We start from the raw sequence: 288,358 nt of genomic DNA on the forward strand, positions 1-288,358 counted from the left end.
TCAAAGGAGCTAGAATTAAAACCAAGAATCACCTAACCAGCAAAACTGAGTATAATACTCCAAGGCAAAATATGGATTTTCAATAAAACAAAGGGCTTGCACGTTTTCTCAGTGAAAAAACCAGAGCTGAATAGAAAATTTGACTTTCAAATACAAGAATCAAGAGAAGCATGAAAAGGTAAACAAGAAACAGAAATCATAAGGGACTTACTAAAATTGAACTGTTTTGTTTACATTCCTACTTGGAGAGATGAAGTGTGTAATTCATGAGACCTTTTTCCTGTATTAGGGTAGTTGAAGGGAATATACATATATAGACAGGGCACAGGGTGAGTAGAATATGATGGGATGATATCTAAAAAAATTAAATTAAGGGGTGAGATGAATATATTGAGAAAGGGAGAGATAGAATGGGGTAAATTATCTCACATAAAAGTGGCAAGAAAAAGCAGTTCATTGGAAGGGAAGAGGGGGCAGGTGAGGGGGAATGAGTGAATCTTGCTCTCATTGGATTTGACTTGAGGAGGGAATAACATACACAATCAATTGGGTATCTTGCCCACAGGAAAGTAGGGGGAAGGGGACTAAAAAAAAGGGAGATGATAGAAGGGAGGGCAGATCAGGGGAGGAGGTAATCAAAAGCAAACACTTTTGAAAAGGGACAGGGTCAAGGGAGAAAATTGAATAAAGGAGGATAGGATAGGATGGAGGGAAATATACTTAGTCTTTCACAACATGATTATTGTGGAAGTGTTTCGCGTAATGATACATGTGTGGTCTATGTTGAATTGCTTACCTTCTTAGGTAGGGTGGGTAGGAAGGGAAGAGGGGAGAGAATTTGTAACTCAAAATTTTAAAAGCAGATGCTCAAAAAAAAAGTTGGTTTTGCATGTAACTGGGAAATGAGATATATAGGGAATGGGGCATAGAAATCTATCTTGCCCTACAAGAAAGTAAGGGGAAAGGGGATGGGGGCGGGGAAGTGGGTGACAGAAGGGAGAGCTGACTGGGGAATGGGGCAATCAGAATATATGCCATCTTGGAGTTGGGGGGAGGGTAGAAATAGGGAGAAAACTTGTAACTCAAAATCTTATGGCAATCAATGTTGAAAACTAAAATATTAAATAATAAAATATGAAAAATAGAAAAAAAGGAATGTAAGCTCTTTGAGGGAAGAGATTGGGCATTTGCCAGGGGTTTGGCATGTAGTAAGTGCTTAATAAATGTTTGTTGACTGTTGACTGACTGATCAGACTATATCAATTACCCCAAAGGTGTAGATAAGATATATAGACCAAAATAACTAGAATAACTGAAAATTCATAAGTGAGAACCCAAGAAATTCTGCCAATTCCTGTAAACATCCTTATCTAATTTACTATTGAGTAGTGTGTTCGAAAGTCTTAAGTTTATTTATTCTAGATTGATTAGAGGCATTGATTAATGTTAACCCATAAGTATTAAACGGTGTAAGTCTCAGTGTTTGGGAATCATTCAGGCCAGTCTGGAGTCCTAGTAGCCCTGACCATGTCCTGGTATGCTGTGATATATCCCAGATTAGGACAAAAGAGACCCAGGTACCCTGTAGGTGTCAATGTTCTTGATTAATCCTTTGTTTTTATATTGACTAACTAAGGTCCCTATGAGAGTGAGTTTCTTTTCCTTCTATCCAAATGGGTCATAGTATGTTAGGAAGATGACCCCTGTGTGTTTGTTTTTTTTTTAATGTAGAATAGAGTTTGACAAAGGAAGACAATTGTGAATGAGGGCAGAGATTTTCATTTGTATTTAGCCACGAAATTTGAATGGTATGTTTCAGTCTGCTGTGTGGCCTACTGGAAGTTTCAGGTTATCCTGAAGGGAAACCTTGATTTGTCTCTTTACAAGGAGAATGAAAATTAAGGCAATGTGTGTTAGTGGATCTGTGAAGTGGTCCAACCATTCTGGAAAACAGTTTGAAACTATGTTCCAAAAGCTGTTAAGGTATGCATACATGCCCCAAAGAGAAGAAAGAAAGAATAAAAGGATCTATCTATATATGAAAATATATGTATGTATGTATATACATATATGTGTGTGTGTATGTATATACACATATATACATACACACGATATATGTATATATGTGTGTGTGTATGTGTATATATATATACACACATATACACATATATATGTATATATATGTATATGGCTATGTGTAGAGATAGCCTACATCTTGCCAGCAAAATAGGATGTTCACCAAACTCTAGTGCCTATCTCCACAGAGTAATCTATATATAGAAAAAGAGAGTACTCATGAGTCCCTGAGATGAAGCATTAGAGTATGTTTTTATATTGTATACCTTTTTTGATGACATATTTTACACCACTTTTTCTTCTGATTCCTTGTCTGCAAAGTGGTACAGTCTCTTGGTGCCCTGTAAAGTTCTCTCCATTAACCTTTGGGGAATAGTCAAGACAATAGACATTGATTTCAAAAGTTAAAAGCATTATAACACATTACTGCTATCTCTGCATGCTTACTTTAATACTTTTTTAAAGTGTCTGTGAACCCTATACATAAAAGTACCTTAGCCTGCAACCACAAAAGCTGAGGATTCCAGAATAAACTCCATCGTGCAGGAAGCTACACTTTGGAGCCAGAGGGAGAGAACATATACTAAAATCATTCATTTCTCATTTCAGCTCCATTAATTCTTACTATACAAGGGAAAATTAAGTCACTTGCAACATAGTCTTAGTTTCCTCCAAGGCATTTTGTTGAAACACTGGGGAAAGTGTTCTTTTGTAAGAAGGGAATAACAGCAAGAGGTATTCAGGGTATTCTTCACACTAGATGCTAGCCTGGATCAATAGGACAATATCAAAGGCAAGTGGAGGGAAAGAGTGCTAAATTTAAAACCCAGGTACTCTCAATTCAGATCCTGGTTCTGCTGCTTACTACTTCTGTGACTTTGGGCAAATGGTTTAATTTTTTTGTGCCTTATTTTCCTCATCCATAAAATGAGGAGAGAGTGGACTAGATGACCTCTAAATTCCTTCCATCCCTAAATTGATGATTCTCCGATCACTCAAACTGCTCCTCCATGATCTTGATAAAATATTTACCAGCTATATAGAAATGATAAACTTCTTGGTGATGTTTAGGTAGAGTCTCCATAGCTCAGGAGTTAGAACTGGCCTTGTTAATGAGGTTGGATTTGAGGGTCTCTATAATCCCTTCTAGCTCTAAATCTATGATTCTATGGCATTGAAAGACTTCCATACTCTAGATTCAACCTATCTTTGGAACTAGTTTATATCACTCGCTTTCATATACCCTGTTCCAAACAAATGTAATAACAATTTAGATTTGGAGACCTTTTGTAATAGGAGGGCAGAGTTTATAATCTCAAAGAGGATCATAAACATGTCTGAAACGTTCGGAACCGCCGGATATAAGAAACTCTCAAAGTAGAAGGCAGAAGAATCAAAACATTTATTTAGGCTCCACAGTAACCAACCCATGAACCAGCAACCCCATTTTGATATATTGATCAAAAGCTTCCAGGCCCAATAAGTACGCCTTGAAAGAGTAACCAGGAGGCTACAGAGAAGCATGATTGCGTAAAGCAAAATCATGTTTCCCCCTCTATGGTAATAAGATTACCCCACTGGCCTGAAGTCTTTGTTCAGCTTTCTCCCGTAGGTCAGCTCTGCTACTGGCAGCTCCTGCTTCAGCTGTGGCTGTGTCTGTAACTGTAGCTGTAACTGTCGCTGTAACTGTCGCTGTAACTGTCGCTGTAACTGTCGCTGGCTCCAACCGGAAAAGGAAGAGAGGATCTTCAAGCTGTCCTCTCCCCTCTTATAGAGTTTTGGTAATAAGATTACCCACTGGCCTGAAGTCTTTGTTCAGCTTTCTCCCGTAGGTCAGCTCTGCTACTGGCAGCTCCTGCTTCAGCTGTGGCTGTGGCTGTAACTGTAGCTGTAACTGTCGCTGTAACTGTCGCTGTAACTGTCGCTGTAACTGTCTCTGGCTCCAACCGGAAAAGGAAAAGAGGATCTTCAAGCTGTCCTCTCCCCTCTTATAGAGTTTTTTACATCATCAAGCACCGCCTGAACGACCAGGGCCGATTGGTTCTTGACTTGGCCCCTCCCCCTAGCATAGCCGTTAACACCTCCCCTCAGCCAGCCCCATGACTCATCACACAGGAAGTTGTCTGCTTCCTGGAATGCTCTTTGGGCTTCCTGCCCCGGAAGAGCAAGCCACAGTGTCCAGAGGCTCAATGAGGTAAGCTGAGTCATTCAAAGAAAACAAAGTCCATTCTGGCTACACTCCACCCCTTGTTATAGGATACATAATCTAATCAGCCATGTATCCTAGAACATACATTGTGATCCAATTACAAAGGAAACTAAAACATATCATTCATTATAAAGCAAAACATATCATTTGGTGACATTCCTAAATATTGGTTTACGATTCAAATGTGATCCACCCCTAGATCCCAGCAAGATAATCTCTTCAATCAATCATCCCCAAAATAATTATTAATAATTCAAATGTCCACCCCTAAATCCTTGTATCCATTACATAGGATCAATAATATCATAACAATAAAACAACACAGCAAGGATAACACAAAATAAGTAAACAGAACACTATCATCATTTCCACCCCCCTTGAACGATTGGGGCTCAAAATCTTGGGGTGAGGGGTGAAGGTCTCATTTTCCATAGCTTCTTCATGCTGAAATTGGATGTAGAGATGGCCCTGCCCCCAAAAAGTCCCATTCCAGAGGTCATTTCTTTAACGAGCTGGCAGGAATTCCAAGAATGCTACATGCTTAGGCAGTCACCGGAAAGTGCAGGGTGCTTAAGCCTGAAGGAAACAAAACTAGCAACAAGGTTAGCCAAAACAAAGGACAAAAAGAATAGACAAGTATGGACTATAATTCTTCAAATAAAATCATCTCAAGTTTGGTTGAGATTTCAGTTATGCAAAGATCCAACATCAGAGCCAAACTCAGGTGGGAAATGTTTCTTTTCAAAAGGAACATAATGAGGAAGCCAAGAGGATCCCACCCTAGATAGAGACTAAGATTGTCCTCCCAGCCTTTCCCCAAATGTACAAGTTTTCATCCGTTAATCACACAAGGTCACCTTCACTCTGAGTGGCTTGTGGGCTTGCAGGAGCAGTTCTTATTTCCCTATCTCTCCTGTTATCAAGGCCTTTATCTCTGTACATTCTATATAATTCATTGGTTGGAATTCCATCTATCATTTCAAAACCTACCCCTGCTCTCAATAAAGCAGTAAACATTTCTTTCCTTGTTACTCTCCTTTGGCGCCAAGTTTGCTGGTTATTCACTCTTCTCTCTCGAGGAGATCTATCCCTTCCCCAGTCACCTAAGTCATATAACTGTAAAATCTTATTTATCACTGTTGTAAGACGGCTCCCTACTTCTCCAAGTAATAAATTCAAAATTAGTTGTTTATAAGCAGGGGGAGCTGTCCTAATTATTAAATTCCTATGAGGCAGTTCCATTGGATCATTGTAATATTTGTCTGCAGTTCCTATCATAATGGCAGTCTTCATTACCTCCTCCTTTAGTCTCATGATACAATCTCTAAGTGAATACCAGGGTCTGTGCTCAGTGGGCCACATAGAATCAGTAGCATATCTCTTATTGCATCCCACAGCGGCTAATGCCAACAGAGTAGTCCTGCTATCACCATCTCCTTGCTGATGATGTTCCCTAAAAGCTTGTTGAACTAGAGGATCATGGCTGATACCTATGAATCTCATGCAGTCTGTCCTATCTACTGATATTCCACTGGCCCCTTGATCACTGAGTCTTACCATCCAAGATATCAATGGTTCTCCTATTCTTTGGCTGAATCTACTCAAAATATCTGTGACCTCTTGCGGTGAGAAATCTTCCTGAATTTCCCTTGTAACTGAATCTTCACCTCGGGTTTCTGTCTTCCTCCTTTGTATGGGTCGAGCCCTTGTCTGATCATTTAACCATCTCCTATTATCTGTGTGAGGCACATCCAGAACCCCAGTAGTGTTTTGTGCCTCAGCCCCTAACATTGTCTCATTCTCTCCCCACTCACTTCCTCTGCCACCATGGCTAGGACGAAGCAGGCAGTCAGGCTCTTTCTGGGCTGGGTTGAAATGCACTCTGGGCTTTTTTGGTCTCCTGTTGCTCTTAGCCACATTAATAGAAAAGTTCTCATTTGAGTCAGTTTGGTCTCCTGCTATCTGAGATTCCCCTTCTTCCTGTGGGGTAGGAGTGCCCCCATGTCTTTCACTTAATCTCAATCTTTCGTATACTAGCCGGTAGGCTGATAACACTATCCAGCTTTGCCTAGATAGTGATGCCCCTGACTGAATCCCAACTTCTCGTAAACACTTTTCCAAATCCCTAGGATCTCCTCTCCGTAGCCTTGGTTCCCAGTTTTCACAGGGTCCAGCTTTTTTAGCCAATTCTTTTGCTAGGGAGGAATAAAATGGATCCTCCCATCCTGGGATATTCATCTCTTCCTCTGGAATTGTTCTGCTTCTAAATAGAGATCTTATACCTAGCGATCCCATCCTCGTCGCCAAATGTAATAGGAGGGCAGAGTTTATAATCTCAAAGAGGATCATAAACATGTCTGAAACGTTCGGAACCGCCGGATATAAGAAACTCTCAAAGTAGAAGGCAGAAGAATCAAAACATTTATTTAGGCTCCACAGTAACCAACCCATGAACCAGCAACCCCATTTTGATATATTGATCAAAAGCTTCCAGGCCCAATAAGTACGCCTTGAAAGAGTAACCAGGAGGCTACAGAGAAGCATGATTGCGTAAAGCAAAATCATGTTTCCCCCTCTATGGTAATAAGATTACCCCACTGGCCTGAAGTCTTTGTTCAGCTTTCTCCCGTAGGTCAGCTCTGCTACTGGCAGCTCCTGCTTCAGCTGTGGCTGTGTCTGTAACTGTAGCTGTAACTGTCGCTGTAACTGTCGCTGTAACTGTCGCTGTAACTGTCGCTGGCTCCAACCGGAAAAGGAAGAGAGGATCTTCAAGCTGTCCTCTCCCCTCTTATAGAGTTTTGGTAATAAGATTACCCACTGGCCTGAAGTCTTTGTTCAGCTTTCTCCCGTAGGTCAGCTCTGCTACTGGCAGCTCCTGCTTCAGCTGTGGCTGTGGCTGTAACTGTAGCTGTAACTGTCGCTGTAACTGTCGCTGTAACTGTCGCTGTAACTGTCTCTGGCTCCAACCGGAAAAGGAAAAGAGGATCTTCAAGCTGTCCTCTCCCCTCTTATAGAGTTTTTTACATCATCAAGCACCGCCTGAACGACCAGGGCCGATTGGTTCTTGACTTGGCCCCTCCCCCTAGCATAGCCGTTAACACCTCCCCTCAGCCAGCCCCATGACTCATCACACAGGAAGTTGTCTGCTTCCTGGAATGCTCTTTGGGCTTCCTGCCCCGGAAGAGCAAGCCACAGTGTCCAGAGGCTCAATGAGGTAAGCTGAGTCATTCAAAGAAAACAAAGTCCATTCTGGCTACACCTTTTCCACCCATTAGTAGGCCATGTGACCTGTTTACATCACAGGAAGCCTAAGTCACATTTGGTGGGAGGAACTTGCTGAGAGGAAAAGGAAAGTGTGTCACAAGAAATCCTGAGAGAGCAGTTAGAGCTGAGAGAAAAAGCAGACCTGGCTGTGTTGTGAGTGTGTTTGTTGGTGGCAAGGTCCCAACAGGAGACGGGAAGATTGTGGGATGGAGTGGTTGTCTGCTGTAATATTGTGTATTGAATTCTTTGCTTCTGTGATGGAATGGGCTTATTGGTTCTGGGATCTGATTCTCTGATGTTTGAATAAATGGTTTACTTCTTCTGCCTTCTATATGTAGAGTCTTTTATAATTTGTGATACAGGACCACATAAGCATATTGACAATTATGGTATACATTGTGATTATTGCCTTGCTAATCCACCAAATTAGACTACCATTTGTTCTCTGAACTTGACATTTACACAGATTGTATTCTTATGCCTAGAATGAACTTTGTCTTTATCTCTGCCTATCAGAATCTTTTTCTTCATTCAAGGCTCAACTCAGACTTCTTCAGTCAAGCCTTCCCTGGTCCGCACAGTTGAAGGTGTTCTCTCTCTTATATTTTTCTAGAGCACTTAGTTTTATCCTCTTCTTTGACCTAATCACCACTTTCCTTCTATAATTCTTATCTGTGTACATGCCACATCTCACCTACCCTAGCAAAATATAAACCCCCTGAGTGCAGAGGAAATTCTTAGTTTTTGTTTCTCCAACACTTACTGTCTTGCACATAGCAGGTCTTTAATTTTTATTGAAATCAATAGAATTTTTTCTTTTTTTGTTCTTATTACACATTTTAAGCTCAAATTATAATTTTGCACCTATTATACTTACAAATGTTTACATAATCTTATTTGGTGGTTTTGACAATACGTAATAACAAGTTTAAAGTACATTATTATTTTTAAGAACTTATCATTCATTTGATCTATACTTTCTCCTGTCCTACTTGTAAGGATTTTTTTTTATTGGGGAGTGTGCTGATAAATTCTCTGAGGTTTTGTTGATTTTTTAAAAAATATCATTTTGCTTCCGAGCAATATACTCCTGTCTGCAGGGTACAAATTTTCTGGATTTACTCCTGAGACTTTTAAATTTGTATATACTTTTGTCAAGTTTTGTCATTGTATCAATAATTAAGGTGGGATTTTTTAACTGTTTTCTCTTTTGGAGCACTTATTTAATCAAGTGCCTTTGATGAGTCTGGCCTTTGTTTTTTTTTTTTTATTAAATCAGGAGTCTTTGATGATCTCCTTACCTCAAGGGAAAGCCTAGTTTACATGGTTTTGAGTCACATGTTTGTGAAGCCAGAAGCTTTTAGGTCACATGGGTTTGAGTCTCACATTGTGATGCCCTTTGACCCTGAACAGGGTATGTAAACTCAGAGGTTGGCAGTTTTCCTTTGGGGCTCTCACTGGAAGAGTGTTGTGTGACTTGAAGAGACTCTGGGAAGCCATTGCTAAGAGCCCTCTGGCTTGTAAACCCAGATATTGATGCTTCCCTGGTAACTATGAATTGTGATTTGGTCTGTTTATATTGTCTCTGTTTGTAACTTGTTTGTATTTGCTCTGAAGTTCAGGGTGTTGGCTTTTCCTCCTGAACTAAGGGAATGATATTTGTATATGTGATTAAAGTGAGATTGTTAATACTTTAACGTTACTTTCTTCAGTAAAGCAGATCAAAAGAATCTGTGCTGGTAGCTCTTGTTGCTGGTCTTATTGGGTCTTACATCCCTACAGCAGCTGCTAGCCAAATTGTTGTTATAGCCATCTATTCCACCTTGTTCCTTAGAAATCTGATAATATTTCAAATGGTGTTTTTGATAAGTGACTTTTGATTTTTGTAATATCCTTTCTTTGTTACTATAACTTTGAAATTTAATAAATATATACCTGAAAGTTCTCAGTTACTATTTTCCCCCACATTCCCCCCCATCCCATCTGGCTATTCTTATCTACTTTGGCAAGTTTTATCTAATTAATTCCCTAATTATGGATGCTTAATCTTTTTTTTTTGTAATAGTATTTGGGATTCCAATGAATCTAAGCTTCAACTTCTTTATTTTCCAGGACTATTACATTGTCATATATATCCATTAATTCTCTTTAAGTGTTGTTACAATTTGGGTTTATTTGTCAATTTGTATTTTTGTTATTCATTGATTTTTTAAAAAAAGTTTTGCTGATGCTTTATATTTTTTAAATCACTGTCATTTTAGGAAATACTTATCAAAGCTTCCTCTCTTTCTAGACTGATCCCTTTCATTTAGCGAAGAAAAATAAGGAAAAACACTTGATACAGTAACTATGGCTGACAATGACATTCTGCCCTAGTAGTCCCCTATCTCCTTGCCATAAGGAGGGAGGTATATGTTACATTATCTCTTCTCAAGGACTACTATTAGACTTTCAGTGCTCAGAAGTTAGTTGCCTTGTAGTGAGCTTTTCATTTTACATCATTGTGAATATTGTTCTTTTCGTCCTGCTTATTTTGCTCTGTAAAAGTTTCTAAAAATTTTCTCATGTTTCTCTGAATTCCTCAGATTTGTCATTTTTATGTTGTAATTATACTTGATTACATTCATATTCCAGTTTATTTTTCAGCCATTCCCCCACCTGAGTGGCACCAACTTTGTTTCTGGTTCTTAGCTTCCACAAGGAATGCAATAGTAAGTATTCTGGTATATATTGAACATTTTTTTCCTATCTTTAATTGCTTTGGAGTATAGGTGCAGGAGTGAAATTGCTGAATCCAAAATATGTCAATGGTTTTCCATTATCTTTAAAAGACCAATTATTCTACTACTTGTTTTAACTGATGTTTTTAGTTCTTCTACATTATTTCACATTTTTATTGGTTGGTCTTTTGTCTACTGTGCTTTTTTGGGGGGGGTGGGGTGGATTGAAGTCTTTTAAAGTTCATTTACGTATCAATTTTATTTATCCGTTTGCATTTCTTGGATCTCCTTTAGGAGCATTTCAGCATGCCTTTCTGAAGACATGCCATCCTTAGATGTTTTATACTGTAGAATTTCTTTATTGTGCTTTTGTTTGATGTTATCATTATCTTTTGAATAGAGTTGTTTCCTCTTGCTTTTATTTCTAAGGGTTACTATGAAGCATTGAAGCTCTACTTTTAAGCAAATGATTGTTCAATTAAATTTGGGTGCTATTTCTATAAATCTTTGTCTGTAGGTCTTTTTAAAATTAATTCCCCTTTGTTATTTTATTCTGTTTTTGTTGTTTCTCCTCCCTCCCAGAATAATCAGGATAGTGTGGGTTGCTGATTCTGCCTGTGTATTTCAACAAATTCTACCCTATGCATTTTTTCCCTGCCTACTCTACTTTATCTCTCTTCAGGGATGTTGATCATAATAGGAACAGATTTTGAGATTAGGAGTTACAGGTAGCTAAATGCACAAAGGTGAATGTAACCTTTGCCAGGCTAGTGTAAGTCCTTTATCTTCACAGAGTTTTCACACAAATCTCATTGGGTCTTTGCTGTAAGGGTTGCTCAGCTGGGTTCCCAGAATCTGCTCTTCTCTTCAGCCAGTTCTCTTCTATGCTGCCAGGGGTCATATTCCTTGAAGCTGCTCACTTTTTCAAGAGATTTCCTCTATGTTTTGGTATCTGTCTAGAATGTCTCTGCTCCCTGATGGATACAATGTCTCCTACTGGTCAGTAGCCCTGTTTCAAAGCAATATAGTCAATGAAAAGTTAAGGGAGTGAATATGAAAGAGAAATCCTGTGCTCTCCCCAAGAGCTATTCCTTTTAAGGGGCCAGGTTTTTCCTTTACTTCTGGCTTTCAGCTTAGAAAGGCCTACAGAGCTAGCAACTCAGTTTTTTAATAGCCCTCTGAGGTATAGACAGTTTTCTGCTCAACCAATCATATTATCCCTTCTGATTCACTCAAGAGATTTATTCATACCTCATAGAGGTAAACCTGCAACTTTACAGTTAGTTAAACGCTTTGTTAACACATTAAAACTTCATTGTCTATGACGAAATCTTGTGACCAATCAGTTTGAGGGGTGGGGTGGAGAAGAGAAGTTACAAGTCACTTCCCTTACAAAAATAATTTTGGAATAGTTCTGAAGCCTTAGGGAAAAGTAAATTTATTGGACAAGGGAGCTGTTTCTGTTTTTTCCGCCCTACTTTACTTCCATCACTTACAAAACTGTTATTTTGGGGAGGGTAAGCCTCACTGTTTGCAGGGGGCAGAGAATCCTTACAGAAATGGATAAAAATTAAAATGTTCCTGGTGTTGTACCATATTCTTAGTGTAGAAAAGAAGGAAGAGGGATAAGACTTAAATGTTTCAGTGGCAGGAAGGTAAGACAAAAGTCAGCAGCCTGTCAGAAATTTTCTAGCCAGATACGCAGTTGATATTTGCATAAAACGGAAGGACTGCTGGGATAAATTTAAAAGTTAGTGTCTCTCAGTCCTTTTTAGTTTCAGGAAACAGGCCTGGTGAGATTTGCCTCGGTCATGGGATATGACAAGACCTAAAATTAAAATGGGTTTCTGACTGTGTTAGGTGATAGTTGAACCAAGAAACCTGGGGAAGACAGTGCAATTCACTTCAGTTCAGAGGAGGCATGCAAAAAGAGCTTAAAGGGCAGTTCTGATCATAAAATAGTACTTTTGGATGAAACCTCCTTAAATTCCATGATTTACTTCTTTTCTTCAAAAATATCAGTTTTCTTTAGATAAAGAGTATTACCTGTGCACTCTCATTATACTCAAGTCTAGTGAAAATTGTTAAAGAATGGAGATCTGGGTGTGTTGGTAAGCAAAAGAGAAGGAGCCAGTGGATAAGGAGATATTGAAAGTTAGAAAGATGATCAAATCATTCAATCAATCAATAAATGAGAACTTATGAATCAAATCCTAGGTGCTGGTCATTGTGGTAGGCTTTCAAGATGCAAACACAAAAGTAAGTTCCTTAAGGAACTTACATTCTAATAATGTGATATACCCAAATAGTGTCTGGTACATATTAGGCACTTAATTGTTGTTCTCCTTCCTTCTCTAAGAGGAACAATGACATGTCTTGAATTGAGCATGAATTGGATATGAAGTGGGACAGAGTCATCAACCTCACTCTCTCACCTAGAGTCACTAAAGTCCAGCGGCAAGACAAAGGTGAAGAAGACTGGCCATGGCCCAGGATTCAGTAGATGACCTCAGACTTTTTAAATTAAGGTCTTTCCCAGGTCTCAGTTTGTCTGAGGCCATGGCCATTCAATGACCCAGGATTGTTTAAGGGTTGAGACAAAGAGTGACTCAATTTACCATCACAAAGATATCAGTCTTGAAGGGGCAAGACTCTCAGAGTTTCTGGCTAAAACAGAAAACAATTGCCATTTACATTCATTCTAAGCCATCAAAAACCTAAACAATAAGCCACAAAGGCTCTATTGTTGGCTATTCAATGAAAACCCTAGTGATTGAAGTTTTAAAGTACAGTCAAGTATCTCCATTTAAAACACTATATTTCAAGAAATCAAAAATGAAAAACATACAGGATAAAAGTAAATTGTCCCAGTTTCTTGAAAAACAAACTAATAAAAATAAATAAAAGAAGAGAAGGAGGAGGAAGAAGAGACCAGAGATCGATGACTACTACTGTCAGATACCATGGTAAAGACAATTAATACAAAATGTTCTCCCAAAAGCTTAGTTCACTCCTTCCCACAAATACAACTTCTGTGGGAGGAAGGAACAAGCTTAAACTTAGACCACCATCACTGTAGTGAGGCCCAGGTTCATGGTGGATGGCTGGAAGAGGATATGAATGATCTGGGTGAATGGGCTAGGTATAGTAGATTAAAGGGATTTCATTTACTCATTCGATCACCATTTACAACTCATTATCAAGGAAGAGTCCTATACTTAGGAATAAGGGTTAGGAGTGGGGGAATAGTCTCTATAGATCTAGCAGATTTCCCTTCTTGGTAGAAAGATGAGGGCAGCGACCATCAGTGGCAGGAGATGAGGGTAGTGACCATCTGTGGCAGGGAAGACGGTATGCTTCTGATGGGGATGAGACCTGGACCCCTAAAAAGAAAAGACTATGCCTTTGAAAGCAACTCAGTCCTTGAATTTTCTCAAACATTTCAGCAGCCATCTCTCTCAAGGCATCTGGCCCACCTAGATATTTGACAGTCCTTTCACAGAGGTTCTTGGCCAACCCCACACCACTTAATACTTCTTTCACTATTGTACCTGGCCCATCCCAGACTACTTTATTCCTTTCACTATTGCACCCCAAGCTATTTACCATTCCTTAATCCAATCCAGATCTTTTCCTTGTCTCTTTTTGTGTGTAAGTATTAGTCTCACACCCATTAAGTTGCAGATTCACTAGGAATCTAGCCTGCTCCTATTGGCTTCATAATAAACCTTGCTGCTTTGACTGGAAGAAGGTTTGAATGTGTGAATTCTTTCCAAGTGGATGCCACCCTGTACCCTGACATTTTGGGGTTCCTAGCAACCCCAAACCACATCACTTCCAGAAATCATAGAAGTGGATGGGATCAAGGCCACAAGAAAAATTCTTGTCATTGGCAAGGAAAGGAGCTTTATTCTGTTACTATAGCAAAGGAGGAGAGAGTGGGGATGGTTTTTAGGGGATTTGTTTGAAGTATAGATTTGAGAGGAAAAGAGAACTCTTCACCACTTACTTTATTTAAATTGCTAGTTAATTAAAATGTCTTTGAAATAAACATACCCTATGGTTGACTACTGAAAGTAGAACACATTGATGGTGACTTGTGAGAAAGGATTTAGAGAGGATTCTGACCCACAAAGGGTAGCTAGATGAGGGACCAAATTGAATATATTCCTGTGGACTACATTAAAAATAGAGAGAATATCCCAATATCAAAACCAGACCATGTGAGCTCAGACCTGAGATCTTGAGCCACTGGTTATGAAGGGGATCTTGGAGGGGAGGATGAGGATTGTGGGTGATAGCTACATTATAGATATGAGGTAGGACCATCCGTGAAAATAAGCATGAGAGTAATAGCTCCACATTGGTAGTGAGACTTGAGATGTGGTTTTAGGGGCTCTGGGAATTATAGAAACACAGCTTGCAATATCTAGACTGGGGAATAAGACTAGAGATGGGAGCTAGGACCCTATGGCCTTGGGACTGGGTGTAAGATGCTATGGGCTACAGCTGGGCTGGATGCTAAAGTGGTCACTCTTTCTGTGTGGTAGAGTTAAAGGACAATGTTGGTCTTCTCAACCTGGCTAGAGACCCTGAAGTTGGAAGATGAAGACCATTGTCTCCCTTGCTAGGCTGGAAGTTGGAATTGTTGAAATGGCAGGAGAGGGGAAGACACAGGGCTGTGCTGGAGCCAGTTCCAGCTGGGTGAGATAATTGATAAATCTTCAGTGTGAGCATGTACATTTCAGAAGTTAGCAAACACTGCGATCTTGATATATTGTTTTTTTTTTTGATGATCTAGACTTAAAGTGATGGCGAAAAATGTAATTAAGGTAAATTAAACTTTAAAGTGTGTTGTCCATATTTTTTTTTAAAAAGCTGGTTGTCAAACATCTACAAGCATGCCCCTGGGGGTGGGAGGGGAAGAGTGGAAACCATATCTGCCACCTAGAGTTCAGGATATTGATGTTCAGGGGCAGATAACCTAGTTGCCCTAGCAATGATACTTCTACAACAATAATCAATGTGTGAAAGAGTTTATGGGATTCAATCCTGGATGATACAGCTCTTAGAAGGAGCCCATCTCTCATACTTGGGAAATCTGCCAGATATTTTGTGTCATCTTGAAAATTTCCATCCACACCAAAATGGAACATCCCTGGTAAAATTATTCTGTTGAAGGGTTGAGTTAAACTCATACCAACTCCAACTGGGGATTTACAAAAGTGAAGGTCAGGGTTTGTAGAATAATCTGAGCCTTGACATGGGCTTTTGTTGGAAGGGGCTACAATGCTTTTTTAGTTCAGGGACAAGTCTGCCTAGCTCTTAATAAAGCATTGATTAAGGAAAAGGAGAAAGACCAATCTGTCAGCAACTCTGCCAATTTATGTCAGCAATCTCTGGGCAGCCAGAGAAGATGTGTGATGATTCTCAGGATGGGGCCAGATAATGAGTGGTTTCAGGCCCTGATTAAGCAGGAAACAAAAGGAAAGCCATAACTAGATTCCTACATTGATTAAGCAAGAGGAATTGATGCTGGCACTCTGGGTGCACTTACAGCATCTGCTCATACTGAGAAAATATTCAGGGAGATTTCCAGGGAGCATATTCCCTTGGGAAAATCAGCTTCTGTGTCTTTGTCAGAGCAACAGTTTCAATAGCCATCATCCAAAGTCTGCGAGAACAGTGAAAGGCCTTCGAGTTGTGAGTGTAAGGCCAGGCTTGCTTTCAAGAAATTCAAAAGTAAAAGTTACAGGCATTTATTTTCACCAAGATAACCAAATCTTTTCCTTCTGGGACAATGGGCTCAATGAGAGAGTTTCTTTTTTTTTTTTAATTACACTCTAGGGTTACCAATGAGATAGATATTATATTTTTTTAACAAACTCCCAAAGAGGACAACAGTTACACAATTTTGTCTGAGTGAATTTTCTACTACTGAAAAAATGCAAGGAACGACAATATGAAAGAAAGCAAAATCAGACTTGTGGCCACAATAATAGGTTTGCATGCTAAGTAGCACCAAATATACCAAAAGCACTAAGTTCGTAAATAGCAAATAGCAATAAGCTGTTTCCTATACGAGTGAGGACCAAGGCAAGGGATCAGAGAATTTAAAAGCTGAAAAATGGTTATGCTATTGGCTGGTTTGAGATGTTTAGGACTTCATTTGGAGAGAGTCTGTAATCCACAATAAATTTTGACTAATGGAATTAAAAAGGATCAAATAGTTGGCTTGTTTGAAGGGTAAACTGGATAAAAATGAGTGATTTGTTGTTCAGTTCTGTCTGTCTCTCTGTGATGCTGTGGACCATAGAATGCCAATGTAGAGGGAGAAATGAACCCAAGGATGTAGAAATCCCAAACCAAAATTCCCAAGGCAAGGCTGCCTGGAATGAATTCGCGGACCCAAGCATTCTTTAAGTCAAGGAGGCAAAGATTTATTACACTTTAATAAAGCGGGCAAGAGTCCTTAGGGAACCTGCAACCATACAGGGTTACAGGGAAAGTTTAAGTACAAGATTTAGGGATGAAACGTGTCAATCAGGTGTGTTGGGGTGGGATTAGGGAGTGGTCAGAGCGTGATTAGGGGTTGGTGAGTTCTTAAAGGAACATGCACTTTTTGTATCTACTGTGCAGGTATCTTACCCAGAGTTCACTGGGAAATAGCCCAAAGAGGGGCTAGGAGGAGGTGTGATTTTGCCTATGAAATGTGACTAAGTCACCAGGAGTTCAGGGCTAGCTGGAGATACCAGCTAGGTTCCATCAAGTGCCTTGTTAGTCAAGATTAATGTAAGGGAGTATACATTTGAACTATGTCTAGGTTACATGTTAGACTCAGTATATGGTCAGTTATCAACACCTGGGAATCAATCTATAATTGGGCATAGCTGCTTACTGAGGAAGAAGCAGAGATAATTTTGGGGCACACTGCCCTTTAGCTAGAGAGACTGCCTGGGAAAGAATATGTTTGAGAACTAGATGTGTTCTGAAATTGGAATTCTGCCACAGGCACAGGCACCCAGGCAGAGGCTAAGGGGAAATGTGATGTTAGAATTAGGGTCCAAGCGCAAGCACCCCATCACCAACACTGTCCATGGGGTTTTCATGGCAAAGATATTGGAGTGGTTTGGCATTTACTTCTCCAGTGAATTAAGGCAAACAGAGGTTAAATGAATTGCCCAGATTCACACAGCTAGTAATTGCCTGAGACTGGATTTGAATTCAGATCTTGCTGACTCCAGGCTTAGTGCCCTATCCATTAAGCCACCTAGCTGCCTCCAGTAAAGGAGACAACTATATGCTAAAAAGACATATACAAGATAAATTGGTGGTAGTCTCAGAGGGAAGGAGTTAAAATTAATAAGGACTAGGAAAGGCTTCTTTCTGAAGGTGATAATTTAGCTGAGATTTGAAGGAAGCTGGGAGGCAGTGATGAGGAGGAAGAGAATTCCAGGCAAGAAGGACAGCCACTGAAAATGCTTGGAGTCCGGAGATGGAGTGTTTTGTGTGAGAAGCAGCAAGAAATCCATTGTTACTGGATTGCTCAATTTGAGGCTCATTCTCACCAGCCTTGACCTTTTCTCCTATTTTGATTAACTGAGACCAATTTCTTGGTGCCCACAAATGAATGAATGAATGGATAATGTCCCTCATCTCTACTGTCCTCAAGGTCAGAGTCCTCTCTTTCTTCTTGTCTGGGGAAATTTTACTCCTTTCCCAAAACTAATGAGAAAAGGCAAAGCTCCAAAGGAAAAGCACCAGAAGTATGGCAGCTAAGGAGAGGAGGTCATGGTATCCAAGAATAAAGTTATTACTCATTGTATTTTGTCCTCACCAGATCATATCTAGCGTGTTTTATTTCTGGGGCCTACATTTTAGGAAGGACATTGATTAGTTGGAGAGCACGAAAAGAAGGAGGAAGGCGAAAGACCTCAAGTTCATGCCATCAGTTGAAAGAACTTAGGGAAGTTTAGCCTGTGAAAGAGAATACTTGGGAGAAGTGTGTCTTCTGTCACCTGGAAGTGATTTGACATGTTGTTTGGCCCTATAGGGCAGAACTATGAGCAGGGTGTGGAAATTGCAAAGAGGTAAATGTAGACTTGATATAAGGAAAAACTTTGTAAGGATTATCCAGACGTGGGGATAGGCTGCTTTAGAATGTAGTAGGATCCTTGTCTATGAAGGCCTTCAAACAAAAGGTTGGATGTCTATTTATTGGGGATGTTGTCAAGATGCATTTTTTTTTTCAGATTGGACTGGTTGGTTATGATTTCTCTTTCAACTCTGAAATTCTATGATTCTATACCACGCAATCCTAGGTTTAGATGTGGAGCGTTTGTGTAAGACTTTTCTCGCTGGTGGAGAGAATGATGATTCAAAACTGTGTGCCTGTGTGAAAGGCAGGGTTAACTCAAGAGCTTGGAAGAGGGGAGAGCTTCTTTGAGAAAAGACATACATAGTTCTAGATCCTTTTCAGGGAGAAACCAGGAGAGAAAGATAAAAAGACTTTGGGAAGCAACAGACACGTAGGGGACTCAGTCCCTTAACTAGTTTCGGATTTTCAGCTTGTCTCATTTTAGGGGTGGTCCTGGTTCATTCCAGTACCAGGTTTGATATTGGTACGGAATGAGTTACTTGTAGGTCATTGAATTTTTTTTTTAAAGGTTTACCTAGTCCTAAAATAGAAAGGATATTCAACAAGAATAACTGGCACTTAGTTAAGGCTGATGTGGGTCCCCCTATCTCCATTTGGAAATATATCCAGTTAGCAGGGGATAGTGGGCTCAGATCTCGCTTCACATCCTCTTACAGCCATCCACCATTGAACCTGGGCTTTAAGCTTACTCCTCCCACAGAAGGTGTAGTTGTAGGAAGGAGTAAACTAGATCCTTGGGGAGATATTAGTCTTATCATAGAGGTTTTGGAGAATTTCTTATTGGGTGAGATTAGGGATTCTGTCTCTCTTTGTGTTGAGCTAAGATATCCCATTCCCACTCGGATAGCTCATTCACACTACTTATTTGTGTGGTACGCTGTAATCTGTACAATTTCTCTGATTTTTGTTGTTATCTGCTTGGATAAACAGTTTCATTCATTATTATTTGTGGCATTGGTAGAACAGGAATTTGGTGAGAAGGAACCAAGTCCCAACAGCCTTTCCACTCCAACACTAAAGCCCTACGGCAATCTAAAAACTGTCTAGCTACGTAAAACCTTCATCATTTAGACTACCAGTACAGAATTGATGCCACTGTTCAGGCCTGGGCAGGGCCAGGTAAAGTAAACAGCCACAAAAAAAAAAATGTGGTTGAGTCGTTTTCAGTGGTGAGGGACTCTCTGTGATCCAATTTGGAGGTTTCTGAAGCGGTTTGGAGACTTTGGGAAGCAATAGATCCGTAGAGGACTCAGTGCCTTAACTAGTTCCGGATTTGGAGAGGTTTGGCATTTCTTTTTGCAGCTCATTTTAAGATGAGGAAACTGAGGCAAACAGGGTGAAGTGACTTGCTCAGGGTCACACAGCTAGCAAGTTCCCGAGACAGCATTTGAATTCAGGTCCTCCTGACTTGAGTGCCAGCACTCATTCCACTTCGCCTCCTAGCTGCTCCTATAAATTCATCATTTCTATGATAACCCGAATTGCCGGCTATTCGTTTGTGTTGATGTCTTCAGTTAGGCCATACTCAAAAACTTTGTACGATCCGCGAGTTGATGGGTGTGAGTCCTGTGAAAGCCCCATTACCGGTTGTGTGACCCTGGGCTTTTCCTCAGCCACAGTTTCCCCATTTGTAAAATGCAGGATAAAAGGAAGTCCTTTTCGGCTTTAAATCCAAAAGTTTGTGGAGCTGAACTTAATTGCAATCGCTTTATGTGCTTGAACTTAAACTGTGACTAAGACAAGATAAGTCTTTTTATGATTATTGCGGTTGCCGAGGGCCATTTACTGCATCTGGGGAGACCGACAAGGAGCAAGCGCGCTCTGGGCGCGTAGGGAATACAAGTCCTCAGCCAGAAGCGGCGTCTTCCTTAGGGATCACCCTGACGACGGGGGATGGGCCGGATCCCGGAACCCGAGAGTGGAGCCGACGGCTTCCGGCCGGGCTTTTTAGAACGGTGCGCCGACCAGGGCCGGCGGACCATGAGAAGGCCGGAGCCAGGCCCGGAGCTGAGCATGGAGGGGGATGTGCTGGACACGCTTGAGGCCCTGGGGTGAGTGTGTTTGGGGAACTTCCCCCTCGGGGAAAAGCCCCACTTCGCCTTCTTTTCGGGGAACCTTTCGCCAAAACCGCTCCCGGGGAGGGGTTGAACGTCTTGGACCTGGGAGGGGAACGGCGTCGATGGGGTTAAATGAGAAGGGGGACGAGGGGTCCCAGCGCCCCCTGGGGTCCAGAACGAGGCTGAGGCCGGGCCCGAGGCTGGGGAGCGGCGTGGTGTGTGTGTGTGTGGGGGAGGGGGCAGGGCCTAGGCTCCACTGACACCCCTCCTCGCCAGTCTCCCGCCTTTCTTCTCCGTCTTCTTCACGACCAGCCATTGTCCGGCCGCGTCGGGTACGTCCCGCCCCCTCGTGGCTGCAGCCCGCCCAGCGGGACGAAGGAACCACACTGGGAGCCCGCGCCTAGCGGCCCCTCTGCGGGAGGAAACGCCTCCTGCTGGAAGCTTACCGATGGGCGGGAGGTGGGGGGAGAGTTGGGAGAGTGGAGGGTTTGCGGAAACACCCGCTGCTCCCCCTTCAGTCCCCCCCCCCCCACTGCCCCAAGCGGAGCGACGATGGAATGGAAACTTTCACGAGGCCGCTAGGTGGCGCAGCGGATAAAGCGCTGGGCTTGGAGTCAGCAAGCCCTGAGTTCTAACGCAGCCTCACATACTTAGTAGCTGAGGGACCCTGCACAAGTCAGTCACTTCACCTCCCTCTGTCCCAGTTTCCTCATCTCTAAAACGGGGAACAAAAGCGCCTGCCTCCCAGGGTTGTTGTGAAGATCAAATGAGACAATAGTTGTAAAATGTTTTACAAACCTCAAAGTGCTCTCCGGGGTGTCCCAAATGTCTTAGTGCAGTTTTAAGCTTTATTATTATTATTATTATCGTTTTTAGTATTATTATCGCCAAGCTTTTATACAGGGTGTCCCAAAACTTTTAGCGAAGTTTTAAGCTTTATTATTAGTATCATCATCATCATCTGGCATTTACACTGGATATCCCAAAACTTATAAGTTATAAGCTTATAAAGCTTATAAGTTATAAGTTATAAGCTTATAAAGTTATAAGCTTTATTATCGTTTTTAGTATTATTATCACCAAGCTTTTATAGAGGGGGTCCCAAAACTCTTTGTGCAGCATTAAGCTATGTTATTAGCCAGCATTTATACACGGCGTCCCAAAAGTCTTAGTGCAGTCTGCTTCTGGGACACTGTTGTAACAATCCGGCTAGCAGCTGCGGTGGGGGTGAAAGACCAACACAAGCCCAACAACAAGAACGCTGCCAGCACAGGTTCTTTTGATCTGCTTTACTAAGGAAAGCAATGGTTAAGGGGTTAACAGTCTTGCTTTAATCCAGTGTACACATATCATTCACTCAGTTCAGGGGAAAAAGCCAGCACCCTGAGCTTCGGAGCAAATACAAACAAATTACAAACATACATTCATAAACAGACCAAATACCATTCATAGTTACCAAGGAACCAGCAACATCTGAGTGAGCCGGGAGGCTGTTAGAGCGGCTGCCCAGAGTCCCTCACCGACACTCCTCCAGGAGTGAGAGCCCCCAGCAAACAGCTCTGTTCTCTCTCTTTGTACACTCTTTAGCTGTCATCAAACCTGACCAGAACTCAGGCTCCTACTGTTGGCTCTGGTCTGAGCAGCTCAGGTTAGGAGCCTGAGGGCTTCACGCCCACATAGGCTTAGCACCTAGTAGATAGGGGTTTGGGCCTGGAGCTTTGCACCTAATTAAGGCTCAAAGACACTTAACCATTTTAAAACAGTAAAAAAGTCCCAACTTAATTGATGTTACAGACACCCTGTATAAATGCTAGTTATTATTATTACAGCTACTACTACAACTGTTACTACCACCACCACCACCACTACCACAACTTTTTCCCTGAGGTTGTAGTAAAGGCATTTCCTTGAATGAATGAACATGAATTTTCAAAAGCATTTATTAAGCACTTACCATGTAAAAGTAAAGACAGTCCTTGCTGTCAAGGAACTCACATTCTAATGGGAGAGAGAGTGTAAATGGAGGGTTCCATCTGTAGGTTAGATGAATCAGTGGAACTGCTTTATTGCATTTGCTTTTATTCATCTAGCACAGTATCCCACAAAGTTTACCCCAGTGGCTGGCATGTAATAAGTGCTTAATAAATGTTTGCTGATTTAATTCTTCTCCCTGCAGTGACAGCACTTGGTTACAGAGGATGCCTGCTGCTGGGTACATGTGGCAGCACTGGTTTTGGGAGTGGGCGTGGTGGAAATGATTGACTTAGCTACAGAAGCTGCAGGAAACAAAGGTTAAAATTTTAGTGAGGCTATTAGTCAGTTTACTTGATGAGAGTGATTTCATTGGTATGGGAACTTCAGATGAGGAAACTCCTTGTCCCAGTGTTTTTTGCCAACATAAGGACCAAGAGAGCAAAATGACTTGCTGTAGGTTGCACAGAAGTTGGGACTTCAACTGAAATCCTCCAGACTCAGAACACCAACCCTCCATCTACAATTCCAAAAATGACTCAACAATAATAATAACAATAATTGTAATAACTGACATTTATACGGCACCTTTGATCCTATCCCTTTTGGCCTCCTTAGCAAATTGCTTCTACTGTTGTCTCTGCTCTTATATTCAGACAGTTCCTATCTCTGGGTTCTTCCCTGCTGCCTACAAACATGTCCATGTCTCCCCCTTCCTTAAAAAACTCTGGCTCTATCTCACCATTTAGCTATCTTTTCATCTCTTCACTCCTTCTAGACTAAACACCTTGAGAAAGCAGTCTACATGGAACTCCACTTCACCTTTCACCTGCTTATTGGTAACCTTCCCCGCCCCCCCCCCCCCAGTCTGGCTTCTAACCTCATCATTCATTTGAAACTACTTTTTCCAGAGTTGTTATCTCTTAATTGCCATATCCAGTGACCCATTCTCAGTCCTCATCCTTCTTGACGTGTCTTCAACTTTAGATCTTGGGGATTACAATACCTCTTATATATTCTCTCCTCCCTAGGTTTTTGTGGCAGTGTTCTTTCCTGATTCTCTTACTGGTTCTCTTCCCATTATCTGACCACTCCTTTACGATTTCCTTGACTGTATCTTCAAGTCATACCTGCTAACAATGGGTTTCCCCCAAGGCTTTGTCTTGGGCCATATTCTCTTCTCTCTCTATACCAGGGATTCTTAACCTGGGATCTCACAGGGTGCATAGATCTATTTTAGGGGGTCTGTGAACTTGGATGAAAAAAAATGTTTTTACTTAAACATTGACTTCCTTTGCAATCCTATGTGTTTTATGCATTTACAAACATTATTCTGAGATGGGATTTGTAGAAGGGTCCACGACACAAAAGTGTTCACATGAAGAAACCCTGCCCTGTACTTTCTCATTTGATGATCTTATCAACTCTCATGGGTTCAGTTATCGTCTTTATGCAGGTGGTTGCCAGATCAAGGTATCCAGCCCCAGTTTCTCTCCCTAGTTTTTCACCGCCAATTGCCTTTTGGGTATCTCTAGCTAGATGTCTCATAGGCATCCAAATCCTTTCCTCTTCCCAACCTTTATGTTATTGAAAGGGCATTGACAGCCTTCCAGTCACCCAGGCTTGTGGCATTGGTGTCATCCCAAACGTCTCACTTGTATTCACTTCACAAATCTGTCTTTTTATCTTTACATCATCTCTTGAATACACCACCCTTTTTCCTCTGACACGGCCTCTATCCTGGTGCAGGCCCTCATCACATATTACCTGGATTATTGCAATAGCCTGCCTCAGCTCTCTCCCCACTCCAATCTGCCCTCCACTCAGCTGCGAAAGATATTTTCCTTTTGGCTTGACCCTGTCAACCCACTACTTCTTGCCTGTTATGAAGATTAAAAGACATAACTTATGTGAAAGTACCTTAAATTCTAAAAGGGCTTTTCTGAGTCCTTGGCTTGCAGAGGTGAATATTTTATCTTACCTTGCTGAATGTCAGACTTCTACTTCATTACCACTTACTGCAGATGCCTCACTGTGTGTGTGTGTGTGTGTGTGTGTGTACACATGTACCTTCTCCTCCCCCCAGCTTTCTAGCAACCCTTTATTTGTTGTCTTCCCCCATTAGAATGTAAACTTCTTGAGGACAAGAGCTACTTTGTTTGCTTATGTTTGTATTCTCCCACTTAGTACAGCCTGGTACATAGTAAAGGCTTGATAAATGCTATGTCAATCTATCTATTAATATATTAGATGTGTGAACATATGTGTAATTGAAAATAAGACCATTATGAAGAAACCATGCCTAACCCTTTATAACCTCAACAGTTATGCCAAATGCTAACTTGTAAGAAAAGTAACGTATCAATCACTCAGAATTGTTTTGCTCTAGTTTTTACTTTTTTATTCTTTTCTTTCTAGGTATGATGGTCCTCTCTTAGAAGAACAAGCACTTATCAAAGCAGTAGAAAGTGGCTTGTCCTCACCTGAATTTTCAGAGCTCTGCATATGGTTAGGATCTCAGATAAAACCATTATGTGACTTAGAAGAAAGCATCTCTTCAACAGCTGGTATTTCCATTGAACTTCATTTACCTTTTTGTTCAATTTTAATATGTAGTTAAGCCTTTTTTTAAAAAATTGTTTCTTTAGCCTTATTCTTGATATACAAAGAAATCCTTATTTAATATTTTTAGCATTTGATGATTGGAATCAATTTGGTTTATTGGAAAATGTGAAGAAGCTTAATTATAACTATGAGGATATTTTGGTTTAGAAAAACAGCATATCAAAATTATGTTAATCCAGTTTAAACTTATCTAAAATTGATGATTGCAGTTTATGTTCAGATATCTTAGATGTGTTTTGGCTTTAGTTTTTAAAAGAGACATAATCTGAACATGTTAATTCAGAGTCTTTTTTTTCTAGTCCATTTTGTTTTGAATTAATTGATTTGGAATCTCTAATTTCTGGACAGTAGAAAATGAAAATTTCATAAAATTTTTGACAATTTGGGGAAATTCCTGGGCAGGCTTTCTCCAGGGATCAGATTGTTAACTTTTTTGAACTTTTTACACCTCTTTCCCTACTGAGCTCACGTGTTGAGTAAAGCTCCAGGTTTCAATGACAGTGGGAACAGTAACTACCATAGCTCTGTATATAACATGTTGTTAATAGAAGGACTGCTTGTACATAGAATTGAATCAAATGTCTAGAAGAATCTATTCTTTTGACTATACATAGAAAACTTTCTGAATCAACATTCATACATAGCAATCAACAATCAACATAGCTGCAAGACAGGCTGCTCTCATATGAACTTCAGAGAACAAAAGTGAGCCATTAGATTCAGTCCAGGAATTGTACATAACTGAATATACACACAGATAGGATGGAAGTTGTTAATTTGTTGTGAAGTCAGTGAATATATGATTGTTATCACACATGGTTTTATATAACATAGTGACACTCAAAATTTTCAGATCATCTCTTTATGCAGGAAAGTATGCTGCATGTTTAAAAAATTATAGTGATTTAAGTTTGAAAATACTTATAAGCTCTAACTTGTCAAATTAATGTCCTTATGTTAAATTGTCAAGCGGCTAATCATTTTTTAAAAAGATTAAAACTTTAATTTTCAGTTGCCTTTACCTAAACTTAGGCAGCATATGTTATGTAAGGAAATAATTTGAAACAAGCGGGAAAAATGTTAAGTTAATTTGAAATTTAATATGAGGCCTATTTCAAGATCATAGAATTTGAGAGTTGGGAGAGACTCCAGCAGCCATCTAGACTAACCCCACCCCCAAAAAGAAACCCTACTGTAACAAAAGAAGCACATGGTCATCCAGCCTCTGCCTGAAGACCCCCAAGAAGGGGTGGGAAACCTGTCATCTCCTGAAGCAATTTATTCTGTTTTTGAACTGCTTTAATTAGTTATCAGGCAGTTAGGCAGCTTGGTGGATGGAGCACTGGACCTGGAATCAGAAAGAGCTGAGTTCAGATTTGGCCTCAGACACTTACTAGCTGTGTGACCCTAGGAAAGTCACTTAACTCTGTTTTCCTCAGTTTCCTCATCTATGAGCTGGAGAAGGAAATGGCAAAACACTTCACTGTCTTCCAGGAAAACCCCAAATAGACTCACAAAAGGTCAGACATGATTGAAATGATGCAACAACAACAACAAATTAGTCGTTTTTTCCTGGTAACAAGCCTAAACTCGAATGTTTGTGACTTCCGCCTATTGCTCTATATTCTGTCCTTTTGGGTCAAACAGAACAATTCTAATTCCTCCTCCCCGGCACAGCTCTTCAGATTATTGGAAGCCTGCTCTCATGTCCCTCCTTGAGTCTTTTCTTGGCTAAATAGCCCTAGTTTCTCAAGACCTTTCACCATGCTGATTGTCTTTCTCTGGATACACTCCACCTTATCCTTCTTAAAAAATGATACCCAGAACTGAAAAATACCCAAGTTGAAGTCCAACAGGGCAGGACACAGGGGATACCTTTCTATTCCTGGCATCGTTGTCTCCCTTAACACAGCCCAAGATCACGTTATCTTTTTTGGCTGCTAAGTCACACTGCTTGAGTTTGCAGTACCAAGACTCCCAGATCTCTTTCAGAAAAACTGTTACCTAATCATGACTCCTCATTCTTAGCTTGTGAACTGGATGTATTTTTTTGATACCCAAATGCAATACTTTGCATTTATTACTTTTGAATTTCATTTTTAAAAATATAGCCCAATGCCTCTCTGTTTACTCTGTCATCCAATGTGTTAGCTACCCCTTCTCAGCTTAGTGCAGTTTGTAGATTTTATGAGCTTGTCATCTATACATTTTTTCAGATCATAGATTAAAAAATGTTCAATAGCAAAGGACCGAACACAGATCCCTGGGGTTCTCTATAGGAGCTCTCCTGCCAACTTTACGTTCAGTCATTAACAGCTCCTCTTTGGCCATCCAACCAGTCCTGAATCTGTTTCCTTGTGTTGTTGTTTAATCCATATCTGTCAGTCTTCTTTACAAGAATAATATGAAGTATTTATCAAAAGCTTTTGTTGACAGCTACTTCTACCAGTTTAGTTATCCTGTCTTACAAGGAAATAATTTTAGTTTGTGTTTCAACAATCCGGCTAGCAGCTGCTGTGGGGGTGTAAAACCAACAACAACCAGCTCACAGAACACTGCCAGCACAGGTTCTTTTGATCTGCTTTTCTAAGGAAAGCAATGTTAAGCAGTTAACAATCTTACTTTAATCCAGCATACAAATATCATTCACTTGGTTCAGGGGAAAAAGCCAGCACCCTGAACTTCAGATTAAATACAGACAAATTACAAACATACATTTATAAACAGACCAAATACAATTCATAGTTACCAACATCTGAGTTCAGCCAGGAGGCTCTTAGAGTAGCTGCCCAGAGTCCCTCACCTCCAGGAGTGAGAGCCTCCAAGAGAATGCCAACCTCTGGGTTTATATATCTTGTTCAGGGTCAAAGGTGAGTCACACATGCGACTCACCCACGTGACCTAAAAGCGTCACAAAAATGCCACATAAACCCTCTGATGTCAGAAATATGTCACTCAAACCCATGTAAACTTAGGCTTTCCCTTGAGGCAAGGAGGCCATCAAAGACTCCTAATTTAATCAAGGAAACAAAGGCCAAACTCTTCAAGGACCCTTGGTTGAATAAGTGCTAAGAGCCCATCTTGATTCCCAATATAGTTTGGCATTATTAGTTTTTGGTGAGCCATTCTTCCACTTAGTAATCACTGTTTACCTATCTAGATATTTACGAACCATCCCTTTAATGATCCATTCTAGAATTTTCCCAGGAATCAGTCATACTCAATGGCCTGTAGTTTGCAGAATTCTCTTCCCATTTTTTGAAAATTGGAACATTCACCCTTCTCTAATCTTTGGTACTGTTTCCACTTTCTGTGATGAGTCAGAAAACACTTACAGTGACTAAGCAGTTACATTGGACACCTCTTTTTGGACTTAAGAATGTAGTTCATCTGGGCCAAATGACTTGAATTTATCATAGATTGCTAGGTGCCCTCTTACTGTGTCCTTACTTGGGTATCTGCTCTCTCAGTCATTTTTTGTTTTGTCATTTTCAGTATAAATGTCATTCTCCTTTGCTTAGAAAACAAAAGAAATATCCAGCAGCTCTACCTTTTCCACCCTAAGCAAAGGACCTATCCCTTCTTTGACTTTCATTTTCTCACCCTAAGCAAAGGACCTATCCCTTCTTTGACCTTCATTCTTCTCCCAGATTGTCCTTAGCTTCCCTTGTCCACCTCATTTTGAGATTTAGCAATCCTGACACTGTCTTTACATTTTAATAGGTAATAGCTGCCTTACTGCTTTACCAAGAATTTCAGAGTTTGAAGGGAACTCAGAGGCTGTCTAGTCCAGTCCCAATCTGAAAGCAATTCCCTTTTGTATGCTTGATATGGGATCATCCAGCTTCATCTTGGAGATGTGGAGAGATGTATCCTACTTTTTGGACATTTATCTTTGCAGCTTCTGCTCCATTGTACCAGGTTTTATCCTGTGGAGTGAGATGAAACCAGTCTGATCTCTCACCCACATGATAAACTTTCAAATTCTTGAGAACAGCTTTGTCCCCACTAGGTCTTCTCTCCCCTTGGGAAAACATCCACTGGTAACTTCAGCTGATTCTCATATAACATATGACATAGTTCCAAACCCCTAGTAGCCTTCTGGACATGTTCTGGCCTGTCAGTGGCCCTCAGCACTGAACATAATACTCAGATGTGGTGTTACGGGGCCAGAATATGGCGGGACTTTTCACTTCCTTTTATTTATATACATATTACTTTTATTCAGTATCTTAAAAGGTTAGAACTGGTAGAAACTTAAAACTTAGCTAAGCCCAACTTCTTTTTACAGATGATGAAACTCAGGCCCAGACAGGCCTGCCTGATTTGCCCTTGGTTACAAAGTTAGTTAGTAGTAGAACAGACTCTAGAACAGGACTCCTGGTTCCCAGTTCAGCGTAATTTTTACTGTTACATTATTACAAAAGAATTTCCTGATAGAATGAAATGCTACAATGCTCCATTAAATTCTCAGCACAGAAAGACGAGAGACCTGCCACACGCTTGGGGGCTAAAGCCTACCTGGGGAACCAATTTGTATGGTACATGAAGCATGCAGTGTGTCAGGTACATCACCCAGTGCAGATGCTTTTGGTAGTTTTGTGCTTGTTAAATACTTGTGGGCTCCCAGGTCATTCTCCTTCCTGTCTCAGCCAGCCAAAAAGTATTAAACACAGATATGTACCAGGAACTGATTATTCCCTGACAGAAGCAAAGTAGTTAAGTACTTGGCTCACTGTCTTCTTCACCTTAACTTTTTCCTTGTTTACATACATCAGAATTCTTGCTCTTGGAGTAGAATACTTGTGTTTGGTGAGTTCTAGGGCCAAGTTTATCACTTTCCTTAATTCCTATAACCTTGCCTTTTGTTCATCCTCACCACACAAGAGTGACCCTATCCTTGAAATGCTACATCACCCAAAGGTATTCCATTTCCGTAGCCAAGAATCTGAAATTCTTTTATCCGTCCATCCCTGCCCTACTCCTAAATCCGCGTATACTTATGGTTTTTCGTCCCTCAGCCCCTTAGTATTCTTCTAGCACATTTCTCATCCCTGTTCCCATTTCCTTTTCTTTTTTTCCCAAACTTGACACTGTAGTTAACCAGTTCAACTGTAAAAAGTCCACTACTTCTGAATTACTTATCCTAGCAACCCTTATCTCTCTTGCCAAGTCCTAATCTTAGATTATTCCCATTGTCTGATTCCTCTGCTTCTACTTTTATGGTGCTGCTGAAAGGTTTTACAGGAAGTCATGTAAAAATTTTGTTGTCCAGGTACACTACGTATTGGTTATCTAATCTCAACTGGTACCTTGGTGCTACAAGCCAATACTTTTACATCTACTCCCAATAAAAGCTATTCTAAACCTTCTTTTCTTTCTTTGAGTCTCCCATACCACCTCTTCCCCAATCCTCTCAGCAGAGGTACTTGTTTTATCCTTTACTGAGAAAATAGAGGTCTTTCTCTTTAAGTTCTCTTTTTTCTCTGAATCTCAAAATCTTTTGATATCATTCCTTATTCTATTGTTCTTTATTATAGCATATGATAAAAAGGTAGCTTTTTTAAAAAGTAAAGGCCAGTCTCCCTACATATACCCTCATCTTATCCAATAGAAGATAATGCAAATAATTTACTATTATCCACACTCCCCCTCACCCCCAATTTTCAATCTCCCTGTATACTGTTGTACTTCCTGCTCCCTTCAAAAACACATCTAGGCCTCCTCAGAAAAACCCTCAGTGGGCCCTCCCGTGTCCTCCAGCTATTTCTGTAGCTTGCCCTGCATTCCCATAGTTGCCAGTGGTCTCTTCATTTCTCAATATAATGGCCTTTTCCCAGTCGTTGTCTTTGCTGAGCTCTCTGTAGCATTTGACATGGACTACCTGATCTTTCTGGATAGTTTCTCCTTTCTGTGTTTTCATGACACTGTTCTTTGCTGGTTCTTCTTTTACATCAGGGCTGTCCAAAATGCGGCCCACAGTGTGATTTATGTGCCCCCGCCTACAAGCATAGAAATTTACACAAATGCTTTAGTAAATGAAGCTGAGCTACTGCAAAGCTTTCACTAAAATGGCAAATCAAAATATAGTGTTTCAATAAAAACTTAAGGTTGGACAGCCGTGTCTTATATAACTCCTTGTTAGTCTCCTTTGCTAGGTCGTCATTCATGTCGTGCCCTATAATTATGTATGTCCCTTAGAGTTCTGTCCTGGGCCCCCTTCCCTCTCTCTCTACAGTGACTTCAGCTATCATAGATTCAGTTACCATCTCTATTCAGATGTTTCCCAGATATGTTTTTTTCAGCCCTAGTCTTTCTTAAGCTTGAGTCCTGTATCACCAGCTGTCTGTTAATCATTTCAAACTGGATCTCCCATACATATCTTCAAAGTCACATGTGTAAATCAGCTCCCCCAACTCACTGATCTCATGAACTTGCCTATTTCAGACAAGATCACCACCGCCCTTCTAGTTGCTAAGGTTCGTAACCTCAGGTTATCCTTGACTCTACTCTCCCTCATACTTTATCCCTTTATAATTACTTAACAAATCTTCTGTCTCTTGTGTCTGACCTGTTTTTCCCATTCAAGCAGCTACTACCTTAGTCCAGTCTCTCATAGCACCTTTTGCTTATGCTGTTGGTCTTTTTGCCGTATCTTTCCCCTCTCCCTTCCATCTTCCACATACATACCTGCCAAGGTGATTTTCTTAAAGCACATGACTGAGCGTGTCAATCTCCTTGCTTAAATAAACAGCAGTGACTCCCTCTTGCCTCTAGGATCAAATAAAAATTCCTTTGTTTGGCGTATGGGTACCTGTTGTCTCTGTCAATGAAACATAAGATCCTTCAACAAAGGAGCCATTTCATTTCATCTTTGTTTCTCCCAGGGCATAGTACCTGGCACATAGTAGGCACTTAATAAATAACATGTTGATTAGTGCCTTCATTAGTAGGAAATCCTGCTTTCTACCATATGTCTTTCAGTTTAATTTTCATCTAAGTTGGGATAGTATTTTATTTATTTTGCCTAGGTGGTCAGTATATGTTTGATGAATTATTTTTTATCTTTTTTTTTTCTTTAAAGGAAGTGAAGATATAGAGAGCTTCCAGCTTGAGATAAGTGGCTTTCTGAAAGAATTGTCCTGTCCCTATTCAACACTCATCTCAGGAGATGTTAAAGATCGTTTAAAAAAGAAAGATGACTGTTTGAAACTCTTACGTAAGTTATAGCTTACTTAATGTCCTTGAGTGATGTGTATTGTTTTTAACCTGTTATTTATGTTTGATCATGCATGTATGTGTGTGTGTATTCACTTACAAACGTATGTTAAGTGGTAGGGAAGTGATTGTATTTTTCAAAGGCTTTGCAGGAGAGCATTTAAGTACAGGCCAGAGATGGAGCTACCATGTTTTCCAAGGATAGAGTTTAAGCCAAAAGGTGAGCCACCTGTTAAAAGTTTCCTAGTAAGGAGGGTATAGAACAGTTCCAGGCTGTTTTGGTGAAAAGAGTTATTACGCTCACAGATGAAATTATAGACCTTAAAACATTTATGTATGTATGTGTTGATATCTTTGAGGTCAAGATTATGATAAAATTTCACTAGTGAAAAATACAGATCTTTAATCATAATATTGAAATTGGATTAATTTGCCCTGTTTTAATAGGTAGTATATTTCAGTCATACTTGCATTTTTCTAATTATGGTAATAGAATATTAGCCAGGATTTGTAAGGTTTTTTATTTTATTTTAACATAGTTCTGTAGTAGTTTTTGTTATATTTAATCTCTTCATGTTTATAATTTTGACATGTCATTTTAAAGTATTTTTTAGAGATCTGGTAGTAATTAATACAAATTAAAAATTCTTTTTGATGAAAGGCAGAAAGTACCAGACTTGGAGTTGGGAGAAACCTGTATTTGAATTGTACCACTAAGATCTACTATTTTTGAGACCATGTCCAGGTCATTTAACATTACTGAACCTTAGTTTTCTCATCTGTAAAATGGCGATAGTAATAGTCTTTATTTCATAGGATTGTGGCTAGGATCAAATGAGATAATAATGTGAAAGCATTTTGCAGACCTTAGTGGAACACTATGTAAACGTCAGCTATTATTGTTAGTACTTTCAGATGAAAGGGAGATGCCGTGTTTTTTGATATACAATGGCAAGAGATTTATTTCTAATCATTTTCTAAACATAGATTTCTAAACATAGCCATAGATTTTATATCAAAGATCTGTTTAGAGCAAGGGTTCTTAACTTTTTTGTGTGTCATGGACCCGTTTGGCACTCTGGCTGACCTTTTCTCAGAATGATGTTTTTTAAATACATAAGATAAAATATACAGGATTACAAAAGAAATAAGTCGTATTGAAATAAAGATGTATTTTTCCCTCCTAAATTCACAGACCCCCTTAAAACTCTATCCATCCATCATCACTCCAGCTCCCAATTCAACTCCTCTCTTAGACCCCTCAGAGAATACTTGAGACTGAATGGGAAAGTTACATAAAGCTAGTGTGTTTATACTGTAGTAATATATAACTTAATTCCCTCACTTCTGTTTTTTTTTTTGTTATTTTCACCACTTAATATTTATATGAAATAGATGTAATACGTGAAATTTGTGTGAAATAGATGTAATGAAATAGATGTAATGTTTTGTCTTTGCGTACTATCCATTCATAATAATGAGAATCATACTATAGTTATTGTGTAGTTAGTTAAAGTGATTTGTTTATCCTTTGAAATCTTACTCTGATGCCCCATGGTGGCATTGAGATCACTGAATCTTTGAAGTTTCTGCTAATGTAGTATAAACTGTGGTAGGTCCTTCCAGAACTTGAAAAGAGTTCAAGTATGGACCTGGTGATCAATAAATGAAGCATTTATTAAGCAGGTCCTGTGTACCAGGCACATAGTACAAATTGTCACAAAGAATGAAACCATCCTTAATCTTAAGGGCCTTTCTAGTGATAGAGTAACAACATATAAATAAATAAAGAAATGTATGACAAATGCAAAGAAAATGGGTATAAAGAGTAGACAAATGTGAGGTATTTAAGGAGGAAGGGCACTAGCACTTGGGAAGATCAGGAAAGGCTTCGTGTAGAAGGTTATGCATGAACTGCATCTTGAAGGAAGAGAGTAATTATTTAAGGCTGAAATAAAGGAATACATTCCAGACATGGGGCACAGCCAGTGCAAAGGAACAGAGGTGAGAGATGCAGTGTTGTGTGTGAGGAAAAGAGGACAGTGTTGGTTGGATCACAGAATATGAAGAGGGAGGGTCGTACAGTGAGGTTGGAAAATTAGATTGTGGCCAGTTGTGAAGGGAAAAACAAATTGATTGAGCAGGGGTGTGACATGTTCAGATCTGTATTTAAGGAAGATTTTTTTTGGAAGAAGTGTGGGAGATGGACTAAAGTGGGAGATCCTTGAAGGAGGGAGAATATTTAGGTGTCCATTGCAGTAATCTCTGTGAGGTGTGATGAGGGCCTGAACTAAGAAGGAGATGATTTAGGAGGCTGTTGCAATAATCTAGGTGAGAGGTGACGTGGGTCTGTGTGAGCAGAGAGAAGGCGAGGCAGAGATGGCAAGACCTGGCAGAACTGATTAGATGCATGGAATGAAGGAGAATGGGGAGTTGAGAATACTACCAAGCAAGGTAACAGATTGGCCACAACCACTGATGAAATCTTATTAATAGCCAATGGGAGATTTATGATATGTGTCATTGGAAAGATTATCTAAATGGGCAAATCCCCAATACTTCAAAGTATTGGAAGCAACTCATTGTTTATAGGTCTTATTTCTCAAACTGTAAACTCCTCAAGGAAAGTGATTTTGTCCTACTGTACCTTGTTTCTTGACGGGCTTGGCACAATGCCCAGCCCATCCTAGGTGCTCAGCAAATGTTTTTTAATCAATGAAAGTGAGTACAGCAAAACCTTATATGACTGGTTCAGATTGAGAATGAAATTAGATTTTATTGGGTTTCTCTGATGTATGAAGCACTGCGCTAGGCTCTGAGGGGGATATGAAAATTAATTCAAGGCATGGTCCCACTCAGTGGACATTTAGTCTCATGGGCCATAAGGAGGGAAAGATAAGACATTTGTACAATAGTCAGGACATTTAAAGAATGAAATGAAGTTTTCCCATTTCACTTTATGGAAGTATTTAATTAGTTCATTGTAAATATCATTTTATATTTTCTTTTGCGCATATCAAAACCATTTAGACATTAAAATAATGACCTAAAGATAACATAATATGTAATATTAATAATTTCTTTTCAAATTTTTTGTCTTTATAAGTTACTGTGTTTCAAAAGTAGTCAGATATCATTGTTACTACTCTTTGATCCTCTTGAGAAATTTTTTTCACACTAAGTAAAATATTTTTAAGGAACAGAAAATTTCTATTCACATATTTATGTTTTGCTGTTTTCTTTTTAGTATTTTTGAGTACAGAACTTCAAGCTTTACGGATTTTGCAGAAGAAGAAGCTCAAAGGTTCTCAATTGGACAAAAACAATGAAATTTATCAGGAATTACAAGCTATCTGTGATACTCTGTGCTTACCAAAATCAAGCACTTCTGACATTCCTGTTGTGCTAAGCCATGTAGAATCAAAGGTACTAATTTTAAATAGCTCTCTTAAGTTTTGAGGAAAAACAATCTAATTATGTTTATATTTAAAATTGCATATAGAAATATTTTAAGAGATTTGCTAATAGAGATCTCATCTCTATGTTGCTTTCTGTCCTAATAATTACTTCTTCTACCATGACAATGGAATTTTCAAACCAGTATTTTCCCCGTACATGATCTGTAAATTTGTGCGTTGAATAGCTTAATAGATTATTTGTAAAGCATTTACTTTGTGTTAGGTACTGTGGTAAGCACCAGGATTACAAATATATGCACAAAGTATAGTCCTCATTCTCAAAGGAGCTTATATTCTAATGTGGAAAGACAACACATCAAAGATACATAGAGAGTACATAGAAAATAATCTCAGAGTGAAAGTCACTAGCAGCTGAGAGAACCAGGAATGGTCATCTTCAGAAGGAGGGGTTTGATCTGAGTCTTGAAGGAGGCCAGGGAAGCTAAAAGGCCTCTGAGGATGGAAGAAGAACATTCCAGGCATGAGGCATAGCCAATGCAAAGCCATTGAGAGAGGAGATAAGAGATGGAGTGATGTGTTTTGAAGAACAGCAAGTAGTCCAGTAGCCTTGGTAGAGTGTAGAAAGAAGAGCAAAGTGTAAGAAGACTGTGAAGATGGGAAGGAGCCAGGTGATGAAGGGATTTAAATGTCAAACAGAAGACTTCATGTTTACTGTCCCTATAGTGATGGAGGACATAGTGGGAGAATATGTCTAAGTGAGGTTAAAAAATGAGAAGGGAGAACTTTTAGGGAATGGTCATAATGAAGTGTGTGAAGTGTGAAACGAAGTTCTCAGCTTAGAGGGTGGGGGAAGAAGGTGTTGTGGGAGGTTTCGGAAGGAATGGAAGGGTTTGGAAAAGTCACTGTGAGGAATGGGACAATCAGTTAATGAGGGAGGAGTAGAATCATTGCCTTGCTATAGTGGAGGCCAAGTTGAAATTGTGTAGCATAAATTTGTGGTGGGTTGGTGGATGTAGTTTCCTGATTTCTTCCAGCTCTGTTCAACAGCACAAAAATAGGAGCCAAGGAGATGGACGTCATCCATGATTTGGCTTTGGCCAAGTGTGATTGGCAGTGGGACGAGGGGCAGGTGATCCAAGAGTAGGGGATAGTGTAGGGTTGACGTGGCGTTCCCTAAAGGGTCCACGTAGGGAGGGGAGAAGAGCTAGCCAGTGCAGGGAAGGCATCCTGGGAAATAAATGAGGGAAATGAGGTCATGTTGAGGATGAAAAGAAAAGCTTTGGGGTCATAAGGAAGAGGGAAAGATTATGATCAGATGAAAGCATTTTGGAGTTCATGATTATGAAAGCAGAACACTTGTGGGTGATGGCAAGCTCAAGGGTATGACCATCTCTTTGTGTAGCTGAGGTGGTGTTGAGAAGTGGGAATTAAGTTGGTTCTGGACCTGGGAAATGGTATTTGAAAGAACATCAATACATATGTTGAAGTTCCTGAGTATGAGGGCGTGAGCTGGGGGATGAGAGAGAGATTGTACCAGGCCTTGAATTCATTGAAAAATGAAGGAAAATATTCTAGGGGTTCAATAGATAGTGTCCTCAGAATACAAATTGGGTGATAAATGTGGACAGTGTGAACTTCAAATGGGGAGAAATTGCTGAACAATTGTGGTAGAGGGACAAGCTGGAAATGGCAAGAGGGAGCAAAGATTATTTCAGTTTCCCCACTGTGTCTTGATGGGCCAGGAAGTAAGGGAAAAACTGTAGTTAGTCCTGGAAAGGATGGCCAGGGGTGCGTTGTCATTAGAGGGAGCAGATAGTGAGAAAGAAAGAGGTTTAAGATGAAAGGAAGTTTGTCATTTATAAAGAGTCATTCCAGAGGGCACAGTGGAAGGGCAGACAGATCAGGAGTAGGACATTGTGGAGATAGGGTTGAGGTGGAGAGGAAGAGAGTGGGCATTTATGGGGAGTGACATTGGTATATCAGTAGTGGGGATGAGGGAATTCAAAATCACTAGGATTGAGAGATTTAGGCATTAGGCATACAAGAGTGAGTCCAAGCAGTTTATCACTGTTTGGAAATGGGTCGTTGAGATACATGTGTGGTTATATTGTTTGAAGTCTAGCTTCATGGCAGATGGTGATGTGTCCAGTGAAACCTCAGGAGGACTGTCTCACTGAAGGCAGGAAGAGGAGTCTATACAGAAGGCAGAGGCATCTTGTCCTGAGACAGACTGGCACTGGAGAAAGCCTCTGAGGCCAGGAAGTGAGAGGTGGGTGGTGTTGTCTGGATCAGGCACTGGAGGTGGCCCCAGGGTAAGGCCTAGAGAAGGCTGTAACCATATGACTACAGGATTTTTCAACTATTGAAAAGCACTGATGTTCCCTCATTCAGTGCTTCTCTCTGGCCCTCCAGTTTAAGTCAACTCAACAAATATTTACTAAGAGCCAGGCATTGTGCTAACTCTGGGGATAGGCAAAATCCTTGTCCCTCAAAGAACTCGCATTCTAATGGGGGAGGCTACATGCAGATAACCATGTGCATAAAAGACATGTGCAGGCGTGGAGGATAGCCAGTGAAAAGAAACAGTCGGGAGATGGAATGTCTAGGTGTGAAAAGGAACATTAAGGAGAGAAGTGCTGCTGGATTGTAGAGTAGGGGGAGAAGGTGTAAGAAAATCAGAAGGTCAGTCATGAAGAACTTTAAATGCCAAACATGAGATTTCGTATTTGATCCTCAAAGTCCTATGGAGCCACTTGAATTTATTGTAGGGTGTGAAGGTTGATCTTATGTGATCAGACCTGCACTTTAGGAAGATCGCTTTGGCAGCTGAGCGGAGCATGGATTGGAGTGGGGAGAGACTCAAGCAGCAAGACTAACCAGAAGGCTATTAAAAATAATTGAGACATGAAGTGATGATTTACCAGCACAGTGGCTGTGTCAGAGGAGAAAGGCCTGTGGTGCAGTGCGTGGAGTACAGACCTGAGTTCATGTCCTGCCTTAGACACTTGTGAGCTGTATGCCCTGGGCAGATCACTCTACCTCTCTCAGATTCAGTGCCATCAGTAAAATGGAAATACTAGCGCTGACCTCACAGGTTTATTGTGAGGATCAAATGAGGTAATGTATGTAACATGGTTTTCAAAACTTAAAGTGCAAATGTTAACTATTATTATGCACAAGTGAACTCATTTTATCCTTTCTTCTCCAGCATATTGCCCTCCCAGCCATCCCCACTGTCACTAATCTTCAGTCCCATCCTATCTCTTGTGCTTACCCACTGCCTACAAATACACCTATGTCCCTTCTTTCCTCAGAAGACCATTACTTCATCCATCTTTGCTAGCTATCATCCTCCTATATCTCTCAGCCTTTTTGTGGCCAAACTCCTTGAGAACTGGATGCTATACCTCCCTCCTCCTTCCTCCTTTCTTAACTCTGTGGTCTGGCTTCTGACCTCTCCTTTCATCCAAAAGTACTTTCCCAAGTTACCAGTGATTTCTTAAATGCCCAGACTAATGGCCTTTTCTCAGTCTCTTTCTTCCTGACCTCTGCAGCCTTTGACACTGTCCATCACTCTTTTCTCCTAGATATTCTCTTCTCTAGGTTTTGTGACCCTGTTCTCTCCTGTTCCTGCTCCTGCCTCTATGACTACTCCTTCTTAGTCTCTTTTGCCTCATCTTCTTGTCGTACCTGCTAACCTTGGACTTCCCCCAGAATTCTTTTCTGAGCCCTTTTTTCTTCTCCCAGATCTCGTTACCTCCCATGGATTCAACTAATATCTCTATGCAGAAGATTCTCAGATCTCTTGGTCTAGCCCCAACCTCTTCCCTGACCTCTGGTCTTGTATCTCCAGCTGCCTAATGGACTCTTGAGCTGGATATCCCATAGCCATATTAAACTTAACATGTCTACCACTGAATGCATTATCTCTTCCTCTCCCCTCCTTGCCCCCAGACCTTCTCTTCTTCCTAATTTCTCTCTTACTGTTGAGGGTACAGCTATCCTTCCAGTCATACAGGCTTACAAACTAGGTGTCATCCCTGACTCCATTCTTTTTCATGTATCAGTTATACCTTAGCAACATCTCATCTGCCTTCTTCTCTCTGACACTGCCACCACCCTGGTACAGACCCTCATCACCTCAAGCCTGGGCAGTTGCTCTCTGCCTCAGTCTCTCTTCTTTGCTCAGCTGTCAAATTGATTGTGCTTAAGTGCAAACCCAACCATGTCACCTCCTCCCCTTCAGTCATTTCTGTTGGCTTCCTATTGCCTCTCAGACCAAATACAAAATCCTATGCTTAGCTTCTAAAACCCTTCCTAGCCTGGGTCCTTTTTTTTTTACTTTCCTAGTCTTCTTATACCTTATTCCCCACCACAGATGTTGAGATCTCCTGGATGTTCTTTATATAACATTCTCCATCTCCTAACTCTGGGCTTCTGCATTGGCTCTCCTTTATGCCTGGAACTCTCTCCCTCCTCAGCTCCTCCTCTTGGCATCCTTCAAGTCTCAGCTCAAGTCCCACCTTCTAGAAGAAACTTTTCCTTAATCTTTGTGCCTTCTCTTGGAGGCAACACCCCCTATTTATCCTGCCTGTATCTTGTTTGTATGTAGTTGTTTGCATGTTGTCTCTCCTGTTTGACTGTGAGCTCCTCGAGAGCATGCTTTTTGCCTTTCCTTGTATTCCCAGAGTTTAACACGGTGCCTGGCACATAATAGGCACTTAATAAATGATTGTTGGCTTGACTTGAACAAGTAGGATGACAAGGAAGGAGCAGGGCCGTGAAAACTTGGAAGAAAGAATCAAGGAGAAGAGGGCAACGACAGTGTCAGATGGTCTATAGAGATCAAGAAAGAGAAAGATTAAGAGAAGGCCGTTGAATTTGGCTATTAAAAGAGCATTTGTCACTTTATGATGAGTGGAAGCCAGATTACAGAGAGCAAGAGGGGTGGAGGTGTACTACCAATGGTAGATGACCCTTCTGGGAATTTAGTCTTAAAAGGGAAGAGAGATACAGGATAATAGCTAGTGGGGGTGGCTGGATCAATTAAGGGAATGTTGAAGATGGGAACGGGGTGTATTTGTAGGTAGTAGGGAAGCAAGCAGTAGGTAAGACTGAGATTGAACACTAGTGAGAGTGGGGGTGATTGAGAACAGTCTTTTGGAAAAGACAAGATGGAATGGGATTGAGGCTGCATGTAAAAGTGTTGGCATTGGCAAGGAGAAAAGACCATGTCTTCATTGGAGATGGAGGAAATAGTGGGAGAATTCATCAGAATAATGTGAGATGAGGGGCACAGGAGAAGGGAGCGATCTTGTCAAATGGCTTCAGTTTATTCAATGAATGTCCTTTAAATGCCACCTTTTATGTGAAACCATTGCTGATCTTCTCTCCTTAGCTGCCAGTGACTACCTCACAAAATCACCTAGGATTTAATCAATCAATTGATTAATGATTAATTAGCTTTGTACATATTTCATATGCACGTATATGTGGTCTCTCCCTATAGAATGTAAGCTTCTTAAAGGCAGGAACTGTTTCACTTTTGTCATTGTTATCCATGTACCCAGTCCCTGGCACATGGTAAACTCTTAATGTAGGCTTGTTGATTGATTTGAGAGAGGTCATAAACTGCAGCCTTTGTATCTGAGTATTAATATACCACAATTGCTTCTTTTCCTGTAATAAACAGAACTACAGTGCTTTACAATATTTAAATCAAACATAGATCTAAAATGTGTGTTAATTATAAGTCATAATTGAGTTCTTGTAGAGAACCAAACCAACATTGGTTACTTATAGGAAGCTAAGTAGGTATGATGTGGTCCCCTTCAATTTAACGTTTTTAGTCAGCTGTGATATTATGAGATAAGAATAGGAGGTTGTTTTTTCCCTTCTCAAAGAGTAGGAGTAACTACAAAATGGGAAGCTATCCAGAGGATAGTATTCATTCATTCCAGTGACAGTTTGTATAATTGGACCACTTTCTTCCCTGATACCTTGCGACTGGGTAACCAGCTATAAACATTTCTTACAGCTTTGACACTAACATTTCTTTTTGATTGTTAAATGTCTACAATTAAAAAGGAGGCTGAACCCTGCAGAGGCTGTCATTTGTTAAAGCCTCTTTTCTTCATGGTGAATTATGATTGCTATATGACCCCTAGTGTTGCTAAAGGAAAAATGAGTGCCTAATTTCCTCTTTGCCAAAATGCACCCTGTAGTTTGAATCAGTGGTTGTGAGAACTCTTTGGCATTTCACTAGTTTTGAAAACAAAAATCTAATGTGTATTCAGTGACCCATGCAAAACAGTTAACATATAAGCAGAAAGACTACTTCATGTGCAGGGCTCCCCCGTGTGGTTAAAGTTTGTATTCATCTTATTGAAATGTGAAAGCTGAATGTTTGATGTATGTGAATTATGTTTAATGAGGGGGAAAAGTTACCTGTCAAATTTCTGTAAAGCATTGGGATTAAACCAGTATACAAAGTGGTCAGTATGTGATTTTAAAAAATTAAAAATCCAAAATTAGTGATAATCTTAAAAACTCCAGAATTTATGCACTCCACGTAGTCTGTCCCTTTAACAGACATTTCTATAGTTCCATATATAAATGTCTTTTAATTATGGAGGAGACTACAGTCTGTAATCTTGAAATAAATTAGCATTTCTTTGAAGGAAATACTTATTACAGTGATAAGTTTTCATAATATCTAAAAGCACCCTGATAATGCTCCTCTGGTTATACAAGCTTTTAATTTTACATTTCATTAAACTTGTCTAATTTTAGGAAGAAAACCTTGAATAAGAAACAAAATTATTATGAGTTTTTAAGGATTCATGTTTTTCACAGTAAACCTGTTTTTGTGTATTTCAGATGAAGGATATTCTCTCAAAAGTTCAAAATAACCACATAGGAAAACCATTACTGAAAACGGATTTAAGTCCAGAACAGGCGGTAAAATCCTTTCCTCTTGGGTTTATGTAACTAAATAAGTACATATGATTTAATTTTCCAAATAGTCGCTCAAATTTTAAAGTGTTACTTTGTTTATATGACTTTGGTGAGTAAAACGTAAATTGAAAGACTGTGGAGTGGTGGATTTTTGTTCATAATGTCAATTGTTAGTTAAAACAACTTTTCCTTGAAACATTTTTATAGCTCCTAAAGTGATAACATTCATATTACATTATGTGACCACAAACAAAAGATGCTTTGCTTTCTTCTCTTCTGTTGATTAGAGAGGAAACAAGTTTTTACATGACTTAAGATGTTTAACCAAAGATACATTTAACTCCAGTAAAAAGAAATAGTTCGTACAGTACTTAGGTTATAGGATCATAAATCTAGACTTGTAAGGGACCTCAGGATCATCTAGTCTAATCTCGTTTCACAAATAAGGAATGTAAGACACGGCGGGGGGGATAAGTGACCTGTTGTCATCGTCCCCTCCCACCCCCCAGCTATACAGGCTGTCTACATGAGCTGAGGGATCTGAGCCCAAATCCTCAGACCCCAGAGTGCTTTATGTAGTATTTATTTAAATGATTTATCTTCAAGGTTTATTTGATGGCATTAGAGAAAGACATTAAGTGGGACATAAAGTTGGGTAAATCAGTCTAGAGTTGTTTCTTACAATTTCTTATTTGTTACCATTTAAAACTGGCCTTTCTTATTATTTAAATATTTTAGGAACGATTGGAAAGGATCAACGATGCTCTCTGCTGTGAATATGAATGCCGGCGGAGGATGTTAATGAAGCGATTAGATGTTACGGTTCAGTCCTTTGGATGGTCTGATAGAGCCAAGGTGAGGATGCTTTCTCAAGTGTGCCCTGTAGGTGGTAGCCTGTAACAGTTCTCTAAGCAGTCTCATTTAAGTATATGTTAATTGCGTTTATGAGCTAACAAAATTTTTTGAGTATTCACCCACTAGCAAAACTCTTATTTCCTAATCATGATCACATTTTGAAGTAGTTGTTTTTTTCATCCCTCTCAAAACCAAAAACCTAAATTTTAAAAAAGATTAAAGGATGAGATAAATATATGTGAGATACAGTAACTAAAGATGAATCCACACATTAAAAAACATGCTTCCTATGATTGTAGAGTTAAATGACTTGGCCATTGGCTAATTGGCAGAGCCAGGATTCACACCTACCTCCTTTGACTCAAAATCCAGCATTTTTTTCACTGCACCCCTCTGCCTCCCCAGTGCTGCACGATGCAACAACCTCATGAAATAATGTTGGAGAACAAATTCTTAAGGGGCCTGTATTTCCCTTTCCCTTTCCCCCAGACATACTTTATATTCCAGGGTCAGGTAATACAATCTCGTAATCTATATTTAAAGGTCCAGCTGTGGGCATCCCTCCCCAGTCACCCCATGTAGGGACTCCACTTGAACTTTGCAAGAGGTGGCAGGCACTGATTCTGTCCAAACACTACAAAGGAAAGGTAGGGTAACTCAAAGATATGGACATCTGGTGCTGGGGTGCAGTCAGCTAGAGGGGAAAAGAGCACCTATCCCTGAGGGAAAGAGGGAACACGGCAGTATTGCCAGTGTTACTTTATAGTTTTAATGCTGTACGATCAAACCATTAAAGGGATGCTTTACCTACCTTGATAAAATAATCCATTAGGCGAAACAAAAGACCTAGAATATCAGGGGAAATATTGAAAGAGAAGTAGGAATGAAGGCTGAATAGGAATTCCAGGCCACAAACTGAATTATAATGTAGCAGTCAGCAGGCCATTTGTTATTTATTTAAAAGTAGAGGAGATCAGTAGAATAGACTAGACAAGGGAAAATCAGAAATATGGGAACTTAAGGTGGTGGCCTAGCAGGAAATAGTCATTCTCTCTCCCACAGCTACTTCAAAAAGATCTAGAAGACACATTTGGTCAAGCCCTGATTAGGAAATCAGGGGGAAAAATCATGGTAACTCATTTCTCCAGCTTGGATCAGCATAAGGATGACAGAAATGTCAGCAGACATTGGGAATGGGGTCTAGGTAGGAGTGGCATACAGAGCCTGTCAGTACAGAAACTAAAAGATGATAGAGGTTGTGCACAAGGTCCAGAAGAGGTCCCAGACCCATACACAAGGTCCTGACCTTATTCAGGGTACAAGGACAGGTACTAATTGGCAGCTTTGTTGCTCACAACCTTCTGGGTCACAGATGCAGGGTAGACTGAGAGGAGACCTGTACCTTAGGGGTACACTTCTGTGGTGAAGAGTTGTTACAAGCACTAGGCTGTATACAGAGCAAATTTAGACTCAAGCCATAGCTATGTGGCTGACTTCAGAAACAGAGTGCGGTCTCAGTTCCAGCTTCCAGACCAATCTGAAGCCCACAGTAGAGTAACCAAGGCAGAAATCCCAGAACAAAGGGAAGCCTATAGTTCTGTCACTCTGAATCTGATGGTGGTTGAGTCCAGAAAGATTTTAATGGAGCTGTAACAGAGACAGGCCCATAGGTGTGTGGTTCAGACCTAAACCCAGGTTAGGAACTTGGAGACTTTCAGACCCAGAGGGCTACAATCACACCTTTCCCCCTAGATTGAACAATTTTGGGAATACTTAAAACTTGCAGGTCACCAGCCCATGTTGTCCCTGAGATCCTAGAAAAACACAATACTCAGCATCCCAGGAAAGCAGCAGCAGGATCCAAGAAGACACAAGTTTAACCCAGATATTCCTTCCGAAAGTACACAGAGCCTGGCCCTGACATAAAATCCGAAGACAGGAAGTAGACTAGAAGAATGAGCAAAAAAAAAAAATAATTCTACCATAAAGAGGCATTATGGTAATGAGACCATGCAAGACACAAATCCAGAAGAAAATGACTCCAAAATATATACAAGAAATGTCTCAAAGGAAAACAGATTGGGCACAAATTCATTTAGAAATCCTGGGAGAGATGATGCAAGAATTTAAAAGTTTAAAAAATGTTTTTATGAAGTAGAGTGCCTGAGAAAAAATTGGGTAAAGAAATCAGTGCTATGGAAGAAAGGATTGGTTAGAGAATTAACAGCTTGGCACAAGAGGGTACAAAATCTTACCCAAAAAACCAAACTCCCTGAAAGTTAAGAGTGAATCAAATAGAACCTAATAACTCTGTAAGACAAGGATTAGAAACAAATTTAAAAGATTGAAAAAATAGAAGAAAATGTAATAGTAAAAAAGAATTGACCTGGAAAACAGGTTGAGGAGAAATAATTTAAGAATCACTAGACTACCTGAGAGCCATGACCAAAAAAAAAGACTGTACATCATATTTTAATAAATCATGAAAGAAAACTGCCAAAACCTCTTAGAACCATAGGGAAAAATGAAAATTAAAGGAATCCACCAGTCGTCATATGGAAGAAACCCTAAAATAAAGATTCCCAGGCACATTATCATCAAAATAAGAAGAAAAAGCTTTGCGGTAAAAGAAAAAATACTGCAAAAAATACTGCAAAAATACTGCAAATTCAAGTCCTGAGAAGCCATAATCAGCATTACACATGAGTTAGCAGCCACAATGATAAAGCAATGTAGAGCTTGGAATACAGTATTTATAGAAATCAAAAGTTGTCTTACCACCTACCCGGCCCAATTGAGTATATAATCCAAGATGGAGGAAGATAGATCTTTAATGAGATAGAGGCTTTTCAGGCATTCCTAATGAAAAGATAAGAACTGCATAGAATCTTTGAAATACATAGGAGTCAAGAGAAACGTAAAATGACAGACATGAGCAAGTAATTATAAGGGACTAGACAAGGATAAACTGTTTACATTCTAACATGGGAAGATGATACATGTGTTCTCTTAGCACCTTGTAATCCTCAGAGGTCATAGAATCTAATAAGACAGAGGGCCTGGGAGTAGTTTTATTATGCTTTGATAATCTTAAAAGAAGATGGGAAAGGGAGAGGGAAAAGGAATACAGTGGGGTGAGTGAGAGAGGAAGAATAGGAGAGATCTTCCCAGATGCCCCCGAAATTGTCCATATCGTCATTTTATTGTTGTTTTTGAATCGTTGCAATTGTGTCTGACTCTTCGTGGTCCCATTTGGGGTTTTCTTGGCAAAGGTACTGCAGTGGTTTGCTGTTTCCTTCTTCAGCTCATTTTACAGATGAGGAACTAAGACAAACAGGGTTAAGTGACTTGCCCAGGGAGACACGGCTAGTAATTGTCTGAAGTTAGATTTGAACTCAGGAAGATGAGTCTTCCTGACCCCAGGCTGACACTTTATCCACTGTGCCACCTAGCTGTCTCTTTGTCATTTCTTTGTTGACGTAGTAATATTCTATTAAATTCATGCACCCATTCTTCAAAAGGAAAGTATTCTCATTTTCCAGTTTTTGGCTACCATAAAAAGAGCTACTCTAAATATTTTTGTACATATAAATCCTTTTCCTCTTTGAGGTCTAGGCCTAGTAATAGTAGCTGAGTCAAATGGTAGAATAGTAACTTTTGAGGGAACAGTTCCAAATCCTGGATGAGTTCACAGTCCGACTGTCCACTAATTCCCTTGTTTTCCTGCAGCCCCTCCAACGCTGATCATTTTCCTCTTTTTTCGTCTTTGCCAGTCTGGTGGTTGTGGGGTGAAACCTCAGAGATCTTTTAATTTCCCTAACGCTTGCTTCCAAATAGATGGAAGGAAAATACTGAGGTAATTGGAACTGAGCTTGGGTCACAAGATTGCTGTGGGTAAGTTTGTCAGTGTAGTGATGTATTGACCATGGGACAGAGTTGAACACATACTGATATGCCTGGTGTTGCATACATCTTGTTCTGATGAGAGCCCAGGGTTTATATAAAATTCTTAGACTTATTTTGTCTTATCAGCTTAACAGGTAGCTGATGCTTGATTCTCTGTGGTCATCCACCATGTTATGGACAGGGCACCATTAGAAGAATTGTTGGCGCTTAAAAAATATAGTATACTTTATAAGCCCTACCTTCAGAGAATTTATTATCTCTAATGGAAATTATGGGAAAAACCTAAATATGTGAGGGCAATAGGCACTACTGTGTGTACCTAGTTTGTGGCCAGTAAAAGATAGTTTTAATACTGAAATGTAGTAGTTCTGGGGCAAGTTTTCAAAGATGAACCATAAGTTGCTGAACATTACACAAGAGAAATCACTTAAACCAGATGGGTTTTTATATTTTTGGGAGCATTGGATACATAGAAGGTCCCTTTGTAGATCAAACTGCAACACAGACACGAAGATTGGGACCTGAGTTTCTACTTTGTTCCATGAATAAGTCAAAGGTACTGAGTGAAATGTTGCTGTGTGATTATGCTGTCTCCATACAGTCTTTCCCTTTTTTTTCCTTCTTCTTTGATCTGAATTTTTACCTCTTTCATTTACTTTCTGGAGTTCATAGAACTTGGACTTTTCCTTTTCCTTTCCATGTGAGTGCCCAAATTGTCTCTTTACACTTTATTCTCCCATTTTATTTATTAGTTATGCCATTCTTTTTCTCCTGCTAGTTAAATTTTAAGGTATTGTTTCAACTTATCTTTTCACAACTTATTTTTTCATTTTTTATTATCCTGATTACTTTCCTCAAACACATCAATTCTAAAGCCGTTATTCTTTTCCCTTTATTATTGTTTAGTTTTTGAACCTGCCCGTGTCATTTCCTAGCTTAAAAATCTTGGTTTGCTATTACTTCTCTAATAAAGTACAAAATAGAGATTACTTAAAGCCCACTACATTTAACATAGAAGGAACTAGATGGTGCAGTGGAGTGCTAGACCTGGAGTTAGGAAGCCCTGAGTTCGAATTCAGTCCAAGATATCAGTTGTGTCTTACATACTTTGGTAAATCACTTAACCTCTGCCTGCCTCAGTTTCCTCATCTGTGGAATGAGGATGATTATATTATCTTCCCAGGGTTGTTGTAAGTTTCAAGTGAGATAATACTTGTAATAGTGCTTTTTAAGTCTTAAAGCTTTCTATGAATATTAGGTATTATTTTTATCAAACCTCCAGCCTACATTTCCAGATTTGTTTCATAGTATTCTTACAATTTACTTACTTTATTTTCCATCCAAGGTCATTTAATAGTTATTCTTTAAACTTGATGTTCCATCTCCCAACTTTGAGTGAATTGTGCCGCCAGAGCCTCGCCTCCTGTCTGCCTCTCAGACCGCTTCCCTTCTGCCAAGGCTCAGCACATCCCTGTAGCCACAGTGGTTAGTTTCTTAGTTTGTCTTTGTAGGTACTGTATCCTTCTTTTAGAATATAAGCTCCTTGAGGGCAGGTCTCTTTGGTTTTTGCCAATCTCCAGTGATTAACATAGTGCGTTGCACGTAATAGGTTCTTGATGACTTGAGATTTTTTTTTTTCCTTGTAAAGGTTTTTTTTTTTTGAGGGAGGAAGGCAGGGCAATTGGGGTTAAGTGACTTGCCCAAGGTTACACAGCTAGTAAGTGTGTCAAGTGTCTGACAAGTGTCTGAGGTTGGATTTGAACTCAGGTCCTCCTGACTCTAGGGGTGTTGTTCTACTCACTGCGCCACCTAGCTGCCCCCTTGCAAAGTTTTCTAATGTGTATGAATAACATTCAGCATTGATTTAACAGTATGTTGCAGTAAAAAGCTCTGGATGGAGTCAAGAAGCACCATTTATAATCCTCTGTCTGACATTTACTGACTGCTATTTGTTGGGCTAAATCTCTCAATCAAGTTCTTTGGAAATGAGGCCCTTTATTTTGGTTGTGTTTTTTTCTTTAGCACTTCTTGATTTGGCTCAGCTTTAATTGTTTCCAAGTATTTTTCTACTTTTTTCCTTTAGTATAAATTTTCTTTTTCTTATCTGATAATTGTGTTATTTTGCTTTGGTTGACATTTTTTTCTAACTTTTGTCGTTTAGGTAAAAACAGATGATATAGCAAGAATATACCAGCCTAAGCGTTATGCGTTGTCACCAAAAACAACAGTCACACTGGCCCACCTTCTTGCTGCTCGGGAAGATCTGTCCAAGATCATTAGAACAAGCAGTGGCTCTACCCGGGAGAAGACGACGTGCGCCATCAATAAGGTTTGCCTTTCAGTTGAGACCTGCTGAGTGTAGCATCTAGACTGGAGGCGTTTGAGGGGGTTTTGTCCCTCGGTGTTATGTTCACAAATTTTCTTCTTTCCTTTATTCAAAGCCCACTTTTGGCTCTGGAAAAAAGTGCTTCAGCACACCTATGCTTGGTTAGAGATGTTGTCTGATCAGTTGTGTGTCAGTAAAGAGTTGTTGATATATTTTAGTTATGGCCTCTTTTCCCCTCTCCCTAAAGGATTGGGATGTGGTGATAACAGCAGGTGGAACTTAAGTGATCTTTTCCGTTCTTTTGGAATTATAGTCAAGAAAACAATTATTTTTATAATAGTTTAGCATTTATTGAATTGTCTCATGCTTAAGTATTTATAGACATTGTCATAAACATAATTCCATGAACATTTCTTAATTCACAATGGAGATTTCATTTGTCCTTTTTTTAAAGGTATTGATACAAGAAAATGATTCTTTTAAGAAATTACTGCTAAGGCATATTTTTTATTTAGGATTTTCTTTTTGTTCTGTCAATGATACTTTATTACATAAATTTTAGAATAATTTAAAATTTTGAAATTTAAAACAATTCAGTTTTTAACCATTCTCATGGCTAAATCAAAAATAAAATTAATGGTAATTTGTTTTTCTTTAACATTTCCTACTGTTGGTGATATGCTTCCCAGGGGAAAAGAGGGAATTGGTAAAAATTTATTCCTTCTCTTTCTGATTCAGGCTTTGCTTATTACCATTTAAGGAATTTCTTATAGTTAGAATTTCTTTACTTTTCAACAAGTATTTTTATATTTGCCATGTATAAGGCATATAAGGCACTGTGTTAAGAACTCTGAGGGATACAAAGGCTTACAAGACAGGGGTCTTGCCCTCAATGAACTTGAAATCTAGGAGAAGACAAGGTAAATACACATTAAAAAGATAACACATTCAGGCAGTGCATATTAGGTAGCAAATAAATGTTTCAGACATTAGGCTGGTCAAGGTAGTCTTCACAGAGAAAACAGAACTTTGAATTGGTTTTCAAAGATATACAAACATATGTATTTTTTATTTGGGGGAAAGGAGGAGAGAAATTATTCCAGATGTAGGTAAAGGTTTAAGCAAAGGCAAAGAGGTAGGAATGTAGGTGTTCTTGATTGCTACTCTATTTCTTTTTCTGATCTGATTATATCCACATGCATCAGGAACTGTTCTATAATGATGAAATGGGTCTTCTGTTTGTTTTTAGTGATCTATAGTAGGACTTTCTTTCATTTACACTTGCTGAACCACAAAGACAGGAATCTCATATAAATTTCGTATGTCTCCCCCAGTTCCTAGAGAGCTCTTTGTATAGTAAGTGCTTTAATAAATGTCTTGAATTGAATTCATTATCATAGTTCATCCAGAGCTAACTACTTAAAATAATCTATAAAGCTTTTATGTAATTTCAGTATTTATTAAGCCAAGCCTCTGTGCTATTGGCTAGAAATACAATGGCAAATAGAACAAAGGCCCTGCTTTTAAGGAGATTGTAATTTGATAGGAAAGATATACATAAATAACTGTGATACAATGAGAAGTGCACAGGAAACACCTAGGCAAAATATTTTGAGAAACTTGAGGTAGGAGAAGTCAACTTGCTGTGCACTAGACACCATGCCATACTGAAGATGATTGGTTGTCATTGGGAACATTTAGCTCGAAGAAGAGAAGACTTGAGGGCAGCATAATAGCTGCAAAGAGGTTAATTTAGGTTTTTTTCCTAAGGTAAAACTTCTTAACAGTCAGAGCTGGTGAAAAGTAGAATGGGCTGCACGGGGTCTAGTGGATTCTTTGAGTTGAGGATAGTTGACCACTTATGTGCACTATAAAGAAAATTCCTTGTTAGGTATAGGATGCATTTAGGTGCTTTCTTAGGTTTCTTCCAACTCTCAGAGCCTGAGACTTTCACCTAGCAGTAGGTTGGGATTATTAGGAACATCATTGCCAGAGAGGTAGTTCAAGGCCATGTTTTCTCATAAATTCTCATTATAGGATCTACCTAGTATGCCAGGGCAGGGGTGTCTTCCATCATTCTCCGTACATACAGAGGCTGCTGGGTAACCCGGGGCATAGAGTGCTGGACTTGGCATCAGAAAGACCTGAGTTCAAGTTGAGCCTTAGACACTTACTAGTTGTGTTACTGTGGGCAAGTCACTTAACCTCTGTCTGCCTCAGTTTCTTCATCTAAAAAATGAGGATAATAGCACCTACCTCCCAGGATTGTTGTGAGGGTAAAATAAGATGTTTGTAAAGCACTTTGTAAATCCTGTGCTTAACACGGTGCCTGACACATAGTAGGTACTTAATAAATGTTTATTGACTCTGGTTATTCTGTTGTTATCAGAGAAGCACAAGAACCGTCCTTGTCCATCTGACACCCTTCATTGTGACCTGCCCTCTTCCTTTTCTAATCATGTATCTCTTGGATGATGAATCTTAACTAATCAATCAACAAGCACGTACTATGTTCCAGGCACCTACCAGTTCTTTTGTGCAAGTCACCATTGTCATTATGCTGCAGCTCATGTTAATTCTGTGGTTGTTTGGGGTCACCTGAAGTTTTTATTCGTGGATTAATAGCTGCAGATTGTCAGAAAGATTGGCTTCTTTTGTCAAGAGAGCTCAGAATTGTTGAAAGGATTGTGACATTTCCTAAGTGCACTCCAGCCAACTCTCTTCCTTTCTCTGGTTCTTGATGCAGTTCATTATCCTTTTGCTGTTTTGTCTGGGATATATGTACTGGTGGACTATTTCAGTGGGCTACCCATCCAACCTGGGTATCACTGACCTCGAAAACAGGCATTCTTTGTCGATTTGTTCTTTTCTAAATGGATTATTAGGCTGATCTCATGTGAATGGTTGTGGACATTATTGAGGAGTTTCTGTATGATTCTGAGGCCTAATGCAAACAGGAGTATCTGGAGAACCTCTTTTCCTGTAAAGGATCCTTTTTCCATTTGTACTCTGCATGTGAAATCCTTACAGATTTTGTGAACAAAATATCCCTGTTTTATGCCTTGCTTGATGGTAATAGAAGATCATTGAACAAAATTATCTCTGTGGTGGTATCTTATCAAGGAATCTTCTGGACCTCCTTTTCTATTTGGCCAATTCTGTTTTTTAAGGCATTCTTCTCCTCATTGGCTTTTTGGACCTCTTTTGCCTTTAGGGTTAGTCTATTTTTTAAAATGTTATTTTCTTCTGTATTTTTTTTGGGTCTCCTTTAGCAAGCTTTTGGCTCATTTTTCATGATTTTCTTGCACCATTCATTTCTTTTCCCAATTTTTCCTCTACTTCTCTTACTTGATTTTCAAAATCCTTTTTGAGCTCTTCCATGGCCTGAGACCAGTTCATGTTTTTCTTGGAGGCTTTTGATGTAGGCTCTTTGACTTTGTTGTCTTCTTCTGGCTGTATGTTTTGGTTTTCTTTGTCACCAAAGTAAGATTCTATAGTCTGAGGTTTTTATGCTGCCTGCTCATTTTCCCAGCCAATTACTTGACTTTTGAACTCTTTGCCAAGGTATGACTGCTTCCAGAATAATTGACAGTGCTCTGTCCCCAGCTTCAGGGGTTTTTGCACTACTGTTTTCAGAGCTACTTCTAGGAACCTATAAATTTTCAGTTCTTCTGAGGTGGTATGATCCAAGGAGAGGTGTTTACTCCTCTCCTGGCCTGTGCTCTGGTCTGTGAGTGATCTCAAGCACTCTTTTCTGCCGTGTAACTACCAGGACTCCTCCGCAGCCACCACAAGCTCTGTCACACCAGCTCTCCTCCTCACACCAGGACTGCAACTCAGATCCAAGCAATGCAAAGCAAGAGAATCCTCCCTCAGTGCCAGCAGAGAGATCCCTGCACTCCTGCTCTGATCAGCTGCTTCATTCCCTCCACCGTCTGTGGGCCTGGAGCTCCAGAGGCAGCCGCTGCAGCCACCTCCTGGGCTGGGGCTGGACTGCACCCTTCTTTCACCCAGGTCCAATGGAATTTTCCCATTGACCTGCTAAGTTGTCTTTGGTGGGTTGAGAAGTCCGGAAACCACCACAGCTCAGTGATTCAGTGCCCTGAGGTCTGCTCTGCCAGGTCTGTGCTGGTGTGGCCCATGCTGGGCTGCACTCTGCTCCCAGCATTGTGTGATAGACCCTTCCCAGTGACCATCCAGGCCATCTTGGGCTGGAGACTTGTTTCACTCTGTCATTTCATGGGTTCTGTAGCTCTAGAATTTGTTTAGTCATTTTTTACAGGTGTTTGGATAGATTTGGGGGAGAGGTCAAGCAGGTCCCTGCTTTTACTCTGATGTCTTGGCTCTGCCCCCACTCCCACCACTTACTCCCCCCCACAAGGAATCTTCTTGTAGGGTCTTGACATATGTGTGGGGAATACTTGTTGAGGGAACCACCATTCAGGTTACATTTGCTGTCCTGAATCAAACTTTTTAATAAAAAAAAATGTTTTCCACACTTAAGTCAGTTGTATAACTGTAAATTGTGGTCTGCTTTTAAAAAATCATTTGTAAAAACCTTTCTGTTAGCTTCTCTTATCTTTACATGTATAAACTTTGTTACCTGTATAGATACTCTTGAACGTATATAGATTATTCTCAAAGCTTTTAATGAGATAAAAAAGTAGTCATATAGATCTGTGGTTAATGAAGTCCTCTTAATCACCTTTTTGGAAGAGTAATACTGTAGATTTTTTTCTTAATTGATACCTTTACCTCTTTCAGATGTTTTGAAAATTGATCCTTCTCAGTGCTTTCAGAACTGTTATCTCCAGCATGGATTTCTACTCTTTGTGTTTGATGTAATCTAGCTGGTTGGCTTTTTAAAAAAATTCTAATTGTTTCATTATTTAATATTTTTTGGTTTTCAACATTGATTTCCACAAGATTTTAAGTTAAAAATTTTCTCACCATTTCTACCCTTCCCCCCACCCCAAGACGGCATATATTCTGATTGCCCCTTTCCCCAGTCTGCCCTCCCTTCTGTTACCCCACTCCCTCCCTTACCCCTTTTCCCCTTACTTTCTTGTAGGGCAGGATAGATTTCTATACCCCATTGCTTGTATATCTTATTTACAAGGTGCATGTAAAAACATCTTTTTTTTTTTGAGCATATGTTTTTAGAACTTTGAGTTCCAAATTCTCTCCCTTCTTCCCTCTCCACCCACCCTCCTTGAGAAGGCAAGCAGTTCAACATAGGCCACACATGTATCATTATGCAAAACACTTCCAAAACAGTCATATTGTAAAAGACTAACTATATTTCCCTCTAACGTATACTGTCCCCCTTTATTGAGTTTTCTCCTTTGACCCTGTTGCTTTTCAAAAGTGTTTGCTTTTGATTACCTCCCCCCTGATCTGCCCTCCCTTCTATCATCCCCCCTCTCTTATTTCCTTCCCTTCTACTTTTCTGTAGGGTAAGATACCCAATTGAGTGTGTATGTTATTCACTCCTCAGGTCAAATCAGATGAGAGCAAGATTCACTCATTCCCTTTCACCTGCCCCCTCTTCCCTTCCAATAGAACTACTTTTTCTTGGCACTTTTATGTGAGATAATTTACCCATTCTATCTCTCCCTTTCTCCTTCTCCCAATATATTCCTCTCTCACCCCTTAATTGTATTTATTTATTGTTTATTTATCAGCTCACCCTGTGCCCTTTGTCTGTACATATGTATATTCCCTTCAACTACCCTAATACTGAGAAGTTTCATGAGTTACATATATCATCTTTCGATGTAGGAATGTAAACAAAACATTTCAACTTTAGTAAGTCCCTTTTGATTTCTCTTTCCTGTTAACCTTTTCATGTTTCTCTTGATTCTTGGATTTGAAAGTCAGATTTTCTATTCAACTCTGGCCTTTTCTCAAGAAAGCTGGAAAGTCTTCTATTCTATTGAAAGTCCATATTTTGCCCTGAAGTATTGTACTCAGTTTTGCTGGGCAGGTGGTTTTTGGTTTTAATCCTAGCTCCGTTGACCTCTGGAATACCATATTCCAAGCCCTTCGATCCCTTAAGGTAGACGCTGCTAGATCTTGTGTTATCCTGATTGTGTTTCCAGAATACTCAACTTGTTTCTTTCTGGCTGGTTGCAGGATTTTCTCCTTGATCTGCGAACTCTGGAATTTGATGACAATATTCCTAGGAGTTTTCTTTTTGGGATCTTTTTGAGGAAGCAATCTGTGGACTCTTTCAATTTCTATTTTGCCCTGTGGCTCTAGAATATCAGGGCAGTTCTCCTTGATAATTTCTTGAAAGATGATATCTAGGCTCTTTTTTTGATCATGGCTTTCAGGTAGTCCAATAATTTTAAAATTCTCTCTCCTGGATCTATTTTCCAGGTCAGTGGTTTTTCCAATGAGATAGTTCACATTGTCTTCCATTTTTTCATTCCTTTGGTTCTGTTTTATAATCTCTTGATGTCTCATCAAATCACTAGCTTCCACTTGCTCCAGTCTAATTTTTAAGGTAGTATTTTTTTCAGTGGTCTTTTGGACCTCCTTTTCCATTTGGATAATTCTGCCTTTTAAGGCATTCTTCTCCTAATTGGCTTTTTGGAGCTCTTTTGCCATTTGAGTTAGTCTATTTTTTAAGGTGTTATTTTCTTCAGTATTATTGGGGGGTCTCCTTTAACAAGTCATTGACTTGTTTTTCATGGTTTTCTCTTCCCAATTTTTCCTCTACTTCTCTTTTTTTTTTTTTTGGCAGGGCAGTTGGGCTTAAATGACTTGCCCAAGGTCACACAGCTAGTACATGTTTCAAGTGTCTGAGGCTGGATTTGAACTCAGATCCTCCTGACTCTAGGGCCAGTGCTCTACTCACTGCGCCACCTCACTGCCCCGCCCTCTACTTCTCTTACTTCATTTTCCAAATCCTTTTTGAGCTCTTCCATGGTCTGAGACCAGTTCATGTTTTTCTTGGAGGCTTTTGATGTAGGCTCTTTGACTTTGTTGACTTCTTCTGGCTGTATGTTTTGATCTTGTTTGTCACCAAAGTGAGATTCTATAGTCTGAGTCCTTTTACACTGCATGTTCATGTTTCCAGCCAACTACTTGGCCCTTGAGCTTTCTGTCAGGGTATGACTGCCTTCAGAGTGGTGAGTGCTTTGTCCCAAGCTTCAGGGGTCTTGCATTGCTGTTTTCAGAGCTACTTCTATACAGCAGGTGCTGCCACACCAGCGCTCTTCCTCCCCCAAGAACTGCCAACCAAGATCGCAACCCAGATCCAAGCAGGGCAAAGCAAGAGAACCCTGCCTCTGTGCAAGCAAAGTGCTCCCTGCACTCCTGCTCTGATCCACCACTTGATTCCTCCCACCCGGTGGGCCTGGGGCCAGAAGCAGCCACAGCTGGAGGTCTGGAAGCAGCTGTAGGAGCTTCCTGCTGCTGTCGCTGCACCACCTCTGCCACCCTGGGGCTGGACTGTGCACTTCTCTTAGCCAGATCCAGCAGTTTTCCCACTGACCTGCTAAGTCGTCTTTGGCATTTGTGGGTTGAGAAGTGTGGTAACTGCTACAGCTCAGTGATTCATGGCCCTTGGGCCTGCTACACCCAATTATTCCCGGCCTGGTCATTCCTGGCATGGTCCATGCTGGGCTGTGCTCCGCTCTCAGTACAGTGAGATAGAACCTTCCCAGCAACCATCCGGGGAGTTCTGGGCTGGAGACCTGCTTCTTCTGGTATTTCATGGGTTCTGTAGCTCTAGAATTTGTTCAGAGCCATTTTTTACAGGTGTTTGGAGGGATTTGGGAGAGAGCTTAAGTGAGTCCCTGTTTTCCAGCTGCCATCTTGATCTAGCTGGTTTTTAGTGTCTTTAGTTCCATTTCCAGTTCTTCATATATAGCATGTTGGTTACAGATTAGTGTGAGTCTTCTTTGGATGGTTCCACATACACTAAGAAACTGACATTTGTTTAATGAACTGTTGGTCTGACAGATAGCTGATTATCAAATGTCTCTTACATTTGTAAAAAGTAATTTCTTCCCTGTTAAGACAGAATCCACTTCATTTTTGTAGCGATGTTTGTTGCTAACCAAGTTTAGTACTTTTAGACTATTCTTAAATGAAGTTTTTGTGATACAAGGTATGAAACTTTGAAGTAGTTTATAAGGATTTGGTCTCTTGTTTCTTAATCTTGAACCATATTTTCCAACAGTTTTCATCAACCTTTCTTGTGCCAGTCATTGTGTAGAAGTCACTGAGTAGTATCAGTATGTCTGTTCACTGGGTCCCTCTTAGGAGTTCTTTTCTGCATCTTTATTGGCGCATAAGCTGCATTTATCTCCATGGTTAAAGATGCTTGTGCTTTTCAGAAATAGTTTTTGTTTATGATAACCAATAACCAAAAGTCCCATGAAATGTTTTTTGCTTTTTGTTACAAGATGAAATCAATTCCAGCTCCTGTATTTGAGGAACATATGTAAGAATCCTCAATTTTAGAACATGTTTGAAATGAAAGGAAATAAGCAGAGTATCTTAGGTAAGGGAGACATTCTCCCTGATTGTTCTGGTGGACAAGTTAGAAATAAAACCACATTCTGAGATTTATCAAGTCAGTATTTGTGTGTTTAGTCTTATTAATGTATATTACTTGAAGTTTGAGGATAATCAGCATTTAAATATTTTTCTTTTATTTCTGTATCATTAAAGCAAAAAACTTCCTGAATATTTGAATACTTCAGAAGTTTAATTTTTTTCCTTTTTTTTTTTTTTACCATAAATTGCAGGTGCTGATGGGAAGGGTTCCAGACAGAGGAGGAAGGCCAACTGAAATTGAACCACCACCTCCTGAAATGCCTCCTTGGCAGAAGAGACAAGAAGGCGGAGGGAGGGGTGGTTGGGGTGGAGGTGGAGGTGGAAGAGGAGGTGGGGGTGGGGGTGGCCGGGGTGGTTGGGGAGGAGGTGGAGGTGGAAGAGGAGGTGGGGGTGGTGGGGGCTGGGGAGCCAGTGGTGGTGGTGGTGGAGGAGGAGGTGGGGGTGGGGGTGGGGGTAGAGGTGGGGGTTTTCAAGGGAGGGGCGATTATGGTGGGAGAGGAGATTATGGTGGGAGAGGGGGTTATGGTGGGAGGGGGGGTTATGGTGGGAGAGGGGGTTATGGAGATCCATATGGAGGAGGAGGGGGTGGTGGTGGTGGTGGATATCGGAGATATTAAAAATTCCATTATAGATAAATTAGATGATGCCTGTTTTCTAGTAGAAGGATGTGTTCGGTACTTTTAGGCATAGTATTTTAAATAACAGATTCGAATATGCTCTATGAAGTATATACCCTTTAGACCACCTGATACCATCACTATTGAATCTGGTTAATACATAAGAGCGTTGTTTTTATATTGGATTTTGATCTCTTAAGGGAAGTGGTCCCTATACTCCATACTCCATGTATCCTTGAGCATGTTGGAGTTTTTTTTTTTTTTCCAAAAAAAAATGATGAGAAAATAAAACAAAAAACTTTTAAAAAATGTAAATATTTATTACCACTAATCTTAGAACATGGGAAGGGAAGCATTTTAGTATTTTCCTGGTCAGAGCTTAGACTCTAAAGTACCTATATTTTATTTAAGTTTGTTTCATAGAACTGACCCCACTTCCCATGAATCTATAGATTGTTGGCTTCATCAGTATTTTTTGTACATCCTTTGTATTTGTTAATCTCCCTTCCCCCGCTTTTTTTGCCTGGGAATAAGTAGTCAAGGGGTCCAAAATGCTCTTAACTAGTTTTGTTTTTCTCTACAGGAGGGACTCCATTCATCTGTATTTTTGCTAGGGTTCCTTTTCTTCTATATAGTCCAAACCTATTTGTACATATGAAAAAATAGCAGGTCTTTTCCTCTCCATAAAATTCCTCCCTAGAATTTTAAAATCATTTTCTGATCTGAGTTTAAAATCTTTAAAATGTTCTTATCCCACTGACAAAACAAAGTTGAAGTGAAAATTATCTTAAATTGACAAAAGTTACACGTACTGTCTGTTCATAAAAGTATGAAATATCTTTCTTTGGGGGAAAGGGAACAAGCCTTCAAAGAAAATAATCATTTTTACCCCACTTAGCCTTAGAACATATATACATAAAGACAAGCCCAACTGTCTGTCACATTTTGAAGTAAGGAATTAGGCTGAGCCTCTAGGCCAAATTACTTTTATCTTTTGATTCTTTAATGTTAAATCTGGCCAAAAATTAGATTGGATTGATAGATTCACCACAAATGGACTGAATTGGTTTCATGGGTAGTGCCACTTCCTGAAGGAGAGATCTCATTTGATTGTTTTCTATAGTGTTTTGGTGAGGTAGTAGGTTGGGATAACTAGCCAGGGAGATAGCTTGGCACCTCTGCATTGATGATTAGAACAATGGCCTGGGAATCCAGAATCCAGAGTTCTAATCTTGGCACTGTTTCCTGGAGGAGTTGAGGGGTAGAGTAAATGCTGTGTCTTAAGAAATTTCCATGTATCATATGGGGACAATAACACCCTGCTACTTGTTTCAAAAATATGTGAACATTAGTGAAATAATGTTGTAAAGTCGTCTGGGATGGTTCCTTATATTTAGGGAGCAAATGGGGAATGATAAATCTCTCCCAGAAATGAGATTGAGCTACCCAAGTATTTCTCAGGCAAGTTGTGGAACTGGTGTCCCAGCATATGCAGAACAGCTTTTTAGTGTGTGTAATTCAATAGATGCATAAACATGTATTGTTAACTAGAGAAGCGATGTGATTGCTTGTTGAGCAATTTTTCAAAAGAAGCCATGGTGTAAAAATCCTAAGGAAAAGGGGATAATTCTGTATGCTGCAGTCTTGAAAACTTATTTTCAAGCCAACGCTCTGAGACAAGAGACTTTCCAGAGGAAAGGAAAATGTAGAATTTTTTTGATTGTTATTTGTGAGTGTTTGTTTAGGGTATTTTTTGTATGTTTACATTTAATGGACAGAAGCACTCAAGTTCTCATTTGTGACAATAGAAAAAATCCTTTCCATATTTAAGAAAACACCTTTTAGTAACAGCTGTGAACACTGAATAAAATACTGTTTTAAGTTTCTCTTGTGTTATTTATATAGAATCTGACAAATTCCTCTGTACCAAATGGTTGTCACCTACCTTGAGTAAATCATAAAGGACCACTTGAAAAAATAAAAATAACTTTTCCAAAATCAGAGTTGCTTTGATCACTGAATAATGTTGCCCCCACTCCCCCAAAATAGCTTTAAAACAACTTCATCTTTGTGAGGTTTATCTGTCTGGGAGAGCATAAAATTGTGTCGAGACTAATTTAGATCTCATTATGAAAAAGCCTCCCTGGAATGGGGGAAGCATGGGGAGTGAATGACAGGTGTTCTTTGGTACTTAGCTTGCTTACTCTCGTGGGCAAGTCATTCACTCCTTTGGGACTTAAAGTTTCCTTATCTGTGAAAGGACATGCTTGGGTTAGATAATTTCTTAAGGTCCCTTCCAACTCTGATGGATTTTTTTGGGGTGTCAGATTCCCACTTTATTAAATATGTCTGTTCAGAGTAAGTATAAGTACGAGTGATCAGACAAACCGTTGGAGGGTAACCTCTGTTACTCTCTTACTAGCGTAGTTAAACTGCAGTTAGAAGGTAAAGGGCGACTGATGTCATTGGCTACTCCTGCTCAGTCACTTCATTAAACAGCTGTTATTGTGTCCATCCCAATGCACTATGCTGAGAACACAAAACCAAAGTGAAGTTGTACCTTTAACCTCTGACATTCCCAAATCCTGGAAAAGTTTTTTCCTTTCTGTCTTGCCCTCAATCTCTTCAAACCCCATTGAATAAGTTTGTTGGGCTGAAGCTATGGCATTAAAGGTATAAAATCTTAACTCCACTAAAACCCTATTGTGGTGACATCTTGTCATCTCCTGTGCCACTGTCCTTTCTCCTCCAGACCTGGCCTAAAGAATATCCCGACAAGTTAATTCATGCAGTTTTGAAGGTTTACTCTGAGGCTGAGCTGCCCTGTTTTTGGAGGGCGAACTAAACTCTAGCTGACTTCAGACTATGCATTGCATCCCATCCCATCCAGTCATTGACCTCACATATCTTGGCCCTCCATCCTACTGAATCAACATCCTCTGGACCATACCTCCAGACATCCCTTTTCTGGCCTGCCACCCACCCTAGGTTAATCAACTCAATTTTGGGGTGAATTACTAATTTTGTTCATTCAGTAATACTGGGTTCTCTCAAGTCTAGGCCAATGAAGTACAAACTTTCCTACCAAGCTAAAGAAGAGTTTCAAAAATGGCCCTGGTGATTCAGTGTTTGTCTTTTGACCATTAACAGACTAGCTACATTTGGAGAGGCTCATCACTATTGATGGCAGGGAGTTAACTTAGCACATCAATTTCTTTTTTTGTTTGTTTTGCAGGGGGGAAGGCAGGGCAATTAGGGTTAAGTGACTTGCCCAAGATCACACGGCTAGTAAGTGTGTCAAGTGTCTGAGGCCGTATTCGAATTCAGATTCTCCTGACTGACTGCAGGGCTGGTGCTGTACTCACTGTGCCACCTAGCTGCCACAGCGCATCAATTTCTAGACTACTTAACTAATTTTACGTATGGATTGTGATCTGTTCCACACTTGGCACAGTGCCTGGCATGTAGTAAGTAAAAGCCTGTTGACTGGGGGAGGTACCCACACTGACAAAATTGAAGAAGGTAGAACGAATGTTTTAACACATACATGACCACTTTTAAGTTTCTCAGTCTGTTGCTAATTAGTGAATTATGTGCTTGGTTACTTGGCCATTTTTTAAAAGCCATAATTCAACATCCCAGTAGTTTTCAGGCAATTGAAAAGTCTAAAGTGAAGCTTTTATGTTTTTTGTTAAAAGAAATGACACACGATGATGGTCCTAATATCTTTTATCATATAAATATTAAACAGAAAACTTACATTAGGTATCAAAAGACTTTACAATCTGTACATTTGAATTTTCTGTCAGTTCTTTTACATTGTACAACTTTGGACACAGTTTACAAATTACAACGAGGGTGTTAAGTACCAATGAGAAATGAGACTGCCTACTAATAGTAACACTTCTGAGAAGAGACTTCTGCAGTGAGCACACAAGCCCCAAGGTTGGTTAAATCATGGTAAAGCAGGTATTAACCAAATTATTCCATTTCAGTCCTGTAATTTCCACATCATAAGGTTTAAAGTAAATAAGCCTGCCAGGCTCTGTTCATTGAACCCTTAGTACAGAGATCTTAACATGGGATCTGTTAACTTTTTTTTTTTAAATAAATTGCTTAACTATTTCAATTTAGTTGGTTTCCTTTGTCATTTTATTTTAAAACATTATTCGAAGAACTGGTCTTTTGGCTTAGCCGGACTGCTAAGGGGTGTCTGTGACCAAAAAACCAAAGCAAAACAAAAAAAAAAAAACCAAAAAACCAAATCCCTGCAGGCTTGGTGGTTCTGGGAAAATTTGTGGTAAATTAGTTATCTCTCATTCAATTACTTTCCAGTAAACAAATAAATGTTTGTAGTCATCTGGAAATGTTAGTTCTGGCTAGTGAGGCTATCTTTGGGAAAGCAGAGCATTCAAAGTTTAAAAGTGAAAGACATCCCAAGATAAAAAAAATAAGCCAAATTCTCATTTGGTGGAGTGAAAGGGAGCCAAAACAGGAATTTGCAAACCCTTGTTCAGACGAGACAGATTAAATACATTGAATGATGCAAATTTCCAAGATTGTGGACAAATTATCAACTCAAATTTTGTTATAATTGACTAATAAAAATTTCTCTTACCATACTTTGCCTGAAAGTCTAACATGATAATATATAAATTTGTGTGCAAGATATTTTTACTATTTTCTGATTTTAGAATACCCTGGTGTGTTTGGGATTAATGTAGGAATGTCCAAAAATTGTACATGTTTCACATTCACATTTTTACACAGGAAAGAAAAACCTCAGCCTACATGCAGGCACAATATTTTCTATACACAATGTATACATATTTACAATGTCAGCCATTATTGAAACTACTCATCTAATTAGCTTATACCTCAAACAGTTTTACTAACGAGAGGGTATAATCTCCAGAACACATACATTGAAACAAAAAGAAAGGAATTTTGTCACGACCAACTGAGCTTTCGAAGGTTTCCTGAAATTAAGAATTTATTATGGAATGGAAGAGGTTAAAAAAAAGATTTTCTAGCCACAGTGCAATGTAAATCCATGTACCAATGTGTTTTCTGGCTGTGCCATCTTCAATACATGCTTTTATCAAATGCAGAAATACATGTTTGGAGTCAATGTATGGTGTTTGAACTACCACTGTTGCTTAAGCCATATGATAGGGTACTTAATTTGATAGCAGTGGACTTAGAAGTTATAAGATCTGACCCTACCATTTTACTAGGTATATGAACTTAGATGAAGAGAATCCATTTCTTTGTCTGTAAAATGTAGGTAGTAATTCTTAGACTACCTTAACTGCAGAGCTGTCCAGTATAGTGTGTTGGGAACCCTATAGAAAGAGCCAATTTTAGTTCCAACTTGACCATTTATAAGCTGTGATCCTGCAAAAGACACTTCTCTATCTGAGCCTTGTTTTCTTTCCTCTGAGAAACTGAAGGACTAAGGACTGGAAACGATGATCTTTTAGGTGGTCCTGCTAGCTCTAACATTTCTACTCTAAAAGAAATGCTGAATGCTTTCTATGTAATGTGTATTGTGCTTTGTGAATGTTGAAGCACTATATAAATGGGCAGTCATGACATTTGAAGACAGTATCTCTGCTCTGATTATGATCATCATACAGATTAGATAGATAGTTGAGGTGGCAAGATAAACTCCCAATTGCACGTAGTGATATTTTGTTAACAGGCTTTTAAAATGAGGACAAGTGAGTTCACTTTCAGGTAGAAATGTCTAGGGATAGAGGAAGAGGTGAGGTTTGGAAGAGTGGGGAAGGAGGAGAATGGCCACCCTACTGGGAAACCTATGGACACCCAAAAGACAGAATGATTGGCCAGTTTTCTCCAAAGACATGGGATAATGGTGGTGAGATGAGCCATAATGGCTCACTGAAATTAAAGGTGCCAGGATTGGAGAGGGGAGGTATAAGACTAGGTTAGTCTGATGACAGACTAACAGATTCTCTTCCTCATCTCTGATGGAAAGGGAACTGTCGCAGACTTGAAACAAGTTGAATGGGTGGAGGAAAATGAATCCTGTTCTTAGGTAAAGTAGCTTCTGTCCCACAGGGAAGAGAATAATTTTTTTTAAGAGTCTTCTTAGGGCTGAGTTTAGAATTTAGTTTGAAGGATGTAGAGATTATTTGAGGTCATAAGAGCAGTGTTTCAAGAAAAGGGTTGTGAGTCTTGTCAAGATCCTGTAGCCAGGTTTTCAGCTCCTCTGGACTGGCACTAGAGCTGGGGTGGGGAGGGTTTTGGTAGAAGGAGATGTTTATTGTACTGAGTGCTGACATATATTGTATAGCCTTTTTTTTCAGCTGGGAGAAGAGGAGGAGAACATCTCTGGATAATACCCCATTGAGAACCTCCTCAAACGAATGGGAAAGGGAATGAGGGTGTGTGTTTTTTGATATACAATTTTTCAGGTTGAAAAGAGGGCGTTGGGGCAGCTAGGTGGCGCAGGGAATAGAACACTGGCCCTGAAGTCCGGAGGCCCTGAGTTCAAATTTGGCCTCAGACATTTGGCACTTACTAGCTGTGTGACCTTGGGCAGGTCACTTAACCCCAATTGCCTTGCCTCCCTCTTCCAAAAAAAGAAAATAGGGCATATATTTTAAATAGAGTACCTCTCTCTAAATCCCAACATTTTCCCCATTCCCTTGTGCTTGGCAGCTCTGGAGAAAGTCGAGGTCTACCCTTCTCCATGATGCTCCTATGCTCTCCTAGCTTCAGGGCTAGGAGCAGTCTTGATGTTCTCTACGGCTCAGGACATGGTTGTTGCCTCTTTCAAGCCTGAGAGACTCAATCTTCTTCTGAGCAAACCTTAGTTCAGTCCTTAGAACTTCGTTGTCTGCCTTCAGAGTATTTATTTCCTGAGAAGAGAGAATAAAGGATATGTTATAAGAGGCGCAATGAAGTGCAAATCCAGTCTGGCGGTGTCCCAGTATGCTGCATTTGATTTGGCATATCCCATTCAGTGTAAGAAAAATTAAAAGTGATTTTCAAGATAGTTGGGCTTTTTTTTTTCTGAGTAGAAAATAACATATTGGGGGGTGGAGCCAAGATGGTGGCTGGAAAGCAGGCACTTGCATGAGCTCCCCACCCAGGTCCCTCCAAAAACCTATAAAAAATGGCTCTGAACAAATTCTAGAACTGCAGAACCCACAGAATAGCAGAGGGAAGCAGGGCCCCAGCCCAGGACAGCCTGGATGGTTGCTGGGAAAGGTCTATGCCACAGAGGTGGGAGAGGAGCGGAACAGAGCCCAGCTGCCTGGACCAACCAGACCAGGAGCCGGGCGGAACAGGCCCTAGCACTGAATCAGTGAGCTGTGGCAGTTACCAGACTTCACAACCCACAAACACCAAAGACAACAGCATGTGGGAAAAGCTGCGGGGACAGAGTGAAAGGAGTCTGCGGTTTGGCCACCACCCCAGGGGCAGCAGAGGTGGTGCAGCTCTGAGGACAGAACTATAGCTGCAGTTGCTTCTGGCCCCAGGCCCACCTGGTGGGAGGAATTAAGGGGCAGATCAGAGCAGGAGTGCAGAGCCAGCTTAAGATCTGAATCAGGTCCAGGTTGGTGGTTCTTGGGGGAGGAGAAGCACTGGTGTGGCAGAGCTGGCTGTGTAGAAATAGCTTTGAAAACAATAGTGCATCCCCTCAAGCTTGGAACAAAGTACTCTACTCTACAAGCAGTCATACCCCGACGAAAAACTCAAGGGTCAAGTAGTTGGCTGGGAACATGGCCAGGCAGTGAAAACAGACTCAGATTCAGACTCAGACTTTGGAATCTTTCTTTGGTGACAAAGAAGACCAAAACATACGGCCAGGAGAAGTCAACAAATTCAAACAGCCTACATCAAAAGCCTCCAAGAAAAACATGAACTGGTCTCACTCAGGCCATGGAAGAGCTCAAAAAGGATTTGGAAAAGCAAGTTAGAGAAGTAGAGGAAAAACTGGGAAGAGAAATGACAGTGATGTGAGAAAACAATGAAAAACAAGTCAATGACTAGTTAAAGGAGACCCACAAAAATACTGAAGAAAATAACAACTTAAAAAATAGACTAACTCAAATGGCAAAAGAGCTCCAAAAAACCAATGAGGAGAAGAATTCCTTGAAAGGCAGAATTAGCCAAATGGAAATGGAGGTCCAAAAGACCACTGAAGAAAATACTACCTTAAAAATTAGACTGGAGCAAGTGGAAGCTAGTGACTTGATGAGAAATCAAGATATTATAAAACAGAACCAAAGGAATGAAAAAATGGAAGACAATGTGAAATATCTCATTGGAAAAACCACTGACCTGGAAAATAGATCCAGGAGAGATAATTTAAAAATTATTGGACTACCTGAAAGCCATGATCAAAAAAAGAGCCTAGATATAATCTTTCAAGAAATTATCAAGGAGAACTGCTCTGACATTCTAGAGCCAGAGGGTAAAATAGAAATTGAAAGAATTCACCAATTGCCTCCTGAAAAAGATCCCAAAAAGAAAACTCCTAGGAATAGAGCCAGAGGGTAAAATAGAAATTGAAAGAATTCACCAATTGCCTCCTGAAAAAGATCCCAAAGAGAAAAATCCTAGGAATATTGTTGCCAAATCCCAGAGCTCCCAGATCAAGGAGAAAATACTGCAAGCAGCCAGAAAGAAACAATTTGAGTATTGTGGAAACACAATCAGGATAATACAAGATCTAGCAGCTTCTCCATTAAGGGATTGAAGGGCTTGGAATATGATATTCCAGAGGTCAATGGAGCTAGGATTAAAACCAAGAATCACCTACCCAGCAAAACTGAGTATCATGCTCCAAGGCAAAATATAGACTTTCAATAAAATGGAGGACTTTCAAGCTTTCTCAGTGAAAAGACCAGAGCTGAATAGAAAATTTGACTTTCAAACACAAGAATCAAGGGAAGCATGAAAAGGTAAACAGGAAAGAGAAACCATAAGGGACTTACTAAAGTTGAACTGTTTTGTTTGCATTCCTACATGGAAAGATGATGTGTATAATTCATGAGACCTCAGTATTAGGGTAGCTGAAGGGAATATACATACATACATACATACATATACATACATATATATATATATGTATATATATGTATATAGACAGAGGGCACAGGCTGAGTTGAATATGAAGGGATGATATCTAAAAAAAATCAAATTAAGGGATGAGAGAGGAATATATTGAGTGAGGACAGAAAGGGAGAGATAGAATGGAATAAAGTATCTCACATAAAAGTGGCAAGAAAAAGCAGTTCTGTTGGGAGAGAAGAGGAGGCAGGGGAGGGGGAATGAGTGAATCTTGCTCTTATCAGATTTGACCTGAGGAGGGAATAACATATACACTCAATTGGGTATCTTACCCCACAGGAAAGAAGGAGGAAGGAGATAAAAAGGGGGGACAATAGAAGGGAGGGAAGATACAGGGAGGAGGTAATCAAAAGCAAACACTTTTGCAAAGGGACAGGGTCAAGGGAGAAAATTGAATAAAGGGGGATAGGATAGGAAGGAGGAAAATATAGTTAGTCTTTTACAACATGAGCATTGTGGAAGGGTTTTGCATAATGATACACATGTGGCCTATGTTGAATTGCTTCCTTCTTAGGTAGGGTGGGTGGGGAGGGAAGAGGGGAGAGAATTTGGAACTCAAAGTTTTAAAAATAGATGTTTAAAAAAAAAGTTTTTGCATGCAACTAGGAAGTAAGATATACAGACAATGGGGCATGGAAATCTATCATGCCCTACAAGAAAGTAAGGGAAAAGGGGATGGGGGGGCAGAGTGGGGTGACAGAAGGGAGGGTTGACTGGGGAATGGGGCAATCAGAATATATGCCATCTTGGAGTGGAGGGGAGGGTAGAAATGGGGAGGAAATTTGTATTTCAAACTCTTGTGAAAATTAATGCTGAAAACTAAAAATATTAAATAAATAAATAATGATTAAAAAAAAAAGAAAATAACATCTTAAATATTAAACTGGCATGTGCAAACAACAATTAGTTCTTGGTTTATTGACTCAAAAGAATGCACTTGGCTACCAGGTATGTGAACCCATTACAGATGGAAACCAGGATTCCCCAGACCTATCTGCTTGGGTGTGTAAGTTCCCAAGTCAGCAGGCTGGAGGGTAGCAAAACCACCAGATAGTCAAGTCAGCAGGGGCCACAAATGATCGTCATTTGGTCACTGACGAGGGATCCTAGGCACGTGATAAAAAGAGATTTTTCAGAATTTAATTGGAAGAAGGAAACCAGCTCTGGCCAGGCAGGGTGAAGGTAAAACTGGGGATGCAAGAGATGGGTACAGCAAAGTGACCAGAAAGGATCTTAGGAAGGTTAAGAGAGTTGCGGCAATTCTTTACTCTGCCCCACCCCCTTCACCTCTGTAATAATCTATGATGCTTCAACACATTTCACATCTCAATTCTACCCACTGCTTTTTTCATCTAGAAATATCTGCCAAAATTGGGTTTTTCCTGCTAGTGGGAAGCAGATACTTGAAGCTTATTCACTTTAGATGCTGAATGGATTTGCCATATATGTATTCTCAAAATTTTCCTTTCCACAGGACTCCAAATTCTCAAAAGTTGCTTTTCAGCATTTTTCTTCCTGAAAAAGTCCATTACCCAAATCTGTATTTTGTCATTTTCTGAAATGACGTGGTTCATGAAACACTTCTCTTTTCCCTACCCCCTACCCCACCACATAGTTTTTTTTTTTTTTTGTTCAGAAGTCCTTTCCTTTCCATCAACACATGGGACCAGCCTCTCCCTGGCACTGTGTTTTCCTCCAGCTTCCTTCAGTTCAATTTCTAAGTACCAAACTTTAGTTTTTAGTTTAGTTTAAGGGCTGAAGGGTGGCTTCGGTAACCCTATCAGGCAGACAGATGACAGAGAGACAGCAGGGTACAGTGAGCAAGGCATTGGGCCAGAAGTGAAGAAGATCTGGATTCAAGTGTCACTTCAGACACCTGCTAGCTGTGTCCCCTGGGCAAATGATTTGACCTCTCTGGGCCTTAGTTTCCTCATCTGACTTGATTTCCAAGGTCCCTTCCAATTCTAAAACTATGATCCGATAAAGTTGTGAACCCCTTCCACCTTACAAATAAGAAATTGAGACTCAGAGGGGTTAAATGGTTTGCTGAAGGGTAAATGAGGAATTCCAGCTCGCTGATTCCAGCTCTGGCCCCCTTTTTGCACCATACCATGCTACCTCTGGGAGAGAACAAAGCAGCAAGAGCAGGATCCAGCAAGGGAGCAACTGGGCGGACAAATGTTAGCTTCTACCAAAGGGAGAGGTTGGGCATCAGGACAGATTTCATCTGGCTAATGCCAACTCTTGGGCAGCTGGGTGGCACAATGCCAGGCCCACAGTCAGCAAGACTCATCTTTCTGAGTTCAAACCTGGCCTCGGACCCTTGTTAGCTATATGGCCCTGGGCAAGTTACTTAACCCTGTTTGCCTCAGTTTCCTTATCTGTCAAATGAGCTGGAGGAGGAAATGGCAAACCAATTCAATATCTTCACTAAGAAAATCCCTCATGGAGAGTCAGACGTGACTGAAAACAACTGAACAGCAATGTGAATTTGGGAGGCTTTTCAAAGATAAACCTGCTGGATTTAGGGCTTTACCTACTCTTGGCTGCTACAATTGATATCCTGGAATAGTTGTGATTTAGGGATAGGAAACCTGAGGTCCAGGGGTCCTATATGGTCTTTCCATAAACCATGGGAAGTGATACACTGAGACCAGGAGATAACAGGCCTGAAACTTGCTTCTGCATAATAAAAGCTATTCATAACAGTTGTATCAACACTCACGTGTGTATTGCTTTGTGGCCTATAGAATGCTTCTTTAAAATGTTGTCTCGTTTGAATCTCAGGGCAATCCTGTGAGCTGTATGATTGCACAGCTGATGGAGCCATGAATTGGTCCAGCCATTCTGGAAAGCAAAATTTGAAACTATGCCCCAAGAGTTACTTTGACCCAGTAACACCATTATTAGGCCTGTATCTTCTAACGACTGAAGAAACAAAGGGATCCGCACATAGAAAAATATTTGTAGTGGCTCTTTTTGTAGAGGCAAAGAACTAGAAACTGAGAGGGTACACATCAATCGGGAGATGGCTGAAAAAATTACGGTATATGAATGTCATAGAATACTATTGTGCCTTGAGTAGCTAGAGAGAAGAAGCAAGGATTTATTCAGCACCTACTATTTGTCAGGCCTTATGCTAAGCTCTTGACAAACAATATCTCGTTTAGCCATCACAATAACTCTATGAGGTAAGTGACGTAATTATCCCCGTTTTACAGATGAGGAAGCTGAGAAGAGGTTAAGTGACTTGCCCAGGTCCTAAATGTGTGAGGCTGGATTTGAACTCAGGTCTTCCTGATCCCAGGACCAGGACTCTATTTATTGTGCCATCTAGTAAGGAGTTATGAAAGGGGAATGTTTCAGAAAAACTTAGGAAGACTTGTGTGAAATTGATGCTGCATAAAATAAGCAGGACCAGGAGAACAATCAACATTGTAAAGAGACACAACTTTGAAAGACTTCAACACTTTGACCAATGCAATGACCAACCACGATTGCAGAGCACCAATAATGAAGCCTATGACCCACCTCCTGCCAGAGAGGTAACAGACAGAAGATACAGAGTGAAACATGGCCAATGTGGAAATTCATTTTGCTTGACTAGGCATATTTGTTTCAAGAGTTTTTTTTTTTTCACTGGTGGGGGTGGGGTAAGTGGGAAGAAGGGAGAAAGAGTAAAGAAATTTTTTTAATTGAAAAAAATTGAATTTGAAATTTAAATAAATAAAAAATTTAATTAAAAAAATTAAAAACAATCCAATGAGGTAGAGAGGGCTGGTATTATCCTCATTTTGCAAATGAGGAAACAGGTTATGTGACTCGCTTGGGGGTCAGCTTGCCCAAGGTAAGTAACTGTGATGGGATTCAAACAAAGATCTTCTGAATCTAAACCTGGTGTTATTTTTAGATACCAGTGGTAGTTTCATTCCCTCAATTCTCCACTATGCCTGTCTGGTGCCTAACTTATCTCATATCCCCAAAATAAGGCATTATTCCTGGGCTATCTGGCTTCCGCTTTTCTCTCTAATCTTCTCCATTAGGAAAAGGGGAAGGCATAGGGTGTGGGGGAGAGCAGTACCTGCTCCAGATCCTGGTAGGTGGGGAGTCGGAGGTGTCGGAGGTCCTCCTTGGATTTCGTGATGGATTCCTTGTTCTCCCACTTCACAAAGGCCCGCTTGCGGACCAAGACTGGGCTGGGGCAGGGGGACATGGAGCTGGGAAGTAGATACAGAGTGTCCTGGGCTCCCTTTCTTGGGGAAGACAGCAAGAACGAGCCGCTAGGGGCTTCATGGCCAACCCAAGTGACTGACTCTGTCTGTGTGCCCTTGTGGGCCATGGCCCGTTTCAGCCTGACAGAAATCTTCTGAGCAGACACACCCATCAGCATGATTGTTCGATCTTTGCTCTCCTCGTTGTGTTCCATGGTTTCCCCATTCACTAGGAAAGGTCCTTCCTCAGATCCTAAGGGAAGATATACAACACATCAATTTGTCTTGTGTAAACAGAGAGCCCAACAGAGTGATAACAAGCACTTTTTGTAACTAGGGCAGCAGAAAACGTACCCCAGGACAAGGGACACAAAATGAACCCTCAAATCAATTTTTAAAGACAATTCAGTTGAGGGAATAGGTGGGGAGAGACCCTAGAACACTGCTCATAGTGGGGAGACAGAGACTCTAGGACACCTCAGAGAGGAGAATTGGTCATAAATAACTACTTATTTAAATAACTAAATATAACTAATAAAAATAACTAATTATTCTTGCTAGCACAGGCCAAGCCCAGACGATTTTAAAGTGAAGTGCAAGTGGTAGCAACCTCTAAATTTATGTGCACAGGAACCAATGCTCCAACTAACCTACCCTAGTTATGACCCTTGACTCAAGGTTGATGGATTAATCTCAGAAATGAGAAAAAGCTAGAATCTTAAGAAAGCTCTCTCCAATAAATATAATTTCCTTTTAGAAATGTTCATGCTGCTTTGAAGTGGACGGAAATAAGCTTCATTCAGAAATGCTGCATAACAGCCATGAGAACTGAAAAGAACCTTCAGATATTTGTGGTTATATTAAATTCTAACCAGACCAGACTATTCCAAATTACTTTGTATTTATTTTTTGCAGGTTTTAAATTATATGGATAGGGAGCAAATCTTGAAGCCAGGAAGACCTGATTTCAAGTCTTGCCCTAGAAAAATACTGGCTGCGTGATTCTGTACAAGTTAATTAAACCCTCAGTCTTTTAAGCAACTCTAAGAAGAGAGAAGGTGCTGACCTGCACCAGTAGGGGGCAGTTTTTTTACCCTATAATTCCTGCTACGTAAATACTCCCAGGGCCAGTTTCTATCCTTAGGTTTTGTACATCCACGATATTTCCCTTCTCCCGGTGAAATGTAAGCTACATGGGTACCAAGACTGTTTCACTTTTGTCTTTGCTTAGTACAGCGTCTCGAACGTGGTGGATTTGCACCATGTGAAACTGTGGTGCATCCATAATCAATTTGGCAAACACTTATTAGGCATCCACTGTGTACACAGGGCACTGGGGATAAAAGATGGAAAGAGAGCACAGATTTTGCACTTTTGTGCAGATTATAATCTATACTTGAACCTCAAATATCCTCTCAGAGTATCCAGTGTCCCACTATATAGCCCAGATGACAAGGCCTGGGGACAATTAATGACATTTCCCTGTGATAGCAAGGCCTACGCTACTTTTACTGCATCACCACCCTGCTCAAACATCTTCCATGGCTTTCAAAAATAACCTTTAACTGTAGCCTTCTGGATGTGGCTTCTGCTTCCTTAGTCCTTGTCTTTGTTTGTACAGCTCTCCCTACCTAGAATGCTTTCCCCCTTTCTCCCCACTTATCTGCTTCCTACCCACTGCTACTCAAATGTCCCTACCTCCAGCGAAGCCTTCTTGGCCTCTCCCCACAGCCATGACTCCCTTTGCCGAGCACCAAGCCCTCATTGGGCACTTACTACGTACTATGGAGGACTACTGATTAAATAGCTCATGGGTGTGTCTTGTCTCTGTAAGTAGATCATCAATACTTTTTTTTCCCCTTTCTGAGACTGCGTCTCCCTAAATCACTCAGGCTAGAAGGAGAGCAGTCACTCAAGGGCCCAATTCTAATATTGATCAGCATAGAAGCTTCAACCTGCTCTGTTTTCCTGACCTGGGCCAGTCCCTCCCACCTCCCCCATTAGGCGGCCTGATGACCCTGCACTTTCAGGGGCTTGCCATATTGGTGTTGGACTTAACGTGGACACCTGATTAGCTTTAGCCCTACTATATCACAGAACCCCTAAACTTAGCTTGATCTTCTAGCCTCAGCCTCCAGTGCAGCAGGGACCAGAGATGTGTGCCATGACTCCTAGGTACATCATTAACTCCTAGACAGGACCCAAGGCCTATTATTTCTACAAACTTGATCATAGTTCTGGGCACAGAGTAGGCCCTTATTACAAATTTGGTGGTTGATTGCTGTATCCTACCTGCCTTCCCCCTATTCTAGTACCACTAGGCTGCATACGTTAGCAGAGGGTTTTGGCATGGGATTGGGTGGATGTCAATCCTGGACTTGGTTAAAATTCAACTCAGCAGTAACTCAAGCATAGGCATTAACTTTCAAAGGCCAACTGGTTCCTGGGTGAAATTGTGCCCATGGTGGATGGTGCTCGATAGGACCTTGCCTGTCCTTCCTGCCCCATTCTGTTTCCCATTCCCCAGATCTCAAGATGGCGGCTCCAAGTCCCACCACTTACCATGTTGTGCATCTTTGACTCCTAGTGGGCAGAGGGTAGATGCCAGCCCTGCAGAGGTGCTGTTTTCTGCGGGCAAAGCTGGGCTCTTGGATCTCTTCTTGCACTCAAACACAACCAGATCCTTGCATTGTTTGTGGCAGTTCATCCCGCAATCTGTAGACAAAAATCCTAGTCAGTGACTCAGTTTTCTTTCCTTTCATCTGATTTAATTCAACAATTATTAAGCACCTCCTATGAGCACGGCACTGTGTTAGGTTCTAGGGACATAAAGACAAAAATGAAACAGTCCCCGCCCTCGAGGAGTTTTTATTCTACCAGGAATAAATTTGTATTTATATATTGTAGGCAATGTGGACACAAAATGGCATAATACAAGGTACACTGGGGAAGAGAATACTAATGGAGGGGCTGGGGAAGAGGTGATGAAATCGGGGAAGGCTTCATGGAGGAGAGAGCACCTGAGCTGAGACTTGAAAGAAGTCAGTTACTCTGAGGTAGACATGAGGAGAGAGTGCATTCTAGGCGTGAGGCGTGGCCCACACAAGCGTAGGGAAGCAGGAGAAGGAGTGTGAAGTTCAGGGACCAGCTCACACCGGTAAGCAGGAATGAAGACTAAATAACTCCCGATTGGTGTTAAGCTTTTCCAAGCTCGCTTTGCTGTTCTGTCTGAGGTTAGAAAACTAGATAGTCTCTTCACTTGGAAAAACTGCAACACAGGTAGCAAGGGCCACCCTTTGTTTTTTCTTTTTTTTTTTGTGAGACAATCAGGGTTAAGTGACTTGCCCAGGATCACACAGCTAGCAAGTGTCTGAGATTGGATTTGAACTCAGGTTCTCCTAACTCCAGGGCCACTGCTCTAACTGCTGCACCACCTAGCTGCCCCCTGCAAGGGCCATTCTTAATGAGTTAATCTATCTAGCAGGTATTTTGTGTCTCCAAATCAAAGACTGTCTTGGCTTCTCTTAAGGTTAGGAGATTAGAGGCAAGATGCGAGGGGAGTGTCTGAGGCAAATGATCCAGAGATTTCAGCCACCATCTCTTGTTCCTCACTTCTGAATATCCTTGATACCTGGATCCAGGATTCTGTCCTGGAGTGTGCCGAATGTGGACATGCTAACCAGGGTTCGAGGCCATCACTTCCAATTCCGAGATTCTATGATTCTAAGTGACGTCTCCAAACCCTATGATCTAAGTGACCTATATGGTCCTTCCCAATTCTGAGGCAGCTCCCTGCCCCCTGCACATATCCCGACAATGATTTATTTCACCTACGTGAAGAAGCAGCCCACTCCATTTCCATACAGCTCTAATCACTAGACAGCTCTTCCTTACACTCAGATGAAATCTGCCTCCCTAGAACTTCTCCTGCCTATGGTTCAGAGTTCTATCTTTTAGGGTCAAGCAGATTCAATCTAATGCCTCTGTCAAATGATAACCCTTCCAATTTATGAAGACAAATCATGTTCACCTCAAGTCTTTTCTCTAGGCGACATGGTATCACTGCCTTCACCTGATTGTCCTATGCTTGGTTTCAAGCTCCTCTCCTATCATGGTCACCCTCCTTTGGACTGGCCCCAGTTTGCTGATGTCCCTCCTAAAATGTGGTGCTCAGAGTGGAGCTGAGTATACTCTGCATAAGCACATTCCAGCATAGACTGTGAGGGGACTATGTCTCTTCTTTTTCTGGATGCTAGGTTTCTGTTAATGCAGTAATGGGCTAACTTTTTAAAGCAGCAACCATCTGTCCTATTGGTGTGGCTCTTCCACTGGGACTGGAGGGCTCCTCTAGGCTGGCTACCAGAGAAGCAGAGACCTAGACTTTTTGCTGTGCCCAGAGTCTATGTGGGGAAGAGATATCTCTATCTATATATATACATACGTGTGTGTATATACACACATACACACATATATAGATATACATATATGTATACATATATACACACTTATACACATGTGTGTATCTCTCTCTCTACATATATATACATACATATATATGTATACGAAAAATATATATATAGTTACCTCCATTCCACATCATGACTTTCCCCATTGCAGCTTCAATATATCACAGGTTGGCATAAAAAATTAAATGAGAATTTAGGGGGAGTTTTGTGGAAGCCACAGATGACACATGAAGGCCAGCAGATGACACAGAAAAAGTTTAGAAACTCAGAAATGCATAAGATATATGTATAGTATTGTATAATATCAACATATTTTATCTTTTAATACTGTAAGCATCCCTTAAAAGAAAAAGAAAAAATTCAGACTTCTTCTCTGGTTACAAAAGGGAGGGCCAAAAAAATTTTACGTGGATTTTCTGGATTGCAGGGGTACTATGTCCCTAATCCCTGCAATGTGAAAAGGATAATTGTGTGTGTATATATATATCTATATAGATATCTATATAGATATGGATATAGGTATAGATAGATAGATGTAGATAGATATAGATATATAGATAGATATAGGTATAGATATAGATAGGTATAGGTATAGATATAGATATAGATATATATAGGTATAGGTATAGATATAGATATAGATATAGACAGATATATAGATATATTATATATATAATATATAGATATATATGTATGTACGCACACATATATGTATATACACACACATTATATATATATATGTGTGTGTGTGTGTATATATATATATATATACACACACATACATACATATGATATAGATATAGATATAACTGGTCCCAGAACATGGAATAGAGAAGCTAGTTTGGAGGTAACTTTGAAAGCTGTAGAAATGAATGGGTGGCTGCCAAGGGGACTTGTCTCCTTAGAAGAAGGCATGAGGGGCTGTGTATGTTGACCCAGCTAAGTCACTAAAGTCATTGGTCAGCACACAAAACAACACAGAAAGCTGGAATTTACCTTTGCACCGATAACCTTGCTTTATCACTCCCCAGAGCTATAAGGCAAACAAGAAAAACATTAGAAAACCTCTCTCCACAATGATGGTCCCACTTCATCCATTTTGTTTGATTCCCTGATATTTTTTCTCTCTGATCGCAATTCCCCCTCTTGGTAAATTTGTCTTCTAGGTGGCCGCAGCCACCAAGTGACCAGTCTACCGGTGATAAGACTCTCTACGCTTAGCTAGGTTGGTCCTTGGAAAGCAGATACGGTACTGCCTGGACCAGGGGTGGGGAAACCTGTGGCCTTGAGGCCACATGTGGCCCTCTAGATCCTCAAGCGCAGCCCTTTGAATCCAAAATTCATAGGACAAATCCTCTTAATAAAAGGATTTGTTCTGTAAAACTTGGACTCAGTCAAAAGGTCGCACCCGACCAAATGAATGAAATGAGGAGACCGAGGGATAGGGAGGTTGAGTGATTCCCAGTCACACGGGTAAAATATGTCAGAGCTGGAATTTAAATCCAGTTCTCTGATTTCAGAGTTGAGTGCTCATTTCAGAGTGAGTACCACACCAGCCGGTGACTACTTTTTAGGCTCCTGGGCTAAGTAGGGTATGAATTCAAATTCTGCCTCGGGCACTTACTAGATGTGTGGCCCATAAATGAGCTAGCTTAAGCTCTGTCAGCCTGTTTTTCATCAAAGGGGAAAAACGATAGTACCAGTCTCACAGGGTACTGCCAGGATCAAATGAAATGGCATGCACGTTGTTTTATAAGCCTTAAAGTTCTATATCAATGGCAGCCGTAATTACCGTTATTATTATTATTGTGGATGGAGCACTGAAGACGTGAGTTCAAGTCCAGATACTTACTAGCTTCGTGACCTTGGGCAAGTCACTTCACCCTGTTTGCCTCAGTTTCCTCATCTGTAAAATGAGCTGGAGAAGGAAATGGGAAACCACTCCAGTATCTTTGCCAAGAAAACCCCAAATGGGGCCACAGAGAGTCAGACATGACTGAATGACAACAGGGTCAGCGTCTATGTCACGGTGAGTAATAATTGGTCATCCTTTTCCTCTCTTATTCCACACCGCCTCTGCCCCCACCCCCCACACCTTTATCTCCCCTTTCCAACCCCAAAGCTCCAGAGAGGAAACTCACAAATCCAGCGCAGTTGTCACAGAAGGTGGGCTTTAAGTAAGTCGTCTCCTGGAAGTTATGAGGAAAGCCGAGGCCCAGCTTGGAATAGATCGAACTGGCCCTCATGAAGTAGGCGGTGATTTCATCCCGACTGATCAAGCCTTCCCTGTTAGCAGACCAAAGAATGAAAGGGATGAGTATGTGGGTGTGGAGGGGTTCTAGGTGTTAGAAACTCCCTTCTCCCTCTAGCCCTTGGCATTTCTATGTTGTTTCTCCCCCGGCGCAGTGATTTTTCATCTTTTTGTGTGTTCTGGACCCCTTTGGCAGCCTGTGAAGGCTATGGACCCCTTCTCAGAAACATGTTTTCAACATCATAAAATAAAATAGGGTTACAGAGAAAGCCAATTATATTAAAATACAGTTATCACAATGGTAAGAAAACAAGTCTACGGACCCTAGGTCAAGAACCTTTGCTCTAGCGGTAACCCGTATTTCTTAGAGTTAATCTCACTTTATTTCCATGAATTCCTGGAAGAGTACTCCGTTATCAGGACAGTGGGACAAAGTCACAGTTGGAAGACAGATACTCCTGACTCCATGGCAAAAAGCTCTTTGTGATCTTGAGCTTCCATCTCTCTGTCTCTGTCTCTGTCTCTTTGTCTCTCTCTCTCTCTCTGTCTCTCTCTCTCTCACACACACACACACACACACACGCACAAACACAGTTTGTGTCTGATACTTTCTAGTCCATCTAGTAGAGAGAGCAAGAAAGCTTGGTCGTTGTGCACCTGCAGCTGATTCTTCTAGCAAGACTCTGCTTCCACAAATTCATCTCTGTCTTCCCCCACTCCCATCCCAGAATTATTTAACTAGAAGAACAGATGGAGAAGGAATCCATGCATGATGGGATGTTAAGTACTAGCTTTCCCCCTTACCTCCTATAGGCAGGTAGGGGGATATGTTACAGCATGGGAAGCTTAAATTGGGTATAAGGAAGAATTTCCTTTCATTGGAATGTGGATTACTACAGTAGACAATGGAATCTCTTCCTGAAATCTTAAAAAAAAAAATGACATGCTTTCCTCCAAGTCTAGGATGGTTTTGATGGGATCCTGCCTGAAAGCACTCTCAAGGATGTAAGAAAGTCTTTTTTTTTTAAAAAAACTTTTAAAAGTTTTATTTTATTCCAAGTACCTCTCCCTTTCCCCAAGAGCCATCTCATAGAACAAATAGTTTTTAGAGAGGGAGAAAGTCAGCACTACTAATCAATACCTTGAAAAAATCTGAAAACATATGCAATATGTAACACCTGTAAATCTCCCGCTTCCACAAAGGGGTGGATTGGGGGTGTCCTTTCATATGTTTTCATTCAAGTCTTGCTTTACATTTTTTTTTTGGTGTGTAGTTGTTCTTTCCATTTACATTGTTATAGTTTATTGTGTATGTTGTTTTCTTGTTTCTATTTACTTCACTCTGCATCAATTCATACAGATCTTCCCATGCTTCTCTATATTAATCACATACATCATTTCTTACAGCACAGTAATATGCTATTACATTCATGTACCATGATTTGTTGAGCCATTTCCCAAGTAATGGGCATTTACTTCATTTCTAATTCTTTGCTATCACAAAAAGTGCTGACATAAATATTTTGGAGTATATGGAGACTTTTCTTTGACTTTCTTGGGGTAATGAGCCTAGTGATGGAGTCTCTGGTTCAAAGTCATTTTATTTGTGTAATTCCAAATTGCTTTCCAAAATGATCGTATTATTTTACAGCTCCACCAACAATATATTAGTGTGCCTATCATTCCACAACCCCTCCAATATTGACTATTGTCATTTTTTCAAAAATTTTGGCCAATTTGCAGGATGCAAAGTGAAACTTCAGGGTTGTTTTGATTTTCATTTTTCTAATTATTAGGGATTTGGATATTCTTTCATGTGGTTGTGAATACTATGTAAAAGAAAATGATAATGATAAAACAACACACCAAAATTTCTGAGTTATAGCTAAAGCAGTCCTCAGGGGGAAATCATATCCTTGCAAATATACATTAACAAAATAGAAAAAGAAAGGATTAATGAACTGAATGTGTATTTTTTTTAAATTAGAAAGCCAACAAACACATAAACCTAAAATAGTACACAAGATATATTAAAAATTAGAGAGAAAATAAATTGTAAACAAAAAATAGGAAAATGATAAAACCAAAAATTGGTTCTTTGAAAAGACTAATAAAATTGAGAAACCCTTAATTAATCTGATTAAAAAGAAGAGAGCAGAAAAGCAAATCAATAAAAAAATGAGCAAGTTGAAATCACAGCAAAACCAGAAGAAATAAAAAGAATAATCAGAATGTATTTTACACATTTACATGCTAGCAAAACTAAGAACAGAAAAGAAATAGGTACATAAGTTCAAAAATATAAAATACCCAAACCATTAGAAGACCAGTTGGAAAGGAAATAGTTCTAGTCATAAAGGCGTTACCAAAGGAAAAACTCCTGGCCCCAATGGATTCGCAGGAGAATTCCATCAAATTTTTAAATAACATTTAGTACTCATACTTCACAAATTATTCTCAAAAATTGCGAAAGAAAGCACGCTACCGGAATCTTTTTGTGAGACAAATATAATCAAAATACTTAAACCAGGCAAAGATAAAATACAGAAAAAAAACTGGGCCAATACATAAATGAACATTGACTCAAAAATTTTGAACAAAATTCTGTCAAACAGAGAAGAAGAAATCATTCTGATGACCAAGTGGGATTTATACTAATGATGCAATATGGTTCAATATTAGGAAAACAATCAACATAATTAATTATATTAAAAATCAAAGCAACCCAAAATCACATGATCATCTCAACAGATGCAGAAAAAGCCTTTGACACAGTACAACACTTCGTTATGCTAAAAATCCTACAAAGTATGGGCATAGAGTGACCTTTTTAAATATGATAAAAGGTGTCTATCTAAAGTCAAAAGCAAGTATCATAAGCAAGAACTTTTTCCAATAAATACAGAGGTAAAGCAAGGATGCCCACTCTCCCTATTATTATTTGATATGGTTCTGGAAATGCTAATAACAGCAATAAGACTAGAGAAAGAAATTAAAGGCATAAACTCCCTTCACAGACCACCTCTCTTCATCCATAGGAGCAGTCATGAGTAGAAACCCCTCCCACCAGCAAGGGTTCCTTCCTTTCTCCCTCTTTTAAATCTTTTCTCCTTTCCCCTCACCCACTCCCCTGCAGGTCACCTGACACCAGGGGTCACCTTCCCCTCATTGCTAGACATTTGATTGGACCCTAGCACATTGCACATTCCCCTCTATCTTCCTGCTCCCTGCTCCATCCCCCTCCTCTTCTTTTATGTGTCCTTCTGTGTTGTAATGTAATCTCACAAAGAAATATTGATTCACCTCTAGGCAGGTTGTTGCCAGGTTTTATCCATAATGCTCCATGCTCACCTCCTCACTGTTATCTCCACCAGACTTTTGCCTTTACCCTTATCTCATTGTATACATTTAGAAAGTTTTTAACTGATCATTCTACTGCTGTCGCTGTCCTTACTTGATGCATTTAGTTCACTCTCTCTGAATTTCTATTGTATTCTAGAAGCAGTCTCTTCAGTTCTGGTTTTCTTTCTAAAAACATTTCAAATGCCTCTTAATTATTCAGTGTCCATCTTTTTTCCATGTATGGATAAAGTCAGATTTGGAGGGTAGTTCATGATGGGCTGTATCCTCAGAGCCACTGTTCTTCAGGGCACATTATTCCATGCCCTCCTATGTTTTCTGATACATACAGAATAGTCTTACCTTATTTGAATTTCTTTTCCTCTGTATTTGCAGGTCTTTTCCCTAATGATTTGAAGAACTTGTTGTTTTTGAATAGAATTGTTAAATTTAACCACTATGTGACTTGCATGTGCAGCCTCAGGTTTGTTTGTGTCGTTTATTTTTTCCTGGAGCTGATTTATGAATTCTTTCAACTGGTATTTCATTTTGTTTGTTCAGAAGTCCTGGGCAGCTCTCTTCTATTATTTCTTGCTTTTTGATGTTAAGGTTTTTCGTCCTATAGTATTTTTCTGTGAGACATATTCGGTTGTCTGTACAAATCCTGTCATTGAGATCAATTATGTTCTGCTTACATAGTGAGGTTATTTTCCTTTAAAATTATTGGTTTTTGTTTCTTTTCTTCTAGATGGTCTTTCACTTTTGTATATTTGCATTCTCAATCTATTGTCCTCTCTGTGGTTTCTTTCATGAGCCTTGCCTTCACAGATCCAAGTTTTTCTATTCTGCCCATTATTTTTGCTGTGCAGGACAAAAATTCTGCTTTCACCACCCTCATTTCTCTTTTGAACCTCTCAGAAACAGCATGTTGTGGTTCCATGTTCTCCTCACATGCCACAGGATCTTCTGTCTCATCAAGTGTGGCATTATTTTCCTTTGTTTTGCAGTATTTATTCATGGATGCCTGAACTCATTTACTAGCTCTGAAGACCATACTTCTTTCTCTTGTTAATGTGTTCCCTGTTGATTTATCTGCTTATGTTCAGGGTCTTTGAGTTCTCTTCTTCCCTGAGATCTTTGGTATTTTCAGTCTCTCCCCATCTTCCCTCTCTCCCCCAGTTTTCCCCTATTTCCTTTCTGACTGTCCCTTCTGATGTTTTCCTGGGTGCTGGATTTCAGAGTGTCTCAGCCTTCTCCCAGGTGGGAAATTTATAGTTCACCAGCCTAGGTCTCTGCCTTAAGTGGCTTTTGGGTAGTCAGAACTGGTCCCAGCTGGATGCTGTGCTCTTTCCCTCAGGCTTATTGGAGTGTTCACAGCCCCACCTTTACATAACGTGTCCTGTCCTCGTGTCCTTTTCTGCTTCCTCTTCCTTAGGTCTCTGGCCTTTCCTGGGCATTTCAGAGAGTTGCCTCATTGGTGCTCTGGGGCTGTCCACCCTAGCACCATTAGTGGAGAGCTTTGTAGCACTGACTCTATAGGGTTGTGGACATTGTCAATTTGTTGTGACCTGGGCAAACTTCCACAGCCTGGAGATGGGGTCTCCGTGCCACTGAAAGAAGGGAGGAAGGACTGGGGCTTGGAGGGTGGGTTTTGTTGTAAGCCTGTCTTGGTTCTGGGGTCTACTATTGTAGCCTTGCTGTTGATAGCATGGGAGGCAGGGAAGGGGATCTGAATGAGCTCAGGGTCACTGAGTGTTAATTCTAGGCCTTTTTTTAAACCTTTTTTTGGATTCTGGGTGTCTTAGACCACAAAGCCAGCTGAAGTTGCTTTGGAGTATAGTTTCTGTTTTGGAGAAGTCCAAAAGGTCATCAGAATCTGAGAAAATGTCCAGTCCTGGGGTGGGGAACCTGCACCTTTTGAAGCCACATGTGGCCTTCTAGGTCTTTGCAGCCTTCTGACTGATTCCACGTTTTACAGAACAAATCCTTTTAAGGGGATTTGTTCTGTGATGTTTGGGCTCAGTCAAAAGGCCACACTTGAGGACCTAGAGGGCCCCTTGTGGCCTCGAGGCTACAGGTTTCCCACCCCTAGTTCTAGTCTTCTATCTTTTTATTCACAGACCTACTCAGAAGTCTTAGCTGAAGGGAAGGGAATTGACTAGAGAGAGGTTCCTTCCAGCCCTGCAATTCAGTATAAGACCTCTGTATGTATGACCTTATGTATAATATTCCCCTTGTAACACACTGTCTTCATCCACTGGGACTCCCATCTATGTGCCACGCAAACACACCCAATGCCTCACCTGTCTTTATCCATCACACAAAAGGAAAAGGGGAAGCTGGCAGCAATCTTTTCAAACTCTTCCTGAGAAATATATCCGTCTTGATCATGATCATAGTTCTTGAAAACAGACTGGAAGAAAGAGTAAGAAAAGGGAATTTTCTGATGACTCTCAAAAAGCCACTGATAATTCTTCAGGTTAACCAAGAGACCAATGATCAGGACTCCCCAGATGAAAGCCCCTCACCCAAATAGGGGAATATGGAACCTCGCTCCTCAATCATCAACAAAGTAGATGTGTAGGTGACTTCTTTGTCTTTTCCATTATCAGGTGGACTGTATGTCCTCCCAATGCCACCAACATATTCAATATATACTTAACCTCTGACTACCCTGGCGTCTTTGCTCATTATAGATGGAAAAGCACTCTTCCTCCCTCCCTCCGGCCTAGCCAAGTCCTACTCATCCTTCAAAACATAACTCAAATGCCACATGCTTACCACAGTAGCCCACTAGGGGATCTCTCCTACCACAGAACTCCAAGAGCATTTTCTATCCTTACTGACTGGCTCTTTTCATTTCAGGGGTGGGATCTATCTATCTATCTATCTGTCTGTCCATCCGTCTGTCTCTCTGTTTGTCCATCTATCTATCTATCTGTCTGTCTGTCTGTCTGTCTGTCTGTCTATCTATCTGTTTTTTTGCAATTCTTATTACAAGCTTCTGGAAGGAAGGGGCCATATCTTACCCTTCTTTATAAACCCTTCTACACATTGAGGCAAGCGCCCTGAACCTAGCTGGTAATCAATCAGTCTGTATTGATTCATGTTCCCCAATCACTTTGTATTGACTTAGCAACTACTATTTATTAAATCCCCACTATGTACGAAGCATTGTTCAAAATGGTCAAATATAGATTTTCCTCACTTAATCTCTTTTTTGTCCTCCTTCATTATCTGATACTACCAAGAAAAAATCCTCAAATAACTAAGAGCCCTTAAGATATTTGGGGAGATTTACTTGCCTGTATTCATCACCCTAAAGGGCTGTCTATCTTGGTGCAGAGTTGGAAAGAGATAGGTCACTCTCTGCACTCAGGGGCTAAAGAGTACAGAGCGACCTATTAGGATACATAGCTCCTGCAGTTTAGAGTCATTCATTCTATTCATTCTCATTCCTGGTTCTGAGGATGATGCTCCATCTCTTGCCTTTCATTGTGAGGAAAGTGTTTCATAAATGTTATGATGATTTCACTCTCTCTCCTATTGATCTTTTATCAGAAGTGTCAACAAGGAATAAAGGACTGGTTTGAGTTTCCTGACCTTCTGTTCAATTTTTTAAAAATTGGGGAACACTAACAAAGAAGGAAATAGCCCAAGGCAGGAGAGAAGCAGAATAGAAATATGTTAACTCTAATTTAAAACTCGGAAACATGTAAATTTCTTTTTTTTTTTCCTTCCTTCTCCTACTGCCCCCACCCTAGAGATTGCTACCATTAAACACAAATACGTAGATATCACCTTTTTTTTTTCATTATACTATGTTATGGGGATGCTTGATTTATTCCACAAGCCCATTCTCACAAGTTCTAAAATAACTACCACATCCCCTTCTTCCTCCTTTCCAAGGCCAGGCAGTTCCCCATGGCTTGCTCTTGCTTCAGGATTTCCTCTGCGGGGGCAATTTTGCACTTACATCCACCATCCTCTGTACGTGTTTGCTGATGGTCTTTGGATCAGGTTTGGGAGATATCCCTGATGCCCAGTCTACGACAACTGGAGGCTTTGAAGGCGTCAGAGGCTGGAGTGAAACATTCAGAGAGAATACCACTGTCCATTATCGGACAAAGTTGTAACTATCAGTTCTTTCCATCCCTACTCCCCCAGCCCTGTCCCTTCACACTGGTTGATAGCAATTCATAGCTAACTTAACTATCCACAGCAAGGCTGTCCAACCTTAGGGTTTTATTGAAACAATAAACAATATATTTTGGTTTGCCGTTTTAGTGAGAGCTCTGCAGTAGCTTGGCTTGGTTTACTAAAGCATTTATGTAAATTTCTATGCCTGTAGGCCCGCGGCATTTTGGACAGCCCCAATGTACATTGTGAGAGTATAGGCCAGAGGTTGGTAAGCTATTGTGCATTATAGCCTGGGAGCTAAGAACTTCTTTTGCTTTTCTAAATTAAACTTTATTGCATTAGAAAATGCGGAGCAGCTGGAGGCACAATGGATGGACCATTGGCCCTGGAGTCAGAAGGACCTGAGTTCAAATCTGGCCTCAGCCAGTTACTAACTGTGTGATCCTGGGCAAGTCACTTAACCCCAATAGCCTTCACCATAAAACAACAACAGCAACAAAAAACGTAAAAATCATTCTTAGTTCTTAGAAGTACAAAAACAAGTGGAGGGTCAGGTTGAGCCCTTGAACCAGAGTTTGGCAACCCCTGGTATAGATAGTACAGAGAATACACAAGTCTTATGTAGACTAAGGGCCAAACATTATTTGGGTAGCAAGGTAGAATTTAAAAGAACATTGGCCTTAGAATCAGAACCCTTGGGTTGGAATTTTGGATTTTCCATTTACTAGCTGCATAACCTTAAGAAAGCCAATTAACCTTTCCTAGTGTTAGTTGCCTCAGTCAAACCGAGAGCTGTTAAAGACCTTATCTTAAAAAGGCCAACATCTCTTACTGCATTGGGGCCATCTCCACTCATCCTGATCTATATCTGACCCCAGATGGCTCCAGAGGAGAAAGTAAGGCTGGTGACTTTGCACAGCTCTCCCTTGCTTAAATCCAATTCACTTGCATGTCATGGCATCACCTCCCATGATCCTCTTTGAGAATGAAGGACAAACAAGAACAGTTTTCTCATCTATAAATTGAGGATAATAACAACTTTCCTTATCTACCTTGCTTACTATTACTGGGCCTGTAATTTTATCAGCTTAGGGAATTCCTCAATGTGGAAACTCCTCTATAAATGCAAGTTGGCACCTCCTCTGCAACTCACTGTTTTAGAAAGTTGTCTAGACTGAGCACTGAGATGTTAAGGGACTTGCCCAAGGTCACACAGTCAGTCTGCATCGGAGGTTGGAGCTGAACACAGATCTCCCTCATTCTGAGGATGACTCCCTATCTATTGCTTTTCATTGAGAAGAAAATGTTTCATACCTGTTATAATTTCAATCTCTCTCCTGTTGGATCTTTTATCAGAACCATCCACAAGGAGTAATATAGAGTGGTTTGAGTTTCCTGACCTTCTGTTCAATTTTTTAAAAACTGGGAAATACTAACCAAGAGGGAAATAGGCCAAGGCAGCAAAGAAACAGAAGTATGTTGATTCTGATGTAAAACTCAAAAACATGTAAATTTCTTTTTTTTCTTCCTTTTTTCTCTTCCCTCCCCCACAGATGACACGAATATGTATATATCATCTTTTTAAAAATTATACTATGTTATGGAAATGCTTGTTTTATTCTATAAATTAAAAATAAATAACTAAAAAATTAAAAACTTTAATATTAAAGAAATGAAAACAAAATAAACAGGGAGAACACTTCTTCAAGTCTCCTTCTGGCAAAGTGCCCCACCAACTTGCATGCTTTGAAATGTGAGATTTTCAAGGTGGCTTTTTCTTAGGTGGACATCCTCTTCCTGTCCAACAGGAATAATGAACTTGATCTCACTTTACATGAGGAAACGAAATCCAACACTCCATGATAGTTAGCTTGGACTTCACACGGTGGCCCCTGTCCCACCTCCCTCACTTATATCAGTTGGCTCTGGTCTAAGACCCTTCCCAAAGGAATGAGAACCACCCCCACCATCCCATGAAGCTCCCCCCACACAACAGTTATCCCACAGGGATTCAATAAAGACTTGTTAGCATAACAAGTTTGGTCTTTACAATGACTACTTGAAGACCTGTCTGTGTTGCATGAGTACACATCAACAGGGAGCAGGGAGTCAGTATATGAAAAACTCTTACTGGGGCTCTGTGATTTCTTGGTTCTCGGGCATATGAAAGCTCATAGATTTCATCTTCAGTATAGTAGAGATCCAGGGATAACTGCAGATCAAACAAAGTCAGGTTAGCTTCTCAGACAATCCTTTTGTCTTTTTCCTAATTTAGAGCTGACATAACTTTTCTGTTCTTAGTCTGCTCTCCCTTATGGGGCTTGCTGGCAAAGCGCAGTAGATTGTTAACAACTATGACTACACGCGTGACATGATCCAATCTGGTGGCGTTCATTCATCCAAGCAAATAGTTGCTTGGAATAGTTGATCCCCACCCCCAATGGATGGCAATCAGCTTTTGCATATTGGGAAATTAACTTTTTAGGAATTTATAAATGCAACATGTTCACTCTCTCATTTTGAGTAGCGTGTCAGACTTGGATTGGGCCTTAGAGAGCATCGAGTCTGATCTTGCGGATGAAGGAAAGTGGCTGGGCAAAGATTAGGATGAAGGCTTTCTGATGCCCGCTCTGGGGTTTTTTCTACTATATTCTTAAAGTACTCAGCAAGAAAGGGATCTTAGAGGCCGTCTAGCTCAGCCTCTCTGCTGAGATGAAGCAAATGAAGCTCAGCAGAGAGGCTGTGACTTGTCCAAGGTCATACAGGGGGCAGAGGCAGTTTTCAAACCTAGGTCCTCTGACTCCATTAGACCATAAGCTCTTTGAAGACAGGCACTGTCTTTTCCTTCCTTTTGAATCCCCAGTGCTTATCACAGTGCCTGGCTCTTGATAAATATTTACTAATTGACTGATTCCCAACCTGGCGTTCTTTCTGTTTCACCAAGTTGGGGAGGCTATGATGATGATCGCTCTCATTTTATGAATAGAGAAATGAAAATACGGAAAGTTTAACTCATTTCAGGACTGTAAGGGTCCTTTGTTGTTGTTCGGTTGTGTCTGACTCTTCCTGACCCCATCTGCGATTTTCTTGGCAAAGATACTGGAGTGGTTTGCCATTTCTTTCTCCAGCTCATTTTACAGATGAGGAAACTGAGGCAAACAGGGTTAAGTGACTTGCTCAGAGTTTGAGGAATAGACTCTAGGTCAAGTCCACTGAGCCACCTTGTAAGAGTCTTTAGAAGTTATCTAATAAGACCTGCTCATTTTATTTATGAAACATGAGGCTGTAATTTGCCTAAGGAGGGAAGGAAACAAGCATTTATTAAGTGCCTACTGTGTTCCAGGCAGTGTGCAAATATTTTATATTTTACAAACATTAGCTCATTGGATTTTCACAATAACTTTGTGAGGTAGGTGCTATTACCTTTATTTTACAGTTGAGGAAACTGAGACGGTTAAATGATTTGTCCACAGTCACACAGTAATGATAATAATGATAACTAACATATATATAGTGCTTACTATGTGCCTGGCAAAGTTCCAAGAGCTTCACAAACACTACCTCATTTGTTCCTCATAATAACCCTGGGAGGTAGGCACTATTTATCCCCTTTTTTACAGTTGAGCGAACTGAGGCAGACTGAAGTTAAGTGACTTGCCCAGGGTCAGTTGGTTAGTAAGTATCTGAGGCTGGATTTGAACTCAGGTCTTCTGACTCCAGGTTCACCATCATCCTCTGCTGTCTGTGCCACACAATAAATTAGTGGCAGGGAAGGGACTTTAGAACTCAGGTCCCACAAAAAGAATCTTATCCTCTTGTCATTCTAAATGCCAGCACCCTCTCTCCAAAAACTACTTTGCATTTATGTTTATATATATATACACATGTATATGTGTATATATGTATGTATGTATATGCACACACACACACACACACACACACACATATATATATAATATACGTATATATGTATGTGCATACATGTTGTCTCCCCTAATAGAATGTAAGCTCCTTGAGACCAGAGACAGTTTCTTACCTGTGTTATCCTCTATGTTAAGACTCAGAGGCTGGCACACAGTAGGAGCTTAATAAATGTTCACTGGCTAACTGGCTAGATCACATCACCATTTTCTGTCCTGGTTTGTCTCTTGGCTCTTTCCTAAGGTTCTTGAGCCTTCTCATTTATATGGGAAACACCCCCTTAGTTTGTTTTCACCCCATCTATTGGAGGCAGCTAGGTGGCTCAGTGGACAGAGCACTGGACCTGGAGTCAGAAACACCTGAGTTCAAATCTGGCCTCAGACACATTAGCTGTATGCCCCTGGGCAAGTCAGTTAACCCCCATCTGCCTCAGTTTTCTGAAAAATGCAATGTGTCTGTGTGCAGGCATGCATTCAAAAATGCAACATCACTGAAATTCCTTTGTACACACAAGATATTCATAGTGTAAATCATAGGAAATCTCAGAGGGCAGGTAGTAGCTGGAGGGACCGAGAAAGGTCTGCTACAGAAGATGTGATATGATAGGGAAGGAGGAAGGAAGGAAGGAAGGAAGGAGGAAGGAAGGAAGGAAGGAAGGAAGGAAGGAAGGAAGGAAGGAAGGAAGGAAGGAAGGAAAAGGAAGGAAGGAGGGAAGGGAGGAAAAGAAAGAAAGGAAGGAAGGAAGGAGGGAAGGAAGGAGGGAAGAAAGGAGGGAAAGAAGGAGGAAAGGAAGGAAGGAAGAAGGAAGGGAGGGAGGGAGGAGGGAAGAAAGGAGGGAAATAATGGGGATAATAACAGCAAACCTTGGTTGGTTTGAGGATAAAATGGGCTAATGTTTATCAAGTGCTCTGCCAACTTTATAGGGCTATATAAATACTAGCCATGATTACTGTAATGCTGACGACCGGGCAGCCTCACCGTCAGCAAGTGCACCAAGTCCTTATTGGCCTCCAGGGGCGGTGCCACCTCCTGCAGTTGGACCAGCTCGTTGATGTGGTTGTAGAGGGCCAGCAGCTTGTGGAAATTCACCTTCCTGTCTTCCAGGTAGTCGGGCATGGCCTCATGCAGGGAGATGAGGTCCTTGAGGTGTACACCTAGGATGGGAATCTTGAAGTGGGTGCACTCCCCGTAGGCTCGTCGGTAGTTGTCGTAATTTCTACAGGAGGACAGTAGCTCGGTCATTTCATTGAGTACCTAGGGAGATAGGAATGTCAAAATCCAATTAGATAAGTTGCACGGGGGAGAGAGACAACTTATTTTTCTAAGATCACCTTGGTTATTGCAACTATTTACCACAATTTCTTTCCTGTCACTAGTCCACAGGATAAGGGCAAGAGGAAGAGAGGGAACCCAGCATAAATACTGAGGCCCTACATGTTTTAGGAAGGAAGTACGTATGTGTGATGTGATGGACAGAGTACTGGACTTGGGAGTCAGGAAGATCCGAGTTCGATTCTGATTCAGACATTACTAATTGTGTGGCTCTGGGCAAGTCACTTAACCTCCCTGAGCTTCAGTTTCTTCACCAGGAAAATGGGGATAATAATAGTGCCCACCTCACAGGGTTGTTGGGAGGATCAAAGGAGATAATAATATATATAAAATACTTTGCAAACTTTAAAGAGATTTCCTTCTTTCCTCCCTTCCTCCCTCCCTCCCTCCTTCCTTCCCTCCTTCCCTCCTTCCTTCCTTCCTTCTTTCCTTCCTTCCTTCCTTCCTCCCTGCCTCCCTCCTTCCCTCTTTCCTTCCTTTCTTCCTTCCTTCCTTCCTGTAATAGTAATTAAGGTGGGAGTTTTTGCTGTTGACCTTTAATGATTCTGGCCTTTGTTTGAATGGGGCAGATAAAGTGGGATGTTTTTGTATTTCTCAGCACTGAGACAATTGGGAGTCATTGATTGATTTGTATCTGATGTGATGTTGGGGGTGGGGAAATTTTCCACGCCCTGCCTGGGTGAGGTCGGGGCCTTTGGGGCCCTGAACAGGATATATAAGCACAGAGGTTGGCGTTCTCTCTCGGAGCTCTGCGCCACAGCAGGAGTGGCACGTGACTCTGGGTCAGCCCTTGTAATGAGCTCCCTGGCTGAACACTTAGATATTGATAACTACAAATTGTATTTGATCTGTAATTCAGGGGGCTGGTTTTTTCCCCTGAACTAAGCAAATGATATTTGTATGCTGGAGTAAAGTAAGATTGTTAACCCCTTAACGTTGCTTTTCTTAGTAAAGCAGATCAAAAGGACCTGGGCTTGCAGCGTTCTGTGAGCTGGTTGTTGTTGGTTTTACACCCCCACAGCAGCTGCTAGCTGGATTGTTGATACGCTTCCTTCCTTCCTTCCTTCCTTCCTTCCTTCCTTCCTTCCTTCCTTCCTTCCTTCCTTCCTTCCTTCCTTCCTTCTTTCCTTCCTTCTTTTGACATCACATCTTCTATAGCAGACCTTCTCAGTCCCTCCAGCTACTACCTGCCCTCTGAGATTACCTATGATTTACACTATGAATATCTTGTACGTACAAAGGCATTTGAGTGACGTTGCATTTTTTGAATGCATGTCTGTGCACATACATATTGCATTTTTCAGGTTGGGGGAGACCTACATGTTTTTTGGGGGCAGTTGGGAGAGAGCCAGTACAAAAGATGATATTTAATGAGGAGGAAAGGAATGAGGAAAAAGAAAAGGGAGAGAGAGATTAGAATGTGAGCTCTTTTAGGGTGGGCACCCTGTTTTTGCCTTTCTTTGTATACCTGGTACTTAGCGCAATGCCTAGCATATAGTAAGTGCTTAATAGATACTTATTGACTGACTTTACCAGGTGGGGAATCTGTGGCCTTGAGGCCACATGTGGTCCTCAAGTGGGGCCCTTTGACTGAACCCAAATTTCACAGAACAGATCCCCTTAATAAAAGGATTTGTTCTGTAAAACTTGGGACTCAGTCAAAAGGCTGCACACAAGGACCTAGAAGGCCACACGTGGCCTTGAGGCCCCAGGTTTCCCACCCCTCGACTTTACCCTGTATCATGCGGCTCCCTTTATATTTACGTGCTTATATAAATAAGGGTCCTGATCCTTCTTCTGGACTGGCATGCGGAGCTCTGGGAAGCATTCTGTCCTTGGCCTCCTGCTAAGCACCCACAGGATGAAGAGGGTAACACTGACCTTGTTGATCTCATGGGGAACATAGGAACTTGTCTCCTTCAGTCTGGAGATGGAACTGTGACACAGTCCTCCGATCACGGCCATCAAGGTGTTAAAGTTCTGCAGCTGATGGAGTTTCTGTATTACCAAACAAGTGGCGGTTAGCAGCATGTATCCATCTCTCCATCACCCAGTGTGAGGAGAGCCGGCCTTCCCCTTTCCCTGTTTGTTGCCACAAATTATTTTTATGCAAAATGGAAGACTAAGAGTCCATTTGCAAACTCCTCTTTATTTTCCTCCTCAAATCTCATTTGAGACGCTGGAACATGGAACCAAGGCCTGCCCCTCAAATTTCCAGGGAAAGTGTGTCTTAGGAGAAGACTAGGAGGACTGGTCATCTCAGAGACCGAGGTCAAGGACTGAGTCAAGGCACTCACCTGAGCCACCTTTATGAACTTGATGAAGACTTCAGCCCGGAGCTGAGGGGTGGGGCGGCTGAGCACCATCAGCTGCACCCACTGGGAGATGCCATTGCATAAGGCGATGGACCGTTCCATGGTGGGATTCTCCTTCACACAACTATTCACGATGTAATTTTGATAATCGGAGAACTGAGAAGAGAAATAGAGGAATCAGGAGGGCTGCTCTATTTCTGGGAAACCAACCATGTGGCCTGGGTGGACAGGGTCTGCCGCCGATCAGCTCTTTGGAGGGTTTTATAGTTAGCAAAGACCTTTCCTCACAATGGCGGTGGGAGGTGGGGTCAGTAATGCAAACATCATCCCCCCAGCTTAAAGATGAGGAGGTTGAGGTTCAGAGGGGTTAAACAACTTGCCGCATATCATATAACCAGCAAGAGGCAGAGCTGGCCTCCGGATCCAGGACTGACACCAAGTCCTTCGCTCTTTCAAGTATCCAGCTAAGTGGTGTAGTCAATAGAGCATTGGAATTAGAGTCAGAAAGACCCAAGTTCAAATCCTGCCTCAGATACTTACTACTAGTTGTGTGACCCTGGGCAAGCCACTTGACCTTGGTCAACCTCAGTTTCCTTATCTGCAAAATGGGGATCATAATTAAATGTTTAATAACTGTTTGCTGAATCAGAATGAATTTGATACAATGCAGTGTAATAGATAAGGTGGTGGATTTGGGAGTCAGAAACACCAAGCTTTAAATCTTGCCTCAGACACTTAATAAAATTGCGACCCTGGGCAAGTCACCTAATTCTATGCCTCATTTTCCCCATTTGTAAAATTTTGTGTGTGTGTGTGTGTGGGGGAGGGGTGGACTCAATGGCCTCTAAGGTCCTTAAGCTTCTAAATTGATGATACTATGATCCTATAATTATTTACCTGCTTAAAAACAAATGCCACATTAAGTATCTGAGGCCTAATTGTACATCCCAGTTTGCCATGTGACCCCCTAACACAAAGGTGCCCCTGCTAAATCAGCACCACCAATAGGAGGCAGAGTTTTTGCTTTCTCCATCATAACCCATAACCTCTACAAGGTGGTCACATATTGCATAGGCAGTGTTTCAAAGGACTGCTATTGCTGGTGTGTGACCAAGTGTAGTTAAACATTGCATTTTAGCAGAGATTTCACAGGTAAAGCTTAAAAAAATGTCATCGACTTTGGAAAAAAGGGCCCACAACTCATGCACATTCATAGCTACTAGATCTGGGATCCTTGCAAATATGAGACTTTCGAAAGAACCTGCTTCTTTAGGATTTCGACCACATCATTATCAGCAGTAGCATCTCTCGGTGTCTTTCTCTTGTACATATGCATTCTTTATTTCCTTTTCCGGCCTAGTGAAATAACATATTACAAAGGAAATAGATAATACCATTATCTATTTCCAACAAGAGGATAGAGGACATGACCTCTTGCATTCTTCCTCCATCCGGCTTTATAGGCAAGATGATATTTTAAAAATTGCCTAGATAAATACAGATATCCCTAGAGAAATCTATGAAGGGGCCGCCCCATCGTGGAGGAAAGAGTTGAATCTTGAGGGCAGGGACTGGCTTTTTCTTCTCATTTAAAAAAAAACTTTTTTTTGTATCCCAGTTCCTGAAACAGTGCTTGACACATAGTAGGAACTTAATAAATGCTTGTTGAGGGAATGAATGAAAAGCAGTTATTTCAGGGTATGCCATGGCAAATGCCAACTCAGAGCCCTCACTTTTGCAATGATTTTTCACTTCCCCCACAATTTATCTGGCCACTGACATCAAACAGATCTTCAGTAGCTCTGATTGGAAAGGCACTGCCAGTTCAGATTTCCAGAGGTGATAAAATACCCTTTTCAGCTCTGTTCCAATGTGATTGGAGGAGGGCCTGCTCCCTGATGGCAGGTGGCATTGGCAGACCCAGTAGGTTGCTATTTGTTTGAGGCAGCTCCTTCTGTTTTGGGACAGGGGGTGGGTGGGTAAAGGGGTCAGGGTGTGGGGGAGCAGCACATTGTGTGGTTTTGTGATTTACCAGGCGGGTGTGGGGATGGAGGTTCTTGGCAGATGAAAGAAGCTGCCTGGCAGCAGGGTGTTTTTTGCCCTGCTATGATTACAGAAGGAACATCCACATTCTGAGAGAAGTAAACGACCTTTCTTAAACTGGCCTACCATTTTCCAGTGGCAACACGGTACTGTGAAGGTCTTTTGGCTCTAAGTGCAGTGGTCTTCCCACTACACCGTGCTGTTCACCTGAATGACGAACACTTTTTCAATGTGGTGAGACAGAAGGAGAGGTGGAGTCAGAGCCCAAGAACTTGTGTTCAAATCCAGACTCTGCCATTCACGGCCTGTTTTGAACTAGTTGCTTTACCTACTCTGGGCCTCAGTTTCCTCATAGATATAATAGGATGAGGAAAGGGGGCCGGACTAGATAACCTCTGGGGTCCCTGCTAGCTCTACATTCATGATGCTGGGATCCCTGAGGTCTTATACCCAACACCACGAGGTGCTGGGTAGTGGAAGGTTTGGAAGGTGGGTGGTTTGTATTGACGGTGAAGGCCACTGAGCAAAATTGGGAAGAGAGCCTTGCTGCCATGTTGGGATCCTAGAAAGCCAAGGGACTGAGTCAAGGTCATGGTCAGAGGTGGGTGGCATGGCAGCGGCAGACAGATCACCCAAGTCTTCGAGAGGTACTGGTGACTGTACTCTTTTGGAGAGTTCTTCTTGAATATGGCGCCAAGACTCAGGAATCCTTCACGGTTAGAGGGATCATAGATTTAGAGCTGGAAGGAACCTCCAAGACCATCTAGTACAACTGCTTCATTTTGCGAACCTGAGGTCCAGGAAGGTTAAATCATTAGTCCAAGTTCACACAGATGCTAACTGTCAGAAGCAGGATTTGAACCCAGCTCTCTTGACTACAGAGCCAGTACTCTTTTCACTACACCATGAGTGCATGGCAACAGGCACCTACACCCACCTCTTGCGCTTTGCTGGTTTATGCCCTGCTCCCTCTTCTTGAATCTTAGCATGCATGGATCCCAAATCTCAGAAGCCCCAAAGCATTCACCAGAGTCCTGGAAACATACCGATATCCTTCGGAAGGATTTGAATTCAAGGTAAGTAAGGTGCTCCGACAGCTCTCCTGGCTCCAGATGGTCAAATAGAAGGGAGACTTTCCGTTTCTTACTGGTGTTGGGCTTTATCCTTTGAGTAAGCTTCCGAGACCAGTCTCGAGCATTACTTTTGTTGTGTGAGTTCAAGACAGATAGGCAGATAGAGACAGGAGGAGATGAAGAGAGAAAGACAGACAGGAGGAGATAGATAGATAGACAGATGGACAGGTGGATAGAGACAGACAGACAGATAGTCAGATAGTCAGATAGAGACAGGAGGAGATGAAGAGAGAAAGACAGACAGGAGGAGACAGATAGATAGACAGACAGACGGATGGAGACAGACAGACAGATAGGCAGATAGAGACAGGAAGAGATGAAGAGAGAAAGACAGACAGGAGGAGACAGACAGATAGACAGACAGACGGATGGAGACAGACAGACAGATAGGCAGATAGAGACAGGAAGAGATGAAGAGAGAAAGACAGACAGGAGGAGATAGATAGATAGACAGACAGATGGATAGAGACAGACAGATAGGCAGAGACAGACAGGAGGAGATGAAGAGAGAAAGACAGTCAGGAGAGAAATAGACAGAGATAGGAGGAGAGAGAGGGAAGGAGAGAAAGAGAGAAATAAATCAAAGTTGTTTTTTGCAAAAAAAAAATCCATTACCATTTTCCACAAGAATAATAAATAACATTTCTTTAGCTAAAACAATATGTCATCAGAATTTCCCCAAATCATTTTTTCTAAATGGCTACAACTAAGACATCTTATTGGTTTTTAATAAGCACTTCAAACATGCTCCAGGGTAAAACGAGTTTACTTCAAGCTAATGGAAGAGCCTAATCACAGGCACTAGTCACAGTTTTAGTTACTTATTACTAGTTCTTTCATCTAAGGATGTTGTATCGTTTGCTCTCCTTGCTCCTCCAAAGCACTCCTCATCCTAATTAATAGCTTCTATGATGATGGATCTGGTTTTGAAACTTAGATGTAATGGAGAGACGTATAAAAATAAGAACCATGGAGACAGTATCTTTATCTGGCTCTTTTTTCCCCAGGAAAGAAAAAGAAATCCCCATTCATTAGTACAGTATTTCCCAAAAATTTCATTAATGAAACACTTTGGGAATTGCAATATATTGATAGAACTCAAATCCTAGTCTGGGGTATAGAACATTTCCACCCTCTCAAAAAAATGGAAAGAAAACAGAAGAAATCAAGTTGCTATTCCTAATGAAAATTTTGTACACATATATATTTTTAATAAATACAAAATTTCCTATTTAGCATTTTAGCATCAATGTTTTCTATTTCCATCACACAGAATGACAGAGCTCTGTGGGACACACATGTTCTCTGAAGTAAATGTACAGGGTCTGCTTTGGCATTCCATACAATGATGTGGAAATTCCCTTGGATTCCTTAAGACAACCAAGAGAATTGGACTGACCCAGGCTTGTTGTTGTTCAATTGTTTCAGTCATGTCTGACTCTGCATGACCTCATTTTGGGGCTTAGTTGGCAAAAATACTGGAGTGGTTTGCCATTTGCTTCTCCAGCTCATTGTACGGATGAGGAAATGAGGCAAAAGGGTTAGGTGACTTGTCCAGGGTCATATAGCTGGTAAGTATCTGAGGCCAAATTTGAACTCAGGAAGATGAGTCTTTCTGATTCCAAGGCTAATGCTCTATTTACTATGCCACCTCGCTGCCCACTCATTCTTTCCTCTTATCTGGTTATAGTATGTGTTCTATTCTTTTTCCACTCGTATAATTTCGTAAAGGTTTTTGCAGATTTCTTTATATTACTTAAGAGTCGCAAGGGATCTCAGTGACAACTTCTTAATTTTACAGATAAGAAGCTAAAATAGAGAGAGATTAGGGTCGCTTGTCCAAGGTCACATAGGCAAAATGTAGCAGAACCAGTATTTGAACCCGGTCTTTGGTGTCTCCAAATCCTGCACTCTTTCTACTATAACCCGCTGATTTTTTTTAAAATTATACTATTTCATGAAATTAATTTATCACAATTTATTTATCCCTTCTTCTATTGCTGGAAATTAAGGCACTTTCAGTTTCTTGTAATTGTTAATAATCCTGCTATGAAAATCTTTAAAAAGATAGCTTAAAAATCAGAGGATATTTCCAACAATGAAATTATCCAGTTAGATGGTTTATTTTTCTAACTTCTGTGTACTGCCAGGTTGTTCTCCAATACCATTCTACAAGTTTGCTATCAGACAAACCATTAATGAAGGTTTCTCCACAACCACTCCAGCACTGAGTTTCATTGCTTTAAGTTATTTTCTTACATTTGAATGGGTGGGATCTTGGTACCTTAAAGTTATGTTAATTTGCATCTCTTTGAATGATAAGGATGAAAATTTTTTCAAGTGATTATTAATAATTTGTGTTTTCTCTTTTGGAAACTGTCTATTCTCATCCTTTGACCATATTTATCCTTACGGAATGAGAATTAACTTTGCAAAATTTTAAGTTTCTTTTATATTTTAGATGCCAAGTTTTAAATCTATCACATTCATCATAAATGTTTTTCCAGCTTGTTATTTTCTTTGATTATATATTTGTACAGTTTTTATTTTAATGTAGTCAAGCACACCTGTCTTGTCCCTAATAATTCTTTCTCTTTGTTGAATTAAAAAAGGCATTTCCCCTTCACAATTAAAATACATGCATTACTTCTATGTCTTCCATATTTCATTTTTAGTACTTGTTTTTATGTTTGTCTATTATCCAGGTAGAATTCATTGTGTTATATGGTATGAGATATGGGTTTGAATCAATTTTCCACCAAATTGCTATCCAAGTTCCTCAAGGACATTTGTTAAATAGTGAAACATTTCTCCAATTTTTGTTTTCTATAACTATATCAAACACTAGTCTTCTGTCTACATTTGCTTGGATGTCTGTTACTTTGACTCACTTATTTATTTTTTGGTCCAGTACTAGGTAATTTTTATAACTATTTTGAAATATGTTTTAAATTCTGAGGGTAGAAGACCACTTTCTCTATCCCTTTACTCTCCTCCACCCATTTCTGCCCAGGATGCTCCTTGATAATTTGCCTATTTGTTTTTTCACATGCATTTTACTATGATTTTATTCCTTCTACAAAGACACCCCTTGCTTCCTATTTCGTTCAATGCTCCTTCCACTATCCCATTCTTAGAGCGGTCAACCCTCATGGAACAGGACCGGTAAAACAGGACCAATGATGCATAAAAGCTCGTCTTGGGACCATATTTATTCTGCTTGGTCCCAAGGGATAGAACTAGAAGTGATGGGTAAAGCTGCAGAGAGACATTTTGCTTGATGTAAGGGAAAAGTTCCTAACAACGATTTTTAGGTCCCTTACAACTCAATATTCCGTGAATGTCAACTTCAACAACATGTTGCATTTTATTATACAATATACAATCTCCTGGAGCGGGGCCAGCTAGATGGTTCAGTGGATAGAGTGCTGGACCTGGAGTCAGGAAAACCTGAGTTCAAATCCAGCCTCAGATACTTATTAGCTGTGTGACTCTGGGCAAGTCACTTGACCTCTGTTTGCCTTAATCCACTGGAGAAGGAAATAGCAAACCATACCCTTATCTTTGAGAAGAAAAGTCCATGCACAGCATAGTCTATGGGGTCACAAAGAATTGAATGTGTCTGAACAACAACAGAACTGGAGTAGTATAATGAGGAAATAATCTCTTTTTTTTTCCCCACAGGAATCTGAAAACAGGAAAGATACCCATTTCCCCAGGATGGGCTAGTCAGATTTGCAGATGAGCAACCTTTGGGGATGGATCTGAAGACCTCTGATTGTTTCTTCTACATTGAGGATTCTGGAGTTCTATGATAGTAACACAAATATTCTGGATCTCAACTTGAAAGACCTGAGTTCAAATCTCAGCTCTTCTGCTTATTTCCTGTATGGCCTCGGATAAGTCATTTCTCTGGGCTTAGTTGCCCCCTCTGAAAAAAATGAGGGGATTGGATTAGATGACCCTTAAGGTCTTCAGGTCCTTTCCAGGTATAAAGCTAAGTATATGGCCCTATGATGTCTTCATCAAATAAGATAAAGCATTTAACACTGTGCCTGGCACACAGTAGACACCTAATAAATGCTTGTCATTCCCCATCCCCCATTGCCTCATTAAATTTTTACTAACTAGCACTTTCCACAGTAGTCATAGCCAACAACACCATTACCATCACCACCATGGCCATCACCAGCATCATTGTCACGATAAGCGAAATTTATAAAGCATATTTTACATTTTGCAAAAAAGATTTATATATGTTGCCTTCATTTCAGCCTCACAACGAACCTATGAAGCAGGTGTTACATTAGTTATACCCGTTCTATATTATGGCAAACTGAGGCTTTAAAAGGTTAAATGGCTTGCCCATGGTTATACTATCTATATTAATATCTGTGAAAAGTCAGTATCCCGCAGACTGTTTTTTTTAAACTAGGATCAATTTTTTATCTTTGGCTCAGGGATTCATCTCCAGCTACAGTGCCAGTATATTTTTTCTTCTTTGCTTCCTGGTTAAAGAACCAGGCTTTTCCAAAAGCAAAAACTTTTCATAAAGTAACGTGAGTCATCCCAACAGACACAGGTGGGCTTCTCTGAACGAGTGAGCTCACAGCAGTTAGCAGCAGTAGCAGCTGCTGGGGCAGTTTCACTATGACCGTATTACAGAAGCGACGTGACTTTGAAAGGTTACTCCAAACCTTGACACTCACATTTGAGTTGTATCAATTAGGCGGCAGTGTAACTCCTCACCGTTAGCTTTCACCAATTCCTGAAACTCCTCCATAGTGTTTGTCAAGCTGGTGTCCAATTTAAACATGACCCAGAATTCCGTTATCCAGTATCTACAAGGAAGGGATTATAAAACAGTCAGTTCATAGTGTAAGGAAGAAAGGATTTTTCGCCTTTGATAGATTCTCAAGAATAGCAGTAGCAGGTCTGTGGCTTAATACATAGGCCTTGGGGGAAAAAGTAGAGTCTGGTTTTTATTCATTTTTTTTTTTTTTGGTTTTAGCAGCTGAAAAAAATTGCAGTCACTGACATCCACTTGGCTCTAGGCACAAAAGCACATGAAATTCAGATGAATGTGTGTTAAAATTGAAGGGATCCTTCATCATCTCTCGACACTTCCACTTATATTCTGTGTCTAAGTAAGGAGGATTCAATGATGAATTTGCATGCTTTCTCGTGGTTAAAAGCAGTGGAGCTTATTAAACTCAGTCACATGGAAGAGAAAATTAGTATGGATTTCCAGAGTAAACATTCTGTCATTTACATTCCAACTCTGGGAGACGTATGCATGGAATGAGAGGGGAAAGGTGGAGCCATCCTGAGAAAGAAAGATGGGGCATCACCATCCCTTTCATTCCCTGTATGCTGATTTCATTTCTCCCGGTTCTGGGAAATCACCGACGTCAGACGGAAACCTTACCTTACAAAATAGCAGATCTTCAGACAAAGGCTGGGTGAATGTTTGGCCAAAGCATCCTTATATGTAGGGACTAGGTTAAGGAAAAAGGAAGCCTCCGCTCACCACTTTACCATAAAACGTCTTCTTATGGGGAGGTATAAGTCCTTACCTAGTACCCGAGTGCCAGATATCATCATCTCCTCCATCTATTCCTCTTGCCCCTCCATCTTAGGATGCAAGCACTGAGAAGTGTTCTCTTTATATCATATAATAGTGGTTAGTTTTCTGTCTAACCCAGAGTTTATTGTTGTTCAATCATGAAAGACTTTTCATGATCCCATTTGGGCTTTTCTTGGCAAAGATACTAGAGTGACTCGTCATTCCTTCTCCAGCTCATTTTACATATTAGGAAACTGAGGCAGACAAGGTGAAGTGACTTGCCCAGGGTCACACAGCCAGAAAGTATCTGAGGTCAGATTTGAACTCAGGAACATGAGTTTTCCTGACTAGAGGCTTGGCGCTCTATGCACTATGGTGCCACCTCGCTGCCCCTAACCCATAGTAGCCATGCCAAAAATCTAACTTAAATGAGTTACAGGGAAAGTCTGTGGCATTTTCAGGTCAAAGGATTGTAGGTCTTTGTGGCCATTTTTCAGATGAGGAAACTGAGGCTCAAGGAGGCTCATAGGTCATAGATCTAGAGCTGGAAGGGGCCTCAGAAGTTAGATATCTAGTCTAAACCCCTTCATTTTATAGATGTGGAAACAGAGGCCCAGAAAGGTTAAGTCATATGTCCACCAGCACCAACAGGTAGGATCTGAACCCTGTCTTCTATCCATTTCGATTTACTGAAAGTCTACTCGAGGCCCTGTGCGAGGGTATGTGAAGGATCATGGCAGTATAAAGATAAATAAGATACGTTCCTTCATGGACAGTAGAATATGATATAGAAATGAATATGGAAAAAGAATATGATAGGGAAAATTCCATAGGTGCCATAGTATCATAAATAAATAATAAAATTAATTAAAATAAATAAAATAGGTACCATAGTATCATAAATAAATAATAAAATTAATTAAAATAAATAAAATAGGTACCATAGTATCATGAACAATAATAAAAATAAATAAAATAAGTACCTCAGTACCATAGAATTAGAAAGAAATAAGGGCCTGTTTCAACAATCCGGCTAGCAGCTGCTGTGGGGGTGTAAGATCCACCAACAACCAGCACCCAGAAAGCTGCCCACACAGATTCTTTGATCTGCTTTTCCAAGGAAAGTAACTTTAAGGGGTTAACAATCTCAGCTTAATCAAACATACAAATATGATTCACAGCTCAGGGGGAAAACATCAGCCCCCTGAACTTCAAGGCAAATACAAACGGAAATTACAAACATCAACAGACTGACCTTGTCTGATCCAAATCACAATACATAGTTACCAGTGCCAACATCTGGGTTGCAAAGCTGGGGGGCAGTTTGCAGCTTGCCCAGAGTCTTAACACTCCTTCCGTGAGTGTGCCTCAAAAATCAAATGCCAAGCTCTCCTCAATTATATCCAGTGTGGAGCCCCGAGGGCTCTGACCTCACCCAGGCTGGGTCTGGGAAAGTTCTCCATCCCCAGGATCACATCATATACAAATCCCAATTGTCTCCCAATTGTCTCAGTGCTGAGAAATACTGCAAGACAAAAAGATTCCACTTTATCTGCCCCATTCAAACAAAGGCCAGAATCATTAAAGGCACAGAGAAGAAAAGCAAAAAGTCTCGCCTTAATTACTATTACAAGGCACTAAGAGAGACAAGAGAATTAATATGGCATAATGGAGAGCCACTCGTTTAAGGAAGTCTTGGGTTCAAATCCTACTTCTGACACATACTATGTGATTGTAATCGGCATTATTAGAGGGAATTTCCTACAGCAATAAAATCATGGGTCTTGACACCTTCCACCCCCAAGGAGAAGTACCAAATGGTACAGGAATGGGAAGGGGCCACCTCCATGCTGGAGGGATGATAGAAGTTTTACGGAGGAGGCAGCATTTGAGCTGGGCCTTGAAAGACGGTATCTCTCTGCTTCTTCATCTGCGCAACGAGAGGGTTGTACTGGGTGAACTCCAATGTTCCTCCCAGCCGTAAATCAAGATCTTATCATAACATAAGTAGGAATTTTACGAGTTAAGAAGTGGAGTTGGGGCGGGGAGGGCCATGCTCCAGAGGGGGAATGATGTGAACAAGATGGTGGAGGCAGGAAAGCACAAGGCATGTTTGGGGAATGACAAGAAACCAAGTTTGGTAGGATAGGGCATACAAAGTGGGAAACTGGAAATAGAATTACCTGTCAAAATAGCAGAATTATTACCTTTTAAAACTGGGCCACTGGGTGGCGCCATAGTGCACAGTGTTGGGCCTGGAGTCAGGAAGACTCATCTTTATGAGTTCAAATCCGGCCTCAGACACTCACTAGCTGTGTGACCCTGGGCAAGTCACTTAACTCCGTTTGCTTCAATTTCCTCATATATAAAATGAGCTAGAGAAGGAAATGACAAACCACTCGGGTATCTTTGCCAAGAAAACCCCAAATGGGGTCACAAAGAATTGGACATAACAAAAAAAAAAATGACTGAACGACAATGGCAATTGGAAATAAGGCTGGAAAAATAAATAGAAACCAGGTGTGGGGGAGGGGGCCTGGAATACCAGGCTAATGAATTTGAACTGTTTGGTAGGTAACAGGGAGCCCCTGAAGGGTTTAGAGCAGGGAAGTATGGTCAAAGTTGTTCTTTAGGGATGTTATTCTGGCAGGATAGATGTGTGGGGAGCTCAGAGTATGTTCCCTTGTTCATCCTTCGTTTTCAAAGAGGATTGATGACATCAATGATGTCTTGACTGGTGTATAAATTGGATTTCCATGAGGCAGAATTGCACAAAGTTGTCAGCGTCATTCTCTCTTCCAGGGCCATTGAAGTCCGGTGGCAGGACCAAAGTCAGGATGACTGGCAATGGCCTGGGAGCATCTTCCACCTCTGACCAAACTTTAAGCACTCCACGGCACCTGCTTCAGTGCCTTCATAGCCATTGGAACAAATTTTCTCATCCACCCATTCTGCCGGGGGAAGTCTTCACACACTCGGGGCAGACATCCCCCTGACTCACTCATGGGTTTGAGGCCTGTCAGTTACTCTCAACCTGGTTTAGCCCATCTGCTGAGATGTTTACTGGGATGTGACTATGGAGCATACTACAGCTTTTTGGAGCCATGGGTGAGAGTTGGGTGAAAGGTAGACACCAAGGGTGGATGAGCAGCCCTGAGAAGGGCTCGGCAAGCCCTCACAGCGGAGATGCTTGTCCTCCTTGAATGCTTCATACACCCAAGGGAACTCAGGCTATAGAGAAAGGTCAGAGTAAGGTTTAGAGAAAATTAGGAGCCAATAGCAGGGGAGGTGGTAAAGCCTTGTAGCTCTCTAAGCCTTGTGAGGAGTCAAACAGCATGATTAAGGGGGAAAGCAAAGGGTAGGGGGTCTTCTCACGACCGGTTGAGAAGTAATGAGGGTCTGAGCTATGGTGATGGTAGTATAAATGGAAGAGGTGATAGAGAGGAGACAGTCTGGAGGCAGAATTGACAAAAATTATTGAGGACAGGAGAGGTGAGCAAAAGGGAGGAGCCCAAGTGTTTTTGGCCCAGGTGCCTGGAAGCATGATGATGCCAGTAATGAAAACAGGGTAGTCAAAAAGCAGCAGCTGGTTTGGGAAAATGACAGATATGGCTTTAAACATGTTGAATGGGAGTCACAGAAAGGCCATCCAGGCGATGATAGCCATGATGTAGGTGGACATGTGCTTTAGGAGGAAGGTCAGCTTGACAGATACACATCTGGCTATTATCTGGATAGAGAAGATAATTAAAACTACAGGACCAGATGAGTTATCAGAGATGTGTACAGAGAGAATATATAGAAGAAAAAGGGCTAAGGACAGAATTTTAGGGAAGATCTATATTTAGGAGTGAGAAGAGAAACTAACACAGAAGATGAAGAAATCATCAGAAAAAGAAGGGAAAATCCAAGAGACCACAGTGTCAAATAGGAGGGGATAGTTAATTTTCAAAGTTGTTACTGAAGTAAACAATAAGCAAGAAAACAGGGTATCTAAGTGGGCACAGTAGATAGAGCACTAGGCCTGGAGTCAGGAGGACCTGAGTTCAAATTCAGCCTCAGACACTTAACACTTGCTGGCTGTGTGACCCTGGGCAAGTCACTTAACACTGATTGCCTTGGCAAAACAAAAAAAAAAAGGTGAAAAAAGGCCATGAAATTTGTGATTAGGACATAATTTGTGGTGACTCTTCAGAGAGAAATTTCAAAGGAATGGTTGGGGCAGAAACCAAACTGTAAGAAGTTGAATCAATCAATCAACATTTATTAAGTGCCTATGGACATGACTGAACAATAAAATGATTCAGGCACTGTGCTAAATGCTAAGGATGCAAAAAGCTGCAAAACATAGCTCCTGCTTTCAAGGAAGTCACAATCTAATGGGAGTTGATGCCTTTGTAGGAGATAAAGGAAGCAAGATATAACAACTCCCGTTGGGTGAAGTTGGACAGTAAATAGGAGAAAAATAGGCTGGTCATTCAAGAGGTTATTAGGGAAGAGGAACAAAGGAGAGAAGGAAACAAACATTTATTAAGTACCTGCTATGTGCCGGGCACGGTGCTAAGAATTTACAAACATTATCTCATTTGATTTGATGCTCACAACAATCCTGTGAGGTAGGTACTAATATTGTCCCCATTTTACAGTTAAGGAAAATGAAGATGAAAGAGGTAAGTGACTTACTTAAGGTCATACAGCTAGTAAAAGATGAAAGAAAGACGAGAAATTGGTGGCACAATTCTGTGAGAACTGTGTTAGGAGTGCTAAGACTCAGGGTAAGTTGAGGCTGCCAAGTAAAGCTTAAGAAAAGGAGAAACTATTTTAATATATATATATATGTATATATATATATACATGTATATATATATATATATATACACATATACACGCACATATATGTATTGAGGGAAAGGAGTAGGATCAAAGAAGGGGTGCAGGACTGCTGTTCAGGGGGGAGGGGAAGATGATAATGGAAGACAGAGAGAAGTCCAAGCTGCTCAACTCTGATGTTTGCTTCTTGTTTGTTTGCCAAGGAAAGAACGGAGCAAAAATGGCTAATGAGGAGTTGAACCCCAGATAAATAGGGAGATAAAGCACCTGTAACTCTCCTTTAAGAATTCAAATCATCAGGTACCAATGAATTGCACCCTCTGGGGCTAAAAGAACTGGAAGATAAGATTTTGGAGACATTTTCAGTGATCTCAAAGAGATCATGGAGAACAGGAGAGAAGGCCCAGGACTGGAGAGAAGGGCAGATGTTCTGATTTCAGAAAGAGGAAAGAGAATGAGTTCTGGAAACAATAGGCCAGTGTGGCTTATCTCTGACACCTGGAAGAAGTATGAAGAGTTGTGATTAAGGAACATTCTAAAAGAAGTGGTCACAATGACCTACCATGGCTTCGCCAGGAACAATGTGGAGTGTTCCATGCCAGAATCATTTCCTTTTACTTTAATGGCAGAGAGAATACTGTAAATCTAGTTTCCTTAGATTTCAAAAAGCATTTGACAGTATCTCTCAAGCAATTCTTATGGAAAACATGTGGGTTGGATAATACTGTTGGGTGGATTTGAAACTGGTAATGACTGGACCAAAAACATAGCCACACATGATTTAACGCCAACTTGAAGTGAGATCTTTAAGCAACATGGCCTTAGTCTTGTGTGGTTTAATGTTTTCCATCAGCATCCTGGGTAAAGGCATAGATGGCGTGCTTATCAAACTACAGATGACATGAATATGGTCAGGATAGATAACATATCAGCTGATAGGCAGAATCCTCAAAGGTTAAAATACTGGGAGAAAATTCAGTGAGATGAATTTAATGAGGATGAATATACAGTCTTATGCCTGGGTTCAAAAAAATCAACTTCTTAAGTACAAGATGGGGGCAATGTGGCTACACAGCATTTCCTCTAAAAAAAAAAGTTCTGAGGGTTTAAGTGTACCAAAAGCTCAATATAAGTTAATAGTTTGATATGGCAGTCACAAAAACCTAATATAATTTTAGACTACATTGGGAGACTCAGTTTCCAGAAAACTAAGGAGGTGGCAAGCCCCACTGGACTCTGCCCTGGTGAGACTATATCTGGAGTACTGAGTTCAGTTCTGCGTACCATATTTTAGAAGGACATTGATTGGCTAGAGTGAATTCAGGAAGGGAGGAATGGGGGTAGGGGACAAGCATTTATTGATTTCCTACTAAGTGTCAGGCATGGTAGAAAACACTGGGGATATAAAGAAGGGCAACAGGCAGCCCTTGGCTTCAAGATGCTCACAGTCTAATGGGGGAGACAACATGCAAATTACATAAAACAAGATTAGAGGATAAATTGGAGATGATCCACAGAGCGAAGGCACTAGAATTAAGGACTGAGAAAAGCTTGTCATAGAAGGTAAGAATTTAGCTGAAACTTGAAAGAAGCTAGGAGGGAGAGATGAGGAGGGAGAGAATTCCAGGCATGGGGGAAACCAGAGAAAACCTCCAAAGGTGGGAGATGGAGTGCATTGCGTGAGGAACAACATGGAGGCCAATCATTGGCTGTCAGAGAACATGGGGGAGTGTAAGGTATAAGAAGACTAGAAAAATGAATTTACGTGTGTGGTGGTGGTGATGGTGGTGGTGGTGGTGGTGGTGGTGGTAGGGTCTTTAAACAAAGTTGACCACTTGACAGATACATTGTAGGAGAGATTCTTGTTCATGTAGGTTGGTAGAATTCGCCTCCAAAATTCTCTGATTCCGTACTCCGAAATTCTGAGATTCTGAACATTTTGCTTGATACATCATAAAATAGATATGTATTGTGCAGGAGAGTGTAATTTCTAGTATTATAACATAATAGGTGGCTGCCTACCTTGCCCACCCTTATTCTTAGCTCTCATGAAAGGGCTTACATACTAACTACTAATTAACTACCTGTGTGACTTTGGGTAAGTTCTTACTAACTACCTGTGTGACCTTGGGTAAGTTCTTAACCTGTCTGGAACTTATTTCTTCCTGAGGCTTAGCTCAGAAGTTCTCAGAGTGTGGTCTAGGGTCCCCTTTCATGGAATCTGTAAGTTCAAAACCCATTGTAATGCTAAGACATTTTAGTTTCTAATCCAACAAATATTGATAGATTGCATAGATAAACAAAAGCTCTTGGGGTGGGGACATCAACAACTTTTAAGAGTGTAAAAGGGACCTGAGACCAAAAAGTTTGAGAACTGCTAGCTTAGCTGATCTCCTGAAGTCACAACCTCTTTGGGTCCCTGGCCAGAGGAAAACAGAACAAAACAAAAAGCCAAGAAGTGAAGGAAAATAGCTTTTAAGCTGCTTGAGTCAGCCTGGGGGCATTGTGTAGTCACAGGGTGTGGGAAGAAATGGATATTTGCCAGAGGAGGGACAGAATATAGGTGCTCAGAGCCTGGGCTCACTCAGTTTTCTGCAGCTCAGACTTCACCCTTCCTAAGATTCCCCCCTCCCCCTTTTCCCAGTGAACACTCTTAGGTCAGTTTCCAAATGTTCCACCTGGAGTCTCCAGGCATTTGAACTATGTGAAGTCTTGATTTTTTTTTTTGTAGTGGAAAAATGCAAAACTAACTGAGGGAAAATTTCTTATACTTGTGACTGAGGACTGGATTTTGAAACATCCTACATGAAGGGCAAAAAATATTCTTGCTTGGAAATCTTAAGTTTCTTTTGATGGGGCAGGTGTGATCAATCTAGCCTCTCTTCCAGGGGTCATACCATGATGAAAACTGGCACCCTAGAGCATAATAGGCTAGGAACATAGAACAATAAACAATCTTTACACAGTATTTTCAGGTGTGCAGAACACTTAACACAGATATCATTTGAGTCTCAGAACCACCCTGTGAGCAAGTACTAAATGTATCAGCCCTATTTTGCAGGTGAGGAAGCTGAGGGATAGGAGAGGTTAAGTGATCTTCCCCTGGTCATTTCAAGAGAAACAGAACTTTAACTTGGTCTTCCAAATTAAGCGCTCATTAGATGGGGAAGATTCTGAGGGACTTCTCTCTATCAAAACATTGAGGGTTCATTCTTGGCTACTAAGTCACTCACTGGGTCCCTTGGGTTTCAGGGCAGATGTCCTATTTTACTGTTACTAAAATCTCAAAACACTTACCAGCCTCTTTCTACATCAGGGACCGCATCTCACAAATGAAGCAGCCTAGGGGTGGGGGATAGGGAGTGGGGATAGAGCGAGTACAGGAGGATCTCCTATCTATACTAGTTTCACACCCAAAAAAAAGTTAGAGAAACAAACAAGGCCTTGTTGGCCCCTTGCCAGCCTTCCTGCGTGTGCCCGCACGATACAAGCTGTTGCTTCTAAAGCTTGTGACATCTGCAAGCTTTCTTCAGAGTCTCAGCCTTCCTAAATAATTGGGAAAATTGAGGACAGGACGGGCATGCTACAGAAATCCACCATCTGAGAAATGGAAATATCTCTCACATATCACCTTCCCACAGCTCCCTATCTGCTTCCTTGGGGTGTGTAAGAATTTTGGCTGAGTTGGTAGAAAAGGAATCTTTCATTTCTCTTTGGTCCAGCAATCGCTGCCGGATTTCTGCAGCAACATTTATTCAGATAACAATTGCCAGTGAGAGTTTCCATACCCTCAGAGATGAAGGTGTACACTACAAAGTGGGCAAAGATTTTCAATATCCTCAAAGAAATTTTCATTGAGTCATGGCTGAGGGTCTTGTTGCTCGTGAGAATCTCCTGAAATCTGATATTCTGAATGATCTATTGAAGTTACCTTCCTTGGTCTGCTGAGTAGACTGGGGGATACCCCTGTGATATCATCACCATCATCATCATAGACCAGTCAATCAACAAGCATTTATTAAGGGCCTACTATGTGCTAGGCAGTGTGCTAAGGATTAGATCATAGCTCTAGAGTTGGAAGGACCCTCAGAGACCATCTAGTCCACTCTCTTTCATTTTACAGATGAAGTAGTGGAGGGAGGAGAAATGATTTACCCAAGGTAACACAGGTAGTGGATGTTAGAGATGAGATCTGAGCCCAGGTCTGCTGACTCCATTGAACTAATAACTTCTGAATGAATAAGAGGAGATAGAAAGGTAGAGTAGAAAAGATACTAACTCTGGAATCAGAGGACCTAATCCCGTCGCTGACATTTTCTACCTCTGTGACTTCTCTGGGCCTCAGTTCCCTCGTCTATGAAATGAGGGCATTGGATCAGATGAGGTTAAGTAAGTACTCTGATCCTCTGAGTCTATGAACTAAGGTGACATCACTTTCTTGGTATGTACTTCCTCCGGCCAGGTACAAAGTCGTAGCTTATTCATCTTACCTTTCAGGTAACATAGATAACATCACCTAGCATGCTTTAGACATGTCCTCCAGCTAAGCTCATTACGGATTCCTCGTGTTCCCAGGAGCTGATCCTCAGCCTGTGGGGAGTCTCGGGAAGCCCTCTGGTGCTCCTAAGTGACCTCCTGGGAAGGGAGACTAAAGAACAGAGATACAGAGGTGCCAAAGTCAGTAGGCCCAAATCCCTAGACACAGAGGTCACATACTTTTCCTCTGGTTTGTGTCCTACAACACATCACATCATCATTGTCTTGTGCAATAATATTTTCAAACCTCTTAGCATTCTTTTTTCTCTTTTAAATTAAGATTTTCATTTTTAGTTTATGACACTCAGTTCTGCATGATTTTGAGTTCCAGATTTTCTTCCTCCCCTCCCCTCCCCCCTGCTCCCCAAGATGACACGGAATCCGATATATCTTCTACATATAATTTCGCATTAAACTTATTTACACAATAGTCAGGTTGTAAAGAAGAATTATGACCAATGGAATGAATCATGAGAGAGAAGAAACAAAACCAAAAACAAAAGCAAAGGAGAAAAAAACAAAAGAAAAATAGGAGAGCAAACAGTGTGCCTCAATCTGCATTCAGACTCCATAATTCTTTCTCTGGATGTAGATAGCTCTCTCCCTCATGAGTCCAAACCTCTTAGCACTCTTGTTGTTCTTCAGTCATTTTAGTCATGTCTGACCCTTCATGACCCCATTTGGGGTATTCTTGGCAAAGATAATGGAATGATTTGCCATTTTCTTCCCCAGCAGATCTATTTTGTCAAACAATCAGAGGTTAAGTGACTTGCCTAGGGTCTCACAGCTAGGAAGCGTCAGAGGCTATATTTGAACTCAGGTCTTTCTGACTACAGGCCCAGTGCTCTATCCACTGAGTCACCAGATGCCTCTATAGCAGGCACTACATAAATGCTTATTCTCTTCCCTCTTTCTGCCCAGTTTGAAAACACAGGTTACGGTGTTGAAGGATATAGCGCAATGAGCTTTTGGAGCAGGTCGGTAGAGGAGATGAGGAGACGGTGCATGGTTAGCATCACTTGTAGCAGCTGGTTACTCCGACATAGATTTCCATCTGTATCTAGAAAAGTAAATGGAAGCATATGCATTAGGCACTGGAAGGAGAGAGGTAACCCAACAGAAATACAAGCTAGTCATCAGGGCATGATTTTTTTTTCAAGTTTTTAAATTATTTGGAGCCTATGCATGCCTCCCCTCACCCCCACTCCTTTTCCCCTCTTGCCTCTTCTTCTGCCTGCCCCTTCCTTGGCCCCATCATTTGGAGCATTCAGCTGCTTATTAAAAATCTCTTTCTGAAGGTGAGGAGAGGCAGGGAGAAGAGGGAAATTCTCATCAATCCATTTTTGGCCTTCGTCACCAGATGGCTGGTGAGGGAGGAGGATGGGGCTGATGGTAAATGTGGGAGCTGGGGGTTATTTGTGGAATCTGCTAACCTATGGTCTGTCAAATCTCCAACAGCATACGCAGCTGAGGACTGACGGTGTCCTTTTCTGCATTCTTAGTGCAGCCTGGGACTGCATTCTGCACGAGAATTCTGCATACTGGATTTGGAAAAAGTGGCTCAATACGCAGATTGGCTGGTATGGAGGATAGGAGCCCCTAATCATAAATGAGTATTCAAGGTTACCAGGTAAAGAGCCTGACAGCCCTTTCCAGACCTTATTCAAAGTCAGAGGGGAAATACAGAAAATACCATTTTCTGAATTCTACCAAGTGATCAAGGACTCAGTGCATTAGCTGGGCTTAGGATCTAGTAGTTTGGGTTCAACTTAATAACTGGTAGGTCTTTTTTTTTACCAGCTTTTTATTAAGGTCTTGAACAATTTGTGGATTGTGTGTAGCTTTGATTGGTTAATATACGTATTTTACTCTCCCTGTGTTACTCTTTTAAAAATACCAAAATATGACTTTATTTTTCTTGAGTATTCACATGGAATAAACTAGTTTTTTGCAAAACCTTGATGAATTATTTTGAGCCACAAAGATACGATAGTATTGTTAAATAAATTTCAGTTCGATTCAAAATGTATTACTATCTACAGAGCACCATGTGAGGCCATAAGATCATAGATTTAGAGCTGAAAGGTACTTTAGAGGTTACTGAGTAGAACCCCTGCATTTTAAAGATATGGAAAATGAAGCACAGAAAAGTTAAGTGACTTGCCAGGGTCACTTCAGAAGGACCTGAGACAGGATTTGAACTCAGCTCTTCCTGGCTTCAGGTCTAGTGTTCTACTCACTATCCACCTAGTTGCTTAGGTACTGGGGGATATAGGTAGTTTAGGTAAGATATTATCTGTCTCTGCCCTTCGTAGAGCATATATTTCGGGATGACAATTGATGCCCAAGGGAAAACAATTGCAATCTGAAGGAAAACATCCATTGGTAATGCCCCCAAAGTACCACTAGTGGGTCTGCTCTCTTCATACTATTCTCCTCTAACCTCCAGCCCTGGACTTAGCTCCAGACCCACAGAGGACTGAAGGGGAGAATGCTGAGCAACAGAAGCCCCTACTACATGTTCCTAGCTACTACCACCAGCTCCATCTGGATGTGGAATCTGTAGAAAGAACAACCACTTGGATCTCCTTCACCATGTAATTTTTCCTGGTGTCCATTGACACTGTTCCCTGTATTCCTTACTCCCGCCAATTGAAAGGATTCCACCCAGGAAAGCTTTACACTAGGAATCTAACAGGAAACTATGATTCAATTTAGTCCCTAGGCTTCTCCAGACTTTCATTTGTTCTTGTTGTATCACTCCTGCAGTCTCTGGTTACTCTCATCCCTATCCACCCCAGCCATATTCTTCCTCAGTGCTTCCCTATCTCTTTCTTCCCTTTAGACTTGGATCTTGTTCTATTCTTCCTCAGTGCTTCCCTATCTCTTTCTCCCCTTTAGACTTGGATCTTGTTCTATTCTTCCTCAGTGCTTCCCTATCTCTTTCTCCCCTTTAGACTTGGATCTTATTCTATTCTTCCTCAGTGCTTCCCTATCTCTTTCTCCCCTTTAGACTTGGATCTTGTTCTATTCTTCCTCAGTGCTTCCCTATCTCTTTCTCCCCTTTAGACTTGGATCTTATTCTATTCTTCCTCAGTGCTTCCCTATCTCTTTCTCCCCTTTAGACTTGGATCTTATTCTATTCTTCCTCAGTGCTTCCCTATCTCTTTCTCCCCTTTAGACTTGGATCTTATTCTATTCTTCCTCAGTGCTTCCCTATCTCTTTCTCCCCTTTAGACCTGGATCTTATTCTATTCTTCCTCAGTGCTTCCCTATCTCTTTCTCCCCTTTAGACTTGGATCTTATTCTATTCTTCCTCAGTGCTTCCCTATCTCTTTCTCCCCTTTAGACTTGGATCTTATTCTATTCTTCCTCAGTGCTTCCCTATCTCTTTCTCCCCTTTAGACTTGGATCTTGTTCTATTCTTCCTCAGTGCTTCCCTATCTCTTTCTCCCCTTTAGACTTGGATCTTATTCTATTCTTCCTCAGTGCTTCCCTATCTCTTTCTCCCCTTTAGACTTGGATCTTATTCTATTCTTCCTCAGTGCTTCCCTATCTCTTTCTCCCCTTTAGACTTGGATCTTATTCTATTCTTCCTCAGTGCTTCCCTATCTCTTTCTCCCCTTTAGACTTGGATCTTATTCTATTCTTCCTCAGTGCTTCCCTATCTCTTTCTCCCCTTTAGATTTGGATCTTATTCTATTCTTCCTCAGTGCTTCCCTATCTCTTTCTCCCCTTTAGACTTGGATCTTGTTCTATTTTTAATGAACATCCCTTCCTCCTATAAAAGCACCTTGTTATATAAATGTTATTATCATTATTGTTCCTCTCACACTCTTTTCGCCTTTTGATGCCCTGTATCAGTAAGGCAATAAACACAACATCAACGAAAATCGGGAATATGCCTATGTAGTTCTGTATCGCAAGGTATGAGACTCTTCCATAAAGAAGGTAAAAGACATATAATATTTATTCAGACACCAGAGAACCATAACCCCTAACCAAAGGTTCACTCCCATAGCCAGTCAGCCCACTTTATCATAACAGCAAGGAACTTAAAACATCATATAATAGCCTGGAGTCTCACCATCCCAAAACCTCTGCTACCCTCTGCTGGAGCCTTCCCGAAAACAAACTCACAGTACAGCTAAGTCAGCCTGTTCAGTTCTAACAATCACGAAGGTGGCCATTAGCAGCCATAACATCTTTTTTTCTCTCAGGATTTCCTGTGACATAACTTCCTTTTCCTGACAGGAAGCTCCTTCCACCACATGTGACTTGGGTGTCCTGTGATGTAAACAGGTCACATGGCTTATTAATGGATGGGAAAGATCTTCAAATCTAAATTACTACTACATGCCCACAGAAACCTGACATCTAATCTCTTGCCATCCTCTCCACTGGTGACACATTGGGCCATGAGTTGGCATACCTCTTACTCTCCACTACCACTTACAGAACTTTTTAATGATCAAGCAGCCTTTCTTCCTTTGAAGTTCATCTATCCATCTTCGTCTCCTTGTTAAGATCCTTGTCACTTTCCCTCTTTTTGTCACCAGCATTACCTGGCTCATAGTCTTCCTCTCTCCAACCCATTCCCTGCTTTCATCCTCAATGACTTCCATATTCAGCTTGGTATTCCTTTGAACACCCTGATTTCCAAGTTCATTAGCCTTCAGCCAACACTGAGGGGGAGCAGTCACTGTGGAAAAAGGAGGCCACCTTCCTTGCCACCACCAACTGCTACCAATGGTCAGGTAAGCCCAAGAGCTCCTGAAGGGTCAGATCCTCCTTTCCCCAACCCCCAGCCTGCCTAGACACCTATAACTGTCATCTTGGGACAGAACCCCTGTGGAGAATGGACCTAGCAGCTACTTCTGCAGCATCTGCAGTCACAGCTATTGAAGGATCAGAAAGGAAAATTTTCACTACCAGAGTTCTTGGCATGGTCAAATGGTTCAATATCAGAAATGGGTATGGTTTTATTAGTGGTGATAGATAACATTAAAGAAGATGCATTACTATCTGCTTTGCTGTTGTACCCTAAGGAGATGGGCCTTTCCATCTGACTTGCAGCTGAAGCCTCCTGTATGTGCTATCTCCCTCATTAGAACATGGGCTCCTTGAGAACAGAGACATCTCTACTTTTCTATTAGGCACCCTCCTCCCCCCCTCCCCACCAGTGCTTTAAACATAGTAAGAGCTTAAGAAATGCTCATTCATTCATTTCCACTGTATCACAGTCACCCACAGAGGTGGTCACACCTTAGATTTGACCATAACCCTGAACTGTTTTACCTTAATGATCTTAGGAAATTTTCCTCATTGACCATAATGCTCTCTCTTTCCACTTCTCCACCTGCCTTGTTCTTCCTTCTAGACACTTCCTAAGACAGTTCTTCCTCCTTCCCATGACCTCTAGTGTCTTCATTGCTGTCTGTTTTCCCAATTCACTACTCCTCTTCTTGCCTCCACTTTCCTCCCTTCAGGCTCAAGAGAATCAGTTCAGTAAGTCATAGCCCTCTCTTCTACCCTCAACTCCTCGATCCCTGTCCTTCCAGAATTCACACCTTATCACCCTCAACCCCAGACCACACCGACTACCTGCCTTCCCTGCCCCAACTCTTGAATTGAAGAATGGTTCTAGAAGAGGTCATGAAACCCTACAGCCTTGGTCCACCCCAAACCCATGTTACCTAGCCTCAGCTGGGTCCTTCCTTCTGCAGGTCAGCTCTTTTAGTTGTCTCTGATCAACTCTCACATTCCCAAGAGTCCACATTTTCTCATTTTTTTTCTCCACAAGCCTTCCATCTTTATACTTCTTGTCTCCTAGCAGAAGAGCTTATTTGTTTTACTGAGAAAATTATTTTTTTCTTACCTATTTTATCTCATGTCTTCTATCAATTAGAGGCAGCTAGCTCTATCCATTGGGATAGAGCACCAGTCCTGGGATCAGGAAGACTTAAATTCGAATATGACCTCAGAACTAGCTGTGTGACCCTGGGCAGGTCACCTAACTCTGTCTACCTCAGTTTCTTCACTTGTAGAATACGGACAATAAAAAACTTACCTCTCAGGGTTGTTGTGAAGATTAAATGAGACAATATTTGTAATGCATTCAGCACAGTGCCTGGCATACAGCAGGCACTTAATCAATGCTGATTTCTTTCTTTTATTCCACAACTCAAAAATCTCTGTTTTCACCCATTCTCTCCTACTTTGCTTCAGTCTTAGGATTGGGTGGCCCTTCTCTTTAACAAGGCTAAATCCTTCTATTTGTGCCCTTCATTCCAATGCCTTTGGGAGCACTCTCTTTCATCTCCAACCTCTCCCCATCTACTGGTTCCTTCCCCATTGCCTGCAAACATATCCAATTCTCTGCATTCTTAAAAAAAATGGGGCCTTATTTTCCTCTCAAACTCTGGTCCCAAATCTTTCACTTCTAGACTCCTAGAAAGAGTAGTCTACACTTGCCCCTTCACTCCTCACCATCCACTCTCTCCTTAAGCCCTTTGAATCTGTCTTCCAACTCACCTTTCAAATGAACATATTCTCTCAAAGATTACTTATGATTACCTGTTTCCCATGTGTGGGTCGTTCATTCATGATCTCTATGTAGGCTCATTCTCCACACTGATTATATCTCTCTATCCATCTCTCTCTGTCTCTGTCTGTCTGTCTGTCTCTGTCTCTGTCTCTGTCTCTTTACATACACACATATACATTCAATCATATACACGTGTATAGACATACATATACATGGGTACACACACAACTGTGAGACATTGCTCACGATTCCTTTATGGGAGGGGAAGTTTCCACTGCAAAATTTTTTGCACTATTTTAATTTCATTAAATGCCTTTGCTTTGAACTGATCATGTCTTCTGGCTAACGAGAGAAAGTAAACACATATGAAAGTCCTCCAGAAGCTCAGTCCAGGGTGAGCACGACCAAATTTATTTTTTTTTAAACTTTCACCTTACACGTTTCCTTCCAAAGAGTTTCAACACAATTTATCCTGTGAATCCTCACACCCTTTTTGTGGGGGTGAGGTGGTTTTAAATGGCTAAGCTCTGAGAAATGATTTACTCACAGAGGGAGTGGAGAAGGAGGGAAAGGGAAAAGACAGACTTAACTCTTCAGACCTCCAAATCAGACTCCTTGCCAATTTGCCTCTGCCTTCCCACCCCTCTATTTTTCAGCACAGGATCATAAAATCACAGTCCTAGACATGGAAGGAATCTGAAAAGTTATTTACTCCAGTTCTTTTACTTTAAAGACAGATATTCTATTATCAGTTGAAAATGATGCATGACCACCACTGGGCTGATGATGGTCCTGAAGGACCATGGGACCTCTTTATCCGACTTCCAACCAAATCCTATGCGTTATCTCCTCCATTAGAATGTGCACTCTTTGAGAGTGGGGGCTGACTTTTTTTTTCTTAAATTGTTTTTTCAGAACTTAACACAGTGCTTTGCACATAGTAAGCCCAAAATAAACACTTTTTTAAAATTCATGATGAAGAAATGGTCTCAGAGAGGTTAAGTGTCCTGCTCAGAGACACAAAGTTCATCCATCATAAATAGCAGAGCTGGGTTTTGAACTCAGGTCTTCGGTCTCTAAATCCAGAGTTCTTTTCACTGTACCATGTTGTTTTCCACATGGGAAGGTTTTTTTGGTTTTAGAATGGATAGAATGGAATATGTTTAGATGGGGATGGAACCAGTGAACAGGGAGAGAATAAAGATGAGACAAAGAGAGTGCTCCTGAAGGAGGTGGGAGCATATGGGATTAAGGGCACAGATCACGAGGCTCAGCCTTGTTAAAGAGAAGGCCTCCCCCGCTCCATTGACTCCTAATAGCCTTAGCATCTGTCCCTGGGGATTGTGTGTATGCTGCGCCGATAGCACTGGCAGGGCTATACTCCCACTCCATCAGGTGGCACAGCGGATAGAGCCATCGGCCTGGCATCAGGCTGATCTGAGTTCAAATTCAGCTCCAGAAACTTACTAGCTGTGTGACCCTGGGCAAGTCACTTAACCTCTGTTTCCTCAACCATAAAATAAAAATAATAACGGCACCTGTCTTCCAGGCTCATTATGAGGACCAGATGAGATAATATTTGTAAAGCTCTTAGCCTAGTGCCTGGCACATAATAGATGCTTAATAAATAGTTGTTTCCTTCCTTTCTTTCATCATCATCATCCCACAAAGTTTTTTCTCTTTGAAGGGAAACACTAAGTTTTCACACTGGCTGATTCTGAGGGAGTGGCTTTAGGAGAAACACTGTCCAAAATGCTCGTTTTTATTTGGATACGCTGTTATCACTGCTGCTAGAAGATTTAAGTATTTCAACAAATTATTATAATTTTTTTTTGTATCCTCAGGCTTATTTTAATGTGGGGTATCCTATTAAAGATCTAATAAGTAAAACGTGTAACAGCAAAGGGTGCCTGCCCCTGTCTGCATTACCACCTGGTCCTGCCACCCTCCAGAGAAAGAATTATTTTTAAAAAGCGTTTGAAGCTCAGTGAAGCAGAGAAATGTCATGTTCTCATACTCTGCGGCCCCTTGCCTCGTGTTCCTAGAGAAGCATCTCAGACAAGAGCCCTAGCTTGCAATCCAGCTAGGGAGGCAACGCATTTCACACAAGAGGATCCCTTCACCAGGAAGGGTGAAAGGCAGGAAATACGTCCAGAGGATCAGCGTCCTCATCTGCAAAATAACTAAATTGGATTAAATGTCTTTGGAGGTCTGCTGTAGCTCTGATGCTGTTAATGATAATGATTAGAGTTTGGGTCATGCTTTAAAGTTTATAAAGAACTTCAAAAACATTATCTCATTCAATCATCCCAAAAAACCCTGAGAAGCAGATGTTACTGGTATCCCCATTTTACAGATAAGGAAACTGAGGCAGGCAGCTTAAGTGGCTTGTCCAAGGTCAAAAAGCTAGTAGGTGTGTGAGGATGGATTTGAGCTCAGGTCTTCCTGTCTATAGATCCAACCCTATTCACAATTACCATTTAGATTGGTCAAACAACAGGAAGTGCAGAATGAGCTGGGCCATTTTTTTTTTTTGGAGGCGGGAAGGCAGGGCAATTGGGGTTAAGCAACTTGCCCAAGGCTGCATAGCTAGTAAGTGTGTCAAGCGGCTGAGTTCGGATTTGAACTCAGGTCCTCCTGACTCTAGGGGCGGTGCCGAGGTGGGCCATTTTTAACCGGTGCAAACCACTCTGATTAGTATGGTCCAGTCTCCTGGGATGCATGGATGTAAAGGATAATAAGCCTCGGAGACCAGGCATTAGTCTCCTCCTCCCCCCCCCCCCCCACCGACCCCCCCAGCCTTTTGCTGGATGGTACAATTAGACTTACTGAGTCAGACTCTTCCTCCCTACTCCTCATTCCTTACTCTTTATAAGGCAATTTAGAAACACCCTTATTTCTCCAGTCCCAACCATTCCACCCTATAGATGACGGGGCAATCTCCTATCGGTTCCAGTTGGTTCTTTGTCTAAAGCTCTCTGTTAGCGTGAGCCCTGAGGTGCTCTGGACCTTTTCCTGGATTTCAAAAGCTGTTGCACGGCTCTAAGTCTGGAAGCCAACACACTGGGCGCTGCCCTCAGATAAGGGCAATAGGGGCCACACGATGAGACCATTCCCTGCTGGCACCGCTTCTCTCCTCCCCTCGAGAGCAATAGTCAAGTTTCGTTCATGGCTGTCCCTGTGTGACCCGGCTGCTCTTCCTTTGAACTCCTCCCCATGGCCCTGATGTTCTTCTTCCCCATTTGTCCATCTCATGAGAGCCCACTTGGACCCTGAGATGCCTAGTCACCCTCCACATCTGAGCAGGCCTTCTAGTCACTTCCTCATTTGGCTGAATCCTGACAGAGCTGTTCTCCTCCATCTGCTCTGAAGAGTTTCCTGCCAATCAGGGCCCTGTGAGAATCAGAAGATGGGCTGAGCTCCAAGACTCTGGTCCTTCCTTATATGTAGCTGATTTTCTTCCTCCTTATTCAACAAGAGATAGGTGTAATCAACTCTTTTATTTTCCCATAGGAAGAGATGCGGCTAGGTGAAGGACCCAGGATTATGTTATTATGTCATGACCTACCCACCATTAAATGCATGGGATTTGTCTGGGGTCTCTGCACTCTCCATTTGTTGTCATGGCCAAAAAGTCCGATGCCTCCTTCTGAATGTCTCTTAGGAGGTTGAAGCTTTAACAGATACACAGAATTTAGCACATATACAAGTCCATAATTTTCCTACCATTTAATAATCACCCATACTTCATTTTCCTCATCCTGTGCTCTGCAACTTGCTACCTACATAACCTTTGACAAGTCACTTATTGACTTCTCTGGGCCTCAGTTTCCTTCACTTGCAAAATGAGGGGATTGGATTAAATGACCTTCACAGTCCCTTCCATCTCTGAAGCTATAATTCCATGATCTGAGGAAGACTAAAGCCACCAGTTGTAATGCAAACATGAAAATACATGCATGCCCACCTGAGAGAAACCTGGGAGCCTGATATTCTCTGCCTCTCCCTTCTCTTTTTGTTGAGTTTCCATGGAAACCTGTGGGGATGTGTGGGATGATGCTTAGGTTCTCTAGGGCTATAGGGGAGCAGGAGAAGGGAGTGGTGAGAAAGGCACAAGGTAGCATTTGATTGACAATGGGATCCTTGCTAAGTCTCCCGTTGGAATCTTGCTAAGTTTCCTAGTATTTTATCTGGTATAGGTTTTTCATATGAAAAAAAGAAGTTCATGATTCTTAAGGTTACCTAACAAGAGAAAGAAAGTCACACTACTGCATCACATCTATGACCTATATAAAGCTGAGTGAGTTTTGTTCTGATGGTGACACCAAAGGGTTTTTATTCTCTGGTGGATTCTTCATATTGTATAAGAAATTACATTAAAATATTTAATACTTATACAATATTTTATATACCTTATGCCATTTAATTTTCACAACAACCTCATGAGGTGGTTAAGGGATTTGAGTATTGTAAGTTCCATTTACAGGTAGGGAAACTGAGTTTCTTGGGAGGATAACTGACTTGCATAAGGTCACAGAACTAATAATGTATCCAGGAATGGAATCCAGGTCTTTTGACTCCAAGTCTGGGGCTCTTCGCACTAAATCGCCCCGTCATCTTCAGCATGTTCTAAACCTACAAATTCTGGCTGAAACTGGGGCCAAAATATGACAGCCAGATCTTACTTGAGGAGTGTGAAAAAAAATGGTGAGTTGAAAATAAACCCTTAGCTTATGGTAGTTGGGGCTGGGTCAGGAATACACCCAAAGACAAAGTTGGGGATAATACTTTGAACTCATACAGCTTCTTTTGCAGGACCTGCTTGAGAAATTTTAACTAGCATTCTCCTAGACATCCTCCCAGGACACCTCCAGGACTTGGGAAGGGGAAAACCACATTCATTCCATCTGACAGATGGAGAAAATCACGGCCAGGAGAGTGTAAAAGCTGGAAAAGGTACTGGCATGTAGTGGATATTACTGGGCCACCATGTTGGCAGCTAGTTATTGCAGTGGATGGAGACAAGAAGACCAGAGGTCAAATCCCTCAGACATTTAGTAATGGGTAAGTCACTTAATTTTGCCTGCCTCAGTTTCCTCGTCTGTAAAACAGGGGTAACAATAGTGCCTGCCCTCCAGGGTTATTGTAATGATAAAATGAGATATTTGTAAAACACTTTGCTAACCTTAAAGGACTATATAAATGCTAGCAAAAAAAAATTGTTTTCAGAAGAGGCCAGTCACTTTGTCTCTCTCTGAGTCTCAGTTTTCCTCATCCGCAAGATCAGAACTAAAATACTTGAACCCTATCTCTGGAAAAGTCATGGTAAGGGAAGCACTTTGTGAACTGGAAAATTCTGGGTTACCGCTCCTGGTGAGTGTTATTTGCCATGAGTCAGTGTAGCCCAGTGGAAAGCACTGGGTCTGGCCTCAGGGGACCTATTCCACTTAGAGGCAATTTCTCTGGGCCTCAGTTCCTCATCTGTAGGGCCAGGGGGTTGGAGGTGACGACTTCCCAGGTCCCTTCTCGCTCTAAAATAAGATCTAGATTCCAAATTACTGAAATTCCGATGGCTGGTTTTATTCAGGTAAGGTCACTGGGGCAAGACTATAGGTCCTGGCCTGACTCCACCACCCCCCTAGCCTCCCTGCCCCCGGGCACCCAGGGCTCTCAAATTTGCTCAGACAGCACACCATGTTCTTGATATATCTATCCCGGCTTTCCCTTGGCCAGTCTCCTGTTTCATTTCCTCAGGACCTGCTACATGACTGGTTAGCTAATCTGATGGACTAATCTTCCCTCTTTCCCTCGCTCCCCCCAGGTATTAATGGCCAATAATAACTTAACATGTTACCCCTCTCAGGAGAGCCAGTAATTCCATCCAACAAACATTTAAGAGCTTATTCAGAACTATGCTGCCCTGTGCTTGGGGCTGGGAACGTAGGATTGAAAAATAATGTGTTCTTGCCCCCAGGGAGCTTAAATTCTAGGGCAGATAGAACACTTACTCAGATAAAGATCCTACGAAGGTGGGACAAAGTAGCGAAGGTGCTCCCTTCCTGAAGAGTCAAAGCACTCTGGACCAGGGATGTCAAACTTGAAGAGAAATTGGGGACCATTGAACCACACATAAGGATCTCTGCAGGCTGCATACTGACTTAGAAAACCGCATGTTAACATTATCTATGTCCTATTGAATTTTTATGTATTCTGTTAAATGTTTCCCAATTACATTTTTATCTGGTTCAGGCAGCTCCTGGAGTACTGCTACAGCATGTGACCTAGGCCTGCTGGACATCTCTGCTGTAGGCCATGGGTTCGTTCATTTGTTCTTTCATTCCTTCCCCCCCCCTTTTTTTTTGAGGGAATCAGGGTTGAATGACTTGCCCAGGGTCACACAGCTAGTAAGGTCTGATTTGAACTCCGAACTTCTTGACTCCAGGGGCAGTGCTCTATCCAATGCCACCTAGCTGCCCCAGGTCATGGGTTCTTAATTTGGTTTTGTGTCATGGAATACTTTGGCAGTCTGGGGAAGGCTATGGATCCCTTCTCAGAATAATGTTTTTAGATGCATAAAATACAAAGGAATTGATTATATTCAAGGACGATAATCAAAATATATTAAACACGCAAAAGAGTTCACAGCAGAGCTCAGGTAAAGAATCTCTTTTCTAGGGAAATGGTAAAGAGGAAGTGAATGCTTTCACCTGGGGGGCGGGGATTAGTGGCAGCTAGGTGGTGAAGTGGATAGAGCACTGGGCCTGGAGTCAGGGAGACCTGAGTTCCAATCTAGCCTCCTATACTTACTAACTGTGTGACCCTGGGCAAGTCACTTAAGCCTCTTTGCCTCAGTTTCCTCATCTGCAAATTGAGCTGCAGAAGGAAATGGTAAACCACTCTAGTATCTTTGCCAAGAAAACCCCAAATGGGGTCAGGAAAGTTAGTTGGACGTGACTGAACAACAACCTAAGAGTGTGCACTTGAGTTGAGCCTTGAAAGATGAGGATTTTGAACAGAGAGAAGGAAAGATTATTCAAATTTTCCAGGGGTGGGGCTGGGAGATAACCAGTGTAAAGGATGGCATCTGGAGGTAGAGGTGAAGTTCAGGGAGTCCCTGATAGTTTGGTTTAATTTAAGACTGGATAAGGGGAGAAAACATGAAATGAGGCTGGCCAGGTAGGCCATAATTGCATCTAGAGAAAGTACTGATAAATAGAAGTATGCACAGAATAACTTTACACACACACACACACACACACACACACACACACACACAAACACACTTGTGTTTAATGGTAACCATCTGGGTGGAGCGGAGGGATGAAAAAAAAGAAATTTACATGATTTATTATATATTTAAAAGAAATAGCAAGTTGTACATAATAAATTTGCAATTTCATGTGCAATCATCTTTTTTATTATACTATGCTGTGGAAATGCTTATTTTATTCCATAAATTAAAAAATAAAATAAAATAAAAAAGAAAAGTAAAAAAAAATAAGGCTGGCCAAGTAGGCTGAACTCAGATTGCAGAGGGCTTGGATTGTCAAGATGAGTTTGTATTTTGTCCTACAGTTGATAGGAAGTCACTGAAGGCTTGACTATCATCATCATAATAAAGAGCATTTATGTAGTGCTTTAAGATTTGCAAAGGATTTTAACCCAAAAGACTGAATTCCTAATTGCAGGGATGGCAATTCAGTGCAGGTTTAGAGCTGGGAACCTTTCAGCACCACCCACCTCCATCTGAGGCCAGCCTTGCTCCTTGCACCGAATCACCTCTCTTGGCAAACCAGGATGTCTAAATATAGAAAGAAGAATTGGGAAGCTGACTGCTTTGGTGACGAGGGCATGTACTCAGGCAGAACGTTTTTCTGATTCTATTTATTTGTGGTAAATAGGGACACGGTGTCACAGATCATTTCTACACCTCAATTTAATCATTAGCTATAAATTCAACTTTCTCCCCAACATAAAGTTTAAGTAGGTCTACTACTAAGGAAGGAAATGGCCTGATTTGGGTTTCATCTTGTCGTACCTCAGAAAAGCTGGAAGGGCTCTTAGAGATCATCTGGTCTAATACCCTCATTTTTTCAGAAGAAGATATAGGCCCAGAGATGGGAAATAATCCACCCAAAGTCACACATTGAGTCAGTGGCAGACCCAGGCCTAGAACTCAAGTCTAGTGTACTGAATCTTCTACTCTCCCATGCCTCAATCTTCTCTTGGTTCCTACCAGACTTTGGCAAATAGAAAACAAATGGCTGAATAGAAATGCCCAGGCCTTTGATAATCTGAACCTTGGCTGTTTAGGCTCTGGATAATGGAGAGTCACTTTCTCTATTTTGAGTATGTTCTGCCCTAATAAGATACATTTATAGCACACTAAAGTTTCCAAATTTCAAGATTTGCCCATTGTTAAGGCTGTGGGTTGCAAAATGGCACAGGTAGTCTTACTAGGAGATGCTTATACCAATAAATCATAGGTTTGGCTAAAAGAAATTTTTTGTCAAACTGATAGTTTGGTACCCATACATTACATTGTCTATCAGTCTAAGAATTTTTTTTTGTTGAGGGCAGAACTTAGAGTCAGACAGATTTGAGTTCAAGTTTTGTCTCAGAAGCAAACTAGGTAGGGGCAGCTAGGTGGCACAGTGAATAGAGCGCTGGCCCTGGAGTCCGGAGGGGCAGAGTTTAAATCTGGCTTTAGACATTAGCTGGGTGACCTTGGGCAAGTCACTCAACCTTGATTGCCTTTAAAAAAAAAACCTGAAACAAACTAGGTTTATGACCATAATTAAGTCTCTTAATCTCTCAGGGCCTCAATGACTGATTTACTCACAAGACAGAAAGGATTCCCTCACCATTGAAACAACAAACCTCCCTTTTCTTCCTCCCCATCTGAAACAAAAATTCACAAAAATTCCATTTTTCAAATGTGTAAAGTGAAGCTTAGAAAGGTTAAGTAATTTGCTTACAAGAGGAAGTTGCAGAGCCAGAGTTTGAACTCAGGTCACCTGGTTTCTGTTGCCATTTTCCATCTCATCGGGGGCTTACTTAGGAAACACTGCCATGGGAAACAGTTAAGGCTGTATACATCCTTCCCTCTCCTCTGATGCTATTTATCCTGAGGGCCTGTGTTTTTCTCTTGTGAGAGGACTGGGCAGGAATGAGTAGGGAGGCAGGAAAGAATGGGGGGTAGTTTTATGTTTTCATGTTGTGGGCAATTTTGTGTTACATCCCTCTACCATCCATCCTGAAAGCCGATGCTTTTGAGAGGCCAGGCTGGCCAAAGCCTGAGGCAGCTCAGCAGCCCATGATTCTCACCATTCATAGACTTGAGAGTTATATAACGTCTAACCCCTTTATTTTATAACTGAGGAAACTGAGGCTCGGAGGTAGCGAACAGGAGGACCAGAATTCAAACTCAGGCCTTCTGATGCCTAAACATGTGCTCTTCCTACTCTACCATGTGCTCTTCCAAACATGGTGCCTTCTCTCCTCTCTAGTGACCCGAAGAGCAGCGATGGGGAAACAGGTCTTCCTGACTTGCAGTCATCTATGCTCCCCAATAACAATATGACCGCTGGCAGAGCAAGTCTCTGCTCCCCAGAACCTTTCTCTACCAGAACCAACCTAAAGATTCTGCTAACGACTGCTGCAAATATGACCTAGAGCTATGCCTCCTTCAATTCAACAACTCCCCAGGTAATACTTTTCACACACACAAGAGCTCCAATCACTTAACAGACTCAGTCTTGCTCTTCTCCTAACAATAACTTAGGGAGATGAGAAAAGGCTAAAAACTATCAGCCCCCTTCTATGCTGGTCAACTGAAGCCCAGAGAAGTTCTTTTGTAAAATCACACAGTTGAGTCATTGGCGGAACCAGGTATGACACTAAAGTCAGTTTCTCTGAAACCTGATGACCCTTACACATTGGCTCAGACCATCCTTTCAGTACTAGATTTTCTGTTTTCGTGAATCCCACTCCTTCCTTTGGCAGAGCCAGACACACTTTAGTGCATGAACAAATTCACACATGCACACACACACACACACACTTATCTCTGGGTATGATTTTTCTTATGAAGCATGAAGCTCTATGTAAAGAACGACCTAGTTTTGGTTTTAGTTTTTTTTTTTTTGGATGAAAGATCACAATCTATAAATGTCTAACTGAGAACATAAGCTGCTTGCTGAGAAAAAGGGCTCTTAGCTGCATTGCTTCTACTGAGCAAGGTGCCTGGGTTTCTTGCTTCTCCCTGGAGATCTCTTACTCACTTCTAACTTGCCACCTCCAAGAAAAACAGGGGGCTAAGAGTGGGGAATGCAAACTGTCCCTTCCAATTCTGTGCATTAAAATATCAGCCTGCAGGCTCTGGTGATAAAGTGAAAAAGTAAGAGAGGGGCATCGATATCACAGTCAGTGGATAGAGTGCTAGGCCTGGAGTCAGGGAGACCTGAGTTCAAATCCAGCCCCAGACACTTACTAGCTGCATTACTCTGGGCAAGTCAGTTAATCTCTGTCTCAGTTTCCTCATCTGTAAAACAAGGATAATAATAGTACCTACCTCCCAGGTTTGTTGTGGGGACCAAATGAGATAATAATTATAAAGTGCTCAACAGAGTGCCTGGCGTAGTAAGCACTATATAAATGTAAGCTATTATTATTATTATTAATTGGATAATTCATTTTTGCCTTGGAAGATCCTCAAATACCCAATAGATTCTGTCGCATTCATTCATTTATTCAGTAAACATTTATGAAGTGCCTGCTGTGTGCCAGACACTATGCTAAGCCTGGTCTTTGGAAGCTGCTCCAGTGGAGAACCCTAATAATTTTCACCAACTTCTAGGTCAAAAGAAACACCTAACAGTTCTTCCATTTATTAAGTAATTTGGTTCAAACAACTGAAAAAAATATATATGTCTTACCAACTTAGTAGCTGTTTGAAAAAATAATACACATAAATTAAAAGAAAAATATTTTTATTTCATTCTTAAATAACCACAATTAAGAATGGGATGAGCGATGCACAACCTCTAAAACCTTGGAATCAGATTGGACACTGTCTCCCTTAATTCTTGTTCCACATTGATTTTTACTTGGTACATGGTGTTTATCACAGCAACTGCTAAAAATGCAGCTTTGGAGATGGGATATTAAAAATGAGAGAGTGACTAAAATTACAAATAAATGAAAACATGTCTCAAACATCAAGAGCTTTATTGAATGGAACGGAGCATGATCTATCTCATGTTAGTATTTTGTGAGTTATTACTATGTTTCCCTTGAAAATTGAAAACATCCCACAGCACTCCTGTGAGGCCACTGCAACACTCAATTTGGGTACCTTGGCCCTAGCATATTATAAAAGTGCCACACTGAGCAGAGTGCTACAACTGAGAAATATGTATATTCTTTTTATTTTCCCATTTAATAATTGCCAGAGTTCTGCCTTAGAGCTAAAATTTTATTAAAGTCCTTAACTTCTTTCTTCTCTATCTTCATTAAATTTATCCAGTTCTAAAAGAAGATGTTGAGCTCTCCAACTACAGTTAAATTTTGCTTTATGTATTTAGATATTATGCCATTTGGTGCATATCTATAAAGTACTGGCAATATTTCATTGTCTATTGTGACTTTAAACAAAATGTAGTTTTTTACTTCATCTTTTCTAACTGTGTATAATTTTCTCCTGTCTTGTCTGAGATCATGATTGCTATTCCTACTTTTTGGAAATCGCCTGAAGCATTAAAATTCTGCTTCAGCCTTTCATTTTAACTCTCTGTGAATCTTTTTGTTTTAAGTGTGTTTCTTGAAAACAACATATTGTCGCTAGATTCTGCTTTCTAATCCATTCTGCTACCATCTTCCCTTTTATGTGAGTTAGCCCCATTTACATTTGCATTTATGATTGTTATTTTGGTATTCCCCTCCATCGTATCTTCTAATACTTTTCTCCTCTTCACTTGACTCCTCCCCCTCTTTTCAAAGGAGGTAGAGAAAGAGAAGGAATATGATTGACACTAGTGTTTTGTAATTGAATTGTTTTGTTCCTGCCCTCAGCCTCTCCTTTTTTCAATAGTTCTAGAGCCTTATTTCTGCTTCTACAACTTTCTTTTCCTCTTTTTAATCTTCCCTTTATTATCTACCCTCTGAAGCTGATGTTTGGGGGTTTTTTGTGTTTCCTCCAGCCTGTTTCTTCTTAAAAATCCCCTCTCCCTTCTCTGTCCATGCGTGTTTCTTGTTGAGTTTTCATGTATTTCTACACCAAACTCTGTGTTTGTGTGAACTGTCCTTTGTGAGGTTCACCAAAAGTGAGAATCACTAAATTCCTGACTCCCTACATTTCCTCCATGTTCACATGCTCTTCTTCTTATATGCCCCATTTATGTAAAATAGTTAAGCTCCTCCCTCATTGCTTCCCTATTCCCTTTCTCTACCCTTTTACCTCTCTTAAAATAAACAAAACAGAACAAAATCATACCTAGGCCTTATATTTGTATGTTTCTTAACTCCTGCTGTGCCTTGAAGAGAGTAGGATTCTGAATAGAGCGTTTACTTCTTTATTATAAGCACCATTTAGACTCTTCCATGTACTCAAATGTAATTTCTTTTTTAGATTCTCTTGATTCCTGTGTTTGCATTTCAAAGTTTCTACTCAACTCTAGTGGTCCTTTTATTTGGCATACTTGAAAGTTCTCTATTCTACCAAAGGTCCATTTTCCCTCTGTAGGATTATAATTAGTTTTGCAAGATAAATCATTTTTCTTTATAACTCTTATATTTTGGGTTTTGGAATAGTGTTCTCTAATCTTTTTGTTAAATATTAATTTAAGGACCCTTCATTTTTCCATCAGCAGCTTTGCTTGGTTTGGAGTCTAGGGAACATCATGCCTCACCCAGGATAACATGATCACCTGAAATCTCACCACCATGCTGCTTTGCTTAATTTTTGATTTGTTGTGGTTTAGTCTTTCAATTGTGTCCCACTCTTCATGACCTTTTGGGGAGATTTTCTTGGCAGAGATACTGGAGTGGTTTGCCATTTCCTTCTCCAGCTCATTTTACAGATAAAGAAACTGAGGCAAACAGGATTAAGTGACTTGCCCAGGGTCACACAGCTAGTAAGTATCTGAGGCTGAATTTGAATCCAGGTCTTCCTGACTCTAGACCCCAGCACTCTATCCATTTCACCACTTAGCTCAACACCTTCTCAGCTCCTTCAGTTGCCTCTTTCTTCTGATTGGAGGGATGGAGGCTAGAGTACTCCTCCCAAAGCCTTCCTTTATAGAGGGCTATGATTTGAACTTTACAGGTAGCTCTTTACTTTCCATCTGGAGAGAGATTCTTGATTCTCCATGGAAGCACCAAGCCCCTTGGTTCCTCCTGCCCCCAATTCTCCCTAATCCCCCTTTCTTACTTTTTAGTTTCTTTGTATGTGTTATCTTCTCCCATTAGATTATAAGCTCTTTGAGGGCAGGAACTGTCCTTCTTCTTATTTGTATCCCCAGCACTAAGCACAGTGCCTGGCACATAGTGGGCACTTAATACAAGTTGATTGAATTGAATTGGTCTGCTGTGCCACTGTACCTACAATTTTATTATAGATTTTTATATTTTATTATATATATGTATTATATATATATATAAAATGAAATTTATATTTCATCATAACCAAGTCCCACTGCAGTAAAAAAGACCTTCTGGTTGCATTTATTATAGTAGCAATTGACCTACAGCTAAACACTCCTAGCACCATTCAAAGGCAGGAAGTTGGATCTGATAGCCTCTTGAAGCCTCTTCTGCTCCCAGATTTCAGGACTTGAAATCCTCAACACAGGGAAAACTGAACTGTATACATATCTGAAGTACCATTCTACAGGGAAATATCAGATCTACACAAATCTAAAGTGGAGAGATTATAAATGTGCTGCAAAGAAAAAAACCTTGGCAAATGAATCATCAGTCAAGAGCCACAGAAGTAGTATATTTCAAAACATCCAAAGCCACCAACTGGCACTGTGTATTCATCTTCTGACAATAGCATCTGACAGGCATCACTGGCAAAAGAAAATGTTCTTTCTGGTTGGGAAATGGCAGAGAGAGAAAGGGGGATGGGGGTGGGAAGGAGAGAGACAGAGACAGTAAGAGATGAAGAGAGAGAGAGAGAGAACAAAAATACACGAAATTGGGGAGGATTTGAAGCACCAAAGCAGAGAGCCTGGCATTCTTAGAGCCTGGCATTCTTGGTTCAGTCACTGACTTCCTTGTGTGACCCTAGGCAAGTCTCACTGTCTTGCTAAATCTCATTTTATCCATCTGTAGAATGGAATTTAATGACACTTCCATTTCTCTATCTAGGGATTTTTACAAGAAATCTGTTGTATTTTGATTGCTGCTTTTTAAAAAATCACATTCGTTTCTCAGTGGGTCCCACCCCAGAGAGCCATTTCTTGTAACAAAGAAAGGACCAAAAAAACTAACTAGCATATCAAGCCCCTCTAAGAGTATACACATATACAGCACTTGAAACCCATAGTTCACTACCCCCAAAACAAAGGAAGGCTGAAGATGTTTTAAAAAGGATTGAAGGGCCATATGTACAAAAATATCTATGGGAGCTTATTTTAGTAGTACGAAAGAATTGGAAACTGAGGGGATGCCCATCAACTGGGAAAAGACAGTACAAGTTGTGGTATACGAATGTGATGGAATACTATTGTGCTTGTAACAAATGATGAAGGGAATGCTTTCAGAAAATCTGTGAAGACTTATATGAACTGATGCAAAGTGAAGTGAGCAGAACCAGAAGAACAATTTACACCACCACAACAACATTGTAAAGATTATCAATTGTGAAAGATTTAGTCATTTTGATTAGTACAATGATCCATCACAATTCCGAGGACTCAAGATAGAAAATATTCTCCATCTCTAGATATAAAACTAATGAGCCTGGAGTGCAGAGGGAAGCATATTTTTTTTCTTTCTTTTTCTAGTTTTTCTTCCCCTCCCTGCCAACACAGTTAATGTGGAAATGTTCTGCATGACTTCATATGTATAGTGGGCATTATACTCCTTGCCTTCTCAATGGAAGGGGGTGAGGATAAAGGGAGGGAGAGAATTTGGAACTGGAAATAAAAAATTGAATAAGGAAACAAACAAAAAAGGATTTGAGGGAATGACAAGGGGGAAAAAGGAGAGGGATAGGATTTCCACTGTCCCACCCCTAAAATTAGAAGGGAAAAGAAGGGCAGAAGGAAGCAGGACAGTTTTGAAAGTTTTATGTTGACTACAAGGATAGTCATCAATTGAAGAAAGACTGAACAAATTATGGTATGTGAATGGAATAGAATACTACTGTGCCATAAGAAATCGCAAGGAAGATTTCAGAGAAACCTGGAAAAGCTTATATGAACTCACATAGAGTGAAGTGAGTAGAACCAGGAGAACAATTTACACCATGCCACAACAATATTATAAAGACAAACGGCTTGGAAAGACTTAAACTCTGATCAACCTTATCCTCTTAAATCTAGAGCTTCCTTTCTATCGATTATTTCCAATTTATCCTATGTATTATTTGCTTACACATAGGTGTTTGCACGTTGTCTCCTCCATTATACTGTGATCTCCTCAAGGGAAAGGAAGGGAAGGGAAGGACTGTCTTTGGTATTTTTCCTTTTTGTATCCTCAGTGCTTAGCATAGTGCCTGACACATAAGAGATGTTTAACAAATGCTTATTGACTAACTGACTGACCAGTGGAATGACCAACCACGATTCTAAGGAAATAATGATTACACATACTACCCACCTTTTGAAAGAGCTGAGGTACTCATGACGCAGAATGAGATATATTTTCAGAAATGGCCAATGTGGGAATTGGTTTGATAGACTATACACATTTGTTACAAGATTTTTTTCCCCTTCAAATTGGGGGTAGGTGGGAGAGAAAGAAAATAAATTTTTGTTAGTTGAAATTTTTTTTAATTTGAAAAAGAGTTATGTGTTGAATTTACTACATGCTTGAAAAGTAAGCTTTATGTAACAGAGATTCATAAGTTCATGGACAATCCTCTTCTGTTCCACATCATATATGGAGATGCTCATTTTGGGGAGGTGCTTAAATTTTAAAAAAGGATTAAGATCTACATAATCTTGAACCCACTGAAGAGAAAAGGGAACTGTATATGTTTGGCTGTTTCATAAGTATAAGGTATAAACCATGAAGGCAAGAAAGACAAATGTACCCTCCTATTCCAGCCACCTCCTCTCCCCCATAATTCTGCCTATGGACAGTCTCGATAGGATGGTAGTCTCATTAGAGTTTCATAGTAGATGAGGACAAATTCTTTGTCAAGTTAAGGAATGTGTCTTAAGTACCTTTGCTAAGCTCAAGACCATTAGGCCATAACAGAGGGGAAAGAGAACAGCTGGCACACATGGCTCATGCAAGAAGGCGTGAGATTTGGTTCCTGCCCTCAGGGAGGTTGTAATCATGCCGATGGAAGAGACCTTGAAGAAGGTGATGCTCTACGGAAGGGGTCCTTGAACTTTTCTGGGTCATGGACCCCTATGGCAGTTTTGTGAAGCCTACAGGTTCAGAATAATGTTTTAAAATAATTTAAGAACATAATAAATTTCAGTTCAATGTTAGTAAGAAAAAGATTTATTTTTTCCCAACTAAATTCATAGACCATCCTGAAATTTATCTACCAGTGGGCCCCAGGTTAAGAACTTTTGCTCTATAATAACCTACAAAGGAAAACTGAGCAACAGAAAAGGGGGGAACTGTGGTTTGATTGGGGCCCCCTAAACCAGGGGTCAGGCCATGAAGAATCTCCAGGGTTCTTTTAAGAGGGAATTAACCCTGTTTTGAAATACTGGTTTTCTTCTCCTTTGAAATAAAGTAGAGAGGGAGAGCTCTACTAAAGCCCTACTCTAAAGCATCATGGGGCATGGAGATATCCTTATTTGGGAGGATACGCTTCGGTAGGTCCAACCAAACTGGTAAGATGGGTCTCCAAAATGAAATTTCTCTTGAGCTATGCCCTGAAAGGTTCAGTGAGAACTCGTCTCCTAAAGGCTGGCCATCAGGTGATAATATCAATAACTAAATTTATGGAATACTTTAAGGTTGCAAAGCACCTCACATATTTTACCTCTTTTATCTTTTTTTATCTCTCACAAAAACCTTGGGAAAAGGATGCTATTATCATGCTCATTATACAGATGGGGAAACTGAGGCTGAGAGTGATTATATGACTTACTAATGGGTCACACAGCTAGTAAGAAGTAGGATTTGAGCTCAGAGTTTTCTGAGGCCAAACACAGCACTCTCTCAACTATATACTTTGGATTTTGGTCATAACAACTCATGAAGGCCATAGCAACTCTATCATAAGGGTTGCAAATGGCATGGTGTCAGGGGAGGGAGACTCTTGGAAGAGATGAAAAATTGAAGAGAAATATTGAAAAAAAGAAGGTAAACCAAATGAAGGATAATTACAAAGAGAGACACAAACACAGTCTCTGAAAATCTATGGTGGCAGGACAGAATCCTGACTGCAATGATTAGAATCTGGTAAATGTTAATTATATCAGAGCCAGGAAAGACATCATATCACAGGCAGGCATTATAAGTTTCAGTCTGGCCATGTATTAGTTTTGAGCAGATTAGTTATACTATCTGAGCTTCCAGAGAAATGTCATCTCTTCAAGGGAAGAGTCTGTTTGTCATTTTTATTTCTATATTTCTAGTGCCAGGTTTAGTATGTGGCATATTGTATGTACTTAACAAATTGGTTTTTTAAATTGTATTTTATTTTTTTCAATTAACAAATATTTGTTATTTTCTTTTTCCTACCTTCCCCTCTCCACCTATTAGGATAAGAAAAGAAAAGAAAAACCCTTGTAACAGGCAAGCAAAACAAATTCTCAAAATGGCCAAGTCAGAAAATGCACAGCACATTTGGAATAACTTCTTTATATGTAAAAGAAGAAGGTGGAGGAGGGGAAGAAGTGGAAGACAAAGAAGAAGGAGGAGAAAAAGAAGGAGGAAAAAGAAAGGAAGGAAGGAAGGAAAAGAAGGAAAGAAGAAATATAGGAAGGAAAAAAGGAAGGAAGGAAGAAAGGAAAGGAAGAATGAGAAAGAAAGAAGGAAGGAAGGAAAGAGAGAGGAAGAAGGAAAGAAGGAAGGAAAAACTGGAAGCAAGCTAGTAACCTGGGAAACTTTTTTTTTTGCAAAAAATATTTCAGGTGATACATTTCAGCAAAAGCTGGCACAAAATATCAGGGTATTGTAATACAACACACACCCCAAGGCCATAGACAACTCAAGTAATTTCTGAGACTTTCTTAGAATTTCTATTGCATACCTTGAATTAACCACAAACCCCCTGCAGAGTCAAACCTCTATGTGAAAACTCAATTGGACCTACTAGGGTGAGTGTGTGGCGTGTGGTTGGGTCATTTTACGGTAAACTAAGATGTTGGAGGTGGGGAGAAGGGGTAATGAGATTTTCCAAATGGGTTTAACTTTTGCTGAATTACCTTGTTTTTAGAAAGGTCAATCATTAACACTTGCTGTTTTTCTTTCACTTTGAAGTTGCATTCACCAAACTCACTAAGTCTGGGCAGTGTTTTTCAAATATAGAAAAATTTAAGGGAAGCTATTCAGTGAATGTGCTACCAGGACTCACAGCCTCCTACTAGGATAAGAAGGAGGCCGTGTAACCTTGGACAAATCACTCAACCTCTCCCAGCCTCTCCGTTTTCTAAAATTGTCAAATAGAGGGTGGAGGAGTTGATTAGATGACCTGTGCCTCTTTTAATGAAGCCTAAGATCACATTAGCATTTTTGGGGGTGGCTTATACTTTTGATTAATGCTAAACTTGCAGCTAGATGGTGCAGAGCAGTTAGGTGGCCCAGTGGGTAGAGTGCAGGCCTAGGGTCAGGAAGACTCATCTTCCTGAGTTCAAATCTGGCTGTGTGACTTTGGACAAGTCACTTAACCCTCTTTACCTCAGTTTTCTCATCTGTAAAATGAGCAGGAAATGGCAAACCACTCTAGTCCAGTCACTCTGCCAAGAAAACCCCAGAGGGGGTCATGAAGAGTGGGACGTTATCACCAAACAACAAAGCTTACAGTCTACGATCCTGCTCCCTTTTTCCCATTTTTTTTCTTTTGAAGGAAACTACGATCTAGCCAAGCCTCCCTTTCCTCTTGTACTTGTGGAGCTGATGTTTTCAAACTCAACTGTAACACGTTGTATTGGTCTATATTAGACTTCATCTTAGGAGACTTAGCCAGAAGTTCCAATCCACTAAGACACTTTTGCAACTCACCTCTGTCATTTAATGTATTAGCTCTCCTTCCTGGCTTTGCTTCATTTATACCTTAGATAAGCTTGCTGTCTAGGCCTTTATCCAAATCATGAATACAAATATTTAAGAGCTCAGGGCTAAGCCCGTATTTTGGGAGCCATTCCACAGCTGGCCCCTTCCAAGCTGTACCTAAAGACCTTTTGAGTGGCCTGACCAATATAACCATAGAATAAATGTAGCTCTCTAAAATCGGTCGTCTCTATACGTCCAATGGAGTCCTTTATTACAGTGTTTTGTTACGCTCTTACTTCATCGTTCACTCCAGGGCACTAAATAATTTAGATATTAAAAAGACCTTTCAGATCATTTAGTCCAACTCCTTTATTTTGCAGATGAAACAAATGAGGCCTAGAAAGGGGAAGTGACTTACCCAGGATTAAAGGGGTGACATATAACGGTCCTTCTCCAGCTCATTTTACAGATGAGGAAACTGAGGCAAACAGGACAAAGTGACTCGCCCAGGATCACACAGCTATTAAGTTCCTGAGGTCAGATTTCAAATCAAGTCTTCCTGACTCCATTGTGCCACTTAGATGCCCTAAATAGCAACACCAAAAATAGCAGTCCCGGGATTTGAACTGAGGTCCTCTGACTCCAAATTCAATCTTATTTCCACTGTGTCACATTTTAGTTTATGCAACTGTTGCTGCTAAACCACGCAAAAGTGTGAAGCAAAATTCAAAGCCTTCACTAGGGCTGGCCCTCAGAGAAATTATGATGTAGGAGAAGATTTTGGTGTTAATTTGTCTTTTCCTTCCCCCCTCTGCTTTTTCCCCCTTTTTGATATCTTGAAAATCCTGGTTAGCTCTACTCAGCTGTCAAAGTGATTCTCTAAAGCCCAGACTGCACCATGTCACCCTTCTATCCAATAAACCTTCAGCAGCACCCTATAGCCTTTAGGATCAAATATATATTCTCCAGTTGGGTGTTCAAAGACCTTCCTAACCTATCCCCCACCCCCCATCCCCCCCTTATACCTTATGGCTCCTGAAGCTATTTCTCAAACAAGACACTCATCTCTTGACTCTAAGCATTTTCTCTGGCTGCCCCTCATGCCTAGAATGCTCTCCTTCCTCATCTCTGTCTCCTGGCTGCCTTAACTTCCTTTAAGTCTCAATTAAAGTCTCACCTTCTGCAGGAAGCCTTTCCCAATCTTTCTTAGTTCTAGTGCCTTATATGGCTTGCTTGTACATGGCTGTTTATAGCTACCCTGACCCCCATTAGATTGTGATCTCCTCAAGGGTAGGGACTCTTTTTGCCTCTATTTGTATCCCCAGTGCTTACCCTTGCACATAGTGGGTGCTTAATACTGTTTATGGACTGACCACACCAGATGGACTCAGCTGTAGCAAGGACAGAGAATCATTTGCTATTCCTTAAGAAGTGTTTGCCAGACCCTTTCACTCAGCACTACCACTACTAGGTCTGTATCCCAAAGAGATCATAACAGTGGGAAAAGGACCCACAGGTATAAAAATATTTATAGCAGCTCTTTTTGTGGTGGCCAAATTGGGGAATGGCTGAACAAGTTGTGGTATCTGAATGTAATGGAATACTACTGTGCTATAAGAAATGACGAATGAGCAGGCAGAGTTTAGCAAAACCTGGAAAGACTTATACGAACTGGTGCTGAGTGAAGTGAGCAGAACCAGGAGATCATTGTACACAGTAACAGCAACTTTTTGCAATGATCAACTTTGATAGATTAAGCTCTTCTCAGCAATGCAAGGATCTAAGACAACAAAAGACTCATGATGGAAAACGCTGTCCACATCCAGAGAAGGAACTATGGAGTCTGAATACAGATCAAAGCATATTATTTTCTCTCTTTTTTCTTGCTCAGGGTTTTACCCTTTTGTTCTGATTCTTCTTTTCACAGCATGACTAATATGAAAATATGTTTAATATAATGTACATGTATGACCTATATCAGACTGCTTGCTGTCTTGGGGAGGGGGGAGGGAAGGAAGGGAGGGAGGGAGAAAAAAAATTTGGAGCTCAAAATCCTATCAAAGTGAATGTTGAAACTGTCTTTACACGTAATTGGAAAAAAAATATACTACCAAGTGAGGAAAAAAAAAGAAAGAATTTGCCAGAGGTAAGAAATACACAATAACCATAGCAAAGTAAACTGAAAGAACTAACCCAGCCCTCACTACCACCCAAAAAGGTTGAATGTTGCAAAACTATAAAGAAGACAAAAGACAACATGTAATAGCTAGCATTTATATAGCTTATTAAAGCAACTAAGTGGCACAGTGATTAGCATCAGGAAGGCTCATCTTCATGAATTCAAACTGTCCTCAGACGCTTACTAGCTGTGTGACCGTGGGCAAATAACTTAACCCTGTTTGCCTCAGTTTCCTCATCTGTAAGATGAGCTGGAGAAGGAAATGTGAAACACTCCAGTGTATTTGCCAAGGAAATCCCAAATGGGGTCATGGAGAGCCAGAGGCAACTGAAATGAATGAACCACGACCATTTGTATAAGGTTTGCAAAGTGCTCTACAAATATTATGTCATTTTATCCTCACAACAACCCCGGGGAGGTTGGTACTCTTATTACTCCCACTTTGCAGGTGAGGAAACTGAGGCAGACAGAAGTCAAGTGACTTGACCCAAGGTCAAATGGCTAGAGGTTGTTTGAAACAGAATTTGAACTCAGGTCTATCTTGACTCCAGGTCCGGAGCTTTGTCTGTTGCATTAAATAGTTAGTTGCCTCTAGATCTATGAAAAGATATCTTCCACCACCACCACCACCACTCCTCTCTTGCCCTATTGTTGTTTATCCTTCCTATTGGAAGAGGACTGGTGACTTTTAAGGATTTAAGTGAGGCAGAGCGGTAGAAAGTTGTCAGCCTCACTCTGTCTCCCAGAGTCGTCTAAGTCCGGTGGCAGGACAAAAGTCAAGACAGCCGGTGATGTCTTGAGATGCAGTGGATGACCTTGATGTCTGCAGAGATGGGAGGTCCATGAGTATGGCACACTGTACATGTTTTCAAACTTCGTCACTTACACTGACTTTCCACCCCCTCTTTATTTTTTAAAATATTATTTTGTCATAATGGGATGGCTCTCTAGGAGGTGGAGGGACTCTGTGGGCAACTATGGTAATGCAAAGAAATGAGTCATTTAAGGGTCATTAAAAATTGTAATGTCAAGAATTAGTGGGAGAGATTGGGGTGAGGGCAGGGGCGGGAACGGGTCCCTAAGAATCATAATGCACAGATATTGTGAAGTCTACCAACTATCTTTGGAGATTTTTAAGTTGCAAGGATGGGTGCTGGAGAAACGGATTTCTCTTTTGGATGCCTAGAATATAGACCTAAGTAATCAGGAGGATACATTAATCAGTTCTCTTTTAAGCCTAGAATTCAACTAACAGATGTTTTTAAGTATTATACTGTGCCAAGTACTTATTAAGCACTTGATTTCTATGGATTGAGAATATATGCTAATGGACAAATTTGCTTGACATGCATACATACATATATGTATATGTATATCTATATTTGCTAGCCTGTCAGTGTTCCCAGTATGACAACTCCCTCTCTCCACTGATACAGAATGGTAAATCATCTGTAACTTAAAGAGTCTTAGAAAGTTGGCCCAGGCCCTGAGAAATTAAGTGATATCCATGTCCACACAGCAAGAAAAGTATCAGAGGTAGGGTTTGAACCCGGGCCTTTCTGATTCCATGGCTGGCCCTCAATCTATTATGCCAGGCTGCCTATTTTACTTGCCTTGATAAGATAAAATTGCATTACTAACACACTTGCAGCCGAGAATATACAAGTCATTCTGTGTCTTAGGAAGACAAAGTTAAAAGGAGAAGTTGGAGCAGCATGATAAATGATGCTGGCCTGCGTCATGAGTTAGCTTCCCAGGGTCCAAAGGTCCCCTAATACCTTATGCAGTTTCATTTGGAGAAGTAACATTTCACCACTGAAACCATATAGGCTGGGACCCTGGGTAACCCGGTACTGCCATAAAGTCCAAAAAGTAAAAACTTCCCTTGGAAAAGTTGCCCACTCAAGGCCTTTATTCTTTATGTCTGAGGAGCATATAACACGAAATTCCTTCCTAGAAAATGTTTGGCACACAGTAGGTGCTTAATAAATGCTTACTGCTTGGTTGACTGTTATAAAATCAGAGACCTGGAGCTGTGAATTTAGGCTTAATGTAGGAGCATGTTTCACTATCTGTTCAATTGGACCAAAATTGGTCAATGATGTAAGGATGAGGAACCACATGTGGCCCTCTAGGTCCTCAAGTGCAGCCCTTCGACATTTTCAAGGCTGTAGGTTTCCCACTCCTGATGTAGGGAAAATTCTTCTAATAATTAAACCTATCCTAAGGGGGAAAGACTGCCTTCAAGCAAAAGCCAGGTGACCACTTGTCATTCACATTTATTCAACATTATTGTAATTACAATGCACATTATTGTCATTTACAATAATTTACATTACTATAGTAGTCTCCACAGTAGGCTTTTTCCCTAGATTCTGCTCATTTCATTCTCCACCAGCTCACATAAATTTTCCCCCATTTCCTTGTACTCTTACCATCTCTTATTTGGCTACATCTGATGGGAGGAAAAAACATACACAAATAACAGGACTTTGTAGTGGAAAGTGCTGGATTTGGAAATCAGAGAAATTTGATTTATATCCATTATATTCATATACCATGACTGGTTGAACCATCCCCCACCTGATGGATACCCACTTTATTTCCAGTCTTTTTTGCAATTAAAAAAGTACAGCTACGAATAGGGATCAGGTCTGTGATTTCATTAGTATCAGGAACACCCAGCCCAAGAACTCTAAACCAATGTAGGTGGGCACCTTTTATTCAATTTATGTCTTAGAGTGTTGCCTAGAGCAGTGGTGTCAAACTCAAATTGAAACTGATCCCTGTGGGCTGCCTATTGATTTAGGAAACTACAAATTAACATTATCTATATTGTATTGTGTTTTTGTTTTGTAAAATATTTCCTTGAGAAGGTTGTAGATTATATGCAGCTTGGTTGGGTTGCACGTTCAACACATCTGGTCTAGAGCATTGAGAACGTAAGTGAGTTATCCAGGGACACACAGTCAGTAGTTTTTAGAGATGAGACCTGAACCCAGGCAACATGGCCAGTGCTGTATCCACTATATGGTGCTGTAGCTATAAATATTTTAGTACATATGTGGCATTTTTTCTATCTTTGACCTCCCTGGATTCCATGTCCAATAATGGGATTGGTGGATCAAAGGGTATGAAATTTCCAGAACTGGTTGGACCAGTTCACAGCTCTACCAACATTATGTGTGTCTCTGACTTTCTGCAGCCCTGTTCACTTTGGCTTTTTACATCTTTCATCATCTTTGACAATTTGGCCCATTTTTTTTTGTCTTTTAAATTTAGGGCACCATTTCAGTGTTATTGTGTCACAGGGCTCAGTATGTGGCAGGCAAGTTATTTCAGTCTTCTGTGCCCACCTGAGAATATCTGAGTAATCCATCTCTGGTCCATCTCCTTTCCTCCCTTCATAACTCCCTTTCAACATAAACACAACCAAGGAAGGAGCTGATAATCTACTCTCACCCCTTTGTGTCCCATATTTCAAATGCTGATGTTGGTCAGCTCTAGGCAACATTAGTTTGAATTTCATTTGTGGACATGTTCCCTTTAGATCTATGTGAAGATTTAAAATTAACTCAATAAAAATCTTATTGTCTCTAAAAATACAGACACGTTCTAATTGTCCCATCGACTAGAATGCCCAGAGCCTGAGGTACCAGAATTCTGAGATGTTGGACTATGGAAACAGGAGACAAACATGGCAGCTTGAGCTAAAACCTCAGAGAAGTTTCACTTTGTATTTCCCATATTACTAATGGTTTAGAGTGTCCCTCCCTCCCGTCCCCCCTCCCATATGGTTATGAAGAGTTTGCATTCCTTCTTTTTGAAAACCAGCTGTTCATATCCTTTGCCTTCTAATCTATTGGAGAATGGTAAGAATGGTTCCTGGTGCTATGATATGTGGCACCCTGGTTCAAATTTTAGCTTGACTACCTGTGTAAATTTGGGTAACTCATTTCACTTTTGAGAGTTTCAGTTTCCTCAGAAAAAATTAGTGGGGTAGGTGAACTGATTTATAATTTCCTTTTGGGCTCTAAATCCTATAATCCTATGAACCTCAAGAGAAGGTATAGTAAGTGCCAAAGAAAACCCCAGACAAAGTGCTATGAAAATTGGAGGAGGGAGAATTCACCTTGAACTGGAGATTCACTGGAGTGTCAGCGAAGCTTCATCATGGAAGTGATGTTGGGCCTTGAAGGAAAGAAGGAAGGGTTTTGAACTGATAGAGATGGGCATATGGAGGAGTCCATTCCAGGCATGGGGCATAGAAGGAGCAAAGGCACAGAGATAGGAGACAATGGTGCCAAAATGAGGTTCAGTCAATATTTCAGTTTGTCTGGAATATAGAAAATCCAAAGGGACTTAGGATGACATTAGACGGGAAAAATAGAATGTGAGCTCCTCACTAGGACATAAGCTCCATGAGAATAGGAGCTTTTAAATCTGTTAAATTGTGTATCCCCAATGCCGAGCACAGTGCCTGACATATAGTAGGTGTTTAATCAATGTTTGTTGATTGATTGAACCAGACTGGATAGGTAGCTGGCCTCAGAACCAAGAAGACCTAGGTTCAAGTCTGGTTTATGAAATGTACTGGCTATGTGACCCTGATGAGGGTACAGTCTCTGGGAACCCCCTTGAACTCTCCTTGAATCTTCCAAGTAGATCTGGCCTTCCCCTAAGGCCATAAGCCTTACATTTCCATTAGGCCCAAATCTCCACCTAGACTAGCCCACTCTTAATCCTGATCAAAAGATCTATACCCTAGCCCAGTTACCCTAGTTCTCTTATTGTCTGTCATCTCCAGGTAGCCTTCACCTGTTTCGCCACCCTGGAGTCTGACCTCACCCCAGTCCCTGGACTCTTACCTCATCTCGATCCTCCTTAGACTCCTCCTCAAGACCCTCTCTAAACCCCTCCTCGAGTCACCCCAGACCACCCCTCAATCCCTCCCACAATCTTTGTGTATATAATCTCCATCTTGCCTCCATGAAGGAGCTCAGGTTCAATCTAGCCCAGCTCAGACTGAATCTGGCCCACTTGTGAAAACAGGTGTCACAAGGGTGGGATTTAAGACAACCCATTATGGTGAATCCTTAATAAACTTTGTCTTTTCCCTTGGCTGAGAAGGCTTGAGTCGAATTCTTTTGGCAGGACGTGTTGGTATTTTGGGGTCTCGAGCACCCCTAAAAACCTATGGTTCCCTACCATCATCATTTTTCCTTAAACCTCTTCAACCCCAGCCAAGAACTGAATATCTCAGTGTCTTAGGCACCTTGCTAAAACATAACAATATTGTTGTTCAGTCATATCCAGCTCACTATGATCCCATTTGGGATTTTCTTAGCAATGACACTGGAATGGCTTGCCAATTCCTTCACTAGCTCATTTTACAGATGAGGAAACTGAGGCAAACAGGGTTATGTGACTTACCCAAGGTCATATAGCTAAGAAGTATCTGAGTGCAGATTTGAATTCAGGTTTTCCTGACTCCAGCTTCAACACTCTATCTATCGTACCAATTAGCTGCCCCTATAAAATATGGTATGCACTTACTATATATTCAGTGAATGAATGTCTAGAGGCCTCCAGATAGCAAGAGTCAGTGCCAACCTGTAACGGAGGGCAGCTACCTTATTTGGAAGTTTCCTATACCACTGAAATTACAGTTCTAGTTCCTTATCCCCTAATTACAGAGTCTTTTAACAGCTTTGGTAGAAAGTGGGTGAAAGGAGAAATACAATTATTGATAAAAATGAGGCTTTTGGGGTTCTTATATTTACAATTATACATTGTCTCTAAGGGACTGCTCCCATAATATCTTTCAATCTAATGATGATTTTATCTTTTTGACCTTGGAGATACCAAATCTGATACCATTCACCAGAAGCAACTTGACGATATGGATGGAAGAGAGAGACCCTTTGCTGGCCAGGTTTTATTTAATTGTTCCTTTTGACTCATTGGAACAGGGCCTCTAGTACCTGACTCACCCCATATGTTCTCCCACAGACTCCTGCCCTCACCCGCCTCTTCTCTCAAAAGTACAAAGGTCACCACCTGTTTAAACAAAGAATCAGCAGAGAACTTTCTCCTCCACAGACTTGCTGCTCCAAAGCACCCATTCTTGCTGGGTGACAAAGCCCAAAAGAGCTTTCTCTTATTTCATATTTAAAAGTCTCTCTTCCTCTTGGGAGGCTGTTGTGTCGTTTAATTGTCTTAATTGGGAAAATATTCTTTATGTCTGACTGGACTCTCATGAGATGGCAAACAACTAATTATATTAGACTAGAAGCTTATTGAGGGCAGGGACCTCACCTTGGCTAAACTATACATATATATATATATGTATATATATATATATATATACACACACTACATACAGATGTCACATCTATATATATACACACATATATACAAATAAACTACACACACATATATATGTGAGTACATATATAAATATGTGTATGTATATACATATATAAGCACATATATGCAATATATAAGAATATGTAAAATATAAGTGTATATATACGTGTGTGTGTTTATAAATATATATCCCACTAGTGTTCCAGAATACGCCCTTAATAAATATTTATTTAAAGGAATAGAATTACTTTTCTATAATTACAAGTTTCAGAGAAAGTCCCAATCTGTACTGGGGGCTCCTTACACCGGTGATATCCAAAATTTTCATCCGGTTCAAAATTATACTTGAAGACAGTAATTAAGATCCTGTTCACACAAAACACAGAATTGCTCTCCTGCTTTCTGTTTTCTAGGTTTGACAGACTTAAACACTTTGAGTTTTCACCTTTTCTCTGCACATTTTTTTTATCCTTTAAATGACATTGAGAGGCAATGTGACAAAATGATAGAAAGCTGTCTCAGGAATCAGGAAGAGCCAGGTTTAAGTTCTGTTTTTGATACAAGATGGTTGTGTGACCTGGAGCAAGTCATTTTGTGTCATCAGCATTTCTCTACATAAGTTGCAGGAAAATACAGAATCATATTGGCAGAGGGAGTTTCTAGTCTAATGAATCACTGGTCCAGCACCCGTAGGACATTTTTTTGCTCTTGGCCTAATCTAAAAACACAGGGATCACATCTGGACACAAGGCAATAAATGTTGCTGCTCTTCAGTAGCATCTGACCCTCCACGATCCCATCTGGGGTTCTCCTGGCATAGATACTGTAATGGTTTGCCGTTTCCTTCTTCAGCTCATTTTACAGATGAGGAAACTGAGGCAAACAGGGTGAAGTGACTTGCTCAGGGTCACACAGCTAGTATGTGTCAGAGGCCAGATTTGAACCCAAGAGGATGAGTCTTCCTAACTCCAGGCCTGGCACTTTATCCACTGGGCCACCTAACCGCATGCACCACCTCGCTGCCCAATAAACGTAGCATATTCTAACTGAAAAGACACTAGAGTAGGAGTCAGAAAACTTGGATTCCAGTCCTTACTATTAACCATGTTACACATTTGGGCAACTCTCTCAATACTTACGTCTTCATCTATAAAATGGGCACAGAAAAACTTGACCTGCCTACTTTACAATGAGATAATAAATGTGAAAGCATTTGAAACGCTAGAGAAGTCATTATTTTTGTTATCACCATCATCACTGCTCTAATTGCAGAGTAATCATTACTCAAATTATTAATAGAGGGTACTTCCTCATCATAAGTTCTCTAGACCAATGAAATCACAAGGTAGGGGAGGAAAAAATGCTCTCATAAAGGTTTAGCCCAAGCTAAATATAAGGAAGTGAGAGGCAGGGTGGGGTAGAGGCCAGCTACAGAGGCAGGAAGACTGAGATTCATGTCCTATTTCTGACACATACTGGCCATGGGACCCCAGGGTAGTCATTTAATCTCTTAGTGCCCTGGTCAACTCTAGAAGACTGTTATAGAAAGTGTTTCCTTACTGGCAGTTCCCTAAATTGGTGAAATCAGTGATACAGATTGAAAAAAAAGAATTGTTTTCTGTTTCTTCTTAACTAAACTCTTTAATATATCTCAAAATCATACAGGTTTAGCTTTTTGAATATTTAAATTTTAAATTAAATTTAAAAATTTTTTTAAATTAAATTTTTTCTATTATTTCAAAAATAATATTTTGAAATATTTGTCTACTAGAACTTTTTTACCCCTTTTTTTCTCATTCTCCTATAAGCATTACTGAGCTGGAGACATAATAGAGCAATAATCAGTCAACTGACAACATTTTCTGCAGATCCACTGTGCATAGAGCACTGTAACAAACATCTGTAGGTTGCACCCTCACACTAAGGCACATGGTCACGTAGCCTGCCCTCATGTTCAAATGAAGAATCAGTTATAAAATCTTTGCATTATAAAGGACCTCACAGGTCAATCAGCCCAACTTTTTCCTCTTAAGCTAAATATTAAAATATATGTCAAACGCATACCGAATGTCTGCTCAAATCCTCCTAGCAACAGGGATCTTTATAGCTTATAGAGCAGCACATTCCATTGTTTGACAGGCATAACTGTTAGGAGAGTCATTCCTCCCTCTAATTGCTGCCTATTGGTCCTGGTTCTGCCTCTTACTTATTGAATTGTTTCATTTGCACCCAACTCTCCGTGACCCCATTTGGGGTTTTCTTGGCAAAGACGCTGCAGTGGTTTGCCATTTCTTTTTCTGGTTAGTTTTACAGATGAGGAAACTGAAGCAAACAGGGTGAAGTGACTTGCCTAGGGTCACACAGCTAGTAAAGTATCTGAGGCTGGCTTTGAATTTAGGTCCTTCTGACTCCAGGGCAGATGCTCTTTCCACTGTGACACACAAAATAAGTTTTATCTCTCTTCCGTGACAGTCTTTCAAATATTTATTATGTCTGTCCGTCTCCACTACCTTTAAAGTCTTCTTTTCTCCAGGCCAAATATGTCTAGTTCCTTCAACTATTCTGTGTGTGGCAGTGTCCAGACCCTTTACCATTCTATCAGCCTGTAAGCTTCTTGAGAGGAGGGACTGGTTTTTGCTTTACTATGTATTCCTAGCAATTAGAACAGTGCCTGGCACATAGTAGGTATTGAACAAATGATTGTTGACTCAACCTAACCAAGTACTTTTCTTTGTATAACGCTCTATTTTGTCAATATATCTTCTTGAATTATGTCACCAGAACTTAATTTAATATTGTAGTTATGGCATGATCAATACATAGAGCATGGAACTATTAGTTCCTTCATCCATATTATACCCCATATTTCCATTAATGCATCTTAAGACAGCATAAGCCTTTTTTTTTTTTTTGCATCCAGGTCATACTGTTGGCTTGCAAAGAGCTTATAGCCCAGTATTCTAGGTCTTCCCCTCCCTCTCCCCATTAATTAGTGTAAAGCTAGGTCACCCTCATCCGGTACTTGTATAGCTAATTTAAAAAAAAAATTATTCCTTCTTTGACCTATAAAAACATTTTGTTAGCATCTCTCTTGTGTGCTTATCATTAGTGATACTAATAGTGATGATACTAAACAAATATAGCTGATTTAAAAAAATTCTCCCTTCTTTGACCTATAAAAACATTTTGTTAGCATCTCTTGTGTGCTCATAATTGTAAATAATGATACTAAACAACGATTTGTTATTGTAAATAATGATACTAACTAAGTAACTAAAGTGTCTACAAGTCTACCACATTAATTATTAGTATTGCTAGACATTAAAGTATAATTATTTGTATACCTCTCATCTCCTCAAGGCCAGGGACTCTGTCATACTTATTTTTATATCTTCCACAATCTATTACAAAGGCTTGCATGTATAGGAACTCAGTAAAGGATCAATCCAATGAAACAAATGCTATGCATTAATTCCAGTTAAATTTCCTTTTTCCCCAATTTTTAACATTCTTTTTTAAAGTTTTGAGGTCCAAATTCCTTCCCTCCTTCCCTCCCTGAGATGGTAAGCTATCAGATATAGGTCATGCATGTGCAATTCTGTAAAGCATTTCTAAATTAGTCATTTTGTGCAAGAAGACTCAAGTAAAAGAAAAAATGACAGTGAAAAATAGCATGCTGCAGTCTTTAATTCATTCAATATCAGTTCTTTCTCTGAGGTGGATAATATACTTCATCATTAGTCCTTTGGGGATTGTTTTGGATCATTGTATTGCTGAGAATAGCTAAGTCATTCACAATTCTTCACCAAATAATATTGCTGTTACTATGTCCAACATTCTCCTGGTTCTGTTCATTTCACTGTGCATCAGTTCATGTAAGTCTTTCCAGCGTTTTCTGAAATCATCCTGCTTGTCATTTCTTATAGCACAACATTCCATTACAATCACATACCACAGCTTAGCCATTTCCCATCCAGTTAAATTTCATTATATTTTAGCCCACTTTTCAAGCTTATCAAAATCTCTTTGAATGTGGAGTATAACGTTTAGTGTATTTACTTACTATTCAGTGTAGCAAAATGAAAGATTAATGGATTTAGGACCAGGGAACCAAATATCAGCTCTCTTCACTTAACCACTCAGGACTTTAGTTTTTTAAACAATAAAATGAAGGTTTGGTCTATATGACCTTTAAGGCAACTTCTAAATCTATTATCCTATCATCTTCCCAGCATTTTGTTACTTGTGAACATAATGATTATACCTTCTATGTCTTTACCCAAGTCAATAAAGGGGTTAACAGGATGAGAACTGACCCCATAGGACATCCCTATTAAATATATTGTCATTGGCCACATTTCTTCATCTTTTTCCCAAGGTTATATAATAAGCTGGAAGGGACCTTAGAAATTGTTTATTTCAATATCTTGACTTACAGATGATAAAATCAGGACTCAACAAGAGAAAATGACTTCTTCACAAACACATGAGTTAGAGACAAAGAAGCATGGGAACTTAGATCTCTGGGATCCCAAGCGTACTGGGCAGCCAGGTGGTATGGTAGATAGAGCACTGGACCTAGAGTCAGGGAGACTCATCTTCCTAAGTTGAAATCTGGCATTAGACACTTACTAGCTGTGTGACCCTGGGCAAGTCACTTCACCCTGTTTGCCTCAGTTTCTTCATCTGTAAAATGAGATGGAAATGGCAAACCATTCCAGCATCTTTGCCAAGAAAATCCCAAATGAGGTCCAGAAGAGTGGGACATGATTGGAAAAAAAAAAAGCTTACTGTTTCCTGCTACTATTGTAAGAATCTTAGCCAAATGTCAATGAAAAAAAATACATGATGTATGTCTCTTATCTACTAAAACTGTGATCTTATTGATAAGGGGAAATTACATTCTCATTTAAGTACTTCAAGTTCCCATCCACTTATCCATGCCAGAATAGCTCTTAACATGGACCACTAACTAGCAAGATAGAAGTTGAAGGTTTCTGAGAATCTTGAAACTTTTTAACATTGTTCCACTATTCCACTACTGATTAAAAAAAAAAGCGAAACAAAACCCAACATTTTGTGAATTTTTTTGCTGTCATTGCGTTACCAGGCACATGAAATTAGAGGTAAGTTATTTCAACAATTCATGCCCACCTGAACATATGTGAGTAACCCCATCTCTATTCTACCTTCTTTCTGTCCTGCATGGCCATAGACAATCTTTATCAACATGAACAAAATCAACAGGCAAACAATCCAACTTGACCCCCCCTAGAGTGTCATCTGTTTAAAATACTGAGTTTTGGCCACCCTATAATGCAAAGATTAGTTTGAATTTTAAAGTATTTTCTTGATTTGTGAAGACATATAGGAAGATTTAAAGGTAGCCCAGTAAATACAATAGATAAACACTAACTGTCACCATAAAGTACCACGTGCCTGACTGAGGTTAACAGAAGTCTCTGATACTGGGGACTGTGGAAGCAGGACAAAACATAGAATTATCAGGGGTGGAGGGAAGACACGTTAAGGGGCATCGAAAAGGGATCCCTTGAGTGAGTCACAGTAGGACCAGAGCTCAAATCCATGTGGCAACTAACAAACAAACAGAAAACACGGCAGAAGGGCCAGCGTGTGGGTGTGTGGTATGACATAGCTCTCTTCCTGGAAGCAGACAGACTGGGCCATGTCAGAGATTGGCCTTGAAGGGACACTTTGTTTTACTCTCTAAATAGCTGGCTGGCTTCCCTTGGATCTGGAATTAAAGAATCCTGAGATCACAGGATCGGAAGACATAGAGCTAACAGGGACTGACCTTAGAGGTCATCTAGTCCAATTAAACTGAGGCCCAGAAAGGTTAGTCATCTGCCCAAGATCACAGAAGGTAGCAGGTGACAGAGCTGGGATATGAATTCAGGTTTTCTGACTCCAAATCTAGCATTTTTTCTATTACATATGTTACCTGCAGCAGAATATAGACCCTCCCCCACCCCCAGATGAAATCATTCTGAAACAGAACTCTTAGGAACATGGGGGAAGAGAGCCCGAGTGTTATTAGCAATGAATAATAAATGAGTAAAACATGAACTAAAATTATAATCATTAAATTTAAGGTTGCTATGTAGAATGTGATTTACATTTTAATATATACTCCTACCTACCTTAGAGGATTGTTGTGAGGATCAGATAAAGTAATGTGTATTACATTGGTGGTTAGTACAGTACTATGAGACAGACAATGCCAGATAGAAGAACAAGAGGGACCTTCTCTTTCCATTTTTTTTTCCTTAATTTGGACTCATCCAAAGACACAAAACCAAGATGGTGACTCAGGTACATTAGTGTGGTAGAAATAGACAAAACAACAACAATAATGCCAGTTTCTCTTGTCTGACTTCCAATCCTTGAAATGAATACTCCCTAACAATGGGGCACCTAGCACATATCCCCAGGCCCTTACTCCTCCTTTCTCTTTCTTCCTTGACTCTGTGATGGATTATACTTTTTGGTCTTTTCCTTCACTATAAATAACTCATCTTTCACTTTTCTCCCTTAAGAATATTCCTTTTGGTCTTTATTTTTTATCTCTTTTTATTTTTTCTTTTCTTTTTTTTTTTTATCTCCCTTTTGCCCCTAACCATCCTGGCAGCATCGGTTCTTCTTGAGGACTCCTATGTGAACTACAATAGCTTTCTTGGGCATCCTTGGCTTATGGGAATCACCCTTGTAGAACACAGAGCCTCCCATGTCACTATCTGTCAACATCACACCATTTTGTAGAGGAATCCATTGCATCATGGTACCTGAGGATCCAGTGACAAAATCTCTGTCTAGAACTATTTGGTTGTTTAGAATGACTATCTTTCCACACTAGCTTCATCTAGCTTCTTATCCCTCCTGATTACTTGACACCAATGAATACTGGTATATTGTTGTGTTTTTTAACTATATGTATTTTTTCTATTGCTATTATTTGAGTCCATAAAATATTATTATAGGAAACTTTAGTCATGAAGTTGGTTATATTGTGATATGCCCGTGTACAGTAGTGAATAATATATTCACTTCTTTATAAAATGAATGTTATCCTTGTTCTCTTCTAGACATATACAGTATATCACTTGTTTTATATACGTTTCTCTGAAGTAGAAAGAAAACCTGACCTCATTTAGGGTTGGATAAGTCAAGTGAGACATTGTCGTTAGCTATTGACCATATTTCATCAAAACAACTCAAATATTCAGTCATCAATCAAACTGATATTTAATATCACATACAGAAATCTCAGACTGGAAGCACGGTATAGTAGAAAGATCAATGGATTTGTAATCAGAAGAGAGGGGTTCAAATCCCAGGTCTACCAATTTCTAACTGTGCCGCCTTGGGCAAATCACTCTTCCTTTCTTGGCCTAAGCTTTCTCACACATAGAATGAAGGGGTTGGAGGCAATGATTTTAAGGTCCCGTTCAGCTCTAAAGTCTATAAACTGAAAGCTCATAGAAGGCAAAACTAATTCTTCCTTGGTCCCGATAATACCCAAGAAATAAATAGTATTGATGGGTCGGTGCTTAGTCAGATAATGTTGGGGAAGGGTTAATAACCTATTGTTTGGTTGCTTTATCTCTTAGACCTCAGCATCTAGTATACAAGACTTTCCTCACCTCAAAATGTTGCCCACCTAAGATTGCTCGCAATTTTTATACCTAACTAGCTAGTACATATGGACAAATAGATTAATAGAGCTGTAACTACCCACCTTTTGATGAAATTATGTAACCATCCCAGCTGTCTTGGATCAGTTAGTAATTGTAAATTGAGCTGGTTATAACCAATCATATAATTAAATTGATTCCTTCCTCTCCCAGCATAGAAGCATTTCTTGTCTAACCTACCTTTGCTCTTATTCCAATAGTTTTATAATTTCCTTTTGTTAATGACTCTATTATTTCTCTGAATATAAATTGGTTTCTGTTGTGATGCTTACTTTTTCCTTAGCAAGTACCAAATATTCAAAACCAATATTTGTTGCATTCCTGAACTTTCTTCCTCTTATCTCTGACCACAAATGAGAGTCATTGCTTGATTTTGGCCCCCTTTTAGAAAAGGCTGGTAGACTATAAAAAAGTTCCTAAGAAGCAAGAACTAGCCTAGTTTAGTACCTGGCACATAGTAGGTACTTAATGTTTGTTGAATTGAATCCTCTTGGGCTCGGAGACTCATAGTTCTAGAGTGGAAAGGACTTTAGAGACCATCCAGTCTAACTTTCTCATTTTACAGATGAAGAAATTGAGGCCCTAGGAATTTTAGTGACTTGCCCAAGATCACCCAACTAGTAAGCATGAGAAGTGGAATTTGAACCCACATCTTCTGACTCTAGAGATAAGACTCTTTCTACTCTACCCTGTTATTGTTGTTCTCTCAATTTTGTAACAACTCATGCCCTTCAAACCTTCACATCTCTTAAAAGTGCTATATGGCATATATTTATTTTTAAATTTAAAAGTGAGTTAAAATTTATTAAAGAAAAAACTCCCAGAATTCCTTGTAGTCTCTACTCCCTACCTCTTTATCTCCATTTTATACACCGATTTCTCTTCTACTTCAGCCTCAACCTAACAGCATCTTTTAATTTCTAGGACTTCAAACCCCAGTCTGGAAGCCACCATCCTGGACCAGAGAGCTCCTTCATTTCACTGTCAGCCATACTCCAGATCTTTTCATCTAGGAATCCTAGGCTGACTAAACTGTGATGTTCTAAAGGTTCCTCAGTATGACTTTCTTGGTTGGTATTGCTAAGAGTTTCCATGGAAATAATGACCAGGCAAAGTGAGTAAAGAAAATGGGTTTGATACTGTATGCCAATCAATTTATCTATTTTATTTATCTGTCTATTTAAATTTATTTACTTTCAGTTCCAAATTCTCTCCTTCCCTATACCGTTTCCCATTTTCCCAAGAAATATGAAACCCATTATATATGGGCCAATTTAAAGGGTTTTCTGAAAGAAATGGTTGTCCTCCTCCCCCCTTCCCACAAATACCCATCTGAAATTTTCCATACTTGAAGGAGAAAGGTTCCCATAAAAAATCTTGGGCAAGCTTTAGCCTTTTCCCATTTACTACCACAAGTGAAATCAGTTCTCGTTAACTCAATTAGCACCAGACATTCTGAAGAGGCTTCACAACCCTACTCTTCTTGTAATGTCATTAATTCCTCATTAACATCATTTTCTGTTGCCAAGCAACACTCAAGTTTATGTGCCACGTTTGAAGGAATTGTGCCAGGTTGTTTAAAATACACACATCACACATCAATATAGAATAACAACTCTACAAGGCTGCTCTCCTCATTGGGAATGGGAATATATCAATGATGACTTCAGAACCATTTTTTTGCTAGACCCCTGATTTCATCGATGCAGGGAGTGTCCAGTGAGGAAATCCCCTCTACCAATGTAGATCTGCATCTACTCTGGTACCTAGAGACTTGGCGAGTTTCTTAAGGGCATTGAGAGGTTAAGTGATTAGTCCAGAGTCACCCAATCAGTATTTCTCAGAATAGGGGTGAGGATTATCTTCTTAACTGGAGGCCACTTCTGTATTCACTATATTTGGCTGCATCTTTGAGTACCATATTCCTTTCTGATTATTATAAAAATGAATTACTACATTATGGAAGGCAAATAAAGTATACTTTACAAATAAAATCTAAAAACGAAAGGTAAAAAGGCAAGCAGGCTCACTGTTTGCAGGTGCACTGACTTCCACAATATGTCATGTCATTATCTTTTGATGTGAAACTCAGTCTAGAAATTTACAAACAACAGATGCATATTTGGCTGGTCCTCTCCTCCCCTCAGCCTTCCCCTCTACCCCCTTTAGAAAGGTTCTGAGTGCCTCAGATGGAACATGAGCCCATTGAATGTGAAACACCCCCATAAAATAAGCCTGAATATTGCCTGAAGGTATATATGATGGAGAAGACACGCTGCCTTGGCATGCAAGGAATAAAACCATAGAGCACAATAGACTTCCATCTATGTTCTACAGACTTGTAAATATCTGATATTAGTCAAGCCATCTCATACTGGCCCTTCCTATAGGGATTTTCATGGCTTATCTCAGAAATAATTATTAGATTATCAAATTCATTTGTCAGGGAAAGAGAGGAAGCTCTGAACAACTTGGCGACCAAATCCAGAAATAAAACTCCAATTGTCTTTCCACTCAACAGAATTATTAGCAAGAACTTCAAAAGAATTGCTGAACTGTAGTTCCAATATTTTGGGTCTAACCAGGGACAAATCACGTAACCTTTCTGAGCCTTAGCTTTCCATATGTACAAAATGACCAAGATACTCATAGATTGTATGTGAGTAAAGCACTTTGTAAAGAATGACAACAGTAAGAATAGCCAGTATTTAAGTATCATCTGCTATGTGTCAGGTGTTGTGCTAAGCACGTGGTAAATATTATCTCACCTGAGCCTCACAAAACCCCCAGGGGATTTAGAGGCTCTTATTACCCTCACTTTACTGTTGAGAAAACTGAGGCAAAATGAAGTGACTTGTCCAAGGTCCTACAGCTATGAAGTGTCTGAGGCTGGATTTGAACCCAGTCTTCCTGACTCTCACACTCTATCCACTGAGCCACTTAGCCACCTGTAATGGACATGATAGAAAGGTGACCTGTTGTTATTACCCCCCAAAATGCAAGGTATTTTATTAAATGCCAAGGGCTTTGCAAAAGGCCAGTCAGATATTATGACAATTGTGAAGAAAGTTACTATATAATGGGAACATGAGACATAAACTGAATCGGAGACACATGTGGAAAAAACATGAATAATATAAGCATAATTTACATACTGGCAGCAAGACTCACCTGTGGAAGTAGCTAGAACACTGGGCCTAGAGTCAGGAATACCCGAGTTCAAATCCAGCCTCAGACATTGACTAGTTGTGGGGCCCTGGGCAAATCACTTAACCTGTCTGCCTCGATTGTAACAGTCTCCCACAGTCATAAGGATCAAAATGAGATAATATTTGTAAAGTCTGAAGTATAGCACCTGGCTCATATTAGGGGCTTATTAAATGCTTGTTTTTTTTTCTTGCTTAACATATTTACAGAACTGAGGGTTAATTAAGCAGTTAGGTGTTATAGGAGATACAATACTGGATTTGGAGTCAAGAAAATTTGAGTTCACATCTTGCCTGAGATGCTTACTAGCTATGTGACCCCGGACAAGTCATGTAATCTCCCTCAGCCTCAGTATTCTCATCTATAAAAGGGGGATTAAATAATAGTATCTAATTCACAGAGTTGTGATGACCAGTTAAAATTTTATATACATACATATACATATATGTCTATGTTTATGCAGTTTAATAGATCTATATGTCACATTATATATGTACATAAATGCATAGGCCATGATATATGCCTATATCTATATACACATATGTCTAGATGTGTTATATATGTTTATATATCATATATCACATGCTATCACACATCATGTATGATCATATATGTCTATGTAACTATATATTTATACACATATACACTTATATCTAGATATATAGACGTATCTATATATCTATACAGATATATCGCTTTTGTATCTCCAGTACCATGCATACATTAAGCACTTAATAAATGCTGGTTGGATTGAATTAGCCCCCAAATCTTCTTCTGAGAAAAGAAGGGTGAATAGGTTAATCGAAGCCTTTGGCAGTCCAGGTAACAGAAACATGAGTGTCACCTGATTAGAAATATAGACATCCATCGACATCCTGCACACATCTTGACAAAGAAAGTCAGGTCTTGTATGGTTCATAATTAACCAATTATAAATTTGGATGGGGCTTTATTTAATTTAACAAGAAATGATAGAAACAGAAGAAAGTACCCACATGTGTGAATATGCCTCGCAGCTAATGTGGAGAGAATCTCATTTGTAGAGATATTTTAACATCCAAATTGTACTCCTGGTTTTACACATGCTCAGAAATTGGTTTTCTTCCTTGTCTGAATTTCTAGGATCTTATCTCCGATTTCCTAAGCCTACCCAACTGAAAAATCTCTAGTGGCCTCCCATTTCCTAGAGGAAAAAACATTAAAAAATCCTTAGCCTGTCATTTAAAACTTCTCACAATCTGGTTCCCACCAGCATTTTCACTTATTTTCTATGACTTTTCTTCACCCACTCTGTAAGTCAGCCAAGTGGGCCTACCAGTTACACCCCAAAACTAACAATACATTTTCCATCTTTACTCAGGCTGTCTATTCCCTATGCCTGGAATGTGCTCCCTCCTCACTGCTGTCTCTTAGAATCCCTAACTCCCTTTGAGGTTCCATTCAGATGCTACCTCTGATAAGAAATCTCTGATTCTCCCAGTTGTTCCTGCTCCATCCTTCCCCTCCTGAAATTACCTTGTATTTACTTCCCAGGATACTTGTCATATTTCACCTTTGCAGCCTCAGAAGAATGTAAACTCCTTAAGGACAGAGACTGTTTCATTTTTATCTTCATAACTCTAATACTTTAGGACAGAACCTTGAACGTTTTTGCTATTGTTTGGTCAGCTCTTTGTGACCCACTCTTTTTGGGAGGGAGCTTTCCTGGCCAAAAAAACACCAAAAAAACAAAACTGGAGTGGTTTGCCATTTCCTTCTCCAGCTCATTTTACAGATGAGGAAACTGAGGCAAACAATGTTAAATGATTTGTCCAGAGTCATACAGCTAGTCTTTGAAGCTAAATTTGAACTCAGGTCTTCCTGAGTTCAGGCCCAGAACTCTATCAAGTGAGCCACCTGTCTCCTCGGCAAACAGGGTTTAAGTGACTTGCCCAGGGTCACACAATTAGTAAGCATCTGAGGCCAAATCCAAACTCAGGCCAGGAACTCTTCGCACTGTGCCAACTACCTGCCCTGCCTTACACATAGTAAGCACTTAATCAATGCCTGCTGAACTGAATTGAAAAACAACCCAACATTTATTCAAGTTTTTGGCCTACTGACCCTAGTGCAGAAGAGGAAGGATGCCGTATCTCTTTTTACATGAGAATTTGCATCCTTCCTCGACTTTCAAGGTCACAGCTATGAGAAATTTTGAAAAGGAGGTTGAAAAATAGTTCTAGGAACAAGGCCCACTAATATTTTCTGATGAGACAGTTATACATTAATAACCAGAATACCTGAGTCATAATTTGATTTTATGGTTTCATAAACAATTTCCAAATTGTTTCCAAATTATTCCACCCTCCCTACATCCTGCATGGTAAGGACATCCACTGGGAATCAGGAGGTGAGTTCACAGCCCCAAACCGTGAAACCATCCCAGCAGAGCAGTTAGGTTTCTTCTTCGTGCAAGAGAACATAAGGGAGCACCAAATGGCAAGAGCAGAGTTTTAAACATTATTCTGGAAAATGATTTGGAATTAGTAGTGATAAGTTACAAAACTATTCCTAGCCTTTGACCTAGCGAGCCCACAACTAAGTAAATACTCCAAGTAGATCGAACAACAGCAAGAAGAAACACTTACTAATGTCAGGCACTGTCCTGAAGCTCTGAAAGTATAAATATAGGCAGAAAGAAAAGACAATTCCTGCTCTGAAGGAGCTTACATTCTACTGGGGAATGGCAAAACATACGTCAAAGAGAAGTCAAAGAGGGAAAAGTACAATATAAACCACAGTATTGGACATAGTAGCAAGACATAGGTCAAAGAGAAGTCGAAGAGAGAAAAGTCAAGTATAAACCATAGTATTGGATATAGCAGCACTTTTTGTGGTAGCAAAAAATGGATAACCTAAATGGTCCTTACTTATTGTCTAACGGATGAATATGGTTGTAGCACATGAAAGTAAGTGTAATTATAGTTCGTAATTAGTAAGTTTATAATTATATGTACACAATAAATATGTAAATGTAGTTAATTACACTGCAATAAACAATGAATATGAAGAATTCAGAGAACCATGGGAAGAGTTGTATGAACTGATGCAAAGTATACAGAACCAGGAGAATGGTATACATTATCACTATAGTGATATAAATGAAAACAGTGCTAGAAGATGGCTAAATGGAAGGGCACTGACTCTGCAGTTAAAGGACCTGGGTTCAAATCCCACCTTTGATCTTTGGTATTTTTGCATAAGAGCAGCTAGGTAGTGGGTGCCATAGGGCACAGAGTGCTGAGCCTAGAATCAGGAAGACTCATCTTCCTGAGTTCAAATCTGGCCTCAGTTCCTTCCTAGCTGTGTGACTTTGGGCAAGTCATTTAACCCTGTTTGCCTCAGATCTTCATCTGTAAAATGAGCTGGAGAAAGAAATGGCAAACCACGCCAGTATCTTTGCCAAGAAATTCCCAGATGGTGTCACAGACAGTCAGACATGATCAAAAACAAATGAACTAGAAAAACTTTTGGGTAACTTGGGTGAGACACTGAATCTCCCTGAGACTTAATTTTCTCCTTTATAAAGTGAGGGGGTTGGCTAGATGGCCCTCCTAGGTCCCTTCCAGGTCTGATTCAATGACCCTATGAATTATAATGACCAATCTTAGTCCCAGAGAAGAGAGATCAAGCTATGTGACCTTTAGAGTCTCTTTCAGATCTAAATTTATAAACAGATAAAGAAATAAACCTCCTTACTATAGGTAGAGAGGTGGGGGAATATAAGTGAGGAATGTTGCATACCCTGTCATATAGATTGCTGGTGGGTTGTCTTTCCTTAGTTGATTTTTTTTGTTACAAGGGAAGTGTGTGTGTGTGTGTGTGTGTGTGTGTGTGTGTGTGTGTAGGGTTGTAGGGTACATTCATTGGGAAATGGCTAATGTGAGATCAAAAGGATTTAATAAAAAAGTAAATATATAACCTATAATATATTTAAATATGTATATTTAAAAGTTAATATGCTTTCCTTTCTTCACTTTAGTGACACCAGCTGATAAACTAGAAATTATGTTCATGGTAAGGGAGCAGTCCCAAAGGCCTTGGGTACTGCACGATAACTGCCTGTCAGTGCGATGGCAGAGATGTTTCTCAGAATCAATCATTTCCTGTCAAACTGCATTGCCTGACCCTACTTCAGTGTGCTAGGAGCAGCCATGCTTTCCTCTCTTGCAAGAAGGGGCTGCTAGAACACGCCCTCTATATATCACCCCTCCCCTTTCAAAGCCCAGTGGCTGCTCTCTAGACTTCCTAAGAGCCCCAAAGTTGGTGCTCAGGGGGCTGGCTGGCTGCTGCCTCCTGCACAGGAGGCTTTGCTTAAAATAGTCCAGGTGTGGTTTTGTGAGCCTAGAAGGTGTGCACACCTCTGGTCAATGGTTTATAGCGATTGGGCTTCCTGTTGAGCTGGCCATGGGACTTTCAATCCACAGTGCCTAAGGAGGTCCCCTAATTCTGTGTGTCCCTTGGAGTTACTTAATTTCCCTGGATGCCTTAAACTCACTTTACCTCTGATTCTCCATGGCCCTAAAAAATAAAATGTAACATTTACATACAACTTTAAAATTTTCATACTGTTTCACAAAGGCTCGTAGTTTTAGAGCTGGAAGGGCATCTTGGGGACAATGAAGTCCACTCTCCCACATCTGCTTTGAAGATGAGGAAACTGAGGACAAGATGAGTTAATTGACTTGCTCAGAGTAGCACAACTACAAAATGTCTGAGGCAAGTAGGTGCAATTATTAACCCCATTTTATAGGTGAGGAGACAGAGACAGCTTCTCACGGGGTGATGGGGGGGTGTGTATCTCTGGCAAGACTTACACCTAGATCTTCTGTCTGCAAATCTAGCAGCCTATGTGCTATGCCAACCTTTCGCCAACTTCTCTTTCTTTCTCTTTCCTCCATTTGTAAAATATCACACTGATTTAAGTTAATGAGCTCATGTCTGGAAGGGTTTAGAACCCGAGTTCTTGATTTGGTTTTATAGGTAGATTCCACAGGGCCTAATTTTTTTTGAAGGCATCAGGGGTTAAGTGACTTGCCCAGGGTCACACAGCAAGTGTCTGAGGCTGGATTTAAACTCAGATCCTCCTGACTCCAGGACTGGTGCTCTATCTACCATACCACCTAGCTACCCAAGTGTGTGACTTTGAAAAAAAATATTCCAATATAATTGATTTTCTTTGCAATTTTATGTATTTTATTTTATTTATTCAAAAACATTATTCTTGGAAGGGGTCAATAGTATTCACCACTGTCAGAGGGGTCCATGACAACAGAACAGAACAAGAAGTCAGAGGAAGCCTGAAAATACAGGTGGTCCTCCAAACTCTGAGCTACAAGTCTTCCTACAATCATAGAGGTTGTTGAACCACACACAGATGACTGGACACAGATAGGGGACCCAAGGGATAGGGCTCCAGTCTGGCGGGTTGGACTTGATGACATCTAGGATCCCTTCTCCTTCTAAACCTTTGACCCTATGATCCTGTGACATTTCTGAACATGCTGTGAGATGATAGTCTGTATTCTCTTTAATTATTCTGCTATTTTATAACAAGGGCCCCTATGAGATTTTACTTTGGTACTTCATCATGGTAGACTTCACCCTGGGTTCTGGTGGACCGCATCACTGGCATGCAGCCGTTAGGTTTAGAGAACTCTGAGCATTCCCATACCAGTTTGATACAGGACAATTTTTTTTTGCAGGGAGGAAGGCTGGGCAATTGGGGTTAAGTGACTTGTCCAAGGTCACACAGCTAGTAAGTGTGTCACGTGTCTGAGGTCACATTTGAACTCAGGTCCTCCTGACTCCAGGGCCAGTGCTCTACTCACTTCTCTACCTAGCTGCCCTCTTTTTTTTGTTACAAAAAAAATTTAAAAATTTATAATGAGACAGCGAGGTTGTGCAGTAGATAGAACGCTGGCCCTGGAGTTAGAAAGGCTTGAGTTCAAATGTGAACTCAGACACTTACTAGCTGTGTGACCCTGGGGAAGTCACAACCTCTGTCTGCCTCGGTATCCTCAGCTACAAAATAGGGAGCATAATGCCACCTACCTCCTAGGGCTGATGTGAGCATAAGATGACATAATATTTGTAAAGTACTTAGCACAGTGCCTAGCACATAGTAGGCATTATAGAAATATTCATTCCCTTTCCTCTAACAATACTCTTATGAAAAGCCTACTATGCGCCAGGAACTGTGCTAAGCATCAGGGACACAAACCTTCATATAATCCCTGACTTCAAGGAGCTTACAGTCTATTAAAAAAGTTGAAAAGTACGGGGGAAAGGGGAGATAGAAGGACCTGGTGGAGGGTGGGGGTGGGGAGGTATGCTGAAGTCCAAAAGCAGGGCAGCTGATGAGAAGTGGTGAGGATTTCTGCTGGACCCTCTCCCTAAAAGGAGGCCTTGGAGCTCATGGCTCTCTCTTCAGAAAAGCCAATCTGAGGGGCAGAGGGTACTGCTGACATGGGAGGTTCAAGGCTTATTCAATCCTGCAGAATAATGAAATTTCCCAAAGCTGAGTTTCTTGGGGGCAGGAAAGCAAGTTGGAGTCCAAAGAGGATTTTTCCTTTAAAATATTAAATGCCCATTTGATAAAAAATGCCCTACCCAACTCTGCTTCAAACCCAGGGCAGGAACAATGGCAGAAACAGTGAGACTTAGTTTATGAGTTGGGAGGAGGAGTGATGGAGAGGTATGGGGTGGAGAGGGAGTGGGGGGGAAGGGGAAAGGAAAAGTAAAGGGTTAGCTAAGATGGCTGGAGACTAGGAGATAACCAGTATTGATTAGATTCGATCTCTCTCTGATTCCTTCCGGAAGGCCCAGGAGATATATAGCAGATGGCCCGCCCACCCACACAATTTCAGGATCCATGGCTTGGGAAGTGGCTTTTTCTAAACTTAACCACATTCCACAAATGCCTCTGAATGGCTTCTGTCCTTCTGGAGGTTTCAGCTGGGCCTCACTTTTCTCTATCTCAACTGTTTCCAATCTGGGGGATTGGAGTATGCATAGGGGATATGTGAAACTAGTCAAGGGACATAGGGAATATTTGGTAAATAATTCTATTAATTTATTGAAATTGATCTTTCTTATTTTTGATGTGCATATGAATAGTAAATTCTATTCATTTCTTTTCATATTGAATACAGGATATGGGTAGGTTTATTGAAAACCAAGGAGTACAGGAACCAAAGAAGGTTGGAAACTCTAGTGCCAGCCTTACTCAATGATCACCTCAGGTAAATTTCTGCTGTGGGGGGTGTGTATCAATAACAGTGTTACAATCGGGGAGCAGAGAGACAATAAATAGTGCAGAGAGAAAGGTGAAAAGGGGATAGCAAGTTAGAAATACGAAAAATGTCAATCTGAAAACTGCCTACAAATAGACCACATGGCTTGGATTTGAGCATCGACTTAGCACCAAACTGCAAAGAGATATAACCCAGTCAAACTCGAATAGAAACAGATCCCTGCTGGCTTCATATTGACTTAGAAAACCACAAAATGACATTTTCTATGTTTTGTTGCATTTTCATTTATTTTGTTAAACATTTCCCAATTACATTTTCATCTGGTTCTGATGAGGTGCTTGGCTGCTTATGCTTGTGCTTGGACCCTGTTTCCAGGATCACATTTCTCCCTAGCTTCAAAACACTATCCCAAAGACACTATGCCTAGCAACAACTCATGAGTGGGCCCCAGTAAGACAAACTACTTTTCCCTGCAATTACTCATGAGTAGGCCCCAGTAAAACAAACTATCTTTCCCCATCACAAGAACAAGCCGACCTCTGAAGAAATTCTCTTGTAAAAACAGGACTATCTTGAAACCACAGAATTATCATGTATTGATTCCCAAAGTTATCATATTCAATACAGAGGTTAAGCTGTAGTCATCAACTCTCAAAGCCATCTTGCTATAGACATAACAAACCAAAAACACACCCCCAAGGAACCTCTTCCCCTGGTTTCAAGTAGTGAATGATGCCTGTGACCAAGGTTGTAAGTTATCACCTAATTGGCATATCTGCCAGATAATCCACTTCTTTTCCTACATAAGTTTAGGATCATTCCTGTTAGGTTGTAGGTTCCTTAAGAACTCTTGCCTGCTGAAAAGCATGACAATAAATCTTTGCCACCTTGACTTAAAGAATGCTTGAGTCTGTGAATTCATTCCAGATGACTCTGTCGAGTATTCTGGTCTTTGGAGGGGGTCCCTGAACCCATTAAACCACATCAGTTCTGGCCACTGGTGGAGATTTTAACACCTCTGCCCTCCCAGATAGTTCTACATCAGTGACAAATATAATGCCCTGGGCCCAGAGGCCCAAAAGGATGCAGAAAAATAGGAGTGTGTTCAGTGGAGAGTGATTGAGATGTCAAGGGAACTGAGGACCTTGCCATTTAAGGATTTATCAAAGACACGGGGAATGTTATTCTGGAGATGAGAAGACAGAGGGGAAACATGATGCCTGTCTTTAGATAGTTGGACTGCTGACATATGGAAGAGAGATTCAATCTGTTCTTCATGTTCTCAAAAGGAAAAACGGAGAAGAATGCATGCAAGTTTCAGAGAGACAGATTTCAGCATTAGGTAAGGAAATTTTTCCTAACAATGCTTTTTGGCCAGTCCAGACCAGTGACTTTGGTATTGTAGGAAGCCCCTCCACAAATACAAATCAGCAACTCATTTCTTCATAACTATTGGAGATATTCAAAAGGACAAGGGTTGCTCAGTCAGTCAGTGGGCATTTATTTAGCCCTTGCTATGAGGAGAGGTAGCTGGGTTGCTCAGTGGATGCAGTCAGGGCCCAGAGTTGGGAAGACCTGAGTTCAAATCCTGGCCTCAGACACTTACTGTGTGATGCTGAGCAAGCCATTTCAGCTCTGTTTGCTTTAATCCACTGGAGAATGGAATGGCAAACCATTCCAGCAAACAGACCCATTAGCTTGCTATGGTCCACAGGGTCACAAAGGCAAGACATGACTGAACAACAAAAACAAGGAGTCAGGCACTGTGCTGGGAACACAAATTGTTGTTCAGCATTCATTTTCAAAGAGGACCAATGATATTACAGGGTGATATCTTGACTTGCTCGTGAATCGGATTTACATGAGGCAGAGTTGCCAAGGGCCGTACTCTCTTCCAGAGTCATCAGAGTCCAGTGGTAATACAAAAGTGAAGATGACTGGCAATGGCCCAGGATGCAGTGGATGACTTTGGTGTCTTCAATGTCCCACCAAGCTCTAAGCTGCCTTCATGGCCATTGGAACAAATTGTTCTCATCCGCCCATTCCACTAGGGGAAATCTCCACATGCTTGAGGTAGATACTCCAGTAACTCACTGAAGGTGTCCAAGGGACTGTCCAGCCCCTGCTTGAAGACTTCTAGTGACAGGAAACTACCTTTCTCTACTGTGTCCTGCCCCTCAGGATAACCTTCCTTCCCTGCCCCACCTACTTTGGCTCCCATTGGCCAGGCAGTTTAAACTCAGATCTTTCTGACTCCAGGCCTGGCACTTTAACCACTGTGCCACCTAGCTGCTAGTTTCAAATCTGGCCTCAGACACTTACTAGCTGTGTGACCCTGGGCAAGTCACTTAATCCTGATTGCCTCCCAAAGAAAGGATCTAGCTCATGGTACAGCTATAGACTTGAACCCTACTTTTTTGAGTCTAGGCCCAGAAGTTCTTTTCTAAACTGCTTCTGCAAATGCCATCACACATTAATGGGGCCTGTTACAGGGTGAAAACAGCCTCCATGATCTCATAGGCCCTGTCTCCCTCTGACACAGATGGTGTGATTCACACACGTTTGACATCAAATGTTCTGCATTGTGTCGATTTGCCTAATTATGCTCAGCTGAAGACTGGATTAAATAGCATTAATAGAAGCAGCAGGCAGAACGTGCCCTCTGATGAAAAGAGATAGCGGGAGTGGGCTGGCTCCAGTAAAGGTGCTGAACTCTATGACTCAGGGCTGCTCCTTCAGGTTTCTGCTCATAGGCAGGCAACCTTGTATGCTGCAACTGGAGGTCCCCTTCAAATGTGTGCATGTCTGTGTGCAACAAAGCACTAGGTTAAACCCTGCCTTGGTCAAACTGAGACCTGGGGAAGATCTTAGCTTAAAAAGGCCACGGTCTCCCACTGCTTCCAGGGCCATCTACAATCATCCTGATCGATATCTGGCCACTGGACCCAGATGGCTCTGAAGGAGAAAGTGAGGCTGGTGACTTTGCACAGCCCTCCCTCACTTAAATCCAAGTCACTTGCAAGTCATGTCATCACCTTCCTAATATCATGGTCCTCTCTGAGAGGGAAGGACCACCAACAACAACGACATTAAACCCTATCTCAGAGAAGAGTGAAAAGTATTCATTAATGGTTAATGTTAAAGAGATTCTTGGGAACACTCGAAATAGTTTTAGCTGCTGCTTAGGTTATTAGAGGCAACTAGGTGGCAGAGTAGATAGAGGCACCCAACCTGAGTTCAAATCCTGCCCCTGCTATTTACTAGCTATGAGACCCTGAGTAAATCACATAACTTCTGTTTGCCTCAGTTTCCTCATTTGTAAAATAAAGATAGCACCTACCTTCCAGGGCAGCTAGGTGATGCAGTGGATAGAGCGCTAGACCTGGAGTCAAAGTAGGAAGACCTGAGTTCAAATCCAACATCAGACACTTCATAGTTGTGTGAACCTGGGCAAGTGACTTAACCCTGTTAACCTCCGTTTGTGCATCATTTTTCTCAGTCATGTTTGACTCTTTGTGACCCTATTTGGGATTTTCTTGCCAAAGATACTAGACTGGTTTGCCATTTCCTTCTCCAGCTCATTTTGCAGATGAGAAAACTGAGTTTCATAGCCTGGTATAATTTTTACTAAGCGGAGTCCATTAGAAATCATCTGAGGCCCAGACAGCTAATTATTAGTTGAGTCTTACCAAAATAATGAATAATGACTGAGCACCCCTCCACAAGCTACGTACATTGAGATTCCCCAACATCTTATTCTCCGCATCTGAGAGCTAGACTCTTTCATTTGTTTCGGTAGGGCTTGAGTACAGATCTTAAGCAAAGGCAAAGCTGACTCCTTGGAGTCGCCTTAAGGACGGGGACTATCTTTTGTATTTTCATCCCCAGCACTTAGCACAGTACTTGTCACATAGTAAGGACTTAATAAATAGGGCAGCTGGGTGGCAGAGTGAATAAAGCACCAGGTCTGGAGTCCAGAAGATTCATCTTCGTGAGTTCAAATCTGGCCTCAGACACTTACTAGCTGTGTGACTTTGGATAAGTTAGTGTTTGCCTCAGTTTCCTCATCTGTAAAATGAGCTGAAGAAGGAGATGGCAAACCACTCCAGTATCTCTGCCAGGAAAACCCCCAGTGAGGTCACAAAGACTTGGGCAGGACTCAGTTGACGAAACAGTAACAGCCATATGCCAGGCACTATCCTAAGCACCAGTCACAAGAGAGCCCTTGCTTTCAAGGAGGTTCCAGCCTTATGGGGGGTTGGGTACAACATGGAACGGGTGCATACAAGCAGTATAGACACGAGATAAATTGGAGAGACTCAACAGGGGGAGGGCACTAGCATTAAGGGAATTGGGAAAGGCTTCCCATGGAAGGCAGGATTTTAGCTGGGGACCAAAGGAAACCAGGGAAGCCAAGAGAGGGAGATAAGAATAGACAAGAGATATTCCAGGCATGGGAGACTGCCCGGGAAAATGCTCAGTCAGGAGATGGAGTATTTTGTGAATAAGGTACAGGAAGACTGGCTGATGATGAAGGACTTTGAGCAGCAAATGGAGGATATGACTTGGAGGTCAGAATCAATCAACCAACCAACCAACCAACCAACCAACATTTATTAAGCACTTACTACATGCCAGCCTCTGTGCTTGAGTGCTAAGGATAGAAAGACAAAAATGAAAAACTCTCAGCCTTTCAGAAGCTTCTGCCCTATAGGGGGAAGACTGCAAAAACACATAGGATCCCGGCTCTAAAGCTGGAGAGGATCTGAGAAGCCCATATTCTTGTTTTACAAATAAGGTAAATTTACAAATTGAGGTCTAAGGAAGCTAAATGACTTACCCAAGGCCAAAGAGATTGTATAAGAGGCAGGATTTGAACTCAGGTCCTTTGACTCAAAGACAGCTAGATGGCACAGTGGATAGAATGCCAGGCCTGGAGTGAGGAAAACCTGAGTTCAAATCCAGCCTCACACCTTTATTAGCTATGTGACCCTAGGCAACTTACTTAATTCTATTTGCCTCAGTTTCCTCATCTGAGCTGGAGAAGGAAATGGCAAACCACTCCAGTATCTTTGCCAAGAAAACCCCAAAAGGGGTCATGAAGAGTCAGAAATGATTAAATACCAACATATAAGAGATACACTTTTTTATGGGAGAGGCTGCTTTTATTGTGGGAAAGGCAGATACGAGGAAAGGCTTCTGGTAGGCAGTAAGCAGCATCTGAGCGGAACCATTAGACCTGGCTTTGAAGCTGAACTTTGTCACTAACTTGAGGTAAATCACTAAACTTCTGTAAAGTTAGGAACAGCCATCCCATCAGCCTCACCAGATCGGGGTGAGATAATGAAATAATGGATGGAGAAAGCAACTGTAGCCTTAACATGCAGCACAAATATAAGACCTGTTCAGATGACAGGGCATCAACACACTTTAGCTGAATGACAAGTAATTTTGTCATATCTCCAAATAGAAATCTTTATATTAAAAACCCAGGACTGCAATGAGTAGGCCAAGATGGGCAGTCCCTTCGTTCCTAGGCTATGTGTGGACTGTGCCATACTTAGAGGTGCACAGTCAAATATGTGGCAATTTGCTGTGGGGGATGGGGAGGAAGGAGGGGCCAGGGAGGGCAGTGGGAGAAGATGTCTACGAAGTGGAATCCATCTCCCCTTCCCCACCCCTGCTAAGAAGTAACATGGCTTTCAAACCAGAAAGAAAACTGATTTCTCTCCCCAAAGGTATATTACACAGATTTAAAAGCAAAGGGAGAAGCAAATCACAGATGAGAGCTGCTGTCACCCATTCTCTCTCAGACACAAAATGTTCTTTTCTTTAATGCCTCTTTCATGTAAATGCTCCTATGAAAAGAAACTCCCAGCACTTAATGCACAAAAAACCCCCACCAGCTCTTGTAACCAGGAAGACAGGTTTATCACTCACCCTTCCATGTGAAAAGACTTTGAGCCCCAGGGGTGGGGAACCCCAGGCCTCGAGGCCACACATGGTCCTCTAGGTCCTCAAGTGTGGCCTGTTGATGATTCCAATCCTGGAGGCCTCAGGTTCCCACCCCTGCTTAACCATTTTTCGGATTGTCACAGAAGCACAGATTGTAGAAGCTCAGAGACTGGTGAGATCATCAATTCATTGCTGTCCTCCTAACCTCCCCAAAGTGCAGGAGAAGAGCCTGAAGTCCAGAGTGATCAAATTTATTTCCTAAGGCCATAGTTAATAGTGGCTGAGGCATTCAAGGATCCAGGCTTTCATTAAAATCTAAAGCTTGAATTCATGTGATCAGAAACCTGAAGGAGACCTCAAAAGCTGTCTAGTTCAACTTCCTCAACTAACAGATAACAAAATTGAGGCATTGGGAGGTTAATCAATTCAATAAACATTAATGAATTCCTATTTTAGCCTGCTGGTTTGTCTGACTGTTACAAGTCCATCCTTTATTCCCATGTTACTACCACCCTATTCAATAAACTGCAGGATCACATCTAAGATGGAATATTTAATCCTCCGTCTGGCATTCAGTCTTTCGTTATCTGGTCCTGGCCCCCTCCACTTTTCCACTCTTTTTGCCCTTCCCTACCCTTCCCCCTACCCTGTAATCTAGCTACAGACACTAATTCTCCAACAAGACACACTTTTTCCCACTGGGGCATTTCCTCTGGCTCTTCTCCCTGCCTGGAATTTTCTCCTTCTCTAACTTCTGGCTTCCTTCCCATCCCAGCTAAGATCCCACGTTCTACAGGAAGTCTTTGTCCATCTCCATTGATGCCAGTGCCTTCCCTCTGTTGATTATTTATCCTATATGTAGCTTATTTATACAAAGTTGTTTGCACGTTGTCTCATTACACTGTGAGCTCCTTGACGGCAGGGACTGTCTTTTGCTTTTCTTTGTATTCCCAGAACTTGGCACCATGCCTGTCTTTTAAGCATTAAAAAATGCTTATTGATTGATTCTCCCCAATTATCATCTCACCCTTGCTTCCAACTCTAAAATTAATTTGTTCCTACAGAGGTGTATGGGATGTAGACAGCTTTGTTCATCCTCTTCTTGGCTTAATACTTGTCTTTGGCTGTATAGATCAGTGTATCTCTGTCTTATACTTTAAGCTTTTACACAACAGCACCTAGGCCTGCCCAGTGTTGGGCACAATCGGGTGGCAAAAATGAATTAATGAATACATACTTTTTTGGTGACATTTACAATGGTTTACAAAATAAGTCAGGTGGTACACTGAATAGAGCACAGGATCTGGACTTAAGAAGAGCTAACCTCACACATTTACTGTCTGTATGACCCTGGGCAAATCACTTAACCTCAGTCTGCCTCAGTTTCTTCATGTAAGATGGGGATAATAATAGCACACACCTCCTAGGGTTATGAGGATAGAATGAGGTAATATACATGAAGTGCTTTGCAAACCTTAAAACACTATCTAAACACTAGTTATTATCATTATGATGATAACGATGTCCAATGGACTTTTTATAGCTTTTAGGTTCTTCAGGTCATATCATACTAGCTTCTGGGATGTGATAATTTCTCATGTCCTTTGACTAAGGAAATTCTATTTAGGGGAGTTGAAGTTGAAGGAGACACCTTCTCATAGAAGGTGTCATGTTTAGATCTGGACATGGTTCTTTTAAAGATTTCACACAGAAGTCCAAGATAATAATTGAGATATTAGCTCTGGACACATAAGATCACTGGATTTTGAGTCAGAAGACCTGGTTTGAGTCATGCCTTTACTACCTCCTGGATGTGTGACCTTATGGAAGTCACTTTTCTTAGAAGCTCTGATTCCTCATCTGGGAAATACGGTGATTGGCCTGAATGTTGCATGAAGATCCCTACGTTCTATGAGGCAGCAAGCAAGGTCCTGTGGAAAGAACTCTGGTTCTGCTGTTGGAAGTTGTTGTTGTCCAGCTGTCCCAGTCATGTCCGGCTCTTTGTGACCCCTTTTGGGGTTCTCTTGGCAAAGATACTGGAGTGGTTTGCCATTTCCTTCTCCAGCTATTTTACAGAAGAGGAAACTGAGGCAAACAGGGTTAAGTGACTTGCTCAGGGTCACACAGCTAGTAAGTGCCTGAGGTCACATTTGAACTCAGGTCTTCCTGATGCTTACTGCCTGTGTAGCCTTGAACAAAAGTCAAGTCGCTTCCCTAAGACTCAGTTTCCTCATGTGTAAAATGAGGGAGTTGGATGGCATGGCCTCTGAGGTCCCTTTCAACTGACTCTAGATCTGATTCTAGGACTGTCAAGCCTCTTACTCGGAGGAGAGTAGCGGAGGGAGGAAAGGCAAGGGATAGGATGTGGGGAAGAGAATTGCATTACCGAACCTAACATTTCTGTGCTTCAGATATTTCAGTTGTAAATTGGAAAATGGTCCCTTTTTTAAACAGCTCCCACTGCTGTTCTGAAAACCAATCTAGGAACACTTTTATCAACAGCTTTGAAGTGAAAGAAAAGTTTATCACTGATTACTTTCCAATCAGGATTTCATTCTTTTCCTCTGACTCCTTGGTTGTTTCTTTTCTTTCTTTCTTTTTTTTTGGCAAAACAGATCATTTTAGAAGGAAAATCCCTTTATTCTGTTTCCATGTTCCCCTTTTAACAAAATGATAAGAAGTCATGGAATAAAGAGGGAATAAAAATGAAGGTGAAAACTGAAATGTCATCAGTAAAATTGCTAAATTTACCTCTTCATTCCCATGCTCAAAAAGGTCTTAAAGAAGTAATGCATTATTCTAATCCTGAAATACATAAGGAAAAAAAGGATTTTTAAAAGTCAATTAGAAAAGGAGGCAGTATAGTGGAAAGACATGGAGGCAGGAGAGCTGGGTTTTAGTTTTGGCTCTGACATTTACTAACTTGAGTGTTACCATAGGCAAGTCACTTCACCCCACAAGCCTCAATTTCTTCCTCTGTGAAATGGGTGAAAACCTACCTGACTTCACAAGGTTGTTGGGAAGAGAGAACTTCACAAACCTTAAAGCATATAAGAAACGTGAATTGTTCTTAATCTGCATCAAAATTCAAGGGCCAAACAAGCTTCTAAAGACTGAAGGTAATCAGATGAAACTGGGCTAATATTCCCTGAAGATAGTTCTGAGTCAAATTTGTATCTTTTCCTGATTGGGAATCAGTCTCTGTTTCATTATCCAATAGCTCTTCTTTCTCGAAAAGGATGCTCATTATGTGTTTGGCTCATGTTTCTTGAGGTAGGCCCTTCCTTGGCACATGAGCACACACAGCTGTCTGTCTCTCAAAGGGAGAAGGATATAGGGACTGTGCTTTCATGGGCATAGAAAATCTCTACCAACGCAGGTTGGCATTTTATAGTCTTAGAGAGTTGCCTAGAAAACTGAAAGGTAAATGACTTGCCCAGAGTCACGCAGCCAGTACTTGTCCGAGGCAGACAAACCCACATCCTCCTAGCTCCAAGACTGGCTCCCAATTCGCTAAGCCATGTGGCCTCACAAAGGGAAAGAAAGGAACACAGGGGACCATCAGGAATGGTGGTGGGGGAGGGGATTTTTCAACAAAGAAAGGTGTCATAGGAACATTTTGAAATCCTCATTCTGATCACAATCCTTCCTTTTGGAGGGAAGAAGGAGAGGCAAAATTTTGACCACTTTCCAGCTGTGGTTTACCCCTAAATAATAAGAAAAAAACCCCATCATTTACTGAATGAAATAAAAATAGGGCCACTCTCAGGAAAAGAACTTGACTGCTGTTTTTCAGTTATGCATCTCCTAATCTTGAGGCTTTTTAGGCAAGGCATTGGAAAAGTGAAAATCATGAATAATTCACTGGGTAATATGTGTGTAGCAGAGGATACTTATTTCTTAAATTCTCCACCCTTAATAACAGGGCTGATTGTGAGAACCTCTTGTAATTCAAGCCCAAGCATTCTGCCTTTACCTACTCATTTTCTTAGTTTACCAAAATTACCCTCCTGATTCCAAGAGAGATTATCAGACTTTATTTACCCAAATGATTCAAGTTTTCTGACTTTCTATCAGATGGTAATATGCCATCCATATTTTTTAAAATGTCCTTGGAGTCTACGGTACATAAGGAAAGAAAAGGCACGATGCATCTCATCCGGCATTCTTTCTATACAATTTCACAGAAACCTATCAACAACAGAAACGCACGATCCCAAGAAAAACAGAACTCCCTTAGGGATAACTTTTTTCACTTCCTCTCACACCTCTCATCACGAAGCATCACCCCCACATATTCATATGTACTGGAGAGGAGACTGTCTAAAACATTTCAAAGACTATTTCAAAAGCGTATTATAAGCCAAAAAAAAAAAAAATCTAAAAAAGAGCCACTCTTCCAAACAAAATGTTCTGAAACAGAAATAATATAGGTATGCATATGGATCGTACACAGGTTCTTACACACAGACACATCCATCTTAGATGGAAAAACTTACCAAAAGATTGGATGCACGTCTCAATGATATCGTCCAGGCTGGCTCCCTTGCCGAAGTGTCCCAGAGACATCATCATTCGGAACTGAGCTATCTGGGCCAAGTTGAGATGAGAGGGAAGAGGGTTGCTTGGCTTCACCTCTAGTCTTGCTTTTGGGGTAGCATTGCAGCCATGGGGAGGCTTCCTAAATGGAAAAGGGACAATCCAGTGAGTATGAATCTTGAAAGAAAAAAAAAAAGGCAGCCCGGGGAAGGAACGGCGAGCTCCGCAGGCAGGTTGGAAAAGAAAAGTGGGGAGAGATAAGACAATTAAATCCCGGGAGTTGGGCTGGGAGAAGGCATAACCCTCCCACTTGGCAAATGCACCAAACAGACCGCAGTCTGTTAAAGAGACATTGCCCCTGCGAATGGGAAGGTTGGAGTTTTGCGGAGCTTAGAATTCCGACCAGAGGCTCGCCACTTTCAGGTCCAGGGTGTTTCTGTTTATTTGGCTTTACTGTGAGATGATCCTAATTTTCAAAGGAGGAATGGGGAGACCGGGAGAGAGCGGGGTGAGGCCATTTTTCTACCTTTCTTCGGTAGAGGGGGATTCTCCTGTTTTCGTCCTCAGGTCCCTCACTTGAATTTTAAACTGTTTTCCTTTCCATTAATCTTCCCCAGAAATGGCTCGATTTAGCCAGGGCCATGCCATAGAGGTCATACAAAGTCAGGATATTCTAGTAAAACCTTCAACCTATAGAAAGATTTTTTTTTTAATAAGGGGATTGGTGGAGGGGCAGAAGGGAAAAATGGGGAGGGAGAAGCGTAGGTGGTCCAAATTGGAATCAGACCAGATTTGGGACTAGGTTTTCACAAGGATTCTCTTTAGGTTTTAAGTTGCTTTTTCTTATTATTGGTAGCACAAAAAAAATCATTCCTGGCCATTTTACTATTAGAAAGCCCTTCCATCAAGGGAGGCTGTAGTGTTTATCTTCACTATATTAGAAAAAAAAGGAGGGGAGGGGGCACTGTACTTAACGCCTGGGGTTCCACAGCTGGATTTCATTGGGTCTCTGAAATTGAATGGGTAAAAAAAAAAAGTTTTTAAAATTACCTTTTTATTTTCACTAACCTCTAACTTAGGAGTGCTCAACTGAGGTCCAAGGAGTTATTAAAATTTTTTTTTGATAACTATATCAACATAATTGATTTCCTCCTACCTCCTGCAAGAAGCCTTTCCCAGACTTCTTTAATCTTAACGACTTCCCTCTGAGATTATCTCCAATTTATCCTGCACCTATCTTGTTTGTACATAGTTGTTCACAATTTGTTTCTGTCATTAGATTGTAAGATCCTTCAAGGTAGCAATTCCACACACACCCCCTTCATTTGTTTTCCCAGAGCTTGACTAGTGCCTGGCACATAGTAGGTACTTAATATTAATTAAGTTGATTTGCCTTGACTTATACATTTACAAACATTGTTCTTAGAAAGGGTCCATAAGCTTCACCCAATTGCTAAAGTGTTCCATGACACGAATGAAGTTAAGAGCTTTGGATTTTAGATAATTTCCCCAGAATTCAGTGTCAAGTTCAAGTCTGAATGTGGACTGACTTCAGGGACTCTCCATCATCCCCTTTTTATTTTGATAATTCAATCCCTTGACTTTAGCTCTAAGTGGGGACAATAACTGTAGTGTGCAGAGATGCAAATTTCGATGTATTTTGCTTTTATTCTCTCTTCATTTTTCAAAATCATCATCCCTACAAAAGGTAATATTTTGTCATGAGAGACTTGTTTGGGTAAAAGGGCAGAAGCTGACCTGCAAGATGTTATCATTTAGAAAGGAAGCAAACATTTATTAAGCACCTACTACGTGCCAGTCTCTGTGCGGAGCACTTTACAAATATTATCTCATTTGGTCTTCACAACAACCTTGTGAGGTAGGTGCTATTATTATCATAACCAAACCAGTGAGAGGGAAGAGAGGAAAAAAAGAAATGAAACTAGCTTTCACCTTGGTTACTTGTTATGAGTACAGGTGAAAGTATGTGGAATAAAGATAGAGCAACAACTATTTTTTTTGCACCCCACTCTGTGTGGTAGTCTTGAGGAGGATACCAAAAAAAAAGGATAAGATACAGTTTCCTTGAAAAGGAAAATGATAAATGTTGGAGAAGATGTGGGAAAATTGGAACACTGATGCATTGTTGGTGGAGTTGTGAACTGATCCAACCATTCTGGAAAGCAATTTGGAACTATGGCCAAAGGGCTATAAAACTGCATACCCTTTGATCCAGCAACACCACTACTAGGTCTGTATCCTCAAAGAGATCATAAAAAAGGGAAAGGGACCCGCATGTACAAAAAATATTTATAGTAGCTCTTTTCATGGTGGCAAAGAACTGGAAATTGGAGGGATACCCATCAACTGGGGAATGGCTGAACAAGTTGTGGTATATGAATGTAATGGAATACTGTTGTGCTATGAAAAATGATGAGCAGGTGGACTTTAGAAAAACCTGGAAAGACTTGCATGAACTGATGATGAGTGAAGTGAGCAGAACCAGGAGAACGTTGTACACAGAAACAGCAACATTGTGCGATGATTGACTATGACAGACCTAGCTCTTCTCAGGAATACAATGATCCAAGACAATTCCAAAAGACTTGTGATGGAAAGTGCTAACCATATCCAGAGAAAGAACTATGGAGTCTGAATGCAGATCAAAGAATACTATTTTCACCTTTTTTGTTTTTGTTTTTCTCGTGGCTTTCCCCTTTTGTTCTGATTCTTCTTTCACAACATGATTAATGTGGAAATATGTTTAACATGATTGTACATGCATGACCTATGTCAGATTGCTTGCTCTCTTAGGGAGAGGGGAGGGAAGGGAGGGAGGAAGAAAAATTTGAAATTCAAAATTTTACAAAAGTGAATGTTGAAAACTATCTTTACATGCAATTAGAAAAATTAAAATACTATTAAGGGAAAAAAAAGATACAGTCTACTCTAGAGGAGGTTACAATTGAAAGTAACTAACTAGGTGGAGAGAGCACTAGCCTTGGAGTCAGGAAGACTTGAATTCAAATATTACCTTAGACACACAATAGCTGTGTGACCCTGGGAAAATCCAATTAACCTCTCTGCCTCAGTTTCCTCATTTGTAAAATGAGGGGGTTAGACTTGATGGCTTCTAAGGTCCATATGATTTAGACTAAGAGATAAAGCTTATACATACATGAGATGATAAGTAATGGGAGAAGAGCCAAAACACCAATATAGAATAGTACATAGAATTAAATGCTATGAGAGTTGAGAGAAAGAGGAATTTCCAGTTAAGGTAGCCTGGAGAAGCTTACTGGAGAGGGTAGGATTTTTGCCTCTTCTAATGGACATATGGCACGCTCGTGGTCACTTACAATGAGTAATACAGAAAAAACGAAATCTGAGGATATCTGTAGATTTCATTTAGATAGTCTGTTTAAAGGCTATCATGGAGCCTCTGCATTGATAGATTGGTAAATGTTTAACAACTGGCTTTCTGGGAAAAAATGTATACACAACAGACTTTTAAATTTAATCTGCATTATTAACATTTTCTTCATCACTTTCTTAGGTCTGGACAATAAATCAAGCCCTGATTTGCCCATTTCCAAGGTGTTAACGGGGCAGCTAGGTGGCACAGTGGATAGAGTACTGGGTCTGGAGTCAGGAAGACTCACATTCCTGAGTTCAAATCTGGCCTCAGACACTTACTAGCTGTGTGACCCTGGGCAAGTCACTTAATCCTCTTTGCCCACTTTTCTCATCTCTAAAACAAGCTGGAGAAGGAAATGACAAACCACTCCAGTATCTTTGTCAAGAAAACCCCAAATGGGGTCATGGAGAGTTGGACATGACTGAACAACAACAAAGGTGTAAATGTTCATACTGGGAATTTAACAAATGGCTTCCAAAAGTTGGTTGAACCTGGTTCCAGCACAACCCAGAACCTATGTCACTGAGAGTGGATCAGGCTAGGATCCATTCAGTCAAGTAAAAATCAATAATTGTTTACTGAGCACCTACAGTATACAAGACATTGTTACGAATTAAAAAAAATTAACCAATATTGCCTCTGCAGTGTGAAAGATCTTAGCAAAGCAATGTTAGTTCTGAGGGATTCAGTCAGGTTTATAGCCATTCCTCCTATGGGCCAACTCACTTTGAAAATCTCTCCTGAATTGACTTCTTCCTGACATCCAGAAGGATTCTGGGCTACCTCTCTATAATCAAGGAATATTTGAGTATAATAGAATATTGCTATAAGTATAATATGATTAAGAAGATAAATCTTCCAGGGAGGAGAGCATCAGAGGGAAGGACAGGGGCAAAAATCAAACTATACGTTCCAAAGCCTAATAGAAATGGGGAATCCTAATGCCTCAGCTTGCCTCTGTTAGTATGGAAGAAATGAAAAGTAACAGCATTGGCTACACAATCTGAATTGCTTGTCAGTGTCAAACATTATTCTTATCTTATCCCACTGCATCTCATCCCATCGAGGCCTATCCCACCCATGGACCCAGATAACCGAGAGTTGGCTGAAAGTGTTGTTCTTTACCATCTATTTAATACAATGAAAAGGAAGCAGGGGCCAAAAGGAGAGAAATACAAAACTGCTGATTATGAGGAGGCAGGGAGAAATAGGAAGGAGGAATAGAGACACAAGAAAAGAGTGGCCTAATCCATTTTCCATTTTCTTCTCATTCCTGTTACTTTTGCAAGAGATCATTTATTGGGTCACTTTCTTCAAGTGCTTCTTTCCCTAGAGGCTTGCTTATAAAGAAATGTAAATTAATAATGTGAGAAGTTTCATCCCAGCCAACTCACTATATACATGCACAGCTAGTTAAAGTGGGTGGGCCGCTAAGAATTGAAACTCCTGGTCTGATCTCCCGCTTTCCTCCCTAGGAGGAAACCTACCTAGGTAGGATGTGAAGTCCCCTCTAGGTCCTGTCCTTGACCAGCAGATTCTGATAGCAGATGAAACAGATATAGATGGGAGAGTTTTCAAGGAGAAGCTGCAAATTTCTTTTGTCAGGGATATTGTACACGGGACTGATGGCAAGAGGTTGAATCAAGTGCTAAGGAATTTTCCAACTTGGAGATTTCATGAATCTAAAAGCACATGAACACAAGACTATAATTCAAGTAGGCTGAGTTCTAATCCTAGTCTTGACACTAATGAGTTATGTAACTTCAGATAAGGCACTCTGCCTGTCTGCCCTTACTTTCTCCATGTGTCAGTTAAAGAATTCAACTCACTGAGTTCTGTGGATCTTTTGATTTTCAAAATAACACGAGAAGAGGGAAAAACTACTCAGATTCCATGAATGAAATAAGGGTCTCAAATTGGGAGAAAGATATGAAACTAAAATTCTTTGACTATGCTTCCTCTTCTGTTAAAATAAACCATAGAGTTGACTTCATAGAGAGGCTGCTAAAGATAAAGCCTACTGCTGCTCCTTCTGCCTTTCCTCTAGATATTATTTTAGCCTCCAGGAAAATTTGATCCTTTGGGGAAATTACAATCAATGTCTGATCCTTCAGAGCTATGTAATTTTCAATTTGTCTACCCTGTTTTTTCACCTGCTTCCTTTTGGCCATTTCATTGCAGACCAATTTCTTGTCAAGCAAAGGAAAGAAAAAAAATGCAAATCAAACCACTTTGCATCATGTGAATAGCTCTTGGGAAAAGCTTGGCTGGGAGAGAAGGCTAAAAACTGTGGTCAGTTCTGGGCTCATCGCTCATCTACACACACTCATTCTCTGCCAAATGCTTTGCAGGATGGTGGAAATAAGGAGGATCACATCTAATTTGAGCCGAAAGGCATTGAATCAAACCCTGTCATTTTACAACTTAGGCCCAGAAAGGTTGAATTTCTTACCCATTGTCGCACAGATAGTCAGTGTCTAAAACAGGGTTGGAATTCAAACCCTCCTGTCTCCAAATCCAATACTTTATCTGCTATACCATCTAAAAGATGGGGGATTTCTGCCCATTAAGTCTTAGTTTCTATACATTTGATTAGCCATTCATGATAGTGCTACAGCTGATGAGACAAGAGTTCATAAGGATGGTTTGAGGAGAAGTGAGATGATAACAAGAAGAGAGGCAGCAAGGAAAAACTTGCTTGGGGGACTCTTCTCAGCTGTTATTTTACAAAGAAACATTATAAAGAGAATTGTACAGGGAGTAAGTCTGGAGGGACATGGTTAAGAGTGATGATGGCCTGATGCAAGCTGAAGAGGCTCTTTTCCTGTCATGGCTGGAGAGAAGCTGGAGAAGACAGAGAACAGGATGAAGAGGCCTTCTTTCATGACAGAACTGTCTTAACCTTTATCTTGTAAAGAGAACAAAGAGCATTCCTAAGAAGAGACTTGGCTTGGTATCTTGAGTGAACAGATTGGTGAACCTCTGTTTCCAGAAGTAAAAACATTATCCGCAGCGACAGCGATGATTAGAGGCTTCCAACTTTCTAACAGATAAAATGTTGTAAATAATTTTTATGTCTTTGTGTTCCTATTGATTACATGGTTAGTAAATTATATAATCAGTAACTTTAATATTGTGTTAATCCCAGGAGATTAGGAATTTTGACACAGAGAGTAAAAAGCAACTGCTTATGGAGAGTTTTCTCCATTTTATTAAATAATATATAATTAATTGGGATGAGGGCTCTGAGATAACTGATTGATGAGAAAAAAAGTTGAAATTTTGTCAATTAATGAGAAAATATACAAATATGTCCCTGGATTACACTAGAACCTGGCATGTGGTAATGAGGCTAAGGGTTGACCTACAAGTGAATGCGGTTGACTCCATAATCTGCTTGCCTGTGTATTACACAATGTAGATTTATCATCCTGAACTGCAGTCCTCATGATACCCTATAGACTTCTGGGCTACCACCTCACTATCAAAGAATTCTCAAGAAAAGAACACAGCATTTGCCTCAACAGAACATAACTCAGATGGCAAATTGACGAGGATCCAAGGTGAATCACTCAGTAGACCACAAAGCTAAGTAGAAGTGACTTGGGAATTCCCCATACCTTAACTCACCTATTAGTGTGGAAGAAATGAAAAGTGACTATATTTGCTACTCACTTTGGATTACCCGTAGGTGTCAATTATCTATTTTATCTCTATCCCATCCCATTCCTGGCCCCAGGTAATTGAGAGTTGGCTTCAGTGTTTCTTCCTCCCACATCTTTAGTACAATGAAGAAGAAAGCAGGTCCAGCCAGGCAAAGCAATAGAAAAAGCAATGGCTCCCCCTAATTATCCAGTTTTACATATGAAAACATTAGGATAATAGAGAGCTCTAGTCAAAGTTTCATCTTATAGGCCTAGCGATCTCTCTCTGGTAATGTTCTCCACAGTCATCAATGAGAGAAAACTGGTTATCAAAGTCAGCAGAGGTATATAGGTCCAGAGACTGGGAAGCATCAGAGGAGGAAAAACTAGGAACTCAAAAGGAAGTATTTAGGGAGAAGGAGGATCTTCAGTCATTTCTAGCTTATCGATTTAGAGCTGGAAGAGGCCTTAGAAGTAACGTGGTCCAATCCTTCATTTTACAAATAAGGAAACCCAGGAAAGTTAAGTCACTTAACTACAAATAGGAAGTTGCTTAACTATGATTTGAACTCAAGTGGTCCTCTGACTTCAAATCCAACACTGTTTGAAGGTAAAAGATGAAAAGCAAAATATGGGAAAATGTCTGGGAAATATATAAGATCTGCAGAAGCTTAAGAACCCAAGGCTTGAGCATGATGGGCAGCAAAAGCAATAATAAACCTCAATTACAAAATTCAATCAGGCACCAAGAGGAAAAAAAATCCTGGAAAATGGACAAGTAATGGGTTCCTTATACTATGAATCAAGAAACATGGGTTCTCTTGCCACTGACTCATCCCATTTAAGGCCTCATGACAAATCCCTGGATCTTTCTGTTTCTCCATGTCCCCTTTCTACAGTATGACTGCAGATAACAATACCTTTGTAACAATTTACAGAATGTTTTAAAAATCTTGCTATGTAAGACACTAAGGTGGTTAACCTTCTAAATATAGACAAAAAGATAGTTTCAAAGTCTAGCACCCAAAAGGTAAAGTTAAAATTATGGTGGAGCCTTGACTCCTTCCCTCCCACCACACCAAGATAGCTTAAAAATAATCTGGAAAGTGTACATTCCAGAAGTTTTAACAATCTGCTTTCCTGCACAACACACTTTTAAGTTTAATCTGCACTAACATTTTCTTCATCACTTTGTTAATTCTAGAGGACCAACAAAACAATAAATCAAGCTCCCAAGTGTAACAATGCTCACACTAAAAAATTAGCACTCTGTTGGCCAGCCAATATGAACTGACTCGATCACAGCGCTAAATATGGAATAAAACACCTAGGTTCACTTACCTTACTGATTGCCTGTGTGAGTAACCGTGGGCAAGTCACTAAACTTCCCTGAGCCTTATCTGTTCAAGAAGGGGTTAGGTTCAGTGGCCTCTGAGGTTCCTTCCAATACTCATGATCAGCTCTCTGCAATGGGGTAGTAGGCTCTCCTAGGGATAGTTTGGATGGATGGAACACCTTTCGGTCTGAACTCCAGCCTAGGAATCCTGGAGGTGGGCTGGAATGGGAAAATTGAAATTCCCACAACTTTATTTTTAATGTATAGTGAAGACCTTCTGAGTCCTTCTTCCAGGGGCAAAGTGTCCTAACACAGGAGGGCTGTTGGTAGATTGATACCTGCAGCAGCTTAAATTGCCAGAGGTTTTGTGAGTCGCATCTCTGGCGCCACCAAGTCCACTCCCTGCCTCCGAGCCAGGCCACCCTCACCTACATATTCACACATATTCACCTTCATTCTTCCATCCTCCCAGGCTTTAAAAACTCTTCGCAGTAAGTACATCTGAGTAGTTGTTGCTTAGGTAAGGGTTGACGGGTTTCCGTCAATCTTTCTCTATCTCCCCTCATCAGATCGCAATCTTTTTGAGCCAGGGGGCCAGGTCTCCTGCACCGCAGCACGAACCCCAAGGCTTCTAAAAGTTAGATGTTCAAGGGGAGGGATCTGGGACCCGGTTCCAGGTCGGTCCGATCCGCAAGCTGCCGCCAGATGGCGACGTTTGGACCCTGTGGGTGCTGCAGGTGCGGTCCACGGAAACTCCGCAGGGTGCGAGAGGGACCCGGAGCTCACTTAGTTCTCTAAGTGCCCGGGGAAAGAAGGAAGGCCAGGAGAAGCAAAGGAGGGTGCGGAGAAAGGGCGGGCGAGATCAGAGATCCCTTGCCGAAAAAGTAAAGGGGACTTGGGCTAAGTCTGGTTCCCTGCCTCCATCCTGCCACCCCAGAAGGCTCCCGATTCCCCATCCACTCCTGAGTGGGGCACCGGGAGTGGAAGACGCTTTTGTGCTTTTCGCACGCTCTCGGTCCCCTCGGCCCCTCCCCCCAGCCCCCGGGGCTTCAGGACAGATGTTGCTTCAGGACAGATGTTGCTACCCTGTGCCTGTGCCCACCACCCCCACGCAGCATCTTGCCGAGAGCTCGGGTAGGGGAAGGTGAGAGCGGGGCGGAGGGGAAGGGACCGGAGAGAGGGCGGCTCTTGATGATCGCGGCCCCAGAAGGCAAAGGGGCCCGAAGCAAGAAAGTTAGGTGCCAGGCGTGGGTGCACTTGGCACGCGGCGGGCGGACTGTCGGGGGGCGCAGGGGAGGCCGGAGAAGGCGGTTTCTAGCCCTCCGCAGTTGAGCTATCCCGGGGCCTTGCACTTACCGCGGAGTTTCTCTCGCCTTCCCCAAGGTGCCCATGGCCATGGCCCTGGCGCTTGGCTGCCCGGCTCACCTAGCGAGACGGGGGCAGGGAGGCGCGGGGCGCGGTGCATAGCTGCCTCCACGCCACGCCACCGCCTCCTTGTCTCTCCTCCTCTCTGGGCAGCGCTGCACCGCCCCTCCTCCCGCTGTCGAAGGAAACTGAGCTGAACAGAAGGACTCACAGACACCTCTCTGTCTCTCTGTCTCTCTCTCTCTCTGTCTCTCTGTCTCTCTCTTTCTCTCTCTCACCACACCACCTGACACACTTTGATGTTATCTCTCCTGGTAGAAATAGCTGCTCTCTACTCTTGATTCTCTGAAACCTCTTCAAGTTCCCCGGTATTGCGGCCTAGCCTGGCTGATCTCTCTCTTTCACACACATACACACATACCGAGTTCTCACTTTTCCCCTTCCCCCTTCTTGCTGCTGGGGAAAGGGGAAGATAGGGTTCCTCTGATACCTAACTTTTCAAAGGAAACTTCACTCCAGATCACCAGAAACATGCCCCACTTCCCTGCCCAGACTGCAGTACCAGTCTCTCACTGGTCTGTGTGTTTTTTCACTTACAGATTGCAAACTCCTGGAAGGAGTCTGTCTTTTGTATTTCTCTTGAGGCCCTTTGGTCCACTACCAGCGATTAGCTTGGGTCCCTTTTTTGTTGGTGGTGGTCTTCACCTGTGATTCAATCTATGTGGGGAACTCCCAGCAAGGAAATTCCCTCTACTTATGCAGATGGGCAATTGTTTTGCAACTTCCAGTCACAAAGAGTTTATTGGGTGGTAATTGAGAGAGTAAGTGATTTGCATAGGTTGACACAACCAGGATTTGTCCTGATTTGAACCTGGGTCTTCTGGACTTGAAAATGCTTAATAAGTTCTTTTTTGATATGAGTTCAAATGCAAATTAGGAAGTTTCTTCAATGAAAGAACCATGATGCCCTAGGAGGGTTTGTGATATTCACTCTCAAGATGTCAGAAGGCTTTTCTGTCCCAGTTCCAGAGGAGCAGAAGGAAATTTTGAAAGTGAAAGAAGACCATTCTTGGAAACAGGAATCCAGCCAACCAGAAAACAACTGCCTTACCCAGGAGATCTTTGGGCAACATTTCAGACAGTTTTGCTACCAGAAGACAACCAGGCCCAGAGAGGCTTTGAGCCAACTATGGGTGCTTTGCTGTCAGAGACTGAAGCATGCAAAGGAGCAGATTATGGAGTTGTTGGTGCTGGAGCAATTTCTGACTATTGTGCTCCAGAAGCTCCAGGCCTTTGTGAAGAAGGGTTTCCCACAAAACAGAAAAGAAGTAATTATTGTGTGGGAGGAGTTGGAGCAACAGCTGAATGAACCTGGACAGCAGATTTTAGTTGTTGCATAGACTAGAAGAACACTAAAAGCATCAAGGAGCATCCCAGGAGTCACAAAACCTTGAGCTGAAGTGCGAATCTCAGGATCCATATCCCCTACAAGAGAATGCTGTCTCTGTTTCTCAGGTTTCTTCTTATCATCAGGGGGAACTCCTCAGAGACCAGACGGTGGTATCAGTTTTTAATCCTACTCAATCCCAGACATCAGTGAAGACTGAGGAAGAAGTCCAGTTCCTTGTTTCAGAAGAATGGCAATGTTTTGACCCAGCTCAGAAGAATACATATAGGAATGTGGCAATGAAGAATTTTAGGAACCTTGACTTGCTGACTGGAGGAATCACGATTAAAAATGGAATGTTGCTTCCAAAGCAAGACATTTCTAAAGAAATCGTCCCACAGGAAGAGGTCTCTTGTGCACTGAAAAGAGATTGTTCACCTCAGATCCTTGTTGGTCCTCCTGTAAAAGCTGAAAAAAAAAACATTAAATTTTTGAATACTCTTAAAGACTGTAATCCTGGGGACTTATGGTCTAGAATGGACATCTCACCAAAAAATATGCTGCAGGTGACATCATGTGGAAAGAGAGGAAAAAAGACAAAGGAAGAGTAAGTGAATTGCTATGTGGTCTTACATTCTCTGGTGATTTTGATGTTGATAAAGAAGATGAAGTTGAGTCACACCCTGCTAGAAAGAAGCAGAAAGTAACTACCATTACAGAGAAGAAATGGATCTAAAGGAATATTCAGCCCAATATTCCAAGCTGATCAGCACTGGATTCTGGAATTTTGAATCTCAAAAGTAAGATGCCAAATCCAGTCAAGTTTTTTGAATTTTTTTTGATGATGAAACATTTAATTGTTGCTGAAACTGATCATTATGCTTCTCAGAAAAAATGTTACCTTGGAAGTTACAGTTCAGGAAATGAAGTATATTTTTGATGTTCTTCTTTTGAGTGGATATATTTGTCGTCCCAGGAGAGGAATGTATTGGAAAACTTCAGATAAAGAGCAGAGTCTTGTTAGCAATACAATTAGAAAGGAAAAATTTGAATTAATATTTTCATACCTCGGTTTTGCAAATAATAATTACCTAGGTCAATCAGACAAGTTTATGAAACTGAGACCTCTTATAGATAAAACGAATAAAAATTTCCTCTTACATGCTCCCCTGGAGGAATATCACTGCTTTGATAAATCGACATGTGAATGTTTTAATAGTGTCCGATTCTTAAATGGTAAACCTATTAGAATTGGTTATAAAATATGGCGTGGGGCAACTACCCAGGGTTATTTAGTTTGGTTTGAACCGCATCAAAGTGAACCAGTCCTGAAAGCAGATAAAGATCATGATCTTAGTTTAGGTGGGAAATTACTAATGAACTTTGATGGTGTTCTCTTGGAGCGAGGACGGTATCCTTATCATATATATTTTGACAACTTTTTCACAAGTATCAAATGAATATCAGCTCTGAAAAACAAAGGAGTGAAGGCAACAGGAGTAATCCCTGATAATAGGACTGAAAAATGTCCTTTTATGAAGGCAGAAAAAATGAAAAAAAAATATTTTTCCCATGTAATTTCTTAGGTCTAAGAAGTCACACAGGTTTTTTATTTCTTTTTCAAAATAGTTTTGTACTCAATTGAGAAGGCCCCATGGTATTCTTGAGCTTGATGTAATCAACACACTGTCATCCACAAACAAGGTAATCTAGAAGTCTCCATTTCTAGAAAACTTTTCTGCACAAGACATCTTCTGTAACAATGACAAACACCTTTGTTGAGTATACATTTATTTTAGGCCTCAGTTGATCATCCATTGGACAAAATTATCTTTGTGGTTCCATTTATTAGGGAATCTTGTATAAATTTAACAAAGGCATGAGAGAGAGAGATCTTTGAAGTCTATATTTTGCTCAATGAGAGGCATTAACATCTTTTGGAAAGATAGCTTTGAAGTCTATATTGCTCAGTAATATGCCCTTTGGTAATCAATAAATATTAATTATAATTTTTTAAAAAAGAAAGAACCATGAGACATGAGTACTTTAAGGCTGCTTGGCCTATTGTGAGTTCCTGTGGTAGAAAGGCCAAAGTGAAAAAACAAAACAAAACTTAGTGGCAAACCTTCTTGACCTGAGTCTTTCTGGGCTAGACTTCCCTCCCGTGAGAGTCACGAAGACTTTCAATTTCGGAAGGACTTGGGGGCCTTTGTCATACTTTGGAGAATTCAGAGTCACTTCTAGATCAGGATTAAGCATAGGAGCTGACCTTTAGCAGAATGGATGAGCCACTTTTTACATTTCTTTCTAGTGGTACATGGCGAGGCTTGACATCACTTTCAAACACCCCCTAAGGAATAATTAAAAATAACTAACATTTATATATCTGCTTTAAGGTTTGCCAAGCACTACTCATACACACACACGTACATGCAATCTCATTTGTTCCTTACCACCCTGTGTTGTTTGTTGACCAACTTTCTGTGATCACTGGAGAGGTTTGCCATTTCCTTCTCTGGCTCATTTCACAGGTGAGGAAACTGAGGCAAACAGGGTAAAGTGATTTGCCCAGGATCACACAGCTAGTAAGTGTCTGAGGCTAGATTTGAACTCAGGTCCTCTTGACTCTAGACCTGGCGCTCTATCTACTGAGCCACCCACCCAGCTTCTCTTGTAAGGGTCCTTAGAGGTTATCAAATCAGATCTCATTTTATATACGCAGTAGGAGACTATATTGTGCCTAAGGAAGGAAGGAAAAAACATTAAAGTGCTTACTATGTGCACTCTATCCACTGGGCCTTACAGGGTTTCAGAAATACCTGAATTACAGTCTTGGCCTCTGATGGTCATGGAACATATCACTTAACCTCATAGTGCCCCAAGGAAATTCTCTAAGACTGTATGTTGTTTAAATTGCTAGCCTGCATTGGTAAAGGGAATTTCCTCACTGGGAGTATCTTAAACAAATATAATCACAGATCAGGACAAAAAAAAATCAGGTCAAGAAAATCATGTCTTTTCCTCCCATCCCATCCCCTGGTACCTAGCCCACTGTCTTTTCCATAGTAGGAAGCATATTTCTTGATTTGATGTTGATTTTGAAAGTGTGAAAACATGAATATCCCATTTAGAGATGCAGATGACATCACCCTTGGTTATTCTTTTGAAAATCATTCCCTTTGAAGTAGGCTTTCCAGCATTGCCGTTGCCAACAAGAATTTGGTTACCCACTTATTTTCTGTCTCCTTCCTTGTTATAAATCCTCAATTATGCCTTTTCATGTGATGGAAAAGATAGATGCAAAATTAAAGAATCCCAGAGTTAGATGTGACTTCAGAAGTCTTGTTTAACCTGTACCTGAGTAGGAATTCCATCTATAACATTCCTGACAGATGAGCAACTAACCTCAACTTAAAAACCTCTGTTGCTGGAAAACTCACCACCTAAAATGGCTAGGTAACCCAGTGGATAGGGTACTGGATCTGGAGTCAGGAGTTCAAATCTGGCCTCAGATACTCAGAAGTTATGTGACCCAGGGTAAGTCCCTTAATCTGTCTTCCTCAGTTTCCTCATCTGTAAAGTAGGGATGATTATAATAGTACCTACTGTGACAGCAATGCTACTTTTCCTCTGCTGTGGGGGCATAAGACCAACAATACCAGCACACAGGAAGGCTGCTAGCACAGGTTCTTTGATCTGCTTTCCTAAGGAAAGCAACAGAGAAGCACCAACATCTGGGTTTTCAAAGCCGGGGCGATGGGTTGGTCTGCTTCAATGGCTTACCCAGAGTCTTGTCACCAACACTCTTTCAGTGAGTGTGCCCCCAAAGGCAAAATGCCAACCTCAGATCTTATATACACATCTCAAGGTCAAGGGGAGTCACAAGCATGTGACTCAAACCCATGTGAACTAGGCCTTCCCTTGACCTAAGCAGGTCATGGAAGGCTCCAGATTCAATCAAAGATTTCTTAGTGCTGAGAAGCACTTCCAAAACAAAGACAGCAAAAAGTTCACTTTGCTTGCCATTACATCTGAAAGGCAAGACTCATCAAAGATTACCTCAGCATTCTAAAAGAGAAAACAAAAAAGTCCCACCCTAATCACCATAACACATACCTTACAGGATTGTTGTGAGTATCCAATGAGATATCTGTAAAGTGTTTTACAGAGCTCTAAAGAGTTTAAAGTGTAAGTGCTAGCTATCATTACTACCTCTTGAGACTGTCCCACTTCAGGCCTATTTTAAGCGTTAGGAAGCTTTTCTCTATCTGGAGACTCAATAACTTGTCCATTGTGCCTAATTCTGGCTATTGGGGGCCAGCAGGAAAAAAAAAATCTAAGCCTTTTCTAAATGACAGGCAGCCCTTCAAATACTTGAAGAAGGCTATTATATTCCTTCTAATTTTTCTATGTGAAAAAAAAAATGTTCCCAGTTCCTTCAGTTGATTGTTGCATAGAGGGATTTTTTTTTTCTAATTTTGGAAACCATTTCCAAGTAGGAATCTTCATGTATAGGCATAGACTTGGAATCAGAATTCAGCTTTGCCTAGTTTTACTAAATTCCCATGGATCTGATTGCCTTTCTTTTGACTACAGACCAATGGGCAGTCCAGGGTTCTCTCTTCTAGTTTTCTCAAAATTCTATTTACTCTCTCTAGCTTACGTCTGCTTTTGCTTCTGGTCCAGACTGAGCATCAAGCTGAAGCCTTTTGATTTCTATTTGGGATGCCTATCTCTACTACAACTTGTTTCTACTTACATCTATATTTTCTCATTCTCTATCTGTCCTTTGCCTCCAGCCTGACATTTGATTCTCCCCTGGATCTATTATTTTCTGGATCTAAGTTATTTGGAAGGACACCAGGAAAAACTACTTATTTACCCAATAGCAATTAACTATTGTAACCATTTAACTTAAATAAGACTATGTGGCTTCCACGAGTTCTTATTCATAAAGCCTCATGTGGCATTGAGGAGACCCTGGATTTTCTCTTACTGTCCCTCATACCTGGAATGCTCTTCTTGCTCATCTCTGGCTTCCTTTAAGTCTCACCTAAAATCCCAGTTTTGACAGCAAGCCTTCCCCAAATGCTCTTAATTCTAGTGTCTTCCCTTTGTTAATTTTTTCCTATTTATCCTGTATGTAGCTTGCTTTATAATATTTGTTTGCATGTTTCTTCTGTTTGCAGGACACCTTCTTAGATCATAAGCTCCTGGAGAGCAGGGACTGTCTTTGGCCTCTTTTTGTATCCCCAGCACTTAGCACAGTGCCTGGCACATAGTAGGTGCTTAATAAATAATTTTTGATTGAGAATTTTGCAGCTTTTATTGTTGTTCGGTCATTTCAGTCATGTCCAGCTCTTCATGACAGCTTTTACAGACCTAGAAGATCTTCAGTTATAGGTGAAGCCATTAATACGCTGTATTGTTGCCTGAGGATCAGCCTTGCTAATCATTTTTGTTGTTGTTCAGTTGTTTCTGTTGTGTTTGACTCTTTGTTTTCTCATTTGGGGTTTTCTCAGCAAAGATACTAAAGTGGTTTGCCTTTTCCTTCTTCTTTCCTTCCTTCTTTACAGATGAGGAAACTGAGGCAAACAAAGTTAAGTGACTTTATTCAGGGTGACACAGCTAGTAAGTGTCTGAGGCCGGATTTGAACTCAGAAAGGTGAGTCTTCCTGAATTCAGGCTGGGCACTCTGTACACTATGGTGCCACCTAGCTGTCCCTATAGCTCATTATGGGGAGGCTCAATCATTACCATTACCGCTCCTGTTCATCTCTAAACTCTGCTGCTGCCTTCCAGACTCCTCTATCTCTTCCCATGTAGAATGCACACTATGACCCATAGCACTCTGGGGTCCGATTGGTGAGTTTTTATCTTATCTTACAAATCCTGGACCTCTAAGCTTCATCTGACTCTTTCTGTATAACATGTGTCACCTTCCTCCAACAGGTCAACTCTTAGAAGACAAGGGTTGTCTTTGGACTTGAAGCACAGAAAAGGTTACATGATTTTCCAAAGGCTATGCAGGTAGTAAGTAGAAGAGACATGATTTGAATTCAAACCCTCTAAATCCAAATCCAGAACTCTTCCGTTGTACTAGGCTGCTGAGCAGAGATACTAAGAATCCTTCAGTTCTTAAACCATATAGAAATATCAGTTTAACCATTGACATTCATCATGTGCGGTCTTTGTCCAGTCTTTGCCAATGAATTGATAGAGTCCTAAAGGAACTAGCTTTTAAAATATTAAAAGAACCAGAGGAAGGTCTTTGGCATAATGGGTGGGACCTTTATGGGAGATTTATGAAATCAAGTGGGATGGGAAGGCCTGGGAGGATTTAATCTGTACCAGTGAGGGAGAAATCAACATTAAGGAGCTAACAGATTGGGTAAAGCACAGGATTATGTAAAGTAATGATAATACTAGTAATAGTCAAAGCACTTTACATATGTGTACACATACATATAGAGATTAGCACTTCTGGCATGGGGGCTGCTAACCAACCTTTGGTGTCTACCTGATACCCAGCCCTCACCTGTGACTCCAAGAAGCTGTAGCATGTGCAGTGACCACACCCCGGTAAACTGTTTTGGCAGACAAGCTAAACCAGGTTGAGGGCACCCTAAAGGCTTCCAACCTATCAGGGACTTAGGGGGATGTCTCCCCCAAACATAGGAAGATTTCCCCTAGTGGAATGGGTGGATGAGAACGATTTGTTCCAATGGCCATGAAGGCAGCTGAAGCAGGCACTGTGGCGGGCTTAGAGCTCGGTCAGATATCAAAGATGCCAAGGTCATTCACTGCATTCTCGGCCATTGCCAGTCATTTTGACTTTTGTCTTTCTACTGGTCTGCAATGACCCTGGAAGAGAATTGGAGGCTGATGACTTTGTGCAACTCTGCCTCAAAAACAAGTCAAGACATTAACCCATGATACCTTTGGTCTTCTTTGAAAATGAAAGATGAACAACAAAAATATATATGTCTATATTCACATAACCTTGCATCCATACATATATACACATACATACATACATGCATGCATAGACACATTTGTGAATTTATTTGGTCCTCACAACAATCCTGAGAGATAGATGCTATTATTTATACATTATTGTAATTATAATTACAAATTATAATAAATAAATATATATTTATATATCATTATAAAGATTTTATAGATAGGGAAACTGCGGCAGGCAAGAGGTAGAGAGAAATCCATAGTCTCCCGGCTAGCAAATGTCTGGGTTCAGATTCTAATTTAGGCCTTCCTGACTCCAATTCTATCACTCTTTGCCCTTTGACACTTAGTTGCCTATGAATAGATAGAATATACATATAGGTAATGTGTACATATACAACATGTGTACATATGTCTACTCACAAAGGCTATGTATGCACATGTGTATACAATATATTCTATGTACCTATGTGCACATATATAAATGCTCACATATACATGCATAACACACACATATATCTATAAAGCCACAACATGTTCAAACATATTGAATGAGAGAAAATTAGCCACTGAAGACTAAAGTAAGGTAAGGAGCAGAATCTGCCTGCCATCTTGTCTTTTTTGTGGAACTCCAAAGGAGGTGGTTGTATCTACTTGGGATCACTAAGTAGAGATCCATTTAGAATCCTAGGATAGCTGATCTAGGGCTGGAAGGGACCTTAGAGGATCTTCTGCGTGACTCCTTCCAGTTGAAGAAACTGAGGCCCAAGTATATTAAGCGATTTGTCCAAAGTGATGGGGGTAGTAAAATGTCAAAAGTGTCAGATTTGAATCTAATTCTAATCTAATTCCTATGATTTTAAAAACAATGGTCTCTCCCAGAAAATTAGAGATCTTGGCCAAGCCAGCGACCACAGCGTCCGCTCCTCAGTGCTTGAAAAGAGCTGTCCGGTGCCGTTCAGGAAGTACAGACTCGAGTGGGCATAAATGGAAAGGGAGAATACCACAGTCTCTGCAGTAAGTAACTCCATCCCATGCTATGCCTCTAAGCATCAGTATAGGCAAGCAGAGGGCCACTTAAGGTTGTGGTGGAGCTAAGGGAGAGTGAGAAAATGAAGACAGATGCAGAAGACCAGACCAAGGATGCATTATCCACTCTGTAGCATCACCCCTTGTCTCCAAAGAGAGAATTGACCTCGTTATTTTAAATTATTAAGTTTTGTTTCCTAAACCACAGAGGCAAAGTTTATCTCTTAGTAGTAATACTTCTGAATTTATAAATGGAAAACCTTCAGTGTGTACACTTTTAAATGAGCAGACCCAGTTTTCTTAGGTCTTTCCTGTAAAGCTGAATGGTGTTTTACAACAGATGATGTCCTCAGAGTCACAACTGGCTTAAAGGTATAAAGAATTTTGTTATTGTTGTGTTCAGCTGTTGCAGTCATACCTGACTCTTTGTGACCCCATCTGGGGTTTTCTTGGCAAAGATGCTGGAGTGGTTTGCCATTTCCTTCCCCAGCTCATTTTATAGATGAGGAGACTGAGGCAAACAGTGTTAAGTGACTTGCTCAGGGTCACACAGCTACTAAGTGTCTGAAGGCAGATTTGAACTCAGGTCTTCCTAACTTCAGGCACTCCATCTGCTGTGCTACCTAGCTGGTATTAAGGTCCTCTAGATACTCTTTTTTCTTTTCTTTTCATTGTTATTGTTGGTGTTGCAGGAGAGAAGGCGGGGCAATTGGGGTCAAGTGACTTGCCCAAGGTCACACAGCTAGTAAGTGTGTCAAGTGTCTGAGGCCGGATTTGAACTTAGTTCCTCCTGACTCCAGGGCTGGTGCTCTACTCACTGTGCCACCTGGCTGACCTCTCTAGATATTCTTATTTGAAGATTTGTAATGATTCCATCAAGCCACAGAATACTACAGAGCCTCCTAAGAAAGATTCATATCTACTCAAAAAAATTTCAGCCTAACTATCCACACAGGAAAAACCAAGTGGACAAAGAATAGCAGTTGTTCAGACTATTATATACAGTTAGATGGACAACTCATAGAGCTGGTCCATTAGTACATGTATCACAGACACACACTGCAAATGGACTACAAATAGTCCAGAATTGAATGGAAGAAGGAAAGTGGGTTGGTTTGCTTTTGGGAAATTGCACAATGGTTCTTTTTTTTTTTTAATAACCCTAACATGCTCCCTTAAACCAAGACCCATTTTCCACTAACAATCCTCTTCTGCTGGAGGCACCATGGTGTAGTAAATAGAGAGCTAGTCAGCATCTGGATTCATGACCTACCTCTGAAACAACTGGCTATGTGACTCTGAGCAAGTCACATTAACTTTGGTGACCTAGTTTCTGATCAGCATTGATGCAGGTAGCTTCCTTGTTAGTAATTCCCTCCTTCAATGAAATTGCGGGCTAGAATGAAAACAAACAAAATTCTTTCAGGCATGCTCTATTGCTGTAAGACATGGAATACCTGTCTCTGAAGAATTAAAATTGAGGGCCATCCAAAGGGCAACAGAGAGGCACATGGCATGTGTCAGCAGGGTGTATGCAACACATAACTAGGAACAATTGTATGTTGAGGATTTCATCAGAGAGATGTCTGACCAAGAAAAGAAAAAAGAACATGGCAGAAAAAGGGAGGAAGCAGTTGGCCATATAGTGAACACAAGGAATGACCATTTGGCACTTTGCATGCCAGTGATATCCTTGAAATGTCAGCAGACCTAGAGGAGGGCCACATTACATTGAGGGGACCTCCAGTGCTCCCAATCTTCCCATGTTAGATTGATGGAATGCCTGGAGCAAGAGTAGTATAGGATAGACAGGCGTGGGTATGTTGTCTGCTTGGATGGCCCGTATAAATTAGATTATAGATCCACCAAAGAAATATCTAAAGATTTGGAACCACCCAGCCTGAATATGACAATTCAGTACCGTGCTTCTTTATAATATCTCAGTCAGAGGTTTCCCTTCCTAAGAGACCATTCCTCTATCTATGAAAACTGGCCCTTTGGAAAATTTTCCTAATGAGTTTCAGCATCAGGGACATGTTTGGTGCTCCATAGTGAGGTAGAGAACAAAGACTAGGGCAGGCTTGTTTTCTAATGCAACTTCTCCGCAAATGACTGAGGCCTGCCATGTGTGTATATATATCTATATCCATCTGTCTGTCTATCTATCGATCTATCTGTCTATCTATCTATCTATCTATCTATCTATCTATCTATCTATCTATCTGTCTACATATACACATACACATACATATATACATGCACTTATACATATATTTGATATCACACACGCGGATACATGTATGTATACATGCGTGTATATGGAAACTCAAACATACATGCATGTGTGTTTAAATGAGGCTTCTGTGATGTAAGAGTCAGGTGAATCAATTTGATTCAAATGGAATGTACTTTCCTGTGCTCTTCGGAATTTGCTCTAAAATATGTAATGTACATAAAGCAAATTTTCAGGTATGATGTAGAGTTTTCTACTTTGTCTGTCCGGTGGAATGCCATCTGATTTGATTCAAACAACACACTCAAGCACTAGACATAATTTTATTCCACTTGGTTTTTTTTTAACCTACTTCCACCAGTTCAGAGCAGCAGCTGGTTTTGTAAATTATAATCTTAGAGACTTTTGCCTAGGGCACCGAGGCTTCTATGACTGCCCACCATAGATGGTACAACGGGGAAGAGTCCTTGACTTGGAGTCAAGAAGGCCAGAGTTCAAATCCATCTCAGACACCTGCTGGACAAGTCACTAACCTCTCTAAGCCTCAGCGTCCTCAATAATAGGCCCTTATCTCTCCGGGTCCTTATGAGGATAAAATGAGGTAACAGCACTTTGCAAACCTTAAAGTGGAGTATAAATGTTGCTGTTGTTATCATTCAGTGGGAGTGCTTAGAGGCAGGACTTGAACCCAGGTCTTCATGACTCTAAAACAAATTCTTTGTCTTCTACACCTGGCTGCCTCTACATAACGTTGCTGTTGTTGCTGAGTTGTTTTCAGTCATGTCTGACTCTTTGTGACCCCACTTGGGGTTTTCTTATAAGATCCTGGAGTGGTTTACCATTTCCTTCTCCAGCTCATTTTAGACATGAGGAAACTAAGGCAAACAGGGTTAAGTGACTTGTCCAGAGTCACACAGCTAGAAAGTGCCTGGGGCCTAACTAGCTTATCTAGCACCTTACCTAGCCTTCATCACTGAATGAGTGTTGTCTGGGTCAAACTAAGACCTGGGAAAAACCGTAACTTAAAAGGGCCATGGACCCCACTGCATCCAGGACCACCTCCAGTCATCCTGATCTATATCTGGCCCCTGGGCCCAGATGACTCTGGAGGAGAAAGTGAGGCTGGTGACTTTGCACAGCCCTCCCTCACTTAAATCCAATTGACTTGTGCATCATGGCATCACCTTCCTGACGTCATGGTCCAACTTTGAGAAGGAAGGACAAACAACAAGCCTGAGGCTAGATTTGAACTTAGGAAGATGAGTCTTCTTGCCTCCAGGCCCAGTGCTCTATCCACGGTACCCCCAGCTGCCCAGAAAGCATTTACTGGGCCTGAAAGGATTTACAGAGTTCCAGTAGTCTCTAGGGACATGCTACAGCTTCATACTTCAGTCACGTTGTTATCAAATTAACACCCCTGTTCAACTTTTCCCTTTGGAGACTTAAAATGCTGTGTGCCTGCAAAAAACAAAAATAATATTGAGTAAATTAACACCACACTCCCTAGTGAAGCCACTTTTCACAAGGATGATATTGCCACCAGGGCAGAGTAATAACTTAAACGTTAAAATCATTTCAATCCATCAACAAGTTCTATTCAGCTTCTACAAAGTGTTTGGGAATGGGAAAACATTAGCAACATTCAATTATGTAAAGTCTTAGCAGGCTACAAAGATCAAAACTTGAACAAATTCATTGGTCAGTCAGCCAATAAACATCTATTCATTTATTTATTTTTTGGGAGGGGAGGCAATCAGGGTTAAGTGACTTGCCCAAGGTCACACAGCTAATAAATGTCAAATGTCTGAGGTTGGATCTGAACTCAAGTCCTCCTGACTCTAGGGCCAGTGCTCAATTCACTGTGCCACCTAGCTGCCCCCCAATAAGCATTTATTAAGTACATACTATGCTTTCCAGGCACTGTGATAAGCACTGGGGATACAAAAAAGGGCAAAAGACAGCCCCTCTTCAGAGAAAGATTTCTAGGAGAGCAGAGATTAAAAAGAACATCCGTATGTATCCAAAGGCACAAACATATGTACATACACATTTCCTCTCGTTGGTGGAGCCATGACATGTCCTTCCTTGTCTAGGTTCAAACAAATATGTCATTGAAATAACACATCTCTGGAGAGAAACAAAGAATCAGAGGCTAGTGGTGTAAATAGGTGAATACTATAAACATGAAATAATTCTAGAAATTAGAGATGGAGACCATCATGCCTTAGAGTATTACCACCACCAGGTCACTTTTTAGGTCATCCTGGGAAGAAAGCATGAAGAGACAGGCTATCTCAGTCCATCCCTTTATAGTTTTCACATCAACTTACTTGTAGAAACTGATACAGAAGAGGTGGGGCTTTCCATACCCCTTTCCCATTAAACTGAGAATAGGCCCAAGAGCCCAGTTCCTACAAGATTACACAGATTGTATCAGTGGGTTCAGCAGAGGCCATTCCTTATGTGGAAGAGACTGAGGAACCTGCTTCCAGGAGAATCATGATGATGTACAATGGAAGTGCTTTGGAGAGACTTTGTATCATGTATAGATCTGTACTCAGTTCTGGTCTGGTTTCTGTGTGCTAATCATGTAACAAATGGCAGTCTCTCTGATTGGCTACAGTTTTGGAACTGAAACTAGGGGGTACCTTCAAAGAGGTTTAGTTAACCACAGCCTGATTGGATCTCTCTCTGGGTTTGACAGCTTCAAAGATGGTATCTGGTAAGAGACAATGCTGTAAGGTGAGAGGCCTTGGACCCTTTTTCCTCTGAGACAGGACCTGTGGCTCCATGACCTGGGTTCCTTGACTGCCTCTGTTCTTTCATTTTCAGTAAATGAGAGTAATTGGGAAGTTCTCACTTTGTGAATTTCAAAAGGCCAGGAGAGAGAATCTTTGGGATTCTGGAAGTCTGGGAATCCAGGAGTTAGGAGGGTAGTACCAAAATAGAGTCCATGCCAGGCTTTACAGCTAGTGGAGAATTAGTTCCTCAAGGACAGAGGAGTGATCTTCAGTATGCAGCTCAGAGGTAGCTAAGATCATTCAGCAGTGATGCTGCATTTGGATGTGAACTTGGTGGTATCAATGCTATCTAGAAACTGTGGTGAGGCCGAGACCTCTTTCCCTAGAGATCAAGGTGAGTGTGTGCCTCCAGGGTGTTGGGAAGAGGGAAATGTTTATACTTTTATTCTCACTGTGCTAATTGATGTTAATTGGTTAAATGAAACTGAGATGCTAGTCTCACTCACTGGTGGGAAAAGGTGGGGAGGTCACAACCAGTGGAGGCTCAAACCCATGGCATTAGAAAGGAGATACTCCAACCCATCTGGGGCCCTCTAGAACTTTGTGGGTTTGGGGTAGCAGCCTGATTCTGGGACAGTGAGCCCAGAGAGTACTTGCCAAACCAATGCCCCTCTTTTTTTTAGAACATAACTGTAATGTTTTCTATTACTTCAGTGACCATCAGAATATAAATGGAAAGAAGCAAACAGCCTGTAGTTTTATGTTTTTGCTCACCTGGATTCTCTCGAAGCTCTAGGAGATCAGAGAGGTTAGATCTTGATAAACAAGCAGAGGGAGACCCACTGGGAATATTAACTTAGGGTGGAAGTATTTGTCTCACCCCGAAATACCCCACTGTTGTATCTTCCTCACTTTAGGTCTGCATTCTATCCACTATGCTACCTATGTATTCAATGCTAGACATTCAAGAGAAGAAGAAGAAGAAGAAGAAGATGATGATGAAGAAGATGAAGACAAAGAAGAAGATGAAGAAGAAGAAGAAGAAGATGATGATGATGAAGAAGATGAAGACAAAGAAGAAGATGAAGAAGAGAAGATGAAGAAGAGAAGAAAAGAGGATGAAGAAGATGGAGACAAAGAAGATGAAGATGAAAAAGATGAAAACAAAAAAGAAGAGAAAAGAAGAAGAGAAGAAGAAAAGAAGAAGGTGATGAAGATGAAGAAGATGATGATGATGAAGATGAAGTAAGAAGAAGAAGAAAAGAAGATGAATGGAGACAAAGAAGATGAAGATGAAGAAGATGAAGAAGACAAAGAAGAAGAAAAGAGAAGAAAAGAAGATGAAGATGAAGAAGACAAAGAAGAAAAGAGAAGAAGATGAAGATGAAGAAGAGAAGAGGAAAAGAAGATGATGATGGAGATGAAGAAGATGATGAAGATGAAGAAGAAGATGAGGATAAGAAGATGAAGATGATGAAAGAGAAGAAGAAGAAGGAAAAGAAAAAGAAGAAGAAGGAGAAGAGGAAGAAGAAGAAAAACAACAAGAAGAAGAAGGACAAGAAGAAGAAGGAGAAGAAAAAGAAGAAGAAAAACAAGAAGAAGAAGAAGAAGAAGAAGAAGAAAAAGAAGAAGAAGAAGGACAAGAAGAAGAAGGAGAAGAAGAAGAAGAAGAAGAAGAAGAAGAAGAAGAAGAAGAAGAAGAAGAAGAAGAAGAAGAAGGAGAAGAAGAAGAAGAAGGAGAAGAAGAAGAAGGACAAGAAGAAGAAGGACAAGAAGAAGAAGGAGAAGAAGAAGAAGAAGGAAAACAACAAGAAGAAGAAGGACAAGAAGAAGAAGAAGGAGAAGAAAAGGAGTGGGGGGAAAAACAGTTCCTACCTTCAGAGAGCATACATTCTTTTTTTTCCAATCTATAATAATTTTGTTGTAACAGGGAAACCAGGCTGCATAAAGGTCTACATGATTACAATGGAGGGTGATCTTTTCAAGGTTGAACTCTGAACTTGGCTAGTAACACAGAGAAACTTATAACCACAGCTCAAAATACTCATCTCCCAGGACTGACTGCCCCATACAGACTTGTCATAAACAGGTTATTTATTGCATGACCACATTGAAGAGGTTGGGTGGGGAGGTGGCAAAAAGGGGGACGATTAAAAACTTTACGATGACGCCGATATTAAAGTGCAGTCATTTTACCAAATTCTCCTCCATCTGTTGCTGAGAAAGGGGAGGAGAGAATGTGCTCATTTCTTAAATTACATTTTATTTAATTCTCCAAGTGTATGGATCCTGATAGGAAAGGTTTAAAGATTACTTCAAGCAGAGGGAAACTAGGGCAGATTTGGATCTTTGCGTCAAAGGGAAAGGACAGCAATAAAAATGGGGGAGGAAAGGAAAGTTAGCTGTCCAACAGGTGAGAGCCACCTCCCTTTCCCATTATTTCTTGAAGCCAAGATGCTGTGCAACAGCAGCATCTATGCTCCGAGGTGCCTCCATCAGTCATGGGAGGCCAATAAGAGGCAGGAGTCAGAACTGGGCCAGTGTTCTTTGGGAGCTTTTAGCACCACAGAGATTTCTGTTACATGGGCTAAGTGATATTTATTACCTAGGTTAAAGCTCTTGAACAACATTGCAATGCCAGGAGATCTAAGACTGGGGGAAAAGGAGAGGTAGAGGAATGCTGGTTTCAGGGTGGGATTTTTGGTAGTTACTGTAAACATAAAATGTTTTAGAAAAGTTGTGGAGGATGGGTTGAGGAGTTTGGGTTAGGGCCACAAAGCTGCAAACACTAGTTTCAGATGTCTTTAGCCTGCTCACAGGCCTTATTCTGAGATACTTGCAATGGCTGGGCATTAAGCACTGTGGTTGAAAGGATTTCCCGCACCACCCTTGTCTTCGCCAGCACAATCGTCTCTCTGAATCACCAAGAGCAGAGTCTGAAGGTGGGAAGCTTGTCTCTGTTCCATCTCACCAGGGAGAGTTATTTGGTGACTTGATGAGTGGCGTGGGCAAGGTATCCTACATTGCCCAAGGTGACCCCCGCTACAGAAATGCGGCAATCTTTTGTCATATAGATGGAGAACTCGTTGATTAGCCATTCCACCTGCTCAGGTTTCAGGCCTGTGAAACAAAACATGCCAATCTGGTCAGTGATGTGCTGCCAATTGTGGGAAGAGCCCTCTTTTTTGAGGTTGGAAACCAACTGGGTACACATGCCAATGATGCGGTCTGCCATGCCTTTGACCTCTTGCAACTATTGGCTCCTCAGCTCAGGAGTATTCAGGATCATGGTGGCAATTCAGGCACCGTTGAGAGGGGGGTTGGAATACATGGGATGGATCAGGATTTTCAACTGGGATTCTACCCTTTTGGCTTCATGGGCATCTTTACAAACCATGGTGAAGGCTCCCACATGTTCACCATACAGGCCCATGTTCTTGGTATATGACTGACAGAGAGAGACGTTAATGCCCTGATCAATGAAGTGGCAAACAGCCCAGGCATCCTTGTTGCCATCTCCACTGGCAAAGCCCTGGTATGCCATGTCAAAAAAGGCAAAGACATTCCTTTGCTTTACCAAGGATGCTATTTCTTTGCACTGCTTAGGACGAGGATTGACTCCAGTGGGGTTGTGAGCACAAACATGCAGAAGGATGACACTCTGCTCTGGGATTTTTGAAATGTCTTCCAAGGCTCCGCTGAAGTCAAAGCCATAGGTCTTGGGGTCATAGTAGCGATAGCCCTTCATCTGCATGCCAGCATCCCTGAAGATGGGGGTGTGATTTCCCCAGGATGGTTTTGGAAGATAGACATCCCGGCTGAATTTGAAGAACCGCTGTAGAAAATTGGCTCCCACTCTCAACGCTCCAGTTCCAGAAATGGTCTGTGTGGTGACCTATTGGTTGCTTTTCAGAACTTCATTATTTTCACCTAGGGCCAACTCTGCTGATGCCTTGCAAAATTCAGCCAGTCCCGCGATGGGCAGATACTCTTTGTCCATGCTCTTCGCTGCAATTTGAGCCTCTGCGTTACGGACACTTGGAAGAACATTAGGCTTCCCATTGTCATCTCGGTAGGCCCCAACTCCCAGATTCATCTTCTTGCTGTTGGCGTCCCTCTTAAATGCTTCCATAACCCACAGGATTGGGTTGGGGGGCCCATCTCTACCTGGGTCCACCAAGAGCTGGATCTGGCAACGGCAGCTGCACCGAGGCCCGGGTAGAAGGAGGTGGCTCCGGAGAGCGGGCGGCAGGAGTGTAGCAGCGCCATGGCGAGCAGAGATGGAGAGATGAGAGATGTGTTGGTGAGAGGGCTGGCAGACACAGGCACACAGGAGAGCATACATTCTAATGAGACAGACTTCCTAAATGGTGTCTATAACCCTCCTCATTTTAATCTGTCTTTTAGAAAGCTACTGTGATTTTCCTCATGATTTCACTCATCAATAAACTCCATTGGTTCTCTGTTACTTCCAGGATCAAATGTTGAATTCTTTGGCATTTAAAAGTCTTTACAACCAGGCTCCCTTCCTGCCTTTCTAGTTTAACTATACTTTCCTCTTTACATACTCTACGACCCAGCTGTTTCTTGAAAATGGCACTGTCTCCTGTCTCTGTGTTTTTACACTAACTGTCTCCTACACCTAGAATGTCCTTCCTTCTTAGAATCTGTATTGTTCCTTAAGACTATGCTCAAATTCTGCCTTCTGCAGGAGAACTTTGTTCCTCCAGATGCTAGTCTTCCCCACTATGGTTACCTTTTCCTACTCTGCATGCATATTGTATGTGCTGAATTTTTTTTTAATGCTGTCTCATTAGAATGTATGCTCTCTGAAGGCAGGCACTGTTTTTTTTTTTAACCCCACTCCATTTCTCCTCTTCCTCCTCTTCCTCCTCCTCCTTTTCTTAAATATTTAGCATTTAACATATAGGTGGCACAGTGGATAGAATGTAGACCTAAACTCAGGAAGATGGTCTCAGATACTTACTAGCTGGGTGACCCTGGGTAAGTAACTTAACCCCGTTTGCCTCAGTTTTCTCATCTGTAAAATGAGCTGGAGAAGGAAATGGCAAACCACCCCAGTATCTTTACTAAGAAAACCCCAAATGGGGTCATGAAGAGTTGGACATATCTGAAAAATGGCTGAACAACAACAACCCCAAGCATATGATGAGGCAACTAGGTGGCTCAGTGGATAGAGCACTAGGCCTGGAGTTAGGAAGATCTGAGTTCAAATCTGGCCTCAAAAACTTACTAGCTGTATGACTCTGGGCAAGTCACTTAACCTCTGTTTGTCTTAATCCACCGGAGAAGGAAATGACAAACCACTCCAGTATCTTTGCCAAAAAAATCCCCCCAAACCCCAGCAAAACCAAATCAAACCCACCTGCTGTCACAAAGAGTTGGACAGGACTGAAGAACAACAAAGTATATAATAAATGTTTGTTATTGACTGGATTGATTGATTGTGAATCAGGAAGAACCATAATTATAGCTCAAATTCATAAGATTTTCATGGAGCTTTGAATACATTATTTCATTTGATCCTCATAATAACAGTGTGAAGTAGGTGTTATTATTGGATTTTACCAATGAAGACACTGATGCTTAGAGAGGTTAAACAACTCTCCCAGGGTCACCCAGCGGGTAAGTGTTTGCAGCAGAATTTGAACCCAGGTCTTTCCTGATTCCAATCCTAGCACACTGCCTCTGCACCTTTGCTAATCTGAGAGTATGTTCTTTTTAGACCAGCCAATCATTGCGTACTTTGAAAATTTTGTGCTTGTCAGGCAGCGAAAGAAATCAAGTATTTTAGTAGGTCACTGCCGAGAAATGAGAAAATTTGAAAAACAGTCATCACAAACCAAAACTGAAAACTAAAGCTCACCACAAGAGTCGATTGAGATACATCTCTTCTGTGACTACAAGGAACTACTGACTCGAACAATTGGTTAGGATGCTTCTTTTAGGTGCCCATCCACACAGCCTCCAGATAAAATTTGAGAGCTCAAAGAGACTCAAGTACTTGAAGAAGAGATTTGAAGAAAGTCAAGAGATGGAGGGAGACTGGAGCTCGCTTTTCTCCCACTCTCACCAGCTCTGAACCATCTTTAAAGAGAGCAGAGGGAAAAGCAAGTACAGTTACAGAATGAAGCAAGAGGAGACAGTTGACTATTTTTGTGTTGACAAGGTCAGATTTTTTTTGTCTTTTTCCTTGCTTTGTCTTTCCATTGTTTATCTTGACTATGTTTTACAAGCTAATAAACCACCTTATCAATAAACATTTCTCTTTTAATTTTGTAATTTTTCTTTTTTAATGAACAAACTTTTATTTCCTCTTCCTTCCACTCCTCTTCAATAAACGTTTCTCCTATTGAATTTATATACTAGCATATGCAATGGATAGGCTATTTGTAGTTTCTCTGTTCCTACACTTGTCCCTATCTAAACTTCTGTACCAGCTGTGCTACCAAACAAGTCTCTGGTACCTTGAGCCTGCAAATAGAAGAAAGGTCAGAGCCCCGAGAAGAGGCTGGCCAACCCCTTCTGGACATGTCCAAACCTCCTCAGCAGTGGACATAGCACTCAAGGAATCAGAACACAATGGATGAGGTGGGTTGTCACCTGCAGACCTATAGAATTGAGCATGATGGGAGAGTGGTTTCCAAGTATGAAATTCATTTTGTGGTCCTAGAGACACTTACCACCCTCCCCCCTTCCTCGTGTACTTCCTTTCCTGTTCACTGACACTAGCCCATTTTGGGGCTGAGGGTGGGGAGGGGACGTGGTAGTACAGGGAAGGAGAGAGTTCCTGGATTCTTATTACTCAGCTTTGCTTACAGATAAAAGACAGAGACTTCTAATTTCTCCACTTCTCCACTGGAGCTGATGGATATAGCAAAGGATTGAAATGAATTCTTTAAATGTCTTATAATCATAAATCACAATTTTCCTGATGCTTTTTCTTTTGAAACCTTGAAATCATTTAGAAGTTGGATTGTACACACAGAAGAGAAATTATTAGTTTTTATTACATTAAGAAGTTATTAATTTTTTATTACAATAATACATATTTATGGAATAAAACAAGCATTTTCATAACAGTACAATAATAAAGATGATTGTACATGAAACTGCAAATCTGTTATGCACAACTTGCTATTCCTTTCAAATATAAAACAAAATTATCCTGTAAATTTCTTTTTTTTCCCCCTTTTTTTCTACCCTCCCACCACCCTACCCTAGAGATGGCTACCATTAGACACAAATAAGTATATATATATATAATATCTATATACACAATATATATATAATATATATACATATATACTTAACACACACACACATACATATATGGACATGTCCAGAACGGGTTAGCCAGCATACACACACACACACACACACACACACACACACACACACACATATATGTATATATGTATATATGTATGTATATGTGTGTGCGTACCTACATAATTATTTTGTACATACTTCTATTCATCAGTTTTTTTCTCTGGATGCAGATAATATCATTGTCATTAAAAAAAGGCAAGGGGAAGGTTTCTAAGTGTACAAAACAGGAGTAAGGGGGCAAAGTTTTTGTCTCAGAGTCCTTGCAAACGATAAGAATCCTTAAAGGATCATAGATTTAGAACTGGAAAGGAACTTTCTAGCCTAAGCCCTTCATTTTGCAGATAAGCTAACTGAGGCACAGAGTAGTTAAAGGACTTTCCCAGGAACACACAGATAGTAAGTGTCTAACAGCATGTATAATTTGAATCCTGACTCCTGGTCCATTATACCAGCTGCCTCTCCTTTGGGCTGTGGCAGCAGAAGTGGGCAGAGGTGATTTTAGGCAGCCTTCTCTTTGAAGATGCTCTGGGTATTTCCCTCAAATCATGATTTTTGATTACCAATGGTTAGGAGAAACACTTAGTCTCTCAAAACCATTTTCATGGTAGATCAGCTAATGGGTTTTGCTAATGCCTGATACAGCTTATGAGAGTGGAAAGATTTCTATCTCTGAGATATGTCAGGTAAACTTAACAGATGGCTATGTAAATGCAGTACTTAGACTAAATGCTTTGTTTACTCTGCCTGGGACAGGGGAAGGAGAATGGTTAAATTATTTGGGCTGTGTTAATGTAGCTGAAAAACCCTGGAGCTGAAGGATGTAGCAAAGGATTGAAGTGAATTCTTTGAATGTCTTATTAACCATAAATCACAATTCTCCTGATGCTTTTTCTTTTGAAACCTTGAAATCATTTAGAAGTTGAATTGTGGACAGAGCTTCTAGGGCAAGGATTCCTAATCTGGGGTCCATGAACTCAGATTTCAGGGATTCCATGAACTTGGATGAGAAAAATTACATCTTTATTTTCATACTTATATTCATTCTATTCATATTATATTTATATTTCTAACTTTTGATGTTCTTTCTAATCCTATGTACTTTATTTTATGTATTTAAAAAGAGGTGTATAGAGAAGAAGTATGCATATAGGCTTCATCAGACTAGGGTCCATGGCAAAAAAAGGTTGAGAACCCCTTTTCTAGGGTTTGCCAGGTTTTCCTTCAAAGCTTAGCTCAAGCACTACCTCCTATATGAAGCCTTTCCTCCAAAAATGACCTTGTGTTTACTTTATATACACTTTATAGAGGTACATGTTGTCTTCCCTACTAGAATGTAAGCTCTTTGAGGGCAGGAACTTCTACTTTTGTCTTTGTATCCCCTGTGCCTAGCAGAGTGGTGAGGTACATAGTATGCATTTAATAAATGCTTGTAGATCGATGATAGAATATTAATGTGGTAATGATTATGGGGGTGACCATGGGTTCTCCAAGGTTTTGCCGTTGAAACATAAGCTCTACTGGGTCCTCCTGAACTGAATGTTGGTGCAGTCATGGACTCTGTCATCCAATGACCAGACTAAGTAAACTTCTAGAAACTTACCACCTGGTTGGTTGGTGATTAATTTTTTGACAATAGCAATTCTTGAAGACCATTTCCTAAGGCAGAGAGGGGTTGTGATCTGTGTGGGAAGAGGGAATGCATGAATAAAATCATATATGCTTAAAGCATTGGAGAATAAATGTGTGTTATGATGACTTGCACAATCACTTTGACAGCACAAGCACCAAGTCCTATGTCTAAGTGTGCATGCGAGAGCATTCTGAATAGTGCTTGGACAGAAGATACAAGTCCCGAAAGTTTTTTCTCCCGTACACAGTTACTTTCTCTGTGTCTTGGTTCTTCCTCTCAAAAACAGAAAATAAAAATAAAAAGTGACTTGAGATCTTAGATAAAATCAATTCAGCAAACATTTAGTAAGTACCTACTATGTTCATAGAATTATTCTGGATATTAATGTTACAAAGAAAAGGATTGTAAGAGGGGAAATGGCTTTCACACTAGATAATACACAATGTATGCAAAGTAACTTGGGGGAGGACGTCAACTAACAGAAGTTCAGGAAAGATCTCACTTACCAAGCCTCTAAATGACCAATGTCTTTATTCCTTTGGAATTCAAACCCATCCTCTTTTGTTCTTCTTCCCTACCACCTTCCTTGCTTCATACCCTCCCCCATTTCACCCTAATAAGTTTTCACTAAAATAAAGAAGATTGATAATGAATGTTACAATATCCTGACAGAGAGGTGATAGACTATAGGTATAGAATGAGATGTACATTTTGGAAATAGTTTAGCAGGGGTGGTGAATCTGTGGCCTCAAGGCCACATGTAGCCCTCTAGCTTCTCAAATGCAGCCCTTTGACTGAATCCAAACTTCACAGAACAAATCCCCTTGATGAAAGAATTTGCTCTGTAAAACTTGGACTCAGTCAAAAGGCTGCACCTGAGGACCTAGAAGGCTGCAGCCTCAAGGCTGCAGGTTCCTCACTCCTGGTTTAATGTGTGCATTTGTTTTGCTGGACTAAGCTTGTTTGTTACAAGGTAGGAGTTTGTTTTTTTTTAAATTTGGAGGGAGAGATTTAGGGGAGAGAAGATCTAGTGGTAGTAATATTCCCCTTCCCCAAAAAAAGAGGAAAAGAAAGAAAAGAGAATTATCTAAACATTTAAAAAATAATGCACCCAGATGTAAGAGATACAAGGAAGGGAGCTCAGAAGGAGAGGGAGACAAGCAGGGCAGCTTTGAAATGAACACAATGGATACATTGCATCCTTAAAAACACATAAGCTGAACGTAATAGAGATCTTTTATTTCATATACAATCCTCATTTTCTGTTCTTTGTATGTGGAAATGTTTGTCAAGTTCACAGTAACAAAAAATAAAATATTCTTAAAATGGAAAAGATCCATAAAGAGTAAAAAAAAAGCGAGCAAAATTCACCCTCAAGAGCCATGAAGACCAAATGTTTAGACATCCCAGACTCAGATATACTGTATGGGAAAGTGGAAATACCACTGAAGAAAATGCAGATGAGCAAGGCAGTCGGATCATGCCAAGAATACCCAGTGGAGGTGACGTAATTTTGAGGTTATTGAGGGGTTGATTCACAAGCTCCTTCTCAGAGGAAGAGATGCCAAAGACATAGAAAAAAACAGACTTATGCCTTATTACTACTAAAACAAATCGGCTGAGAGAACACTGACAGCTACTCATCTGTATACCCATTTTCCAAACAATACCAAATGTTCTTGTGAGCATAGTCTACGCATGCATTGGGGCAGCTAGGAGGCACAGTGGATAGAGCTCAGACTAAGGAAACCTGAGTTCAAATCTACCCTCAGATACTTAGTAGCTGTGTGACCTTAGGCAAGTCACTTAACTCTGTTAACCTCAGTTTTCTCATCTGTAAAATGATCTGGAGAAGGAAATGGGCAAACCACTCTAGTTTCTTTGCTAAGAAAACCCCAAATGGGGTCACGAAGAGTTGGACGTGACTGAAATAACTCAACGATAATACATGGATTAAGGAAATCCTTAATGAAGTCATGAAGAAGCGACTTTTTGTACCTTCTCCCCTTCCCCTGTACCTTAATGAAGGTACGGAAAAGGTAGGCTTTTGCAAATGATATTATATTGCAGACAGCATATCTGCAATTCTGATAATTGACTGAAAGAGAGATAATACAAGAGCCCACCATGATTTTTTTTGACTATAAAAATTTAACTTAGTGGAATAAAATATTACCTTAAAGGTTCTCCTCTGTGAAGTTTCTCCCCATACACATCAGAATCATAAAAGTACTCAAAAGTTGCAAAAAACAGAGATAACTGTTCTGTGGCCCTTTAATAAATAATATCAGGGTATTAACGAAGTTTTTAACAGAGAGATAGATATATGATTCTAAGATCTTTGCCATAGTGATGGAGGAGATCTAGGACAAAGTCCAGGTTGAAGAGAGAGAGTCCCTATGGAAAGGAAGAAATAGGCATTTATTAAGCTCCTACTGTGTGTCAGGCACCGTTCTAAGTCCTTTACAAACATTCTCTTGGTTAATCCTCACGACAACCCAGGAAAGTTGGTGCAATTATTCTTCCTATTTCACATTTGAGGATACTGAGGCAAACAAAGGTCAAGTGACTTTCCCAGGGTAACAACAGTTTGTAAGCATCTGAAGCTGTATTTGAACTCGGAGCTTTTTGACTCTAGACCCATCCATTGCACCACTTAGCCGCCTCTATAGATGGTGAGGTTCTCCAGTCGCACTTGTTTGTGAGTGATATTGTGTTGCTAGCAACAAGATGTTATAAAGGTAAAATTGGCAGGACTTGGCAACAGGCTGCATATGAAGGTGGTGTGATGAGAGAGAGACAACTTGAGGATGGCCCTTAGGCTTCAAACCTGGGGGACTGAGAGGATGGTGGTGATCTTGACAGTAACAGAGAAATTAGGAAGAAAGGAATGATTGTGAGGGAAAGATAATGAATTTGAGTTTTGGACATGTTGATTTTAAGATGTCCACAGGACATCCAGTTCAAGATGTCCAACAAGCAGTTGGAGATGTGAGTCTGGACATTAGGAGAGATGTTATGTCTGGAGAAGTAGATCTAAGGGTCATCATGATTAATATGAAAATTGAATTCATAGGAACTGATGAGATAACCAAACAAAATAGGATATATGGAGAAGAGTCGTGAATAGCTTCAATTTTTCATTGAAATATGAGGCAAGGATCTCAGCCGAGAAGGTGGGGTAGGTTTTCTTTCTTTCTTCCTCCCTCCCTTTCTCTCTCCCTCCCTTCCTCTCTTCCTGACTTTCTACCTTTTTCTTTTCTATTCTTTGTTTCTTTCTTTCTCTTTCTTTCCTTCCTTCCTTCCTTCCTTCCTTCCTTCCTTCCTTCCTTCCTTCCTCCCTCCCTCCCTCCCTCTCTCCCTCTCTTCCTTCCTTCCATCTTTCCTTCCTTTCTTCCTTCCTTCCTTCCTTCCTTCCTTCCTTCTTTCTCTCTCTCTCTCTCTTTCTCTCTCTCTATTTCTTTCTTTCTTTCCTTCCTTCCTTCCTTCTTTCTTTCACCAATGAAGACTTACGAATGAGAAGTGATTAAAAAGATGTTATCGGAGAAATATATGACTTTGAAAGAAAGATGGGCTGATTAAGTAGTGAGAGGGAGAGGTAATTGAAGAACGGTCACCCATGTGCTCCATTGGTATACTTGCAGTATCAAGAAAACTATGGTGAAGCTCAAAACATAGTCAGTGAAATATGGTGGCTTTATGAGGCAATATGGATAAGAGCCACAAAGCTGGGTAGGCCTGGATAGGTTCAAATCTGCATTGTTGGAGACCATCCCATCCTCATTAAATTATAGATCATTTGGAATATAGAGGTATTTTCTCTGTTTTGACTTCTTTGGGATACATACCCAATAATGGTAATGTTGGTTCAAAGACATTTTTTCTTACATTTTAGTTACTATTTTCACATAATTCTGAAATGTTTCCCAGACTACTTATACCAATTCATAGCTCCATTAACATTTTATTAATGTGCTTGTCTTCCCACAATCCCTTCAATATTAACTATTCCTGTCTTTAATCATCTTTTCCAATTTCATGGGTATTATTAAGGTCAAAACTCAGGCTTCTTAAAATTTGTAGTTCTCTTATTATTAGTGATTTGGGGAATTCTTTTTTATGTGACTGTTGAAAATAATATATAACCTTTGATTACTAATCTATTAGGTATTAGCTCTTGGTTTTCAGATGAAAAACAATGTCAGTCCATTTATAAAATATCTCCAACTTGATAGGACCTTTGTGGAGCTTGTGAGCCAGGGTCATAGCCTTTATTAACCTAATGCCACTTCTGCAGCATGATGAAGCAGCAGGGTAAGACTTTAATAGTGGCTACTTTCAATACCAAGGTGATAGTAGCAACATACTCTCAGGTGAATCAGCTTGAGGTCACAAAAATTATTCAACAGTTTGTCAACATGTCATCTATCAGAGTTCAATTTGTATATAGTTGGGAAATTTTAGGTATAGAAAAATTTAAATATCTACCTGCTTACAGCTTAGGAAATGACTTCCCTCTATCAGGGCATCTAGGTCCTAGGCACTTCTAGTTTGGGTCCTTCCCCCTCTTTCTACCTGAGGAATTGTTATTCTCTGTCTCATTATACTCTGTTTGCCCCCTAGCCCAAGCTAGGCCTTCCCTAGGCAATTGAGAAAACAGGTATCATTTACTTATTGGCTCATCAGACTGCTTTCTGTTTTCTTTTATCCGGAAACAGGGTGAATGGCATTCCAGACAGCTCCCTCAGCAGCAGACTTCTAAATGCTCATTCATCCATTCTCATCTCTTCATCTTTTCCTGTTCTTTTGTCAGAATGCCTTAGTCCTACTTTATATTTTCTTTTCTGTTAAATAAAAAAAACCCTATACCTTATTTTGATTTAGCTATAACCTGGCATGCCATCAACCCAAAATATATCTATATTATAAATGAAACCCCACAAATGCTGTCATTGATGATGAGTCACAGAAAGTAACTAAAATGTTTAAAAATCCAAGATTACCTCTATGCTCTCTTGTCAAGAAATGAGATTCCATGGGCTAAACAAGAAAATAGGATGCTTTATTTCCTAGTCTGTGGTTATTTGTTTTAAGGTGTATGTATGTGTGTGTATGTGTGTGTGTGTTGGTTTCAGGCCCTCCCATACAAAAGTATGATGGCATCTCATCCCATCTAGCCTCATTTTCAATACTAGTAAGAATAGTTGTTCATTAATGGCCAAGATAAGTTGGCTTCCACAACTTTTCTTTTGGAGGAAGGAGTTGGCTCTTTCAAGGTTCATTTCAGTCCTAGTATTCTGTGATACCTCAACCATTGCCAGGTTATAAGTAATTCGAGCCATGTAAGATCTCTCCTGAGATTCAGTGGTGACGTGATTCTTTTTGGCAGATGAAGATGGCATGGAACAGTAAGCCATTGTTGAGAGGCATGAATAAGAAGAAGGGCTAAAGGAAATCAAGATTTCAAAAGATTGTCTAACACACTGCCCCTTTCAGTCCCTTCAGTTCTGAGTTTCACCCTCATTAAACCAGTGTTATTCAAAAGGGAGAAATCATACGGAACAATGTTAACTGCAACACAAATAGTCATGTAGGTAGGTCAGCTACCATTTAAAAAGAAATCTTTTTTCCTGCTTAGCATCAGGTCTAGATAAAAGAAAATAGTCTTTTGATTGCCTTTAATTCTCTTCTCATCCCTTGTTTTCCATGGTCTGTATTCTACGCAAGGGATATGGTTATAGTTACATACATAAAAACCAATCAGACGTTAGACGGCAGCAATCTACTAGGAATGGAATTCAGTAGGTAAATGGCCACTAATATCTTTCTCTTTTCTGCTTATTTTAGTAGGCTAGATAGATCCCCATGGCCACTTTAAGCGGTTTAACCCAGCCTTAATTTCAGTCTTGGTCTGGAGGATGCTGGAAGGCCTGCTTAGTTTCACGGCAGTTATGGGGCATATAATAACCCCGACATGTAAGGAGCGGAAGGTCGCAGGCCCATCCAGTGGTTGATCAGAACTTCCAGAAGAGATCACGGGATCTCAGAGTCAGAGGGGATTTCAGAGACTATTTAGTTTAACCAATACCATACCGAGATTCTCCTTTATAATGTTGCTCATCAATGGTCATCCAGCCTTTGCTTGAAGACAGTCAGCTCAGGGCAACTCGTTACTTCCTAAGGCAGCCCATTCAACTTTGGGATAGTTCAAATTTTTTGGAAAATTTTCCTAAATCAAATCTAAATTTGCTTCTTTACAAATTTCACCCACTGCTCCTACTTCAGCACTCTGAGGTCAAGCAGAATAAATCTAGTCCCTCTTAAGAGTATTGGATAGCATCTTAAGTACTTGAAAACAGATATCATCTTTCTGCTCCTCAAATCTTCTCTATGCCCCATAATAATAAGGATGATCAGGAAATCTTACCTAAAGGATCATTTTACATTTTCTAAGAAGGGAGATCTGGAAGAGACTTCAGAAGCCACCTAGCTAAATCCTCTTATTTTACAGATTGTAAAACTGAGGCCAAGGGATGTTAAGTGACTTGCTCAAGGTTCCAAGGGTAAGAGGCAGGATTCTGACCCCAGGCTTTATTACTCTAGAGCCAGTCTTCTATTCTACTGTATGACATGGTAAACTTCCTAAGGACTTTGATTAGCATTCAAAAGATTTTGGGGGAAATTTTTAACCCTTTAAAGAGAACTTTTTGGGGAAGATTTTAGTTGCTCAATTAAATATGTATACACAATATTGCTAATGACAAATGACAAGTCTTATTTGTTCATTAAAGTAGGTCTCACAGGACTGCCCCTTCTTTTTGGCAGTTAGAAGTTAAGTCAAACTCCTGTGAATGCTTGAAAATCACAAAACTCTATCTCTTTGTAAAACTGTTGTATGGATTTTTTCATGGAATCACCCTGGCTTTTCCCCATTACTCCAAATTAGCAAGGTTTAGATGAATATGAACTGGTAGTGGTTTGTGAGTATTAGATAGTATCTTAAATACTTGAAAACAGATATCATCTTTGTGCTCCTCAAATCTTTGTGAATAAGTGACAAAATTTATTTTTAGAGTGTGTTCTGAGGACCTCTGGGAAGCTGGCCGTAATGTTCGTGTATATGTTTGTACCAATGCCTATTCAGAGGAAGACTGAGGAAAATAAGTAAAGGATAGAAAAATTACCCTGGAAGTAGAGATGGGGAATAATGAGGCATTGGGCAAAGAGTATGACACTTGGAATCAGGTGAGACCTGAGTTTGAATCCCACCTCTGACTCTTTTGAGCCATGTGATCCTAAGCAAGTCACAACCTTTCTGAGCCTTAACTTCCTCACCAATACAATGGGTAAATAATACCTTTAGTATGATATAGTAATTTCATGCTATAAAATAAACATAATAAATATCTGCAGAGGCAGCTCTGGCTTAGCAGCACATGAGTTGAAGACCTGCATCCAAGTCTTATTTTTGACACCAACTGGCTGCCTGACCTTCTGTGAGACAACCTCTCAGTGCCCTAGGCAACCCTCTAAGACTATAAATTGCCAAGCAGGTGCAAGGCTGCTTTAGAAGGGGGAGTTTCCTCCTGGGGAATTCCCTAGACTGATGAAATCACAAGTCCGGTACATTAATGTACTTACCTCCAAGGACTACTGTAAAGGTAAAATAAGTAAAGGCAAGTAAAGACTTTTGCAAACTTTCAAGTACTCGCTTGGGTGGGAGGGGAAGTCAATGAGAATATGAAGGGAGAAAGTAGCCCATGGAATCTCACAAGACTCACAGAGATCTTTGGCAGAAAAGATTTGGGACTTAACTAGAACAAGATTTGTGATATAACTGTTCCTTATACATATTCATAATAGGTTGTTTATGCCCTATTTAAAGCTATAAACTTTTGCAAGGATCGTTTGGAAGGATAGAATCATTTACTGGTTAGAATTCTGGACAAGGACGCTGGGATTCTGTCCCTAATTTTGTCACTGACTCCCTGCATGATATAACAGGCAAACAGGTAAACTTCACTGGGTGAGATATGAAAAGTAAAACTCAAAGGGGAAATTCCTAGTCAATCTCCACTTCCCACTGGGGTGCTCTAAGGGTGGATAAAGAATGATGTCATCTGTAGTTTAGGTCCTCCTTTTTAGTACTTTTCTGTTTGGTTTTTATTTTTTTATGATGCATTTTGGCTGCTGAGCCTGAGCATAGTTTCAGGTCCCATGTATAATATTACGTGTTCTACTAGGGTGCTGCACCCCCACTATCCCCTATTAGTAATAAACTCTTCATTTTAGACAATCTGATTTGGTCTGAATGAAGGCAGACATCTAGACAGACAGACCAGGTTATTAAGCATTTCGGTGATTGCTATCTTCAGGGCTTCTCAAGACTAGCTAGTACAATTAACTCTTTATCAGGTGGTCAGCCTATTAGTAGCTGTGTGTTTCTTCAGAGATAGGCTCCACTTAAAAGCAAGGTCAGAAAAAACTGGAACTGAGGGTGGTGTGGGGTTAACCTTACAGGAGATTTTAGGTGTCCTGGAATCAATGCATTAAAAAGTCACCCTCTCTGAATTATGGAGAATTTCTTAGACATGGACTTTGTGGAAAGAAGATGGTACAAAGATTAGGTGACAAAATGATAGAATTTTAAAGCCAGAAGGAACCTTAGTGATCATACAGTCTAAAGCTTCTCAGTTTTGTAGTTAAGGAAACTGAGGCCTGGACAGCTTTCGTGAGTTGCTGTAGGTCACACAACCACTACTTAATTATAGAGCAGGAACTCTTGATTCACAATCTGATGTTGGTTTTCTTTTTTTTCCATTACAGTTTCCTTAAGCTTTGACTTTTTTTATCTTCAGGAAAGGGAATCATTTTTTTTTTGTTAGCATAGGAAGAGAAGGTTGATGCTTAAACATCAAACTACAGAGGAAGAAGAGAAGTAGTTCTAAGATCAAAGGGAGAATAGATACCAAAACATTCACAGTGGCACTTTTCACTGTAGCAAAGAACAAGGAACAAAGTGGCTACTCATCTATTGCGGACTGTCTAAACAAATTGTGGCACATGAATTTAACAGAATATTCCTGTGCTGTAAGAATGAGGATGGTGTAAAAATGGGAAAAGGACCCACATGTACAAAAATATTGACAGCAGCTCTTTTTCTGGTGGCCAAGAATTGGAAGTTGAGGGGATGCCCATCAATTGGGGAACGGCTGAACAAGTTCTGATACATGAATTGTAACGAAATACTATTGTGCTATAAGAAATGAGGAGCAGGCAGACTTCAGAAAAACCTGGAAAGATTTATATGAACCGATGCTGAGTGAAGTGAGCAGAACCAGGAGAACATTGTACACAGGACAGCAACATTGTGCGATGACCAACTCTGATAGACTCAGCTTTTCTCAGCAATGCAATAATTCAAGATATTTAGAATGTGGAAAATGCAATCCACATCCAGAGAAAGAATGATGGAATCTGAATGCAGATCAACACATACTATTTTCATTTTTTTGTTTTTGTTTTTCTATGGTTTTTCCCTTTTGTTCTGATTCTTCTTTCACAGTATGACTAATGTGGAAATAGGCTTAATGTGATTGTACACATATAGCCTATGTCAGATTGCATGCCGTCTTAGGGAAGGAGGAGGGAAGGAAAGAAGGGGGAAAAATTTGGAACTCAAAACTTTATAAAAATAAATGTTGAAAACTATCTTTACATGTGATTGGAAAAATACTATTAAGAAAATTATTTTTTAAATAATAAAAGAATGAGTATGATGAATACAGGGAAGCATGAGGAGATTTTTACAAACTGATACAGAGTAAAGTAAGCAGAACCTGGAGAAAAAATGTATACAATGATTACAATGATCTAAATGGAAAGAACAAAAATTCAAGTGAATTGAATGCTGAGTAATTATGCAGGCCAGATTCATCTTTGAAATAGAGGTGAGAAAATATTCTTCTTCCTTTTCTTTGACTGGGAATGGGGGGTGTGGGGGAGGGGGAAGAGGGAAAGGTGATGTAGGAGGTGTTATAGGCAGTAGTTTTAAGCAACTTGAACCATTCAGGATAAGCCGACTGTTAAATTTTCAGTGTGAGCATTTTCATCTTAAAAATCAACCAAGACTACAAATCAGGGAAAAATCAGGGCTTGAGTTCTTATTTTCTTGATTGTCTAGTGTGACTTAAGAAAGCACTAATATTATAGATTAAACTTAAAAATGTGTCCATATATATAGTTTTATATACAGGGTGTTCCTAAAGTCTGGACACATAGCAAAAATGCATATTTTCAAGAAATGAAATGAATGAAATTTTTATGTTGGAATATTAACAAATAACATCTTCAATATGATTTCCATCACTTGTGATGCAAAGTTTGATGCGCTTTGCAAGATTCACGTGAACTCGATGCAATAATTCCGTATTACCTATGTGTCCAGACTTTAGGAATACCCTGTATGTGTGTATATTTGTGTATATTTATATGTGTGTATATGTATATATGTGTGTGTATACACATACGTGCATGCATACATACTTACATATATTCCATAGAAAGACAGTTGCTAGACATTTACACGTACATCCTCGGTCATGAAAATGGGCATGCCACAAGTCATTGTATTGAGTTGCTGTTGGTTAGTTTTGTTGAATAGTTTTTTTCTTCCCTTTCTTTGTATTTTTCATTTCAAAGGATGGCTCACAGGCTAGGCTAAAGGAGACAGATATATTCAGAAATAAAGGTGATATAAAAATAAGATGTTAATAAAATTTTAAAAAGAGAAACAGATTCTAGGGAGAAGGAATAACATATTAGATACTATTCTGAAGAACAATGGCTAGACTTCCAAAAAGCAATCAGTTTGATTTGTGTTATGTCACAGACCATAACAGATCAAAAAAAAAAAAAAACCAGCAAAATTATTTTTTGGGGAGGGTTAAGATTAGGAGAGAACCCTGGAATGAGTGCAAAGGACACTTGCAATGCTTTAACCAACCTGTAACCTTGGTTTGAATGGCAGTGAATTCTGGAGCTGGGGCAAAGTCCATTCACCATCCTGAAACTAGAGGCCTTCTAGGTGGTAAATGGAGTGCTGGGTCCAGAGTCAGGAAACTGATTTGTTGTTAAGTTGTTTCAGTCACATCAGACTCTCTGTGACCCTATTTGGGATTTTCTCAGCAGAGATATTGGAGTTGTTTACCATTTCCTTCTCCAGCTCATTTTACAGATGAGGAAACTGAGGCAAACAAGGCAAAGGGACTTGCCCAGAGGCAGCCAACTAGGAAGTTATCTGTGGCCAGATTTGAATTCAGGTTCTCCTGACTCCTGCACTGGTGCTACACTGTGCCACTTAGCTACCCCTGTCCGGGAGAACAGAATTCAAATCTACCCTCTGATACTATTAGCTGTGTGACCTGGGGCAAGTCACAATCTCTGGCTGACTCAGTTTCCTCAGCTGGGGATGGAGATCATAATAGCACCTACCTCCCAGAGTTGTTGTTAGGATAAAATGAGTTAACATTTGTAAAGTGCTTCTTAAAGTACTATAGACATGCTAATTATTTATATTTGACATTAAGCCAATCACTTAAATTCCTGGGCCTCAGATTTTTCATTGGTAAAATGGGGGCCCCTAGGTGGCTCCATAGTGCATAGAGCACCAAGTATGCAGTCAGGAAGACTCATCTTCCTGAGTTCAAATCTGGCCTCAGACAGTTACTAGCTGTGTAACCCTGGGCAAGTGACCTAACCCTGTTTGCCTCAGTTTCCTCATCTGTAAAATGAGCTGGGGAAGGAAATGGCAAACCATTCCAGTATCTCTGCCAAGAAAACCCCAAATGGGGTCACAATTGAAATGACTAAACAACAAAAAAATGAGGTGGTTGAACTGGATGGCTTCTGAAGTCACTTCTATGAGCACATTTTTAAATCAAATTTTAAAAGATGGAATTTATGGTTTCATGTACAATCTTTTAAATTTTTCTCCGTGTATTTGAGTAATTATTTTTCAGTCGCTATAACTGAAAGTGTTAGGAAAGATTTGCAGAGACATCATTTCTCATAATCAATATTGTGTCTGCATCACAGGCTACTACTGCAGGAAATGCCACCATGGACTAAGGAGCTCATTAAGAATCTGTTGTTTCCTGGACACTCACATAAGCTGATGTTTTGGTGCAGATTGACCCTGTCCTAGAGTAGTTACCATGGAGAGTCTCTGCCCCCAGGGCAGATAAGAGATTACCTAGATTTCTCCAAGGTCTCACAGCTTTTGACCTGGAAGGTGCTTCTGCAGAAAAGTGTCCATGCAGACGGATGGAGGAAAGGGGCTCTGAGGGTCCAGATGGGTGCATCCCTCTTAGTTAAGACCACCCTCTCTGCTTGCTAGGATGTGTTTGTAGAGAACAACAGAGTAAGATGGCAACCAGATGTGGGTGTAAATTGGGAGGAATTAGCACATCCAGGAGTCGGCAAAGTAGGCCAACTGAATTCACTCTACTTTTCTTCCTTCTCCTTTCCTCAGGGCGGGGAAGCCACTCCTCATTTGGGTGTCTGATTGTGCCCTCTTTGGCCCTCTTCCAAACCGGTGGGAGGAGGCTTGTGGAGGGGAGAAAACTTTTTTGTCCCCTCTTGACTGCAGCCAAAATGGTGACACTTGGAAGTTAATTCTTTAACTGTCTGCCTCCATTTCTATGCTATTTGACAGTTGTTACCAGGTCAGAGCAAGGAAGATGAGTCTTCCTGAGTTCAAATCCAGTCTCAGATACCTACTAGCTGTGTGACCCTAGGCAAGTCACTTCACTTTGCCTCAGTTTTCTCATCTGTAAAATGAGCTGCTGAAGGAAATGGTAAACTACCATAGTATCTCTGCCAAGAAAAACCCAAATGGGGTCATAAAGAGTCAGATGTGAGTAAAAAAAAAATAACATTAAAAGCAAAATCCCAGTTACAACTAGGTAGCCATATACTGTGCATTTATCTGGCTACAAATGTGTGGAATATGATGGAGAAAAGGGAAGTCAAATTCAGTGGGGAGAGTTTTTTTTTTCCCTACTTGTGTTAAAATTGTATATTCTGGTCTGCCTGACCACCTCACCCCCTCCTACTTCTAGTCAGTATAGTAAGTTTATAAGTGGCCATTATAAAATGGCAGTAACAGGAAATAACACAAGTGACTAGGAAGTGCAGTGGATAGAGACTGGAGTGGATAGGGCCTGTAGATAGGAAGACCTTGTTCAAATCTGGCTTCAGACACTTATGCTTTTTTTTTAAGTAAAAAAAAAAACATTTCACTTTATCAGTGACAAGCAGTTCCCTTAAGCCATAAAGCTCCCATGCATATCTGTGTAAATTTGTGCATACTTGACTGTCTGACTTGTGATCTTTGAATGTCTGTGCCCCTTGATACCTCCTCCACTATCTCCTTATACTTAGCTCTGTACATAGCAGCAGGATTTAATTTCAATCAGCATAACAACTGAAGAGCTTTCTCAGCCTACCCAGCCTTTTCCCAACTAATCAGCACAGCAACGTCTCTCTTCCTATCAGCAGGCTCCTAGCAAAACCCTGCCGAGTCAGCTGTCTCAACTTCTTTCCTCACCCCTGTGTTTTAAGTCTTGGGTTTCTTGTGATTCCTCTTGTGATTCTCTTCCTTCTTTATAATCACATTGGGCCTGAGCCTTAGCCTCACTATTCTGATCAGCACTCACTGATACCAACAGTCTGTCCAAGGGGAGTCAGATCTAGAGTCATGCTGGTGATTCATGCAGTCAGCCAATGAACCTGATCAAAAACTCCTGGAGAAGGATGGGTGAGGTTCAAGTTGTGACTCAACCATAAACCAGGCTATTTTCAGGAACTAGGGTTTTGAGGGAGTGTTAAGAATCTGAGACTTGATGGGGAAGCAGGAACCAAAGCCAGAGAGGAAGATTTGAACCTGATGTGCTTACAGGGAGATAACTCAAAAATCTATGAGAAACGTTTATGAAATCATAGTTTATCCAATTTGCTCCACCGTTATAGGGGAGCTCATATTTCGCTCTTGTCTTGCTTTGACATGTTGGTCTGTGACCATCAGGTCCTTGCTACCCCCTTGTCCTGACATGTTGATAGATTGTGTAGGTACAATCCAGTGGGGTTAGTAAAAAGGCCTTTTCAATAGGCAAGACTGAAGAAATATAGGAAGAGATAATTTATCTTTTCATCCCCAAAATTATTCATTACCCCTATCCTTCAGCTTTAGATATCTTGGAGGCCTATCACATTGGGTTGAGCCAACAAGGGAAGAAAAAGGGAAAAAAATGACATCATAAAGTTTAACAATAGATTTAGACTTCCTGCATGTAAGACTTGCTATATAGAGATGCGCTCATTATGGAAAATTACCAAAAAGCCCTTTTAAAAAGTATATGCGGATTTATTAAAAGGGAAGGCTTCCACTTATAGAGAACCTCCATTTAAGGAGGCTCAACCGTCATTCCCCCCTTTTCCTTTTGCAGATTCCTTTTATGATACACTATATAATACTTTTTCCATTAGAATGTGAGCTCCTTGAGGGCAGGAACTGTCTTTTTGCCTGTATTTGTAATCCCAGAGTTTAGCACAATGCCTGGCACAAAGTAGGTGCTTAATAAATGCTTGTTAACTGACTGACCTTGGGTAAGTTATTTGACCTCTCTGGGCAATAGATATAAAACAGAATGAGGGACTAGACTTGATTACTTCCAAGGCATCTTTTAGTCCTAAATCTATGATTCTAAGTCCCATTCAGTGCTTTCTCTTGGCAGAAAGTATCCATGGATTTTAGAAGGCTATTTGAGCAGGGTGGAAACACTGGCAGGTCCTACAAGACGGTGAAGGCTTTTCAGTATAGACCTGGTGTAGAAAGTGTGTCTGATGTCTGAGGACCAGCCTGGCTAAATTCAGGGGGTTTATTGTAAGATTTCCTATGGTGGGGGGGATGAATTTTTAGCCTTGAGCAACTCTTGAAGGCTATTTGTTAAATTAGAGAGGAGATGCAATATAGCATCACTGGAGGGATCATCCACATCCACATCGAGTGCCTGGCCCATAGCAGGCACTTAACAAATGCTTATTGACAGATTGAATGAGAGTATGGGAATAACTGTTTCATTTGTATTAACTTTATTTCCCCCATCTAGATTGTAAACTTCTTGAAGGGGCCATGTTTCTTATGTCTTGGTATTGGGATTAGGGCACAAACATAGTCTTAGCAAAAATCTAATGCTTAATTAGCAAATGGACTCTATTCTAGAGGAATACCTTGTGCTCTATTCTAATCTCTATAGGTTAGTTATGGTTCCATTCTAGAGGCATGCCCTGTCCTCTATTCTAATTTCTATAGGTTAGTTATGGTTCTTAACTTTTGGGTGTCCATCCACCACGTATTATGATTAACACAATATGCTTCAAACATTTAAATGTGCCCCGTCCCCCATCTCCAACCCAGTAGTGCACTTGGGGAAGTCTTTATCGGCATCTTCAAGGGAAGAGGAGCAATCTTTTAAAGTGATTCTACTTTCCATGAAAACATGCCCAGAAGCATTCCTGGACACATGCAACTCCAATAGTGAAGTTTTATCTTTATTTAAAATAGAAGACTTTTGGTGGTGGTAGCCCCTCACTGCCCTTTAAAAAAAGAGCAAAAATACTCTGTCATAGGTTTTTAAATGAGTTGGTTCTCTTCTTTCACAGGCTGAGATGCTGGAATGATTGCTGATTGAACTACTCCAGGTGAATATAAGAGATTCATCTTACTGGGGCTTAAGAGGATTAAGGGATCTAATGAAAGGCCTGAGAGGTATTAAAAAATAGTGAATAAATCAGAGAGCCCCAAGTTGTGCCTTTCATAAGAATCCTATGTACAAATTGCTGCTTCTTAGTGGCAACAGGCACTAAAATGCTTTAATAATCTGTTACTAAATTACTAAAGAAATTTGGTCTTGTTAGTTGTTTCCAAAAGCATGAACCGTGTCTACTGGGACAGAACTGGACTAAATATTTCCTTCATCCTCATCTCCATCCCATTCATTCCCAAGGACAGCCCACCCTCTGTCCTGGGCAAGGCAGCAAAAGTGGTAGTGGTGAAAGGTCAAAGGTCAACAAGGTCAAAGAGGCAGAGAGTCTTGATGGGCAAGGAACAGTGCTAGACAGGGCAGTATGCAGGGATTTTGGGCTAATGATATTCTTGAAATAATTGTGCCATATTTGAATGTAGGGGATGGTTACTTGGGAAGTGGTAGAGTGAGGGGGGGCGGGGAAAGCAATCATTTTTTGTCTTCCTTCACTGAAACACCAGCAGGCTGAGTAGTCAAGCAGCCTCGGGCCAGAAAGCAACAATTCTAAGGGTGAGTAGCTGACCTAATACTGATTGACAGCTCAACCTGTCAGTGGCAGGATGTACAGTATAGGAATTTCCCCTCCTCTCTATTAATTTAAGCTAAGAATGAACTTGACAATTGACCACTTCCCACCAATCTGAATATATATATGTGCCCATTGAAATCACATTGACTGCCATACTCTCTTTCCAGTCCTGCACTAAATAAACCTCCTTTCATTCAAAGAAATATGTGAGTAGTCAAAACAGGTAACTTGAAAAAAACACATTTTTCTCTAGTGGAAAGAGTTTGATTAAACTGGTATGATACTTTTCACCATCTGTTTCCCATATTTCAGGTTGCTCAACTTGGTAGTGAAAAGAAGTCTGACATAACAAGAGAGAGTAAATTGGGATTCAGAAATGTTGGTTTGGCCCAGGGGTGGGGAACCTTCGGCCTTAAGGCCACATGTGGCCCTCTAGGTCCTCAAGTGAGGCCCTTTGATTGGATCCAAACTTCACAGAACAAATCCCCTTAATAAAAGGATTTGCTTTGGCCGCTAGCTAACCATATTCCCTTTGACCTCTCTGGGTCTCAGTTTCCCTTTCTGAAAGAAAGGAATCAGAGTAAATGATCCCTGTGTTTCCTTCTAGCTGCAATACTCTGTAAAAATCAGACGGCCTCTGGTAGCACTTTTCTGGCCACTTTGCTGCTTGAGCCTCATGCACTAGTTCTGTGCTGAGGCATTTCAGTTTATAATGGGGGAAAAAAGAAAAGTAGAAATCAGAAAGACTCTTGTATTTAGATTAGACCTGTCTTCTCCAACAACTGACAAGACACTTTAAAAAACTTGTAATAATAATAAAATTCATTTGGAAAAACAAAGGATCTGTAATTTTAAGGGAGATAATGGGAAAAGAGAGTAGTAAAGGGGAAAAGGTTCTTTTAGGTCTCAAACAATATTATAAAATAGCAAGTGCCAAAACTGCTTAATTTTGGTTAAAAATAGAAAAGCGTATCAATGGAAGATACTAGACTAGAGAGAATAATTAATAACGGAACTCAATAACCCTGTGGTCTATGAACCTCAAGTCATAAATTACCTAGGAAAGACCTCTATTTGGTAAGAACTATAAGAAAAACTTGAAAGTAGTCTGGCAAAAATCAAACTTAGCATAAATTTATGTACAATAAATTCAGAATGGGATTATTATCTGAGTCCTAAAGATCGTATAAAAAATAGAAGAGAAGAACATCATATGTTCACAGCTATGATTAGGGGATGGATTCTTAACCCAACAATGGCTAGAAGTGATTGCAAAGAGTAGATTATTTTGATTATGTGACTCAATTTTGATTTATATATTTGTATGATTTGATTATATATATTTTGCAAAGAAAATTAAGACATCTAAGAGATGAAGGAAAATAGTCAACTGGGGAAAAAAATCTTTATATCAGATACCTCTGATACAGGTTTGGTATCTGAGATATGTAAATGAATAACAGAAATATGTAAGACCAAAAGTCATTTTCCCAGTAGACAAGTGATCAAAGGATTTAACTAAACGTTTCTCTGAAGAAAAGTGGTCCATTATTAGTAAACATGGAAGATTATTCCAAAATATTACTAAGAAGAACAATGAGAATTAAAAAAAAAAAAACTCCAAGTACTTCATGCCCACCAAATTAGCAAAGATGACTAAAAAAATGAGAATAGTCAATATTGGAGCAGTTGTTGTAAGAGAAGTACACCAATGCTTTATTGGTGGAGCTGTGGATTAGTTATACCATTCTGGAAGGCAATTTGGAATCATGCAAATAAAGAGCCTAAATAAAAAGCCCATGACCTTTGACCCAGAATATGTATTATTAGGCCTATGTCCCAAGGAGGTCACTAACAAAAAGAAAATCTCCATATAATATCAAAATATTTATAGCAGAACTATCTTTCTCTCTCTACTCCCCAGAATTCTCGTTTTTCTCAAGTCTTTTATCAAAGATCTTCTTACATAACCATCACACCTCTCCCTTCTTCCACCCAAGGCCTCTAGATCAGGGACATGAGTCTGGGTTTCTGAGCTCAGTATCAGGACTATGAGTGGATCCATCAAAGGTTTCCATAGGCAGCTAACAATATATGAGCCTCTCACTACTTGTATAAATTTGTACTTAAGCTGTGCTAACGGGGGAGTGGGGTGTGGGGGCCTGGGTCATGCTGAAGTTGCCACATTGTGGTGTTTCTTTATACTTTCTATCCTGATTTATACATAGTTGAAATCAGGTTACAACGGACATCAAGGGCAGCCTTGAAGGAGAATGAAGTATTCATTAAGTGTCTACTATGTGTCAGGTGGGAAGAGCAGCTAGCTAGGAGAGTGCCAGGCCTGAAGTCAGGAGGACCCGAGTTCAAATCTGGTCTTAGATACTTCCTAGATGCAGGACCCTGGGCAAGTTTCTCATTGGCTGGAAAAGGAAATGGCAAAGCACTCCAGTAGCTTTGCCAAGAAAACCCCAGTTGGGGTCATGGTAAGCCAGACATGACTGAAACTATTCAAAGACAAAAAAATGTGTCAGATACTGTCCAAGGCACTTTAAAATATTACCTCATTATTTTACAACAGCTCTGGGAGGTAGGTGGTAGGTGCGCTATTATCTCCATTTTATAGCTTAGGAAACTGAGGCCTGCAGATATTAAGTGACTTGCCCAGGGTCTTACAGCTAATAAGTGTCTGAGTCACATTTGAACTCAGGTCTTCCTGACTACAGGTCCAGTGCTCTATTCACTGTCCCACATAGCTGCCTCTGGAGAGAAAAAGATGGCATGAAATTGTTGGAAAAGTGCTGGGGCTGGAGTCAGAAGACCAGGCTCTGCCACTGAGACAAGTGATTATTTCTCTATTGTATTTAACAACTAATTATTGAATTGGGACCAAGGTTTTTCCCCTTTTCCACTCTCTTATCCAGAAATCAACCCATGTGGGAAATCTTGCTCAAAGACTTACCTAGATGGGAAAGCTGTCGTTGTTTGTCGTTCATTCTCAAAGAGGACCATGACATCAGGAAATGGTGACATGACTTGCAGTTGACTTTGATGTGAGTGAGGGAGGGCTGTGCAAGGTCACCAGCCTCATTTTCTCCTCCAGAGCCATCTGGGTCCATTGGCCAGATATAGATCAGTTCACCTGGAGATGGCTCTAAGTTTAGGTGAATGGGTGGATTCCTGCTCATTGTGTTTACTCAGACAGGTCTGGGAAAATGTGGATTCTCCCTTTTGTCAGGGTGGTATGGATATTGATAAATCTCTTTGACCAAGATTTGGGTGCTCAGTGTCACTTACTCCAAGAACGTCTTTGGAGTAAGCCCACCTCTCATTATAACATTCATTCTCATTACTTGTTAACCAATCAGAGTTGATTTCCACTCTCAGGTGCACCCCCTTTTCCAAGAACATATAAACTATGAACCCACCACCATGAGTCACCTTTGTTCAAGAGAGACAGCCAAATGACAATTCCTTTTATAAATAAAATGCTAGCATTATTAATAAGATGATTAATTATCCAGAAACTATGTCTCTTGAACTTTTAAACATGGCACCCCCTCCTAGCTATGTAACCCTAAGCAAGTCACTTTAACCTCTCTGAGCCTCAGTTTCTTCATCTGCAAAATGGGGATCATAGTACCTGCCCTACATTGTAGGCCTGCAAAGAAAGCTTTGCAAAATGGGAAGTGCTATATACATATGAGCTATAATTATCACAATAGCAAAATACAGCCTGAGGAAAGAGAGAAAAAAGGAATAGTGCCATCTGCCTTGCCTTGCCTGAGTATATGTACGTAAGCATTAGGCTCTTTAAAAAGTCTATTCACTCCCTCTTCACTTGCTGCCTCCCTCAGATACTCTCTACCCAGCTAGCACCCATAGAAGTTTAAGATAGATAAACGATAGATAGAGAGATAGATAGATAGATAGATGGATGGATGGATAGATGGATGGATGGATAGATGGATAGATAGATAGTTGGATAGATAGATAGATGGATAGATAGATAGATAGATAGATGGATGGATGGATAGATGGATAGACAGATAGTTGGATAGATAGATAGATGGATAGATAGATGAATGGATGGATAGATGGATAGATAGATAGTTGGATAGATAGATGGATAGATAGATGAATGGATGGATAGATGGATAGATAGATAGTTGGATAGATAGATGGATAGATGGATAGATAGATGGATGGATGGATAGATGGATAGATAGATAGTTGGATAGATAGATAGATGGATAGATAGATGAATGGATGGATGGATGGATGGATAGATAGATAGTTGGATAGATAGATAGATAGATAGATGGATAGATGGATGGATGGATAGATGGATAGATAGATAGTTGGATAGATAGATGGATAGATAGATGGATGGATGGATAGATGGATAGATAGATAGTTGGATAGATAGATAGATAGATAGATAGATAGATAGATAGATAGATAGATAGTTGATAGATAGAGCATTTATTAGTGCTTACTATGTGCTAGGCACTGTGCCTAGCCCTGGGGATAGAAATGCAAGCAAGCAAGAGAGTCCCTATACCCAAAGAGCTTACATTCTAATGGGGAAGATAATACATAGTGAGGAGCTGGCAAGTGGGCGGTGGGGAGGGCACTTCCAAAATTTATGAACCCCAAACCCTTGCCCTAACTTGCCATAGCCTGGGAGGTTTCTGATGGGAAGTGACAAAGACCTACTTCTGTGCCAAAGAGTTTGTTTATCCCAGCATTCAAGGATGAAGGATTTTGGGTTGGGTTGGTGAGGAGGTGGAAAGGGAAGAGGGATAAGTGAGACATGGAGCTTAGCTGCCTTGTACTCCTATCATGAATTAGCCCTCGTTTCCTAGAAAATGAAGCTGACCAGATCCAGGGCTCTTTAATGAAATTCAGTATTACTCAAAAGATATAGGCCGAACAATTAAAACAGGAAGAAGCTTAAACGGAGGAAAAATCCATATTGCTAAGACTACAACCTGCAGTTGGATGGACAATCCATTGAGTTAATTCATTGGTATCCATCTCTGGGGCAGCAGCTACAGATGGATGATGATATGGGTCTTAGAATTGAATAGGAGGAAGAGAACAGGACAGATTGCATTTGGAAAACTGGGCAGTGTTTTCAACAATCTTCAGCTGCTTCTGGGCACAAAACACAATCTTTTTGACATAAATGTTCTTGATGTAATGCTGTGTTATTGAGAATCTTGGCATACCACAATCTCTAAAGAATCTAGGGTGACCCAGAGGGCAGAAGAGAGATACATGATGGGCGAAGGTAGGTTGTGGCATATTTCTAGTCAATCAATAAACATTTACTAAGCGCCTATCGTGTCAAGTAACATACTAAGCTCTGGAATACCAAAAAAAAAAAAAAAAAAAGAGAGAGAAAGAGAAAAAGAAAAACAAGAAGACAGTCCCTGCCCTCAAGGAATTTATTGTTGCGTTATTCATTCTCGAAGAGGACCACGACATCAGGAAGGTGATGCCGTGACTTGCAAGTGAATTGGATTTAAGTCAGGCAGGTTGTGCAAAGTCACCAGCGTCACTTTCTCCTCCAGAGGCATCTGGGTCCAGTGGCAAGATGTACATCAGGATGACTGGAGATGGCCCAATCGAAGAGTTTATAATCTGATGGGGGAAGTCAACCCATAAAATGAAGCTGGAAGTGGTGGAGGAAGAGAGAGATATCTGGTTCAGGGACATAATGGCGAAGTCCAGAGGAGTGCAGCTGGGTAAGAAATGAAGAAATAGATGGCCTGGGTGCCCTCCTAAAATGGAGGTTATGAGAGGAGCTCTTCACCTTCCTTCACCCTCTCCAATCAGAAGGAAAAGCCCCAGGGGCAGGAGCTGCTGCCAAGTTGTGAGTCCCAGGGCTTGAAGTAATCATGTAGAATGGTGAGGTTCCTGGGGGCAAAGTCCAGAGAGAAGCAGTCAGAGGGGAAAAGAAAAGATGGTTAGTCGGGGAGCCGTCTGACAAGCTATATATAAGGTGTGACATAAGGGAAAGGGAATAGGGATCAGACTGACTTCACTGCTGTTATTGGCTTCCAGTTAAAAACTTCCTTTCCTAAGGCAAGTTGGCTTCTTTTTCTGAAAGTTACAGCTTTAGAGAGCTGTCTAGAAGGTTAAGAGGTAAAGCGACTTGCCTGGGTCACACAGTCAGTATATATCACTTGAACCCATATCTTCCTGGCATGTTTTCTCTTTCTCTATGTGATGCTGCCTCTGAATAGATGGGGACATTCCTGAGGAAGTGGAAGAGGACCAGTCACATAGCAAGAGGGAGGAAGGAATAAATGAACAGCTCGAAGTAAGCTCCAGTACCCTTTAAATGAAATGATTGAGACGTAGGCCACCACTTCATTGGGGGATTCTTTGTTGAGGTTCTGTAGGAAAAGGTGGGCAAGAATCACAGAAGAGGAGAAAGTATTAATAATGATAACAATAGTGGTAGTAGCTAACGTATAATGCCTACTATGTGCCAGGTACTGCACCAAACCCTTTACAAATATTATCTCATTTCATCCTCACAACAACCCTGGGAGGTAGGTGCTATTATTATCCCAATTATGCAGATAAGAAAACTGAGGCAAGAGAGATTAAGTGACTTACCCAGGGTCACATCGCTAGTCTAAAGTCCTGTCTGCCTAGCTCCAGGCCTGGCATGCTATCTATGGCATCACCTAGCTGCCCCAAAATATATCTATATAAACATAGAAAAGTTGTGGTCCCCATTTGTGGTGGGAATATCTGCAAAATGATGAAATGCTCATCCACTTAAGTGTCCAGATCCTGCTCCCTATTAGGTTGTGAAAAGTCAAGTGACCATGTATTATTAATACATAGAATAATATGAATCATGCCTTGCACAATAAATCTGGTTCAAGAATTTGCCAATTTGACAGTTAAAATTTCATAACACTTACTGTCCGGGAGCAGGGAGAGAGAAGGGAGGGATGGATAGATAGAATTTGGAACTCAAAACTTTAAACAAAAATGTCAAAAAATTAGGAAAAAAACCCTTCCTAACAATAATGTATGTCATTCTGACATGAGTTAAGGACTGACTCCACCAGAAATACAAAGATTCCTGCCCTGCTTCCAGCTGGAAATACTCCTAAGAATCACGGATATTTATGTAGCACTTTATAAAGTTTGCAAAGGGCTTTACAAACATGCTCTGATTTGAGTGTTACAGAAACCTGGTGAGGCAGGTATTTTCATTTGTATTTTATAAATGAGGAAACTGGGACACATAGAGGTTAAATGCCCCCACCCCCATTCCCATTCCCCATCAAGTCACACAGCTAATAAAGAGGACAGAGCCTCCATGACTGCATCCCTAACTGGAGCCTCCTGGAGACTGAGCTGAGAGGAGAGGCTGTGGCAGGGGAATCCCAGAGGTATTAAAATATTTTTCTAATTCTAATACTGAAGTAACCAAACTGTAGCAATTTCAAGAGTTACAAGCAAAGGAGAAGGAAGAGTCCTGAGTTTTCCCTAATACACAGCTAAGGACTAGGTGGGTAGTTGGTTCAGTGGCTAAAGTTTTGGACCTGGAGTCAGGAAGACCTGAGTTCACATCCTGTCCTAGATACCTAATTGTGTGGCCCTGGGTAAGTCACTTAAATTTTCTTAGCCTTGGTTTTCTCATCTGTAAAATGGGGGATGATAACAACATCTATTTCACAGGGTTGTTGTAAGGATTAAATGAGATAATAGATCTTAAGTTCTAGATAAATTCTAGCTATTTAGTCATTGCAGTTTGAGATGTAGCAAGAGATTAGCAGGGTTTCCAGGGATTGAATATAGTTAGGCCAGATGAATTGCTCTACTAGAGAGGGGCTCAATGCTCCTCTGAAGATTACATGCAGATTTGTCCCTGTGTAGGGGTGTGATCACAGTGACTAAATCTTTCCTTCTTCTCTTTCTTTCTCTCTCTCCCTCCCTCTCCCCCCTCTTCTCTTCTCTATCTCTCCTTCCCTCCCCTTTCCTTCCTTCCTTGCTTCCTTGCTTCCTTCCTTCCTTCCTTCTTTCCTTTCTCTATCCTTCTTTTCCTCCCTCCCTCCCTTCCTTTCTCCCTCCAACTCCTTCCCTCCATCCCTCCTTTCCTTCCTTCTTTGCTTTCCCTCCCTCTGACTCCTTCCCTCCCTTTTTTCTTTCATCCCTCCCTTCTTCCCTCCCTTCCTTCCTTCCTTCCTCTATCCTTCTTTTCCTCCCTCCCTCCCTTCCTTTCTTCCTCCAACTCCTTCCCTCCATCCCTCCCTTCCTTCCTCTCTCCCTCCCTTCCTCTCTTCCTTCTTCTTCCCTCTGACTTCTTCCCTCCCTCCTTTCCTTCCTTTCTTCTTTGCCTTCCCTCCCTTTTTTCTTTCATACCTTCCTTCCTTCCTTCCTTCCTTCCTTCCTTCTTTTCTTCCTTCCTTCCTTCTTTCCTTCCTCTATCCTTCTCTTCCTCCCTTCCTCCCTTCCTTCCTTTCTCCCTCCATCTCCTTCCCTCCATCCCTCCTTTCCTTCCTTCCTTCTTTGCTTTCCCTCCCTCTGACTCCTTCCCTCCCTTTTTTCTTTCATCCTTCCCTCCCTCCCTTCCTTCTTTCCTTCCTTCCTTCCTTCTGGAAGTTCTTGTCCTCATTTCTAATCACTCTATACTATTATCGCCAGTCCTGTTCCTCTAGGACTGGGAGACGAGCCAGTGGTTTCTGCAAAAACATGTCCATTACAATGCATCCTCCCTCTTATTCAGTGAATCACACACCAGTTTACAGGACATCTTCTTAATCAAAAGCACCATGGACAGCAGAGCCAAAGAACTGATTTCAGTTCCAGATACTGGTCCAGCAAAACAACTTCTGATATATGCTAACAGGACAGCAGCCCAGCCCTAAGCCCAAAAGTAATTAAAGTATTTTTTAGACAAAAAATCAAAAGCATTCTTTCTTATTGGACAAGTCAAAAACAGAATATAAGTGAAATCCAAGAACCAAGCATTGATTCCATGTTTCTGCTACTGAGAAGCTGGAATGCCAACTTTGCCACTTGCTAGCTATATGACCGTGTCCGAGTCACCTCTTGTCACTGAACCTCACTTTTCTCATCTGTGTTATAGGGATAATGCTGTTGGAACCCTCTTCCTTCCAGGATCATTAGGATGAGAGTGTTCTGAAAATTCTAAAGAGCTATGGGAGCTGGTATCATAGAGTCATAGAGTTCAAAGCTGGAAGGGGCCTCAGAGGTCTTCTAGTCAAACCTCCTGATTTTGCAAATGAGAAAGCTGAGGTTCAGGGAAGTCAAGCAGCTTGGCCAAGGTCACACAGATGGTGTGCCGTCCTAAATACAGACTTGGAATTCAAGCCTCTTGACTCCAGGTGCATTGTCCTTTCCACAGTGCCACTCTGGCCACCATGAGTGTTGGGAAGATGGGAACATGGAAGCGTGGAACCAGAACCGGAATTGGAGTCAAAGGGTCATATCTTGGAGCTAGAAGGGACCTTGTTGTTGTTATTTAGTTGTTTTTCAATCCCGTCTGACTCTTCATGACCCCATTTGAGGTTTTCTTAGCAAAGTTACTGGAGTGGTTTCCCATTTCCTTCTTCAGCCCATTTTACGGATGAGGAAACTGAGGTAAACAGGGTTAAGCAACTTGCCCAGGGTCACACAGTTAGGAAGTGTCCGAGGATGTATTTGAACTCAGGAAGAGGAGTCTTTCTGACTCCAGGCCCAGCACTCTGTGCACTATGGCACCACTTGGCTACCCAGAAGGACCCTTAGAGGTTATCTAATTCATTGTACCAAGGGGGTAAGGGGACAGGTCCATGAGCACACACCCAGTGAGTATCAGGAGACCAGATGGTCCCTAAGTGGTATTTTCTGCTCTGTGACAATTCTGTGAACCTCAGCAAGTCAGTTAACTTCTCTGGGCTTCTTTTTCCTTATTTGTAAAACAGGGATATCATTTTCTCTCTTTACCCCATGAGGTTGTTATGGGGAAAGCACATTGTAGACTGAACAGTACAAATTATTTTTTAAGATTTTTGGCTGCCATACCACATTATCCTTTTTTTAAAAAAATTAAAACAGTTTATCAATGACTTTTGCTTTTACCTTGCATTCATTTACTGAATATACTCTTCCTCTCTCCCCTTGGCCAGTGAGCCTTCTCTCATAACAAAGATAAAACAGTACCAACATAAAAGAGCTTAATAAAACAAACCAACATGTTTGACAGTCAGTGCAATGATGCATATCCATAGTCCCCCACCTTAAAGTGTAGTCTAAATGTGTTACTGTGATAGAGAAAAGAAAATCAAGAAATGACACTGAAAATATTAATTTTAAACCTTGGCACTTAAGAATAGTAAAGGTGACTTTGTAATATTTGTAGACCTATGCAAATAACCAGGAAAATGACATTAGATGGAGCTGCAGAAAAGTAGTCATACCCTTTTTTTTTTGTTCTGGTTGCAAGTTTCATTCTAGAGAGAAGATGAAAAACATGGGCAGATGAAAACGCCCAAGAAGGAACCAAGACTGATGCTGATTCACTTCTAATAATGTCTAGAAAATTGTTTTCCCCTCCCTGGGCTTCAGTTTCCTGGTCTGTAAACTGAGGGTTATCTAAATAACTTAGCCTCCTCAAAACTATCATGACTAGGAACAAGATTACAGAAATGACAGCCTTCTGTCAAGGACCCTGGGGAGGCTCTTTTGAGTGAGGCGCCACAGAGATGCCAGGTGTTATTATTGTTTTGAAGATAGCTATATTGCTATATTGCTGGTACTCTAATAATAGCTTGCAATTGGGTTAGTACTTTCCATCCATCAGCCCTGCGAAATAGGTAGTATGCATACTAGTGTTACAATTTTACAGATGAGGAAACCGAGGCTTGGAGTGATTGTAACTTGCCCATGGCCGTATAGCAAGGCAGGCTAGCTCACTTCCCTCTAGCTATAGAGCTCCTCCCATTACTCAGTACTGTGACTCTGCTATGGGTTTCAACTACTGGGTCCGACAAGCAAGGCCCCTGCCTTAATTTTGTTTTTTACTGTCAAGCTCTGGCAACTGTTTATATAGTAGGTTGCAGATACATCTCCTTGAAATAACAAAAGGAGATAACGGAGGTCTGGAAGTTGGAAGTGGGGCCAGCTCTGATCCTTATCAGTTGTCCCCATGGCCTTGGAGGAAGGAGATAAGAGCACCCCTCCCCCCAATATAATCACTTCTCTTGCTGGGCAGGGAGAAGGGTGGGCAACTTCCTGAGTGGGATGTCTGTAGATAGTGGGCAATACAAAAGGCAGAATCTAAAACTCTCAGGGACAAAGTACTATGACCTTCCAGAGAAGAGGAAAACTCAAAGAGGAGACCAGTGGGGGCAGGGGTGGGTGGTAGGTGGCATAGGGCTGGGTTGTTCTTTTCTGGAAAAAAAAAAAAAACAGCTCCATTTGTTAAATGAAAAGGGTATAAGACAACAAAAACCTAGCCCTGAAGGGCAGGAAGTGTTTCATTTTGGTCTTTGGATCCCTTTATTGCCTACCCAGCATAGTGCCTGGAACATAGCTGGTATTTAAGAAATTGAGAAGCAAATGCCCATGGATTAGGGAATGACTAAGCAAGTTGTGATGCATGAGTGTAATGAAATATTGTTGTACTGTAAGAAACAGTGAATGTGATGAGTACAGAGAAGCATAGGAAGATTCATATGTACTGATGCAGTAGAGAAAACAGAACCAGGAGAACAATATACTCAACGGACATCAATAAGATAAACAGAAGGAATTGAAACTACAAAGCAAATGAAACAACACTGGAATTATGACCAAGGCAAGTCAGCTAAGGGCATGTGTACATGAGCTAACATGGTTCTGGCTAGTTGATACTACTAGACAACTTTGACAAGGCTGTAGAAGAAGTAAAAACATAGGAGATTAAACCAAATCGTAAAGAGATGCAACTCATCTATAGCCACTGCAAACAAGTAACATTTAAAAATGGAAATACAGAAGGTAATTGGACTTGCAAGTCAAAGTTAAGTGGGATGCCCCAAACTCTGAGTGGGACATCCAAAGAAGATTCAAGGAAGAACTATATTGCCAGAGAAGAAGAACTAAAAAGTCAAATTTAGTGTAGAAAAGAGACTGGAATTAGAGATCAGCCATGTAGTAGGAACCTGAACTAATCCCATGGGTAAAGTAAAAGAATGTAAATAATGTGCTACAGTGAGAATTGGCATGACTTTCATACAGTAGGATGTTGGTATATATTTAACAACTGGCTCTCTGGAAAGAAAAGTATACAGGAGATACTTTAAAATTTAATCTGCATCATTAACATTTTCTCTATCACTTTCTTAAGTCTAGACAATCAACAAAACAATAAATCAAGCCCCAATTTGTAGCACTTGCCAATTTTAGAAGTATAAATGCTAACAATTGGTCCCTCTCCCTGACTCCAGCTGTTAATACTGTCTCCAACCTTCTCCTGACTGTAGGCCCATCAGGTTACACAGCTGCGTAGGAAGAAAGAAGCAGCTATTAATCTTTACTGGTTAGCTTCAATCTGCAGTGATAAAGTGCATTTGTTGCATTAAAAAAAAAAAGAATGAATAAGCTTAGCCTCAAAAAAGACATATGAGGTTGTACTTTTTCCCAGCATCTTCTGACAGAGGTACACTGTTTCTGGTTTTTGAATGTAGTCTTGTTCTCCCTAGTAATGTGGTAATTAGAGACCGTTTAGACTTGAAAAAAATTAGCTCAGACTCAAAAGAAAATCTGGGGTCTGGGAATTAAGAATTTGACTTTATTTGGCACATTTGCTTCAGTTGCTGGCTTCTTCCTCTAAGTTCCTTCCTTCCTTCTTTCCTTCCTTCCTCTCTCTTTTTTTTTGAGGGGGGAAGGCAGGGCAATTGGGGTTAAGTGACTTGCCCAAGATCACACAGCTAGTAAGCGTGTCAAGTGTCTGAGGCCGAATTTGAACTCAGGTCCTCCTGACTCCAGGGCCAGTGCTCTACTCACTGCGCCACCTAGCTGCCCCTTTCTTCTCTTTTCTTCATATACTCTCTCCTTTTTTGATTTCCCAAGGGTTCATGTATTACCGCTATGCAGATGACTCACAAATCTATCTATCCCTAAACTTTCTTTGAGACCTGGTTCCAAAACTCCGTCTGTCTCCCAGATGAGTGCACCTGGATGTCCTACTGACAAGTCGAAAACTGAACTCCATCCCCTCCAAAACAATGACAGCACCCGCACCCCAACCAAACACATGCTCTGCCTCTCTTCCATGTTTCTTTATTTTTCCTGAAGACTCCAACATCTTTCCAGGCTCCAAACTCACTTGTTCCCCTCCTGACTCCGCCTTAGGATCATCTTTCTCTTTTCCTCTTCCTTCTGTTCCATACCCAATCAGTTGCAGGGTCCTATCCATTCTGTTTTCACAGTATTTTTCACATCCGTCCCCTACTCCCCACTTATGCTAACACCATCCTAGTTTTCAAGCTCGTTTATTCTGTTTTCTGTACTACTGTCATAGTTTCCTGACTAGAGTTTCCGCCTCTAGTCTCTATATCTTCCACAGCTGCCATATGGGCACTGGATGTTGTATTAGGAAGACCTGAGACCTAATCTCACCCCTGACAATCACTAGCTGTATGGCCTTGGGCAAACTATTTAACTGCTCTGAGCCTCAGTTTCCTCATCTGTAAGTGGGGGTAGTAATGCCTGTAGTACCTACATCAACGGATTGTTGTGTAGCTTAAATGGGATAACGAAAGTAAAGCATTTAGAAAATCTTAAAGTGCTACATATGCGTAAGCTATTATTATATTATATTTTTATTTTTCCTGCTATATAGATCAGACCAAACTTAAGTGATTTCCTAATATCCACAGGAAAAAAATGCGGGCTTCTTAGCCTGGCCTTAAAAGCCCTCTGTCCTGTGGCTCCAACCTGCCTGTCTAGCCTCCTTTCATATTATTCTACATTCCAGACATACTAGACCAGGAGATGTTGCTCTTATCTTTTCATCTCTGTCCTCCGAGCATTCCTTTGCAGCACAGCGCCAGTGTCGGTTGCTAGAATGATTCTCCCCTCATCGCCTTTCCAATTTCTTCCTGTCCTTCAAGATCCACTTCAAGCACTGACTAACTCTTCCATGAAAGTTCCCCCTGGTCCTTCTAGCTGAATGTGTAATCTCCCTCCCTACCCTTCCCTAGGGTATTTGTACAAGTTCATTCCACTGGGGGTGGCGGAGGGAGAAGAGAAAGCGCATTTATATAGTACCTACTCAGTGCTAGGCAATGTGCTAAGCACATTTTACAAATATTCTCTCATTTGATCCTCACAACACCCCTGAGGGGGTAGGCAATATTATTATTTTCATTTTACAGTGGAGGAAACTGAGGCAAACAGGGGTTAAGTGACCTGCTCAGGGTCACACAACTGGTAAGGGTCTGAGAGCACATTCGAACTCGGGTCTTCCTGACTCCAGATGCAGTACTTTATCTACTGCATCACCAGTTGCCTATCATGCACTCACATGTATTATATTTATTTGTTTATCTATTTTATATCTTCCCTCGGAGAGTGTAAATTCCTGGAGAAGCTGTGGAGGTTATGCAGTATTTTTTCCTATTTGTATTCCCTGGGTCTCAGGGCTTGCATCATTTTTCTTCTCTTTTTGAGGGCAGAGGTAGCTTTCGTTAATGTAGAGAACTCTCAGTGAGGAAATTCCCCAAAAGTCCAGGGGTGGGGGTCCTTGAGCCTCAAGACCCCATGTGGCCTTCTAGGTCCTCAGGTGTGGCCTTTTGACTAAGTCCAAGTTTTAGAGAACAAATCCTTTTATTAAGGGGATTTGTTCTGTGAAGTCTGGATTCAGTCAAAGGGCCTCACTTGAGGACCTAGAGGGCCACATAGGACCTTGAGGCTACAGGTTCCCTATCCCTGCCCCAAACCAATGTTGATTGGCACCTGGTTCTACACAATTGTCTGGGGGCATTTGGAGGCCATGTGCCTTGTTCAGCCTCATGCACTCAGATTGTTATCAAAAAACAGGAATTGAGTCCTGGTCTTTGTGATTGATTCCAAGACCAACTTAGCAGACACTATGCCATGCCTGGCTTGCACTGAGTAGGTGTTTAATAGAATTGCATTCCTGACTGAGTGACTACTTCAAAACCTTGAACTTCAGGGGTGCTGAAGGAGAGGCAAGCTGAGTGTTCACTCAGTCTGAGTGAATTTCAGGTCCAGCACCTTTGAGAAGAACTCCACCTCTCGAACAGTCCTGCCCTGGATTACCCTATCAAGGAAAATGGCCAAGGCTCATTTGGCCAGTTGCAAGAAACTCAGGATGATTCTTGTCCAGCCCTTTCCTGTTTAAGTGTGTCATCGAGCCATACTGTCTTAACGAAAACTGTGTCTCTTGGCTAAGGTGGAATCTACCACCTTCAGTTCAAGCTGGAGAATCGCTCAAGGGCTCCTTGTAGAAGAAGGAGGGGTAAGAAGAACGCAGGAGCTCAGCAAACAGGCGGAACTTACTACTACTAGGAACAGACTCAGAGCACCTGGAGGGGTATTTGTGGGAGTTTATACTACCATGTGAGGATAGTACCCATAGCTGGATTTTGGGTCTGGGGCCGGGACTCAAAGACACAAAAAAGAAAAATGGAATCATTCTGATAGTTTATTTAATTTCTTGAAAAAGAATCTCAGACCTGCCAATCAATCAACAAATATTTATCAAACCTATTATATTAAGCGCTTAGTACTATACTAACCTCTAGCAGGGATTCTTAACCTTAGGCCCATGAATTTATTTTTTTGAAACATTTTAGTAACTCTATTTCAATATAATGGGTTTTGTAGTCCTATATATTTTATTTTATGCATTTAAAAACATTATTCTGAGAAGGGGGTCCATAGGCTTCATCACACTGTCCAAAGGATCAAAATGCAAAATAAAAAGTTTAAGATTCCTTGCTGTAGAGGGAGAATACGAGGGGGCCATCTAACCCATCTCACCCCTCCATTTTCCAGATAAGGAAACTAAGTCCCAGGGAGGCTAAGGGATTTGCCCAAGGTAACATAGATAAAGCCAATACCCTAGGTGGAATTTGAACCCAGGGCCTGCTGACTCTGGAGTCAGGGCTCATTTCACTGTATCATGGCATTACAGCAATAAACGACTTGTTGTGTTCAAGTATGACGTTGGGTCATATTTGAAAGAGATCACTGGGTATCAAAGTAATAAAAGGAATAATTGGCATTTATATAGTATTTCAGTCTTTGCAAAGTGTTTTAGAAAAATTATCTCATTTTATCTCCAGAAGAGCCTTGGGAAGTGGGTTCTATTATTGGCATCCCCGTTTTCCAGATGTTGAGACTGGGGCGGACAAAGGTTAAATGACTTTCCTAGGGTCCTACAGCTAGTCAGTGTAAACAAGCATAGTCCCCAGAAGCTTCATACAGAGGAAGTGATCTTAGCTGGGCCTTGAGTAATGACAGCTGACATTTACACAGCATTGCTTTTCAGTACATTATCTCATCTGATCCTCATAACAGCTCAGTGGGGTCAGTGGTATTAGGATCATAGACCCTATAGTTCCTTTTTTTTTTTTGGAGGGGGGAAGGCAGGGCAATTGGGGTTAAGTGACTTGCCCAAGGTCACACAGCTAGTAAATGTGTCAAGTGTCTGAGGCTGGATTTGAACTCAGGTCCTCCTGACTCCAGGGCCTACTCAATGTGCTGACTAGCTGCCCTGACCCTATAGTTCCTGCAGAAACAACTTTAGGAAGGAAAGAATAAGTGTTTATTTTGTACCTGGCACTGTGCTGAGAGTTTTACATATATTATTTCATCCTTAAAACAACCCTAGGAGGCAGATTCTATTATTGTCCCCACTTTACAGTTGAGGAAACTGAGACAGTGTTTAAGTGACTTGCCCAGGGTCATAGAGCTAGGAGGTCTGAGGTGATATTTAAACTCAGGTCTTCCTGATTCCAGGACTCTATCTACTGCACCACCTAGCTGCCACTTTAGAAGCCAATATCTTCATTTGACAGATGAGAAAAACGAGTCATGGAGGAGTTGAGCCAGTTCTCCTGGGTCACACAGCTTGAAAGTGTCTGAGGTGGGATTTGAACCCACATCTTCTTGATTCCATGTCCAATGCCCCATATACTGCATCGAGTTGCTTTTATGATTAGCCTCATTATATAAATGAGAAAATGGAGCCTAAGAGGGACAAAGGACTTCGTTCAGGGTGACAGTTAGCAGGAGTCAGAGGGAAGATTCAAATCCAAGTCTCCCTATTCGCCAAACCCAGGGCTCTTGGGCTATATCCCTTTGTTCTATGGGATTTGGTTCTATGGGGACCACTTTGCTAACTTGGAGAAAAGCCCGAGCAAGCAAACACAGGTGGCAATGTGTACGTCCTATGTGACTGGAATCTGGCTTGTTTGAAGCGTGCAATCCACAAATGTGAGCTTCTAAGCCAAAATGCCATACCCCAAATGCACATTTACATCCCCACAGTTGCAGGTTCCCCTTCCAAAATGCAAAGCCTCTTATTTACTACGGTGGTAGAGTCCCCCAGCACCTAGTTCATTAGAGAGTTTTAAGTTTTGGCAACAATTCTTGCTTGGGTGTCATTTGCAATCACGTCCCCATTTTCAAGTCATTGGAAAACCAAATAAGAAAAAATGAGGGATGTTTATGAAGAGACACCCAGTATGTGGAGGGAAGATCTTGAACAGCTGGTTGTGCCAAGATATCTGGAAAATCCTGTTTAATCCAGCCTTGTCACAGCCTTTGGCACTTGGCGCAGAGCTTCTAGGCAGCCGGCAACCCAAATAATTGCCATCTTGGTCATGTGTTCCTGACTCCTCCTCGTTTACAGGAAAATAGCAAAGTCTTCATAAAAGGAATACTTCTGGGAAGTCAAATAATTGATGAGAAATGCTCCCTCATATGCTAGGACTACATAACCTCAATTTATCACTCCATTTCCTCCAGTTTATTCAGTTTAGCAGGAAGCTTATGGACTAACATGAGGTGCTAATTTAGCAAGAGTGACCTTTCCAGGTGTTTGGGCCAGCCCTATTCAAAGTATGAAAACAGTCAAGTTTGTCTTCTCTGCTCCCTCCCCTTCCAGAGGTGCATAATGCGCTGGTCCCTGGATGCCTATGTCTTCCCACTGCTTTAATCATAACTCTTGGGGGATGCTATCCTTTGGACCTAACCCTCTTCCCTTATCAGAACTCTGCATATTAGTTCTCCAGACTCTCTTCTTTTAAGGGAATAGTTAGCTAGCTGACAAACTAAATATGTATTAAAGTGTAACAATGGCTCATAATGAATAAATTTTTAATCCCCTACAGGGCTATTTGCATCTTAAGAAGGAGTTCTTGAAAAAATAGAGCTTTAGCAGATCCAAAGGAATAAATCTCTAATGATATTTACCCAGTGAGACAGTGAAGAGTTAGAGTTTTATATACTTGTTTTGTTTTTTGTTTTTTGTTCTTTTAAATGAGAGGGCTCTCTCCACATGTCTCAAGTCATACCACAAAGGCAACTGCTCACTGTCAATTTGACATCCCACAACCATGAATCAATAGACCATTGAAGGAAGAGCTGGCCTCCTGTGAAATGTATCTCCCAATTCATGGAGGCCTAGAAATTCTTCCAAAATGATTGGTGTTCAGCTAGAACTGTCTGTTTATTGGCTTTTTTTGTTCTTTTATTGCTTTGTTACCATCCAGCCCGTAAAGATGTGAAGCAAGGCAGCATCCCCTAGTGTAGAAGCCTAATAGAAAAATAAAAAAGGCCATCATTAGATGCCACAAAGAAGAATTTTCTTAGGATGTGTGGACTAATTTTTCCCACCTCTCCCTTTGCACATAACTTGGGTCAAATTCTAGGAAATGTTGATGTGGGTGTATAGAAGAAGTATACACCTTTTATGGGCAGCATTATATTTCTTGTGAAGCACCAAACCATTGTAAAGTTAGACTTAAAGTCATCCTGCCCTCTTACAGAAATAACTATGAGGCAAAAATATAAGGCATCAATAAAATATATTAAAATAAATTTCAGGTAGTAGTACTGTGTTTAAGAAGCCTACCAAAGTTGACCACTGGGAGAATTGGATCCACTAAGAAAGCACTTTAAAGGTAAATTAAAGCACTCAGGCCTGTCTGCTATTTATAACAACCAGCACGCTTCTCAGCACCCAGCCTTCAGTAAATGCTTGCCGATAATGATTACATCACCAGTCCTACTTGAGTCCATCATTGTGGTATGAAGGTGGGCCTGGGTTCTCAAAAGCTATGCTATCAGATCTCGAGCTCTGACATGTTTTACCATGCTATCGAGGCTCTGAGTATACTTTTGGCAGCAAAAGGAGTCTGCTGTCTGAGAACTGTCTCAGCTAAGTACAGAAAGGCCCGCCAAGGCCATGGGATTTGGCAACTAAGAGATCATCAGTAACTTTGGAGAGAGCTGTTTCAGTGGAATGAGGAGACCGGAAGCTAGATTTAAGGGGTACAGAGGACACTAAGAGGAGATAAGGGGGAGACATTGTAGACAACCTTTTCGGGGAATTTAGCTACAAGGAGCAGAGGAGAAGTGGGAGAAGCAGAGATAGAAAGATCAAGTGAGGGTTTTTTTTTTTTCAGGATAGGCATATTGGAGGCAATAGGAAATGGGCCAATAGAGAAGGAGAGATTGAAAATAAGTGAGAGAGTAGAAATGATGGAAGGGACAACATGGGATGGAATGGGATCACTTGAACAAGTAAGGGGATTAGCCTTGGTAAGGAATGAGGCCACTGCAGCTGGTAAAGAAGGGAACTGGTGAAGTTGGGTGTCATTGCACCTCCAAAAGCAACAAGAAGCACTATTTTATGGGACACTGGGTTGTGTTGTATTATAGTGCTCGTGATAAGCATTTGTAAGAAGATGTCCATGAAAGTGATTAGAGCTTATGTACCAATATTCATTGCACAAGAGGAAGAAATACAGAGAAATTCTGTGAGGAACTCATTAGAATCCTGGAAATTATATATACTGAGAATCAGAGATTCTCAGAGTTGAAAGGGATCTCAAAGGGAATCTAATCCAAACTATACCTGATCAAAAATTATCTGCACATATGTCTTATAAATAGTCAATTATCCTCTGCTTCAAGGTCACTATCGATTAGGAATCCACTGTACTCTCTCATGGAAGGGCCTAGGCTGGCCTGTTTTCATTCCTCTCATGGCCCTGTTCTGGACTTTCTCTGAATTTCAAAACCACATCCCCTCTATTGCCGGCTCATCCTGAAATTTTCCTTAGAACTTACGGCCTCCTCCCTCTGGTATATCCTTCCATGAAGCCTGCTCTTGTTTTATTCTTCCATTGGTGAGTTTCTCCTGGAGTCTCCATTTTGTGGATGGCCAATATTAGCCTGCCTTCACTCCTTTTCCAGCCCTGACTTTCTCTGGACACCAAAACCATGTTCTTGCACCACATACTTTCATTCCCCATCTCTTCTGCCTCTTCCTTTAGGGTGTTATCTTCCACATTAGAATGAGGGACAGACTTTCTTTTTGCTTGTATTTTTATGCCCCACATGCTTAATACAATGCCTAGCACATAGGAAGCACTTAATAAATGCTTATTTCCTTCCTTCCCCCATCTCCCCAAGGAAGGTCATTCCATTTTTGGATAGCCCTTAATTGCTACTAAATTTTGCCTCACATCAAATCCAAATTTAGCTCTCTGTAGCTTCCCTCATTGCTTCTATTTCTAGCTATTAGGGCTGAGGAGAACAAATGTAATTTATTTTCCACAAAACAATAATTCAAATACTTGAAGATAAACTCTGGTCCTTGATGATTTCAGTGCAAAGATGGAAATAGGTAAGAATGGAAAAAAAATATTGGAAAATGTGGATTGTTGAATAAGGAACAAGGAAGAAGAAAGGCCTCTACATCATGAATATTTGATTAAAAAAATGGTAAGAACTAGACATGATGGGACTTGAGTAGCATCGCCAAAATGAAATTGATTATATTTTAACAGATGGGAAATGGCTTGTCACTGATTTCCTGGATCAGCTGTTTGTGTACAGTCAGACCACGGACTTGTTAGAACAAAGATCGAAATGAGTACAAAGGCAGAAGAAAGAATAAAAATGAGAGAAAGATATGGCATGAAAATGAAACAACTAAATTATGTCTCATTCAAACAAGTTACTGAAAATGAAAAATGAGTAATGGAAGGTATTGATTTACAAGGTACCTGAGGAAGGGTGGCTATTGAAGGCATGAGAGATCTTTGAACTTATGAATACCCCCTCCTCCAAAAGGTCCCTCCCCCAGGAAGAAAATATCAATAACTTTCCATTTCTATTCCTACTTACCCTTGAACAAAAAATGTTTATGAGTATGATCTACATCCTAAATGAAGGTATTAATAGGTATAATAACAATGTTGCTTGCAGCTGCTGTGGGGGTGTAAGACTAATAACACCAGCAGATAGGAGGGCTTGATAGCACAAGTTCTTCAATGTACTTTTCCAAAAGAAAGCAACTTTAAAGGGGTCAACAATCCTACTTTAATCAAATGTGTGTATATATATCTATATCTATATCTGTATCTGTATCTATATCTATATCTGTATCTATATCCATATCTATCTATCTATCTATCTATCTATCATTCACTTAGTTCAGGGGAAGAATCAGCACCCTGAACTTCAAGAGAACACAAACAGAAATTACAAGCAGAAATTATATAAACAGAGCAAATAACACAAATCAACAGACAGGGCTTCTAACTGTCTGACCAAAAGCAATACATACATAGTTACTAGAGAGAGAAGCACCAACATCTGGGTTTTCAAAGCTGAGGGGCTCCTTAATGGCTACCCAGAGTCTCATCTGGCTACTTCACATGGACACCCTTCCCACGAGTGAGCCCCAAAGCAAAATGCTAACCTCTGAGTATATAAACACTTTTCAGGGTCAGAAGGCAAAAGCCTCATGACCCAGGCTCATGTGACTCAGACAGATCACATGGGCCTATTAATGAATGGGAAAGATCTTCCCATCAAGCAAAAAACACATTAACAATACAGGAGGGAACAGGGAAGTTTTCTCAAGTGATATTCTACAGTACACTCTATTACAGAATTTGACAAAAGACATACAGAATATGAACTACTGTGCTTGCTGTTTGTTGCTTGTTAAAAGAAATAGCAATTTTGATTTGGTAGAGCAAAATACTCACAACAAGGTGTTTCCCATCCATATGTATTTAGAAACTGTGATTGGTTTGCAGGGATTTCTGGGAAAAAGGAAGACTGAGAGAGGAAGTGTGAATTTGGCAGTGATCAGACATTTGGACTTCATCTTGAGAAGGACATCTGTGAGTTGCACCAGTAATCCTTTGCAACAGTACCCCTCTGGGCCTCCCTAGCACCAACGTCCAGAAAGACAATGAGAGCCGCTGATTGTGGAGGTGATGCCATAGGAAGTCACCCTTATATGGAAGATTGAGTCCTGTTCTGGAGAAATGGCCCCCTCAGAGATACTTGTGTGAAAAACTGCCTCTCTCTTAAATGTAAGCAGGAAGTCCTTTCTGCCTCTTTACAGTTAGAGGGTCATTGACTGCCATATTTCTACTGTTTTGATCAGGACCCCTCTCTATTTTGAGTGTTCACTTTTCTCCCCTTACCTTGCCCTTTCTGTTCTGATTTGCTCTCACTGATACATAAAACAGAGCTGGTTGGTTGTTGTCCTTGATTCTCAAAGAGGACCAAAATTACATCATTATGTCAGGGTCAAGGTATGCTGTGTCTGACTATGGCTGATCAGACCAATACAAAGTTGGAAGGCTCTACCACAGGTTGGGCACACATAGTCCATGTGAATATTTGGAGTGGAGATGTCTCTAAATTTGTGCATCTTATGTTTCTTTTGAGCTACTGTAATTCTGCTTTGCTCATAGAGCTCAGTGTCTTCTTTTGAAGTGGCCACACTAAGCTGGACAGAACTGTGCCAGTGTCTCCCGTGTATAACCTCCTTCCCGCTAATTCATGGCCTTATCAAGTTGATGACGGATATTTGCAGAATGAGATGAAAGACTTCTAGGACAACACAACATTCTTCATTAATGTAAATGTCAATCCAATCAGTCAAACTTATGGGGCAGGGGAGCTACTTAAAGATTACTCAGCATTTACTACTCCTGCTCCTCTGTCTGCATAGGGAAGTTTCACTTAATTGCCATGCTAATCAATGAAATACTGCATTGTTGGGTAGCTAGGGATCTATTTTATATTTCACAAAAACCAAGAAGTCTCTTTCTGAAATTTTTGCTTGGAAAGTCTAGCAATTCCACTGGATGCAAAGAAAGTAAATAAAATAAGCAGAAGCTAAAAGAATGTGAAGAAATCAATTACGGAAAAGGGGGATGGGACTACAGGACATCTTTTGCTATGAGTTGCTACATGACAGTTTATCCTGACAGGGCCACGTAGAGTCAAATTACATAAAGAGCTGTCAGAGGAGTTATCAAATAAGATAATGTATATAAAAGGCCTTGAAAAATTTATAATGCTGTATAAAAGTCAGCTATTATGACTACTGTGGATAAAAGTAATCCTGGGTATCATCGGGAGGGATTATAAAAACAAAACTATTATCCTACTCTTTACATATAAAATAATCTTTATTTTCTTATTTGTACTCAGTATGCAAACATATATATACATATATATGTGTGTGTGTGTGTGCATAAACATATACACATAAATAATATATACACACACATATATAAATATAATTTTTCTGCATCTTTAGTTGAGGTAGACACAATACTTCATCATTTGTCCTCTGGAATCATGGTTGTTCATTGGTCAATCAGAGTTCTTATGTCTTTCTAGGTTGTTTGTTTGGTGTTGTAATTTGGATGCTATATTTTTAATGAGTTACTTAAATGTTTTTCCTTCCTTCCTTCCTTCCTTCCTCTCTCTCTCTCTCTCCCTCTCTCTCTCTCTTTCTCTCTTTCTTTCTTTCTTTACTTCATTCTTTCTTGTATGTAAGGGTGGATATCTCTAAACTTTTCAGTTGGTAGATAATTATGCCCTTTTATCAGAATCTCTTGATGTTGTCTGCTAGAAAGAGCCACAGTCTAAGTTTGTCAGTTCTTATGGATGCATGAAAATGGATATGTGAATTTTCTGTAATGTCTGAAGACTGGGCTCCTAGGTCCTATTTTCTTCTTTCAGTATTGCAAATAAATGTCATTTTGGTACCTAAGTTTATCTATAAAGGGTGGTTATAGAGGGTAAAGAGTAAGCGATACCTGTTACTTATGTCCCCACTTATATCACTGTGGAGTAAATGCCATGAATATCTCAACTCTCTTGGCCATTCCTAATGGAAGAAAAAAAAACACCTACGTACAAAGTGTGGTTATTTATTAAAGTCTCACATGATCATATAGTGCCTTGTTCCCTCGGCCTAGAACTCTGTCTTATAAATCCTCCCATCATTCTTATGTGTTACAGACAAGGTCTAAGGTTAAAGAACATTCTGAAGAGTAGGCTTTTAGCAAGCACTGCAGGAAAGAGCTGAAGCATAGACCAGAATATCATCTCATCCCGAGCTTAGGCCAGTGATGAAAGCTAGTGCTCATCATCTTTTTCTATACGGTCAATAACTTAACCCATCTGTAAATATTTACCAAGTACTTAATGCTTGTTACCTATTACTATCACATCAAAATCTGAGCTTCACAAACCAAAGGTGGCAACTTCCCACTGCCTGTCTCTATGGTTTATTTTCAAACATACGCTTGACTACTTTTCTGGATTCTTCCCAAAATTATCAACTTACACTCAAGGAAAACCCAAGAAGATGATGGTCAGTGAATGATTAATAATAATAATAATGATAATAATAATGATAAATATAATAATTACCATATAGCACTTTAAGGTTTGCAAAGCATTTTGCACATTTATCTCATTTGGCTCTCACAATGACCCCATGAGGTGGGTGTTATTATTATTTCCATTTCGCAGACAAGGAGACTGAGGCTGGAGTTAAATGACTTGCCCAGAGTCATACAGCTGATATAAGATTCAAATTTAGGTCTTCCTGACTTCCAAGTCTAATACTACCCTTTCTTCCTCTCAGTTCTTTCTTCTTTCTTTTGGAGGCAATCAGGATTGAGTGACTTACCCAGGGTCACACAACTAGTAAGTGTCTGAGGCTGGATTTGAACTCAGGTCCTCCTGACTCTAGAGCTGGTGCTCTGTCCACTGCACCACCTAGCCTCCCCTAATTATTTCTTTAAAAAAATCCATAATTTTTTTTTCATATCACTGAAATTTCCTACTCCCATCCTCTTCAGATTGAGCCTTCTCTTGTGACAAAGAAAAACAGCTGTGAAAACACATCTGATCCAGAGTCTGTGTTGGGTGATGTTTATAATATTCTGTCTTAGTACCCTCACCCTACCTCTCTGCCCCAGAGGAAAGCAAAACCAGAGACTGGGTATTGACAAGATTTACAGTTCTGTTTTCTAGTCTCCCCACCCTCCCTCTCTGCTCTGAAGGAGGAGGTATGTTTCATTGTCTTGCTAGAACAGTCATTTTACCATTTTTTTTTAAAGACAGTTTCCTTTCTTTCTCCATCCCTATATTTAAAATCAGAGCCTTACTCTTTGAGAACCCATATACACCTCCAGAATGACATTCCTTAAACTTTTTTTTTCCGCTATGACACTCCTCTTCTCAAAATACTTCAATAATGTTCCATGGAAAGGGATTAAATGAATTTAGAATTGGAAGGGACCTTGGAAGCCTGCATTTTCTCCTTTTTAAAGGTGAGGAATTGAGGCCCAGAGAGGCTGTGATTTGCCCAAGGTCACACAGCTAGTTAGAACCTAGGTCTCCTGTTTTTTTTTTTTCCATTAAAGCCATTTCCATTCCATTGGGTCTTTTCCCATTGCGACCCTCTGACTCTTTTAGAGTTGCCCCAACATTCTCTAAATAGTCCAGATTCTCTTTCCAGTCTGTAGGCATTCAAAATACTCGAGTAAGAAAGCAAACAGCTGCATAGCAACTGAGGATAGGGGTAAGCATACTTTTGAGTAAGAAGCAAATGTGGTGTCATGGGGTGCAATGATTCTCCTCTACCCCATAACCTCACTATTTTTTTCCACAGCATACCCAGGACTTGGTTTGTTGTTAACCTCATCTGGTTTCTCGCCACCACTACTTCTGCTCGCTTACAGGAAAAAGACTGCAGGGTTTCCTCTATCACCCACCACCACTCCTTTTCTATGACAGCAGCACCCCAACATCTTAAACAGTTTCAAGGGGATTTAGTATGAATCCCTGCAGAGGGGCATGCAAAGGATGGGGGCCGGGGATGGGTGGCACGATTGCACGTGAAAAGATGAACATTTTCATAGTCCACAAAAGGTCTTAGAATTATTACCTGGTCCTCTGCGACAGTTAGCTCAAGGGTATTTGTCCTTTCTCTTTAGCTCTTTCCTGCCTAACTCTTGCTTGGTCTGGGCCCTGGTATTTGCTCAGTTCTAGTTCCCTTGCAAGGATTTGACTGGCCTGGGTTTTCTTTGTTTTCTACAGCCTGCTGCTATAGGTGTTTTGATCTTTTAACTAATGACAAGGGGGAAAACCCATCTTGGTACCCACATTCTTGCCAACCCCATGCTGCTTGCAGGTCAGTCTATTTTCTAGTTCTGAATTAGGGGTCCCCCTTGGAGACACCCCTTAGTTCCCCATTTTTGGCTGAACTAAGTTGATTGACACAATATAGGGTCAGAAGAAACCAGATCTTTTTTTTTTTTTTGCTGTCCTCAATTAATTACTCATTTAATTTAATCACTCATTTACCATAAGATGATGAGTCATTCATTGACCAGCTTGGGATCCATCCCAACTAGGAATGGACACCACAGACTATGCAATGTTATAGTAACCATTGTAATAAAAATTGCATATGTACCAATATGTTCTTGACACTCCTTCAACCCTATCCCTCAGTTTTAGGCAGGGCAATTTTATTTTTTTAATTAATTTTTTTTTTAACTTTCAAGTTCTAAATTCTCTCCCTCCTTTCAGTCCCTCTCCCACCCACCAAGAAAACAACCTATATGGTTCACATTGTACGTGTGAAGTCATACAAAACATATTGCTATGTTAGCCATGATGCAAAAAAAAACCCCAAGAAAAATAAAATGAAAATTCAATCTGTATTCAGAGTTTATTAGATAGCACTTTTTAGCATTATGCTTTTGGAATCGTTTTGGATAATTGTATTGAAACGAGTAGCTAAGTCACTTTTTAAAAATTTCTTGATACATTTTATTTTAGCACATCAGACATTTTCAAATAATCACTCAAAGAAATCCCTTCATGAAGTACATTTCTTGAAATAATTTATCATTTCTTAACAGAAAGAGGGATGTGTCCTTTTATGTGGATAGTATAGAGCTAATATAGATCATTGTATTTGACCAGTTTTGCTTCTTCTTTTTGGTGACTTTGTGTTGTGGCATATCATTCTTTTGTTTTGTTTTCTTAACTCCACATCATCTCATATACATTTTTCCATGTTTCTCTGAATTCTTAATATTAATTTTTCTTTCCTATCCCATAATGTTCTATTATGTCCCCATACCATAGTTCATTCAGCCATTCTCCAATTGTTGAGTGTATATATACATATATATATATACACACATACACACACACATATATGTTTTTCATTGCCAATGATATTGTCATTGTAATTGTCATTGCAAATGTTGATTGATTGATTTCAAATAATGATGCTATGAACGTTTTTGCATATATGGGTCTTTTCTTGATATTAATAATCTCCTTAAAGATATAGTACCTGCAGTGGAATCTCTGGACTAAAGGTTATGAAAGTTTAGTGTCTTTTTTTGGGGGGGGTGCTATTTTACCCTAGATACATTTTTGGTAATATGGTTAGGATGTAACTTTTTAAAGAGCTGCATTATAAATCAAGGGTATACTGGAGTCAGTTCGTACCTGTACCTCTGATTATTAAATTTTCACTGTGAACATTTATACCTTAGAAGGTAGTGGATGCCATAAATCATGAATTGTTTTATTGTTTTGCTGATTATCTAGAGCTAAGAAAGTGATGGAGAAAGTATTAATAGTGCACGTTAAACTTAAAAGCATGTCATACATATATTCCCCCCGCCCCCCCCAAAAGGTGCTAAACATTTACCAACACACTCCCATTTATAATACCCATACATCTATGCATAGGGGCAACTAGGTGATGCAGTGGATAAAGAATCAGTCCTGGACTCAGGAGGACCTGAGTTCGAATTTAGCCTCAGATACTTAGTAGCTGTGTGACCCTGGGCAAGTCACTTAACCCTGTTTACCTCAGTTTCCTCATCTGTAAAATGATCTGGAGAAGGAAATGGAAAACCATGCCAGAATCTTTGCCAAGAAAACCCCAAATAGGGTCACATTTTTCCATGTTCCTCTGAGTTCCTGATATTCATTTTTCTTTCCCATACAATAATGTTCTACTACGTTCCCACACCATGGTTCATTCAGCCATTCTCCAATTGTTGAATATATGTGTACATATATATATATATATGTATATACACATATATATTTGTCATTGCAAATGATATTGTCATTGTAATTGTCATTGCAAATATTGATTGATTCCAAATAAAATCATAAGATCATAGATTGGCAACTATAAGAGATCTCAGAGGTCATCTAATCTGACCCTTTCATTTCACAGGTGAGGAAATTGAGGCCAAGGGCAGGTAAGTGGCTTGCTCCAGGTCACACAGGTAGATCTGAACCAAGGTCCTCAGGGCCCTTTCCACTATAACACGCATAGATTAATGCCATAGAGTTTTTATCCTAGACATTATTATTTAATTTGAGCAACTAAACTGAAGTAATAAAGAGACAGAGTAGTAATTGTCTCTAAAAGAATCTTACTGTAATATATAAGTTGGATCCTAGGAAGCCCCACTTCTGCTCCCATTGGTATATTAGCACAATGAGTTAACCTGATTAGTGAATTGTTGCCTAGAAAGGCAGCAGACTCCAGCCCTGAAGGGGTGAGTCCTGAGGCGAGAGGGATGTGAGGTTGAAAGAAAATGGAAGCCTTGAAGAACAGGCCCAGGGCAGTGACTGAGTAGAGGAGGCCCTTAGGCAGAGTGGGGCACTCTGTGCTTGGGGAGCCAGGGAGTTCTAGACCTCATTCTTGTTAGAAGTTATCACACTGTGACACATTCACTCCTCTAAAAACCTCGTGGATAAACTGAAAGTCACATTATAGGGGCTCAGGAGCACAGACTAAGGAGCTGGAGAACCTTAGGGGGTCTCTGAGTCCTTTTTTCTTCTTCTCAACGATTTGTTCAAAGTCACATAGTCAAACATCAGATTCACGATTTGAACCAGTTCCTCTGACTCACAGTATTCTTTCTGCTGTACATACCACATTGTCTCTCATACCCAAAACCCTCTCTGCATCACTGAATGTATTTTGGGTGCCAGAATTACTAGATATGGCTCAGAGTTTAAATTATGTACTTGCCTATAGTCCCACTTTTTGAGGGCACACTTAAAAAAATTACTTCATTGCATACAGCCTATTGTACACAATGTTTTCTATAAAGAATGTATATATGTGTATGTGTATATATATGTATACCCGTGTATATATGAACACACATGTGTATTATATTTGTATACACACATATATACACAACACAGTATACATATGTGTAAGTATATGTGTATGTATGTGTATGTGTGTATATTTTCTCACTTTCTCACTAGAACCTCCTCATACCAATATACACATACAGCTAGATGGTACAGTGGTTAGAGTGCCAGGCTTGGAGTCAGGAAGACTCATCTTCCTGACTTCAAATCTGATCTCAGATACTTAGCAGTTGTCACAGTAGTAGGTCACACAACCCTGGGCAAGTCACTTAACCCTTTTTGCCTCAGTTTCCTCATCTGTGAAATGAGCTAGAGAAAGAAATGGAAAACCACTCCAGTATCTTTGCCAAGAAAACCCCAAATGGGGTCACCAAGAGTCAGACATCACTAAAAAAAGACTGAACAACAACATATATGTATACACAGTTGGCTATATAGATGAAATCATAGATCTACATCAAAAATAATTTTTAAAAAAGAATATGTTCATATTTCTTAGGTGTGTTAAACCAAAATTTAAAAAAATTTTAATTGTCAGATATAGACACAAATGACGGGCTTCCAAACCTAGGGGCACGGTCATGAAGTCCGATGTCCTGGAAGTGAAGCTAGAAGATCCTGGACAGGATTAGCTGTTAATAAGACCCTTCTTCCTTTCCTGGCCCTTTTTGTCTTTCTTTCTTCACTCAGTCTTACCTTTAATTCTAATCTTCCTCCTTGCCTCCTCCTCTATTGTAATGTTTTATCTTTTGTCTTTTTTCATCTTATTTTATCTTCAGTGATATAGAATGCATACTGGACTTAGAGTCAGGAAAGACCTAGGTTTGAATCCCACCTCATACCATTATTATGTCTACTTGGCCAAATTTGTTGTTGAGTTGTTTTAGTCGTACCTGGCTTTTTGTGACCCCATTTGGGGTTTTCTTGGCAAAGATATGAAGTGGTTTGCCATTTCTTTCTCCAGATCACTTTACAGATGAGGAAACTGAGACAAACCAGGTTAAATGATTTGCTTAGGGTCACACAGTTAGTCAATGTCTGAGGCCAAATTTGAACTCAGGAAGATGAATCTTCTTCCTAAATTTCAGGGATGGTGCTCTGTGCCACTTAGCTGCCTTGGCCAAAATTCTCAGTCTTTCTGAGCCTCAGTTTTCTCATCTGTAAAATGAGGATAATAATACTACTTTAAGGCTCAAAAGTTCTATGTGAAAGTGAATTATTATTTCCTCCTTTGCTCCCCACCCCGCCTGTTTTACATTCTTCCAAACTTTCTCCCAAATAAGCTGCTGATGGCTTAAGTATCCTCTTAGGCTTCTATTTACATCCTCTACAACAAAAGACCACAATCACTTTACAACTCAGTCCTCCCAAGACCAGAGAGAGGAAATTGAGGGGAATCTTATGAAGGAGAAATGGAATCACTTCCAAAAAACAGCTTGACGTAAAGGATAGAGAACTGGCCTTGAGCCATATAGAGCCTTAACCTCTTAATGCTCTAGACAAGGGGTAGGGAACCCCAGACTTCACAGAACAAATTCCCCTCTAGGTCTTCATATATGGCCCCTTGACTCAATGTAAACTTCATAGAACGAATCCCCTTAATACAAGGATTTCTTTCTGTAAAACTTGGACTCAGTCAAAAGGCCACACCAAAGGACCTGGAATGGCCTCAAGGTCGAAGGTTCCCCACCCCTGACCCAGACAACTCTCTAGATTATAAATTACACTGAAGAAGGACTGACCTGCATTTGTAGAGAGGGTTTTCTCACCAGAAGCTCCTCACACCAATGAACCCATGCCTCCTTCCTTCAGGGGAGGTTAGCAAGTGCAGATTAGAACTCATGCCTCTCCATTTCTTCTGTTCTTTGTTGCAAACCCTTGAACAAGGCTGACCTGAGAGTCAAGATATAAAGTTGAAGTTCTGGAGCTGGAAAGAACCCACAATGACATGAAGTTCAACTTCCTTATTTTAAAGCTAAGAAAACTGAAACCTGGAGAGAGGAAATGATTTGCCCAAAGTCACGAAGGTAAAATGTGGCTGACCTAGGACTCAAATCCAGGTCTTGTTACTCCAGATTTGGACTTTTTCCCCAATATTTTAAAGTTTTGGTTCTTGCATGTGGAACCCCCTGCCGTGTAATTCGTGGGCTTGGTAATGTTTCTATTCATTACAATTTCTCCCCAACTTAAGAGAAGAGTAATTAATTTATCTTCAGCAAAATATATTTCTCAAATGCCTTGAAGTTCCATGTTTGATGTTGTACAAAGAGACCTGTACAAGATAGAGTTGTCCTTTAGGAATTTCCAATCAGTGATAGCTAATATTTATATGGTACTTACTATGTATTGTGGAAAGAAGGCCAGGCCTGGGTTCAAAGCTGGCCTCAGACACTTACTAGATGTGTGACCCTGAGCAATCATTTAACCTCGTTTACCTCACTTTTCTCATCTGTAAAATGAGCTGGAGGAAGAAATGGCAAATTACTCCAGTATCTTTGCCAAGAAAACCCCAAAAGAGGTCATGAAGAGTCAGACATCGTTTGATAACAACATACATAAGATAAATTTTTTTTATGGGGAAAGCACTATTATTTGGGGTTGAGGGGAGAGAGTTTAGGTAGGTGTGAAGAAAGGCTTCAGGTTCTTTTTCTTTTTACTTAAACTCAGAAAACTAGGCCTAACATTATCCTGCATGTGAAGGACAAGGATCTACCCTGTAAAGGATTTAATTTCACCACCTTTATTGGAGTCAGGAAGACTCATCTTCCTGAGTTCAAATCTGGCCTCAGACATGTACTAGCTGTGTGACCTCGGGCAAGTCAGCTTCTCGTCTGTAAAATGAGCTGGAGAAGGAAATGGCAAACCATTCCAGCAGCTTTGTCAAGAAAACACCAAATGGGGTCACAAAGTCGATCACAACTGAAAAATGACTTGAACAACAACGTGGAAAAATGCTGTCAGAGGTTGTGAGGGAACTTAGGATCTGGTCCTTGACCTGGTACTAGTTAACTTTGTGTCCTTGGACAAGTCACTTAATTTCTTTCTCACTTTCCTTGTCTTTCAAATGAGATTAGCATCTGTCCTGCCTATTTCACAGGATTTCTCAGGGAATCCAAGAGGGTGATAAAAGTCAGTATAATGTAGCGGGCGGTGGATAGGGCATTAGACTTGAATTTAGGAGAACTGGGTGAACATATTCTGCTTCAGCCTCTATGAGCCTGGGCAAATCACTTAACCTCTCCAGAGCCTCCATTTCCTCAACTGTAAAATGATGATAATAACATGTACCATCTGCCCTGTGAGGAAAGTATGTGCAAAACTTAGTATTGTATTTGTGAGTTATCAATATGAGAGTGCTTTGAAAAATATAAACGACTAAGTGTTGTTGAGTCATTTTATTTGTGTCTGACTCTTTGGCATCCCATTTGGGTTTTCTAGGCAAAGATACTGGAGTGGTTTGCCATTTCCTTTTCCAGCTCATTTTACAGATGAGGAAACTGAGGCAAACAGAATTAAATGACTTGTCTAGGGTCACATGGCTAGTCAGTGTCTGAGGCCAGATCTGAACTCAGGAAGATGAATCTTCCTGACTCCATGCTCAGTGCTTTAACCTAACTGCTCAGTATGGTAAGTACCAATTTATATTATTCATGTTAATTTTATTGCACATTTATCTTGGCTATAGTAAATTTTTAAAAAATGTTTTTCACTCCTAAAGCTTCTAGCTTGACTTTGTCATTATTATATTCTTCCTATCTTTTCAATCGACTTAAACTTGACTCTTCTCTATATACCCTACAATCTGACTATGTTAGTGTGTTTGCTTTTCTTCACATATAACACACTCTTTGCTAACTCCATGACTTTGTACAAGCAGTCCCATGCCTGGAATATTCTTCCTCCTCACCCTGATTCCCCTTCCCACTTAGCTTCCTTGTCTTCCTTCAAGACTTAGCTGAAATCTCACCTTCTGTAGTAAGTACTTGACCAATCCCTACAGCTACTAGTTCCTTCCCCTCTGAGATTATATGCCTCTTGTGGGTACCTAGCTACGTGTTTTCTCTCCCACCAGAATGTGTGAACTCTTCAAAGATACGGATTCAGAGAAACATGGGAAGACTTGTGTGAACTGATACAGAGTGGCATGAGTCAAGTGTGTTTTCTCAATGATAATTACATTTATGTCTCATTTTATTGTTTACAAAGAATTTTCAAGTTTTTTTTAATGGACTATGTACTTGGATGTGGAAGCCACAAAAAGCTAGTGAAAACTTGGATACCATTAAGAGAAGAATACCTTCCAGGATTCAGGAGGTGATAAGCATGCTTTACTTGGCCCTGATCAGACCACAGCTGGGTTATTGTTTTCAGTTCTGAGTACCATGTTTTAGTAAGGATTCTTCTAAGTTGGAAAGCATCCAGAGGAAGGCAACCATTTTGGTGAAGGGTCTTCATCCCATGTCATTCAAGAGGTAGTCAAAGGAACTGGAGAGACAGGAGAAAAGAATTTCTTCACTGTAGGCTACCTCAGTTTCCTCATTTGTAAAATAAGGATAATAAAAGCACCTGCCTTCCAGGGTTGTTATAAGGATCAAATGAAATAAGGTTTGTAAAGCACTTTGCAAAGCACTACATAATTGCTAGCTATTAAGAATCATTTCTAGGCTAGGGAAATTCTACCACAGTCCTTCCTAACTTATTCACTTAACTTCTGATAACTGATTCCCTCTTTCTGATAATGAATTCTTTACATTGAATCACATCTTTGCCTAGCAGAGTTCTAGCTGTGTTTGTAAGCTATAGGTTGCTTAGTTCTCAAAGGCGACATGTAGCCCTTTCTTTATACAGGCTCAGAAGGTTAAGTGACTTGGTTGTGGTCACATAGCTATGGAGTGACAGAGTTGAGATTCTAACCTGGCTGAGTCTTGCACTCTTTCTATTATGGGCACAATCCCTTCATATCTCTCCTGGCCATGACATCCAAGAATGGGTTTGCCAAGGGTTCCTGTGAAAACTCATTACTTGAAATTTCCATCCTTTTTGGAGTTTCCATTCTTGTATCTCTAAGAATAGTAGAAACTACTCTTTCTGTGTTGATGATTTCCAGGCCTTTTCATCCTCCACCCTTTCCTCTATCATCCCTCAGCTACTGGAAGAAGGAAAGGGGCATGTAGGTGGAGAAAGAATGACTGATGAGTCCATTAGGTCCAGTTATTGACTTAAAAAGAACTTCACTTACTAATTCCTTATTTGGTCTACTCACAATTGGTGTATTCAGAGGTGGTCCCTCTGCTTATTTAAACAAATTGCTAAACCTCTAGCTCCCCTTTTCTGCCAATGTATAAAACCCCAGACTTTTCCTCTACCATTCAGAATCAGCCTGTTGGCTTTCCTGTTACTTTTATGTCCACTATTTGAACTCTTGCAACCAAAGTAAATATTAAGACCCTGGAGGGCAATGAAGCAGTCTGGGCAAGGGCATCTTCAATACTTTTATCCCCTGAATCAGGTTTTTATGTTACCAAAAAATTTCATAGATCAATTGGGCTTGAGGTTCCATCTCTGTCCCTTGAAATCTGACCTAGTGGAAAAGCTTACATATAGTCCCTATTTCTATGTGGGAAGTAGTACAGTGTAGTAGCTAAGATATTGGAATTGTCAGAAAGACCTGGGTTCAAATTCAACATTGAGATCCTGGGCAAATCATTTAGCTTTTTTGAGGGTCAGTTTCCTCATTTGTTATATGGGGATAATACCGACATTACCGCACTCTAAAGCTTGTGGTGGAGATAATGTACATAAAGTTCTTTGGAAATTAAAGTGCTATATACATGCCTGTTGTTTGTATTGTAATTCAGAGATTAGCGTGTTAACCAAATGACTTCTCTATATCCTTTCGGTCTTGAGGATTCTGTGACTTAATATTGCCACTCAGCACTCGACGAGTCATCTCTTCGATCAATCAATTGTTGTTTGTTCTTCCTTCTTGAAGAGATCCATGACATCAGGAAGATGATGCCATTTCTTTCAAGTGAATTGGATTTAAGTGAAGGAGGGCTGTGCCAAGTTACCAGCTTCACTCTCTCCTCTGGAGCCACCTAGAGCCAGTGGCAAGACATAGATCAGGACGACAGGAGATGACCCCCCACCCCCAATCAATCAATAAAGGTTTATTAAGCCCACACTATGTGCTGGGGTAGCTAGGTGGAGCGGTGAATAGAGCGCTGGGCCTGGACACAGGAAGACTCATATTCTTGATTTCAAATCTGGCCTCAGACACTTTCTAGCTGTGTGACTCTGGGCAAGACACTTAACCTTGTTTGTCTCAATTTCCTCATCTGTAAAATGAGCTGAAGAAGGACATGGCAACCCACTCCAGAATCTTTGCCAAGAAAATTCCAAATGGGATCATGGAGAATCAGATATGACTGAAACAACAGAACAACAAGTATGTGCCAGACACTGTTCCAAGCACTGGGGAGACAAAAAGAGGCCAAAGATTGTCTTTGTTCTCTAATAGAGGAGACAACATGAAAACAAATACATACAAAGCAAGCTCAATTTCCATATGTGATAAATAGATTAAAAATGCTAGTCCTGGGGTCTAACACATATAAGCACACAGCAGGCACTTAATAAATGTTTCTTGAACAAATGAATGAAATAGTTAGTAGGGACATGCCAAACTCAGCATATGAACAAAGCATATTATTGTCTTCTGCCCTGACCCTGGGTCTTGCCTTGTGTTAGGTGGCAAGTAGATAAATAGTAAAAACTACAGGTACATCCATTTTTAGTCAATGGAGTGCCACTATAGCTTCATGAGTTACGTGGCCAGATCTGTGCTTTAGGAATATAGATTTGGCAGGAGTGGGGGGTAGATTGGATGGAATGGAGAGAAGAAGCAAGGAGACCAACTAGTAAACTATTGTGATGGTCCAGGTGTAAAGTAAGAAAGGCCTAGAGTAGGAGGAAAGAAAGCTGAAATGTGTGGAACCACTTCAACTGCTCAGGAAAGCTGATTGTTAAATTTTCAGTGTGAGCATTTACACCTCAGAATTGGCAAACATTATGAATTTGGACTTGATTTACTGTTTTGTTTGTTGTCTAGACTTAAGAAAATAACAGAGATAATGTCAATGATAGATTAAACTTAAAAGTGTGTTCTATATCCTTCTTTTGGAGAGCCTTTAATTAAATATTTATCAGCATACTGCTGAAAGAAAGGGACCGTTGTGAAAGTTTCATCTGCATCAGAAAATTATACTAAGTTCCGTGGTAAATAATGACCAACACACATTTTCCCATGTCTCCTGCTTTGCCCCCTGTGGCAGGGAAAAGGAAGCTCGGTTTGTGATGGGAGCCACTTCCCTTTGAGGCCATGGAGGGGGAAATGAGGACAAATTGCTCTACCTTTGAACTCTTTAGGGGAGGAAAGATTTACGGTGTGATGCCATTACTGAGGCCTGCAAACGGCTGGGGAGAATGACAATCAAGATAAAAGCCTCCTGGAGTGAGTGTGAAGAGGGAGCTGCTTCCTCTCATCTGGACTGACGAAAGTGGGGGTGGCGGTGGCAAGAAAGGAGATAGTGGAGTCCTCCTGCTTTTAGTTATCCAAGCACACATGCTCCCTTGTGTTTTTAGGTGGTGTGTGTGTTGGGGGCGGGGTGGGGGGTAGGGTGAAAGGAAGGCAGGAACGGTCAGATAAATTGTTTCAGAGCCAGATTTCTAGTGCAAAATCTGCCAGTATCAATTCAAGAAAACATCTGACTTATTTGAGGAAAGGCTAATTTCAAAAAAGCTGGAAAAATAGTCCTTGAAAGGACCAGGTGGCATTCAGGAAGCCTCTAGAGTTGGGAGGCAAGCAGGCCTCCTTAGAGAAAAATCCAGGCTTTCTAGTCTATCTATCATCCATGTCTCTCTCTCTCTCTCTCTTTCTCTCTCTGCCCATCTGTCCATCCATCTGTCTATCTCCCCCCCTTCTCTCTCTCTCCCCATCCATCCATCCATCCATCCACACATCTGTCTGTCCGCCTGTCCATCCAACTGTCTATCATCTATCTACAGTATCTCCCCTCCCAAAAAAACCTGCAAAAACTCAAACCAAACCTCACCTCTCTGAGGATGAAACTATTCCTCCTTAGTTCTGCTGTTTTCTGAATAACTGAATAACGGTTTACCTGAGGAATGACTTACCCAAGGAAACTCAGAGAAAAGATTGACCTTTAAGGTGAGATGGAAAACACAGAGAGGGTCTAGGAGGGAGCAATGAAGTGCTGGGGGAACAGGAATTTAAAGAAAAAGAGTTAAAGGGAATGACTTCATTTGTACTGGAACTGAGGAAACAAGGAATAGGAGTGACTGACATATGTACGTGCATACACACATATTTGTATATATCACCAAGATTTATAAAGCACACTACCTGCATTATAGAAAGGGGCTTTCAAATATCCTATGAGGGGATGTGATATGCTTTCAAATCCTGCCTCTGAGATAGAGCCAAGTGAGTCACTAGCCTCTCACTCTCCCCTTAAGCACCTCTAGGGGTATGTAAGGTGTTCATGGAAAACTACCACCTCTGGTGTGAGGGCTTGCCCAGCCCTTTGCAGGGTTGTTCATCCATCTTTGGTATCCACCCATCACCCATCTCTCACCTTTGGCTCCAAGAAGCTGTAGCACGTGCAGTGGCCACACTGTGGTAAAATCATCTCGGTAGATGGGCTAAATTAGGTTGAGGGTGACTGACGAGTCTCAAACCTACTGGTGAGTTGGGGTGTCTATCACAGGCGCATGAAGACTTTCTCCAGTGGAACAGGTAGATGAGAACACTATGTTCCAGTGGTCATGAAGGTGGCTGACGCCGGTGCTGTGGAATGCTTAGAGCTCAGTCAGGCATCAAAGATGCCAAGGTCATCCATGGCATCCCAGGCCATCGCTAGTCTGGACTCTGATGCCTTTGGAAGAGAGAGTGAGACTAGGAAATAAGATACACAGCCAATGGGGCATAGAAATTTATCTTGCCCTACAAGAAAATAAGGGAAAAGGGGTGGGGGGGGAGTGGGGTGACAGAAGGGAGGGCTGACTGGGGAATGGGGCAACCAGAATATATGCCATCTTGGAGAGGGGGGGAGGATAGAATTGGGGAGAAAATTTGTAATTCAAACTCTTGTGGAAGAGACAGCGAGGTTGATGATTTTGTGTAACTCTACCTCACTTAAATCCACTATGAATTACAGATAAGTTGCTACTCTGTCATGGTGGAGAGAGATTCTACCCAGAGAATTCCCTATACCAATAAAATCATGAGTCCGCTTCTCACTTATTGTACACTCTAAGGCCACCAACACACCTACACCAAATGATAGAGCTGAATAGTTGTTTTCTAGGTCTGCTGATAACCAGACAAATGCAAATGTACTTTATCTACAACAGAAGGTGGGAAAGAATACAAATAGAAGATGGTGTGGTATAGTGGCTAGAATGCTGGATTTAAAATCATTAGACTCAAGTTTGAATTCTGCTTTAGCCATTTACTAACTGAGTGGTACAAGCAAAGTCATTTATCCTCTCTTAGCTGGTGTCCTTACTTATAAAATGAGGGGGTTGGATGGATTTCTATGCTTCTAAGGTGACTTTCAGCTCTAAATCTATGACCCCATCATCTTGAAAACTGCTATCTTATGAATATTGCGTACAATGATCTTCAAGGTAGAAAGGTTAGAGAGGGTTGAAGCTTCCCAAAATGTAAGGAGGTAAATAAAGAACATCTGTTTACTTTAAATTTTCAGCTAGATGGTGCAGTTGATAGCGTGCTGGACTCTGAGTCAGCTAGGCCTGAGTTTTTGAATCCTGCCTCCAACACATATCGGTTGTATGACCCTGGGTAAGTTACTTAACCTCTTTGTGCTTCAGTTTCTTCAACTGTAAAATAGAAGACCATTTTACTTCCCAGGTTTGTTGTGGGGATCAAATGAGATAATAATTGTAAAGTAATTGTAAAGTAATGTAAATATTAACTGTTATTTGAATTGGTTTATATTCAACAAACATTTATTAAATGCTATAACGGCAAGCAAAGTGGGGACTTTTTGCTGTTTTTTCTTTTGGTGTGCTTCTTAGCACTAAGGCAATCAAGTGCCTTTGATTGAGTGTTGCCTTTGTTTGAATCAAGAATCTTTGAATCAAGAGTTGTTGATTAGAAACAGTATATATACCCTGAGGTTAGCATTTTACTTTGGGGGCTCACTCATTGGAAGAGTATTTGTGTGATTTGGCCAGACAAGACTCTGGGTAGTAGTTAAGGAGCCCCTTGGATTTGAAAACCCAGATGTTGGTCCTTCTCCCTCTGGTAACTATGTATGTATTGCTATGATCAGACAGTTAGAAGCCTGTATGTTGATTTGTATTATTTGTTCTGTTTATAATTTCTGTGCTGACATTTCCCCTGAACTAAGTGAATGATGTATGTATGTTTAATTAAAGTAAGATTGTTAACCCCTTAAAGTTGTTTTCCTTTAGAAAAGCAGATCAAAGAACCTATGCTAGCAGCCTCCTTGTGAGCTGGTGTTATTGGCCTTATGTCTCCACAGTAGCTGCAAGCAGCATTGTTGTTACAAATGCCTACCTCTGTGCAGAGAATTATACTAAGTGGCAATGGAAGATAGACAAGAAGATAGAAAATTTAGTCCCTATGCTTATATAAGGGGGGTATCACATATACATAATTATAATAAGAATTAATACATGATAAATGCTTAAGAACGCACTTCTGAGAAGAGGTATGCTGGAGCAAACTCCTCCTACTAGCTTCAAGAGTCTATTGTTAAATTTTCAGTGCGAACATTAACAAATCAGGGCTTAATTTGTTATTTTGTTGATTGCCTAGACTGGGTGTAGGGAACCTGCCGACCACATGCATCCCTCTAGGTCCTCAAGTGCAGTCCTTTGACTGAATCCAAACTTCACAGAACAATGATTCAGATTAAACTTAAAACTGTGACAGGGACTTTTTTTTTCCTTCAGAGAGTCAGTTGTTAATTATTTGCCAGCAACACCACCCTGCCTCCCCTCCACACTAAGTAATATCCAGGGGGTAGGAAGGGGCATCTTCAGTGACCGGGTGGGTCAAGAAGGTTTCACAAAGAGGGTACTAATGAAATGGGTTTCAAGGAATGTATGGGGGTGCAGTGGGCAGAATTTTTGGGAATGAGTGGGAGGGGAGGGCATTCTAGTCATAACAAATAGCCTGAACAAAGGGACAGAACCTCCACTTGGAATGGTTTGTAGTGTAAATAATCTGCTGTATAGAGTTTATCTATTTATCTATCTGAGTAGTGTATATACACATATATATATATATAATATATATATATATACAGTATATCTGTAGTATAAGATAAATGAAGTACATGTAAAGATGGAAGGAATCTCTGAAGTTATTGAGTCTTCCCCCCCCCCCACCCTTTTTTTTTCTTCTTACAATTGAGGAAACCAAGATGTTCATTGGATTGCCAAAGGTCACACAGGTAGGTAGTGAGTGGGTGAGCCAGGATATGAACCCAGGATTTCTGCCTCCAAATTTATCATTCTTTCCATTATAATATTCTTGGAAAGGTACAGTAGAAAGAGACTCTAGAGAGCCTTGAATGCCAGGCAAATGAAATTTTGTTTTGTCCTTATCATAGGAAATAAGAAGCATGATCAGATTTTGAGCAAAGGAGCAATGCCACCAGATGATGACGAGAGCTGACGTTTCTATAGCACTTACTGTGTACCAGGCGCCATGGTAAATGCCTTACAACTATTGTATTGGATCTTCACAACAAGCCTGGGAGGCTTTACACTTTACCAATGAGGAAACCAAGGGAAACAGAGATTAAATTACTCTCTAAATATCTATACAGATCCCAAATCTATGTATCTGGTTTTAATTTCTCCCCTGAATTCCAGTCACTCACGGTCAATTGCCTGCTGGGTATCGTCTCCTACCAGGGGTGGGGAACCTTCAGCCTTGAGGCCACATATGGCCCTCAAGTGTGGTCCTTTTACTGAATCCAAACTTCACAGATTTGTTCTGTAAAAGTTGGACTTAGTCAAAAGGCCCCACTCAAAGCCTCACAAGGCTACATGTGGCCTTGAGGCTGCAGGTTCCTCATCCCTGTCTAGCCTTTTTTGTGGTCTATACTTGGGAGCCTGTTTCTTTATATCAGAGGTTCTCAAATTTATTTGGCCTACTGCCCCCTTTAAAAAAAATATGCAGTGCCCCCCTGGAGTTTACTTTCTTTAACCCTTTAACTTTTGTTTTGAAATTTGCCTCATTCCAAAAAAAATATGAAATATTTTTTTAAATGACTCACCTTAAATTTAATAACTTCTTGTAAATATGTGGGTTTTTTCTTGTATTAAAATTTTGATGATGCAATATTGCATCATGTAACCATATAGTATCATATTATAAACAAGTCATTACACATACATATGCCTGCCAATGCATGCTGGACTTCCCAATAATGCATGACATGCTCACCTGCCAACACTTGCTTGTTAAGACCTATCAGCTGACTTGGCCACCGATCTGTTATAACTTTCATTTTGCGTGTTTATTAGGAAAATAATCACTGTGGCTTTTAACTCAGTTACACAACAGATGAAGCATGTATGAACGGTTTTTCAAAATTGTCTTCTCTTCCCTTCTTTCCTTATACTTCCACTGCTCCCTCATTTTTGTTCAATGCCCCCCAATTGCACCTGAGGCTACTATTGGCCCCCTGGATTTTTCCAGTGCCCCCCAGGGGGCAGTATCACCCACTTTGGGAACCTATGCTAGATGCTTATTCTTGTATGTTTATGATAGTTTATGCTGCATGTAAACCATGCTTATTTGTTGTGCTTAGTGTCTGAATTTATATATAGGGAATTGAGATTAAAGGAAGGTGTGGTAGAGGAAAGTCAAAATCCTCAAAGGGACAGGAGATAATATTTCCCTCACCTCTCTCGTTGTTGAATTGTTTTAGTTGTGTCCGACTCTTTGTGCCCCCTTTTAGGGTTTTCTTGGCAAAGATATAGGAGTGGTTGGCCATTTCTTTCTCAAACTCATTTTACGGATAAGAAACTGGGGCAAACAGGGTTAAGTGACTTACCCAGGGTCACATAGCTAACAAGTGGTTGAAGGCAAACTTGAATTCAGGAAGATGAGTTTTCCTGATTCCAAGCCCAGTACTCTATCTACTCTATCCACCACCTAGCTGCCCCTCCCTCACCTCAGCTCAATCTGAGGGAAAGGGGTAGAGGGGTGTGTGTGTGTGTGTGTGTGTGTGTGTGTGTGTGTGTGACAGAGAGAGAGAGAGAGAGAGAGAGACAGAGACGGAGAGAGAGAGAGACGGAGAGAGAGAGAGACAGAGAGAGACAGAGACGGAGAGACAGAGACAGAGAGAGAGACAGAGAGAGAGAGAGACAAAGAGACAGAGACAAAGACAGAGACAGACAGAGAGAGAAACAGAGACAGACAGATGCAGTGAGAGAGAAAGAGAGTGAAGTTTTAATAACCATTTCAGAGTGTTTATGAGTTTCCATCATACCCATAAAGATAACAAATTGAAAAAAATCCCGATATAAGGAGGGAAAGCTGGAATCTGTGATTAATCCTGAGGGTTCCAAGGTGGTTCTGGTTTGACATTTCTGTGGATGGTGATTTAGTGCTGAGGCACAGGGGCTTCTCTGTTAGACCAATCAAGCATCAAATGCATCCAAGAGGCTAAAAATGTGGTGGAGTATTATCGTACTGGAACGAAGAGTGAACGTGAAGAGTTCAGAAAAACTTAGGAAGGCTCGTATGAACTGATGCAGAGCAAAATAAGCAAAACCGGGGCGACTATTTACATGACCTTGAATCTTACCTGGAACATGAGGATCATTGATAGGTAGTTGGTCTTGTTGGGCTCTGCCTTGATCAGACCATACCTGGACTATTGTGTTCATCTCTAAGGAAAACATTTTAGAAAAGATGATGAAAAATTGGAGACTATCCAGGGGAGGACTGGCCAGAATGGTGAAGGGCCTTCAGATCATAAGGACTGGTTGAAGGAATTAGGAATATCTAATACAGGAAAGAGAAGACTGAGAGTGGGTGTAGAGGGTGTGTGTGGAATGCTGTCTGTCTTCAAGTATTTGAATGGTAGTCCTGTAATAGAGGGATTCAATTTGTTCTTTTTGGTCCAAAAGTGTGGTGGTTGAAAGTTGTTAAGAGTCAGACTTAGGGCTGAGGTCAGAACATATTTGCGGGCAATTAGAGCTGTCTAAAAGTGCTTACCTTGTGAGGTAGTAGGTTCCTCTTACTCCATCAAGGCTGGATGGCTGCTTGTGCAATATATAGGTTCTTCAGATATAGGTTGGACTAGGCAACCATTGAGGTCCCTTCCAACTCAGATTCCGTGGTTTCTCGTAGGGTTCTTATGAGGAAAGGTTCTTGGTAAATTGAAAATCATAATTCATTGCATCAAAGTAGGTCATCATTACTATTATTCCTTAGCTCCATGTGGCCCCTCTGTTGTATGGGTACTTGGGGGCCTAAATTCACAATGGAGCCCATTTCCCAAAAGTCTGAAAGTCAGAGCCCTCCCTCCCTCTCAACATTTTTGTCAGGTGACATTTCAGCAGCATCCTGGTTCCTAGGAGATATAGGATCTGATTGACATTTCAAAGATCCTATTTGAAATCCTTTTATTATCTAAGTCTTCAGGAACAAAGCTGCAGGTTTTGTGTTTTAAATAAAGCCTCAGGCAGCATATTTTATGCAAACCAGGCTGACATTTACAACAAATAACTTTACCAGGGCCTCCATCTCCAGCCCTGAACAGTGAGGCTGACTTTCCATATAGTGAATGGTCCTGCAGTCCCCCAATATGTAGGAGACTGTGATATGGGAATTTTCTTCTTGTTTGCCCTCAGCTAGTTTTTCTTCTTGCTTTCCTCTAGCAATAACTTTTGATTGCCTATAAAAAGCCTCTGTTTCAAGAATTCACCCTCACACTATTTGTGAAAATATCTATCCCCAAACAGTAATGATTACCTGCCCTGTCAAGAACCAATTTCCTGTTCAATTCCTGTAATTCATTTGACTGCTCTTATACGATCTCTATTGTTGAAAGGCATGTGGGAAGGGAGCAAACGCAGTTCTGGGGTAGGCACAGTTGGAACAATTTAAACCGACATGGCTTCTGCCCTCTGAAGCAATGACCTTGACGTGGTCTGACACATTCAGATTATTGGACAGTGTCTCCTCCCCCCAACCCAGCATTCTTACTACCTGACTCACTCAGTTGACAAATATTTATTAAGTACTTACTATGTGCCAGTCACTGTGCTAAATCCTAGGAATATAAATATAAAATATGAATAAATAAATAAATATAATATAAAAGAAAAAAAAAAAAACAACCAAACCTATCTCTGTCTTTGAGGAGCTCACATTCTAATGGAGAAGAAAGTGACCAGTGTCAGGGATGAATGAAGAGATAAATGCTGTCTTCAAACCCAGATTCTGGAAGGAGACCTTTAATCTAAGAGAAGGACCTCTGGGGCAGAGGGCACTTCTGAAGCTTGAGTTATAAGGTTTAAGAAGTTTCTGGGGCTTGGTGGAGATGTCCAGGGCAAACTGGAGACAGGACATTGGGCCAGAAGGGGAGGGGACACCTTTCCTATTCCTCCAAGCATCCCTGTCAAGGCTGCCCACCACCCATAGGTCACTGGAAGACCTGACAAATCAAGAACTCTTCTTCCTCAACCTTCCTGCCCTTCATCTTTCTCCGCTGGTGGGGAGATACTGACACCTGCTCTCTCCTCCACCCCCATCCCTGTAGGAAGGAACCCAGGATTTCCATTCTCTTTGGTAGACTGCCTTCCTTTCCAGCAGTGGTAGATGAGGCCCCTACAGGCCTGTCCCACTCTTTGAAGTGGATATGCCTGTTCACATACCTTAGACAGACAGAGAGTCACTAAATGGATTCCCTCCAGTAAAATGTCCCTCTATACTCTGGCCCCTGGGGACTGCCATTTGACCTGCTGATGTACAGTAAGGACACACAGGCCTTGCCATCTACCTGTTGCTACGCCCCTGGGGCCTTTCCTTTCACCCTGCAGCTGACTCATTGAGATGTCTTGTATCCCCCCATTAGAGGGTGGGCTACCTAAAAACAAGGACTGTTTTGATTTCCTCCTTGTCTCCTCAGCATACAGCACAGTTTTTGGCACATTATCAGTGTTTAATTAAGGCTTTCTCATTCATTTGATTCATGTAATAAATAAAATTTTGTGTACAGTTTTAAGGCTGATATTTCTGGTTCTTAAATCACAGAATGTTAGAATGGGAAAGAACCATAGAGAACATCAAGTCTGACATCCTCATTTTACAGATGAGGAAACTGAGGCTCAGAGGCATGATACTCTCTTCAATCAATCAATACATAAGCATTTTTAAAATGCCTGCTGTGCGCTAGGCATTGTGCTTAGAACTGGGGACAAAAATCAAATAAGCTCTGTCCTCAAGGAGTTGAGTGGGGCCCAATATGTACCTTGTCGTTCAATCATTTCAGTTGTGTCAGACTTTTCATTACCCTATTTGTGGATTTTCTTGACAAAGATACTAGACTGGTTTGCCATTTCCTTCTCCAGCTCATTTGACAGATGAGGAAACTGAGGCAAACAGGGTTAAGTGACTTGTCCAGAGTCACACAGCTAGTAAGTATCTGAGGCCAGATTTGAACTCAGGAAGATGAGTCTTCCTGACTCCAGGTCTGGCACTCTATCCATTGCACCACCCAGCTGTCCCATGACCCCAGTATGTACACAGACACAAAATAAATCATGCAGACTGCAGTCCAGACTACTCTCTGCACCCAGAATCCAGGCTGGTCTCTCATACTTCCTTGTCTTTGCTCACCTTCCTCCTTTTTGTGAGTTAAATTCCACCCCATCCTTTAAGAAATGCCGTATCTTCCATGAAGTCTTCCCTGAATTTGCCCAGTTGCTGAAACTTTTCCCAATCCCACCTCGCCTAGCACTGTATTTTGTAACTCTCCAATGCACAGATCATATATAGTCACATGACTATCCGTATTGACGTCATCTTCATTATACACTATAAAACTTTTGAGGGCTGAGACGTGTTTTATATAAGGACCCCCCCCCCCACCTAGGACAGAATTTGTTTGATTTTTGTTCCCAGGAGTGAGCCTGGCACACAATAGGCATTTTAAAAATGCTTATGGATTGATGGATTGATTGAGGAGAGTACCATGCCTCTGGGCTTCACTACACAGTAAGGGCTCTGCACACAGTAGGCATTTAATAAATACTTGTTGCATTGCATTGTATTGTATTTTGCTACATTGCATTGTACTGTATAATAGTCTATTATTAAGCCATTTGGCCAAGGTAAGGCAGCTAATTTGTAGTAAAACCAGGGCTAAAGCCAGCTCTAACAACTCTTAATCCTGTATATTATGCCCCATTGCTCCTCCTTAGTAAAGAGATGAGTGAAGGCTGGGAAATGCATGTTCAGGCAGATGAATTTTGAGACAAACCACAAACTCAGTTTCTGTGAGTTACTAAAGATGTGTAGGAGGTGGGATTTCAGGAGTCCATGGGAGTATCGAAGGGAAAGAGCTTGGGGTGGGGTGGGGGTTTCCAGATACAGGTATGTGGTAAGAGGAATTAAAGGTGAAATGATCAGACAAAGAAGGTGGTGAGCAAGCAGGCCATCTGGAATGGGGAGGAGGGGAGGGTTAGATTGTTTGGTTGGCTGGACAAAGGGTTTCTCTGCTTTATAGATACCAGACTTTTCTTCCCTTTTCCTCCCACTCCTCCACCCTTCCTATTATTCTCTCTTCTATCCAGTTCTTTAGTAAAGCAACATGGTGATACTTTCACTCCCACCTGTTTGGAAAAAAGAACAGGGTTTGGGGAAAGAGGCAGTAGACCACAGGGTCTCCTTACAAAACATGCCTGAATTGTGACTGTGACTCAAAAGAGAAAGATTAAAGTGTAGATTAGTTCAGAATAAAGTGTATGATAATAATTAATAATAATAATAATATTGGGGTTACGTTAGAGCTATCCTTACAATACTTTTCTTCAAAGCTCCAAGTCTTTTTGCAAATAATACCATTTTACCTCCATGGGGAGGGATGCTGCTGTAATGTCAAAAGGTGGATGGATCTCCTCAGTATAAACCTCTAGGAAGAGTCAGTCCAGCAGAGGTCTGGTCTTTACTAGGGGTCCAGGAACAGCTCCCAAAATATAAACCATTCATTCATTCATTCACTACCTAGTAAGTGGTTGCTATGCATATGTCCTTTAGCCGTTTTTTAAACTTTTGGTGTGAAATCAATTCTGGAGTCAGGTTTTCCCATTCAAATCTTTCCTTCAGAACTTTAGAAACCTATAAGATACCATGGGATGTCTTTCACTTAAAAACTGCTTTTACCACCCTATAGTTTCTAAAAGCATAGGGGAATTTTCAGGGGTGCAAGATTTAACCCATTGGGGTTTCTGAGCTCCAGACAGGGGAATATCTGGACCTCAATCAAGAAACATAGGTTGAAAATGTTTAATGAGCCAAGGACTATTTTAGGAAAGAAACTGCAAAAATTTGATGGAGGAAAGGCAGGATCAAGACCAGCAAAAAATTGTTTTTGTGATTGGTTTTAGAAATGTTATTCCCAAGGTGACAGGGTCTGGCCAACTCCCTCTTAAATCTAGTGATTTCCCCCTATTAATTGTTTCCTATTTATCCTGTATATAGCTTGCTTTGTTTTATTTACAGTTATCCCTTCCACATTGTAAGGGGCATGAGGGGCCGTGATGTCCCCCAGATCTGGAAACTCCTTGTAAAATTCTTTGGCCCTCCCTTCATACCAGAGAAGAAATCTGAAGTTTTTTTCTTTTTCTTTTATAGGGTGTTTACAGTATCTTACTGTAAAAGTGGGGTTGATATTCTGCAATACTATGCATATATTATGCATTTCTGAGTTTCTAAACCATTCCTGTGTCGTTTGCTGGTCTTCTCCTGTTGTTCATGGCTTCTGCAAAACTCCCCCAAAATTCCCATCTAATTTCTTATGTAGACTCATGATGTATTGAAACCATGATGGGGAAAGTTGAGATGTAGAAAAGACAACTGCATTTTATTTTTATTTATTTGCATATATTCTCCTCCCTTAGATTGTAAGTTTCTCGAGGGCAAGAACTGTCTCCTGCCTCATTTTGTATTCCCAGGGCTTAGTACAGCACTTGGTACATAGGGGACACTTAAAAAATGTTTATTGATTGATTAATTGGTGGAAATCAGGGGTGGGGAACATGCTGTTTCGAGGCCACATGTGGCCCTCTAGGTCCTCAAGTGCTGTCCCCACCCCTGGAATCTTGCCTCAGACACTTACTACCTTAACTAGGCAAACCACTATCTTCAGGTATTCAGTTCCTTAATGTGTAAAATGAAAGGGGTTGAAGTGAATTTCCCCTAAGATCTAACCTCTGAATCTATGATACTCCCCCACCATCTTAACTCCACTCTGTTTCTATTCTCTTGATTGGAGGGCTCATTAAATGCCTAGGATGTTATCCTTGGTGCAGTCTTCAGGGTAGACCGCCATAGTTGTTGCTTTCTCCCATCCCTGAAATGCACAGAGAGGATCGGCTGCCTTTCGAGGGCTCAGGTAAATGCTCAAGTAGTCTTCAAAGGGCCTCTGAACCAACCATTATGTTTATTTTCTAAACCTGCCAGCACGGTTGGTTCATGCAGTCTCCCTCAATCGCAGTGCCACTGTCATACATAGGCAGGCATAGTGCGTGAACTTTGAAGGACTCTGCCCAGGTCAGTAGGAATGAACTCCAAGGGTGGGTTAGGACACTTGGACACTCCATTCGCACCTACGATACAGCATTACATTCCCATTTTCAGTCAGTGATGCTAACACGCATCTGATTGTACAGGGTTCATTTCCTCCACACCTTCTTCATGCAAGAAGCTTCCAGGGTGAGCATAGGCCTTGGCTGGATTTAGTAATAATAATGATGATGATGATGATGACAAGATAGATTAAAACATTTATTAAAAGCTTAATGTGCCAGGCTTGTGTTGAAGGCTGAAGATATAATTTTAAACAAGTCAGATAATCTCTGCCCTCAAAGGGCTTACATTCTAATGGAGGAAGGTAACATACAAAGAAGAGCTGAGGAGCAAGTAGGACTCACCTACGAGAATGAGGGGATGTGGGGTAGAGGCTAAGCTTTCATGGGGGAGGCAGAGGAAGATGATGGCTGGGGATCAGATGGCACGATGTGGAGATGATTGGGGTATTTAAAGTACGCATATATAATTTTGTGATGTAGAGAGGTACAGTGTAAATATGGATGGATTTGGAGTCAAGGGATCTGAATTCAAATCTTGGCTCTATCCCTTTCTAAGTCACTTAACTTTTTAGGATCCAGCTTCCCAATTTATAAAATAAGCAGGGTGGACTAAATGGTTCCTGAGGTCCCTTTCAGCTCTAAATCTGTGATCTTATGATCTCCTTTGAACCTCACAACACCGCTCCCAGGCTAAGTACCATTATTATTATGTCCATTTAATAGATAAGGAAACGAAGGCTGAGACAGGTTAAGAGGCTTGCCAACGGCTGCACAGTCAGTATGAGAAGTAGGTCTGAACCTGGGTCTTCTTGACTCTAAGTCCGCTGCTCTAGCCACTAGGTTAGGCTGGAGAATATGACTGCAAATCCACCTGTGGAGACTGGTATTCGAGGTAATGCGGACATGTAGTTTCTCTGCAATGACAGGCCCTTATTTTCTAGTAGTAATTTCCTGTTATGATAGAGGAGTTCAATTAACCAAATACTAAGTGCCAACAAACCAGCAGAATGCTAGGCCCTGGAGGTATAGACGCAAAAATGAAAGCAGTCCCTGCCCTCAAAAAGCTTACCTGCAAATGTATTCTTATGTATTACTTGCTGTTCAGTCCTTTTTCAGTCATATCTGACTCTTTGTGACCCCATTTGGGGTTTTCTTGGCAAAGACACTAAAGTGGTTTGCTTTTTCCTTCTCCAGATTATTTTGCAGATGAGGAAACTGAGGCAAATGGGGTGAAGTGACTTGCCCAGGGACACGCAGCTAGTAAGTGTCTGAGGCAGGATTTGAACTCATGAGGATAAGTATTCCTGATTCCAGGTCTGGCACTCCATCCATTATGCTACTGTACTGATTACTATAGTTCTTCCATTTTTGAGTTCTCCTATGAGGCTAACGGCGCTGTACATGTAAGCTACAATGGGATTAACACTAAATGTTTTTCAGAAATCATTTGTTGTTACTATTACCCAGAATAAGAAGATAAATGACAATTTACTGTTATTATTAATAAATATACTAATACTAAATTATGTTATATTAGTAAATAATAATAATAAAGAAAAATAACGCCTATACCAAGCTCAATGATACACACTCTGATTATATACAATATAATCCTTCAAGAGGCAGCTCTGCCCATTTTGACATCTCTTTACTATGGGTGGGCCCTGAATATTCCAAATAACAAGTCCCATGAGGTGGTTGCATTGTTCACATTTGCACTATTTAAAGTTATAATTATATGCCTAACATAACAACCAATAGTAATTAACTGTAGCCCAATGGAAACATACAATGTGAATTCAAGTAATTCCGAAGGAATCCTGATTCTTCCTATGTACTAATTGGGACCTAGCAATATTAAAATTTGAATCAATTCATTTGATTAAGTTCTCTGTCATTATTCAACAATCAGTCAACAAGAATTTATTAAATGCCTATTGTATTCCAGTCTCTGTGCTAGGCATTGGAGAAAAAATTAAAAAATAAAAGCCTCCCACCCTCCAAGGACCTTAGATTCTGTTTGAGGAGATTACATGTGCATAAATACAAAATGATTGTACAAAAAGGGTGATTTAGGAGGAGGCCCGCTAATAGCCGTAGGGACCAGGAAAAGTCTTAGACCGAATATGGGATCTGAGTTGAACTTTGAAAGAAAGTATGATAGAGACCTCAGAATCAGGAAGACCTAGGCTTAAGTCCTATCTCAGACCAAGCTAATGATGGGACTCTGTGAGCTGTGTAAATGGGCAAGTCCCCTAACCTCTCAGTGTCCCAGGTCACTCTCTAAGGTTAGACATTACAGAAGAGTTGCTGATCTATATCATCAGGGAAGGATGTTTCCAAACTGTTAAGTTCTTCATTGGTGGAAGAAGTTTTCATACTGGGAATTCCCCACAAGTTGAAATTCATAGGTACACACACACACACAGAGACAGAGACAGAGACAGAGACAGAGAGACAGAGAGAGACAGAGAGACAGAGAGAGACAGAGAGAAAACAGGTTGGAAAGGAGGAGTCCGGTGGTACTGCCCAGGACTTAAGAAGCTTGGCCAATTATGATAATGACTACTTATTCTGTGTAAGAGGGAGTGTGTGTTTATACAGGTAGGAGTAAGCTAAGGCTTAATAAATGTCTGCAGGTTGCTAGGTCTGGAGTCTGAATTTGCCTAGACATCAGAGGACATCTCAATTACTTGTAAATGACCTGTTCTTGGTGCCAAATAACAGTGAGTAGGGCTTTGAAATAAGGTCACATTGGGAGTTCTGACTGGGAAAGACATGGAGCTACTAGAGAGATGCCTTGTATGATTCAGGTGAACTTGGTGTGTAAAACTGGCCAAGTCAGACATGCTCTCTTATCTCAGTATCTCTATCTAGAAAAGTTTGGCCAAAAATGTTTTATGGAGGCTCTCTTTTCCCCTTCTGAGGTCCTTTCCAATTCTGCTGGAAGTTTCAGTTAGAGTTTTCAGAGTTCTAAAGTTGGAGCTCTGATGAAAAATACATCAGGGAACCCTATGCCAGGTCCCAACTAACAACACATTTTTGAGGCAGACGCATTCCCAGATTGTGGTGCTCATCAAGTATCCACCCGAGGGCTACCCAGGAGGGTGGCATAACTTGAAAAAGAAGGGAGATGTGTGAGGAAACAAGCATCACATCACACAAAGAGTGTCCTGCTGACCACAACCACACGTTGAACAGAACCACAAAGATGACTTTGCAGGAATCGTCCCTGGAAGCAAAAGCCATTAAATCAACAAAGCCAACCAAGGTCTGGTCTGTTAGCTTATAATAGGAAGGTTCAGAGAAAATGGGCCACACTTAGTCATATACATGTTAATGTCAATGAATTTTTAGAAACAGGGCTATGGTAGACAGTGTAGTATGTATGACGGGAAGAATATCATTTCTGGAACAAGAGGGCCTGATTCAAATTATGCCTGGGATGCTTTGTGACATCGGGCAAATTGGGCAAACTTCCCTCTCAGGATTTATTTCTTCATTTGTAAAATGAGGGGGATTATACTGAAGCCAGGGTTTTCAACCTGGGATCTATGAAATTAAAAAAAAAATACAACTATTTTGGCAAGTGTATTTTAATATGGTTGGTTTCCTTTGTAATTCTCTGTATTTTATTTTATGCATTTAAAAACATTCTGAGAGGTCCATAGGCTTCACCAAACTACTGCCACAGCATCTGTGACATAAAAAAAGCCACTTGGACACCTTGGACAAAGTCACTTCTGTCCTTTTCAGTTCTAAATCTTTGAGATTTTAGAAGTATACCTGCTAGATATGGTGACTCTACCCCAAGCTACGGCTGGAAAAGAAAGACTGTTCCTTTAAAGTCACTCTTTGTTCTGGGGCCATGGGTGATTTGGAGGAGTTTCTGTGATATTGCTTGGTCCAAATCTATAGTTCCTGGCACATAGTAGTTGCTTAATAAATATTTGTAGAACAATTGACCTAGGTAGGGAGCCAGCAGGGAGAAGCACAGCATTGTTCTAAACCTCAGAATTTTTTTTTAAAGTTTTATTGATTCTATGAGCCTTCTGTTATAATAAAGAAGTGTAGTCAAGCAAAACAAAGCAACATACTGGAAATATATGAATATATTTTTATCTATCTATCTATCTAATTTCCCACCTACACTCTACTACCTTTCTGCCCAGAGGCGAGACATATGTATCACCATTAATCCTCTGAAATGATAAGGGTTAGTCATTACATTGATTTGAATTCTGAAGTCTTTCAATGTTGTTTTTCTTTTACATTACTATAATTACTGTATAGGAGGCAGCTAGGTGGCTCAGTGGAGAGAGCTCTGGTCCTGGAGTCTGGATAGACCTGAGTTCCAATCTGGCCTTTACTAGCTATGTGACCTTGGGCAAGTCACTTGACCCTGTAGGCCTCAGTGTTCTCATCTGTAAAATGAACTGGAGTAAAAATAAGGCAAACCACTCTAGTATCTTTGCCAATAAAACCCCAAATGGGGTCACAAAGAGTCAGACACAACTGAAACGACTGAACAATAAGTTTCCTTTCCATGGTTGCCTCACCTCCTCCAGATGCATAGTGATTTTCTTCACACTTCATGCCCACATGCCCAGGCTACCCAGGGCTTGGGGAGATGGGTATAAGGGTGAGAAGTAGCCATGTTTGGATCCCTCAAGGTTTTCTCCTAATGTTTCTATGCTGTGTTCCCCATTGCTTCTCTTCTCTTTTAGAAAAATGAAAAAGTAAATTGCTCTAAGGTGTCAATGGCTAACAACTTCTGCCTTTAGGTTCTAGGTTCAAATTCTACTTTTGAAATATGCTGGTTGTCTAAGCGATTCACTTAATCTCTTGGTTTTTAGACAAATATAATTTACAGAGCAGTTGCTGCTGGGCATTGGTAGAGGGAGTTTTTTTCACTGGGAATTTCCTATGGAGTAAAATCTCAGGTCTTGACTGAAAAAAAACAGAGTTAACCTCTCAGGTTATCCTTACATTTTATTATTTGCCTCTAGCGTGGGAGCTTAGATGGGTGTTTATGGTAGGAAATTCAGTCACAGGAGACCAGCAGGAGAATTATTTAGGAATAGTTCTTTTTGTTCCTAAAATCAAAGTGTGTACATGTCCCTCTACTCTGTTCTTCAAATCCTGCCTTAGATGCTTACTATCTGCGTGGCGTGGGCAAACCACTTAAAGTCTCTCAGCCTGTTTCCTCATCTGTAGAATGCTAGTAGTAACAGCACCCATCTCTTAGGGTGGATGTGAGAATAAAGTGAAATAACATATATAAAATAATTTGCAAAATTTAAAGTGTCGTATAAATGTAATTTTTAAAAAATAGTTTATTTTTAATTTATGGAATAAGAAGCATTTCCATAATGTAGTGTGACCCTGGGCAAGTCACTTAACCCTGTTTGCCTTAGTTTCTTCATCTGTAAAATGAGCTGGAGAAGGAATTGGCAAACCACTCCAGTATCTTTGCTGAGAAAACTTCAAATAGGGTCACAGAGAGTCAGACATGGATGGAACGACCCAACAAAATTCTTCTTGTTCTTCTCCTCTCCTCCTCCTCCTCCTCCTCCTCCTCCTCCTCCTCCTCCTCCTCCTCCTCCTCCTCCTCCTCCTCCTCCTCCTCCTCCTCCTTCTTCTCCTCCTCCTCCTCCTCCTTCTCCTCCTCCTCCTCCTCCTCCTCCTCCTTCTTCTTCTTCTTCTTCTTCCTTCTCCTCCTCCTTCTTTTTCCTTTTCTCTTTCTCCTCCTCCTCCTACTTTCTTCTTTCTAAGGGTGTTTCTTATCATAGTCTTATTGATTGCTTTTTAGGGAAAAGGGTAGGCCAGTTTTCACTGTGTTCATACTCAATTAGAAACCATGTTGGTAGGTACTAAAGGGAGAAAAAAAAACTCCTCACCAAAGTCCAGGACAGAAAGAAAGGCTTCCTATGAACCAAAATGTTCACAGCAGCACTTTTGTGGCAACCCCAAACCAAAAACAAAGTGGATTCTCATTGATTTGGAAAACAAGGGGGTTGGACTTGAGGACCTCTAAGTCCCTTCCAGCTCTAAATCTCTGAATCCATAATTAGGGAATAGCTGAACAAATGAATGTAATGGAATATTATTCTACCATAAGAAAAAACAAATCTGAAGAATTCAAAGAAACATAATAAGACTTCTACAAATTGATGCCATGTGAAGTAAGCAGAACCAGGGGAATGATATACACAAGTAACCACACTATGTAAGTGAAGAGAACATGAAAAAGAAACCAAACTCTGAGAAACTGAAATGCCCAGTCTTGGTCCTGGGGAACAGATGGTACAATGTAGGTCTCTCTGGTAGAAAGCTGGGGGACTTGGTCACTGTGTTGGTTGTTTTTTCTTTGTTACAAAGGAGGGCCCATGGCAGGGCAGGAACGGACTATATGGTAATGTAAAACCAAGCCACATCAATAAAACTTACTTAAAAAAAAACACACAGAGAGGCAGAGATCTAGCGACAGACTTTCCTAACATATAAACGCACACCTATACTTTAGTGTAAAAGTCCTAGATTATAGAACTGTCCAAGCAAACTTGGAAGATAACATATTTTCACACCAATCCATTCATTCTGTCAAGGTCAACCATTTCCAGTGACATTGCACTTGTAATTCATCTGGAAAATCAATCCAGGTGCCATTACAACGGAGAAGAGCAGGGGTCTTCTAACAGGCAGTATGGTTTATGGAAAGTATGTTAGACTCATACTTAGAGGAACTGGGCCTCATCTCAATAAAAAGCTAGCATTTACATAGCACTTCACAAATATCTCATCTTCAGCCAATCACTAAATATTAAGCGTCTAGTATGGCACTGGGCTAAGATGCCAAAGACAGTCGTTGCCCCCAAGGAGCTCACAAAAACAACCCTAAGAGGTAAGTGCTATCATTACTTCCATTTTGCCTGCTTAGGTGACTTGCCTGGGATTGCATGACTAGTACATGTTAGAGGAAGGATTCAAACTCATGTCTTCCCCATTCTGAGTTCCATCCACGGCACCACCTAGCTGCCCAGGTGTATATAACCTATATGGCCCTTAGGCAAATCCGTTCATCTGTAAAATGGTGGTGGATGGTTATAGTATATAGATTCGATAGCCTCTAAGGTCACTTCCAGGTCTGATTCTATGATCCCGTAATCAATGACCAAGCAGGGAGCATGGCTAGTCCCTCACATCTGCTAAACACACATCTGCATCTTGATCTACATCCTAGGTTTCCGCTTTTCTGCTTGTTTTCTGATATGTAGGAGGGAGTCTCTATTGGAGACACTAATAAATTACTATATTATAGTCATCCACAGGAAGAGGAAATTCATTTACGATTGGAGGTTGGTTCTAGGAAGATAAAAAAGAGATTTAAAAAGTGCCTATTTCTGAAAGAAGAAGTAGTTTCTGCTAAAGTTTCTAGCTAAGTTCGTTGTTCCATTGTTCAGTCATGTGCGACACTCTGTGACCCCCGTGGACCATAGTATGTGTCAGGATCCCCATGCCAAGTCCACCCCTTTCTTTTTACTATTAGGAGACACCTGTTTTCCAGAGCTGAGGCCCAGCAAGCAAACTGTGCCCTGAGCTTGGCATAACAACAATCCTTTGCTCTCACCCTCTGGAAGAACTCAGCTGCAGCCAAATCCCAGAAGTGTTTCCGCACTTCCGCACTCAGGTGGTCCCTGAGCTCAGACAAATACCCGCAGAAACCTTGTTCTATTCATGAAGCCCTGCTATGAATCAAATTTGCCTCATTATTGTTGTTAACCATCATTGTCAGGGCCATAGCTCACTGAGTAGCCATTGGCATATGGGTTGAGACTTGTCCACACCAAAGTGGGTCTCCTCGGTATCAGAGGAGGCCCTGGCACATGTGTCCAGTTTCCGTCCTTCAATGGAACGAATAAAGTTTTTTGCTTATGACCACTGTTAGCTCTTTGTTTTTATTTTTTTTTTCTTAGAGTTAACTGTGCTTGTGACGACCTGTGTGAGCTCTTTGGTATTTTCAGAGTTAACTGTGCTTGTGATAGATAAACTGTGTGAGCTTTTGATGTTTTTCAGAGTTAACTGTGGTTGTGATAGCCTATGTGAACTCTTTGGTATTTTCAGAGTTAATAGGGGTGGCATAACCTTTGTTGACTCTTTGGGCATCTGTTTTCAGAGTTGACACTCTCCAATACTGTTTATGGGGTTTCCTTGGCAAAGGTCCAGGAACGGTTTGCCATTTTTAAATTTTTAAAAAATAAAAGTCCACCTTTCATTGTGGAAATATTTCAGAAGAGCTGGAGTTGTGCTAGGGTCAGCCCTGCCTGTTGCTTTTCTACTTTGACTGTATGGTTTCATTTCAGGATTTTTTCTTCAGCTCTTCACTGCCCTCTCCAGGTGTTCCAGGTCTTCCCATGTTAGGAAAAGCTCCATTCATTAACAATCTTGAGTGTTTCCTAGCCCTATGGAAGAGGTGGTGACCCCTTTCTTTTTCTCTTCCTCTCTTTTGAACAGTTTTCTCAACCTTGCTAAATCGCTGCACGTTCCTCCTAAAAGCAGGCCAGCCACAGGCGTGAATTTCAGAGGCTGAGCTCCAAATAGAGTTAATGTGTTAAGCAACTGGGGTGTGTGTGTGGCATTCACACCCCCTTGCACTTCTTGTGCAAGGTGCCCAATGGAATACACAAAGAAAGAGGAGAGATTCCCTTCAAGGAGCCTATAACCATTTGGGGACACCAACCTTCCCATACAAAGCACCACAAAGGTAATTAACCAGCTGGGTAAACTTGAGGCTTGCGTTTTGTAATACTGTGCAGTGTTGCCATTTCACAGGTAGGGAAACTGAAGCTCAGTCAAGTGACTTGTCATATGTTGACGGCCAAACCACTGATTGCCAAGTGTCATATGCTGACTGGCAGGTGACTGACTGCCGCCTTGGCCTCCTGACTCACAGTCCAGTTCTCCACACATTAAGACATGAATCAAGTCATTAGACCTCCCTGGGGTTTAATTTCTTTATCTATGAAGTGGACTGGTTGGACTAGGTAATTTTTTTTTTTTTTGAGACAGACTGGGTCTCTCTATCTTGCCCAGGCTGGATGTGAAGTGGCTTCTGACCTGCCCCCATCCCCCACCCCCCATCCCATTGCCGATTTGCATGGAAGCCTTGACCTGCTCTATTGCTGGCTTAGGCTGCTGGTTCACTGGTCTTTAGGCAGCTTCCCCCAGCTCCCTTAGATGTGAAAGGGATCTTCCTAAGGTGCGGGTTTGATCATGCTACCCCATCCCCCCTTTACCCAATTGTCTGCAGGATCAAATAGAATTATTATATTATAAATAAATATAATACCAAAATAATATTAAATTAATTATAAAATATAAATAATGCAATAAATAATACATATAAAATAAACAAATGATATTAAAATAATAAAGAACTATAGCATAAGTCAATATTATGCTATTAATAAATATTAAAATTGTTAATAAATTTAAATATTATAAATAAATTTAAATGCAAAATCCTATGGTATTCAAAGACCTTCCTAATCTGCCTCTTCTGACCTTTCCAATATTCTCACCTCTTATTCTCCCCTACATATTTTGTGATCCAGTGACAGTGGATTCCTCATTGTTCCCTGAACAAGACATTCCATCTAACTCCAGACATTTGAACTGGCTGTCCCCTCTGCCTAGAATGTTCTCCTTCATCATCTCCATCACCTGGTTTCCTTGACTTTCTTCAGGTCCCAGCTAAAATCTCACCTTCTACAGGAAGCTCTTCCTGACCCTCCTTAATTCTGGTCCCTCCCCTCTGCTGGTTATATCCAGTTTAACCTGCATATATATCTCTATTTGTACACAGCTGTTTAAATGCTGTCTTTCCCATTAGATTGTGAGCACCTTCAGAGAAGGAATGACTTTTTACCTTTCTTTGTACCGCCTGTGCTCAGCACAGTGCCTGGTGCCTAGTAGATGTACAATAAATTTTTCTTTTCTGACTGACCATACTGGTGCCTGACTTCACGTGGATGATCCATCAGCTTTATCCCACCTGCAGCTAAGAACTCCAGAGCCCAAGAGTCCCACTAGCCCCAGCTTTCCCCAGTGGCAGGGATTTCAGGCACACACCCCCAGGCCCAGTGGTGACAGCAGACCCTTTAGCTTTGAAAACAAGGTACTGATAAATGTGTGAGACCCTCTTCCCTCCATCCCATTAGAGAGGCACCTATAATAAATCTAGAGCTAGAAGGGACCCTCAAAATCAAACAGTCCAACCATCTCATTTTACATATGGGGAAATTGAGACTGAGAGAAAATAAATGGCTTGTCCAAAGTCACTTAGGTAGTATATGCTAGCATACAGAAGCCTTCATATCTGTTTGGAGTGAAGAGTATATTAAGACTATAGATTTAGAACTGGAGAGAACCTTAAAGGCCATCTAGTCCAATAACCTCTTACAGATGAGGAAACTGAGGCCTAGTGAGGATAGTGGACTTTATATATATATATATATGCTTAAAAAGTGTGCTGGCATCTGCTAACTGGTACCCTGGAAGAAGGGTCCCAATAGAACAAGATGCACTAAGACAAAGATGCACTAAGAATCAAGGTAACTGGCTGAGAATGAGAGAAGAGGGAGTTGTTGATACTGTGTTCTTAGAGGAGCTGAATAGCAGGAGAGGCCTGTTGCTAAGAACGTCAGAAAACCTAGCTAGGGAGACCAGCCCACAAAGGAATCGATGTATCAGATCTTACTGCTTTGTTCCTTGCTGTGGTTCAGTCGTATTTTTTCAGTCGTATCCAACTCGTTGTGACCCATTTGGGGTTTTCTTGGCAGAGTTACTAGAGTGATTTGCTATTTCCTTCTCCAGCTCATTTTACAGATGAAGAAACTAAGGCAAACAGGGTTAAGTGACTTGCCCAGGGTCACACAGCTAGTAAGTATCTGAGGCCAGATTTCAACTCAGGAAGATGAATCTTTTTTACTTCAGGCCTGGTACTCCATCCACTGTGCTACCTAGTTGACCAGGGTTTTCTGTTATATCCAATTCTTTTTGACCCCTTTTTGGGATTTTCTTGGCAAAAATACTGGAGTGCTTTTCCATTTCCCTCTCCAGTTCATTTTACAGATGAGGAAACTGAGGCAAACATAGTAAAGTGACTTACTCAGGGTCACACAGCTATTAAGTGTCTGCAGGCCAGAATTGAACTTAGGTCTTCTTGACTCCAGGCCTGGCACTCTATCTTCTCTATCCATCTAGCTAGTCTTGATAGGGTCATAGGATTTAGAGATGGAAGGGACCTTAATGGTTATGTAGTTCCCTCCTTCCACCCCACTTTTTTTTCTTTCACAGACTTAGGGAAGGTCATTTGCTCAAATCTGCAGAAGCAGCATTTTAGTTACCGAGCTGGAATTCAAATCTAGCTCTTCTGACACCAAAACTCTTCTTTTTTTAACCATGATATATGGCTTCCTCAGATTTAGGAAAACAATACCTGGGCTCTAGCTCTGCCTGGGCCAGCAGGAGAAAGAGAGTGGAACTTCACTGAAAACACAGGCTCCTTGAACGGCCAGGGAGAGCAAGATTTGTACTGAGTTCATAAAGGGCTCAGGCAGCTAGATAGAAATATATACAAGAGTGAGGGAGCAGAGTTGTAACTAGGGCAGGTCCCTGGGGCTTTCCCCTATGGTGGATGAATTCAGAGGGTAAAAAAAGTCAGAAGAAAACAAAACAAATACTCTATTGATGAAACAGGAGGTAAGGGGAGCTTGCATTCAGAGTCCAGATCCTAGTGGAGCTCAGGGAAGAGGCTCCCTAAGGGCTGTAGGCCACAGTGGCCTGCAGCCTATTGTCTTTCTCTTTCCTTGTCATATTGAGGAACAACTCCACCCTGACCTGTCCCCCTTTGGAGTCAGATCCTGTTTTCTCCCTATTTTCAGAGTGGATTACCCTCTTTACTCTCTTTGGGGCCTCCCCAAGCAGCAACACTTTCCCTTCCCTCCCAAATGCAGAGTAGAATGGAGCCTTACAGAAGTCTCTTTGATGAAGTAAAGAGAGTATTGGGCCCCAAATTTCATGGATTGTACTAATAAGAGGTGGAGAACCTGTGGCCTTGGGGCTGCATGTGGCCCTCTAGGTCCTCAAGTGCAGCCTTTTGACTGAATCCAAACTTGACAGAACAAATCCCCTTAATAAAAGGATTTGTTCTGTAAAATCTGGACTCAGTCAAGAGGTTGCACCCAAGGATCTAGAATTCCATGTGGCCTCATGTTCTGAAATTCTCCACCCCTGTTACATGTATCTGAGGCCCTTTCTAACTGAGATTGTATCCCTCTAAACCTCTATGGTAATGAATTTCCTCTCCCACTCCAGTAAATTTGTCTTAATTCTTCATGTTACATTGTTATTTTGAGTTTGAATACTTCATGTTACTGGCCCTAGTTGGTGCCGCTTGCCCTGGGCATGCAAATTGCTAGTTATAACCACCTGAGGAAACTCTAAATAAGGTTAATTTCCTTAGATATTCAGAGCTGGCCATATCCAAAATCCAAAATATATACAGCAGCTAGGTGGCACAGTGGATAGAATGCTGAGCCTGGAGTCAGAAAGACTCATCCTCCTGAACTCAAATCTGGCCTCAGACATTTATTAAGTCACTTAATCCTGTTTGCCTCAGTTACCTTATCTGTAAAATGAGCTGGAGAAGGAAATGGAAAACCATTCCAGTATCTTGGCCAAGAAAACTCCAAATGGGGTCGGTCATGAAGAATTGGACACAACTAAAACAACTGAATAATAACAAATAAATGTATACATGTATATGTATACATTTATTTATGTGTATTTGTATATCTATATATCTAGTTCCTATTCTAGTATATACATCTGCAGTAGTTATACCTCTTTTGTCTGTCTCATCTTTCTTTTTCTTTCTCTTTCTTTTCCTTCCTTCCTCCCTCCCTCCCTCCATTCCTCCTTCTTTCCTTCCTTCCTTTCTTTCTTCCATTCCTTACTTCCTTTCTTCCTTCCTTCCTTCCTTACTTTCTCTCTCTCTCTCTCTCTCTTTCTTCCTTCCTTTCTTTCATCTATATTTATATCTTCCCCAAATAGCCAAACTATATATCATGTCTGAGAAGCAGCATGATGTAGTAGATAGAATTCTGGTCTTGGAATAAGGAAGATCTGGGTTCAGATCTTGCCACTCTTGCATACTAGTTGTATGACCACTCAGACTTAACCTCTCAGTGCCTTCAGACAACCCTCTAAGACTATATGTTGTAAATGATATGCAAATTTGCATTTCTGAAGCAATTTTCTATACCAGGAGCTCCCTTTACCTTTGAATTCATAGGCTTACAATCATAAAATCATCAATTTAGAGATAGAAGTTCAAACCCCTTATTTTACAGATATGAAAACTGATGCCCAGAGAGATTAACTGAATTCTTCAAGATCATACAGGTAATAAGTGATAAAGGTGGGATTCAAATTCAGGTTCTCTGACTCTAAATATATTTGGCTTTTCACTATACTGCAAACCTCCTTCCCCCCCACCCACCCCCACTCCCACACCCAATAATTTATAAATCCTCACACTGGAGGCAAAGTATGTTTTTATGTCCCACACCAGACAACTAACCTGAGGATGGGTTGTTGTTCATAACTGACTCATGAGAAGGGGTGTGAAAGCTGTCCCCGTGCACGGGAATGACCTTTTTAGGTACAAGAGATGAGCGGTACAAGCTCAGGCTACAATAACGTCGCTATACAGAAAACTAAGGTTAAATGCCAGAATATGCTTGAGGATATTTGTAGAGATATGTTAACTGAGTTGGGAACTAGTCAGAGTCCTGCATTTCACAGATATTGGCAAGTCAGTCTATTGATC

At 40.8% G+C, this 288,358-nt stretch overlaps 2 protein-coding genes and 1 pseudogene across 2 annotated transcripts; 1 reads left to right on the top strand and 2 right to left on the bottom strand.

Moving 5' to 3' along the window:
* The first annotated feature begins 20,393 nt into the window (after nucleotides 1–20,393).
* On the top strand, nucleotides 20,394–60,950 carry FAM98B (family with sequence similarity 98 member B). The gene is made up of 8 exons (XM_036736835.1): nucleotides 20,394–20,478; nucleotides 24,874–25,022; nucleotides 32,165–32,299; nucleotides 35,546–35,724; nucleotides 42,597–42,677; nucleotides 43,413–43,529; nucleotides 49,597–49,764; nucleotides 58,524–60,950. Exons 1-8 carry the CDS (start codon nucleotides 20,408–20,410, stop codon nucleotides 58,947–58,949), a joined length of 1,326 nt encoding a protein of 441 aa, XP_036592730.1. The 5' UTR covers nucleotides 20,394–20,407; the 3' UTR covers nucleotides 58,950–60,950.
* A 4,594-nt stretch (nucleotides 60,951–65,544) lies between these two features.
* On the bottom strand, nucleotides 65,545–185,088 carry RASGRP1 (RAS guanyl releasing protein 1). The gene is made up of 17 exons (XM_036769527.1): nucleotides 185,048–185,088; nucleotides 175,254–175,435; nucleotides 113,095–113,200; nucleotides 102,637–102,699; nucleotides 101,918–102,049; nucleotides 97,122–97,275; nucleotides 94,015–94,188; nucleotides 93,599–93,715; nucleotides 91,364–91,639; nucleotides 88,596–88,676; nucleotides 86,301–86,405; nucleotides 84,628–84,737; nucleotides 78,876–79,020; nucleotides 77,731–77,767; nucleotides 74,831–74,983; nucleotides 72,139–72,521; nucleotides 65,545–65,836 (listed from the first exon to the last, which is right to left on the bottom strand). The coding sequence occupies exons 1-17, from the start codon at nucleotides 185,086–185,088 to the stop codon at nucleotides 65,699–65,701; spliced, it is 2,397 nt and encodes a 798-aa protein (XP_036625422.1). The 3' UTR covers nucleotides 65,545–65,698.
* Nucleotides 185,089–202,389: 17,301 nt separating this feature from the next.
* On the bottom strand, nucleotides 202,390–203,678 carry LOC118830002 (annotated as a pseudogene).
* Between the last annotated feature and the right edge of the window lie 84,680 nt (nucleotides 203,679–288,358).

The sequence above is a fragment of the Trichosurus vulpecula genome, chromosome 8 (assembly GCF_011100635.1).
Source record: "Trichosurus vulpecula isolate mTriVul1 chromosome 8, mTriVul1.pri, whole genome shotgun sequence".
Lineage (NCBI taxonomy): Eukaryota > Metazoa > Chordata > Mammalia > Diprotodontia > Phalangeridae > Trichosurus > Trichosurus vulpecula.

Bases quoted from the DNA above. Each gene is read 5' to 3' on its own strand.
- RASGRP1 (XM_036769527.1), bottom strand. From the start codon at position 185,088: ATGGCCATGGGCACCTTGGGGAAGGCGAGAGAAACTCCGCG. The intron at 94,189-97,121 runs GTATGTTTCCAG...TTCTCTTCTCAG, and splicing joins AATCCTTCCGAAGGATATCG to TTCTCCGATTATCAAAATTA. The intron at 84,738-86,300 runs GTAAGTGCAAAA...TCTTTCTTCCAG, and splicing joins ACGTACAGAGGATGGTGGAT to TCTGTTTTCAAGAACTATGA.
- FAM98B (XM_036736835.1), top strand. From the start codon at position 20,408: ATGAGAAGGCCGGAGCCAGGCCCGGAGCTGAGCATGGAGGGGGATGTG. The intron at 32,300-35,545 runs GTAAGTTATAGC...TTTTCTTTTTAG, and splicing joins TGACTGTTTGAAACTCTTAC to TATTTTTGAGTACAGAACTT. The intron at 43,530-49,596 runs GTGAGGATGCTT...TTTGTCGTTTAG, and splicing joins GATGGTCTGATAGAGCCAAG to GTAAAAACAGATGATATAGC.